Source organism: Saccopteryx bilineata, chromosome 2 (genome assembly GCF_036850765.1).
Source record: "Saccopteryx bilineata isolate mSacBil1 chromosome 2, mSacBil1_pri_phased_curated, whole genome shotgun sequence".
Classification (NCBI taxonomy): Eukaryota; Metazoa; Chordata; class Mammalia; order Chiroptera; family Emballonuridae; genus Saccopteryx; species Saccopteryx bilineata.
In genome coordinates, this window is record NC_089491.1 from 102,353,930 (window position 1) to 102,595,839 (window position 241,910).

Genomic DNA, 241,910 nt, shown 5'->3' on the forward strand with positions numbered 1-241,910 from the left:
CGGCCCCTTGGTGACTCCCCCATCCCCGAGAACCAGGAAACTAGAACCCCCTGCGAGGGGGCCGGGGCCACCGCTGTTTGCTGGAGTCCGGGCGGGCCCTGTGAGGGTGCAGTGGTCACTGGCGAGGCCCCTCCCGCCCTTCCAGGGGTGCTGGGCTGCCCACTCTGGCCAGGCAGCAGGGCGGCTAGCATTTTTTCAGGGATGCACAAGGCTTTGGAATCTGAAGAACAAAGTATGTTCTTTTAAGAAGGAGTGGCTTCTGGTTTCTGAAAATATAATTATCAGTTTGGATTTGCCAATTAGACAATTGCAATATATTTCCCCCCCAAAAAAGAGTGGCATTCAGGGCGGCAGGGCAGCCCGGCACAGTGTCCTTGTTGAAGCCCTTGAGCTGAATTGAAAAGGGCTGTGCCAGGACAGCCTGACCTCCGCCCGGTCACAGCGGAGTCCCAGTGGGCAGACCAGCCAGCCCCTGACTAGAGTCCCGGGGTTGGCAGCACAGGCATGGCACCTCTCCTGGGGCCCAATTCTCACCTGTCCTACTGCAGGCAAAGTACCTGTTCTGCACACCTGCAAAGACGGTCTGCTCCACAGTTGTGTTCTCATCAAGGTCCTGGCATTGCGAGTTCTGGGCACTGGGGCCCCAGGACCAAAGGTTTTAGTCTCTGAGGGACACAGAATGGTGTCACAGGGCAGGAGGACCAGGCCTGTCGTGCAGGGGCTCTGACTGCCTACGGCATGGACAGAGAGGACAGCCCGGTGCTTGGGCAGCTCAGGGAACACCTGCAAGGGGGTGGAGCTGCACTAGACTCGGAAAGAATCATGGGCTTCACTCAGAGGGCCATAGAGTAAGGGGGTTCTGGGCAGAAAAAACATCTCTGCAAAGGAACAAGGTGGCGGTGGCTGCTTTCTGGGGTTTGGGGGGAGCAGTAGAGATAAGCTGGAAGATCACACCCAGCAAGGTCAGGATCAAAGGCACTTGTCATGTGAAGAAGCAGGAGCTCTCCAGGATACAGAAGAGGCAGGTGATGGGGAAGGAAGACCTGTGGACATCTGTGGGGGCAACAGGCAGGAGGAGGCAGGCTGGAGGGGACGCTGGGACTCCAGGGTAAAGGTTGGGGGCCTCAGTGTCCAGTGGCACTGAGAGAGGAGAAAGGGGAGAGTAGGTCAAGCAAACACTTGCGTGAGCCAGGTGAGCCAGGCTTTGCAGGGTGGGCGGAGGAGCCAGGGAAGGACTCTGGGAAGGAACCATCCGGGGAGGAGGGAGGAGCTGGGACATGTGAGGAAGGCGTGGAGGGCGCCAGACACCACGGGGTGGAAGAGCAGGAGACGGGAAACGGTCCTGAGGGGGCCTAGGAAGCCAGGTGCCTTCACTTTCAGCCCGCTGAGCAGAGTGGGAAGAGGGCCCAGTCCCTCGCAACACACACTCACACACACAAGCACCTGCTGGAGTCAATGTATCAATACGCTTTTAAAACTATGAATTTAATAAAATGTGGGAGGCAACAGTTACAAGCTTGGCACAGAGCTGAACTTACTAAGCAAAACCTGAGACCTGGAGGCCCTCAGGGGAGGACAGACCCAGGAGCCCATACACCTGAAGGCATTTGTGGGGTGAATGAGAACTCAAACAGCCAGCAAAAAAAACTGTGAGCTGGTGGGAAACATTTACAGCCTCCGTGACAAAGGAAGGGTTTATGTATATACTGCATCAAAAGCTTTTACAAGGAAAATAAAAATCCCAACCTTGCACAACAAAGACTGCTGGTGGCCAGAGTGTTCCCAGCATTCGCAGCCTCCCTGCAAGGGACAGACCTCCAGTCTGATCAGGGACATCACACGTGCAGGCTGGCTTCCTGGCTGGGTGGCTCAGGCCCAGGTGGCTTCCCAACTGCTGCCGGCTCGCCTCCCCACACCCCGAGAGTTAGTGCCCCCACTCTCACAACCTGGCTTCCGGATGGGTGAGGCTTAGAGTAAGCAGGAAATAAGCTGGGTCCTGTGAGGCCCCTGGACCTTAAAGTCTGTCTATTATGGCAGTTAGTGTTAGTTTGCCTGATTCATAGAGAAAGGAAGTGGCAAGTCCTACGGGAAAAATAATAAAGTGGCCGTAATAACATGAAAAAAAATGTTCACCCCACTAGTGATCATGAGTGTTAAATGTAAAACAACCTTGATCATCTCTTTGGTCCATCTGCAATAGTTTAAAAATATTGTTGATACCCAGCATAGGAGAGGACATGGAAAAATGAGCACTCTGAGACCCCACTGGCGGACATATAAATTAGTACAGTCTTGGCCCTGGCCAATGGCTCAGTGGATAGAGCATTGGCCCCGGCATATGGATGTCCCAGGTTTGATCCCCAGTCAGGGCACACAGGAGAAGCAACCATCTGTTCCTCTTCCTTCTCCTCTCTCTCTCTCTCTTCCCCTCCCATATCCAGTGGCTAGATTGGGTCAAACGTGGCCCCAGGTGCTGGTGATAGCTCCATTAGTTCATGACAGCCTAAGGCTCTAAAAATAGCTTGGTACTCGAGCATCGGCCCCAGATGGGGTTGCTGGGTGGATCCCAGTTAGGACACATGCAGGAGTCTGCCTCATAATCTCTTCTCCTCTCATCTAAAAAAAATAAAAATAAAAATAAATTAGTACAGTCTTGTTGGAGAATAATTTGACAATGATAAAAACTTAAATATGCATGCCTTTGATTTAGCAATTCAACTTCTAAGAGTCAATTTCACAGACATATTCCTAGGAGTAGATGCTAGATAAATAGATAGATAGATAGATGATAGATAGATAGATATTGCTACTGTATAAAATATATACAATCCTCCCATATGTAATTTTTTTATTGCAGCATTGTGTGTATAAACAACAATAACTGAAACAACCTAAATGGTCATCAATAAAGCATTACTTACATTAAAGTATACCCATGCTAAGGAAGATGGTGAAACTGACAAAATCAATGTGGGCCACCTGGGTGACTTAACAACAGGAGATGTTGATGACTTATCACATGAAAAACTAAATTGCAAAAAAAACGTACATTATGATTCAACAATGTGCTTTTACAAAAACCACAGTGTAAACATGTGATTGCTAATGTGTATATAGGTATGCTCTCGTGATCTTACCCACACAAGCACACTCATAATTTTAACAGTATTAGAAATAACTGGAGGAGTCTATGCCAGACTGGAACTACTAATACCTGAGGGGGGAAGTTACCCATGGGAAGCAGGCAAATTAGGACTTTCTCTTTGATGGTATTTTCTGGCATTATGTTTTGCTTATCATAAAAGAATAAGAATAAAAAATATTAAGGTAGGCCCTGGCAGGTTTGCTCAGGGGACAGAGCATTAGCCCAGTATGTGCACATTCTGGGTTCAATTCCCCATCAGGATACACATTAGAAGTGACTATCAGCTTCTCTTCCCCTCCCTCTCCCCCTTCTCTCCCTCTTCCGCTCCTGCAGCCATTGTCTCATTTTGTTCAAGTGTCACCCTGGGCACTGAGGATAGCTCGTTGATCCAAGTGCGTCATCCTCAAGCACTAAAAATAGCTTGGTTGATTCAAGCATTGTCCCCAGACAGGGTTGCCAGGTGAACCCTGGTCAGGGTGCATGTGGGAGTCTGTCTCACTATCTCCTCTCCTTTAACTTAAAAAAAAATATTAAGGTAGTTGAAAAATGGGATACACATGAAGAGTGTTTGGGGGTAAGAAAGAAGAGGCAGAATAAGTATCCTGAGACCCCCATAAGCCTCCAGGGGCTCTCTGAAAAACCATGCATGTGTTCCTGACTGTGCAACTGAAAACTAAAAACTCCAGCCACACTCCAGGTGGTGTTGGTCAGGATTTGGGCAAGGTAGAACAGGGAGGCTGGTTCTGCTACCCAGTGTTGGCATCCCAGCTGGAGTCACCAGGACAACAGGGGGTGTGGGTGGGATGACGCCAAGGCTGGGGGCTGTGGGGGTAGCTCTGAACTTCCTCAGTGTGTCACTGGGTTGGGGAAAGCATCTCGCCAGACAGAGTTTCAAAAGGCCAGACGGTTTCCAGGCCTCGAGGTCAATGACTCCTCTACCCCATCACTCTAGGCTGCTGGGTAGTACAGTAGACACAAACCCAGTGGGATCAGACTCAATCTCACTTGGAGGAGTATCAAAGTATTTGGAGTATCTGACATCACAGCTCATGTGGCTGCCCACCCCAGGGTACCTCAGGCCCTCTGCTCCTGGTCACCGTGGCCTGAGCTGGGAGTTTGGCATGTTTACTCAGTTTAGCTGAAGTTTTATAACTCCCCCTCTTGGGGAGGAGGGAGAGTCGGGGCGCTGCAACCTCCCCACACCATTGCCACAACCTCTGCCTCCGAAAGCTTCAGACAAACAAGCCTGTCCACTAAAAGGAGCAGAGTGATACCCCACAGGCCAGGCAGCTGTGGCTCTGGACAAAATTTGGTTCCCAGGGTCAGGGGAGAAGATGTAGTCATGAATTTGGAATGCACTGTCCCACAACCTGTCAAGGATTCTGAAGAGAACCTTACCTCCTTTGAGCCACTTCAAGTTGAGCCTCCGGAACGCTCAGCCGTGCGATGTCACTTGCTGTGGCTGGGACCCTGCCTGCTGGTTGCAGACTCAAGCATTCACGGCAGAGTCTGTGCCATAAACACTCTGCATCGGACCCTGTGCACTGGGAAGACAGAAAGGGAGGTCGGAATCATTCCTGACGCTCCAAAGGAAGGCACGGGCAGCTTTTGGATTCCATCTGTAGAGGATTTGAGCCCCATTTTTCAAAGCGTCTCTGAGCTCTCAGTGGCATGTCTAGCCACTGATTCCAGCAAAAATCCAAACGAGTATAGACAGGGACAAATAGACTGACCACATACCATGCCCAGCTTGTACTGAAGCAAACTGTCACTGCATGTAGTGTAGCTGTGCCTCTCCATGTCTCCCTTTAAAATTTCCCCTGTGGGCCCTGCCCAGTGGCTTAATGGAGAGAGTGTCAGCCCAGTGTGTGGAAGTCCTGGGTTCAATTCCCAGTCAGGGCACACAGGAGAAGCAACCATCTGCTTCTCCCCCCTCTCTCTCCCGCGTCTTTCCCTCTTTCCCTTTTACAGTCAGTCACTCACTGGTGCAAGCCTGGTCCCAGGCTGAGGATATCTCTGTCAGAGCCCAACAGCCTCAGGGGCTAAAGATAGCTTGGTACTCGAGCATCAGCCCCAGATGGGGTTGCCGGGTAAAGTCGAGGTGCATGTGGGAGTCTGTCTTACTATCTCCTCTCCTCTCACCTAAAAAGAAGAAAAGAAAAAATTTCCCCTGTGACAGGAGAGCCATAATAAAATCTCTCAAGGAAATCTAACTGGTATCCAAATATGCCAGCTTCTACAAGCAGTTTTCAGTCAACGCTTACACGTGATATTCTGCATGTTTCTCTTTCCCTAGTTTCCCCGACTAAAACCTGGTGACTGACGGCTGTCTGTGGGCCATTAATTCTGAAATACTGGGAACTCACAGGCGATCCAATTCTGGCCAGGCTTGTGTGGCTCCCGGTGAAGGTACTTGGAATTACCTTTTTATATGCAGGGAAGAGGGGAAATTTAGAATCTTCATAGGTGAGGCTACAAACACACACACAAAAATATAGCCAATAATGTGTCTGTCTTACATCAGGTTTGCAAGTGCAATGCTAATGAGAGAGGCCACCTTGACCTTGGTCCTTTCCAGGGATGTCCTGAAGTTTGTCTCCAGTTCCTAATAAAGACTTTGTCAAGTAAAGGACTCGCATTATAGATATCGTCCTCACTCACTCATTCTTTTCCTGACAGCCATGGGCACTAATGGAAACAAGTAAGGCTGAATTGTTCAGGTGACGCTGACCAGCCAGGATGCTATGCAAATCAATTCAAAGAAAGGCAACACTCTGACCGTGTGTCCCATTCCACTGCCCACCCGTGCGGAAGGCCGACCCATTCCAACAAGTCTTAGAGAGTTTTTCTCTGTTCGGGCTTTCCTCCTTCCTCTTGTGGAAACAAACACAGAGCTACATGCCCTCCATGAAAGACTCACTCTGTCCCTCCCCGCCAGCCCCCCCCCATGGATATCAAGGACAGCCAGACTCAGCAAAGACAAGGCAAACTCAGAAGTGCACCTGTCCCCCGTGGCCAGCTACAGGGAGTTGTGACTGTGACTTAATGGGATACGAGTGTTTTGTCTCCACTCTGTCTAAGGCAGGTGGGAAGGAGTGTGTCTGCTCCACACAGTCATTCTGAGACCCAGGATTTTCCTTTCCAAAGCACCTGTCACCACAGGACCCCAGAGAGCCCAGGCCCTCTTCGTGTGAGCAGCAGACGTGGGAGAGGAGAACATAAAGAAAGATGCCGAGGAGGAAGGGACCATAGAGCAGAGCAAGGTCCCAAGGCCACTTAACTTTCAGTGGGAGCTGATGCCGAGAAGGGGCAGGAAAGGGGCAGACACTGTCCCTATCGCTAGAGTCTAGCTGGCCCCAGCCGGGAAGCCTTGATCACTGTCCTCTGGAAGTTGCTCTAAGCTTCAAACCTGCTCTCAATGGGTCTGATGAGACATCCGCGTGCAGCTGGATGCTCACGGCCAGAGCTTGTGTGCTTTCTTTATTTTATTTTATTTTATTTATTATTATTATTATTTTTTTTTTTTTTAGTGAGAGCAACAGAGAGTGAGAGTGAGAGACACAGAGATAGACATACAGGCAAGGAGAGAGATGAGAAGCATCAACTCTTAGTTAGTTGTTCATTGATTGCTTTCTCATATGTGCATTGACCAGGGGGGCTCCAGCTGAGCCAGTGACCTTGGACTCAAGCCAGAGACCAAGGGGTCACGTCTATGATCCCACACTCAAGCCGGCAACTCTGCACTCAAACCGGTGAGCCCATGTTTAAGCCAGATAAGCCTGCATTCAAGCCGGAAACCTAGGGGTTCGAATCGGGGTCCTCAGAGCCCCGGGTCAACAGTCTATCCACTGTGCCACCGCCTGGTCAGGCTTGTGTGCTTTCATTAGAAGTCCAAATCCAAGGGCATTTTCCCATGACAGCACCGGAGCCGCTGTCCAATGACTTTCTTCTGTCAGAACAAAGTTTCTTCTGAACACTTTAAGCAGAATGGAGCAGTTACAAACAGGAATACAGGGTGGGCAAAAGTAGGTTTACAGTTGTTGTATGGAAAATAGTACAATACATAATAATACAAGGATAAACTGTATTTCGTGTACTCACAACCGTAAGCCTACATTTGCCCACACCTGTATAAAATATTTCCTCGAGGCCCTAGCCAGTTGGCTCAATGGATAGAGCATCAGCCCAGCGTGCACACATCCCAGGTTTGATTCCTGGTCAGAACACACAGAAGTGACCATCTGCTTCTCTCCCCTTCCCTCTCCCTTTTCCCTCTTCCCCTCTTGCAGTCAGTGGCTCAATCGCTCTGAGTGTTGGCTCTGGGTGCTAAGGATAGCTCGGTACTCAAACATGGGCCCCAGATGGGGTGGACAGGTGAGTCCTGGTTGGGGCACATGCGGGAGTCTGTCTTTATATCTCCCCTTCTCTCATAAAAAAAAAAATGCTTCCTCGACAGAGCCAGTGTTTTCCCTCCTATAAATCACCTAGTAATCGGAGCTCTCCAAAGCAAAGGTGTCATCTCCTGCAAATCGAATGTAAATATTTTAAAGTATTTTCCAGATGTTCAGGCAGACTTGTAGGTCAGCATTCTCTTTCTTCTTATCCCCTGTGCTTTTCGTTAGGAGCCCAGGTGCCTCTGTGTCCTGCACGCAGGTGAGGTGCCACAGGGAGCCCAGAAGGAGGGAGTGCCCAGAGCAGGTGTCTCGGCTTTGCTTTCGGCTTGACCAGAGACAAGATAGCCGCATCCCCCACATCTTAGAAATTCATACCTAAATGGTCAGTGGGTACAACAGATATATTATTCATAAAGGGCAGTACATGACCCACAGTTTTTGGAAGAAATTCCATTGAGCTACAAGGTTCTGTCTGCCTGCGATCCGAGATTCAGTAACAGAGGAATGGTCTCCTGTTATTGCCGTGGGCCTGCACCATGGCTTTAGTGACAAGACACCTCAGCAGGTCGTGGCTGGAAATGGCAGCAATCAGTGTCACCTCGCCCGGTTTCTGTAGGGCAGGGATGCCGGGTGGCTCACCTGGACCCTTCTGGCTCACGGTCCTTCTGTCCCCCAGAGCAAGCACACCCAGAGAGAAGCCAGGGGGCATCTTCACAGAGCCTCACACGCGGTCTGAAAGAAGCAGGTCCAGGGGAGGGAACAAGGGCCCCAGTCTTTCAGGGGAGGAGTGTCAAGGTCTCAAGGTCATATTGTAAGATAAGCTTGGAGGAGGGGAGGGGATGTGTTGATGTAAACTGTTTAGAAAACACAGTATGCCCCCCCCCCCCCAGGGACTAGCATTAGAAGCAATCTGGGCTCCTGAATCTTCCTTACGCCTAAAGTAAGAGAGGTGGTTTGAAACGGTGATGTAACCTGACCAAGTTTACATAAGCTGGGAGGTGGGGGATTCAGACCTGGTCAGATGCAATCTGGATCCAGAACTCCGCTCCCAGCATTCTGCTAGAAGTGCCCGTACTCAGCCGTGTGTGTGTGCGGGAGGGTGGGGGGGTGTATTCTGAGTGTTGCACTCAGTGTGAACCCTAACAAGGGGCAAGGCACCTGGCCTGGCCAACGGGTCACAGGGACAAGAAGTGAGAGAAACTATAGGTCTGTGTTGCTTATAGCAGTGACGAGCCTGCAGCACGGGACCCCTCTCCCTTCCCAGAGCCCATGGCTCACCTTCAGTGCAGCCTGCAGCCAAGGAAAGGTCTGAGGCAAAATGAGGGGTCCCTTTAAAGATAGAAAAGATAAATGCAAAGACTTCTGCAAAGGTCCAGGGCAGGTTGGAGGCAAGTATGAATTTCCATGGGCACTGGGATCCCAGGCCTTTCTGATCTGTGACAGGCACTTGTCTTCGGCCCTCAGGCACCACCAGTACTTACCTCACAGGGGAGACTGCCTGGAAGAGGTGATAGGGAAATTATGCTGGACATGGTGCTGTCCTCAGGCCTACAGGGACTTGTGGGACAATGAGGCTCGGCCTGAGGAATATGGTGGCCAGGAACCCGCCCAGCGCCCCTGGGATGGGGAGCAGCTCCCCTGCAGGCATTCCAGGAGCCTTTCTGCGGGCCTGAATGACAGCAGAGACGCTGTCAACAGGCCTCTCTCCCGCCGTCTCTCTCGCTCTCGCTCGCCCCACTCTAGTGGACTTTGGAAAATATTATGGACTGTCAGGGTAACTGTCATGGAAATCATAAAAGTGGACAGAAGGGTCTGTTCTCAGCTCCCCCAGCAGTGGGACGCGGTCGGGAGGGGGGGTTTATCCGATAAATGGGAGGTGAACTGGAGGACCCTGAGGAAAGCCTAGTTTACCATCTCTTCCACAGGTAATTCCTGGAGGCTCGGGGCCTCTCTGACCAACCACTGATTATTTTTTATTTTATTTCAGGACTCGTTCCAGTTCCTGAGCCTGTGGACCGTCTGGGGAGGCAGGACAGGCAGCAGCCGGACGGGCCCGCTCTTGGCCAGGGGCCATGTGGGCCGCCCCACCCAGAGCAGTGGGCTGCAGGCCTGCTCTGGAAACTGCAGGCTGCAGAGGGTTCTTAGAAAAGAGGTCGGATGCCCAGTGACCAGTCACTCCTTGTCCTCAGTGCCCTGCAGAAACCCACGGCCCTGTTTGAAGTCAGGGCCCACCTGGGGCTGCACACCCCACTCCTCCCAGTGAAGGACAGTGCCACCCAGAACCCCAGTCGCTCCCGTGCCCTGGCATCACTTCCCATGGAGAGCAGCTGTCGAGCAGAAGCAGATGGAGGTCACACGTCCACATTGCACGTTCTTTGCTCTCTAGGAAGGCAGGTGACCCCTGAGGCTTTGTCATTTTCAGGGCTGACTATAGGCCTTTGTCCCCTCTCAAGAACTCGGGGTGGTAACCATCCCCAGAAGTCCCCAGAAAAAAGGCTGCATAAGGCCAAGTCCCCAGCTGGATGGGGCTGTGCACTGAGGGGTGCAGAGGGGCACAGAGAGGGGGGGCTGTCACAGGGGCTGTGGTGAGAGTGCTGGGCCTGGGACGAAGCTCTCCTCCCCCGGGGCAGTTTCCACTGCCCTCCCTGTCCCTCAGCCTGGAGAAGTTCCTTCTGACCCAGACTGCCTCCCCTCCCCCCATAAAAGACAGCCTGTGTGTGGTTGGATGCAAGGACAACAGCCTGGATAACGTCTTGCCCTGGGTCCTGGAGACACAAGCCCCCCCCCAAGAGAGTGTGGGGTCCTGGCATCAACTTGAACAACACGGGGTGCTCTGTTCTCAGGGCTTTGGTCTGAGTCTTCCTGGGGAAGACAGGCAGGCCAGAGCCCCCGCAGCTGAAGCAGTCCCTTCCCCAGAGCTAGAGCTGGGTTCGGGACCAGCAGGAGAGCAGGGCCAGCAGGCAAGAAGGAGGAAAGACAGACTGGGGACCGGAGGCCCAGACAGCAAGCCGCAGCTGCTGTGTGGATGGGGCCCGGAAAGGAAGCCTGTGAGGCTGCTGGCTGGAATGCCCACTGCCCAAGGCTGAGGAGCGGTTTCCTTTCCCATTAGCTGGTTCCCACTGCTGCACCCTGCACGATCCAGGCGACTCAGAACATTCAGTACCAACGCTGGGGCTGCCAGCCGGCTGTCCCTAAAATAAGACTGCAGCTGCTGGCTCCAAGGCCGCTAGGAGAGCAGGCTCCCTGGGGAAGGGCAGGAACCCTGCTCTTGAGAGAACAAACAAAGCCTGTGGAGCAAGACCTTCCTGTGGCTGGAGGAAAACTAGCCGTGAGGTGGGGGGTGGAGGTGATGGTCAGCCAGAGAGCTCCCGGGGGAGCCACAGACGTGCTGGAGGCAGAGGGCCACTGGGAGGTGTTCCAGGCCAGGAGAGCCAGCTGCAGCCCTATCCTCACCCTTTTTTCTGAAATCCTCCTCGCTGCCTGCTCCTAGGGTCAGGGTGTGGTCCTCCTGCCCCAGGAGGACAATGGCAGACCCTGGAGTCGCAATGCAGGGGCTGGTCTGCGAGCAGCTCCCGAGGGCCCAGCGCTGCAGGGGAAGGGATCCTGAGTGGCGGGGAGACTAGGAGCAGCATGGGCACCCAGCCTGGGGGAAATGTCGCTCCCTTGGTGGCTGTGCTGCTGCAGGATGCACCGGAGCGCCTCTGGGCAGACCCGGGCGGGCGCAGAGTCCGTAATGACAGAGAGGGGCTGCAGGTGCTGCAAGAAGAAAACCCAGGTGACAAGAGATACCTCACCACCGTGCACCCTCGGTGCGCTGAGAGGGCGCGAGCCTGTGGATGCTTGCGGACCCCTCGGAGAACAACCTGCCTGTGGACCTCTCCTCTCACGATGTAAGGAGAGATGGCTGCACAGCGAACCCTAGGTGTCTGTCTGCCTGACTGAAGGCATGCCCAGGTAGCTGGCGACACGTGACTTCTGGGTGTGTCTGTGAGGGTGTTGCAGGGAAGATTAGCACTTGATTCGGTGGCTTGAGCAGGAAGACCCACCCTCATCGGTGTGGGAAGGCCTCATCAGGTCCACTGGGGCCCAAATGGAGCGAAAGATAGAGGAAGGGTGAGTTCTCTCTCCTGAGCTGGGACGTCCATCTCCTGCCCTCAGGCATCTGAGTTCCTGATTACCGAGCATTTGGACTTGGACTGAGTGATACCTCTGGCTTTCCTGGGTCTCTGGCTTGCAGACGGCAGGTGATGGCACTTCTCAGCCTCCATGAACATGGGAGCCAACTCCTATAATACATCTCCTATAATACAACTCCTATAATACATCTCCTATAATACAACTCCTATAATACATCTCCTATAATACATCTCCTATAATACAACTCCTATAACACATCTCCACTGGTGTGTAGCTCTCCATCCTGTCGGATCCGTGTCTCTGGGAACCAGGACTAATATCGCTATGTTTGTTTTCAACCTGGTGCCACCTGAAAATGACTGCAGCACTTCTGGCTGGGGATGGAAGGACGAGAGGCAGAGTGGCCTGTCACCACCCCCAGAGTCCCTGTCCTCACAGTCCTCACTGTCGTGGCAGTCAGCATGTACTAAACTCCTCCCGACTCAGGGTCCCACGAATCCCTTCTCTTCCCCAGCACCGAGGGTTAGGAACTGTGAGTGTACCAAGGGGACAGGATGTGTTAGGGGTCTCCCCAGGATGGGTGGACCAGAGGTTGGCAACATGAGATCCTGTAAGACCCACAAATACCCCCTCAGCTCCCCTGAAGCTGCAAGGTCCCGAATGAACTGCCTGGAAGCCCCTCATTTACTAATGGGCACTCAAAGGAGGCGTGCAGCGGGCACACATTGCGTGAACACTTCCAGTGCTGCAGAAGGCTGTCACTCAAGTTGGTGTTCCCTCAGGCTCCCTGTCATTGTCCCCATCGTTGTTTGTCACTCTCGGCGTGCTCTCTGTTGGAACACCCAAGGACCACACTGAGCCCTCCATGCAGAGAGCAGGAGTACAAGTGCAAGCACTCGCTTCCATGACCACCTGAGTTAGGTTCGTCGCTTAACGGGATTTCTTGTTTTTATACCAGTTTTACAGGTGGGCTAATGGACACTAAAGCCAAATTTACACAGCTGACTCCAGCGACTAACACCAGAGAGGAGTGACTCCAAGAGTCGCAATCTCTGCACCATGAGACGCTTGCTGCTCCCTAATGAGGACGTCTTGCCCCTCTTGCTTTCCGGTCCGGAGGGCCATGGGTGTGGAGTGAAGAAGCCATGATTTGTTAGCAGAAAGCCTAGAGTCCCACTGTGGCCCGTCCACCTCCTGCCTGTGCAGTCTTGAGCAGTGGTATCCGTCTGTAACTGAGTGGTCTCCGAGCCTCAGTGCCTCCTGCACAGTGAGTGTGGTGACGTTTAGCTGATTGAGTTCTCATGTGTGGTGCCAATGGCCATGCTGCACTGATTGAAGCTCCCAGCCGGTGTGCTCACCTGTGTTCTGGTGACTCGCTGAGCTCAGGAAGAGAAGCCCGGATGACCATGACACCAGGTGGCCCCATGGCTCACAACACAAAGACACGACACATCCCAGGTGCCTGTTTCCTGGGGCTGCCGTGACAAAGCACCACTGCCCAGTCGCTTCAACAGTAGAAACGTCTCACAGCTCTGGGGTCAGAGGTCAGAGGCCCAGGTGTCGGCTGGGCTCCCTCCCAGACTCTGGGTGCAATGCCTCCTTGCCTCTGTCAACCTTCTGATGCTGCGCTGGTCCCTGCCATTCCTTGGCATGTAGAAGCATCACCCTGTCCTCGCCTCTCCACTCACACAGCTGTCTTTCCTGGGCGTCTTTCTCTTTCCTTTTTATGAAGACTCCAGCCACATTGGACTAGAGCCCTAATCCTTATGACTTTGCTTAACTTGATTGCATTTGCTAAAACCCTATTTCCAGATAAAGTCGCATTCACAGGTCTGGGAGAGCTGAGACATCACCATGTCTTTTTTGTGAGGGAGGGGGGCAGAAGGCATAATTCAACTCATAACAGCAGGAGCACACTGGTTCTGACTGCACATGAGGCTTCCAAAAGCTTCCCGTGGGTGAGGAGTCTGCATCAGCCCCTAAAACAAAGGGTGAGAGGAAAGGAGACCCTCAAAGGGTCTCTCCAGTGGTGGCCATGGGTGCAGCTGCCATTAGATGAAAATATCCATGTGGGCCTCTGGGTAGATTAGCCTGGAGACCCTTAAGCCTTCCTGGGCACCTGCACTCCCAAGTCAGGTGACTGTCAGCGGGCAGAAGAGGCCTGGGTGTTGCTGAGTGTCTGGACAGGAGGTGGGTGCCAGGCTCCAGAAACCTACACTAGGACATTTTCATCACAGGAGTGGGGGCCATGCTCAGGAGTGGATGCGCTGTCCTTGTCCTCAGGACCTTGCTCAGACCAAGCCAAGAGAGTGCTTCTCTTCACATGGGTCCTCCAGCAGCCAACTTGGAGGCTAGCACCAAAGCCCACTGAGCGTGTGCGGGGAAACCAGGAGGGGCAGGTGAGGCAGGGAGGCAGGAAGCCAGTGAGGGCACGGCATGGCATCAGCAAGTCACCCTGAGGGCAGCTGGAGCCCGTTCTGCAGGAGGCCCACAGACACCGCTGGGGGGCCATCTGTGCAAGGGTCAGGAAAAGAGGGTGTTTACCCACCAACACCAAGATCCATTAACTTAAGGTGGCTCTCGGGGTGTGAGTCCCTGCATGGCCAGACACCACGGGGTACTTCCCCAGGAGGGAAGCAGCCATCGAGGATGCAGGTGAAAGCTCAGGTACCACAGCAGAGTGTCTGATCCACATGCACCGCAAAGCAACCTGTGCTTGGCCTTCCACCTGGGATGGGCTTGCAGCGTGCCTTACAGAGCCCCTGTGGAATAGAGGACTCATGTCCCCACTGGTCAGCGGAGAGCCATTGCGGGGGCCACTGCACTGAGGTGAGCTTTGCTGCACCTCCAGGCAGCCAGCTCCCAGTGCCCAGCAGGGTCAGCCAAGGCCTTGGGGGGCTTGCCTTGAGTTCCCAGGCCTCCTTTCCACCAACACTGCTGCCCCCCTACTCTTTCCTACTGGCATTCAGTCCAAGAGCACCCCAGGGACCTCCCATTGGAGCAGCTCTTTGCAGGGTGTGACCTGTGAGTAGTACCTCAGTGTTCTGTCCTCCCCGAGCCAGAGTATTTGTCAAGTATTTGCTCCTCATGATCTGTGATAACAGCTGACTTTGGACCCACCCGCATTCCCCCAGCCCTGCCTGAGACAGGAGTTTACCAAACCTTCTCTCACACATTGCACAGCATCAACATGGACTATGTTCTTTCAACATTTGCCAGTGTTGGGCTTGTCAGCGCCAAACAGCTGTAGCGAAAACGTCACGTTTTCTTATAAAACAGAAAGATTTCCCTTCCTACAAGCTGCTAATAAGTACATGCAGCCGTCACGTTAACCCCGTTAACTCAAGTAAACAGCAGACACATGTGCTCTGAAGTCCCCGCTGAGATGGGCCTTTGAAACTCTGTGTGGTTTCCAAGCTCGGACTCACAAAGACCTTACAAGTAAATGCCAATGCTGCCGGTGATAAACCAGAGCTGACACTCTCAATGATTGAGGAGTCCAGAGTTCGAGACAGGGTGTCCAGTGAGCCCACCCCAGACTCTTTGGTGCCGTTCAGGGCACGGGACTAGGACATGCCGAGAAGACACTCCTGAAGGCCCAGGAAGCCTGCAGGACACTGTTGCGTGGCCTGACAGCCTCTCGGGTACTGGAAGATTCTGGCACATTAACTGTGTTCCGCCCCTCAGGAGGACAGTGACCAGGGGCCAAGCAGGCAGGACAGCAGGACTGACAGCTATGCCTATTGAAGCGGGCAGTGATGGACAGAGTGACAGATAGAATGGCTCCCATTCCCTTATTTCAAACATCTCTGCAGGGTGTTCCCAAACCTTCCCCATGAGTTCCAGGTTTGAAACCCTGCTGGTTTTGTAAAGGAAAGAGAAGGAGCATGCAAGAAGAGGTGTCCAAGCCAGGGAGAGGCCTGCCCCACTCCTGCCCATGCGGTAAGTTTGCAATTCTCTAAGTGACAGGAGGGGAGACAGTAAGACAGATTCCTGCATGCACCCCAACCTGGATCCACCCAGCAACCCCATGTGGGCCGATACTTGAACCAATTCAGCCACTGACTACAGGAGGAGTAGAGAGAGAGAGAAAGAGGAGAGAAGAGGGGTGGAGAGATGCAGATGGTTCCTTCTCATGTGTGCCCTGACTAGGAATCGAACCCGGGACATCCACACGCTGGGCTGACTCTCTACCAGCCAGCCAGGGCCAAAGTTTGCAATTCTAATTTATCTAGTTTCAAGTGAATGTTCCCCAAACTTACAAAGATGTTAAAATTTTCAAATTTTGAGAGTGAAAAGGCAGCTACATGGGACAGTTCACATGGCCCAATGTGCCCTTGGCAAGGACATCAACATTGCCCGCACCTAGCCTGGCATCACCCGGACAGCCGAGCAGAGTCCCCAGCACCCAGAATGAGCAGCTCTGCCTCCCCCAGCCCAGTGTCCGGTGGTGCATTTCCCAGATTCAGGAGGCACACAGGGTGTACCCAAGTCACACAGAGACCTGGGAATGCAGTGGGGGGCACAAGCTCTTGGCCAAGCAGCTCCTTCATACCCTCTGCAGGGGGCCGGATAGTGGGTCCTTGGGTCAGCTTGGGAGAGCAGCAGTTCCTAGTGGACCAGAGTGACCTTGTCTCTGTCACTCATTGGTTGAGACTCCCCTCCACAGGACACACTCAGAGCCACATTTTCAGTAGTTTAAAGTCTGCCATTTTTTTTATATACTTTTTTTTTTTTACAGGGACAGAGAGAGGGACAGACAGACAGGAACGAAGAGAGATGAGAAGCATCAATCATTAGTTCTTCATTGCGACACCTTAGTTGTTCATTGATTGCTTTCTCATATGTGCCTTGACCGCAGGCCTTCAGCAAACCGAGTAACCCCTTGCTCGAGCCAGCGACCTTGGGTCCAAGCTGGTGAGCTTTTTGCTCAAGCCAGATGAGCCCACGCTCAAACCAGCAACCTCGAGGTCTCGAACCTTGGTCCTCTGCATCCCAGTCCAACGCTCTATTCACTGTGCCACCGCCCGGTTAGGTTGGTCTGCCATTTTTTAAGAGATCTTTCCAGCAAGACACCATGCTTATAGTTTGGGACAGTGCTACCCAGCATGTAGCCACTGCTGCCAACTGGGCCCAAGAACCAGCAAGTTAGAGCTTCTTTGAAGGGAGCCACACAGCCTGCTCACCCAACAGACACTCTGTGCATGCAAAAGATAAACCAAACCGTGACACACAGGTACATGCCTCACAACTGCCCTGCATGGTTGGTAGGAAGTGACCAGAAGACCATGCCTTCCTCACCAAAACCACCAGTTGTTCCAGCCACCTCCCAGACTGCCCCGGGTGTTTGGCCTCAGGAGAGCATTTATCCTGAGTCCCCTCTCCACATTAAACTTTACCTGACTGTGGTCCCCTGGCCAGAGAGGCTTTTATCAACACCAAGCAGCCCAGGTCCCAGCAGGTACGGACCCACATCCTACGGTGTAATTCAATCTGGCAGACTCGATACCTGGAAATAGAGAGAGGGTTCCGTCCCACAAGGCCACCGTCCATTTCAGATGCCAAGTCCAAGTGGTCACCAGTAGGCTGTAACCCAGAGGCTCCCGTGACTCCTCCTCAGGGGTGATTAATTCGTTACAGTAGCTTGCAGAGCACAGAAAACCCCTTGCTCAACTAGGTGACTGATTTCTTACATGGGGTATTAAAGGAGGTGAATGGACAGCTAGATGAAGAGGCCTTCAGGGGAAGGGCTTGAATGACAGAGTTCCTGGACTCCTGGAGTGACAGGCACGGGGACCATCCCGGTTCTCTCCAAACCCTGTTTTTTCAGCTTTTTACAGAGGCTTTGTTGCACAGGTACAGTCGATTAAATCATTGGCCATTCATTGCCCATTGATTAAACCTTCCTGGAAATCAGAGGGTGGGAATAAAGTTCCAACACTCTATTCATGGTTGGTTGTACAGGCAACCAGCCCTCACCCCATCCTCGGTATCTGAAAATTGTCTTATTAACATAAACTCAGTCATGGTGGAAGGGGGCTTGTTAAGGATAACAAGCAATCTATTTTACCTTTTTGGCTCTAAAGCGACTTCAAAAACTGAGATATTATCACAAGAGATTCCCCCATTGTTCTTATCATTCAAGAAATTCCAAGGTTTTGGGAGCCCTGAGCCAGGAACCCGGACAACAACCAGACTAGACTATCTGTTTACTATAAATCACGAGGCCCTGGCCAGTTGGCTCAGTGGTAGAGCGTCAGCCTGGCATGCAGGAGTCCCGGGTTCGATTCCTGGCCAGGGCACACAGGAGAAGCACCCATCTGCTTCTCCACCCCTCCCCCTCTCCTTCCTCTCTGTCTCTCTCTTCCCCTCCCACAGCCAAGGCTCCATTGGAGCAAAGTTGGCCCAGGCGCTGAGGATGGCTCCATGGCCTCTGCTTCAGGCACTAGAATGGCTCTGGTTGCAACAGAGCAACGGCCCAGATGGGCAAAGCATCGCCCCCTGATGGGCATGCTGGGTGGATCCCGGTTGGGTGCATGCGGGAGTCTGTCTGACTGCCTCCCCATTTCCAACTTCAGAAAATAAAAATAATAAATAAATAAAATATATATAAATCACGATATTACGATATGTTTGTCAAGGGGAAAGTGAGAATGTTAGCCTCAGGACCCCACCCACAGCCCTAGGAGCTGCCGGGCCGCAGCTGGGCATGTGCGCAGTGACACATCTGTTGTCTGTGCCTAGACTGTCATAGGAGAAATGGGCCGTGTCACCCAAGGAAGAGGACAGCTTCTCCTCTCCCAGAGGGCAGACATGCTTGTCTTCCACATACAAGCTTTGAAAAGTTTCGTTTCTGAAACAAAAAAAAATGGAGGGGGGCGGGGTTCAAAAGATTCTACTGCTTAGTGGGCACGCAGCTCCTTCCGAATGGGCAGTTAGACTTCAAAAGAGGTCTTTCCAGAAGGAAACCTTTTGTATTTCCTAGTTGGTGGGTGGTTTCTCCAGAACTGCATGTAGGGAGGGGACAGGACAGAGTGGGCCACACCCAGAGCAGCACAGAGGAGGTGGCCCCCAGGCCTCATTTTCAAAAGATGAAAAGAATCCACAGTAAGAAAACGGTGAGCTGCCCACAGGGGGCCTGCCCCTCCCCGATTCCAGCAGCAGGTTCTGTTCAGGCGCCCACAGTGGGGCTTTTCCCTCCCCAAGTGAGTCGTCATTACCAGCAATTGAATCCAGATTCCCGAGGAGGCCTCCCCGATTTCTGGCAAATTTCCTGGTTTTCTAGAAGGAAACTGCCTGGAAGGGACAAGCCTGGCTGGGGAGCGCTCTGCAGAGGAGGGAAACCACTGAGACCACGCAGCGGCAGGGTGGGTCAGCCCACGCATTGTCGCCGAGTTGGGCTAGCCCCACGCTGGACTCCTGGGGCCCCCAGGGACAACTTCACTCTCTGAGGCAGTGGTTAGGGGTACATGTGATAATGCAGGGCCCAAAAGGACCTTCATCCTGACGGAGTGCACCTGTGCCAAACCTGTGTGACAGAGGCAGAGACTACGGGCTCACCTATGCAGCTCTGAGGTAACCCAACATGGGTCTCAGGTGTACCAATGGAAAAGCTGGGTTTCTGAGTTCACCCCACAGGTGAACGAGGCCACAGAGAACCCAAGTCTCCCCTGACACCCGAAGTCCTGGCCACCAACCCTACTCTTCCTAGTCCCCACAGACCCCACATCCCAGGCCCTGCAAACCTCCAGACCCACATCCTCAGGATGTCACACCCAAGACCTCACAGACTCAAGCCCTACACCCTCAGGTCCCGCATCCCCAGGCCCCATACCCCCAGGCCCCATACCCTTATCTCCCCAGACCCCCACATTCCATATCCCATTATCCCCAGAACCCATACCTCAGACTCCAATGTCTTATACCCCAACCCACAGACCCTACACCCTCCCACACCAGGCCTCCTATCCCCAGACCCCCAAATACCCCCAACTCATCCCATACTCCCCCCATGTCTTCACACCCTCAGCCAACAGACTCTGGTGGGAGGGCACACACAGGGATCAGAGCCCTGAGGAGGATACTAAGCCACCGCCCACCTCATTTCAGTGTCATTGGCAAAGAATTAAAGGACTTCGGCTCATAGGTTGTTGCAATAGAGCAAGGGGACTGTGCCTGGCACATGCAGTGCTATATATACCATCACCTCCACTCCCATTTCAGCAAAAAAAGGACCACAGAGACCCACCACACTTTCTTCTGATCTTAGCAATAACCCTTTGGAAATGCTGGGAAAAGCAGGCTCCTCCTTTGGGGGGAAAAACCCTGCCCTGTCCCCGCCCCAGCGGCCTGCAACCCTCCTCTAAGGTGTCTGCTGGTGGACAGGCCTCCTGAGGGCACTGCACAAGATCTCAGGGTTTTGCAGCAGGTTGGGCTCCACCCACCTTCATGGCCAAGTCCCTGACATGAGGTCCATGAAAGCAGGCCCCCTTCTTCTGCAGATGCTGCTTGTGGTGCAGCAAGGGCTGCCTGATTCCCTCTTCTCCACAGGTTCTGTTCCCTCCTCCTTAGCTTCGCCACTTACACACACACACACACACACACATGCTGGGAAAGCAAGTTGTTCAAGGGACTCCTTCTTTAAAATAAATTCATCTTGCCTGACCAGGCGGTGGTGCAGTGGATAGAGCGTCGGCCTGCGATGCGGAGGACCCAGGTTCGAGACCTTGAGGTCACTAGCTTGAGCGCGGGTTCATCTGGTTTGAGCAAAAAGCTCACCAGCTTGGACCCAAGGTCGCTAGCTTGAGCAAACAGTTACTCAGTCTGCTGTAGCCCCCCGGTCAAGGCACATATGAGAAAGCAATCAATGAACAACTAAGGTGTCACAACGAAAAACTGATGATTAATGCTTCTCATCTCCCTCCATTCCTGTCTGTCTGTCCCTATCTATCCCTCTCTCTGATGCTCTTTCTCTGTCCTGTAAAAATAAATAAATAAGTAAGTAAGTAAGTAAATAAATAAATAAATAAATTCATCTTGCCAGTACCAGGCTATCTTCACCTCAGATCCAATAGCCTATTATTCCTGGGAAGACTGAAAACCTCCTGCCCCAGGACCTTTCCACATGCTGTTACTTCTGCTATAATAACCCCACACACAAGTCTCCTGGAGCTGTCTCAATTGTCATTCAGCTCTCAGTGCAATGTCCCTTCATAAGAACGTGTGATTTTGCATTACATGGACTTGTCATACATGACATCATCTGTAATTTTTAACATATGTGTGATGCTCCACCTCTAAGTTCATCCCCTTGAGGACCACATGTCTGTGATGCCTAGCACAGTACCTGACATGCAGTAGATGAATAACATAATGCCAGGCATTCTCTGTCTACACCACAGGACAGAGTGCACAGCGTCCTGACCCCTGGGTGGGTCTCCTGTTCACTCCAAGGGATGATTGGAAGAAGGGCAGTTTCCCCGCAGGATCCTGTGGTCTGCATTCAACCTTGCCACAGTTTCCTCTACTTCCCCTGGGAAGTTCTGACATCAGGAAGTCTCCTCAGTCCCCAAGCCAGAGCTGCAATGAAAGGACACTTTTTGCATTTCTCACAGAGGTTTTGTCGGCTCTAAGTCACACCCTGGCACCACGGGCATTTCCACACCTGCCTGAGTGCAGAGTGTTCCTTGATTTTCAGGAAAAATATGACCAAGCTGAGACCTGACTCTGGCAACAGAAGCCCCATTTATGTTCATCCATAAATGAGTCTCTTGGGAATTCAGTGTCACTTTGTCCCCAATGAGCCCCCAGGCCCATCAGATGGGCTGCTGAAATTACCCTGCCACACATCTAAGCAGATGGGCTCTGCAGAACTGTGTAGTGGGGAAGACAAGGTGACTTCAGGTGGGCAAAGACTTTGGGGTCTCCATTTCCTGGTGTCTCGGGTCCCCTTGAACCATAGGATTGACTCTGGACTGTGCCTAGAGCTGCCCAGCACCACGTCCCTCCCTCTGAGACCACCAGCCAGCCACCACGGACAGCAAGGAGTGGAGCTGGTCCTGCCATTGGAGGAGCCACAGAGACACTACAGGAAAAATCACCCTTGGACAGACAGGCACCGGGAGAGTCCAGGCTGCAAGCCACGAGGGCTTGCTCAGCACCAGAGAGACTGGAACAAGGCCAGGAAGACCATCTCAGGAGCAGTGTCCTGCTTCAAAGAAAGAGTCACCTTCTCCAACTGCATGTTCTTGGAGAAGGGCACAGTGCCTGGCATGTCCCCATGTGGTCATCAGCAAACCAGGCATGCTCACTGGGAGACCACAGGCCCCCGAGTGGACTCCTCGCTCACTCTCTCTCAATCAATCACACACGTACACACACACACGTGCACACGCACACACACGTGCGAGCACATGCACACACACACACACACACACACGGGACCCAGTGAAGGATGAGAAGGGGGTCCCTGCTCAGGTAATGATGACCATCAGACCCGTGCACAGTCTGCAGGCCAGGGCTCTGCCCTGGACACATGTCACTCCACAAAGAATCCTGGTCTGGGAGTGCCCAGCTTCCTGTGTGTTGACTGGCCAGTTCGGAGCCTCCCTTGAATCTTGTGTGGATAAGGAAGGGTTGTCAAGAATGTGGAGGAAAGGGACCCACAGGGACCATCCAGCCCCAGTGCTCCCTCTTTAGCCACTCCCAGGACACCTTCCATCTGGGATCTCGGGCTCTCCCTACTCTCCTCACGCCCGGTTCTTCCCATCCAGAGGGTCTACAGAGTTTAGAAAAGAAGGAGAATCCGTCCTCAGAAATTGACCCTTTGTGTTGCTCTGAGATAGACTGTGATGGGCCTAGAGGACGCTGTGTGAGCTCAGAAGGGACAGCGGCGCGGCTGTTTCCTGAGCCTCACGGAGAGCCCACGGCTCAGTGGCACAGGAGAGAGTCTGACAGGGAGCAGCTCCCCCGACGGGGCAGCCTGGAACGTCGTCAGGGAGAGGGTCTGGCACATCGTCAGGGAGGGGGCCTGGCACGTCGGCAGGGAGGGGGCCTGGCACGTCGGCAGGGAGGGGGCCTGGCACGTCGGCAGGGAGGGGGCCTGGCACGTTGTCAGGGAGGGGGCCTGGCACTGACCAAAGCCCAGCTCTGCATCACACTAACAAGGGCTGCCACCAAGCAGGTAAGAGACATGTGCTGGGAAAAGGCTTGAACTGCCCCGTGGTGAATAAAGACCCAGCGAAGAGACAGAAAAGCTAACTAACATCATGCCTTAAGTGAAAACAACACTCGCTGTTGATAACCCTGGAGAAGGTCAGTTTATCATCTCCTTTCTACGTGCCCGGTTTTAACAACTGTAGAAATGTTCTGTAACAGGAGAAAGTGGTATAAACCCCATAGCTCTCAGGGCTCCCCCGCCTGATGGGGCCAGCCTCCTCCTAGGAATCGCTGAGCCTACGCTGGGCACCAAGAGTAAAGGTGCCCATCTCGCTGACTGCCTCGGCCCAGTTTCCACGGCCTGGGCAGCCCCAAGACCACCTCCTGTTCAGGGTGCCTTTACCTGCAGGCCTGTCTGCTGTCATGGCCACTGTTCCTTCTCAGCGACAACGATGGAGGCATTGATTTTGAAGTAGACGTGTCATTGTCCAACTTGAACAAGTGCTTCTCTGCGCCCCTGGATGCCGAGTGGAGACAGCCGTCTGATTGCTCTTCCTGCAGTGTCCATGTCCCGCATCTGTCCCCTGCAGCTTGGACCATAGCTACCGGTAGACAAAACAGACCCTCATCCCCTGAAGGCAGGACCTGGCTGACTGACCTCAGAGCCTCACCTTGTCCAGCCCAGCCCCTCACCTGGAGTGTGAGCTCCTGAAACCTGTGCTGAGAGACTGAACCCACCTCTGTGCGCGTGAGAAGGACCCCGACAGCCTCTGTGTGCGTGAGAAGGACCCCAGGAGCCTCTGTGCATGTGAGAAGGACCCCAGGAGCCTCTGTGCATGTGAGAAGGACCCCAGGAGCCTCTGTGCATGTGAGAAGGACCCCAGGAGCCTCTGTGCATGTGAGAAGGACCCCGGCAGCTTCTGTATGTGTGAGAAGGACCCCAGGAGCCTCTGTGCATGTGAGAAGGACCCCGGCAGCTTCTGTATGTGTGAGAAGGACCCCAGGAGCCTCTGTGCATGTGAGAAGGACCCCAGGAGCCTCTGTACGTGTGAGAAGGACCCCGGCAGCCTCTGTGTGTGTGAGAAGGACCCCAGGAGCCTCTGTGTGTGAGAAGGACCCAGGAGCCTCTGTGCGCGTGAGAAGGACCCCGGCAGCCTCTGTGCGTGTGAGAAGGACCCCAGGAGCCTCTGTGCGCGTGAGAAGGACCCCAGGAGCCTCTGTGCGCGTGAGAAGGACCCCGGGAGCCTCTGTGCGCGTGAGAAGGACCCCAGGAGCCTCTGTGTGTGAGAAGGACCCCAGGAGCCTCTGTGCACATGTGAGAAGGACCCCAGGAGCCTCTGTGCGCGTGAGAAGGACCCCAGGAGCCTCTGTGTGTGAGAAGGACCCCGGGAGCCTCTGTGTGCGTGAGAAGGACCCCAGGAGCCTCTGTGCGCGTGAGAAGGACCCCGGCAGCCTCTGTGCGCGTGAGAAGGACCCCAGGAGCCTCTGTGCGCGTGAGAAGGACCCCAGGAGCCTCTGTGCGCGTGAGAAGGACCCCGGGAGCCTCTGTGCGCGTGAGAAGGACCCCAGGAGCCTCTGTGTGTGAGAAGGACCCCAGGAGCCTCTGTGCACGTGTGAGAAGGACCCCAGGAGCCTCTGTGCGCGTGAGAAGGACCCCAGGAGCCTCTGTGCACGTGAGAAGGACCCCAGGAGCCTCTGTGCGCGTGAGAAGGACCCCAGGAGCCTCTGTGTGTGAGAAGGACCCCAGGAGCCTCTGTGCGTGTGAGAAGGACCCCAGGAGCCTCTGTGCGTGTGAGAAGGATCCCAGGAGCCTCTGTGTGCGTGTGAGAAGGACCCCGGCAGCCTCTGTGCACGTGAGAAGGACCCCGGCAGCCTCTGTGCGTGTGAGAAGGATCCCAGGAGCCTCTGTGTGCGTGTGAGAAGGACCCCGGCAGCCTCTGTGCACGTGAGAAGGACCCCGGCAGCCTCTGTGCGTGTGAGAAGGATCCCAGGAGCCTCTGTGTGCATGTGAGAAGGACCCTGGCAGCCTCTGTGCACGTGAGAAGGACCCCGGCAGCCTCTGTGCGTGTGAGAAGGATCCCAGGAGCCTCTGTGTGCATGTGAGAAGGACCCCGGCAGCCTCTGTGCGTGTGAGAAGGACCCCGGCAGCCTCTGTGCACGTGAGAAGGACCCCGGCAGCCTCTGTGCGCGTGAGAAGGGACCCCGGCAGCCTCTGTGCGCGTGAGAAGGGACCCCGGCAGCCTCTGTGCGCGTGAGAAGGACCCCGGCAGCCTCTGTGCGCGTGAGAAGGGACCCCGGCAGCCTCTGTGCGCGTGAGAAGGACCCCGGCAGCCTCTGTGCGCGTGAGAAGGACCCCGGCAGCCTCTGTGCGTGTGAGAAGGACCCCAGGAGCCTCTGTGCGCGTGAGAAGGACCCCAGGAGCCTCTGTGCGTGTGAGAAGGACCCCAGGAGCCTCTGTGCGTGTGAGAAGGACCCCGGCAGCCTCTGTGCGCGTGAGAAGGACCCCGGCAGCCTCTGTGCGCGTGAGAAGGACCCCGGCAGCCTCTGTGCGCGTGAGAAGGACCCCAGGAGCCTCTGTGCGTGTGAGAAGGACCCCAGGAGCCTCTGTGCGTGTGAGAAGGACCCCGGCAGCCTCTGTGCGTGTGAGAAGGACCCCGGCAGCCTCTGTGCGTGTGAGAAGGACCCCGGCAGCCTCTGTGCATGTGAGAAGGACCCCAGGAGCCTCTGTGCGCGTGAGAAGGACCCCAGGAGCCTCTGTGCGCGTGAGAAGGACCCCAGGAGCCTCTGTGCGCGTGAGAAGGACCCCAGGAGCCTCTGTGCGCGTGAGAAGGACCCCAGGAGCCTCTGTGCGTGTGAGAAGGACCCCAGGAGCCTCTGTGTGCGTGAGAAGGATCCCAGGAGCCTCTGTGCGCGTGAGAGGGACACTGGCAGCCTCTGTGCGTGTGAGAAGGACCCCAGGAGCCTCTGTGCGTGTGAGAAAGATCCCAGGAGCCTCTGTGCGTGTGAGAAAGATCCCAGGAGCCTCTGTGCGTGTGAGAAGGACACCGGCAGCCTCTGTGCATGCAGAAGGACCCCAGGAGCCTCTGTGCGCGTGAGAAGGACCCCAGGAGCCTCTGTGCCCCTGAGAAGGACCCCAGGAGCCTCTGTGTGTGTGAGAAGGACCCCGGCAGCCTCTGTACATGTCAGAAGGACCCCAGGAAAGAAGCCTGGGTCATCCTTGCAAGAAGCCATGCCCCCAAGGAGGGCTGCAGCCAGGCAGCAGGGCCTCTTCTGGTCACTCTGCGGGAGGCTAAGGGTTCAGCAAGCTCAGCCTGCGAACACTGTAGCCAACTGTAAACTCGCACAGCCAGCTGGCCGGTGCCCTTGGGTCCAGCAGAACCAGCAGGGCCCGCCCATGCCACCTCCCTCTTCCACAGCCTTCCTCTGGGCCCCTCCTAACCCCACCCCCCATCCCCGCCAGCTATACAAAGGGTGCTGGAGCTCAGAGCCATCCCTTCTAGCCAGTGAAACACTCCAGAACAGTCCAGGAAACACAAAGATAGAATGAGATTTCTGCACTGTCCCCTTGGGTTTTGTGATTTGTCTCTACAAGTGTTTGGAGCCAGTGCATCTGAGCTGGGCTCTGGACAAGCCCCCACAGAGCATGCCCAGCCAGCCCCTGCCTGCAGTTCTGAAGACCCTGGAGGAAGACATGGTGATGGGGCCACCAGGAGCTGTGCCACAACACACACCTGCTGGGTCACACTCTCCCTAAGTGCCCCTGGGTGGTCATGGAAATCCAGATGGAGACCCTCTGAGCCTCCTGCCTTCAGCTCCTCCTTTCTGCATCTCCCAAACCCGTGAATGCCCTCTGGCAACCTCTATCCCTGCGGGTGCCCAGAAGCAGCCGCGCTGCAGACCGGCGGCCCCCTGCCGGGGGATGCCCTCCCGCCCCGTTGCTGGAAGGTGGCAGGGCACTGGGAGAGAGGTGAGCGGGCAGGCAGGGCTGCCCCGGAGCTGCCGCTGGCTGCCGCAGCACACTCAGTTCAGAACTAACAACAGCAATTACGCGGCATGATTGAGCCACAGAGAGAAGTCGCTGCCGCGGAGAAACAAAGGGCACTCAGTGCAGCCTGGCCGCCGACCAGCTGGCCCGAGGGGTGCCGGGGGCCTCTCACGTGAGCAGCCGCTCCCCTCGCCCACCGGGGCCTTCTGCCCTTTCCCTCCCGGCTGCCTGTGTGAGGAGCGTGTGCATGTGCCCCGTACGGGGCAGACTGGCCAGAGCAGGGTCCGGTCACTGAGGAGGGACAGACTGATGGCGGTAGGAGTCCCCTCGCCTGCTGTTCAGGCGCTTCTTCTGATGGAGAGAGAGAGAGCCCCCTGGCCACCCCCTGCCCTCCTTCTAGAGCCCTGGTTGCACCAGGAAGACTGGAAACGCCGGCAGGTATGTGTCTTAAGTGCCAAGGAGAACGGCCGGCAGGGAAGGCTGCAAGCTGTGTTTGTGGCAAACCAGAACAATAAAGGTAAACTCCACTCAGCACAGAGATAAAAATAAGCCTGGTACAGGGGGTACTGCCAGCAGAAGGCTGTGCCCTCAGAGCCTAATCGCCACTCAGCCCAGGGCCAGGGCCCAGGCGGCGTGAGGACACGGGCAGGTCACCCCGAGTCGCCAAGGGACTTGCCTCCCACTCTGGCTTCAGTTTCTATCGGATCGTTTCTCTCCCTCCTGCCGGACTCCTGGGATCCTGCAGACATCCGAGAAGTCCAGTTGCAATACACAACCCCTGGCAAGTGCAATCCAGGCCTTGTAAACAATTCCCAGAGCAGCGTTAGAAGGCCACCATGCTCCAGGAATCGCCCAGACACCAGGGCTGCCCACCAGCAATACGGCGGAGGCTAGGCACTGCCTAACCAGCACCTCGATGGCCTTGCCACCCCAGACCTCTGGGGTCACAGCCAGGAGCTCTGAGTAGGAGGAAGTGCTCTGCTCACCTAGGAGCATGAGGTGTGAGGCCCTGGGTCACAGCCCATCTGCACTGTCCAGAATGCCCCCCACCCCAGGGACACTACATCCAGGGTTAATGTAATTTCAGAGCCCGGTTGGCTGCCTGGAGGAGGTGCTGAGCCCAGGGAGTTGTGTTGTATTCACAGGATGAGCAGAGGTTCGCTTTGTGTTTCAATAACAAAACGGACAAATGTAAGACTTTGGTTCCATTCTGGCTTATGACACAGTGGCTTTGCAAGCCCCTCTCAATGCAGGGCAACTCATCCTGGTCAGGTTGGCCTTTCAGCCTTTGTCAGAAAGAAGGTGGGAGGCCACCTGACTGCCTGGAAACCCTCTCTCCTTTTGTTTTCCAATAAAAAAAATGCTACTTCTCCATGTACCAAAGAGGTTCAGTTCCTCAGAAGCTGTTTTCTTGTGCTCAGCGGGACTACGGCTGACGGTGGCTGCCCCCTCACCCCCAGAGCACTTGCTGTGTTCCTGCAGACTCAGCAGACCCTCTTCCCACAAAATCGCCCATGGTGGCACGATCCCCTGACAGCCAATGATGAGACCAGACGGTCCTACAGAACAGCCGTCCCCAGAGCTACGCCCCCAAAAAGCAGGCTTCTGGGGTGGTCAGAATGCACGGGCAAAAGTGGATCAGGGTGGGGCTGCCACAGAGGTGTCAGCCTGACAGCCTCACAGACAGGACTCTCACGGGGTGGGAGCACCCTGGGGTGAAGCTGCACGTGCAAGCTCAAGGTGCGGTAGAGTCAGCATCACTCACGTCCCAGGAGGGGGACAGGGAGCCAGTCCTTCATGGGCCTCCACGATGGAGGCTGTGGCGTGTGCCCCTCGTGGCTCTGCTCGGTCTGCCCCTGCAGCAGCCCCACTAGCATCGTCAGCACAGGTTTGATGGAAGGAAGAGGAGACGTGATGAGGCTGGGAACCAGAATCGGTTAGTGGGGTCAGCCTTGGGTCAGGGCAGGGAGTAGGCTCATGTGCCAAAGATCTGCTTCCCAGAAGGTTTGACCTAGAGTGCCAGGTCCCTTCTCCGTGAGGGTCAACACCAGCCAGAGAGACGTCTCCCCCCTGCCCTCCGGCCCCGCGAACTAGGAGAGCCTCCTCTGCTTTGCACAGATGTGGACGATGCTGCCGGCCTTGCAAAGGCCAGTGCTGTTAGCCAGGTGCACGGGCAGCATCAGGTCTGGAATCTGCTCTCTGGGCCGGGTCCCAGCCTGAGGCAAATGAAGCCGGCTCCTCAAGCCTCCTGAGCTCTCAAGTTCTCCTGCACTCATCGCTAACCTGAGCAAGACCGAGCTGAATGAAAGCCACCAACTTGCAGCTCGGAACAGAATGTACTGTGACCTGGATGGCCACCCATCACCTTACCCCAGGAATCCAGAAGGTGCAATGTTCCCATAATGTAATCATTTAGCAGAAACCAAGTGTTCCAGCCATTACTTTTCTTGTGCCAGCCTGTTTATTTGAAGTAATTTGCAGATGTGAAAAAAATATAATAATAATAAGCAAGGGTGAGGACAAAGAATGCTTCTAGGAAGAACGGTTTCTTTAATGGTTTCCCTGTGGAAAAAGAAAGATCTTATGCTTTTACAGCTTTGGAAAAGGATAGTCTCCTTGCATTTTTATAGGAAAGATGTCAGCCTTCCTGGAAAGGAACAGAAGCAGAGATCAAAGGCAGAGAGCACCTGGGACTTCGTTGAGCGTGTGGCTGAATGGTGACAAGGTCAGAGGAAGAAGAGCGTGCAGGAGCACGGTGGTGTCTGAGACCACCAGGCTGTCTCAGAAAGCGCAGCCAGGGAAAGGATGAACAAAATCAGGAAAAGCACTGTCAGTTTCTTTTCTGCTGCTCACTGCTCTAACAACAAATGGGCAGGCATGTTTGGAAGGTTGTGACAAGATAGGGCTGGGGTTCTCACCACTCTCAGGGCACCTGCCCACTCTCTGAAAGGCCGAAGCAAGTCCCTGCTCCTTTCGCTCTTCCTTGGCCATCTGAGGTCAGTGAAGCAAAGCCTGCTGACCTAATTAAAAGCTGAGGGCCCCAGCAAGATGGAGAGATTGCACCTTTCAACAATAGATGACTGTGAAAACGTGTGTGTGCATGCGCCTGTGCACCTGCACCATTTGTAAGCATATGTGTGTGTGTGTGTGTATGTGTGTGCCTGAGAGTGCATGTGTACACACATTGTGTTTGAGTTGAGGAAAGCTATTAACAGAACAGGTTATTAGGGGACCATAGGAAACTGAGATCCAGTAATTGAGTAACTTCAAGAGCCCATTGCTCAACCCGTTATTTACAAGTGAAAGGCCTCTGGCTCTGGTCTGTTCCTAGAGGCGCTGAGTAGCTTAGGCAGGAACTGGCAACACTCAACCCCAAATTCAGGGCCAGCGTCAATAGTCACACTGAACATCTCCCACAGGCATTGTGTGAGGTCTCAGGACAGGTACCAAGAGTCTTGCCGTTATAGCTGGGAAGTAGTCAAGAGTCAGGAATTCAAAATGTGGCCCCCTGGCTTCCCACCCAGAGCTCTCTGGCCCAGCCTGATACCATGCCAGGGTCCAGGACAAGCTCCTGTCTCCTTGTGTGCTGGGACCCTCCCTTTTCTTAATAGCCTCCTCCACAGGGTTCAGTCAGTCCTCAGGGGAGGACAGAACCCTGTCCTGTCAGGGCTCAGGCTGTGGGCCGATGAGCGTTAGACGACAGCAGAAACTCCCAGCCCGGGTAACTTCAGGGTCAGCCCCCGCCCTGTGGGTACAGGAGTCCTGTGCCTCAGGGCTCGAGTACTCCTGAGACAGAAGCAGTAGCCCTGCTGGGGCTTGTGGGAAACAAAACATTCCCAGTGCCCCAGACCTCCGAATCTGCACAGACCTAGATGGGCAGGCACTTAGAGATGATACCAGATGCTCCCCCTCCCAGGGCATGCCAGCCAGAGCCAGCAGGAGCAGGCAAGACTGGCCCTGGAGTCCACCCACCTGATTGCAGGGTGCCCTGCTCTTTCTCCTCGGGGACACGTTCCACCTCTGCCCCCAGGTGCAGCCCGCACAGACCCCAGTCTTCCCACACCCCACCCCGCTCCCTCTGCCTCCCTCCCAAGGTCTGTTCTCAGCTACACTGGGTGGACATCCCGTGCTGCCATGGATGGCCTCTGGAGCCACTCCCTGAAGGTGACCTGAGGCGTGGAGCTGTGTGGCTTTTCAAGCTTATGGTTTAGGGCCCAACTTCCTTCTTGTCAATCAAGTGGAATACATAGGAGCGGCTGCCCAAAGTCTCTAGTCCTGTTCTTCTGCAAAAAGGGAGAAGTCTGCCCTTAAAAAAAAATCAAACAAACCACAGGGACACAGGCCAGCTCTCCCCACAGGCCTCACGGTGTGGGTGTGGTTCTAGGTGCTTTTAACTAATTCATCCTACTGGGTCCTTGTACCAGCTGGTGGGGCAAGTCCTGCCTTCCAGGTGGATTCACTTGACCCAACTTCCAAGGCCAGTGAGCAGTGGGGTTCCTCCCCACACTCAGGGGAAAATTCCTGTCTCGGGTCCAACTCCAGTGTCTGAGGCAGGGCCTTGGTTCAAGTGACTGACAGGGTACTCCCAGGGAGGGCCTGAGGGGGCTGGGAGGTTGGGCACAGTTCTGCCTGACTCTCCAGGAGCACCCAGAGCAGCTGCCTGGAGGCGGTGGGGTGACCTTCGGTGCTCCCTTTGGCTGCAGGGGCTTAGCCTTCTCCAGCTGAAGGCCCCGTGGCTGAGGGCAGTGCCGCAGAGAAGGGTGGCGGATGTACCAGCTGGCAGAGGAGTCCGAGTGGGCACCACAGGGGAGCCTGGCCTCAGCGTGGGCTCCTCCCTGCGGCCATGTGCCAGACTGTGCTGCTCTGTCCTCTGATTTGGACACAGCCACATGCCTTGCTTTGACCACAGGAAAGGGACAGGTCCAGTGCTGGGATTCAAATAATTAACCAACCGGTTATCCGCCTAATGACTGGCTTAAGTATATATTAAAAAATGATATACCGAAAGGTAGTTTATTATTTCATGCATTTAATACTTAAGAACAATTAAAGAAATTCATAAAATTAGATTATGTTATAAGAAAGCGTTTTAAACTATTTATGAAAATATATTAAATAAGATCTGACAAAAAACAATAAAATTGTTATTTAAGATATTTCCAGCCTGACCAGGCAGTGGCGCAGTGGATAGAGCGTCGGACTGGGATGCAGAGGACCCAGGTTCAAGACCCCCGAGGTCGCCAGCTTGAGCGCAGGCTCATCTGGTTTGAGCAAAAAGCCCACCAGCTTGAACCCAAGGTCGCTGGCTCCAGCAAGGGGTTACTCAGTCTGCTGGAGGCCCACAGTAAAGGCACATATGAGAAAGCAATCAATGAACAACTAAGGTGTTGCAATGCGCAATGAAAAACTAATGATTGACGCTTCTCATCTCTTCATTCCTGTCTGTCTGTCCCTATCTATCTATCCCTCTCTCTGACTCACTCTCTGTGTCTCAGTAAAAAAAAAAAAAAAAGAAAGAAAAAGAAATTTCCATATAGCTTCTGGATTGGTGTTCTCACTGCAATTTTTTTCACCTATGGACGGAATGAACAGGACTACGAAAGCTTAGAATACGCTGTTGCGCAGATAAATGCTAAAAAGGAGTAAGGAATGTAAATGTGTGATTTTCACATTGGGCAGCTGCCCAGGTGCCCACCTGAGAGAGAATCCTTATTACAAGTGCCATTTTAACAACAAGTTCGCCAAACTCAACAAAAATTAGATATCGGTTCTGCTGAACTGGTGCAAACCGGCTGAATCCTATCACTGGACAGATCCACTTGAAGCCAGGTGCTCTGCCCATGAAAAAGCCAGCTCCGGGCCTGCCAGGGTGTGGGGAGAAGAAAGTCACCCCAAGCATATGGAAGGGGGAAGGAGGGAGAGGAGAGAAATGACAGCCTCTCTCCCTGACCTTCCCGCTAGCCAACTTCAAGGAGAAGCCCACAGGCGGGAGCCAGCGCAGTGTCCTCCTTGACGAAAGAGCTGGTCCTCGGGGCACAGACGGGCCCACAAGAAGCCAGGGGACTTGAGAGGGGCAGGAGTCACATGCTGGATCATGTCGAGCGCAACTGGACCTTGACTAGGCTCCAGATTTCAATGTTTTAGCTGTATTTTTATTACTCACACCTAATTCATCATATGACTTTATAACATTTTCCTCAGTGGAAAGGGGAGAGCAGGGAGTGAGGGAGGAGCCCGGTCTGCCCCGGCTAGGCCTGCCCCACTGGCTACTGGTCCCAGGGGACTGAGGCTCTCTTGGCAGCGTGGAAGGCCTCCTCTTGGCACAATCTAACCACCTCCCATCAACGAACCCGCTCACCATTTGTTCAACAGATGCTCAGACCACCCAGATGTTTCCAATAGAGGATTTGTCTGCAGAGAATGTAAACCCACACGCTCAGTGAGGAATAGCTGAAGGGAGCCGGGTGCAGGCTGGGGGCCCAGGCAAGTCTCACGGGATGTGCTTCTGAAGAGCAGGGTCTGGCTGGAGAGAGCTGGGCCGGGGAGACACTGAGGCCACAACTGTGAGACAGGTGACTGTGCAGGCCCGGTGACGAGGCCGATGGCCAGTACATTGTGTGTGGACAACAGCACGCCTCGCAGACTACCAGCGGGCTAACCCACGCACGGAGCTGAGCAGTGGACTTGTCTGCTGCGGAATAACCTCGCCGGCCCCTGCGCTGCGGACATCCCCTCAGGGAGCCCTTTCCCAGCAGAGAGCAGCAGCCACAGTTCTCCACCCACCGCAACCTCCCAGACAATCACCTTTTGTACTTTCAGAGTGGACTGTAAGATGTAAATACCCCTCCAAGGGCCTCACCAGCTCAAACCTGATGCAGTAACGTGAGTCCCAGCTACTCTCCAAAGACAGCCCCTCCCACCTGAGTGCAGGCCTGCCCCTCCAGTAACTAACAGAATGCAGGGAGAGAGGCACCCTGCCGTCTGGATGCTGCAGGGAGGCCGCATGAGGAGGGAGAGCCACTCAGACACCGGCATCTGGCACCCTGGCTGAGCCCAGCCTCCTGCCCTGCCCTCCAGGGCACCATCAGAAACCTCGAGATGAGGAGCAGCCTCCAGCAGCACCAGATGGAACAGAAGGACAGCAGAGCATAAACCAGCCGATCAAGAACGAGGGGAACACCCCATGGGCTTGGGACACTTTGTTCTGCAGGGGAACTGAGACAAGTGACAAAGTCCCTCCAGCAGCTGAGGGATCACTGGTCCCACGTCCAATGCTTGCTGCCATGTCTGCTTAGGACCTAGGAGTGCTAAACATGCTGAGACCCTCAGAAGCCAACCTGCCTCTTTGGGGCCACCCCCTTCTAGGTGGACCCTTCTCGCCCATCCTCAGTAACCGGCCACCAACCCCCTCACTGTGAGGCCCCGTCTCACTTCCACGTGGGACACGCTGCCATTTCCTGCTTCTTGCAACAGAGAGTCAAGACCCTCCATGCGCACCCTATATCACAGTGCCACGGTCGACCCCCACCGCTTCCTCCTTCCTTCCTGACGTTCATGCTTCTCACGGTTTGTCTTCCTAGTAATTAAAATAAAAGTGTGTATTGCTTCTTATAAAGTGCACGGTCTTCAGATTGTCCAGCATCTGCATTCTGTTACCAGGTGGGCATTCGGCAAATGTGCTAGATGGTAATGGCGGTGGTGATGGTCGTGATGATGAGGAAGATGAAAATGACGACAGCGACAGAGACAGTCCCACCCCAACTCCTACCACAGGTATCAAACCAACGTTCCTGCTTAAACGGCCCGCTCCTCCTTCTCGCGTGGCACATGGGAAGTGCAGTTTGTATAGATGATACGGCAGGAGGTAAGCAGAATGTGCGTACCTGTGTCAAAGAGCACGGCCTGCTTCCACCCGGTCGGGGAGCGCGGCGAGCTGTCCCAGGCGTCGCGATGGATTTGAAGTGTTTCAAGTGGAAACTCTGTGCCTCTCTAAGAGAAATGCTCAAGCGTGTAAACAGATCTCCGCAGTATGTGAGAAGAGACTGGAGAGGGGAGAGGAGAAGATCTGTGGAGAAGTGGGGGAGACCCATGTGACAACTGGAGCAAGGCAGGGCAGGAGAGCAGCGGGGTCTGTGGGTCCCAGCTGTCCAAAGGGGAAGGGGCAACTGGTGATACTAGTGTGATAGGAAAGCAACTGTCAACCAGAGGTGTGGAAGGTAGGACAGCAATGGTAGGCAGACAGGAAGCCCAAGGAAGAGAAGGGGTTGGAGAGCCTACATCTGAGAAGAGGAAAGCCTGCCCCAAAGGTGTGGAGGAAAGGGACAGGTATGGAGAGACAGGTGCAGAGGAGAGAAACATCTGTCGTAAAAAACGTGGAGAACAGACAGGTGTGGAGAGAGGGGTTTCTGCAGGAGAAACGTGTGACGAGAGACGGTAGGTATAAAAGAGAAACAGGTGTGATGGAGAGAGACAGGTGTGGACAAAAGGGAGGTTTCTGCAGGAGGAAGGGCAGGCCCAACCATAGGGCTACTGGCGGCTGGTGCCAGGAGAGGGGGCACAGGGTCTAGTACAGGCCTCACCCCGGCCCTGGACCATCGAGGGCCGGCTCCTTGTGCTGGAATGAGGGCATTGGGCGAGTGCTTCTCCATCCATATCATCAGGGTCCTGAGCAGGGGCTTCGCATGGATGGATAAGCTCCAGGTTGCCAAAGACCGGTGGAGCGAAGGTGTGAGGCTTCCCCCAGGCCAGCATTTGCCTTCTACTATTTCAGCCCCACCTGTCCTGCCGTGTGTCTCCTCAGGCTCCCCTGTGCCTGTGGAGAGGTTGCAGCCACCCCACTACCCCCCCCCACCCTCAGCTCCAGGCCCCCTGCAGGGAAAGCACTGCTGTCTCAGGCCCTGACTTGCAGGGAGACTGCAGCCTGGGCTCTGAGGTCACCCTCAGATATCCCAGAGCCCCGACCAGCCCAAGCTGAGCGTCCAATGATGAGAGCCAACCCCCTGCACCCCACCCGTGTTCCCTAGGCTTTACCTTGTCACTCTTTGGCCTCCATATAACCAGTGAGTGATTTGCAGAAGCTGAAGGGCAGAACACGAGGGCACGCTGGTCTTCAGCGAGTCTCCCGACAGCTCTGCCTGACCCTCCATCAGCATCCTCCTTCCTGGAATGTGTTAGCGTCCAATTCCTCCCGGGGCAGGGAGTTCCAGGAACCACTCCGCTGCCCTGAATCAGCCCAGGGAACTTTGATGTTGCTGAGAAGGAGGAGGCTTCCTCCAGCCTGTTTCTTGTCTTTCAGTAGTGCTTTTTACTGCTGTAGTGATGCAGGCACTTAGAATCCTTTTTATCGTTTAAAAAAAAAATTACAGTCATCCTCCTGCAATATTCCCACTCAGGGAAAACCAAACCAAGTGAGTGTCACCTGAGCCACCATCACAGAGGCGTGGGTACCTGCGGGGACCATGTCAGAAAGCCAAATCAGTCCAACCCCTCGGCCACAGACCGCCAGGCAGAGCAAACCCCAAGCGCTAGAAGTGTGAGTCATGGACCCCACGTCCCTTTGGGGTGATGCAGTAAGACCACATCAAGCACTTGGTATGAGATAAAGAAACAGGCAGTGGTTGTAGGATCAGAGCCCACTTGGGGGGGGGGGAATAAAAGCCTCTACATCCCTTTAACAACGTTCCCATAACTGGCTTTGCTCTCCCAGACGCAGCTTTCAGACCGCAAGATGAGCGCTTCCCTGCACTCCATTGATCTGCCGTCCTCACGTCTGGAGGTCAGAGAGAGAGAGACATGGGTTTCCTCTGGGTAACAGGAAGCCACAAGCAGCCGTAAGAAAAAGAGCTTGGTTTTGGCTAAAATGCTACACTACCGGACAATATGCCAGGTCCCAAACATCACTGGCAGGTTGACCCCATTCCAATCTGTATTCTAATCAGTCACATTCTCCCCATTGTTTCTTCCCTCTGGAGAGTTCTGTGCCTCTGGCCCACTGTCTGTGGCTGCCCACAGCTGGCCTGGTGGCCGGCACTCTGGAGCAGTCCCAAGGGCCAGTTCTTGGCAGAGAGCTTCCAAAATGCTTGTGAGATCCTGAGTGATAAGGAGGAGAGATCTCCTGTTCTTATAGAAAGCCCCCTCAGACCATTACTGAGTCTATGCTAATAATGAGATCACTCTTGTAGGACCCCTACATAGAGCTTCAGGACTAGGCTGGTCCCCAGAGGGACAACCATGGGATTAGATGGCTGGAATTTTCAGCCCCACCCCCAACCTCCAGGGAAGGGGAAAAGGGCTGGAGATGGAGCTGAGTCACTGGTCACCAGTCACCAATGGCCGATAGCCAATGATCTCATCAGTCATGTCTAAGTCTCGGCACCTCCGGAAAAAAACCCTGGTGGTGTTTGGAGAGCTTCTGGTTGGGGAACACACCAAGGTGCTGGGAAAGTGACACACCCAGACACCGTGGGGAAACCCTTCCTTCCTCACACCTGCCCTTGCACTGCTTCCCTCTGGCTGTTCTTGGGTTGTTTCCTTTGTAATAAAATGATGATCAGCTAAGTAAATGGTTTTCCTGAGTTCTATAAGTTAGTCCAGCTAATTATCAAGCTTGAGAGGGGTTGTGGGAATCACCAAATGTGTAGTTGGCCAGGACAGAACAGTGGGTAGTCTGGGCACTGTGTTTGTGAGGGCAGTCTTGTGGGACTAAGACCTTAACCTGTGGGGTCTGACACTAACTCCAGGTAGTCAGAATGAAACTGAATTTTTGGATACCAGATAAGCACTGGAGATTTGGATAACTGGCGTGGAGAAACACCCAGTTTGGGGGTTGGGGGCACGACTCACTTCCTGTTCCACAATTAGCCAGAGAAAGCTCTGCTTTTCATGGGCTCATGCAATTTGGCTTGGCCCATGTACTGTCTCTCCTTATTTTCAGACCAACTGATTAGTAGCCTTAATTAATTAACGGGATTAAGGATGGAACTCTGCCTTCCACAGTGGAGGCGCATAGCGGGGACAGGGCATGCTGGAGGAGACGTCAGCTCTTTGGAACCCACTATGACGAGCGTGCAGCGTCTCGGCTTCCCGGTGAGCTGCCCAGTGGATCACACAGGGGCGGAGCCAACCAGTGGTTCATCTGCCCTGTTCAGAGGGAGCCGCCTTTCCTGGGCCAGGATGGGGAAGGGGGCTCAGGGTTTTGGTGTCCTCCTGAGACATTTGCAGGATTCCTACCACCATAAAGCTGTTCATATCAGAGAGGATTTTATGAGATCCTCATCCTCCCCAACAGAGAGAGAAGATTCCTGTAATCTTTACAGATTTGCAGCCTGACTTTCAGTTCAGTTGCAAGAGATCATGTCTTCATATCTGCCCAAACACCACTCCTTTTTGTTGAGAAGACAGCTCTGCCCATGTGCCTCCTCTCCCAGAAGGAGAGCCAAGAAATGCTGAGGCCCTGGGTTCCACACCGAGTCATCAACGTGGTCCGCCATCATTCTGGTCAGGCTGCGTTCCCCTTGATGATGCATCTTCTGAGATGTTCTTGTGTACTTTCCTCCATGTGAGAAAGAGCCACAAGGAGACACGGCCCACGCGCTCCCCAGAATCACTGTGCTCCATTGCAAAGCTGAGTGGCCTCACGGGGGAAATCGCCTTACAGACTGTGCCGTGTTGAGCTGTCACCCGCTGGCTTTCCTTTTGCACCTCGTGCCTGATGCCTACCTGAAGGGAGTGGCCAGCAGGCCCCCACCTCCTGCCCTAAGTCAGCCCTGCACCCCTGCGCATTCAGTCCCCTCTTGCCAAGATGACCAGTCTTGCTCAGGGACTCAGGCAAAGGCAGGAAGGAGGAAGAGGAAACCGTTATGTGAGGGATGGGCCTGGTGAGGTCAAGGCCAGAGCTCAGTCATCCTTCCCACTTCTGCAGGGGCTTCTTCAACCAGGGGACATTCCTGCACATGTGGGAGGACCCAAGTCACTCATAGCCCAGGCAGGAGGAGTCAGGTGAGCTGGACTGAAGAAAGGATGAGCCCCAGGAGTCAAGGAGGTTTCATGGGGCCCTGAGAGTGTCATGAAGACAGGGTTCTGTGTCAGGGAGACCTCACTCCTGGAACCCACGTTTGCCCCAGACAGAGACACACCAGCCCCTTTCTGGTCACCAGAGCCCCAACCCTGTGTGATGAGTTCACATCAAAGATTAGAACCTTGACCCATAGAAGGATGCTGTCACTCCTTTACTGGGCTCTGGGCCAGGCCCTAGGGCAGGGGTGGACTTAGGCTTGGTCAGGAGGGTGTGGAGCTTAACTTCCAAGCTGTCAGGGCCTGAGCGGTGGAAGGGGACAGGATGGTAGAGAGGCAGGGTGGGGGTGGGAGGTGGGGTTTACCAGGGAAGAAACAGCGTGAGTGAGAGAACTAGAAAGGGAGAGGGTCCAGACACTGAGACACCAAGCTAGGGAACTGCCACACCACAGGGAGGGGTGGGCATGGATATGTCTCCAGGGCTGAGTCAGGGCAGGAGCTCAATGATTTAGGGGGGAGGAAAGGGAAAAAGAAAGAGGAAAACAGGAGTGAGGGGAGGAGGAGAAAAGGGAGTGTTGGGCAGATAAAATACATTATGCTCACTTTGTTAAAGATGGCGCTGCCCACATGGAAGCCTGTCACCCAGGTGATATTAATGTGTGTTGGGGGTGGGCTGTGAGCAGTCAGGATCCTTGTAGCCTGGGGCTTGGTTTTAGGACTAAGCCTTTCCCACCCTTTTTGATGTGGGGGGGTGAAATCCCATCATACCTCAGAGAAGTGACTTTGTATTAGAGACTTCCCTATTTTGTATATTGGATTAGATGTTGTGAAGCTACAATATAAAATGGGGGCAGAACGAGAGTTTGCTCTCTTGGTTCCTGGGATGATTAGCATGAGATTAGGATGAGAGCAGAGGGAGCAGAGCAGAGAGCAGAAAGAGGCCATGTGGCCAGGAGAAGCAGCCAAGATGGCGGAGTGTTGAGTGAGAAGCCAATTTGTGCAGTTTGACACTGGTGAAGGAAGGAGATGGGGAACAGAGTTGAATAAGTCTGGTGAGCTAGAAACCTTTGATTCTAGGAAACTCGGATAAGTCAGTAGCTTTGTGAGCACTGAATGTGAGTGGGTTTTGGAGCCCAGTGTGTGTTTTTACTTGCCCACCGAGTGCAAGCTAGGATTAAAGAAAATGGCCTATCAGTTTTTGGCTCCGTTGTTTCTTTATCGACTATCCGAATCCAATGCGAACCCGCATAGGCCAGGCGGCTGCTGTGATGGTGGCCCTGGCCGCGGCTACTCGCTTTACATTTGGCGTAGTCTGTGGCAGGATTCGATACAGATCGGCAAGGAGCCTTTGAGTGGTGGAGTAGAGGAATGGCTAGTGTTAGGGTTCCCCATGGCTGTCCTTTTGGGGATCGTAGGCTGGCTGACTTTTACAGCCATAGGTGAGGAAACCGAGAGCTCTGTGGAAGAGGCTGCCCGGGACCTGCCAACCGAGCAGCAGAAGGATCTGGAGCAAATGTGGGAGAAGGAGATGCTGACCCTGGAGCTGAAGGAAGCGCTGGAGGAGGAGGCCGACCAGGTTTGCGAGATTCTCCTGGAAATGGAGCAGCTGCTGGAGGAGGATTCATTCACAGGTTCGTGAGTTGCAGATTGCCCTGGACGTTGTGGAGAGCCAGCAGCGGCGGGAGGCCATGGCTGAGGCTGAGGCTGAGGCCGGGTCCGGAGCTGCAGAGTCTGCGGAGCAGAGGGCCTCAGCGACCCGGGACTCGAGCCCGGCAGTGCGAGCTGGTGTTTTTAGTTCTTCTTTGGAAGATGAGGAGAATCGAGCTGGAGTTGCAATCCGCAGTCTCCATAAGATGGGAGCCCAGCAGGAAGGAGCACCTACTACAGCCCTGGTAGGTCTGCGATTTTGGGGACATAGGATAGATGTTATCATGCTCTCCAGAGCAGAGATGGAAATGCTGACTGCCATTGCCACGTGCTCCTCTTTGGGACAGTGTAAGACCTGCCAGGACGGCAGGGATGAGGGGGGTGGCTGATGACCCATATTTGTGGACTGATTTCCTGGACTACGACCAGAGTGGGCATTGGCTCCTTTGTTGGATGGACTTATGGAATTATGGATTTTGGACAATGTGAAATACCCTGATGGGGGTGGGGGGTGGCTTTGCTGGAAGCACTCCCCTGCCCCGGGAAGCTTTTCCTGTAGGCCGAGGACATTCTGCGCTTTGGGCTAAGTGCTCAGAGACTGGTGAAGTGTACCTTTGTGATTGTTGAAACTGTATGATTTGTGCTGTTGTAATTTGTGTAATGTGCCTAATTTCCTTGCACGGGGATGCTGGTGATGTAAATTGGTGGGTAGTAAAGTGAGCATAGGGGTAGATTGTTGGGCAGATAAAATATATTATGCTCACTTTGTTAAAGATGGTGCTGTCCATGAAGAGGCCATCGCCCAGGTGATATTAATGTGTGTTGAGAATCCTTGTAGCCTGGGGCTTGGTTTTGGGATTAAGCCTTTCCTACCCTTTTTGATGTGGGGTGGCACAATCCAATCATGCCTCAGAGAAGTGACTTTGTATTAGAGACTTCCCTATTTTGGGGGCAGAACAGGAGCTTGCTCTCTTGGTTCCTGAGATTAGCGTTAGAGAGCAGGAAGCAGATAAAGGCCACGTGAAGGAGGCCTGCAGAAGCAGCCAAGATGGCAGAGTGCTGAAGGAAAAGCCAGTTTGTGCAGGGAGAAGGAAGGAAATGGGGAACAGAGGTGAATAAGTCTGGTGAGCTAGAAACCTTTGATTCTAGGAAACTCAGATAAAGTCAGTAGCTTTGTGAGCACTGAATGTGAGTGAGTTTTGGAGCCCAGTGTGTGTTTTTACTTGCCTGCCGGGTGCAAGCTAGAATTAAAGATGATGGCCCATCAGTTTTTGGCTCCGTTGTTTCTTTACCGACTGTCCGAATCCAATGCAAACCTGCATGGGCCAGGCTGCTGTAGTAGTTAGTGACCGTGGATACTGGCTTCACAGGGAGGGAAGAAAAGAAGAGAAGGGCCAAGGGAAGGGAAAGAATGAGACCAAGAGAGATGGATGGGAGGAGGGAAGGAGGGAAGGAGGGAGGGAGGGAGGGAGGGAGGGAGGGAGAAAACATACTTTGTTATGAAGTGGGAAGTCACTGAAAGTTTCTGGGAGGAAAGCAGATGGCCAGAGCCTGAGCAGGGTTGGACTGGAGAGAGCACAGAGGACAGGAAACAAGGGTGAGAGGAACATGGTGGAGGGCAGTTCGAATGCCATAATGCCCTGCAGTGCCAACTGGGGCATATGGGTTAGGTGGCCTGTGAGGCCTTCATAAAATTAACTACAGGGATGGGAAAATGGTGGTGCTGTGTTCCCATCTCTTCGTTTCTTCCTGGTTGAGTTTTCCAGGCTGGAAGACTGAGTGACCTTGAGGACACGAACCCTGAACTCATCCCCGCATTGTCACATGGTTCTGGCTCTCCTTCCCCTTCCGGGGTCCCATGCCACATGATTTAATCAGGAGCTCCTGCCTAGGAAATGCCCCGAATAGTAATGTCCACCAAATGAATGAAAGAATAAATGAGGGGATGGATGGATGGATGGATGGACCAATATCCAGTGTCTCCTCCCCAGCCCAGGGCCAGGGCTGCGCCATCCCCCTGGCACCAGGCAGAGAAGCAGCAGTGCCCCCAGGCCCAGCTCACTCAGGCTCTGAAGAACTTGCTGCCTGCTGGGCTAGAACCGTGCAGCTCTGGAGGTGTTTCCAGTAGCTCCAGCAGCTCCTTACTGCCAGCACCCGGACTGCAGGGAGTAGTCCTCTCCCTTCACTGACGGCAGTGTCCGTAGCTGCATCAATGCTTGCAAGACAGGACCTCAGGCCATCTTTGCATACACACTCTATTTGCCAGAAGAAGTAAATTGTCCAGCCTGGCCAGGCGATGGCACAGTGGATAGATCATCAGACTGGGATGCAGAAGACCCAGGTTTGAGACACTGAGGTCACCAGTGTGAGCGCGGGCTCATCTGGTTTGAGCAAAGCTCACCAGCTTGGACCCAAGATCGCTGGCTCGAGCAAGGGATTACTCGGTCTGCTGAAGGCCCAAGGTCAAGGCACATATGAGAAAGCAATCAATGAACAACTAAGGTGTCACAATGAAAAACTAATGATTGATGCTTCTTATCTCCTCCGTTCCTGTCTATCCCTCTCTTTGACTCTCTCTGTCACTGTAAAAAAAAAAAAAAAAAAAAGTAATGTAAAGCCAGTATCCACAGACAGGGCCACTATCAAAGCAGCCTGGTCCATGCAGGTTCTCATTGGACTCGGACAGTCGGTAAAGAAACAATGGAGCCAAAAACTGATAGGCCATTTTTTTTAATTCTAGCTTGCACCCGGCGGGCAAGTAAAAAATACACACTGGGCTCCAAAACCCACTCACATTCAGTGCTCACAAAGCTACTGACTTACCCGAGTTTCCTAGAATCAAAGGTTTCTAGCTCACCAGCCTTATTCTCCTCAGTTCCCCATCTCCTTCCTTATCCCAGATACAAACTCTGCACAAACTGGCATCTCACTCAGCACTCCGCCATCTTGGCTGCTTCCCCTGGCCACATGGCTTCTTTCTGCTCTCTGCTCTGCTCCCTCTGCTCTCTCATGCTAATAATCATCCCAGGAACCAAGAGAGCAAGCTCCCGTTCTGCCCCTATTTTATAGTGTAGAAATTCAAACTTTTAATCCAATATACAAAATAGGGAAGTCTCTAATACAAAGTCACTTATCTGGGGCATGATGGGATTGTACCACCCCAAATTAAAAAGGGTGGGAAAGGCCTAATCCCAAAACCAAGCCCCAGGCTACAAGGATTCTGCCTGCCCACTGCCCGCCCCCAACACACATTAATATCACCTGGGTGACGGCCTCCATGTGGGCAGCACTATCTTTAACAAAGTGAGCATAATACATTTTATCTGCCCAACAAGTAAATTGTCCAGTAATTTTTTTCTAGGAGTTAAACAAGGAACCTTTGATCTATACTGTACTTAAAAAACAAGGCTGCTTACTAAGATCTAGTATAACTGTGCCCTAGCACAGACATCAAAGGCGTGTCAGAGCTCTAGATATCCTGTGGTCCCCAGTGAGTCCTGATCCACTATTCCCTGCTGTAGGTCAAATAAGTTTGCAAATATGATGGATATGTTTGCTCACTTATAGTTTGCATTGGGTGTGGGAGACAGGCTGTAAGCAGGGAAGGTCCTTATAGCCTAAGGCTTAGTTTTAAGACTAAGCTTTTCCCACCCTTTTAATACTAAGATCTTCTCAACACTAAGCTTTTCCCCACACCCTGGACTGTTGCATGATGTAGGGTGGTGCACTCTCATGAGGAATCTCATTATGCCTCAGATAAGTGGCTTTGTATCAGAGACTTCCTTATTTGTATATTGTCTTAAAGGCTTTAATTTCTTTCTTTTTTTTTTCTGAAGTTGGAAACGGGGTGGCAGTCAGACAGACTCCCGTATGCGCCCGACCAGGATCCACCCGGCATGCCCACCAGGGGGCGATGCTCTGCCCATCTGGGGCGTTGCTCTGTTGCAACCAGAGCCATTCCAGCGCCTGAGGCAGAGGCCATGGAGCCATCCTCAGTGCCCAGGCCAACTTTGCTCCCATGGAGCCTTGGCTGTGGGAGGGGAAGAGAGAGACAGAGAGGAAGGAGAGGGGGAGGGGTGGAGAAGCAGATGGGCGCTTCTCCTGTGTGCCCTGGCCGGGAGTTGAACCTGGGACTCCTGCACGCCAGGCCGACGCTCTACCTCTGAGCCTACCAGCCAGGGCTCTTAAAGGCTTTAATTTCTACACTATAAAATGAAGCAGACAGGGGGCTCTCACTCACTCATATCCTGCCATCAGCATTCCATAGGAGAGGCAGCCAAGATGGTGGAGTGCTGAAGGAGAAGCCAGTTTGTACATTCTGTACAGAGTGAAAGAGATGGGGAACAGAGGTGAATAAGGCTAGTGAGGTAGAAGCCTTTGATTCTAGGAAACTCGGATGAGTCAGTGGCTTTGGGAGCCCTGAATGGAAAGGGAAGTGTTTTCCCACTGTGTGTATTTTCTTGCCCTCCAGGTGCGAGCTAGGATTAAAGGTAATGGCCCACCAGTTCTTGGTTCCATTGTTTCATTACCGTCTGTTCAAATCAAATGAGAACCTGCATGGGCCAGGCGGCTGTGATGGTGGCCGAGGCTACTGGCTTTACACCTGTCCCCCCTCACAGGTCAGGGACACCAAGCCAGACCTGTCTCACTGCTCCCAGTCCTGGCAGCTGAGGATAGACAATTAATTCCCTTTTGCCCTTTTTGGGGGGACACACCCCAGTGAGGAATGCAGGGGCTGATAGCTTGGAACTCCAAGCATAGCTCAGGAACTTGGAAAAAGTGAAATGACTGCTCAATGAGCTGACCCCATGGCCTCACTTTGTTCACCAACATCCTTGCTTTTCTTCTGCAAAACTTTTTCTTCCACCTTTTTAAAAGTGGTTCTCAGTAATAATACCATTCTGTTACTGAGGCTAGTGCTTTCATAAAATGTGTACCGTACAACTGCAGCCTCTGAAAATAAAGCAAGGGTCAGCGGTCATTCGGTCCATTCATTTCAGCGGGGAAAGAATGGAGGCCCTGCTCCTCATCAGGAAGAGGGTCTCCTTGAGATCAAAGATGAGCCTGACCTACTCTACGTTGCTCTGTGGCAGCCACAGGTTTGCTTCAGGCCTGCAAAACAGTGGGGCCTTCACAGGGAGCGGGGAGGAAGTCTACCCACCCAAGTGGCATGCCCTCAGGGTTCAGGGGCTCACTGTGCTGCAGCCACAGGAAGGCCCCGCCTCCAAGGTCACTGAGTGATGCGGTGGGCACACAATAGAATGTTAAGGAAAAGAAGCAGGAGGTGACCAAATGCAGGTGAGATGAGCTGTTTCAGCATTGGGTGTGTGTAGTAAGCACAGTACCTCCAAGGGAAGAGAGAAGGGGAGAGGGACACACAAAAATGTGGCAATGGCCTGTCCAGGCCCCTTCACTTTGTCCTCTCCCTTTTTTTGCGTTTTACGAAACACAACATGAATGACTAAGTACAACTCAATGTCTACAATCAATACAGAACACCTTGATACACTTACAAAGTTATTTCAATGTCAGCAGGCTGGCGCTTGGATAGGTGTGGCAGCAGGTAAAGTGTTGGGCCCTGGAACCAGACAGCCTGGTCCCAAAGCCACCAGTCCACTTCAGGTTCTGTGATCTTGAGTAAATACCTTCATTAACTTTTAGTATTGTTGTCATCAATGTCTCTTCAGCATTTTCTGGATGCAGAGAACTGGGCCAACAGTCTACATGACCACCTATGATAATCATCTGATGTATGCATTACCACTTAGGGTTGTCAGAGTATGAATGCAATAATACACTTATAAGCATTGTGTATTTTAGTGCCTATCCTGAGGTATTTCATTTTAATAGCATTAAAGACCCATTCATCCAAATTAATTAATTAATTAAGCACAACCTTGGGGGGGGGGTGGCTGACACTGTGTCCCCAGCATGCATTTTTATCTGGTGCCCTTGCTGTAAATTCTAATCTTGATAAAGCCAAATTTTGTAAGGGCTGCCAACTGAACTTTCTACAAGGGTCAGGCAGTCAGCAGGAGGGTCTATCCAACTGTTCTGGGCAATGTTCTGCTAAATATACTCACTGATGGGTCCATTTAGAGTCATTAGGCCCCATAGGTATTTACTATAGCATGTGTGGCTATAAAATGCAGACTGGCAGAGAGACACCCCCAGAAAGGCTCTGCCTCAACAAGGAAAACTCAGGTTTTTAAGCAGCAAATATTAATAAAACTTGGGCACAAACACAGTTGAATTATCTCACTGGGTTTCTAATTAAGGAGAGAATGGGTTTCAAGAGCTGATAAATGTGAGACACAATGCTTTCGTTCCAGGAAGAATAATTATAAACCCATACAATCCTGTCATCCCAAGAATGCATCCACGATTTGGAGAAAATTTAAAAAGTGGCATCCACTAAGGCAAAGCGGCCACCTGGAACTGCTAACTAAATCAGGAAATTTTTTTTTAAGAGAAACAGCACACCACCCCTGCCCAGGCCTGTTAACAGACACCAGCCCTGTATTTTCCCTGCTGAGTGGCTAACATCAGTCAGGCAGGGCTGAAATCCACTCATGTCCATCTAACAGAAAGGTTGGTTCACTGGGGACAAAGGTTGGTTCCTAGGTTCTTCTTAAAGTAAGCCGTTGCTGGAAAGATTTTTTCCTTCCCATAGTCTTTAAAAGGGGCTTATTTAAACTGAGCGGCAGCAAGCCCTCCCAGGATGTGGGCAGAGAACACTCAGAATAGTAGACAGCAGATGAGACTTGCTCACACCTGTCTGTGTGGAGCTGCCTTCCCAGTTTCTGGCTCAGATCTTTTTTTCTATCACAACCAGGACAAAATGATGACTCATGCTAAATGCAGCCACCCTGTCCTCTGCGATGTTAATACAGTATCTTGGGTGACAGAGCTGGAAGCACCATTCCTTTAAGAGGAAAAGGTTCCCGAGAGGGAGCAGTCTGCCCTCGGGGACCATAAAGGGCAGCCTCTGCACACGGCAATGCTCATTGTGTAGGAAGGCTGTCTGCCTCCAGCAAGCTGTTCCGATAAGCAGCTGTCGAAGGGAGGAGGGCGGGGACAAGTGGGGGAAAGGGAGGGAGAGCTAAGCTGTCTGCTATCAGGTTAAATCGGCAGCCCTTAGCCGCTGTTACTGATGTCTTATCTCAAGTATGCTCCTGTCTTGGCAAATTTTATAAATCTTTCTAAAAGGAGAAAAACAGGAGCAGGGGTCAAGTCCTGACCGGACTCCCGGGCACCACCCCCTCCCCCACTTGCAGCTCCCGGGGAGCCTGCAATCCAACCCAGACAGGAGGAGGGAACAGGTGATAATCCAGCTCCGTGAGTTCCAGCAATCATCTGCAAGCCTGGTAACCATCTCCCCCTTAGAAAAGACCCCCTACCCTCAATAAAGAGAAAAAGTCTGTTTCAGTAAGTTTATTGTAAAACTCAAAGCTGCAGCAGCATAATCCTTGAGAAATTGAAGCGTTGCCCGGATCCGTTTTGAAACAGTAGTACCGACTGCCAGGTCCATCAGAGCTCCAGTAACTGTGCGAGTCCAGGCCGCCTGGCCTTTCCCCTGCTTCCTGCCCATAGCGCAGGCTGCTGAGTCACGCCTGCGGCCAGTCCGTCCTTCCCAGCTTCCCAGCACCGCGGCCAACGTCCCGCCTCTGGCCTTCCTGGGCGAGCAGCCGGCTCCCCACACTTGTAGAGTCCTCAGCTCAGGGCCAGCCTGCTCTTGCCGCTGCCGGGCCCCGTCCTGGAAAGGAGTCATGCCTCCTCTCAGCTCTCCACACGCCCCCCGTCTGCCAGTCTCCACGCCGAACTCCGGCGCCCTCCGAGGGCGCGTCCATAGAGCCAGCCCCGCGCTAGGCGCCCCGGGGCGTCTCCACATCGATCACACCAAGAACCCCAGCCGGGATGTCACTCGGGGAGGGTGATACTGGGAACCCAGTCATTGACACTGCGGCTCTCTTCGCAGAACAAGCTGAGCTTTTCCAAGGCGGGGTCCTTCCATGCGTCTTCATTGGGGTTCTAGGGGGAGAGCGCAGAGATCAGTGGGGCTGGCCACTGGGCACAGGCCCGGGCGGGGGCGGAGAGCACCAGAGGAGTACACTCACCGAAATGAGGATGCAGTGCAAGTCCCCCGGCGCGCCCGTCTCGTCGCCGGCGCCCACGATGGCTGCTAGCCGCTGCACATCGCCTACACGCACGATGTCGATGTCGTTCTCGCAGCAGAACGCCTGGATCAGCGTGAAGTGTATCTGCAGCGCGATGTCACCTTCATCCTCCTCGTCCGCCGCCAACACGCAGAAAGTTACGTTGTCAGGGTCCCTGTGCGGGCAAGTAGGGAATAGTGAGGCTGAGGCAGCGCGCCCGGGTACCGCCTGCGCCCCACGCGTCTCCCTGCCACGGTTCACGCCCCCAGTTACCCCGCGCGGGCCGTGCTGATACTCACACGTTCAGGACTTTGGCGGACTCGTAAACGCCGGCGGTGAGGCAGCCCTGGCGCTGGGCCGACAGCAGCAGCTCGTGCAGCGCTTTCCCGGCGCCTTGCATCCTGCGAATGAGCCAGCGACGTGAGCGGGGACTGGCCGAACCGCGGCGGGGTTCCCCAACCGCGGGGTGCGCCCTAGCTCAAGGACGCACCTGAGAGTACCCCGCCCGGCTCCCCAACCACCCAACGGGCTCCCGCACGACCACAACAGCGAGGGCAGGTCTAGACTCCCCGCGCTCCAGAACGTTCGACCAACCTGGCCGTGCTTTCAGGAACGGTGTCCTGGCCGCGGATTTCTTCCAGAGTCATGGTGCAGTCGGCGAGCGGCTAGATATCCACAAGACGAGCTGGCGGAGCGGGGATGAGAAGACAGGTAAACCCAGAACAGTTCTTGGAGCGCCCTTCACTAGCGAATGCGCCGCGGTGCCGCCACGCGCACTTATATAGGCCGGGTCCCAGGCGCCGCCAGCTGGCGCAAAGCTGCAAGCCCATTGGCCGGCTCCTGCTTTCTGATGCAAATGAGGCGGCGGCCGGTGGCTCGTGCCAGAAGGCCACGTGGGGAGGGCTGCGGGGGATGACAATGCCTCAAATCTGCCTCTTTTGTTGGGGTGTTACTAGGCAGACCAGACTGGAGCCTGCGAATTTCATCTCGCTTTTTTTTTAAGTCCTTAAAAGGAAAAGTTATATTTGAAAACCCTATTGTGGGTATGTGTGTGTGAATAGGACTGCAATTTTTTGAAATGCACCTTTGGAGAATCTAAAGGACTTATCTTGCATTAATCATGTTGTTACTTTCTATTATCTTTACTTTTAATTTGGAGTTTATGAGACTGTTGCTTTGAAACAGAAACTTAGTAAAATCACGCGGCGCTGGTTTTTAATTTGCAAAGGTCTGGACGCAACCCCCTCCAGCTGACACTTAAGCCCCAGAGCGCGCGGGCAAGATCTCGGTGCATGCTCAAATTCCCGACCCGAGAGCGCAGTAAGGTCCCATCCAAGCTCCCCGCGCCCCGGTGGAGTGCTGCGGGGCGCCTGGCGCTTGAGCAGATTGTGGCCGGCGCACGCGGCTCGTTTGCATTTCTATGGAGAGTGCACAATAGCGGAGGTCTGGCGTGTGTCGGTTTGCGGGAGGGACAATCGAGGCTTTCTCTTCATAGCGACACTGTCCACCTGCCGCCTAGTGGGGTGGGCAGGGCAGCGCCGCCCGTGGGAATCGCCGAGCTGCCCAGAGCGTGGGGGTCTGGGCCTCGTGTAGCTCCCGAGCCCTTGGATGCGCGCCCACTGCATGCGTCACTCGGCACCCGGGCACCCGCGGCTAGTTTGCTTGTAATTCCGCCCCACCGGGTCCTCTCAGGCTGGCGGAACACCAGGTGCGCTCTGCCAGGACCCAGAGGTTCCAGTCTCCAAGAGCTTGGAAAACGAGGCTTGGAATCCCTTTCCCGGGGCGCCATCTACAGGCGGCGCAAAGATCTAACCATCCCCTCCTGACTCCTCATTTACATTGGCCTCTGGGGGCTTGGCCTGGAGCCCTAAGGTCGCAGGGTGGCCTTGACAGGGTCCGCTGAGCCCCGTGCAAGCTACCCATTGATGGAAATCAGAGTAAGGACTGCAGAACCCACTTGGGTAGGAGGTGGGCATGAAACCTGGAGGAAGAGCCATATTTCTCGTGCTATTTTGAAATGTTTTAATTATTTAAATATGCATCTTTATAAAAAGCTTGTTGAAAGAGTTTGAAGCGTTGCTGGGATGTAACGACTTTGGACCCACAGCATTTCAGGATGTCCACTCACTTATTGGGGTCTGCAGCTCTTCACGCTACGTTGTAATGCGCGCTGAGGGTTGCACTTCACTGACCCCTCCTTTTCTAGCCGGCCAAGGCCTTGGAGACTGGGCTAGACAGTGGGCGGATGGGGGCATTCCTGGAAGCCCAGGCAGGCTCTGTTGCAAGACAGAGATAATGGCAAAGAAAAGTAACCGAGTGAGGTGGCGGCGGGCGCCCCCCGGTGGCTTACCGGTAGAGTATAACTGAAAAATCAGGCCACCTCCTTGATTCCAAGAAGCGGGTGCTTGCTGACCTAACTAACGTTCCCGAAACTTGATGTGTCTTACCGTCGTGGAAGCCAGGCGGCACCGTGCTGCGTCTGTCTGCTCTTATTTCCTTTCTTTCTCAGTGGTGTAGGAAATGGTGGTATGCCTAGATTGGATAGAATAAGTTTACTTTTAAGTGATTGAGACTTAAGTATTGTTCTTTTTAAACATATTCGTTCCAGGTTTCCAGGAAGTGTTGCAAATACTTATTTGACATCTTAGCACGCCCCCATCACCATTTATAACACTAGAAATCGGCCTGCACACCAGGCCTCAGCCCCTCCTCCCAGAGTTAAGTCACTGGATGGGCTTGACTGGGGAGGGGGACAGGGGCACTATTTCCAGTTGGCACTGAGCCAGCCCTGAGGAAGAGGGCTGATTGACAAACTCTCCACCCTCCCGGGGCTATTCTTCTTTGCTCACATTTTTAAGGGTATTCTGTTTCAGGAAAACTGCCTCTCTGACATAGGATATGACTTCACATGGTTATTAGGTCAGTCCAAACGGCCCCAAAGCCCTCATCTCAATTAGGGAAGAAACATTTTATCCTGAGGCAAAATTGGGCCTCCACCAGAACCACCCAACCCCCATCCTTCAGTTCAGACAAATGCAGAAGCTGCCAGTCTTCCCTCGGTCTGCAAGGGGGGAGGGTAGGCTGCACCCCTCCGGTTAACTTCAGCCTACCCCAGAAAGAAGGCAACTGTGACGCTCCCACGCTCCCAAGCTGTGCTCAGCCAGTGTCTCAGCTTGCTGCGGGCCGTGTTGTTACCCCAAGCGCCCCGTGATTGCACTCCTAAAATTTCCCTGAACCTTAATGATGCAGGTGATGGTGACTTTATTACAGACACCCTCCAAGGTGGTCTGGTTTTATTTTGTTTTGGTTTTTTGTTTTGTTTTGTTTTGTTTGAGATGCTCTGTTTTTAAAAAGCCTTTCAAAATGTCACAATTTTAACCGTTTGGTTAACATATTCTTGGAAATGCACTTCTTGGTTGCTCTCAGGGCCTGACTGACATGTTGGCACAGAGTCTGTTGATTTTGGTACGGAAAGAAATGGGCTTTAAGTAAGTAGTCAACTTTATGAGACAGTCCCTGTTGCAATTTCCCAAATTATTTGCCTTTAGAGCGTGCACAAGCAGTCTTTAATAGCAGGCCTACTCCCCTCCAATGCCCACAGCTCCCCACCTTGAGGCTGCAGGCACAGCCAGCTGCTCAGAGACCCCCTGCTGTCTGCAGGAGGCATGCCTCTGGACTACAGGGTCTCTTAGGAAAAGTCCAAGTCATTGCCACCTTTCAAAACTGGCAACTTTAGGTAAAACTCTGGATTTCCAGTTTCACTTGGGAAATAAGACTTGGTCACCATGAGCCTACCAGTCACCATGTCCCACACACACCACGGTAGCCATCAGCTGAAAGGGAGGCACAGGGGCCCCAGTGTGGGCAGTGCTCTCCAGTTTACCACCATCATCACTGCAGGCACCCTTGTGACCAGCCACTACCACGTTGCAACGTTGCGACGTTGCGTCGTTCATTTATATGACCTGCTTGTCTCCTGCAGGTCTTTACATTTGCAATCTTTGAAAAGGAACTGGAGTTTGAAAAGCAAAATAAAGGGGCCAGGTGCTTAAGAGATGAGCTCAAATAGGGCAAGCATTATTTGTGTCCCAGATTCTGCAGAACACACGGGTCTCCCACCTCACCAGTCCAGGGTTCTGGGAGCAGTCTGTGTTGGCCCCTTTCTAAACAGTGAGGAGGTTGCTCTCAGTCCCTCACCCCTTCCTTTCATTGGCCCCCTCAGGCAGGACAGGCCTCCTTGGGCTTCAAAGAGTGTTTTATTTTGTTTTGTTTTTTTCCAAAAAATACTCACGGATGGGATTGGGTAACAATGAATCAACAACCATACCACATTAACTCAAAAAGGAAAACAAATGTTTGAGCAAGATACACACTTAATACTGAAAACCAGCAGTCACCTCAGATGTGTCCCAGAATCTACCAGGTACCACCGTACAGTACCCCCCACCACCACCACACACCCACCCTATGAAATGTGAGGTCTGTAGATGGGGATGCTTCAGGTGACAGGAAACAAGAAACTAGAAAGGGACATCCCCACCTCGCAGAAGCCAGATGTCCGTGGTCAGTCCACACTGACAGGGATTTCTGGAAGGAGCAATGGCTTAACATATGAGAGGGTGCTGTCAGCTCAGTGACATTTTTGAAACAGGGTGGGGGACAAATCATTCATGCACTTGGTAGTTTCCTTGTCTCAGGCATCCCCTGAAAAGACACAGATGTGCTGACCTTCACAGCTTGCCCATGTGCCTGGCTTCTGAGCCTCAGTTTCCCCTGTAGGAAATAAAAAGCTGCCCTTTGCCCCTCACAAACCTCACAGGGAGTTTCTAAAGATCATACCTGGTCACCATTTGGCCCACATTCAGGTTTTGTTTGGTGGGCAATGCTCTAAAACAACTTACAAATTCAAGTCTTGTTTGTGTTAGTGGGAATGGGTGACATGCAGGTTCCATGTTACCCTAAGCAAGTCCCAAATGTCACATTAGGCCTGCTGGCACAGTTAGCCCCTGCCTGGCCTGTGCAGGCATTTTACTTTGGGATAAATTTTCTTTTCTAACAGCATACAGTAAGCTGAGATAATGTGGTCACCTTTCAGAAAATATTAACATATAGCATATTGTAAATTAACAGAACTTTCTAACAGAAAACTCCACTTTATGTTCTGAAAGATAATTTAAATCTATAAACACCGAGAAATGGCAGTGTGGCATTGGAGGTTGCAATTAGCAGAACAGGGCTTAAAGCTGAGTTTTGCTGCTTATTTAACTTTAACCTTCAGCAAAAAGTCAGTGCATGATTTAAAACTTAAGGTAAGACAAGGTGAAAGACCTATCTTGGGAATTATAAAATACTGAAGAAAGAAATTGAAGAAGATACAAATAAGTGGAAGCATATACTGTGTTTATGAAAGAAGAATTAACATTGTTAAAATGTCCATATTACCCAAAGTGGTCTATGGGTTTAATGTAATTTCTATAAAAATACCAATGGTGTTTTTCACAGAACTAGAACAAATACTCCAAAAATTTATATGGAACCACAAAAGACCCCCATTTAGCTACAGCAATCTTAAGAAAAAAGAACAAAGTTGGAAGTGTTATACTACCTGATATCAAACTATATCACACGGCTATAGTAATGAAAATAGCATGGTACCAGCCTAAAAAACAAACATAGATTAGTGGAACAGAATAGACAGTTCAGAAATAAACCCTCACATCTATGGTCAGTTAATATGTGACAAAGAAAGCGAGAGCATACATTGGGTTAAAGACCGTCTATTTAATAAATGGTGCTGGGAAAATTAAACAGATACATGCAAAAAAAATGAAATTAAACCACCATATTACACCATATACAAAATAAACTTACTGGATTAAAGACTTAAATGTAAGACCCAAAACCATAAAATTCCTAAAAGAAAACAGAGGCAGTAATTTTCTGATATTCTGATATTTCTCTTAGAAATATTTTATCTGTATCTCTTCTCAGGCAAGGGAAACAAAACATAATAATAATAAACAAATGGGACTACATCACATTAAAAAGATTTTCACAGCAAAGGAAACCATCAACAAAACAAAAATACAACCTACTGAATGGAAGAAGATATTCATCAAAGACACATTCTCCCCCCCCCCCCCCCCCCCGCCCAGGGACAGAGAGAGAGTCAGAGAGAGGGATAGATAGGGACAAACAGGAATGCAGAGAGATGAGAAGCATCAATCATCAGTTTTTCATTGTGACACCTTAGTTGTTCATTGATTATTTCTCATATGTGCCTTGACCGCGGGCCTTCAGCAGACTGAGTAACCCTTGCTCGAGCCAGAGACCTTGGGTCCAAGTTGGTGAGCTTTTTGCTCAAGCCAGACGAGCCCGCGCTCAAGCTGACGACCTCAGGGTCTCTACCTGGTTCCTTCCGCATCCCAGTCCGACGTTCTATCCACTGTGCCACCGCCTGGTCAGGCCAAAGACACATTCTATGAGGGGTTACTATCCAAAATTTATCCAGAAGAACTCAGACAACTCAACAACAACAAAAATCCAATTAAAAAGATTAAAAAGTGGGTGGAAAACCTGAATAGACTTTTCTTAACAAGTACATACAGATGGCCAATAGATATGTGAAAAGCTTAATATCCCTGATCATCAAGAGAAATGCAAATTAAAACCACAATGAGATATCACTTCACACCTGTCAAAATGACTATCACCAGTAAATTAAGAAACAATTATTGGCTGACCAGGTGGTGGCACAGTGGATAGATGCTGAGGACCTAGGTTCAAAACCCCAAGATGGCCAGCCTCAGCACAGTCACATTCGGCTTGAACATGGAATTGCCAGCTTGAGCATGAGATCATAGACACAACCCTATGGTCGCTGGCTTGAAGCCCAAGGTTGCTGTCTTGAGCAAGGGGTCACTGGCTCGGCTGGAGCCCCCAAATCAAGGCACATATGAGAAGCAATCAATGAACAATTAAAGTGACACAACTACAAATTGATGTTTCTCATCTCTCTCCCTTTCTATTTCTCTCGGAAGGAAGGAAGGAAGGAAGGAAGGAAGGAAGGAAGGAAGGAAGGAAGGAAGGAAAGAAAGAAAGAAAGAAAGAAAGAAAGAAAGAAAGAAAGAAAGAAAGAAAGAAAGAAAGAAAGAAAGAAAGAAAGAATAAAGAAACAAGTACAGGTATTGGCAAGTGTAGAGAAAAGGGAACCCTCCTGCACTGTTGGTGGGATTTGAAATTGCTGCAGCCACTGTGAAAAACAGTAGGGAGTATCCTCAAAAAATTTAAAATGAAGCTGCCTTATAACCCAGTGATTCTACTTCTGTGAATATGTCTGCAGAAACCAAAAAAAAATTTCAAAAGAATATATGCATTCCTATGCTCATTACAGCATTATTTACAGTAGCCAAGATCTAGAAGCAGCTCATGTGCCCATCAGTAGATGAGTGGATAAAAAAGCAACAGTACATTTCCACAATAGAATACTACTCAGACATAAAAAAGGATGAAATCTTACCATTGGCAACAACAGGGATAGACCCGGAGGGTATTATGCTGAACAAAATAAATCAGACCGAGAAAGACAAGTACACATGATTTCACTTATATGTGGAATCTGAAGAACAAAATAAACAAAAAAGAAACAGACTCACAGATACAGAGAACAGACTGAGGGTTGCCAGAGAAGGGGGAGGTTGGGAGAGCTGGGTGAAAAATGTGAAGGGATTAAAAAGCACAAATTGTCAGTTACAGAATAGTCACTAGGATGGAAAGTATAGCATAAGGAATATCGTCAATAATATTGTAATAACTATGTCTGGTGCCAGGTGGGTACTTGAAACATTGGGGTATCACTTTGTAAAGTATATGACGGTCTAACCATGTTGTACACCTGAAACTCATACAAAATAATATTGCATGTAAACTATAATTGAAATATAAAATTTTAAAAAGAAAAATAATAAAGTGTAAAGAGTCCATACTTATTGATATATTAAATCTACTTGTATTGTTTTCCTAAAGAAGTACATTCCAAAATACATGTTACAAGAAAATGTTTACTGAAATACTTCTTGTAACAGCGAAAACCAGAAGCCACAATAGAGGACAAGTGTTCAATCAGGTGTAGCCATTAAATAAAGCATGAGCAGTGCTTCATAGCCTGGTGAAGCCTCGGATGTAATGTGGAGGGTGGGGAACTAAATTGTATGATCCTCACTGTGCCTATGATGAGCTCTGTACAACCATCAAGATAGGAATGATTGAGTGACATCAGCACCATGAGGGGTGCTCCCAATTTCTCCCCTTGAAATTTCAACAAATTCAACAACTAAAGACAGATAAAAAAATCTCAGGAGCACCTGAAATATACACACAAAAGTTCCAACAAGATCACAATAAAAATAAGATTAAACTGTGACAACAAAAACAGAAAAGGGAAGAGGACAAAGATTAACAGTAGCAAAGGAGGATGGAGTGCAGAAGTACTCATAAGATAATGTACTACAATGAATATGATATATATCCTTTTTATTACCTAATGGTAACCACCCCTGAAAAAACCACTACAGAAACACATGGCTTAAAAAAAGAAGAAACAGAGGAAAGAAGTATGGAATACAACCAAACAAAAACAAATGACAGAGAAACAAAAGAGAAGAAACAAACAAGATATAGAGCTATCAGAAAGCAATATATTAAATGGCCATAGGAAACCCTCAAATGTCATTAACTACATTAAATGTAAACAGATTGAACTCATCAATAAAAAGACACAGAGTAGCAGAGTGGATCAAAAAAGAAAATCCAACTGTATGCTGCCTTCAAGAAACACATCTAAGCTACAAGGATAAAAACAAATTCAAGCCTGACCAGGCGGTGGCGCAGTGGATAGAGCATTGGACTGGGATGCCAAAGACCCAGGTTCGAGACCCTGAGGTCACCAGCTTGAGCGCAGGCTCATCTGGTTTGAGCAAGAGCCCACGAGCTTGAACCCAAGGTCACTGGCTCCAGCAAGGGGTTACTCAGTCTGCCGGAGGCCACAGTCAAGGCACATATGAGAAAGCAATCAATGAACAACTAAGGTGTTGCAACGTGCAATGAAAGCTAATGATTGATGCTTCTCATCTCTTTCCATTCCTGTCTGTCTGTCCCTGTCTATCCCTCTCTCTGACTCACTCTCTGTCTCTGTAAAAAATAAAAAATAAAAAAATTCAAAGTGAAAGGTTGGAAAATGATTCTCCAAGCAAATAACATCCAAAGAAAAGCAGGTGTAGCAATACTCATATCTAACAATGCTGACTACAAGACAGCAAAGGTAATCGGAAACAAAGATGGTCATTTCATAATAATAAAGAATACATCGAATCAAGAAGACATAATACTTCTTAATATATATGCACCAAACCAAGGAGCACCAAAGTATATAAAACATCTACTGACTGATCTAAAAATAAAAACTGACAAAAATACAATCATACTTGGAGACCTCAATACACCGCTGATAGCTCTAGATTGTTCATCCAAACAGAAAGTCAATAAAGAAATATGAGCCTTGGCCCTGGCCGGTTGGCTCAGCGGTAGAGCGTCAGCCTGGCGTGCGGGGGACCCAGGTTCAATTCCCGGCCAGGGCACATAGGAGAAGTGCCCATTTGCTTCTCCACCCCCCCCCTTCCTCTCTGTCTCTCTCTTCCCCTCCCACAGCCGAGGCTCCATTGGAGCAAAGATGGCCCGGGCACTGGGATGGCTCCTTGGCCTCTGCCCCAGGCACTAGAGTGGCTCTGGTCGCGATGGGCCAGAGGGTCAGAGCATCGCCCCTGGTGGGTGTGCCAGGTGGATCCCGGTCAGGCGCATGCGGGAGTCTGTCTGACTGTCTCTTCCTGTTTCCAGCTTCAGAAAAATACAAAAAAAAAAAAATATATATATATAAGCCTTAAACGAAACACTAGAATAATTGGATATAATAGACATCTACAGAATACTTCATCCCAAAACACCAGGGTATACATTTTTCTTCAGTGTGCATGGAACATTCTCAAGAATTGACCATATGTTGGGCCACAAAACTAACTTCAACAAATTCAGAAGGATTGAAATTATACCAAGCATATTCTCTGAACATAAAACTTTGAAACTAGAATTCAACTGCAAAAAAGAAGTAAACATACCCACAAGAATGTGGAAATTAAACAACATATTTCTAAAAAATGAGTGGTCAAAAAAGAAATAAAAGCAGAAATCAAAAGATACATACAGACAAACAAAAATGACAATATGACATCAGAATCTCTGGGATGCAGCAAAAGCAATAATAAGAGGGAAGTTATATAAACAAACTTATATAAACAAACAAGAAAGAGCCCAAGTAAACAACTTACATCTTAAGGAACTAGAAAAAGAAGAACAAAGGCAACCCAAAACCAGAAGAAGAAAGGAAATAATAAAAATCAGAGCAGAAATAAATGAAATAGAGAACAGAAAAACTATAGAAAAAATCAATAAAACAAGAAGCTGGTTCTTTGAAAAGATCAACAAAATCAACAAACCCTTGGCAAGACTCACTAAGGAAAAAAGAGAAAGGACTCATATAAATAAAATCTAAAATGAAAGAGGAGAAATTACCATAGATATCATAGATACACAAAGAATTATTGTAGAATACTATGAAAAACTATATGCCACCAAATTTAACAATCTAGAAGAAATAGATAAATTCCTAGAACAATACAATCTTCCTAGACTGAGTCATGAAGAAGTACATAGCCTACAGACCCTTAAGCAGGGAGGAAATAGAAACAACTATCAAAAACCTCCCAAAAAATAGAAGTCCAGGGCCAGACAGCTATACTAGTGATTTCTATCAAACATTCAAAAAAGACTTGGTTCCTATTCTACTCAAAGTCTTCCAAAAAATTGAAGAGGAAGCAATACTTCCAAGCACATTTTATGAGGCCAGCATAACCCTCATACCAAAACCTGGCAAGGACAACACAAAAAAGGAAAACTACAGACCAGTATCTCTAATGAATACAGAAGCTAAAATCCTATACAAAATACTAGCAAATCAAATACAACAGCACATTAAAAAAATAATCTTTATTATATGCGGCTTAAGTGTCTGTTTGTCGCCAACAGCTTATTGGTTGCTTGCATAACTGTACTAGCCAATGGGGTGAAGTTGCCATGGCTGAACGCAAATTGAGCGGGTTAGGGGGAAGGTGAACATTTGTTTGCATTGGCAATCATCTGTTTTACATAAAAACTACGTCTTAACATAATTTCTTTTAAGAATGCCTCCTAGAAAATGCAGCACTGAAGAGGAGAGAAAAGAAGCTAAAGCTGCACAAAAACGGCTTTCTCGACAAAAAGAAACCACTGAGCAGAAAAAGACAAGGCTTGCTTCAGTCACAGAGCAAATGCATCTTTCTCGGCAAAATGAGACTGATGAGCATAGAGAAACAAGGCTTGCCTCAGATGCAAGACAAAAAAGCCTGTCTCGACAAAATGAGTCCCTTGAACAAAGGCAGGAGAGAAATGCAAAAAAAACGACAGAGTAATGCTGATCGAAATGCAAAAAGGATTAAAACAATTTCAAACGGAGAAACTTTAATTTTTGAGCATTCCTCTGGTGACATGAATATTAAATGTGAACACTGTCAGTCCTTAAACTTCAAGTTAGAAACTAATCGATTTGACCGTGGCAAGAAAGGATTTTCTCAATGTTGCAAGTATGGAAACATTGTAGTTCCACTAATTAAGAATTATCCACCACTCTTGAATAAATTACTGACTAATCAGCATCCAAATAGCAAACAGCACATGGATAGCATTCAATCCATTAATAGTTCGTTCGCTTTTGTGTCCATGGGAAACAAACCAATTGACTTGCCTGGACCAGGACTTTATTGCTTTCAACTTCATGGTCAAGTTTACCATCAAACTGGAACTTTGCATTCTTCTGACGGGAAAAGAAAGTTTGCTCAATTATATATACTTGATCCCTCAGAAGCTAGTCCAGCATGTTTAGAATGGAATAAAAGAGTTCCTGAGACCTTACTTAATGAAATGGGGGAATTATTTCAAGACATTAACCCATTTGCTACTGCATATAAAATGATGCACGAAGTTGAAAAAAAGTTGGCCTCTAATGCTATAGCAAGCAATGAGCCAGCAATCAGCATTGCCATGGTCATTGTCTGTGATCGTAACTTAGATCAAAGGCAGTATAATGTCCAGCAAGCCAACGAAGTGGCTGTTACCTGAGCCTGCATTTGCACACGGTCAACTTTATGTTGCCTGTTCAAGAGTTCGTGAAAGAACGGATGTAAAATTTAAAATAATTGATGGTCCTCTGCAAGGCAAGCTTAAAAATGATGGAAAGATCTACACAAGAAATGTTGTGTACAAAGAGATCTTTGACATGTGAATTAACATTTTATTATTTAAATCACCTTTATTTATTGAGCTAGTGGTGGCTCTTAAGAAATGTACCGCTTCATCCCATTAACATTAATAAAAATTTATAATAAAAAAAAAAAATGTACCGCCAATGGTTTCCTTCATTGCACTCTACTTTAAGCAATTAAGCAAGTAGAAGGGGGAAACCCCGTGGGGCACTAAGCAAAGGGGCATCCTCACTGCCTGCCCTGGGTAATTCAGTTTGAATTAGCAGACACCTTTGCACAAATCATTTTAATTACAATTTATAATATCTAGAACAGCGGTCATTTCGTATGACTGCCGGGCATTCTAGTTTATCATAATCAAGTGAGATTCATCCCAGAATCACAAGGATGGTTCAACATACATAAAACAGTTAACATAATACACCATATCAGCAAAACAAAGAACAAAAACCATATGATCCTATCAATTAATGCAGAAAAAGCATTCAATAAAATACAACATCATTTTATGTTTAAAACAGTCAACAAAATGGGTACAGAAGGAAAATATCTCAACAAAATAAAGGCCATTTATGAGAAACCATCAGCTCACATCATACTAAATGGCAAAAAAACTGAAGACTTTTCCTTTAAAATCAGGAACAAGATAAGACTGCCCACTCTCTCCACTTTTATTCAACGTAGTGCTGGAAGTTCTAGCCAGAGCAATCAGATAAAAGAAAGAAATAAAAGGCATTCATATTGGGAAAGAAGTAAAGGTTTCACTTTTTGCAGATGATATGATTCTGTACATCGAAAACCTGAAAGACTCCACAAAAAGACTATTAGAAACAATATACCAATATAGTAAGGTCGCAGGATACAAAATTAACATACAGAAGTCGGTGTGTGTGTGTGTGTGTGTGTGTGTGTGTGTGTGTCAGAAAGAGAGAGTCAGAAAGAGGGACAGACAGACAGGATCAGAGAGCAATGAGAAATATTAATTCTTCGTTGCAGTTCCTTAGTTGTCCATTGATTGATTTCTCACATGTGCCTTGATGGGGGGGTGGCTACACCGGACCGAACGACCCCTTGCTTGAGCCAGCAACCTTGGGCTCAAGCTGGTGAGCCTTGCTCAAACCCAATGAACCTGTGCTCAAGCTGGCGATCTCGGGGTCTCAAACCTGGGTCCTCCGCGTCCCAGTCCAATGCTCTATCCACTGTGCCACCGCCTGGTCAGGCTACAGAAGTCTGTTGCTTTCTGATATGCCAACAATGAAACTTCAGAAAATTAACTCAAAAAAATAATCCCTTTCATGGTTGCAACAAAAAAATAAAATACCTAGCAATAAACATAAAGAATGTAAAGGGTCAATATAATGAAAACTACAAAGCTACAAAACTACAAAGGAAACTATTAATTTCCTTTAATATTGTTAAAGGAAATTGAAAAAGATACAATGAAATGGAAAAATATTCCCTGTTCTTGGATAAGAAGAATAAATATAGTTAAAAATGACCATATTACCCAAATCAATATACAAATTTAATGCAAATCCCATCAAAATTCCAATGTCATTTTTTAAAGAAATGGAACAAAAAATCATCAACTTTATGTGGAACTATAAAAATCCCTGAATACCCAAACTAATCCTAAGGAAAAAGAACAAAGCTGGAGGCATTACAATACCTGACTTCAAATTATATTATAGAGCCATGATAATCAAAACAGCATGGTATTGGCAGAAAAATAGACACTCAGACCAATGGAACAGAATAGAAAGCCCAGAAATAAAACCACATATATATGGTCGAATCATCTTTGATAAAGGGGCCAACAACACACAATGGAGAAAAGAAAGCCTCTTCAATAAATGGTGCTGGGAAAACTGGAGAGCCACATGCAAAAGAATGAAACTCGACTACAGTTTGTGTTCTTGTATCAAAATTAATTCAAAATGGATCAAAGACCTAAGTATAAGACCTGAAACAATAAATTATATAGAAGAAAACATAGGTACTAAACTCATGGACCTTGGCCATAAAGAGCATTTTATGAATTTGACTCCAAAGGCAAGGGAAGTGAAGGCAAAGATAAATGAATGGGACTACATCAGACTAAGAAGCTTCTGCACAGCAAGAGAACTGACAACAAAACAAATAGACAGCCAACTAAATGGGAGATGATATTTTCAAACAACAGCTCAGATAAGGGCCTAATATCCAAAATATACAAAGAACTCACAAAACTCTACAACAAACAAGCAAACAATCCAATTAAAAAAATGGGAAGAAGACATGAACAGACACTTCTCCCAGGAAGAAGTACAAATGGCCAACAGATATATAAAAAATGCTCATCTTTATTAGCTATTAGAGAAATGCAAATCAAAACTGCAATGAGATACCACCTCACACCTGTTAGATTAACTATTATCAACAAGACAGGTAATAACAAGTGTTGGAGAGGCTGTGGAGGAAAAGGAACCCTCATCCACTGTTGGTAGGAATGTAAAGTAGTACAACCATTATGGAAGAAAGTATGGCGGTTCCTCAAAAAATTAAACTACCATATGACCCAGCAATCCCTCTACTGGGTATATACCCCCAAAACTCAAAAACATTGGTACGCAAAGACATATGCAGCCTCATGTTCATTGTTCACAGTGGCCAAGACATGGAAACAACCAAAAAGCCCTTCAATAGAAGATTGGATAAAGAAGATGTGGTACATATATACTATGGAATACTACTCAACCATAGAAATTATGACATAGGATCATTTACAACAACATGGATGGATCTTGATAGCATTATACTGAATAAAATAAGTAAATCAGAAAAAATTAAGAACTGTATGATTCCATACATAGGTGGGACACAAAATTGAGACTCATGGACATGGACAAGAGTGCAGTGGTTACCAGGGGGAGGAAAAGGGAGGAGAAGGAGGGGGTGGGGGAGGGGAGGGGCTTAAAGAAAACCAAATAAAAGGTGACAGAGGACAATCTGACTTTGGTTGATGGGTATAAATATAATCAAATGTCAAAATGATCTGGAGATGTTTTCTCTGAGTCTATGTACTCTAGTTGATCAATGTCACCCCATTAAAATTAATTGACTAAGTTTTTTTTTAAATAGCATTTTTTTTTTTTTTTTTACAGAGACAGAGAGTGAGTCAAAGAGAAGGATAGACAGGGACAGACAGACAGGAACGGAGAGAGATGAGAAGCATCAATCATTAGTTTTCCATTGTGCGTTGCAACACCTTAGTTGTTCATTGATTGCCTTCTCATATGTGCCTTGACCGCAGGCCTTCAGCAGACTGAGTAACCCCTTGTTGGACCCAGCGACCTTTGGTTCAAGCTGGTAGGCTTTTGCTCAAACCAGATGAGCCCGCGCTGAAGCTGGCGACCTCGAGGTCTCAAACCTGGGTCCTCTGCATCCTAGTCCAACGCTCTATCCACTGCACCACCGCCTGGTCAGGCAATATTTTTTTTTTTTAAATAGAAACAATGACTTCATCTTGAAGTGGTGAGATGTTAGATGATTTTTTTTTGTTTTCTTCACCACATTTTTCTGCAATTGATTTTATATAGTACAAATTCAAACTTCTCATGGACAACACAACCTTAGTGCCAGACCTCATCAGCCTGACTCCTTCCTCAGACATGATGTGTGAAGCAATTTTTGACCATATGGTCACAGATCAAGAAACCAGATGTCAACAGGGCTGTGCTTCTGGGTGGGGAGGAGAGGCCAGAGCGTGACCTTCGACTCCTGAACTGCTCACCTTGCTGAGACACTGGTCTGTTGTCAGCTGAGTGAGAATGGGTGTGCTGCACTCAGAGGGGAACTCTGGAATGACTGGGATGGAACCTCAGGGGACACACCAGAGGCATGAACGAGGGGCGAGCAGCCAGACACTGGGACATGTCTGCAGAGTGCAGCTCGCCAAGACGCACATTGTAGCAGGTGACGATGGATAAAACTCTGTCACTCCCTTTTTGGTGAACTTGTCTACTTTTCAGAAATGAATTATGGAAATACATTAGGAAAATTGTTTCCATTGTTTACATAATACATCAAGAATTCTAAAAATGTTAAATCTTTAAGTACACTCAATCCAGTTTTTGAGACTTTTGTTAAGTGCAATTCAATTTCCCAGTATTGAATTTCACCCATTTAAAAAGACTGGAGCATTATCCTTTTATTTCCCAGACTTTTGTAAGGATGGGTATGTGGCAGGTACTATTCCAAGCACTTTTAAAACAGCAGCTAATCCTCATAATGACCCTGATAGATAAGGACTCCGGTCACCTCTGCAAGATGAGAAAAGTTGAGCACAGAGTGGTGAAGCAACTTGCCCAAAGACACAGCCAAAAGGTGGAAAAGCTGGAATTTCAACCCAGACCTGCTGGCTCTGGAGCTCCCACTCACTGCCAAGAGATGTGATACAACCTCTCTGTAAACCTTTTCTAGAGCCATTGGGGCAGATGGTTTTGTCCACAATGGGGAAGTAGATCAGTGATTTTCAACCTTTTTTGAGCCATGGCACATTTTTTACATTTACAAAATCCTGGGGCACACCACCTACCAAAATGACACTCTAACACAGTACATATTATACATATAGTTAATAATATAGTTTCTAAATGTATTTATACTCACTTAGTGTGAAACCTGGGCCTGTTTCAATGAACACAAAAGGGATATCCTGGCAGGAATGGTAGAAAGACACACACGAAGCTCTTCCTCAACAGTTCTCAGTCTCTCTCTGTTTTTAGTTTTTATCACAGTCAAGCTTGAGAAGCTCAGCTCACATAGATATGTGGTTGAAAACGGAAGCAATGTCAAAATAGCTTTGTTGACCAGAATGGGGAACTCCTTGGCAACAGATAACCAAAAACTGTCCAAAGGAAGATCAGCAAACTTTAGCTTTAAAGTTAGATGACATTGTGATGCATTATGATGCATTGTATATCACCCTCTGCAGGGGCCTCTTTTAAAAAGAAAAAGGTCAAATATCTATATACACCATCAGGATAGACATAACCAGCTGAGGCTGAGGCTTCATCTAGTGGTGGCAACATTTACCTCCAGTTCTGACCAGGATTAGAAATCGGGACCATGGGGAGGAGTAGCAGCTTCAACTACTCGCCGGGGCCACACAATGACAAGTGCGCAGCAGCCCGAGTGGGGACCTTCCTGGGTGTGGATGAGAGGCGGCCTACTATTGGTTCATCACTAGTGGTCGGGATGAATCCTAGAAGGTGATTGGTCAGTGAGCGTTCCCTGTGCCTCCACTCTTCCTGTTGCTGATAGCTGGAGGGATTGTGAGGGGAATGTTTATGTTCGGATGGAGGCAGCTGGCGGCGGGCTGGATAAATAGCCTACACGGGCCGTAGTTTGGAGACCCATGTTTAATTTCCCCATAGCACACCTGACCATGTCTCATGGCACACTAGTGTGCCGCGGCACACTGGTTGAAAAACACTGAAGTAGATCATTTAAGTGCAAAGATTTCAAAAAAATACTTTGACTCTCCTCGGGAGCCCCGAATAGTGCCTGTCCCGGACATCATGGTTGCAGGGTGCCATCTTGTGGTCAATGAGAATACAGTTTCATGCTCTGAAAAGTAGCTCCGTGTTTCTAGGGAACCCACAGGCTGTGGTCCCATGCTACCCTTAACGCGCAGAAGCAGGGCCCCTGGTAGCAGTGGGCAGCCTCTGAGAATTCAGGCAGTCAGAGTGTGCTCCTGTAGGGTTTGCCACCCACAGGGACACTCACCGTGAGCTGCCAACCACAGGAACATTATGTGCCAGCTGTAACACTTGCCACTTTACAGATGGGAAAACTGGTCACACAGCTGATGACGAAGCTGGGGTCCTGGCCACCCTCTGCCAGACCCCATGCAAACCTCATGTTCTGCCTCCACACCACACTGTGGGCAGGACCCGGGCTCACCTCTACGTAGCTGCCCGAGATGCAATTCCCGAGCCCTCAGCCACACGTGGGGGGACCCTGCTGACTCATACATCTGCTTTTCTTTCAAACTAGGGATGCTCGGAGTCTCCCCAGGTCCTCTGGGGCTCTGACATCATTCATCAGCCACATGGAATGAGACGTTTACAATTACTTCTTCCTACAAACTCATTGGGGCAAACTTAACTCGCAGGTACCCACAAGGCAACATTCTTCAAAGTACTCCCAGTACCCCACAAGACAGGCTTGTGATGTCAAAGGCCCCGGGGGGAGCCACTCGTGAGCAGTAGAAGATGTGGGACATCTGGACTAGATGCCATTTGCCAAATGACCTCTGGACTTGAGAGAGGGCACTGTGGCGGGCTGCTAGCCCGCTCTCCCTACTGCACAGCCTCTGCCGGCAGCACGCTGCCCTCCCGACGCCCCTCGGTCACCAGGCCCAGCTCCAGCTAGTGCAGACTTCCACCTCACTTGCTCATTCAGGAGTGGCCATCTACCAACTTTATTTTGTGCCCCCCTTGTGGCTGTGGTGCTGACCCACACAAGGAAAAGAAGGGCAGCCTTAGAGAGACGGCCCGTGTGCCCACCTGACCGTGGAGCCAGCCACCCTGGTGGCCTGGACACCCAGAATGTCATAATGGGGTGAGACAGCTTCTGGCTTTAGTCACTGTGTTCCAGGGGCCTTTTTATTTTTTTTTTTATTTTTTTTTTTTCATTTTTCTGAAGCTGGAAACAGGGAGAGACAGTCAGACAGACTCCCGCATGCGCCTGACCCGGATCCACCCGGCACGCCCACCAGGGGCGATGCTCTGCCCACCAGGGGGCGATGCTCTGCCCATCCTGGGCGTCGCCATGTTGCGACCAGAGCCACTCTAGCGCCTGAGGCAGAGGCCACAGAGCCATGCCCAGCGCCTGGGCCATCTTCGCTCCAATGGAGCCTTGGCTGCGGGAGGGGAAGAGAGAGACAGAGAGGAAAGCGCGGCGGAGGGGTGGAGAAGCAAATGGGCGCTTCTCCTGTGTGCCCTGGCCGGGAATCGAACCCGGGTCCTCCGCACGCTAGGCCGACGCTCTACCGCTGAGCCAACCAGCCAGGGCTCAGGGGCCTTTTTAAATGTTTAATTTTGATAAAACTTCAGACATAAGAAAGTTGCAAAAACAGCATGTACCCTTCACCCAGATCTCTCATTTCACAATATTTGTTTTATCTTTTTCTTTCTTCCTCATACAGATATATATATCTGTAGATTTTTTTTTTCCTGAACCATTTAACAGTGAGCCTCAGGCGTGCTGGCTCTTATATACTTTAACGTGTATTTCCAAAAAAACAAGTATGTTCTCATAAATCCATAAACCCTCGTAATATAATCAGAACCAGGAAATTGACATGGATAGAGCTGTAGCGACTATCTACGCTACAGACTGTGTCACAATTCTGTTGTTTGTTCCACTGGTGTCGTGATGACACAGGAAGCCCGGGGTGATGGCACACCCACTAGTCACATCTCTTCCCGTCTCCTTTCACCTGAAACCGTTCCTGACTCTCTTTTATCCACACCTTAAGAGTTCAGTCCTCCTTGTATTGCGGACCCTTCTGAGGCTCGAATTTGTATGATGTTCCCTCACGATTCCGTTCAGGGGTGCTGGTGGCTCAGCGGCAATGTTGCACCCTCGCAGGGCAGATGTTGGCACAGCTCTGCTGTAAGGTCAGTCCTTATTTCTGGTCCCATATTCGAAGCCATCAGAGCAAGGTGAAGCCTGCCCAGTTTCTCCAGCACGGAGTTGCTATTGTACTCTCCCCAGTGACAAGCGCTCTGCGGTGAGCTGTTGGGGCACCTCAGCAGATTAGCTCACGTGGCATTGGAGATAATGCTGAGTTTTGACTGGAGAACAGTTGGAGAAAACCCAAGCTCCTGACCTCACCCAGCTGTTGGGGATATTATACTCACATCCCTCCCCTGGGAGTTGCGATAGACAGGAAATGATTACTAGTTCCCTGTGACACCTTAAACTTAAGTTTTGGTTTTTAAAATATACTCCAGAAGTGAGCCTGAAGGGTGTACTTCCATTTCGCCAGAGAAGTCCGCAGCAGGAAGTGCATGGATTCTGGTCATCAGGATGCTTTCAGTTTCTGGGACTGGTGGCCTGCCCAACCCCGCCCTTTGTCCTGGATCCAAGTCGAGGAGACTTCTTTTTCCTCGGGACAATCTATTTAACCAGTACCAGCCTACCACTGCCCTCCCAGAGTCTCAGTCCCCCACAGAAGGACCATGTGTGCTGACCCAGGAGGTAAGGACAAATGAGAGAGCCAGTGATGACCCTGTCCTATCAGTGGTGCCTCTATGGTAGCAGGTGGATAGAGGCCACTTGCGTGCCCTGGGCCGGGGTGCAGCCCACACTGCTCCACCATCCCCTCCCTATGCAGCTCCAGCCACCTCTACTGTCCCCAGGACAGTACTGTCCCCATCTCCCAGCGTGCTCTAGCACCGCCTCTGCTCCTGCTGTCACCCCCCCCCCTTTTCCTCCCTAGGGTGCTCTGCCCCAGGGGGAGAGGGTGTGACGCTTCCATCACCAGAACAAACCTGCTTGACCCTTCGTCCCCCACACAGCCCTGGGTCATGTCCAGTGCTGGGATTCAAATAATTTAACAACCAGTTCTCTGCCCTAATGACCATTTTAAGTATAAAAAAAAAATGATAAACCGAAACATAGTTTATTATTTCATGATTTTAATACTTAAATAAGAACAGTAAAAGAGGTACACAAAACTAGATTATAAGAAAGTTTTAAAATATTAATGAGACTATATTAAATAATACCTGACAAAAAAACAATAAAACTGTTATTTAAGATATTTCCGTATTGCTTCTTGATTGGCATCCTCACTTGCAAGTTTCTTCACTTTTATCTGAGCATCATCAGCTTGTGTGACTTATCCTTAACCATCATTTCACTGTGGGAGCAAGATCCCATTCCTTTAGAGGTAGACTGATTACAATCATAGTCATTGTTTTTGATATATTAGAAAGAGTTAGGTAACTCCTCTTCTCTGAACATATTATGTTCGTCTTTGAAAAACTCTACCTTAGAGACAACCCTGATTACATACAAGTACCATTTTAACAACTGGTTCACAGAACTCAACAAAAATTACGTATCAGTTCTGCCGAACCAGTGGAAACCTGCTAAATCCCACCACTTATCATGTCCCCATGCTGTGTCCCCATGAAAGAGGAACTGGATTGAGGAAGGGACATGTCTGCTTCCCTTCCCTCCAGATGCAAAAGGAAGTCCCTCCACGCACAAAGGCAGGATCCCTGCTCCACTAGCTCAGGGACCACCGTGGTGACACAGAACACCCCAAGAGAGAGGAGGAGGGAATGTTCAAGAAGGAATGAGTGAGATGAGGGACCCGAACGGTGACAGAAAGGTGGGGGCCTAACACTCCCACCTCAAGGCCAGGCTCTCTGCAGATGCAAGGCAGCTAGCTCCCTAGTAAGTGAACTGATGAATGGGATGAATTCTGGGAGGGGAGGAGAGAAATTCATGTCATGTGCAGTGGGATCAGCTCACCCCAGCTTATCTCACAAAAGGTACCCATTCCCCTTCATAAGTAAAATGGGGCGACACTGTGTGACCTTCAACTGAATTAGACGGCTCACCTTAGCACCTAGGACCACAGGGAGGCCAGAGCTTCTAAAATTATGCTCAGAATTATTCAGGGTACATGCTGCTCTTGCAACTTTCCTATTTCTGAAGGTTTGTCAAAATTAAACATGTAAAAAGACCTCCAGGACACAGTGACTGAAGTCAGAAGCTACGTCTCACCCCACAATGACAGTCTGGGTGTACGGGCCACAGCTAGCCTTTCTGATACATGCCTTTTCAAAAGGTACCAATTCCTGACTGATATTTAGACTGTTCCAAATGAAGCCTCTTTTCAAAATTTTACTTATTGTATGTAGGCTGCATTATCCCAAGGCGGGCAGGAGCCGCACAGGCTGTTCTGGGCAGTAGAGTTGTTGGCAGCGTCGGCAGGACCCACTGATGAGCTCCAGGGCCCAGGGCAGAACTATGTCTCCTATCAGACCAGGAAGGCAATGGTCTTCCAAGTGTGCAGAAGCGGGGTCGTTGCTGCCTGCACTGTGTGAGGAGAAAAGACGTCCCCTCTGCCTCCCCAGAGAGGTGGCAGCGCTGAGGTAGAAACAGCCCTGAGCGGACAGCACTGACCCAGAGGCAGATTAAGGTAGGTTGAGGCCCCGGACACAGAAGAGAATATTGGGCCCCTTAAGAAAAGAGAGATAGGGAAAATAAAAATACATGTTAACCATATTTTTTAATAAATAAAAAATATTATGTACTTTTAATGTTAAAATTGCACATATGAAACCAAACTTGGTGTCATTAGAAAAAAGTATAAAGTTGAGGTTTTGTGGAACCCTTCAGAAATCGGGGACCAGGGAGCACGCCTGGTGCGCCCACTGTTAAATCCGCCTCTGCAGTGATCCCACTGCTGGGCACCACCCTTAGAGGTCAGGATCAGCTAGTTTCCTGTGGCTTCAATTACACTGATCATGGGGTCTTCTCTGGCCAGAACTGTCACCTGCCTGTGGTGACAGAGCGGGTGAAGACAGAGCAGGCAGACGCATCAGGAGGGCAGACCCCAGTGGGAGCTCCTGGGGTGACTGCAGTGTTTTATATTACAATCTATTTTGGTCACAGGCCTGTGTGTTAGAATTCTCTGGGTTCTTTGCTTAAAACACTGAATTTTGCCTGACCTGTGGTGGTGCAGTAGGTAGGGTGTTGACCTGGAACACTGAGGTCGCTGGTTCAAAACCCTGGGCTTGCCTGGTCAAGGCACACACGAAAAACCAACAATAAACAACTAAAGTGAAGCAGCTACAAGTTGATGCTTCTTGCTCCCTCCTTCTCTTTCCCTCCCCCTTCTAAAATCAATAAATATTTTTTTTAATTAAAAAATGGTAAATTTTATTGTTATTTTTACCTCCATAAAAATGATGAAATAAAGAGGAGAAAATAAGTACTCTTTAAAGCATATTCTTAACTTAGGGCCATTTTGGAGAAAGTTGAAAATAAGGCAATAGTTTGAAGATCATGTAAAATTTGCAAGGTTGAAACTTGAACAATGCAGCCAAGTTTATGTCTGGACACCAAAAATGGAGGCACAGCACCATCTAGTGGTACAATTTTGCACTTAAACTAGATTGACCTCAGAAATGTTAATGTTATATCTGAACATTAAAAGGTCTGGTAAAAAATGTGTTTTCCTTAATCCACAAAAGTAGACGTTTTACAGTTAATACCTTCTAATAATAAAAGTTGAGAAACCTAAAGAGAAGAGACTAATATTTAATTTAGAGCAATAATTAAAATCATACTTCAGAAATATTCTAATTTTAATGAGAAAAAAACAAACTCATCTATTTTCACTATTATTTACATTTTTTTTGGAAGTCTTGGCTAACACAATGTGTTAAAAAATAAATAGCCTGACCAGACGGTGGCATGGTGAATAAAGCGAGCATTGGACTGGGACGCAGAGGACCCAGCTTCAAAATCCCGAGGTCACCAGCTTGAGCGCAGGCTCATCCAGCTTGAGTGTGGGCTCACCAGCTTGAGTACTGGGTCACTGGCTTGAGCCCAAAGGTCACTGGGTTGAAGCCCAAGGTCGCTGGCTTGAGCAAGGGGTCACTTGCTTTGCCGTAGCGCCCTAGTCAAGGCACATATGAGAAAGCAATCAATGAACAACTAAAGTACCCCAAAAAAGAATTAATGCTTCTCATCTCTCTCCCTTCCTGCCTGTCTGTCCCCATCTATCCCTCTCTCTGACTTTCTGTTTCTGTCCAAAAATAAAGAAATAAAACAAAAACAAGACATTACAATTTAAAAGGAGAAACTGAAATTATTGCAATTGGAAGAAAATGGAGTAATGTACTTTACTTAACAAAACAGGAGAAAATCATCATAAAATCCTTACAATGTATCAAGTGATCAGATATAACATTAAAGTATGAAAAGTTAATAGCTTTTCTATAGCACAACAACTACAAAATATAAGTTATAACGGGGAAGGGTCCCCTTAGAAGCAAAAGTAGCAGCAACAAAAATATGTAACATGCCTATAAGCAGTCTTAGCAGCAATGTCTAGGGCCCAAGGAAAGACACTCAAAATATATTAAGTGAAGTACAAAAAGTTTATATAATGAAACCTATTATGTCTTGATGGAGAAACTTAATAGAATATAACCAGCAGCAGAATTCAAATAATTTAACAACTGGCTGTCTGCCCTAATGACCGTTTTTAGAATAAAAAAATGATATACTGAAAGCTAATTTATTATTTCCTACATTTAATACTTAAATAAGAACAGTAAAAGAGGTACACAAAACTAGAATATGTTATAAGAATTTTAAGCTGTTAATGAAAAAATATTAAATAATACCGGACAAAAAATAATTAAACTGTTATTTAAGATATTTCAATATTGCTTTTTTTTTTTTTTTTTTTTTTACAGAGACAGAGAGAGAGTCAGAGAGAGGGACAGACAGGCAGGAACTAAGAGAGATGAGAAGCATCAATCATCAGGTTTTTGTTGCGACACCTTAGTTGTTCATTGATTGCTTTCTCATATATGCCTTGACCGTGGGCCTTCAGCAGACCAAGTAACCCCTTGCTCAAGCCAGCGACCTTGGGTCCAAGCTGGTGAATTTTGCTCAAACCAGATGAGCCCATGCTCAAGCTGGCAACCTCAGGGTCTCGAACCTGGGTCCTCTGCATCCCAGTTCAACGCTCTATCCTCTGTGCCACTGCCCAGTAAGGTGATATTGCTTCTTGATTGTTGTCCTCACTTGCAATTTTTTTCACCTGTGGACAGAATAAACATTACTACAGGTGCTTAGAATACGCTATTGCACAGATGGACATTAAAAACGAGTAAGGAATGTAAATTTGTTGATGTCCACATTGGGCAGCTGCCAGATGCCCACCTTGAGAAAACCTTGATTAAAAGTGCCACTTTAACAACTGGGTCCCTGAACTCAACAAAAAATTAGGTATTAGGCCTGCCAAACTGGTGCGAACCAGCTGAATCTCACCATAGCTCATTTCCAATAAAACTTTACTTTCTGTGTTTAAAATTGTTTATCAAAATTTGTAATACCTTTTTGCTGTTTGTTCCAATCATTTACTACCAACCCTATCTACAGCAAAAGTTCTAGAAGCCAAAAGTTTGAAACCAAGGTGTCAGCAGGGCTGTGCTCCCTCCAGAGGCTCTGGTAGAACCCTCTGCCTCTTCCAGCAACATGGGGTCCAGGTGTCCCTTGGCTTGTGGCTACATCACTCCCACCTCTGCCTACGTCACCACGGGCGTAGACCCTCTGCATAGATTACCTGTTTCTCATATCTCCCTTCATTTCTCTGCTAAGGATGCCAGTCACTGGGTTTAAGATACCCCCCCCCCCAATTCAGAATAATTCATAACTTAGTCCCACCTGCAAAGACCCTATTTCCAAATAAGATCATACTCACAGGTATGGGAGTTAGGACTTAAACGTGTCTTGGATGAACAATTCACCCACAACAGCTTCCAAACATTAAACAAAATCATTAGGACACAGTTTTTTAAAGAAATCAGAATATAACTATGAAGAAAACATCAATGATGTAAAGTTTTCTGACTATCAAGTTTATGGATTTCTAAGTAGATGAGGTTGAAAATCAAAGTTGTAAGTTGTTAACATTTCCTATACATTGGAAATTACATTCTCTACAACTGTTTAAGTTTCTGATAAAAAAAAACTTTTTGGTTTTTTATTTTATAATATACAAAAGTGTACTTAACTTTTTATTTTTTTAATACTTAAATAAGAACAGTAAGTAATGTTCATTCTGTCCACAGAGAAGGATAGAGAGAGGCAGACAGACAGGAAGAGAGAGAGATGAGAAGTATCAATTCTTTTTTTTTTAAATAGATTTTTATTTTAATGGGGTGACATCAATAAATCAAGGTACATACATTCAAAGAAAACATTTCCAGGTTATCTTGTCATTTAGTTCTGTTGCATACCCATCACCCGAAGAGAGATCGTCCTCTGCCACCCTCCATCCAGTTCTCTCTGTACCCCCTCCCCCTCCCCCTCTCTCTCCTTCCCTCCCCCCACCCCCCATAGCCACCACACTCCTGTTCATGCCTCTTAGTCTCGCTTTTATGTCCCACTAATGTATGGAATCCTGCAGTTCCTGTTTTTTTCTGATTCGCCCATTTCACCCCACACAATGCTACCAAGACTCCACCATTCCACTGCAAGTGATCCGATGTCATCATTTCTCCTAGCTGAATAGTATACCATGGTGTATATGTGCCCCATCTTCTTCATCCAGTCCTCTATTTTTTTTTTACAGTGATTAAAAGCCTTTAAGCAAACTCTTGGCCAATACAGCAAGAATCCCTAAAAGAGTAGTGTCCTTAACATGTTCACCAAGTCCAAGTTGGCCACATCACCATGCCAAATCCCTGAAAAATGCAACCCAACCACAGTTCAGTCTGTTAGGAGCTGTCACAGGGAGCAGGAGTCCAGGAAAGTTCCCCACAGGAAAAGAAGCATCAATTCTTCATTGCAGTACCTTAGTTGTTCATTGATTGCTTTCTCATATGTGGCTTGACTGGGGGGTTCCACCTGAGCCAGTGACTCCTTGCTCAAGCCAGGGACCTTGGGCTCAAGCTAGCAACCATGGGGTCATGTCTATGATCCTACGCTCAAGCTGGTGAGCCTGCACTCAAGCCGATGAGCCCACACTCAATCCAGCAGCCTCGAGGTTTCAAACCTGGGACCTCAGCATCCCAGTTTGATGATCTATCCACTGTGCTACTGCCTGGTCAGGCACTTCTTAAAATTCTTATGGGGGTATTGAAGAAACGTTTAGAGGACCCCTGCCGTAAGACAGTCAGGAGAGCCCCGTGACATCACCTGGGCAGCTCAGGCCGATGGGGGCCTCAACCAACAGAGTCAGCTACTGTCCACCGAGGGCTGGCTGGTGGGCGGCCCCCACACCACAGAGAGCTCCCTCTGGCTGCTGGCACTCACAGGAGGGATGAGAGGTCTCTTTTGTTCAGTGTGAGTGGCTGCCTTGTCAGCTTTTGGCCCAGGGCCAGTTTCCCATCCCTTGGCCTCAGAGACTCACCACTTCCAAAAGGTCACAGTTTCCTGATGTGATCAACCCCCCAGTAGATGCCTGTGGGGCAGAGTCCTGGCACCTGCCAAGGCCAAGGACCTGTGGGGACACCCCAAATGCCGGGTAGGGCTGGGGGCAGACCAGGTTGCTATGCCAGAGGCCTCTCCCCAACTGGCCATCTTCCTGGGGCGTTCTCCTCCGCCCTGCTTGGTCCTTAGCATCAGAAATGGAACACCTTCAAAGTCCCGGCCAGATCGCTTGGTTGGTTGGAGCATCTTCCCGGAGCACAAAGGTTGCCTGTTTGATCTGTGGTCAAGACACATACAGGAGCAGCTCGATGTTCCTGTCTCTCTCTCCTTGCCTCTCTCAAAAACAAAAATAAAAAAAAGTAAAGAAATAAAAACACTGTCAGGCTGGGTTTATGGGACCGAAGGCAAAGCAGCATGCTCATAGTCCAAGTTCACTAATGTTAGGGGAGCCGTAAGAATCACTCTGCAGCCTGACCAAGCAGTGGCACAATGGATAGAGTGTCAGACTGGGATGCAGAGACCCAGGTTCGAGACCCCGAGGTCGCCAGTTTGAGTGCGGGCTCATCTGGTTTGAGCAAAGCTCATCAGCTTGGATCCAAGGTCGCTGGCTCGAGCAAGGGGTCACTCAGTCTGCTGAAGGCCCACGGTCAAGGCACATATGAGAAAGTAATCAATAAACAACTAAGATGTTGCAACAAAAAACTAATGATTAATGCTTCTTCTCATCTCTCCCCATTCTTCTCTGTCTGTCCCTATCTATCCCTCTCTCTGACTCTCTCTCTCTCTCTCTCTGTTAAAAAAAAAAAAAAAAAAAAAAAAAAAAGAATCACTCTGTAGACAAAAGATGTTTTGCAGATATTGGAAAGTTTCTGCCTGATGTTGTTTACTGATCCTCTCCCACATCCTCTGTGAGTTTCAAGGGCTGCACACAGAGTGGCAAGTCATGCCAGCCCTGGTCCCCAACTTGGTCCAGGTCAGTCAGCACGCAGTCACCTGAGTCGAGTCTGATGTTTACGGTGGAAAATCTATTTCCTTTTCCGCTTTCAGGCTTGGGGACACTGCCCTAAGAGCGGCCCACTCGGGGCTCACATGTGTGCATGCATGCGTGTGTATGAGAATAATGGAGCACAGGTGTGTGAAGGGGTGGGGTGTGGGCCTCCATTGGGACCCCTTGTCCCATCACACTGATCGTCACAATCTGTCCTCTTCAACGTACACCTAAGATCACTTTGTGCATCAAGATGTGGCCTGACTGGTAGCCAGTAAGCCAGGACTGAGTGATGGAAGAGGAAAGCCAGCCAGACAGCAAGCGTGTACCCAGCTGATTGTCACTTCATTCATCTTTGTAAAAAGAAGAACCCGGCCCTGGCCAGTGGCTCAGTGGGTAGAGCATTGCCTGGCATGCAGACATCCGAGATTTGATCCCTAGTCAGGGCACACGTGATAAGTGACCATCTGCTTCTCTCCTCCTCCCTCTCCCTTTCTCTCTCTTCCCCTCTCACAGTCAGTGGCTTAATTGGTTTAAGTATCAGCCCCAGATGGGGAGTTGCTGAGTGGATCCCAGTCAGGGTGCATGGGGAAGTCTGTCTCTCTATCTCCCCTCCTCTCACTTAGAAAAAAGACAGGCAGGAAGGAAGGAAGAAGGGAAGGAAGGAAGGGAGGGAGGAAGAGAGGAAGGGAGGGAGGGAGGGAAGAAAGAAAAAGAAAGAAAAAGGAAGGAAGGAAGGAAGGAAGGAAGGAAGGAAGGAAGGAAGGAAGGAAGGAAGGAAGGAAGAAAAAGAAAGAAAGAAAGGAAGAAAGAAAAAAAGAAAGAATTACACACAAGAAAGGCACACAATGCAATATACAAGTGCCATATTATAAAACTGTACACTTGAAATTATATCATTTTATGAACCAATATCACCCCCAATAAATGTAATAGAATTAGAAAAATAAATTTAAGCCCTGGCCAGTTGGCTCAGTGGTAGAGCGTTGGCCCAGCATGTGGAAGTCCCAGGTTCGATTCCCAGCCAAAGCACACAGGAGAAGCACCCATTTGCTTCTCCACCCCTCCCCCTCTCTTTTCTCTCTATCTCTCTCTTCCCCTCCTGCAGCCAAGGCTCCATTGAAGCAAAGTTGGCCCGGGCACTGAGGATGGCTCCATGGCCTCTGCCTCAGGTGCTAGAATGGCTCTGGTTACAATGGAGCAATGCCCCAGATGGGCCGACATTACCCTTTAATGGGCTTGCTGGGTGGATCTCAGTTGGGTGCATGCAGGAGTCTGTCTCTCTGCCTCCTTGCTTCTCACTTCAGAAAAATATAAAAAATACAGAACTTTAAAAAATAATAAATTTAGAAGAAAGGCAAACAGATCATCAATAATGTATTGTAAAACAGGAGCCGATACATGATAGGGTTTGCTTGGAGAGGTGGCAGGTTCTCTGGTTGTTCTGTTTAGATTTATAATTAATATTTTTATTCTTTTGAAACTGTGACGTGGATGTATATTGCCTAAACAAGGGACTTCGGTGGAAGGAAATGGTCCTGGAGGAGACAGTGAAAAAATAAAGAAGTTATTCTGGAATTTAAATATCACAGACCAACCACAATGTGGTTAATCATTAACCCAGCCTCCTTTCAAGGGAAGAAAATAAGATTTAGTGTAGTGGAAAAGACAGTTTACTAAATTAATAATTCTGACCTTAAGGAATTCTGCCACTTCAACATGCATGTCTTGCTCAGCCTGGCACCTGAAGCCCTGTACAAATTGCTCATTAACTCTCCAAACAGTCCTACAATATATACTGGTGTTCCCACTGCAGAACATGCAGTTGGAAGGTACTGTGTGTTAGGGTATGTCAGCATTTGAGACTGAAGAACTCAAGGCCTTGGATGTGGGAGTTCACCAGGAAGTTCATCAGGAAGAAGGAGGCCAGCGAACCGAGGGGAAGGAGCAGTCAGCGAGCCGATCGGGAGGAGTGAATGGGGCAGACTTCCTCACAGCCATGTGTGTGGACAGCGCAGAGCAGGTGGGAAGGCACACGTCTGGATGGGGGTAATCCAGGCCTGAATCCTGTGTCCCTGAATCCAGCCGTGTGCTCCTACTTTGAGCTTCACTCCTGACCAAAGAGGGATGGATCCCTGCATGACGGAGCTTAATGAAAGACTGGGCACTTACAATGGCATGGAATTGGAACATTCCTGAGTAAAGCTTTTGAAACCGTGAGAGTCGCAGGCACAGCACTGATGAAAAAAGTGAGCATTAAAAACATTTCCACAGAAGTCTGATCATGGGGAAGACATCTTGTTGTGATGGCCAATTTTATGTGTCAGCCTGACTGGACTACAGGTGCCCATATACTGAATCACACATGATTCTCAGTGTGACTATGAGCGTGTGTTCGGATGGGATTTACACATGATCCAGTAGCCTGAGTAAGCAGATGTCTTCTCCGGTGGGGTGGGCCTCACCCCATCAGCTGAGGGCCTGAATACACAAACTGCCTGTGCCCAGAAGTCATTCATTCTCTCTGCCCGTCTTCTCTGAGAGGGCACATTGGTCTCCTGCCTTCAAATGTGGACTCAGGGTGGAGCTACATCATCAGTTCTCCTGGGTCTCTTGCCAACAGCAGATCTAAGAACTGCTCAGCCTCTATAATGCATGAGCCAATATCATATAATAAATTAGATACATAGACAAACATACAGATAGATTGTCTAGAAAACCCGGACTAATACACTGGTGTTCGTTATAAAAGACAGGAACCAAAATGACATTCACTGTATGATACCAATTCTGACAATTTTATATACATAGATATGCATTAAACGACTTTGGAAGAAAAATAGCAAAATATCCTGGTGGTTAAACGTAAATGGTGTGACTATAAATTATTTTTGCTTTTTATGCTTTTCTCTCTTTTCCATGTATACTACTACAGGCATAATTTGCTCTTTTTTTTTTTCCCAGAAAATAATGAACATCCCTATGCTTTTTTCTGGGATGTCTGTGTCTGTTTGTTGCTAAATGTTATTTCTCATCTCCCAAAATAATGATGTGTTACATGCATCATTTTGATATATTTGAAACAGTTAAATACTATCACATACATAAAACTCAACAAAAAAAGGTTTCAAACTAGTTTTGTCTTAAAAAACTGCAGTTAATTTGAATGTGTCCAAGTGAAATAACTGTCCCCCCCCAAACTAGATAATTTACAAAATGTTGCTTGCTATCATTTTCCTGAATTCTGCGTATTGTAACAGCCAGCTAAATATCATGAAAATCAAGCTTTTCACTCAAAAAAATTAAACTGCTGAGACATCCTCACCTTGGTACCAGTGGTGTTCTCTTTAGGTTTTTATGTCCATTTATCATGCTCTGATCACAATGTGCTTATCTTTGCATTTGAAATATGAGGGCATTTGGCAGTATGACTGCACGGCCCTCACAATGGCCATCTTCACCCCGAACTCCCATGCACTCGGGCTGTGCCCTGGTGTTGAACTTGCCAGCCATTTGAGCTGGTTTCCCTATCACAGTTTATGGCACAATGAGCGCCTTCCTGCACTTATATTTTTTCCCATTCAGTTGTTTCCTTGGGATAGCTTCCCAGGCACTGCATTATTGGGGCCAACACCACAAGTGGTTTCCATGGCTCTGGGTCACAGGCCTGCAGACTGCCCTGCCAACTGTCCTAGCCAAGCTGGGAATGCGACATTAGATGACAGTCAAATGCCCACAATGGAGAAACAGCCACACAATATCGGGTGAGGCTATGTCCTAACAGTGGGAACTTACAGAAAGAACACTGGTGGGTAAAAATGTGCCTGTTAGCAAGTCAGGGTTCTTAATGTGTTTTCTTGTTAAAGAGTATCAGGTAGGACCCCCACTTGAGCAAGACTACGGGTGACGGTGACAGTGTAAGCACAGTGCCAGCCTTCTGCAAGAATCAGGGAACAAGAAGTTTGAATTTTCCTGGGCACTGCTTTATGTTCACATGACATTGCCACCTTGAGGCATCACACCTGAGCCTCCTCTCAACCTTCTTAGAAATTTTAGCAGCCAGGCCTTTCCTGGGGGCCCCACCGCTGTGTGCCTACAAAGCCTGCCCCTTTTGGGCACCAGGTGCCCACTCAGCAAGGGGCAGATTGCCCCCCAGTCGTCCTTCTTCTGGTCAGAAGCTGGCAGTGAGCCTGGGCAGCCTCTCCTCCAGCACTCAGCCAGCAGGCCTTGTCTACCCTGACCCCTCAAAAATCTTGACTCTGCCCATTTTCCTCCAACTGCACTGCACACCCAAAGTCAGGAAGCCATTCTTTGTCTCCTGGGCAATGGTGGTGATATTTCCACAGGCCCTTACACTGCTCACATTGGAGCCAGTGACAAATAACAAATAACAGATGCACATCAGATTGTGTCAGCTGTCTGCTCTAAATTCCTGATGGTTTGCCATTACTCGAAAGCCATGTTGTCCAATTTGGCGGCCAAAGTCATAGTGCTATTTTTTTTCTTAAGTGAGAAGTGGGTAGGTAGAGAGACAGATACCTGCATGTGCCCCAACCAAGATCCACCTGCAAGCCCACTGTAGGGCGATGCTCTGCCCATCTTGGGCCATGGCTCTATTGCTTGGCAACCAAGCTATTTTAGCACCTAAGGTGAGACCATGGAGGTATACTCAGCACCTGAGGCCAACTTGCTCTAACCAAGCCATGGCTGTGAGAGGGGAAGAGAAGGATAGAGAAAGAGAAGGAAGAGGAGGAGGGGTGAAGAAGCAGATGGTTGTTTCTCCTGTGTGCCCTGACTGGGAATCAAACCTAGGGCATCCACATGCTGGGCCGATGCTCTACCACTGAGCCAACCAGCCAGGGCCATAGGCGCTACTTAAATTTTAGTTAATTAAAATTAAAAACTCAGTTCCTCAGTCACACTGACCACATTTCAAGGACTCGATAGCTACATGTGGCTGACAGCTACCATATTGGACATCATAGATTTAGAACTTTTCTCTTATTACAGGAAGTTCTGTTACACACAGTGGTGCTTCTAAAGATAAAACAACATCTTCAACTGACCCTCAAGACCTACCTGTTTTTCAATCTTACCTGTCTCAGTGTGCCTCTGCACTCATTACCCTTCTATCATTCCAAACTTTAGTGCCCCAGGTCCCTTTACACCTCAGGGCCTTTGAACATGCTCTGCCTCACTTCTATCTAATTCCTCCCCTCCCTTTAGAACTCAGTTTTGGTGTCACTGGCTCAGAGATCCTCCTGTCTTCCCAGATGAAATCAAATCCCTTTTCGGGACAATCATATGACTCCTTGTACCTCTCCCCAAACACTCATCACCATTATAAATTAAATAAAGATTCTATCACCCATTGTCTATTGTCTCTTTCCCCCAGAAAAACAGAAGTTTCTGGATGGCCACAAGACAGGTACTAACCTGCCTTGGATGACACCCAGAATCAGTTCAGTACCTGGCACATAGGAGGAGACAAATATTTGTTGAATAAATAAATGAGCTTAAAGCATGATTCAAACATGGGTAAATATTATAAGAGAATTAACTTCTGAGAAAAGGGGTATTCCTCAGTGATAACTCAGAGTAGCCAAACCTGTGAATTAAATGCTTATACTATCTGGTGCCCACTTCATGGGGCATTTACTCCCAGGACAGGGGAGGGGCCATGTATAAATTGAGACAGGGTAAACTCCTTGTATGAAAACAATAGCCCAACCCTTTTCCAAAGCCTGCATGGTGCGTGGCATTTGACTGTTAGTACTAAAAGTCAGAGCCCAGCCCTGGCCGGTTGGCTCAGTGGTAGAGCGTTGGCCTGGCGTGCCAAAGTCCCGGCCAGGGCACACAGGAGAAGCGCCCATCTGCTTCTCCACCCCTCCCCCTCTCCTTCCTCTCTGTCTCTCTTCCCCTCCCGCAGCGGAGGCTCCATTGGAGCAAAGATGGCCCGGGTGCTGGGAATGGCTCCTTGGCCTCTGCCCCAGGCTCTAGAGTGGCTCTGGTCACAACAGAGCGACGCCCCGAAGGGGCAGAGCATCGCCCCCTGGTGGGCAGAGCGTCGCCCCCTGTTGGGTGTGCCGGGTGGATCCCGGTCGGGCGCATTTGGGAGTCTGTCTGACTGTCTCTCCCCGTTTCCAGCTCCAGAAAAATACAAAAAAAAAAAAAAAAAGTCAGAACCCAGACCACGGTCACAGAAGTCTGTTAATAGGTACTGAATACAATTACGCCCTGTGTCCTTCTGTTTAGAGATACACAGTGAGATGTGACCAGGGAAAATGATAGGATGGCTGGGGTCTGCTTTAATGTGAATGAATATCCATGAGAAACCTGAGCTTCCACTCCTGCTTCACATACACACAATAATACGTGTGGGATGGATTATAGACCCCAAATAAAAACTAAACCTATACGGCTTATAGAAGTGAATATAGAATGTCTTCATGTCTTAGGTGTAGACAGAGGCTTCCCAGACTGAACACACAAAGCAAAACCATAAAAGAAAAAATTGGTCAATGACCCTCCGTCAGAATACAAAACTACCATTCACCAAGAGACATCAGTAAGAAGATGGATAGGCAAGCCATGTACTGGGAGAGGAGAAAATGTCTGCAAAACATGTACAGGTGATCTCATTATTTGTGGTAGTTACATTCATTCCACAATGTCACCTAGACATTGAACTAGGGAACACTGGACCGTCACTCCCAGGGGAAACCCAGGACCAGGTTCCTGAGAGCTTCTGTCACAACATTTTCATCAGTCATTCAATATATAACCTCATTTCATATGTGTTTCTGTTTAAAGATGCCTAATGTGGTTTATACTGTTGATTTATTAGCACTGAACTCACAGCCAACAACGCTATACCTCTTGCCCAAAGGAAGCTCATGTAACACACGTGCTTTCTCCATGAGGAACATCACAGCCTTCTTCGCTTAGGTACACCAGACAGCACCTCAGAGCTATGCTTGGGCCATTATAAAATTTTAAATTACCAAAAAATAAAAGTACTAAAAAGAATGGGTGCTAAATAAACAGAGAAGGGCACTTATTACAGCATATAAGCTAAAACAATTAGGCAGGGCATCACCTTGCTCAGCCTCAGCTGGAGCACAAGGGTGTTGGTGACCCAAGTTTTTCCCCACTCTGCACGTCCATGAGTGACCACGAGACTGCCGTGGCAACTTGGGGGTTACAAATACATTTCAGTGAGTAGGTGAGTTCTCGAATGTAGAATTCACAAAAAACAAAGACAAAGGACTGGAATCAAGAACATGTAAAGAACGTCTACAACTAGATCATAAAAAGACAACCTCCAAAATTTTAATAGCACAAGATTTGAACAGGCTCTTCCGAAGGGAAGGTGCACACGTGCCAGTAAGCACAAGGGAGTGCTCGTCATCATTAGCCTTTGGGAAACGCAAGCTTAAAGCACACTGAGGTATGGCACACACCCACCAGCTACTATATTGGGTAACTAGAACTCTTGGACTCCGTTAATGGGAGTGTGAACTGGCACGTTTCTCTTTGCAACAGTTCTGGAAGTTTCTTATACACTAAACATTACTCTTTCTCTGATGGAGCAATCCCACTCTTAGGTATTTACCCAGGAGAAATGAAAGCATGCATACACACAAGTATACACACACACACAGTTCATAGCAGCCTTATTCTCAGCAGATCACAACTGGAAACAGCCTATGTGTTCATCAATAGGTCAAAAGCTAATTGTGGTGTACACTCAAAATTGAATACCGCTCAGTAATACCAAGAAAACACATCAAATCATGATCATACTTGGTGAAAGAATCTTAGGGGGCTAATCAGGATGATGACTGACTTAGGTCAGTGGTCCCCAACCTTTTTTGGGCCACGGACCGGTTTAATGTCAGAAAATATTTTCACAGACCGGCCTTTAGGGTGGGACAGATAAATGCACAAAATAAAATTATGCGACCGGCATAAAAACTGTGGTATTATTTTTCAGGGATTTGGCATGGTGTTGGGGCCAACTTGGACTTGGTGAACATGTTAAGGACACTACTCTTTTATGGATTCTGGCTGTATTGGCCAAGAGTTTGCTTAAAGGCTTTAATCACTGTAAAAAAAAATAGAAGACTGGATAAAGAAGATGTGGCACATATACATCATAGTATACTATTCAGCCATAAGAAATGATGACATCGGATCACTTACAACAAAATGGTGGGATCTTGATAACATTATACGGAGTGAAATAAGTAAATCAGAAAAAAACAAGAACTGCAGGATTCCATACATTGGTGGGACATAAAAACGAGACTATGGACAAGAGTGTGGTGATTACAGCAGGGGGGGGGGGGGGAGGGAAGGAGGGAGAGGGGGAGCGGTGGGGGGGGGGCACAAAGAAAACTAGATAGAAGGTGATGGAGGACAATCTGACTTTGGGTGATGGGTATGCAACAGAATTGAGTGACAAGATAACCTGAACATGTTTTCTTTGAATTTATGTACCCTGATTTATTGATGTCACCCCATTAAAATTAATAAAAATTTATTTATAAAAACAAAACTGGTATTTTTAAATATAATTGTCAAGCTTACGAGACAAGCATCAAGAGTGAGTCTTAAACGGATGTAACAAAGGGAATCTGGTTATTTTTAAAAAATAAAACATCATTCAGACTTAAATATAAATAAAACAGAAATAATGTAAGTTATTTATTCTTTCTCTGCAGACCAGTACTAAATGGCCCATGGACCAGTACTGGTCTACGGCCCGGGGGTTGGGGACCACTGACTTAGGTGACAGCTATACTCACCTCCTTCCAGGACTAAACTGGAATTATAACTAAATTAAAGATTAATCATCTTGAATAACCAACTGAAGACTAGCTGAAGAGGAGTGTTTTAACCACGGATTCACAGAAGCCACACCAAGACTGGTAAGAAGGGTGGAGATGTGAAATGGGCTGGAACCTCTCCTACAAGCTGCAGAAGGAGGCTCCAGGGGATATTCAGTTCCAGGGTAACCCCTGAGAAGTGTGGAGCCTAAACCCCTGGCTGGGATCCCCAGCCCAAAGCACAAAAACTTAGCAGAGGAACTCACTGACATTCATCTGTGAAAAGCAACAGGATTTCTATCCACCAGAGAGAGCCAGTTAGAGACGCAGGTACCCTCTTAAAGAGGCAACCCACAAAATTTTATGCATGGAAACTCACCTTGAGCTCTGGCAGAACAAGAGCAGAATGGAGTACAGTCACATGAGAAAAGTCTGAGGATTGTGGCTCTAGAGAGAGACATGGGATGACAGTCACCAGGAACCCAAAGCTGATAAGCCTGCAATACCACAGACGCCATCTTTCTTGGGCAGAGTATTCCCCTCCATGTGGCATGAGCTTGGGGGAAAAGACTTGCCCCACCTTCTAGACTCCCTTTCACACCACCTTGCAGAGCTTAGACCCTGCTGAGGAGTCAGCTGCCTTGGCCAGAGTATAGAGATCTGACAGTCTCAGGGCTGTCAGTGACTCAGTTGCTTGGTTTTGAAGCAGGGGCTATTCTTTCCACTTTCCTGTGAATCTGACCAGCACTTCTCCTTCACAGGAAATCTATAGAACCAACCTCCTGGCTTCCCACAGACCCATCTTCCTGGCTCCAGAGGTCCCCACTTCCCAAACTTCTAGTGGCTAGGCTATGCTGAGGTCAGGGAAACATTGAGATCAGGATGAGTTGAATGGCTCTGGGTTGGGGGCCTCACCTATCACCTTGCCTAAGGACTGACGGACAACTGGCAGCTAGAGGCAAATCCAGGGGTTCCGTGGGACTTTGCTGACTTCCCCCTGGACCTAGTGCTAACAAAAGCCAGCCTGGGGTGACAAAAGACAGTTTGGTCTTTATCATGCACCCAAGTACAACAAAGACAGCTAGAAACTGTGGATCCTTTGTAACCCCAAACAGGTTGCCAAGGTCCAGGAACAGAGAGCATCTGGCATTAGCCTGCACCAGAGTTCCTACCAAGAGGACCAGAACCAATACACCCAGTGGCCAGATTCAGACAATATCAGGGCAAGATACAATAAGCTTCACCAGCAGCATATTCAAAGGGAGAGCTTGGCAGGCACCAAACCCAACTGGGGCAAATTCCACTGTTTGTGGTCAATACCTGCATAGCATCTTGCATGCCCTGGTGGGGGTTGAGCTTCACAGTCAGCCAGTTTGAGGGCCAATCCCAAATACAAAAGGACAAATAGCCATCAAGACCTAATTACCACATAACCCACACAAGGGACATTCCTGGAGCACCCAGCTCAGGTGAACAAGGAAACAACACCACTATGTCCTATAGATCAGGACACTTACAACGTAAGGGCACCCTATGAATACTGAGAGTCATAGCAAATATATCTAACACATAGAAACAGACACAAAGAAGCAGCCAAAATGGGGAGACAAAGAAACAGGACCCAAATGACAGAGAAGAGAAATCTTTAGAAAAAGAGCTAAATGAAATGGAATCAAGTGATCTACCAGATATGGAGTTTTAAAAAATGGTTATAAGAATGTTCAGCCTGACCAGGCAGTGGCACAATGGATAGAGTGTTGGACTGGGATGAGGAGGACCTAGGTTCAAGACCTAAGTTAGAGACCCCTGGTTTGAGCAAAGCTCACCAGCTTGGACCCAAGGTCACTGGCTTGAGCAAGGCCCACAGTTAAGGCACATATGAGAAAGCAATCAATGAGCAACTAAGGTGTCGCTACAAAAAACTGATGATTGATGCTTCTCATCTCTCTCCGTTCCTGACTGTCCCTATCTATCCCTCTCTCTGACTCTCTCTGTCTCTGTAAAAAAATATATAAATAAAAATAAAAAAGAATGTTCAAAGAACTTAGAACCTCAACAAAGAGATAGCAAGCATAAAAAAGGGCATAAAAACCATTAAAATACAGAAATGAGGAATGCAATATCTGACATCAAGAATACACTGGAAGGAATAAACAGTAAGTTGGATAAAACAAAGGATTTAATCAGCAATTTGGAAGACAAGGTAGAAAAAAAACATACAATCAGAGCAGCAAAAAGAAAAAGAATTAAAAAGAATGAGGGTAGTTTAAGGGACCTTTGGGACAACATGAAGTGTAACAACATCTATATCACAGGGGTACCAGAAGAAGAAGAAAGAGAGCAAGAGACCCAGAACCTATTTGAAGAAATAATGACTGAAAACTTCCCTAACATGGTGAAGGAAAAAGACAGGCAAGTCCAGGAAGCTCATAAAGTCTCAAACAAGATGGACCCAAACAGACCCACACCAAGACTCATCATAGTTAAAATGGCAAAGGTTAAAGACAAAGAGACAATCTGAAAAGCAGCAAAATAAAAATGAAAATAAATAAATAAAAGCAGTTGGTTACTTACAAGGGAGCTCTCATAAGACTGTCAGCTGGTTTCTCAACAGAAATATTTCAGGCCAGAAGGAATCGGCTCGAAATAGTCAAAATGATAAAGAGCAAAGAACGATAACCAAGATTACTCTACCCAGCAAGGATATTATTTAGAACTGAAGAAGAAATAAAGAGCTTCCTAGACAAGAAAAAGCTAAATAAGTTTGTTAGCATCAAATCAGCATTATAAGAAATGTTAAAGGACCTGCTTTAAGAATAATAAGAATGGGAAGGGGGAAGAGAACTTGAGTAAATGGGGAGGGGTGGGGGAGAAGGGTTTTAAGAGGGACAAATATAAGGTGACGGAAAATGATTTGACTTTGGGTGATGGGTATACAACATAATCAACAGTTCAAATGCTATAGAAATGTTCACCTGAAACCTATCTACTCTTATTGATCAATGTCACCCTGTTAGAGTTAATTTTCTACATAAAATTTAAAAATTAAAAAAAGAATAATAAGAAGGAAACAAAAGGAATATAGTTGAAAGAATAAAATTGCAATAACTATGTATCTAACAATAACCATTTTAATGTAAATGGCTTAAATGCTCCAATCAAAAGATATAGGGTAGCTGAATGGATATGAAAACAAGACCCATATATATGCTGTTTACAAGATACCCGCCTCAGAATGAAAAATATCACAGTCTAAAAGTAAATGAATTTAAAAAGATACTTCATGCAAATGGAAATAAAAGAAAAGCAAGGTCGCAATATTTTTATCTGACAAAATAGACTTTAAAACAAAGGCTACAGTAAGAGACAAAGAAGGACACTACGTAATGATAAAGGGAGCAATCTAACAAGAAGATATAACTCTTCTAAACATGTATGCATCCAATATAGGCACACCTAAATAAAGAGAATCTTGATGAACATAAAGGAGGAGACCGACAGTAATACAGTCCTAGTAGGGGATTTTGACCTCCCATTGACATCAATGGATATATCTTCCAGATAGGAAATCAACAAGGAAATGGCGACCTTAAATGACACAGTAAGTCAGCTGACTTAATTGATATCTTCAGAGTATTGCACCCCAAAACAGCAAAATATGCATTCTTTTCAAGTGCACATGGAACATTTTCTAGGATAGTCCACTGTTGGGGACCGAATAAATAAACAGGGTATTTTTGCAATCTGGACAGAGGTGCTGGGCCCAAACCCCACCTCACCTGCTTAGTTAACAAAGAGCTACATCTGATTTTCATTTGTCTCACCCATGTTCTCCGGAGGAGGCTGGAAGCTAGTTTCTTATTAGCGTAAAGTAGATTTGGATGGTATGGTGGGGGGTCGTCTTTGAGTTGCCTTGGAAACTTAATTGAATTGCTGATGGACCACATTTTTTCTATGAATAAAAGTGGACGTGCTTTGGGGAGCAGGCACGTTACAGCTAAGGAACAGTAGAGACTGTTTGCCGTGGCGTCCTCCTGAACCCATCTGTATATATGTATCTTTAAGTCCCTGTCTATCATTTATTTCAATTCTGTACCTTTTCCCATTCTAAGACCCTGTAATAGACTTGTCGTGGCTGGACCGCCACAGTCCACATCTTAGGACACAAAAGTAGTCTTAATATTTTTAAGAAGATTGAGATTATATCAGGCATCTTCTCTGAACATAATGGTATGAAACTAGAAATCAATCAGAGCGGAAAAAACTAAGAAACACACAAAAACATGGATGTTAAATAACTATTAGTAAACTATGAATGGGTTAACAATGAGATCAAGGAGCAAATTAAAAGATACCTTGAAACAAATAAAAATGAGAACACAACAACCCAAAATATATAGGACAGCCCTAAGAGGAAAATTCATAGTATTACAGGCTTACCTCAAGAAAAAAGAAAAATCTCAGCCCTGGCCAGTTGGCTCAGTGGTAGAGCATCAGCCTGGCATGTGGAAGTCCCAGGTTCAATTCCAGGTCAGGGCACACAGGAGAGGCACCCATCTGCTTCTCCACTCCCCCCCTCTTTCCTCTCTGTCTCTCTCTTCCCCTCCCACAGCCAAGGTTCTATTGGAGCAGGGTTGGCCCAGTCACTGAGGAGCTAGAATGGCTCGGGCTGCAGCTGAGCAACAGCCCAGATGGGCATCACCCCCTGGTGGGCGTGCGGGTGGATCCCGGTCGGGCGCATGTGGGAGTCTGTCTCTCTGCCTTCCTGCTTCTCACTTCAGAAAAATACAAAAAATAATAATTAATAAATAAAAGAAAAAAGAAGCAAAAAAAAAAATCTCAAATGAACAATTTAATTTCACACTTAAAGGAACTTGAAAAAGAACAACAAGCAAAGCCCAAAGTGAGCAGAAGGAAAGATATAATAAAGATTAGAGCAGAAATAAACAAAATAGTCCATATATATACACATATATAATATACGCACACACACACATATATATACATACACACACATATATCTATATCTATCTATCTATATCTATATATCTATATCTATATATATATGTATAGATATAGATATATAATACCAACAAAGGCCCTGGCCGGTTGGCTCAGTGGTAGAGCGTCAGCCTGGCGTACAGAAGTCCCGGGTTCGATTCCTGGCCAGGGCACACAGGAGAAGCGCCCATCTGCTTCTCCACCCCTCCCCCTCTCCTTCCTCTCTGTTTCTCTCTTCCCCTCCCGCAGCCGAGGCTCCACTGGAGCAAAGATGGCCCGGGCGCCGCTGGGTGGGGATGGCTTCTTGGCCTCTGCCCCAGGCGCTAGAGTGGCTCTGGTCGCGACAGAGCGACGCCCCAGAGGGGCAGAGCATCGCCCCCTGGTGGGCGTGCCGGGTGGATCCCGGTCGGGTGCATGCGGGAGTCTGTCTGACTGTCTCTCCCGGTTTCGGGCTTCAGAAAAATACAGAAAATATATATATATATATATATATATATATATATATATATATATATATATATATCAACGAAACCAGGAGCTGGTTCTTTGATATAAACAAGATTGATAAACCTTTAACCAGCCTCATCAAGAAACAAAGAGAGAGGACCTAAATAAATAAAATTAGAAATAAAGGAGGAGAATTAACAACTAACACCAAAGAAATACAAAAGATTGTAAGAAAATATTATTAACAGCTATATTCCAACAAATTGAATAATCTGGATGTAATGGATAAATTCCTAGAAACATATAACCTTCCAAAACTGAATCAGGAAGAATCAGAGAACCTGAACAAACAGATTAAAACTAGTGAAGTTGAAACAGTTATCAAAAAACTCCCAGGAAACAAAAGTGCTGGACTGGATGGCTTCATGGGTAAATTCTACCAAACAGTTAAAGAACTTACACTTATCCTTCTCAAATATTTCCAAAAAAATTCAAGAGGAGGGAAGACTTCCAAGCTCATTTTATAAGTACAGCATTATCTTAATTACAAAGTCACATATAGCCACTGCAAAGAAAGGTATAAGCCAATATAGCCTTGATGAACATTAACATAAAAATCCTCAACAGAATATCAGCAAACCAAATTGTCAATACATTTAAAAAGCTCACACACCACGATCAAGAGGGATTTATTCCCAGGATGCAAGGTTGGTACAATATAAGCAAGTCAATTACTGTGATACACTACATAAACAAAATGATGGATAAAAATCTTATGATCATATCAACAGATACAGAAAAAACTTTTGACCAAATCCACCATTTATGAGAAAAATTCCCCAGCAAAGTGATAATAGACAGGACATACCTCAACATAACAAAGACCATTTACAACAAACTCACAGTTAACATCATACTCAATAGGGAAAAAATAAAAGTCATTATTTGTAGATGAGAATGGTTTGACAGGCACATGGACCCTGCCACACAGAGTTCAGGGCCATGGGTAGGCCCTGCCTGCTCCCCATCCCCACACCCCACCCACAGACACACTCAGCTGGAGGCTGATGCCTCACCTGTGAGAAACAGCCCACATCCAGGTTTTACAAGAAAAAAAAAGACAAAACACTGGTGTCTGTTTCCAAGCGTGCATAAATCCCATACCTTGTCCCTCTGCAGGACATTTAAAGCATCCACTCCCCACGCCTGTACCTCCTCTTTTTGCTGTTTTCCTCCTTGGCCCCTGTCCCCTCTGTCATTGTCTAACGCATGCCTACATGTTGTATATTTGTCCCCACCTGCCTCTGAGACAATGCAGGACTTGCAGGACAGCCATCTGCCTGGCTGGCTCTGGGCTGTGTCCCAACGCTCAGAAGGTTGCCTGGCACAGGAAGTGCCCATGAACTACGTTCATGTCATGTGGAGGACTCTCGAGGCCAGCTATCACACTGGCAGGGTGTTCTCTAAACTAGTTAGTGTTTCTGCGTTGTGCTTCTCGCACTGGGTCAGCTTAGGGTATGCATAAGTATATTAGATGGCCTCCTTCCCCTCTGCCTATTTGGGAAGCCACTGTTCCTGTGACTTGCCTGTGTTCCTTCAGAACAGAAGGTTCTTCACCAACTGTGATGCAAGCTGGCACTCCACCTCAGGTGAGTCACACAGCTCCTGAGTCTGAATTTCTTCATCAGGAGACCGAAGAAGTTATACCAGAGAACCGCTAGGCTGTGTCTACACAGAAACTTTAATTCTGGAGAAAAGATTCCCTGGAACAAGTGCCAGGGAACACTGGGACCCATCGAGCCATGGGAAGTACTAGCATGTTCTGTGCAGGAAGCCACCAGGGAGGGAGCTCTCAGGGTCGGGCACAGGTAGGAGGCCCCCAGGACAGAGACTGCAAAGGACCTGCTCCTCGGAGTGCGGAGTGCAGAGTGCAGAGTGCAAGGTGCGGGATGAGGAGTGCAGGGTGCGGGGTGCAGGGCAGTGAGACTCTGTCCAGGGTGCTGTGGCCACTGGGAGGGCCCGCCTGTCCCTCCCAGGTCTGGTGTGTGGCCTGGGAGGCCAAGGACCCACTGGGTTTGCTCTCAGTCACACTGACAGGGAGCAAGACAAGTAATCTCCCACACCAAGGACATCTCAGTGGACTCCCACGTAATCCTGGCTGTGCTTTTCCTGCTTTGATATGCCCTGCTGTTTCAGCAGCATAATTATGACCATGATTTCAGGGTGTTACCTGTAAAATTCCCTGGTGTGCTGGGGCATGCCGTGAGGCCAGGCCCTCCTGGGTTCTCCCCTGGGGTTTAGCTGCCACCTCGGTCCTGTTAGTCAGTGTCCAGAACAGCCTGTGACTGCAGTCCCTGCAGCCAGTACAACCCTGATTGTGCCCCAACTTGCCTTTGCTGGAGGACAAAGGGCTGGTCAGGAGCTGGACTGGCACACACATGCATGGTCAGGGTCAGAAGGCCCAGCACCAGGCCAACTGCCTCTGCACACAGATTTACTACACCCCCACCAGCCTGCCTCTGCTTGCCTCTACTCACCAGCAGGTGGGCTGGAGACCATCCTCCAACAGGCTTTCTTAGGAGCTGGGGTGCCAGCTGTGAAACCTTGGGCAAGGACTGCTCTCCCCTTGGTCCCATGAGCAAATCTATCTGTGCTTCTAGGACCACCTCCTCCAGGAAGGGACCCCAGGCCACCTCTATGGGGCTTGTCCTCAGGGTAGACTGGTTCCTCTCTCTTTTTTTGGTGAGAGGAGGGGAAATAGTGAGGCAGATTCCCGCATGTGCCCAGACCGAAATCTACCCGGCAACCATCTGAGGCTGATGCTCCAGTACCAAGCTATTTTTAGCACCTGAGGCTCTCATGCTCTGACAGAGCTATCCTCAGCACCCGGGCTGATGTTCAAATTAATTGAGCCCACTGGCTGTGGGAGGGGAGGAGGGAAAGTAGAGGGAGTGGGGGGAGAGAAGCAAATGGTCACTTCTCCTGTGTGCTCTGACTGGGAAATGAACCCAGGAGGTTCATACACCAGACCGATGCTCTATCCACTGAGTCACCGGCCAGGGCCCTGGCTCCTCTTAAACAGCATTCATCCTGCAGGTGGTTTGTTTCCTTGGTTCTGGTTTGTTTTACTTTATCTGACATTAACTGAGGCTCCTTCTGTCCCAGACTCAAACCAAATTCTTCAGGTGTATCTTCTGGTTTAACCTTCCCACACCTGCCACATGAGCATGACGATCCTTATCTTATAGATGTGGAAACTGAGGCCCGGTTAAGAGAGGAATCCTTCCCCCTTCTCCAGCTGTTTAATCAAGGTTCAAACCCAGATCAGGACACAAAGGGAAGAAGGAAGCTGGACAGGGGCCCCTGACAAGAGCGGGGTGTCTAGGCCAGTACTCAGCCCCAGGGAGACAGGGCGGTCCCAGACAGCTCTACAATTCCCTCACCACAAAGCCTGCTCAAAAACGAAGACGTGTAAGGGAGACCTGACTAAGTAGGTGGAGGGGTAGACCTTGTTTATGGATTGAAATGTTCAAGATCATAAAGATGTCAATTCTCTAAAACTGTATCTGTAAATGCAGTGTGATTCCAATCAAATGTCCAGCATTTGCATGTGTGTAGAAGTTGAGAAGCTGATTCTAAAATTCATGGAAAGGGAGAATTCATGACCCTGAGGGTCATGGAAGGACTTATTCTACCAGACACCAAGATTCATGGTATTATACCGTATTTCCCCATGTACAAGACACACCCTTTTACAAAAAATTTGGAGTCTAAAAATTGGATGCGTGCTTGCTTCGGCAGCACATATACTAAAATTGGAACGATACAGAGAAGATTAGCATGGCCCCGGTGCAAGGATGACACGCAAATTCGTGAAGCGTTTCATATTAAAAAAAATAAATAAATAAAAAATAAATAAAAATAAAAATTGGCTGCATCTTATACAGTGGTTGTAGATTTTTTTACTTTCACTTCCCACTTTTTTGCACCTGTGTTTTGCATTCATTGTTGAAGACAGTGATTTGTCATCAGACACAGATGTGGACAAGCTAATGGATGGGAGTCTTGACAGTGATGAGGAGTTGTATAAATTTTATAGTGAATAAAACTTGAGTTCAATAACTTTATATAATACTTTTGTTTTTCAAATTTCAGGCCCCAAAATTAAGGTGCGTCTTATACATAGGGAGATATGGTAAAAGTTGTTATTCAGGAATTAAGCCAGTGTGATACTAGCACAAGGATTAAAAAAAAAAAAAAGCACAGACCAGTGAAACAAACTAGGAGGCTCAGAATGATGTCACACAAACATGACCCTTGATGTCTGAGGCAGGGGGCACTGCAGAGCACGAGGACTTTCCAATGAGTCATACCAAGGCATTAGGACCAACTGGGAGCCTTGGTCTCTGCCTCACGGAGTGAGGGAGGGGCGACCGAACGTCTGTGTGTAGAGGTCAAGCGTAGGAGGTCCTAGAACAAATAGAGGCGACCTTCAAGTCCTCTAATCAGCGGGAACTTCGTAAACTGTACGTAAAAAGCATTAACTGTCAAAGAAAATAACTGAGAAAACACACTGCATTGAAATTTAGGATTTCTGTTCATCAGAAGAGACCATAAAGAAAGCAAAAACAGACGAAACAAAATGATAGATAGCATTTGGAGCAGGTGCTGAGAGAGTACGAGCAGTGAGGCGTAACTATCACGGGCAGCGGAGCCGCTGAGCAGCCGCAGGGGATGAGGAGCCCAAGAGGGCAGAGAGCACAGGAGGGAGGGCCTAGGGCAGGCGTGTGAAGTTTCCTGAGCTGGGTGACGTTATATGGGGTTGGATTTATAATAAGTCATGAAGGCACGGCTCATAAGTTTGCTGAACTTTTCTGAATGTGTACCATGTTTCCTGACAGACGCAAAAACACTCACTCACCTAACACTTCACTATTTTTTACGTTGCACAAGATGAAGTGCTCCATTTTTTTAAATAGATGGTATCATCTGTGAGCTGTGGTTTTAGAAGAAGCAGAGGTTCTTCCAGTCTATAAAATTCTCCCTGACCAGACCGCATCCCCGACGCCCTCGGAGAAGCTCTGTAAAGAGAAGGTGCCGTCCCCCCTTCCCGCACCGTCCGGGAGTGCTCGGGGACGCAGCGCCAGGCCAGCTGAGACTGGGCACCTGCAGTTGCACAGCTCGTGGCCCGTTTACATCCATCCGCCTGCTCTCCACAAGGACTTTGCAGAAATAAAGATCAGGTTATGAAGGTAGTTAGACAAGCCCACCCCTGGCTGCACGCTGCAAGACTCAGTAAGATGCCTCAGTGGACCGCAGATGGCCCTCAGCAAGGAACTGTGACCCAGGAATAGCCGTCCGAGCAGCGGATTCTTGAGGTCCGTGCTCCTCCGGTCAGGTGGCACATGGTCTGTGGAGGAGGAGCAATGTGGAACAGGAAGTTCCATTTCGCACTGGAAAAATCGTGTGTTTTCAGGAATGCTGTAACAGAGTATGAAAAAGGCGTGCTCCTCGGATACACAGGGCAAGGTGGGAGCTGCGAGTGGCCAGGTCAGCAGACAGGCAGGGTGCCCAGATCACTGCGTCAGCCCCAGGAGGCCAGGTCCTGTCTGGAAGAACCCAGATGACCTTGGAGGCAGCCCCAACACCACAGTCACAGAGCAAAATACTCAAAGGGCCCCGGAATGATTAACGAGGAGAAAGGCCTTGCTTGGGCTCTGATGTCAGGGGACTGGGTGGCCTTCATACTAAGGGGTCTCAAGGACTCAAATACTTTCATTGTCTCCAAGGCCCAGAGAAGTAAGCTCAGAGATCAAAGTCAAAGTGTATTTAGCTTTGAATTCAAATGATTATTTTAGAGGTTGGGCAGAGATAAAAAATACTTAATTTTTCCTCGGGGGGAAATAAACTTTCATGGTGTTTACTATGACCTGAAATAAGAATCTGTTAAGCAGGTAATCGGCAGTTAAGTTCCCCTTGCTACGGGAGTAATTAAAAACACAGTTCCTTTTAAAGCGTCACCTGAAAGAGACTAACACCGACATCACTTTAAAGTACCAGCGCACAGTGACAGCCACGGGTGAGGGTGTGGACACCCAGACTCCCTATAACCCCCTGACGGGAATGAAAAACAGCACAGGTGCTTTGGAAAATGGTTTCGCAGTTTCTCCAAAAAGTGAAACGTGAGTTTATCACATAACCCAGCAACCTGGCTCCCAGGCATCTACCCCCGAGGCGCAAAAGCATCCGTGGATGCGAAGATGCGTATGTGACTGTTCACAACTGCCCAAGGGCGGAAGCAACACCAGTGTCCACCAATGCGTGGATGAATAAATAAGAGCTGGAATAGCCAGGCAATGGAATATGATTCCACAATTACAAAGGACATGCGACGGACATGTGCCTCAACACAGACAGACCTTAAAAAGTCACAGCCCGTGGCAGAAGCCAGGGGTAAAAGGCTCCATGTTGTATGACTGCGTTGACAGGGAACGCCAGAACAGACAGACAGCAGACACAGAAGGCACTTCAGCGGTCACCGAAGGGTGCGGGCAATCACGGGGCTTGACCACAAGTGGATATAAGGGACACTTGGGGTGAAAGAAACAACGAAGAAAAACAACGAATAAATAAATGGATTAGTCAACAAATAGTCTGCAAGTCTTGGCTAAATATTCAGGGGAAAGAAACCAACTTAAATTCTGACTATTGCGTGCACCAAAATAAACCTAGTTTTATATTAGCCAAACCAGAAAAACTATTCAACAAAAATAAGCAGTTAATAGGTAACTCATTTCAACGTGGGGAAAGGCTCTCCAAGCACAAAAGCAATGGAAAAAATCCAGGAAGAAGGAGAAATGTTATCTTTGTGGAAAAGTTTGTACTTACTCATGCACACAAATATATCTAATAAAATTAGAGGACAAAGGACAAACCAAAAATATTTTTGCTCTATAAATATGACAGGATTCTTTCCTCTGACATTTAAATATAGGAATCAATAATGACAAGACCAGCCCTGACCGTTCAGAGAGGAAAGTGTCCCAGAGTCATGGGCACACATCCTCAGCCCAGCAGGTGCTGTCTCCATGTGTCATCTTGGGCCTATCACACAGACCTCCTGACCAAACATCTGTTCTGCATCAGCCTCACAAGAACACAGAGCTCTCGGTCACTCAGGCGCTGACCAAGCCGAGTGCTGGGCGTGTCGGGGGGCCCTGACTCGGCTGGTGTGGTGCTCATGTGGTCTCTGGAGCCCCCGCACCCTGGGAGTTGAGGGCTCTCTGTCCCACCAGCAGGCAGGAACCCTTCCATAGAAAGAGTGAGTCTTCAAGCGATTAATTGCCAGTGTTTTCCCGTTAGCTCAAATTCCATGATAGTCCGTCTGAAGACAGGGGACAAAAGGGGAGAGAGAGACACTGTGTGCTGGGTATGCGCCTGGGAAGGTCACCCGGGGAGCCATGCGAGGATGAGAACGCAAGGCTGAGGAGGCGCGACAGGCTTGAGCAGTGGGGCCACCCTGCAGGAAGACTGCAGTCACACGCGCTGACGTGCAGGCAGCACATTCTCTCTGGTTCTCCAGATCCGACTCCTCTGGCTCTGGACGAGCATCCCCTGAGCTGTGACATCAGGTCCTCCCCCCCACCTGATGGATGGTGTGTCTAGGTCTTTGGGGCTCTCAGGCTCAGGCCACGCCCTTTCCCGGCCCCCTCACAGCCCCCTTTCCTGGCCCCCTCCCAGTTCCCGGCTCCCTCAGGCACAGCCAGCATCCTTAGGTGAGGACAGGAGCCGTGTCAGCCTGGGCTACCATGCCACCTCTCAGGGACCTCACCACTGTGCAGGGGGCCAGGACGAGAGGCATGTGTCTGCACAAACTTGTGGTCCCAACCCTCCTGTGCCCTCTCCTCGCCTGGACTCCCTTCTCCCATCAGAACTCCCAGCTCCACACCCTTCACAAAGGCAGGATTTACAACACAGACACACACCTCACACACACACCACACACACCACACATACCTCACACACACACCACACACACCTCACACACACTATACACCACACACACCTCACACAGACCACACATATCACACATATACCACACACATCACATATGACACACTCCACACTCCTGCACAGGCACCACACTGCGCACACACCACACTGCACACACACCCCACAATAAAGCCCTGAGCCAGTAGGGCGAGCCCTCCCCTCTGCGAAGGTCTAAGGGAACGTCAGGACGTGGTGACGGGCACAGAGCAGGGCGAGGGAAATGAACAGAGGACAAGGGAAACTAACCCTGGCGAGCGTGCCAGTCCTGACCCTGCCTGCCCTCAGCACCAAGCCCAGCTCCAGGCTGGAGAGGAAACAGCTGTGGGGTCTGTGACTTCATCCTGCATTTTAAAGCTGAAAGAAAAAGTGACCTTCAGGCTCGTTCTCAGGAAAAATAAAACGGGAGGAAAGGGGTTTGCTGGCTCTCCTTCCAAACCTGTGGCTTTTAAAACTCTGTGCATCTCTCATCTTGGTAAAAATAAACATTAGTTTTTAAAAACACCTCTAAACAAGTCAACTAAAGGAGTCAATACCAAGTGTAGGACGCCCAAACCGGCACATCAAGTGGCCGGTGGGTCCCTAGGGGCCAAGGGAAAAGCAGCAGGGTGGCCGGGCACTGGGAGGACATATCCCCCCGGGTGGAGCTGGCACACCGTGGGTGCTGTTCACCACCCACCATGAGGAGTGCTGCTCACCTGTCCACTCAGCCTCACTACAAACACCGCATGTGTGTGCCTATGGCATACAAAGGGATGTGTCAACAAAGGTGACACCCTGGGGTTTGAGGACACAGGTGGATGTTCACACGAGAGATAAAGGGGCACTGGGCTCTCTTCAACTCATGTGCACACTCTTGCACATGCAAGAGTTCACAGACAGGCACACACATGCACATATGCAACACACGAGCACAGGGCACGCACACAGATAACACATACCTGCACGTATGCACACACGGGCATGCATGTGTGTGCAGAGTACACACACATAGACACATACACACGCACGCACACAAGCTGCACCCATGTGTGCCCCTAACGGGCAGTGTGGTGGTAAGTAGTGACAGTGGAAGGAGAAGGGCATGGCCCACTGGTAGCACCAGATTCCACACTGGTGGGGCAGCCTGACACACTGACCTTCCTTCAAAGACACCATTCATCCTGGTTCACTGATGGGACAACCAAGGCCCCTGGAAATAACCTGCTCAGGTCCAACAGCCCTGAGGGGTGAGAAGCCAGCACAGCCTTTCCCTTCTCCCCACACATGCTATCTACCCGGCCTCGGGCCGCCCCTGCAGCCCACGGTGCAAGGAGAGGCAGCAGGAAGACTTGGGAGTCAGTGAAGTCTCAGGGGGGGGGAGGGGATGAGGCCGTGTGGTCCGACCTCATCCACCAGCCGTCATTCCCCGGGGAGTCCTCTTCCCTCTCGCACCTCAGCTTTCCCGAGAAGGCCAGGGCTGCCAAGGAGAAGAGCTTGTTGCTACCAAGCCCCTCCCTCTGCCTATGACCTGCAGACACAAATGGTCCCCTCACCACCTCCCCAGCTCACTCACAGAAACCTTGCCCCACCCCTTCCACACCCTCAAACCCACCTCCAAATATCCAGGCTGCAGGCTCCAGTTTCCCCACAGGCCCGCCCATGAGCACCTTCAGTTAGTGGAGCCAAGACCATAATCATCTCCTCTCCTGTGGGGTCTCTCAGCCATGCCCAGAGCCCTGGTCTCCACCCAGCCTGGTTGACTCGAGGAGCCCCGCCCCTGCTGGGGCTCAGCGCTGTCCCTGGGGAATACATGCACCACAAGCCCACTGGCCTGCCCTCTTGAGAGGGACTCCCCTGCATCTAGTTGACCCTTTTGCAGCAAATACAGCACCATTGCCATCTACAGATAAAGGAACCAGAAATCAAAAACTCACCAAGAGACCAGCAAGAAGAGGGGTGCTCAGCCCTGACCGCTCAGCCCACCGGTAGCTCTCAGGACAGCAGAAGGGCCCGGCAGGCTGTGACTGTGGGTCTTGACATATTTATTGTGAAGGACATGTTTTTTGCTTCATTTTGCAAGTGAATCTACCCAGCCAACGTCAGTAGAACACAAATACGTGGTGATGACACGCAGCTAGGAGAGGGAGACTGCAGTCAGTGCCCCACTGCGAGCACATCCAGGGGCTCAGGAGCAGTGCAGAGAGGGAGCAGCTGAAATCAGAGGGCTGTCCACAGGGCTAAGACTATTCCTGTGCAGCTTTGACATTCAGGAACGCTTGAGGCACTGTGGGTGAGACAGGAAAACATAAGACTCCTGCTTCCTTGAAGGTTGGAGTCTAGGAAAGCGAAGACAGCATCTTAACTGCAGAAAGACTATGGAAGCCTCGTGACTCACTGCCCAAACAGAGCAGCACAGTTATCTGGTTGCCTTGCCTCCTGGGGGATGGCAACAGCCCAGGGGAGGAGGTCACTCCTGCCGGGGTCCCCGCAACTATTTGCACAAGACTCCACTTGTCCTGATGCTCACTGTTGCTGAATTTACAAGAAGGTCTTAATCTTACGGCAAAGGGCCCTCCCTTTTAATGACCACTCTTCAGAGGGCTCCGAGACATGACGGGTAACTGTGGAATTTACAGTTCAAGGGAAAATAGGTGTCCAAGTACAATGCTTTCGGCACACAGCGCATGAGTCAGTATGTCCCTCAGACACAGCACCCGCTGTTCTAAGCACCAGGTGAAAACGCGTCAGCACCTCCTCTCTTCTCGTGGATTATAAAGGACATGAGGGCATAGAAGCCCACTGTGTGCTTTCCGAAGACCAGAAATTGCATGTTTGCTCCTCAAAATGATGGATGCAATAAAAAAAGGCCCAGGGACTAGCCTCAGAGAGTTTGGTCACCAATCACCCAACACCACGTCTTTCTCATCCTGATCACACATAATGTCTATTTGCAACAGAAGGACCTGGGTTATTTTGCTCCAAGAACAGGACACAAGAAAAACATCTGGATTTTAATTCAATGCCTAGTAGAAGTGTGTCTGCCATCCATAAAGCAGAGTCTCTTCAATGGCTTTTTCTTGGTTTGGGACCTCATCACTAAGAGTCACTGAACACCACCTAAAGAGCACACCAGACCACGGCAGAGAGTGCAGTGGCTGTCCTGGGGCCAAAGCCAAACTCTGTACCCAATCACCTTGGTTTCCTGCATTGCAGCAGGGCTGGTTGTCTCTGCCAAGGTTCCTGAGTTTTCCTGAAGCTGGTTGCGCAGGCACAGCCTGCCGGGCATATGTCCCTGCACCCCTGGGGTCAAGACCCCTGCAGAGCCCACAGGCCAGAGGGAGCTGGCTGTCCTGGAACAGCCGGTGTCTGAACCAGAACCCATCACTGTGAGAAGAGTCACAGATACTCTAGGGCAGGGGTCAGGAACCTTTTTGGCTGAGAAAGCCATGAACACCACATATTTTAAAATGTAATTCCGTGAGAGCCATACAGCGACCCGTGTACGTTACGCATTATCCAATAAAAATTTGGTGCTGTCCCAGAGGACAGCTGTGATTGGCTCCAGCCACCCGCAACCATGAACATGAGTGGTAGGGAATGAATGGATTTTAATACATGAGAATGTTTTATATTTTTAACGTTATTTTGTTTTTATTAAAGATTTGTCTGCAAACCAGATGCAGCCATCAAAAGAGCCACATCTGGCTCCCGAGCCATAGGTTCCCGACTCCTGCTCCAGGGAATTGTTGGACCAGTAAACAAAAGGTCAGAGGCAGCCTAGGACTGCCCCTGGCATTGGGCAGCAGGCAGGAGGTGTCTCCAAACTGCTTTCCTTAAGTCACATTACTCATGTAAAAACTAAACCGAAATAAAGATAAACAAAAATAAAAATGAAAAAAGAGAAAGAGAAAAAGAAAACGAAAGAAGAAACAAAAAGAAAACTGTCTTCTCCCGTCCCGCATCTCACCATGGCTAGCGTGGTCCACTTCCTTGTCATCTTCCTCTACACGGAGACGTCCCTCGGTGTGTGTGTGTGTGTGTGTGTGTGTGTGCGTGTGTGTTACCTTCTCTACTTTCACATACTAGTATTGATATTAAGCTATGGATACCTTTTGACACCAATACACTATATTCTCTGATGTTAGTTTAAATGCCTGTGTAATGCCCCTTAATTTGGATATTTGCACATAACCTAATTTGTTTAGTAAACCCCAATTTTGGAACCTTGACCTCTTCCCCATTTGTTCACACCAAAACAACCCTTTAAACCACCCTCTCACTAATGAAACCAAACTCTGCCCTCCTGCTTTTATCCAGTCATTTGCTTTGTTTTGCTTATTTTTTGTTCATTCTTCTGAAATGATAATATCAAAATTAGATTGGTAACATCACATTAGGTAAGTAAATATCATATCTATGAGTTCCTCCAATACCTAAGCCACATGGCCGCACCCTTCTTACTGCACATTCACCAAGGCCTGCCAGGGCACCTCTCCGGCCCCCGCTGTCCCTCTTGGAACCCTTCCCAGGCTCTCTCTCTTCCTCTCCCCTACCCTCTAGGCCTCCCTGCCCCCTCGGATCTCAGACCTCCTCAGAAGCTTGTATCAGCCTACAGCTCTTTGAAGTAAAAATTTATGACCTCCGCTGAGAGCTGTCAGGACGCCCCTCCTGGTGTTCTGAGAGACAACTGGTGCCTTTTCTGATTGGGCGTCCATTTGGGGCTTCCTGGGCTGTGGGCTTGCGTGATCTCAGGTTTGCGTTCACCTTGTTCTGCTGATGAAGAATGTGGGGTCCCTGGGGGCTCATAGGCACCAGGAGAGCATGTTCTCCCCCCTTGCCTCACGGTGCCAGTGTAGTTCCCCAGGAACAAAACTGCGCCGGTTAGAAACATAAGAACGGTCAGCAGTGTGTCAAAGTTCCACACATGTAGTGAAGCCCTCACGGTTCTATCCATCGGACAAGTGGGAAGATGGCAAATTTTTATCTCAAAAGAACATTAATACATTCCCATCTTGGTTAAGTAATCTGCACTTATTTCTACCCCACCCTATAAAACTCAGGTATATACAGGGTTCTATGCGCACATATGCAGGTGCACACGCACGTACACGCACACTCAGACTCATCGTCCACCACAGCCATGGCCCTCATCCCCAGTCCCACGGGAATGTGCCTCATGTGGTGTGAACAATACTGCGCGGGCACCCCAATCTCGGGCACAACCCTGAGTCTCAGGAAATGACTCTGGGGGGGGCTAAGCACCACTGACACACTCTACAAGATGATGACTCAGAGAGAAGGAGCTAGAGGTTTCCTGGAGGAGGAAATGGGGTTGGCCTTGGGGAGGGGGAGTAGAGGGAGCCACCAGGTGCTGATGGAAAGGATACTGGCCCTGGGAACAGTGTTAGACGCTGGCCTAATAGAGGGGCCGCAGCTGGGGACCCCAGAGCCTAAGCGCCCACTGCAGACGGAGGGCTGGGTGGGACGGAGTCCTGCAGGTGTTTGAGCAGAACAGGCCAAGAAGGCGATGCTTCGGATCTTCAAAGTTGCGTTTGGTGATGTCCACATGAGCTGTCATAAATCACAGTCTGTGGAAGCATGTGAAAAATTATGATGTTAGCATCTGTTAACTTACGTCCTGTGAGAACAGAACCAGACGTATGCACAAGCATGCACACATGCATGTATACACACTAACATGCACACCACATGTGCACCCGTGCACCCAGCGTTACTGTTGACATGAGCAGGGCCTTGCTCTCCCTCCATCTTTGTTAGCACCCTTCACTGACCGAGGAGACTCTGGCCCAAGCAAATACCTTAATAATTCATATTGAGAACTTCCCAAAGGACCTATCAACCTTGGATGGAAACATCCACAGACAGATTGTACTTTAAGACAGAAACTTGTCTCCTTGCTGCACCACAGATCCCTGAATGGTACCTTTCCTAACTGAGACAACCTTAACATGCAAAATAGGTGTTAACTGACTGTTTATGTTATTGGTAAGACTTTCAGTGAGAAGTAGGCTGTCAGCAGCTAAGGTTTGTGGGAATCAGAAGGTATACACAGATTTTCAGTGGTGCAAGGGGTTGGCGCCCTCCACTCCCTGTGTTGTTCAAGGCTTCACTGTATATACATACAGATATATATTTTTTAAAGATTTTGTTTATTTTTCATTTTAGAGAGAAGAGAGCAAGAGAAAGAAGAGGGGGGAGGAGCAAGAAGCATCAACTCCCATATGTGCTTTGACCAGGCAAGCCCAGGCCATTTAAAAACAGCCACCTAAGCATCCCAGGTCAGTGCTTTGTCCATTGCGCCACCACAGGTCAGATATTTTCAGAAATTTCCTGGAAGGCTTTTGGAACAGCAAAATTTCAGGCTTCTCTTCCTGGTTGAACCTTTCTGATGTTACGTGAGCAAAGTCAGCCAGAGGACTTGGAGACACAAGGCAGACAGACTCAGAATTAGTACCACTCCACTACTGTCCTGGGCGGGGGTTGAGTGGCTAGAGGCAGTTTCCGGGCGCTGTGCTGGTGGGATGTCTCTCCATATGCTCCTTCCTCCTGGCTCTAAACTGCTTTCACTGCTCCTTCTCCACTTCTCCCTTCTCCTATCATTTGTGAAATACCAAAAGCTGAGCACAAAGAAGTGGTAAACCTTTTCCTCCATTTACATCTTCAGTCTCAGAAATTACCTCTAATAAATCACCAATGTGAACGAGTTGGTCAAAGGAAACTCCCTACGTGAGACTAGGCAGGCTGTTGGCATGGACTGTTAATAAGAATCACAGTGTCCGGAGTTTCAGGGTCTGGAGCCGGGTCCCCTGAAACAAACCAACAGCTCGTCGGTGTTCACACACGGCTTGGGAGGTACTACCCCCCTGGATGGCTGGTGGCAACGATTCTCCAACCCTAGAGGCTGTCTTCAGAGCCCACAGGGCCCCAAAGAGAACCAGTGGAGGAATGGGAACACCATTTCCAAACCACAGTGACGCACTCGCCGCATGCTTCTGGCAGCGTCTCCTCTCATCACAACGCCGGCCGTTTCAAAGCCTTTCATTTCACAGTGCATCTCACTCCTTCCTCTCTCACTTTCCTTCCCCGTGTCCTTAACTTTCCTTTGCGTATTCCTAGGGCAGTAAAACCCTAGCCAGATGCACGGGTCTGCCACAGAGAGGCACACAGCACCCGCTGAACTTCAGAAAATTCAGGCATCCCCCCACCCCACCCCCAGACAAAATGATTGTCTAGCTCCCTAGAGTCACCCTGACTTCCTGCTGACACTGAGGAGACTGTTTACATCTTCATCATTTTAAAAGGACAAATGCTGGGAACGTGGAGAAATTGGAACCCTGGTGGGAATGAAGGTTGATGCAGACACTGTGAAAAAAAGTGTGGAAGGTCCTCAAAATGTAAAAATAAAGCTGCCGTAGGATCCAGCCACTCCACTTCTGGGCATCTATCCAGAGGAAACAAAAACATTATCTGTGAGAGATATCTGCACCCCCATGTTCATTGCAGCATTGTTTGCAATGTCCAGACACGGAAACAACCGAAGGGGGGCGGGGAGAGGGAGAGAAAGAGTGTGTGTGTGTGTGCATCTATATGTGATATATAGACAGTGAAATATATATATATATTATTCGGCCATAAAAAGAAGTTCTGCCATTTGCAACAACACGGATGGACCTGGAGGACATCACGCTAAGGAAAATGAGCCAGAAGCAGTGAGTAGAGCAGAGCTCCCTCTGGGCTGGGAGGTGGGGGAGGGAGATGCTGGTCGGAGGGGACGTAGCTGCAGTCAGGCAGGGGGGGCAAGCCCACAGACCCAGCCCACGGCATGGTGACCATAGTAAGCAGCACTGTACTGAACGCAGTACGTTGGCTAAGAGAGTTCCAGGTGCTCATGGCACACACGGAAAATGGTAACTATGTGAGGAGATATGCTCGTTAGCTCGATTGTCATAATCATTTCACAGGTATATATGATCATCAAATCATTATGTGGTATACCTGAAATATATACAATTTTTTATTTAAAATTTTTTAAATTTCAAAAGTATTGATAAAATTAAAACAACAGTAGCTTATGTGAAGATTCCAGGGACATGGGTAGAAAGTCCAAATGTAAGATGAGAGTGTCACCTAAGATGTCCCAGAGATTACATCTGCACAGATGAGGCCCTGGCTAGTTAGCTGAGTCAGAGCATCATCCTGAAACGACAAGGTTACGGGTTTGATCCCCCGTCAAGGCACACACAGGAAGCAACCAATGAATGCACAACTGAATGGACAAGGAATGAATGCTTCCCTTCCTGCTCCCCCTTGCTCTCCTTCCTCTCTGTCTCTGGAAATCAATCAATATATAAAAAATCAAGCCCTAGCCAGATAGCTTGGTTGGTTGGAGAATCGTCTGAAGGCACAGAGGTTACTAGTTTGATCCTTAGTCAGGGCACATACAGTAACAGCTTGATGTTCCTGTCTCTCTGTCTCTCTCTCCCTTCCTCTCTCTAATTAATTAATTAATTAATTAAAACTACACAGATGGTGTTATCATCTGCCCTGCAGGGACCCCAGGTCATAGGTAGGTGTAGGTAAACAGGAAAGGTAGGCTCTTTATCTCTTAGAAGTGATGCCACACATCTGGGCCTCTGCCCCCATGGGCAGGGTGGGGGCAGTGGGGAGGAACAAGGCAACTTAATTCATACCATCCAGGAGATACCCCTCCCAGAGGGACCAAAAATGGCCACACACTCTACCGCAGGGCAGGGAAAGGAACGGATAATATCAATGGGCAGGTCTCTGACTCACCAGCCATGGATAGAGGTGGCCCGAGGTGATGGTCTGTGAGGGGCCCACCTGAGACCACCGCTGCCTAGAGAAGCTTGGAGACCCATGGAGCAAAGGCCCCAGGGACTTCCTGACATGGGGTGAGGGTGGGGGCTAGGGGAGCTCTGAGACAGCCACACAGGGCATGTCTGGGCAGTGAAATCAGCAGGATCAGGAGAAATAATAAATGGCTGCTGGTGTCGCCAGGTGCCTAGGCCTGCTTGTCACACAAAGGAAGACTGGACAAAGTGCAGTCCGGGGTTTGAGCTCAGCTGGCCTTTCCAGGTCTCTCAAGCAGACCTGCTTTCTCAGAGCAGCTTCTAGCTGTGGCAGTCAGGCGGGGGGAGGGGGCTGGGGGCCCCAGTGTCCAACGGTCTGTTCTCTCCACTCGGTCAGGTCCAGGGCCTTCTGGGCAGCCTGAGATCTTCTCGGCCACGAAGCAGCCCATTAGCCCCATCACACCCCTGCTTCATCCCACAGCCTTCCATTCCTCTGATGCAACTTCCCAAGGGCTCTGGGCATCCCGAGAACGCTAGCCAGGGATGGCGCTCGCTGAAAACCTCCCAAACAGCTGCCCAGTCAGCGGGTTGGTCTCTGTTCCTCAGCCCGGTCTCCAGCCCAGGGCCTGTTGTTCAGGACAGTCATGACCCAGTCTGGGGCAGCTGCAGCAGGACCTCTTAATGACCTTGCCCTTACGTGTCGGGCCCAGGCTGAGCCAGACAGCTGGACAGCAAGGTGGACAACTGGACAGCAGGGTGGGCATCCTCTGGGCATGCTCTCTGTGTCTCTGTCTTCCCGTCTTTGTCTCTCTCTCTCTTTATTTCTGTCTGTCTCCCTGTCTTTGTCTTTTCTCTCTCTCTCTCTCTCTCTCTCTCTCTCTCTCTCTCTCTCTCTCCTCTTTTTATGGGAAAACAAATGGCTGCTAGGCAACCCAGCCACCATGGAACACAAGGAGGGGGGACCTAGTTAACAGGCCCTGCTTGGAGCCTTCCTCCCTGACCTTAAGTTAGGCGGTGGTAAAAATCCCTAGGTGGCTATGCCAACTCCCTCCCTAGAGCAGGTTTTTCCATAGGCATCTGTAAGGCCAGTAGTCGCGGCCATGCACATGCAGGTTCTCATGAGATTCGGGCAGATAGTAAAGAAACAGTGGAGCCAAAGAATGCTGGGCCATTCCTTTATTAAAGTCTTGCACTGGTTGACAAGCAAACACACAGAGCTCCTGTAGGCCCAGTAGTCACGGCCATCCCAGCCAAGCACGTGCAAGTTCACATTAGATTCGGACAGATGGTAAAGAAACAGCGGAGCCAAAAACTGGTGGGCCATTCCTTTATTCTAACCTCGCAACCTGCCAGAGAGTAAAAACACACAGGGCACCAAAACCCACTCACATGGTCTCTGATTCCACAACCAGGAGAATCTTTTCTGGTTTTTCCTAGACTCAAAGGCCCCCACCAGTCTTATTCACCTCTGGTTCCCCATCTGCACATCTTCTCCCTCCTCATCTCTGCACAAACTCTGCAAAAACCTGGCTTCTTCTTCAGCACCCTGCCATTGTGGCTGCATTCTCTGCAAAAATGGCTTCCTTCCTCCTTCTTCTCCTCCTTTCTCTTAAAACCTTTTGGCGCAAAAACCCCTCCTCCAACACACATTAGCATAACAAAGCCCCTTCCCAAGCAGGAAGGTAATTAGCACTTTCACCTGGCAGTGCCATTCACGTGGGCAGCGGCCAATTTTAACAATAAAAGTGAGCAAACCCGGAAAATACAGATTTTACAAACTCATTTGCCCAAAGGCTCCCAAAGCTCTGATGCATTCTCTGGTTCTACAACCAGGAGAATCTTCTCCGGTTTCTCCTAGAATCAAAGGCCCCACCAGTCTCAGCGGAGCTCGCAAACTTTCTCCTCTCTGCACAAACTGGCTTCTCCCTCAGCACTCCACCATCTTGGCTACTTCTCTCCTCCACGTGGCCTTTCTCTGCTCTCCTTTCTCTGCTCTCTCCTCTAATGCTAATCTCGGGAACCGAGAGAGCAAGCTCCCGGTCCTGCCGCAAAGTGCGGCAACGCCCATGTACAGTACTACTTCCGGTGACGCAGGATGCACGCCCTGGCCTCACGGCTCCGGAAGCGCGTCATATCACTTGTTACGGCTAGCAGTGACAAATATGGAACCGGACATTGACCATCTCATTAGCCAAAATCAGGCCCATAGTTCCCATTGAAATACTGATCAGTTTGTTGATTTAAATTTACTTGTTATTTTAAATATTGTATTTGTTCCCTTTTTGTTTTTTTTTTTACTTTAAAATAAGATATGTGCAGTGTGCATAGGGATTTGTTCATAGTTTTTTTTTATAGTCCGGCCCTCCAATGGTCTGAGGGACAGTGAACTGGCCCCCTGTGTAAAACGTTTGGGGACCCCTGCTTTAACCCAATATACAAACAAGGAAGTCTCTGATACAATGTCACTTATCTGAGGCATAATGGGATTCCTCATGAGAGTGCACCACCCACATCGTGCAATCAGTCAAGGGTGTGGGGAAAAGCTTCGTCTTAAAACTAAGCCTTAGGCTATAATGACCCGGCCTGCTTACAGCCTGTCCCCCACCACACCCAATGCAAACTATAAGCGAGCAAATAGATATATCATATTTAAAAACTTATTTGACCAACACGTCCCCTTCTCCAGGCACCCCTAAAACACCCTTCTCAGACGTGCCATAAACCTGCTGACGAAGAGATAGGTGGTGAGATTCCAGCACAGGCACCCACTGAAAAAAAACCTGAGCCCCCAGGACGTAAGCTCCTTGCAGTGGGGTGGTGGCAGCCCTTCCCAGGTCACCCTATACCCCCTGCTGCTACAAAGCTGGACCCCCTAGTGAGACCCAGGGCTGCTTCCTGGGCAGGCTCTGGCGAGGGTTTCTCAGCCCCCTCAGTGCTGAGTGGAGGAGGACAAAGAGAAACATCCCAGGTGAGGGGATCTCGCCCTGGGAAACCAGGAAGAACAAGTCCCAGAGGCACAGGCAGCAGACCCTCCAGAAGGCAGCCCAGCCTTGGGCTCCTCATGGGCACCCTTCAGACACCTGGTTCCCAAACAGCATGTGCCTTTGGCTATGAGGATGGGGCAGGGCAGGAAGCAGAAGGGACAGAATTCTAACCCGGGCTGACTGCCGTTCCACACAACTAAATGAAAGCCAGAGCTGGTCATTGCACAATGAAAATAAATGTGTAAACATTCAAATGAGTTAGCACCCCTCCCCCCTCTCCAAATGTGCTTTTCACAAACCGCAGATGCATTCATTTTCTGCTCGGAAGCAGAAGCAGTCCATCACGGCACGTGGACATTAGCAAAGGAACAACACTGTGTGGCTGCAGCACAGGGACCTTCTTTGCTGCCAGGACTAGTGGGGGTGGGGGTCAGCAAGGATCCCTCTCCTGTGCAAAATGGGGGTCCCTGGGACAGGTGCACAAGGAAGCCCACCCACTGTCTGTCCTGGGTGTGCATTGAGATCATTGCTCCCCGTCTCTGCCTTGAACTGGATTTGTTCCAGAGCAACCTCAGACACATTCCATGTCTCTGTCGTGAATACAGCTGCTACAGCACCCTCGGGAAAGACCATGGGTGTGTTTGGCCGCTGCCACTTCCTGCTCAGCTTCTCTCCTCTAGGAAGATGGGGCAGCCTCTCCGGCCTAAGGCCATTAGCATATACCCACGGGGTGCTTTGCAAACCACTCAAGGAGAAAGGAAACAGCTTCCTGCCACTCTGGAGCAACTCAACGCTGCCCGTTCTCAGGAAGTGCTTTCTCAAGAGCAGGGTTTTCCTCGGCATTTCAGGTGCACAGGCATCTGTCGCCTTTGAAGCCTTTGGAAGGTCATATTGGTATACTTCAATTTTCTCTCTGAGCTAAGAATATTTGTACCTGAAGAGGAAAGGGCTGCGGACAGGAAGGTTCTTTATGAAATGTTATTCCATTAGAGGGAAAGAATGTTTAAAGGGTGCAGAATTTAATCCTGCTCGTGTCTCACCAGTCGCTTCAGTGTTACTACAGGTATCAGAGAAAACTGATTATCCCAGCTCTCCGCTCTCTGTGAAGAGTCCCCGTACAGAACCAGCCATACCCCGAGCACATTAGGCCTGGCAGAAGTATGCACATTTTCCTTTTTTGGGCTACATGATTTACAGCGAGCTCCCAGAATGTGATGGTTTGAACAGATTGCGACAACAGATGGGGGGGGGGGGCGATCACCATCTGATCTTGACGTGATGTGAGAAATAGACATTGATGAAGAATCATTCCAGAAACCGCATACAGCTGGAGAAGGCCGTGTGAGAACAGGTTCACACAGGCCGGGGAACGCTTCACCACAGAATGAGGGAGACCGTGAATGGGCCCAGGAAAGGAATTCCAAAGTAGAAAAAGGAACTATTTCCGGGCGTGCTGCCTCTCTAGGAAGTTGTGTGCTAATTGCCAGCCTTTCACGTCCTGATATCACCCAAGTTTTCCAGAGAGCCGGAGCTGGGCCTATCAACCACGTCCATAACGTTTAATACCGGTTTAATACCGGCCTGGAGAATGCGTAGAGTGCCTCAGGGCACACACATCTGCCACAACGACATTACAATGGTATCTCAATGCAGGGAACAATTAAACACCAAAATCCATGCTACAGTTACTTCTGAGAAAGGAAGGTGGGCCGAGGCTGGAAAGGGGACTGTTTGGCCAGGGGCTGCAATTGTGGCCATTCACATGCAGGTTTTCATTAAATTCAGGAAGACAGTAAAGAAACGGGGAATTGGAGGATGGTGGGCCATTCTGTTCATTGGTGTCTCACCAAGACAGGCAAGCCACAAGAAAAGCCAAAGGAAAAGCAGAAAACCTGCTTTTTCTGTGGAAGGAAAGGGATCAGGGAGGAGAGAGAAAAGAAATCTCCTGCACCTCTCAGTGGTGGGGGCAGAATCTCTCTTCCAGTAAACATTAGCAAGACAACCGCCCCTTCCAATCAGGAAGGCGACCTGCAACCTCACAGACCACTGTATCTGGCGTTGCCCAGCCCCCAATGCACTATAAGTGAGCAAACATATTTACAGACTTATTTGACCCACAGGGACCACAGAAGGGACTTCACTGTGCTGACAGCCTTCGGTCCTTCGGGTGGGTAACTCGCTATATCCTTTTCCAATACTTTTCGTATGCTTTATATATTTCATGGCAAGATGTATATGTTTCTTTGAATGGATTTTATCCCGGCGTGTGGTCCACCTAAGTGCTCAGTTAAAACAATAGCGTCACACAGAGCACAGATTAATAGTTACCAGAGGGGGTGGGCTTGGGGGCTGAGTGAGAAAGGTGAAGGGATTGAGAAGTATAGATTGGTTGTTACAGAGTAGTCATAGGAACGTAAAATACAGCATAGGGAATATAGTCAATAATGTTGAAATAACCATGTAGGGCGCCATGTGGGTACTGGAAATGCCCAGGGAAACACTTTTTAAAATATAGGATTGTCTAATCACTATGCTGGACACCTGAAACTAATACAAAATAATATTGAATATCAACTGTAATTGAAAAAAAAAAGTGTCATCATGTTAGCATGGGTAGCTAGATATTAATAAAAGGAGGGAGCAAAGGGAATCAGACATTATTACAGCATAATCAACTAGGGAGCATAATCTTGCTTCAATAGGAAGTTACAGCTTCAAACACCCCAGGGTTTCTTAGCATTGCCGGCCAAGAGGATTAACGTCACCCCCCCCCGCTCCCCCCCCCTCCCCTTCCCCGTGAAGGGAGGAAGGGCCAGTTTCCAGCTTTTCAATCTCCCCAGGGTACAACCGGTCCATTGGCCCAGGCTATGGGGAGAGGAACGAACAACAGGATAGAGTTCTCTGCTGGACGCTCACCCAGTAGAAGCCAAGATGGTACTGGGGGAGGTGTTTCCGCTATGAGGCATGGACAGTGCGAGCCAAGCCAGCAGCCACAAGGCCTGTCAGTCTGGCCTGGGAAAAGGGTCTGATTGGATGAGGGACACAGAACCCGGAAGATCTAGAAAATGGATTGGTTAGAGGGAGGACCAGCAGAAGCCCACAAGAGATTGAGAACTTGATTGGTTAGTTTGAAGGATGCCTAGTTCTTCCCAAAGCAATGCGATCACCCTAACAAAGAGTTAGCTCTCTGTCTGTCTCTCTTTCTCTCTGTCTCGTTTGGTAACACACACTCTCCCTATTTCTTCTCCAAGTAGTCATGCAGCTCTAGCAGCCGCTCAGGCCAGCAACCACATGGACTCCCAAGTACAGGCTCTGTGTGGGGGCTGGGGCACAGCAACACAGTGCCGACCAGAGCACAGCCGGGAACACAGATTATGCCAGCCGGACAAGGACAAGAGCTGGACTGAACTGAGCTTTGATAGGAACTGAACCATGGCACAGAAATTTTGGACACTGGTCTTCATATTGGCCTGGTAAGACGAGACTGAACTTCCTCCATGGCAGAACAGACTGAGATGAGATCATAGGAACCTGCTAGCAGCCTTCCGTTTCAACTCCATTAAAACCTGCCCAAGCCACTGTCCCCCACACATGAGCCCCCTGGAATGCTTTTCTCACGACTCTGTGAAAGAGTGCCACTTCTACCAGCAACAACTTGTTGTCATTAGCTGTCTAGGTTTAAGTGATGGTCCCGGTGATGTAAATAAACGAATGGGAGGAGCCTCCTAAAATCTTGCAGAATCTTCGGAAAGCTTGTAGATCCAGAATCCTAATGGAAGGAGCGGAGACAGAGCCCAGAGGAAAAGGAAAGGAGCCCCCTGTGCCAGGGCCACATGTGACTAAGGCCTGGGGAGTAAGATGCTTCTCTGGACTTGTAAGAGCTTGGAGCCCGAGACTCATGTTTTCAAAGTATGATGGAAAGTTGCAACTAAGTCAACAAAGTGCAGTTTCACCTGGCAGGCAAATACTTTGAGTCATTAAGGACTGTTAGTTACATTTAATTTACTTAATTATAAACACAACAGACATGAGACCATCCATATTATGTCTAAAGAAGACATGGAAACCAGGAACATAAATGGAAGTATCTCTGTAAACATGACTTTAACCCTGTTAGGTGATTGAATTGCTCTGGTGTGGGGCCAGTGTTGGGACCAGCGTGGCCCCATTTTGGACATGGAACTATGTGTAGTGAGGTCCATGATCTCCCTCTCACTCATGCAAGCCAGGAGACAAGCCCTGGGAAGTGCAGATGGGTGTGACAGGGCAGGAGTGAAGTGGGAACATGCTGAAACCCAGAGAAGGACTGACCCACATCCTGCCCACTCACCCCTAACCAGCCAGCCTCCACGATGTGGGTCATACCAGAGTGAATTATGCACCTGGCCCAAGGAATGGAGAAGCTGAGAGGGGTTCGTACCAAGGCACTGGTCACTGCCCCTGGGAGGTGAAACCAGCAAGTTCTAGTGAGCTGCCACAGTGTCTAGTGGCCCTGTCCCCACCCCTTCAAGCATGCAACCTCTCTGTGCTTTATTCTGTCTTCAAAATAGCGTGGCCCATGCTAACCTCTCACTACATGGATAAACTTAGCTAAGGGGACTCCATAGTCACCCCCACGTCACCCCATCCCACAGTCTACTGGAGCCCAGCCAAAGAGCCACTCCGCATACTTAACACCACACCTATAGCCCAGACCTATAAGATTCCCCCACATAAATTAGCTCCCGGAGGCTCTCCCCATGGGAAAAACAGACGTTACGCACAAAGGAAAAGAAAAGCCAGGCTGACCACCGAAATCAGTTAGCCCAGGTTTCATTCTTACAAATAAACAACCAAGGCTTTCTGGACACCTGGAAAAAAAACCCCAAAACGGGAAACTTGCCAACCACGGAGAAATCCTGATAACTCGAGAAACAGTAGGGAATGTCATAAATTCTTCCTAGCTTCCCCAGACACTGAAGAAGGTTTTGAAACCACACACACACACACACACACACACAACACACTGATACTGGAAAGACTAATTATGGAGGGGAAGTATAGTGGTGCCTGCAATCAGACATGCCTTTTTAAATGAGGCTGGAGGATGGACACATGATACAGCAAGGGTGGTAATGTGCGAATGGAGCCTGTGACAGTGTTCACGTGTTCCCCGTTCAATTCTTGCAGCTCTTCTGTCTGGAAGTTTTCATGTGAACATGTTGGAGGGAAGGAATGAGAAATCAGGGAAAGGGGAGAAGAGATGACAGTTGCTGATAGATGTCGTCATGACATTTTTTTCAGTTGGTATCACCCATCCATTATGAATTATTGCAATGGTTGCCTACATGGCGTCAAACACTGAGCCTGAGTGTTAACTGTCCCACTCACTGTAGAAGGCTGACTGTGAATGAGACAAGAAACAAACTCCCTCGGACATCCTGCCCCTGGGCTCCCACTGCTCCACCTTCTTTTATTCTCCCAGCTACTTGACCCTGGGTTATTACATTTTTACTTTTCCGTATTATAATTTATCCATCTAAAAAGCAGAACAGCTGGAAAGAGCACGTTCATGATCATAAATCTGCCTTTCCTCACAGAACGAGTGACAGGCGGGAGCCTCCAGGGGAAGGAAATGTCATCCTGGGCCACCTACTGGGGTTGGGAGAACACTCGCTGGAGGCCAGGACATACTCTGTCCTCGCCCTTCATCGATGCCTCACAGTTGCACTGTGGCATTGCTATTTTTCTTTTAATTTCCTGCAATTTCTATCACTTTTTCCTTCTGTGCACATGCCTCCACTGGAGTAAAGATTTTTTCACTGGTTCAGTGCTGCCCCTCCTTCCTCATGACCCCGTTTCTCCCTGCGCCTCCGGGCCGCTGCTTTCCACCCGCTGTCCTCCTGCCAGCCTTGCTCTCCTGGGTTGGGTCCCCTTTACTTAGCCAACTCCATCGTTTTGTTTTGTTTTTTTTTAACAGAGACAGAGAGAGAGTCAGAGAGAGGGACAGATAGGGACAGACAGACAGGAACAGAGAGAGATGAGAAGCATCAATCATTAGTTTTTCATTGCGACACCTTAGTTGTTCATTGATTGCTTTCTCATATGTGCCTTGACTGTGGGGCTACAGCAGACCGAGTAACCCCTTGCTCGAGCCAGCGACCTTGGGTCCAAGCTGGTGAGCTTTATTCAAACCAGATGAGCCCACGCTCAAGCTGGTGACCTTGGGGTCTCGAACCTGGGTCCTCCGCATCCCAGTCCGATGCTCTATCCACTGTGCCACCACCTGGTCAGGCCCAGCTCCCTTGTTTTGATGGAGCACCACCTCCCCGACACACATGCACAATGAGCCCTGATAAAAGACATGTGGTCAGAGCAGAGCATGAGGTTGGATGTCTGAAAGGCCTTGCTTGCTTCCTTCTCTGGTAGCTTCATTGGTGGTTATCTGATTCTCAAAACTTGACCCATTAGCTGTTTTTTCTCTGGAACTGGTTGGGATCTTCTGTCTTCCCTGGTTATGCCTAAGTGTGGTTTTCTTCTTGTTGTTGTTGTTTTACTCTAGGGAAACATCATGGATAATTTCTTTAATAATTTCCTTTCCTCTGATTTTTCTTTTGTAACTCCTGTTATTTCAATGTTGGTCTTCATGAAATGATTCTCTAATTTTCCTATTTTTGAAATATAGCAGGGAACAAGAGAGGTGTTGGGCAGGTGGGTGTTAAGTCATCGCTCATCCCAAGTACCCATTACCTACCATCCAATGCTGACAAACCAGGAAACAGATGTATAGAAGCTTCCATTAGAGCTATGAAGGTAATTAGAATCCTAAAATGGTTTCTCTGGGGCTTGGAATAAGAGGCAGGGTGAGATTTTTTTTTGTTAATGTACTTCTGTGTTGTTGGTTAAATTGTTTCTTACTTTGTGCACATGTTACTTTGTATAGTGGTTTACAATGATTTTTAAAAGAGTGAAGTAGGGCTGTGTGTACACACTGAAGGGAGTCCCTGAATGGGTTACAGAATAAAATTTAATTTCCAGCCCCACCTTAAAAAAATATGGTTTTGGCCTGACCTGTGGTGGCGCAGTGGGATAAAGCGTCGACCTGGAACACTGAGGTCGCCGGTTCGAAACCTTGGGCTTGCCTGGTCAAGGCACATATGGGAGTTGATGCTTCCTGCTCCTCCCCCTTCTCTCTCTCTCTGTCTCTCTCTCTCACTCCTCTCTCTCTAAAAAAAAAAAAAATCAATAAATAAAATATTAAAAAAAATATATGGTTTAAATCTTCTTGAATTTGTTGAGGCTATCCTTGTGGTTCAACATACAGTCTATCATTGAGAATCTTCCATGTGCCCTGGAAAAGAATGCATAATCTGATGTCTGGGATGAAATGTTCTGTAAATGTCAATTATGTCTATTTGGTCTAGTGGGTCATTTAGGCTGATCTCTCTTTATCGACTTTCTATTTGGATGATCTGTCTAAAGCTGTCAATGTTCTGCTGAGATGTCCAACTATGACTGTGTTTTTGTATTTTTCTTGTTTTAGTTCTGTTAGCAGATGTGTTATATATTTTGGTGCTCCCTGATTCAGTGCATACATATTGAGTGTTATGTCTTCTTCATACAGTGTCCCCTTAACCATTATGAAATGTTCATCTTTGTCTCTTGTTACCTTTGTTGTCTTGAAATCAGTGGTGTCAAATGTAAGTATGGCTACACCTGCTTTTTGAATGAAATTAAAGAAGGGGAGTAAAGAAGGACAAATATATAGTGGCAAGAAGTGATTTGACTTTGGGTGATGGGCACACAATACCATCAATAGTTCAAATGCTATAGAGATGTTTACCTGAAATCTATGTATTCTTATAGATTCAATGTCACTGCATTAAATTTAATTTCTAAATAAAAATATTTTAAAAACCAAAATAATGTATATGTGTATGTGTATGTGTATGTGTGTGTGTGTGTGTGTATATATATATATATATATAGAGAGAGAGAGAGAGAGAGAGAGAAATTTATAACAGACCTTTTACAAGAGAACATGCACACTTGCATGTTTGTTTGCAGGAAGCAAAGCCTAGAAGAAAGAACATTAATATTGTCCAGAAAAGTGGGGGAGGAAAGAGGATTGTCATTTCTTGTTTTGTTTACTTTTGTACTTCTGTTTAGTTTGACAATATTTTTATATTTTTAATTCAGAGAGAGGAGGGAAAGCAGACAGATTCCCACATGCACCTTAACAGGGATCCATCCGAAAAGCCCACTAGGGGGTGATGCTCTGCCCATTTGGGGTGTTGCTCTGTTGCTCAGCAACCAAGCTCTTTTCAGTGCCTGAGGCAGAGGCCATGAAACCTTCTTCAGCACCTGGGCCAACTTGCTCCAATTGAGCCCTGGCTGCAGGAGGAGAAAAGAAAGAGAGAGAGAGAGAGAGAGAGAGAGAAGTGAGAGGGAAAGGGATGGAGAAGCAGATAGGTACTTTTCCTGTGTGCCCTGACTGGGAATTGAACCCAGGATAGCCACATGCCAGACCAATGGTCAGAGCTAGTTTGACTACTTTTGATATTCTTTTTTTTTTCATGCCATTAATTTATTTACAAACACATCTAGTATATTGAATTCAACAGTTTAATTCATGTTTCAAAGAGACTGCATTTCTTAAAATGACTCTCTTCTTATCTGTTTCATGAATTAACAAAAACATCCTTACTTTTTAAGCAGTTGGTATCTTACTATGAAGAGAGCTGCAGCAAATCCAGACCCAAAGAACAGTGTCATCATGGCTGGTAACCGCCACTTATTTCCCACTGAAAATGGCAAATTCTTCCCTGGGCCCTCCTCATAGTGGCTCCTACGGACCACAGAGGTTGTGAACCTCTGAATGCCCTGTCTCAACATTGTGCTGTTGGAAGCCTTGCAAAAAAAGGGCGCTATCACACCAACTCCTTTTTGCATGACCTACTTTTGATATTATTGCATAATAATTTTAAAACACCACAGATGTAGCTCTGCATCATCGAGGGCTTTCTGCTGAAACCAAGGTTTCCACCAGTATCTCCTTCTAAATGTTTTACTTACTCTTGTATTTTGCCTCAATGATTAAAAAAAAAATTCACCGTACTTTTCGTTAAAACTCAATCTTTGCAACATACCCCCTCAAAATGATTTAGGCTCTGTGGAATAAAATACCAGTTGTGTGCTTAGCAAGCCGGCACGCACTGCTGGCGTTGGTGGAGGTGGGCGGCAGGGTTGTCCTGCTTCCCGCAGGGATGGAGACAGCCCGTGGGTGAGCCAGGAGGTGGTGGGGCTCGTGGTTTTATTATGCTTAGACAACGGCCTGACTTAAAAAGACTTTTTATTTCTGCTAGCCACTGCAGAACTCGTAGAGAAGAATCTTTCTCCTCTCCAAATTGGACCACAAGAGGTAGGTCACACCATCTGCGGCCATGTGGTGCTCATATTCAAAGCCCCTGTTTCTTCTGTCCTGCCAGGAAACGAACAACACAGTGTACTCAGGGTTCAGCCAGTGCCTCCATCCCATGTGACAAAGGGTCTTCAACGAAGGGAAAGGCAGGTGCAGAGACTCTTGATGATGCTCTAAGAAGGAAGTTGTCTCATCGCTGGTGGGCCTGAGTAACTAAAATCATGGTCAGAGACAGAACCACAGGACAGCAATAAGGGCAATGAGGCCTTCAACTTTTCTCTTAGAAGAATCCAATTCTGGATCACAGAGTTCTCTGTCCCGAGTCCAGCCAGCAGGCAAACTGGCAGCTGAGATGGGCAGGTAGCTGAGGGCTATGGTTGCTGCTACACATGGCTTACCCACACATGGTCTGATCATTGTCCATGTTTGCATAAAACCTTCTGGCATGGCTACTTGTAGAGACCACCACCAGAAGTCCCCACCAGGGTCCAAATCCTGCCTCAGAAAGACACAAGGGTAAAGAGTAAACATGCCCAACCTGACCCTGTTTCCCACCTGGAAAATGAGGCCAGCATGTCCTCCTGTTGGTACTGGGAAGCTCATGTCCTGGCTGTCTGGGATCCAGCTCTGCCTGCTGGCAGCCTCTGCCCCCCAGGAACGCCCCAGTAGGGTAGGGGAGGGATCTCCTAACTCTGGGAAGGGCCTCTAGGGAGTTAGAGCACACCACTGTTTTTCACAACATAATACTTCCTTTCCTTTCTTGCATGTTGGTATTATTTTATTGAACTGTAACTCACAAACACAAAAATACAGACATCCTCAGTGCTAGAGGATTTCTAGATTTCATACTCTATTAATTCTGGCATATGTCTCCCCTTGGCTAACCGCCACACAAGTCAACAGCAAATGTCAACAGCATCCACGGTGCCTTCTCTCATCAGAACGCGCCCAAGAGTCCCTGGCTGGTTGGCTCATGAATACAGTGTCAGCCCAGAGTATGGATGTCCTGGATTCGATTCCTGGTCAGAGCACACATGAGAAGAGACCATCTGCTTCTCTTCTCCTCCCTCTTCCCCTTCCGCAGCCAGCGGCTCCATTGGTCCGAGTGTCAGCCTCAGGCACTGAGGATAGCTCGGTTGACTTGGCCCCAGATGGTGGTTGCTGGGTAGATCTGGGTCAGGGCGCATGTGGGAGTCTGTCTCTTTGTCTCCTGTCTTCTCACTTAAAAGAACGTGCCCAAGAGAGAAGGAATGCTGATTATATTTGCCTGCTGTAGGGATTCCTGTAGACAGAACGTGCAGTGTGGGCTCTTTGTGGCTGACAGATTCCACCGAGATGGATGTCTGAAAGACCCATTCATTCTGTTGCATGGAGTTCTCTTTCTTCATTGATGAGTAGTATTCCACTCAGAATATACCAAGACCCCTTGCTTCTCTGCTATTGATATCTACTTGGATGGCTCCTGATTTTAATTATAGCAATAAAATTTCTATAAGCATTCTTGTACATGTCTTCTGGCAAACAAATGCACTTAATTTTGTCAGATATATTTCAAGAAGAGGCACAGCTAGATTATAGGGCATATGTATTTCAGCTTTCATGGTGCTGTAAATGGTTTTCCAAAGCAGCTGCACCATGTTACGCTCTCGCCAGCACGAATGAAACTCCTAGTTGCTCCACATTCTCACTGACACATGGTCTTTTCAATTTTAGATATTCTAGTGGGTGAGCAGTGTGCCACGTATATTTATTACAGGCAGAGGTGGACTTAACAGCGGGCGCACCAGGCACGCGCTCTGGACCCCGACTTCTGGAGGGCCATGCAAAATCCTAACTTTACACTTTTTTCTAATGACATCAAGTTTGGTTTCATATATGCAATTTTAACATTAATAGCACATAATTTTGTGTGTGTGTGTGTGTGTGTGTGACAGAGACAGAGAGACAGAGAAAGGGACAGACAGAGGCAGTCAGATAAGAAGGGAGAGAGATGAGAAGCATCAATTCTTCGTTGCGGCACCTTAGTTGTTCATTGATTGCTTTCTTATTTGTGCCTTCACTGGGGGGCTACAGCAGACTGAGTAACCCCTTGCTCAAGACAGCATCCTTGGGCTCAAGCTGGTGAGCCTTGCTCAAACCAGATGAGCCTGCGCTCAAGCTGGCGACCTTGGAGTTTCAAACCTGGGTCCTCTTCATCCCAGTCTGATGCTCTATCCACTGTGCCACTGCCTGGTCAGGCTACATAACATTTTTTATTTATTTAAAAATATGGTTAACATGTATTTTTATTTTCCCTATCTCTCTCTTTTTAAGGGGCCTAATATTTTCTTCTGCACCCGGGGCTTCAAACAACCTTAATCCACTTCTGATTATAAGTCTAATTACACTGCCATGTGTACAGCAGTTCCTGAGTGTACACCCAGACGTATTTTCCCCTTCCTTCATGTAGTAGACTTTTAACTGGGCACACAGTCACTTGGCGAGCAACTACATGTCCATGCCTCCTGGAAACTACATGCAGCCCCATGAGTAAGTCCTAGTCACTGGGATGTGACCGGGGTGATGTGTGCCACTTCCTGCTCTTGCCTTTGGACATGTGAATATGTCCTTCCTCCCTCCAGCTGGGTGGGTGGCAACATCCGCTTGGAGGATACACAGCTGTCTCCAGGCCTGGTCTGTCTGTCTGTCTCTGGCAGTGTTATATAAGACATAAGTAAACCTATATCTTGGTTAAACCATTGTCTTTTAGGTTTCTTTATTACAGCAGGAAACTCTGCCCTGCAAAGAATGCATTGTGATTACTCACTCTCTGGCCCTCACACAGCTGAACGGTGCTGCTTTTGTCTGCTCAGCACCTCTACCCACTCGGGAAGGGCTCCTCATTCAGCTCAGGGGTTCTGCGCGGTGATCAGCCACACCCTGCTGTGGGCATGGGCATGTGGCCCAGGTATGATCGGTTGTGGCTCCTCATCCTTGTCCAAGGTTATAAGTTATTGGGATGGCAAAAGGCCCAACCGAACCACCTAGAGTCTTCCCACAGGAACCACACTATGGCAAAAAAGAGCCTTTATCATCAGTTTGGACTGAGGCTGCCAACAGCTTCGTGGTAGGAGACAGTGAAAGCAACAGACAAGCAGAACTAGGGCCAGTCAGAAAGGAAGAAGCCAAGGCATCAGCAAGAGAAAGACGTGACAACAGCAGCCCGCTTTCTGGATCCAGCTGTACCTGCAGCCACTGAACTGGGAGTGAGCCGAGAATCTGAGCTGAGTCCCGCCTCACAATAACCCTGCTCGAGGGTGATTGTACACCAGCATTGTGCTGGGGACTGGCAGTCCAAGTTCCTTCCCTTTAAAATAATAATTATTTAAAAAAAAAATTTCCCCCCATTGATGTGGGGAGAAAGAGAGAGAGATAGAAAGAGAGAAGCACCAACTCGTTGTTTCACTCAGTTGTTCCATTTAGTTGTGCACTCAGCGATTGCTTCTTGTACATGCCCTGACAGGGGGTCGAACCTGTGACCTCTGGTGTTCCACGTCAACGCTTTATCCACTAAGCCACCCAGCCAGAGCCAAATTACTAATTCTTAATCAGCATAGACTTTGGACAGTCCATCCAGGTAGAATGAATTGAGGGGGAAATTACATCCCCCCACCACACACACACACACAAGTAACCTCTGAGATTAATCATTTCCTTTGAGTACTGATGCAGGTGATAGAATGTAGTCGGTCATATTAGCCAAATGTGCCCCCATAGAACACACAGCTGTTTCCACACCACATCTTAAAATACCAGGCAAGCTTATCACAACTTCAAAAATGACTAGTTCTCAGACCCGCTCCAGACCATGTTATTCAATGTATGAGTAAAGCGAATGGATTGCAGCTTTAAATATTCTGATAAGTGAATTTCTGTACAATAGGCTTCCTTTCTAATCCTGTATTTTACATTATGCATTTAAAAGCATTATTTAAATTTTAAGTGAATTATTCTGAAAAGAGGTCAGCAGAAGTCACCAAGCTTTAGAAGGTTGAAATGAAAGCCACGCAAAAAATAAAGATCTGGAGAAACAATGGCAGTGGGCCCTGGTGCAGGCTGTAACCAAGGGACGTGGGAGGTGACATCGCAGTGCACAAATGCTCTGCTGGGCTGGGATGTGTGCCTGGGCTGCAGAAATGTCTTTAGGGGTAAATAGGTCAGTAACACCGGCTTGTGTTTGCAAAGGCAGAGGGCACAGGAAAGTTTGGTGGCCCTGTAGCAGGCGGCATGGATGGTCTTTGGGGGGTTAGGAAGGCATTGCTGGTGCAGATCAAAGAGAACACCAGCTCTGGTTAAGCTAATGGTCAGCCTGGGCAGCACACCAGCAGCTGTTCTGCTATGCTGATTTCCACCTTCTCTGCTCCAGCTGGGGTGGAGTTCAGCCGCTGTTTCCAGCCCCACTCCCTGGAACCTCACTCCTGAGTATGACAAAGGCAGTCTTGGTAAGCTGAGCTGTGTGCTCAGCGACAGGGAAGGGGCTGGGTGAGTGTGCAGGAGAACGGGTTACACCCCTTCGCCGCAGGGAGTAGCACTTAGTGGTGTGGCAGCTAGAATGCTGCGCAGGCACACAGAACAATGACAAAGGCTCAGCCACATCATTTATCTGCCAGAACAAGGCTTTCCAGGAGAGGGCCCTTGTATCCACTGGGGGCCCGGGAGGGTGGTGGCATAGGAGGGCACTGGGGGCAGCCAGACGCTTCTCTCTTTAGCTGAAGAGGCTGCTCTGACCACCAGGTGTGTGGGCGGCTGGGGGTGTGTGTGTGACCCTGAGAACTGCAGGACAGGGGCCTTCTCTGGGGTGGGGGGACAGCGAGGGGTGGGGTGGCAGCCATTCCATCAGTATCCTCAGCAGTACTCACAACAGAGGCCTGGCCCCAAACATCCGAAGAGCACTTTGTGGTCACGCTTGAAAGACATTTCCTCGGATCTGGAGGCTACACATGCTTCCCAGACAGTTGCCTCTGTCCCCAGCGCCCACTCCTCCAGGGGTAGTCACTCCCTGTGCCTGGCAGCCCAAGTGCTAAGCCCTGGTCACTGGCTGGGCCAGGGCTGGGACTACTCTGACAGCTGCAGGTGAAACGCAGCTGGACAGCTATTCTCAAAACCGTTTCCTACCTTGCTCAAGTACCCCACGTGGACGGCCTTGAAACTGCTCCCAGCGCACCACAGACATGCTCCAGTACACATGGAGGAGCAGAGGCCAAGAAATGGTGCCTCTGCCCACATCCACTTGGGCCAAGGCAGAAGCGGTGTGGCCGCCACACGGAGTTTAAATAGCGGCTGTCGCCGTGCTCGTCTGCTCATGGTTGGTGTCCACGAACCAGTGGAAAATGCAGATACCCTAACTGTCCAAACCCTCAGCGTTTCTAGGGAAGCTCAAAGATAAATAGAGTCTCATTGGTCTTTGATATTAACACTGGCAGAATGGGGAGCGAGTGCATACGATTACCACCCCATGCAGGGATGTAGGGGTCACCTGGCTAGTCTTATGTACATGTTTAAAATACCTCATAGTAGAGGCAGTTGAACACACTATACAAGGTAGAGAGGTATTGTGGAATTGGGCACCTGAAACCTCTATAATTTTATTAACCAGTGTCTCCCTGATAAACTCAACTTAAAAAAAAAGTCCCATAGTAGAATGTGGAACAGTTACCACAAGAATGAAAAGACAAACTGGATCCCTCTGTGTGACTGGGCGAGGCCACAGGAAGGGAGGACCCCTCAGGTGCTGAGTGGTGGGAACTGCCATCATCTTATAGAGTTCTTCCTAGTCTCCTTTACACAAATGAGGAAACGGGCCAGGAGAGGTTTGAAACTGAAGGTCCTGAAGCCGGAGCATTGGCCACGGGTCAGGTATGCTGACTACGCCTCTTACTCGCCTGTGTACTTGTTCTGCAGAGGGAGTGGGAAGGTGTACAGGACCTCCCATATGTGTGGTTTTAAGAAAGAATGGCATGGGGCTAATGGCCAGGAGGGGTCCTAGCCTCACTGCCCCAGTCGCAGGGCCTTTCAGCAGGCTCCTGGGCAGCCCCAGAGAGCCTGTCTAGACACTGAGCCTGAAGGACACACTTCTCCAGGGGTACCAGGTCCTCTGGCAGAGGCATATCTGCCAGAAAGCACTCACAGGGGGCAGAAATCTACTTTCTCACCTAATTTCTCTCCATCTGTCCTCCTTCCATCCTTCCTCACCCCACAGGGTCATCCTTCTTCCAGGAGAGTTTTGCAAATATTTGGATTCCACCCTCCTGCGCTCCACACATCCATTTTCCAGAGTGAGGGCTCAGGCAGTCAATGACCCTGCTACAGCCTGCTGGTGGCTGTCCTTACATACTAAGCTAGTGTACCGTGTTCTATCTATGTCCAACTAGTAAAGAATTCAGGAGAGTCCCCATCCCTTCTCTGCAATGCTTGCATTTATCGATCATAAGAGTGGGTCCCTATTGGGGGCATGGAACGCTGTTAAAACAGCGCTGCCCTCATTTCTTCTCATCAAGCATTAATTCAGATGGGAGGGAACGCAGATTCACAGACTCCCCCAGCTGGAAGGGACCTTGGGAAGGACAGCACCCCCACTTCCTGCCCTGAATGCGGAGCACACGGCTCTCAGGTGGTTCTTCCCTGATGTGCAGCTGACCCTGGAGATGGCCACCCTCTCCTTATTTTGGTGAGGTTGGGTCTGGGCTCCCAGCCTCACCTTGGAGGCATCAGAGCCATGACAAACTGTAGTCTATCAGGTTACAGGTCACAAACCCCACCCACAGAGGGAGGGGTGACTCCCACCCAACCCTGTCTGCACCTGGTACACTTGCATCACCAGCTTGCTGGCCATTGTTGACTCACTGGTCTGAGGTTCTGAGCCCTTAGGTCAGGGGTCCCCAAACTACGGCCCCGTGGGCTGCATGCGGCCCCCTGAAGCCATTTATCTGGCCCCCGCCGCACTTCTGGAAGAGGCACTCTTTCATTGGTGGTCAGTGAGAGGAGCATAGTTCCCATTGAAATACTGGTCAGTTTGTTGATTTAAATTTACTTGTTCTTTATTTTAAATATTGTATTTGTTCCTGTTTTGTTTTTTTACTTTAAAATAAAATGTGTGCAGTGTGCATAGGGATTTGTTCATAGTTTTTTTATAGTCCGGCCCTCCAACGGTCTGAGGGACAGTGAACCGGCCCCCTGTGTAAAAAGTTTGGGAACCCCTGCCTTAGGTGGTGGTGGCCCAGCTCAAAAAGGCAGGAGTTCCCTTACAGGAACAGAGGCTCTAGGATGTAAATGATCACTTAGGCACAGAGTTGGACCAGGCCGGGAGGTGTTGGAACCTGTGGATTCAGGAGCTGGGGGCTGGAAAGCGTGGGGTCAGGCCGGCTCCCAGATAGGGCAAGTTGGTCCATTAGCAGGTGGTAAGGAGTGATAGCTGAGCACTTCATCAGAATTCCTGCTGGGCCCAGCAGAGGCCCAGAGCAGAGGAGGGCAGCCTCTGGGGACCTCAGGGAGAATCGGAGAGGGGGAGTGGAGGAAGGTGGAGAAGCGGGAGGGGAGAGGGGATGGGCAAGAGCAGGAGGGGTGAGGAGTGGAGGAAGGTGGAGAAGGGGGAGGAGGAAGGTGAGCCGGCGGGAGGGGTAGAGGGAGGAGAGGCGGGGAAGGGGAGACGAGGAGGCGGGAAGGGGAGGCGGGCAGCGAAGGAGGGGCCTGCACGCCGACCCCGCGCTGCCTCCCGCGCCGCCCCGCGCCGCCCCGCGCTCGCCCTCCGCAGCATCCTTGCGCCGCCTGCACGCCGCCCTCGGCCCCGGGCCTCCGCCTCCTTCTCCAGAGCCGCCGCCGCCATTCTTGCGCCGCGCTGGGCCGGGCACCGCGGGGACGCGCCCGACAGGTAAGGGCGGTGGGCATGGGCAGCGCCGGGCTGGCAGGTGCGCGGGCGGGGGTCCCTCCCCGGCCCCAGGCTCCTCCTCTCCCGGCTCCCCGGGCCCAGCGCGCAGGTGGCTCCGCTGGACGCGGGCGCGGGGCGCGCCGCTGGCCGGGCTGGGCGCGGGGCTGGCGCGCTGGGTCCTGGCCGCCCGCCCTGCCTGTCTGCAGCCAGGGCGGCCCCACTCCGGCCACCGCGACCTGACGGGGCCCCGCCGCTTCTATTTCTGTCCCAGAGGCCGCTGCCTCCTGCGCTGGACCCGGAGCCACGCACTCAGACAGGTGGGGCAGGTCGGCCCTGGTGGCCGGTGGTGCAGGCCTTGTCTCCTTTAGGGTTTTGGCTGCGTGGTTCTGGAACGGCTGAGGGGACTCACCAGCCTCCGCTTGGCTGCACCTGTTGCAGCGCCTGGTGAGCCGCGGGGGTCTGAGCCCGCCGGGCAGTCGCTGGTGCAGACTTGCAAGGGGGAGTTGGTTCGTGGCCATCCCATTCATTTATTTGATTTAGCGTTGGGCGGTGGGGAGCCTGTAGGTGGGTCGTTCACTGAAAACAAGGCCTGTAGTCGAGGGCTGGGCCTACTTTCTGGCGTGTGTGCCCCACAAAGTGGCTCTGCTTTTGTTTTGTAAACCTCCCCTTATACAGAGTACACAGGTCCCAGGCCCTGGTGGCCAGGCCGGACCTGGGGCCCTTGGCCAAGCAGCTGGCCCTCCTACTCCAAGTCTAGTCAAATCCACTAAGTGCCACTGAGTGGAAATTCCCAGGGGGTGAAGTGACACCGCCTGCCTGTCACCTCATATCTGCCCCAGGCCTGGGGCCTGCCTGCTCAGGCTGTCCTGGTGCCGTTATTTGGGAATGATTACTGTGTCCCAGAAATAGGCCAGCTCAGACAGCAGCAGGGCCAGTGTTCTGGAGGAGATAATGCCCCAATTGTCACTGTAACGGTTGTTGTCTGTGCACATCGTCTGCAAGACTGAAGAAGAATAAAGCAGGCCTACTCAGAGGAGTACCCCAGGCGCTGTGTGCTACCAGGAATAGAAACTTCAGGAGTGGGGGACACGCCACCGGGCATTTCTGTGGGCAAGGACTGTCCCCTGAGGGGCCAGAACCCTCAAGCTGGTAACTATCCCATAGTACAATCAGCAGGTAAATCAAATCAAGAAATAAAAACCAATGGCTAGCACTGAGAGGCAGCCTTGCGGGGCCCCTCCCCTTCAGGGTACCTCCCTTGCAGGGAGTTACCCCAGCTGCCATGGGAGGGGGACTGGCTGCCATGATGGGCTTTTCCACTGTCGGGCTGTGCCCCCTGCAATGGTGCCATTGAGTTCCTCTGTCCACCCTCCTGACCAGCACACACATCTTTTGGAAAATGGAGCCTTGCAGAGACCTCTCCTGGTGACTGGAGTGCTCTGGTGGCCTTGCCCGAAGTTCCATGCCTCAGCCTGGTGCAGAGCCGTGCCATACAGTGTGTCTGAGGGGAGAGAGATGACTCTCCACCATGTGGGTAGACTGAAGTCAATTTCCTCTCAAAAGGGCCTTGCCCACACCAGGCAGGGACGGCTGGGCCAGTGCCTGGGAGTGCTCACTAATGGCCGGCTCTGAGTGAAGGGGAGGCCCGTGCACCATTGCCAGCACGCCGCAAAATCAATAATGCATTGCAAGGATCAATGGTTGTCTCTGCTTCTGGAGGGAGTCCACCTCTCCTACAGCTGGCATAGACAGGCTTGGGCCTCCTGATCCTCTCCCTGTGTCCTTTTCTGGAGGAGGGGGGAAACAGCCTCCTCCTGACCCCAGTCTTTTTTTTTTTCTTTTCCATTTTTCTGAAGCTGGAAACAGGGAGAGACAGTCAGACAGACTCCCGCATGCGCCCGACTGGGATCCACCCGGCACGCCCACCAGGGGCGACGCTCTGCTCACCAGGGGGTGATGCTCTGCCCATCCTGGGTGTCGCCATGTTGCGACCAGAGCCACTCTAGCGCCTGGGGCAGAGGCCACAGAGCCATCCCCAGCGCCCGGGCCATCTTTGCTCCAATGGAGCCTTGGCTGCGGGAGGGGAAGAGAGAGACAGAGAGGAAAGCGCGGCGGAGGGGTGGAGAAGCAAATGGGCGCTTCTCCTGTGTGCCCTGGCCGGTAATCGAACCCGGGTCCTTCGCACGCTAGGCCGACGCTCTACCGCTGAGCCAACCGGCCAGGGCTGACCCCAGTCTTGATGTCTTGTGTGGTGAGCCTGCAGCCAGAACTCATGGGGCCTATGTCTCTTGGGCGTCTCCTGTGTCTCTGGAGCAAGTGTATTGGCTTCCTCGTTGTGTCATAATTTGTAGCGACATCCCCTTCGTGCTAAGAAGCTGCTTGGATAGGAGAACTGGGGAGGTAAGGTGGCAGGCAGTGGCCCCTGTGCCCTACCCCAGACTCTTCTTGGAGCAACAGTGGTGACCTGCTCACTGTCCAGGCATGCAGGCTGGTGGTGAGGCAAGGCGGGCTGTGGGAAGAGGTACCAATGAATCTGTCATTGGCTGACTGTTAAGGGTTGTGCCTGAGAGAAAGGCTTTGGTCCTTGAAAGTCTCTGCTGGGGACAGCTGTTTCTCCTTTGATCTTTCGCCATATTCCAGAAGGGAGAGTAGAAGGTAAGAGGGAAAGTGGTCCAAAAAGTGGCAGAGTCATGGTGGGAAGTCCCCTTCCCTCTGTGTCCGTTTGCCCCTCCTGCCTTGAGGTGAGTCTCAGGGCATCTCAGAGAGAGGGCTGGTCAGGCCGGCTCCTCTGCATGGGAGGTGGCACAGCTCACAGCCAAGTTCAGCCTGCCTGCAGTCTGGCCTTGCCTTGAGTTGGGGTGGCGATGTCAGCACGCCAGAGAAGGTCCTCCTGGTACAGTCACTTTCCAGCTTGCCTGACCTCCTGCATGCAGGCCTGGACCGACTCCCTGCGGCTGCCCCTGGGCACTCCACCTGCCTGGGCGCGTGCCCCCACCGACATGCCTGTGTGAGTCTCCATTCAGTGGGACAGGCTCCGTTATTTGGCTGAAAGATCCCCAATGCTGTTCACGAGAGCAGAGGCTGCCCGTCCCCCATAGCTTCTTAGCGGCACCCCAGGACAGCAGGCTTTGAATGAAAGGCAGTCAAACTGGCAATTGATCCAAGAATCACTCCTTTCAAAAATGATGGTATTTATAAGACAATTGGACATTTGTTGAGCGAATGATGATTTTAAGGGATGATCATAGGCCTTAATAACAGTACTGTGGTTATGTTAAAATGACCTTCACCCTTTAGCAGCAAGTCGTGGAGCATTTACAGAGGAAGTGATGCTGAGCTCAGATCTCTCCGTGTGTGGACAGTTGTCGGGTGTGGGTTAGAGTGCCTGAGGGTCGTTATGCTTTTCTGTCCATGTCTGTGTATTCCCCGACTCTCCATAATAAAAAGTTAATAATAATCTAAGAACCGCATTTCCCCCTGCCCGCGCCCTGCAAATGCCATTGGATCCTTCACTTCATGGAAGAGTTCAAAGGTTTACTTTAAAAGAAGTGCCAGTATGTTAAATGAAAATGTCCCTCCTCTGTCCCACATGTATGAAATGATCCTATTTATGTGTGTAGGTGCTCATTATGGAAACCGATCTGGAGGGTCACTCGCTGTTTAGGGAATAGATAATGATGGGGTGCCCACCATCAGCGAGTGGGGCGGGCACTGGTCCAGGCTGTAGGGACATAGCTCTGAGCAGAAGCGTCCACAGTTCGGGGTGGCTGGGAGGCGAAGGTGTGTGCGGGTGTGTGCATGCGTATTAGGGGAAGACATGTGGAGGGGGGCAAGAGGGGGAGCCTGTATTTATTTCCTGTCTATACTTCTGTTCGGTTTGTTTCTTTTACGATGGAATCATTCTTGTAATTTTAAAATTCATTTTTAAGAAGAGGTCTTTGTTAGGTAGTATACTATCCTATTTTAATAGTCTGAACTTCTATGTTTCTACTTAAGTGTATTTTAAATGTCATTTGATTTGTAGAAATTCTTTCTGTACACCTTAATGAGAGACGATGCACCCTAAACAGGGCACTAAATGAGTCGGGAGTCACTGGTCCTCTGAATAATAACCCTGTGAGCCATGAAACACAGACATGGATAGATACCCGGCCATCAGCAGCAGGTGGACAAGACCCCAAACCTGGAAGTTCAACAGCCACATGTCACCCACCCAGCTGTGGGGAGCGAGCAAGAGGCTGTCCTGTGCCCTGTGTTCTGGGTCCCAGGCCCTGGGCTATGGGTGGAGGCCCTTGGCTCAGACCCACCACAGTCCCAGTTCTAGCGGCAAAGCACGTCCCCTCCAGAAGGAAAGGCAGACAGGTCCAGAGCCTCGCGGGCGAGTTCCGCAGCTGCGTGGGAACTGCCGCTGTGGGCTGCGGCACTCATTTCCAGAGGTAGTTTCGTCTGTTTTCCCCTTTGAGTCAGTAGAGGGTGTGTGAAGTAACCTTAATCTACACTGACAGAAAAAGGATAAAAACGGTATCCACAAAGTAAAAAAGTACAAGTTGTCTGAATTCTAGGGTTTCTTTTTTCTTTTTCCCTTTGCCCTGTTGAAGAAATTTGAGTTGCTTTTAACACCAGAATGTCATTTGCTCTGATCCTAGTGTTTGGGCGGTGTTGTTTGGCTCTGCCGGGTGTGTGTTATGATTTTGTTTGAAGGAACACTATTTTTGGCAGTGGGGGGGTGGGGGTGGGGGGAGGCTGCCCAAAACAAGGGCCTGAAGCTGGATCTCTTTGTTCTCACCTTGTGTTTAGGAGTTTTTGTTGTTGTTGTTATTGACTAGTTCTTTCTGTGGCCTAGGGAGGGCACCGCCGGGCTCTGCCCTGAGCCTGGGCTCATGTCTGTGTGGCCCTGAGCCCGGGGTGTGAGCGCCCCCTCTCCCGTTCACCTCGGTACAGTCTGTGCTCCCCTGTTCGTCCATGGGCTTGGAGGACCTGTGGGAGCACAGCTGAGCTGTGCCTCCCAGGCGCTCAGGGAACTGGCGGGACTGTGACCTTCGTCAGAGGTGACCCATCACTCATAGTTGTTGAGGTGGAGAAGCTGGGCCTTATGGCCCTCTCCACTCACAGTCTGCCCACTTCATGGAGTCTCACTGCGTCCTCCACAGAGGTTGACTGAGCACCAATTACTGCAGGAAACCAAGAGACAGAAGGCTGCCTGCTGGGAGCTTATGGTCAGGTTGAGGGAGACGGATGACTGCAGAGAGGAGTGTGTCAGATTGTGTCATCTGCCCTGGAAAAAGAAAGTGTGGGGTCTGTGTACTTGGGGAAGCGAACAGTTGGGGGGTGTGGGATTTAAAATCAGGTGGCCAGTGGGCCTCCCTGAGCCCATGGTACAAAGTGAAGGAGCAGATGTCCAGGCACATGTGAGCAAGGCCAGAGGGCAGAGTGGCCCCTGGGCGGGGCAGGAGCCACACTGTGCAGGCAGCACGTCTGTCCAGATTTTGGGTGTGCCATGAAAATGGAGCTAATAGGATGGTTGGAACAATAGAGGAGCTCAGGTGATCCTGAGATTCTTGGCTTAGCCAGTCAGAGGGTTAGGGTCAGCATCCCCTGAGATGGAGAGTTGGGGAGGATGGCCAGCTCTCCAGACAGAGACTCGTAAGCTCCCTTGCCGTCCAGGCTGAGGTGGTGAGGGGCTCACCCCCATGGAAGAAACTGGGGTGGGGAAAGAGGCCTGGGCTGGGTGAGGCCTGCACAGAAGTGATGTTGTTGAAGCTGTGAGTCAGATGGCAGAGAGGCAGAAGAAAGCCATGGGCGTGTGTGTGTGTGTGGGGGGGGGGGCGTGGGCACAGCAGGAGGAGCATAGTGAGGGAGGACTGCCCGGCCAGGGGTCCAGTGAGGCGAAGACTGAGCATTGACCTTACAATATGGATGTTGCTGATGATCTGAGGAATGGTCTGGGGCAGTGGTGGGCCAAGAGTTTATGAGAGGGACAGAGGTGTTGAGAGACAGCCTTGGGCTTAGGACTCTGTCCTGAATGGAAGGAGGTGAGAGAGAGGGTGGCTCCTGCCAGGGCCCTGATCCTAGAACATGGATTGGGCAGATGGGAGGGGTTTCTGGGTCAGGCCAGCTGCCCCTTGCAAGCTGTGACTGGCCCAGGCCCTGGGGTCTAGAGGCCGGGGAGGGGGCCAGCATGGCAGAGAATGGTTATGGAAGCTCGGGATGGCTGAGCCCCGAGCACAGCCGTAGGTGCCCAGGGGTGGTGGGCTCAGGAGGCCTGGAGAGCTGGTGTGCCAGGCCTCTGGGCAGGGGTGATGCCCTCCCGTAAAGGAGCACAGCTGTGTGGGGCAGGAGAAGGGGACCAGGTTCACTGCGGGGTGGGGTTGGGAAACTGAGGCTAAAAGTGAGGCCTTGACATGGTGCTTGTAGTGTTAGCAGCGGGGCTGCGAGTGTTCCCTCTTGAATTAGTCTGTCATTTCCTATGGTAAAGGCTCCAGCCATGAGCAAGGGCCAGGGGTTTGTATGGACTCAACTCCACGTCCACTGTGCACTAGGAGGACGAGGGTGCCCTCCCCAAGGCCTTGTCCCCATCGCATCCTCATACCTGGTTGGAAGTGTAGGTTCCCAGCTGCACCCCAGCCCTGGAATCAGAAGCTGTTTTCGCAGGCCACCAGGGGACTCAGCCTTACAGTACCTGGGAGTTGGAGAGCTGCTGGGTTAAACGTGGGCTGCCCTGCTGGGTGCACTCCTGGGGTGGTCAGGAAGGCAGGGGCTGGGCATGGCGCCTGCTCTCAGTGCACATTAGACCTGGTGCTTGTCTGTAGATACAGTGTTCCATTAGCTAAATGTATTGAGGTGTGACTTACAGTAAAAGGCACTTGTTTTAAGTGCACTGTTCAGGGGGTTTTGACAAATGTATACCGTTGCGCACCTGCCACGATAATCATGGCAGAGGCCAAGGTTGCGCAACTCCAGCCTGCAGGTCGGCTGTGCCATGCCCACTCACCCGTCAGGTCCGGTCCCGGGACACGTTGGTGCTCTTGCACCAGAGTTGAGCATTGGAGACAGAGGTTGTCCTGTGAACCCTCTCAAATTTTCCTGTTGCCCCTTTGCACTCAACCCTGGCTCCCCCCACGGCCCCTCCCTGCCCAGGTAGTCACTGATCTGTTGAGATTAGATTATTATACAATAGATAAGATCTGTTTCTTCAAGAGTTACACAATGGAAACACGTGCTGTAGACTGTGTTCAGCTTCTTACACTCAGCATGCTATTTCTGCGATTCTTACGTGTTGCTGTGCATATCCTGTCCGTTTATTGCTGCGCCCTGTCTCTTGTGTGGGTGTGCCATGGTGTATTGATTTGTTCACCTGTTGGTGGATGTCTGGATGGCTATTCAGGGTTGTCATGAATATTGGTGCTGTGAACCACAATTCAACACAACAGAACAAACATCCAGTTAAAACAGGAACAGACATACCTCTAAAGAAAACATACAAATGATGAATAAACACGTGAAAAGATGCTTAACATCGTTAGTCACTAGGAATGTGCAACTCAAAACCACAGTGAGAGACCACTTCCACTTACCAGAGTGACTTGTATCAAGAAAATGGAAAATGAGTGTTGGTGAACAGACGACGGGGAAATGGGAACCCTCCCGCATTGCCGGTGTGAACGTTAAAATGGGGCAGCAACTTTGGGAAACAGTTTAGAGATTCCTCAAAGAGTTAAGCACGGAATCACCATGGGCCCCAGCAATTCCACTGATGGGCATATATGCAAAAGAATTGAAAACAGATTTTTCAAACAAACACTGTACACAAGATGATGGAACCAACCCATATGTCCATCGCTAGATGAATGGATAACCATGTGTGGTCCACCCAGACAATGGTATATTACTCGGCTGTAAAGGAATGGAGCACTGACTCATGCTGCAGCATGGATGACCCTTGGCAACATGCTTGGTGAACACAGACATGAAAGGACACATATTTATGATTTGATGTATATAGGAAATGTCCAGAATGGACAAATTCATAGAGACAGAAAGCTGCCAGGGTTTGAAGGAGGGAAGAATGGGGTGACTGCTTCCTATACACAAGGTTTCCTTTTGACATGATGAAGTGTTCTGGAAATAGATGGTGGTGATGGTTGTGGAACATTGCAGATGTACTCAATGTTACTGAGTGTACACTTTTAAATGGTTGACATGGTAAATCTTAACGTGTTATCACAATAAAAAAATGATTTGTACATTCGTGTGCAAACCTTAGTGTGGACATGTGTTTTCTCCTAAGCATCTCCCGATGAGCGGGTTGTGTGGGGAGTGTATATAAAAACCATAGGAAACGTCAGACTGTTGTCCAACATGGGCATGTCATTTCCCACCCCTACTGCTCATGGGCAAGTGCGATTTTTCACGCCTTTACCAACAATTGCCATTGTCTTTAATTTTAGGTGTTTTGGTGGGTGTGTTGTAGTGTGGTATCATTGAGGTTTAGTTGGGCACATCATTCTTGTGTTGGTTTGTTAGCTATTTGTATCTATTCTTCTAAGTATCCGTTATTTGTATCTATTCTTGTAAGTCTCTGTTCAAATTTACGGCTGTCTTTTGAACTGGGCTATCCTCTTATATTTGAGTTGTAAGAGGTTCTCACATGTTCCAGATTTAAATATTTTGTTAGGTATTTTTACGGCAAACCTTTCCTCTTAGTCTCTGGCTTGCCTTTTGCTTTTATTAACGATATTTTTTAAGGGCAGGCAAATTACTTCTAACTAAATCCAGTTTTACCAATTGTTTTTAGTGGTTTGTGGGTTTTTTAAAAATTTTCTTTAAAAGACATTTATAATGAGTTCATTTTGTCAAATCAGTGATTCTACATATAGGTATGTTAAGCTAGACTTTGATTTTTACTAAGTTTCTTTTAATTTTTATTTATTCATTTTAGAGAGAAGAGAGAGTTAGAGTGAGAGAGAGAGAGAGAGAGAGAGAGAGAGAAATGGGGGAGGAACAGGAAGCATCAACTCCCATATGTGCCTTGACCAGGCAAGCCCAGGATTTTGAACCAGTGACTTCAGTGTTCCAGGTCAATGCTTTATCCGCTGTGCTACCACAGGTCAGGCAGTGGTTTGTGGTTTTTGTGTCCCTTTTATGAAATCCTTGCCTAACCCATCGTCCTAAAGATTTTCTCCTATGTTGTCTTCTGAAAATGTGTGAGTTTACCTTTTATGTTTGGGTCTGATGCCTGTGTTGAGTTAATTTTTACATGGAAATTGCTAAGGATTAAGGCTCATGTTTCGCCGGAGGATCTCCATTTGTCCCAGCACCATTTTGTTTTTTTATTATTGTCTTTACTAATCAGAAGTTTTTCAGTTGCAAATAAAAATCCCAGTTCAAAGTGACAAATTTAAAAAAATGTTTCAGCCCTGGCCGGTTGGCTCAGCGGTAGAGCGTCGGCCTGGTGTGCGGGGGACCCAGGTTCGATTCCCGGCCAGAGCACATAGGAGAAGCGCCCATTTGCTTCTCCACCCCCCCCCCTCCTTCCTCTCTGTCTCTCTCTTCCCCTCCCGCAGCCAAGGCTCCATTAGAGCAAAGATGGCCCAGGCGCTGGGGATGGCTCCTTGGCCTCTGCCCCAGGCGCTAGAGTGGCTCTGGTCTCAGCAGAGCGACGTCCCTGGAGGGGCAGAGCATCACCCCCTGGTGGGCAGAGCATCGCCCCTGGTGGGCGTGCCGGGTGGATCCGGGTCAGGCGCATGCGGGAGTCTGTCTGACTGTCTCTCCCCGTTTCCAGCTTCAGAAAAATACAAAAAAAAAAAATGTTTTGGTTCATGTCTAACCAAAAAACTAAGGGTATCGGCCTCAGGCCTGGTTGGGTCTAGGCGGTCGGGCAGCTCACTAGGCATCTCTCTCTCCTCACCATCTCTTAGCTATGGGTTGGCTTCACTCTCAGACACACTTTTTTTTTTTAAGATTATATTTATTGATTTTAGAGAGAGAAATGGAGAGAGGTGGGAATCATCAACATACAGTATCCGGCACCATTTTTTAAAGAAACTATCTTTTTTCCTATTGATTTCTCTTGGCATGTTTGAGAAGTAATTGAGTGTGTCTGTGGGCTTTGTTCCTGGGCTCAGTTCTGGTGCATTATGACTTATTCCCCATCGGCCCCCAAACCGCACTGTCTTCATAACTGCTGGTTCATGATAACACTTGCGGCAAGGTAGTGGGAGCCTTCTGACTCTGCTGTTTTCTATTATTTTGTCTATTCGGGGTCCTTTGCATTCCATACAAATTTAAAACCAGCTTGTCAGATCCCACAATAAAAACGTCTACTTGGGTTTTGACTGGCATTGTGTTAATTCTTTAGATCAATTTGGAGAAAATTGACTTCTACACAGTACTGAGCCAGTGAGCTTGGACTGTCTATGTGTGTCTCTCCTTCATTTCTCTAGTGTTAGTGGTGGGCAGTGTACAGGTCTTAGTCATCTTACCAAATTGTTTAGTACTTCATGTTTGAATGTTTTAAATGGATTTAAAATATTTTAATTTCCAATTTTGTTTAAAAATATAGTTTTTAATATTGCTTATGGGACCTTTCTAGATTCACTTACTTGTTTGAGTAGCTTTTGGTGATCCCTTAAGATTTTACACAGTGGTAATCCTAAAGGTTACAAATGGGGACCATTTTACTTCTTTCTTTCCCATTCTAGTGCTTTTCATTGCTTTTTCTTCTTTCATCCCATTCATTGTCCCAGGACTTCCTATAAACTGTTTAACAGGGATGGTGAAAGTCAACATTCTTACCTGTTCCCTTAGGAAGAAAAAACTTAATGTTTTTATTCCTGTTAGGTGATGATTTTATGTAAAAGCTTTTGATGAGGTTGAGGAAGAAGTTTTCTACTTCGCCAAAAGTTTTTTTTATTATTAATGGAAGTTGAATTTTGTCCTGTTTTTTCTGCATCTATTGAGATGATTATAGGATTTTTCTTTCTTTCTTTTTCCTGTAAATACAGTGAATTACAGTGATTGATTTTTGACTGTTAGACAGCCTTGCATTCCTGGCACCGCCACAGCTGGTCGTGATGGACTGTCCTTTTCGTGCCTTGCTGGAGTCAGTTGAGCACAGTTTGGTGAAGTGTACCTGTAACTGTACTCACAAGGGATACTGTGTTCTCTCCTCCTGCTACTTCTGCTTGCAGTGTCTGGGTAACGTGGGCCCCACACCATGACTTAGGAAGTGTTCCCTCTTCGTTTATTTATTTTAAAAAAGAGTTTGTGCAGGTCCAGTATTGTTTATTCCTTAAATGTTTGATTAGAATTACTAGTGAAGCTCTGTGGGGTTTTCTTTGTGGGGAGGCATTTGCTTAGGAATTCATTTTTTTGATGTAGGGCTCTGAAAATTCTCTATTTCTTGACTCAGTCCTGGTTTGTGTGTTTCAAGGAATTTGTCCCTTTCATATGAGTTGTCAAACTTGTTAGCATAAAGTTGTTTGTAGTATTTCCTTGTGATCCTTTTAATGTCTCTAGAGCAGGGGTCAGGAACCTATGGCTCGCGAGCCAGATGTGGCTCTTTTGATGGCTGCATCTGGCTCGCAGACAAATCTTTAATAAAAATATAATAACGTTAAAAATATAAAACATTCTCATGTATTAAAATCCATTCATTTCCTACCGCTCATGTTTATGGTTGCGGGTGACTGGAGCCAATCACAGCTGTCCTCCAGGACACCACCATATTTTTATTGGATAATGTGTAATGTACACGGGTCGTTGTATGGCTCTCACGGAATTACATTTTAAAATATGTGGCGTTCATGGCTCTCTCAGCCAAAAACGTTCCCGACCCCTGCTCTAGGGTCTGTGTGATGTTTCCTTTTTTATTCTTGATCCTGGGTCCTTTAAAAAACAAAAACAAAACCTTGGTGTCTCCCCATGCTGTCCCAGAAACATCAGAGTCTCCGGGCTGTGCATGGGGCAGGAGTTGACAAATAGCTTGGGGAATTCGAATGTGCAGCCACCTGTTGAGAACCTTGGAGGTGGAGGCAGGAGGGAGAATGCTTAGTCCTTGGTGGTCCCGGTGGACCCCTCCAGAGGGGAGGCAGATGAGAGAGCCAAGGAGGATGTGGAGCCCCAGTGAGCACAGGTTCTGTGTGGAGAGCACCAGCTGGTGTGGCTCTGGCTGGAGTGTTGCACGCACATAGGCTGTGGCTGGGCTTGCGTGTGTGTGGAGGGTGTTGAGTTAGTGCTTGACCCCAGTGTGAACAGGAGACGGAAGGACAGCGGCGGTTTGGGTGACTGGGCCTGGAACTCTACACCACACATCTTCGATAGACTTCCTTCTCTGCAGGGTTATTTGTTTTTAAGTCAGACTTTCCAAGGTATAATCTGTACACTGCAGAATTCATCCTTTTTAATGTCCTGTTCTGTGAATTTTGGTACATAGTTATATAACCACCACCCAACCAAGATATGGGAAATTTGCATACTGCCACAAATTCCCCCGTGCCCCTCCAGAGTGAGACCCTTCCCTTCTCTTCCCCAGCAACCGAGGATCTGATTTCCAACCTTATAGATGTTTCCAGAATGTCACAGAGTAGAATAATACTGTTTGTGGCCTTTGAGTCTGGCTTCTTCCCTCAGCCTCATTGTGCAAGTATGTGAGCAGTAACCAGTGTGATCAGACAGTTTAGGTTCAGGGGTGACTCAGGTGCCTCTGATCGCTGAGCTGGAAGGCAGGGACAGGGACCAGCGGCTGCTGTGGGAAAGAATGGTGTGTTGCTGGGTCATGGTGACCGTGTAGTCAGGGACGTGCCAGGTACCTTCTCTGCCTGTCCTGTGGAATCCTGACCCCAGTCCTCTCAGATTGGGATAGCCCGGTCCTCATCTTTATGGTGAGGAGGTTGAGAACAGAGAGAATAAGACCCTGGTTTGTGGGTCACTGAGCTGGGAAGGGGCAACGCACGCTGCAGGTGTGAGCCCAGACCGTGACTCGAAGCCCGCAGAGTAGCCCACTCTCCAGCACGTGGCATCCAATGGGCACACGGAGGGGTGGCCAGGGCTGGGGCGTTTTAAAGATGCATGTACCAGTTGGTCATTTGGGGTTCAACATCAGAATGTTATCCTAAGGAATCACGGATGTAAAGGAGCATTTATTGGAAAGGATATCTCCTGGAGTTTATAAATAGAAACCTAGATTCAAGCTCAAGGCCCTGACAGACGGCCAGAGAGAGGAGGTGCAGCCAGAGAGCCAGTCTCTAAAAATAATAGTGTGAAATAAGACTAATGCATGGTAATTTATGTAGCACATCAAATGCTAAACCCAGCCCTGAAGCAGGGTGGATGGCAAGGACCTCTAATTTCCAAAAGATTTCTAGGGATGCTTCCAGGGTGCTGGTCACAAGAGTGGTTGATACCATGCTGATGATGTCTCCTCCTGGGGCTTGTCTGCCTGTCTCTGGTGTTCTGCAGGAATACTTGTTATGGGAATCACAAAGGAAAAACCGAGAGAGAAAAATAGAAAACACAGCTCTCAATCACACACACACACACACACACACACACACACACTATGTCCCAAGAGCCTTACACTTCTCTTGTTATACAGGTTGTTCTTGGGTTACAGAGAAGATAGGTTCTGTATGTTGGTTACATTTGTATGTAAGTTGTAACACTTAAATTTACCTATTAAAATGCAACTTACACAGGTTTGTCTTAACATAGTATTCATTTTTACCTTTCTGTGTATATAGATACTTAAACATGTTCAAATACAACCTTGAACGATCTTGGATGATGCAGAAATGATAGACTTATTGGAGAGGATGAGTCTCGTGTTAGAGAGTCAGGGTTTGGTTCTGCTGCTGAATTAGTTTCGTGAAGTAGGCATCAAGGGAGGTTGTACAGAGCTTTTTTTTCTCATCATAAATGGCCCTGTAGCATCTCAGGCCTTCAGTAACTGCACGGTAAACTTTGGTGAACCTCTCTGTATCAGGATCTTGCTCCTCTAACTTTGCCATTCTTGCTTCAATGATATGAAAAACATCAGCTAACTCTTTTGTAGAAAATATTTTCGGTTCTGGAGTTTCTAGGTCCCTGTTTTCTTACCTAAATGCTATCATCTGCTGCCCTAGTTTCATAAGGTCTTCGTGGGTTAGTTCTTTGTCATGGGAGTTGGGTGACTCTATGATGTCATTTTCACTGATGTCCACCTGCAGTTGATTACCAATAGCCTTTATGGTGCTCCATTCATAAGCACGAGTTGTACGTAAGTCAGATGTTTGTAACTTGGGGACGCACTGTTCTTGCCTTGTTTACAAAAGCAGGCAAATGTTTTACTGTTTGTTGTACTTTTTAGTGGAAAAGATACCGTGGGAAGCAGAACAGCTGTGTTGGCCTCTCCCATATGGGGCAAGGTCCAGTTGCTGTGGCAGGGAGTGTGGTTGCTGTGTGGGTGCCCCAGAGGCGCCCGTGGGGCTGGCTGGGGGTACAGACTCTTCTCTCTTGTGCTCGGCTCCGGGGGAGCCTGCTGGGGCCATGTGCACTTAGCCAGGGTTACTACATCCACCCGGTCACCACAGAGGTGCGTCCTGGCAGGGTTTCTCCACGAGATCCAGCGGTCCTGGGTAGGAGAGTGGACCAGACAAAGGGCTTCAGCGGGACCACAGTGTGTGGGTGCTGATGGGAACCATGTGCTGTCAGGGAAGGAACCTCTAAACTCTCTGGTCTTGGGTCCCTGGGATGCTAAGTTGAAGTAAGTTGAAAGTAAGTTGAAAGTTCTTACTTTCTCTGAAGAAACCTGAGCACTTGAGAGGCTAGCCATGTGGGTACCACAGTGGGTGGTCCAGGGCTCCAATCCTAATGTGTGGGGGATGGGCCTTCATATGGTCATCGGTTTCCATAGCCACTGGGTTCTGCAGCTGGGGCTTCAGACTTGACAACAGAAATGAGAGTCCCTGCCGTGGCCTATTGGGACTCCCAGCCCCAGGACCATGGACCTGGTGACGTGTGCAGGCTGCAGGATCTGAGGTACCGTGTGACATGGCAGGAGTGTCTGGGACAAGCCATGCTACCCTGGGGAAAGGGCAGGGCCTTGGAGCAGGTGGGGACAGCCTAGGGCAGTGGTAGTCAACCTGGTCCCTACCGCCCACTAGTGAGAGTTCCAGCTTTCATGGTGGGCGGTAGCGGAGCAACCAAAGTATAAATAAAAAGATAGATTTAACTATAGTAAGTTGTTTTATAAAGATTTATTCTGCCAAACAGCAAAAATCCGACATTAAAGTACTTGGTAAGTAATTATTATTATATGCTTTAACTTGCTGTAACTCTGCTTTATAAATTTTATAAAGTAAAGTTACTTCCCTACTTTATAAATCACCATTATTGTGGAACCGGTGGACGGTTAGAAAATTTTACTACTAACAGGGATACAAAAGTGGGTGGTAGGTATAAAAAGGTTGACTACTCCTGGCCTAGGGCAAGAACACTGAGTCGGAAGGTGGAGGAGGACCCGGATGGTGCGACACGATGATTGAGCATGTTTTTGTGGTCTGGGTAACAGGGAGGCCTTCCTGCCTTCTTGGCAAACTGATCGTGAAGGACACATGCTCCCACCTGGTCGAATTCCAGTGCACTCGTGTGTCCCGGGGCTTCTGTGACAAGATAGCACAAATGGGAGGCTTAGAGCAACGGAAAGTTCTGCTCATCTGAGTTCTGGAGGCCAGAAGTCCAAAATCAGGGTGTGGACAGGGCTGTGCTTTCTCTGAAGGCTTCGGGACACCTGGCTCCTGGTGTCCCTTGGTCTGTGACTGTATCACTCCAGTCTCTGCTCTGTGGTCATATGGCCTTTTTCTTTGAGTCTCTGTGTCTCATAAGACACTTGTCATTGGATTTAGGGCCCACTTGGATGACCCGAGATGATCGATCTCTTCCTGAGTAAACAATCTTAAGTTAATTACACCTGCAAAGGCACCTTTTCCAAATCCCACCATGTCCACGGCCCCGGGCAGACACACTTTGCAACCTGCTGTTTGTTGTACACGAGAGGCAGGGGAGCAGTCCGGGGGAAGTTCAGCGGGCAGGGGCACGCACCTCACCAGGATATAGCCCAGCAAAGCTTTATCTGCAGGAAGGTGGACACGATGGCTGTTTCTGGTGCTCGTGGGAAGTTAAAGAAAGAGCCCAGTGGAAACTTGCTGCTTTGTAAAATTATTTGGTGTTGACTCAGAGGGGAAACAGGAAAGGGCCTTCTATCTTGTTATGTGAGCTGTTATCTCTGTGGGTGGGGCCTTTTCTTTTGGGGGTGTTCCTGCAGAAATGCTGGTTGACTCTCCAGTGTGAAAAGGAAGTCAGATGTGCTTATGAACTTTCCTTTATTTTAATGGAATTTTTATTGTTTAGAAAACGGAGGAAGAGAACCAAGAGGAGCAGCCCCGTGCCCCAGGTGTGTGCCCCGACGGCTGTTTCTCAGGTCCTCCGTGCACTTCGGGTACACACACGTGTGCATGCACGCTCCTGAGAGTGTGCACAGCACAGCTCGACTTCTGCAGTGCCACGGGCTCACATGGATTTGGGTGTTTCTGTCTGCCAGGAGGTTTATAGAACTGTTCTCTTTAAGTCGGAACTGGTTTTTAGCCAAAGGATAACATTCACCCCTGACTTCCTCGCCTCTCGCTTGTCTAAGATAACGGGCGGGTGATATAGTTCTTTCTGCTGCTGTGAGGCTACATGTTTGCCTTGGGGTCAGCTGTGTGTACCAGCCAGACACTGGGCGCTGTGTCCCCAGTCGCTGGCATATGTGGCTTTTCATCAGAACACTCCATGGGGTGCCGTGTGCTCACGGGCGCCTTCTTCCCACAGTAAGCTCTCCTCCGACACCTGGGCTGGGTGGCTTCTTGGAAGCCGTGTCCCTGATTGTTAGGGTTCTACCGGGAAAGAGCAACCATGTGTATGTGCGTGTGTAGAGGGCATTTTATTTTAAGAAATTTGCTCACATGACAGGAAGTCGGCAAGTCCAAAATCTGCAGGGCAGGCTGACCCCTGAAGGGCAGAGGGACCCAGGCCACCTGGAGACTTCCTGTCTGCTGATATACATGTGAATGTCATTCAGAAACACCATCACAGTAGCCTTGAAAGTGATGTTTGACCACATGTCTGGGCACATGGCCTAGCCAAGATGACAGGTAAAGTTCACCAGTGTGCTGATCAGTACGCCAAGTGCCTAGACCCCGCGGGCGCTAGGCTGCAGGGAAGCACGTGAGCTTGCTGGGCTGAGTGGGGATGGGTGTGTCCTGCTCCCAGCTCATCCGAGAGGCCACGGGGCCAGTGTCGGCATGGAGGAAGCCAGAGTTTCTTGCATTCAGAGGGTGCTTGGGAGGTGGCCGCAGCCTTGTGCCAGCTGACCCCACACGCTCTGGCCTGGGCCTCCTCAGGACAGCGGCTTCGTTCCTGTCACCTCTGACCCCACATCTAGGCCTGAGCAACCCCCCAGGTGCCTCTGGGACGATTCCTATTGTCCTACCTTCAGAAAACTCTTCGTTTCCTGACTTGAACATGCTGTATGTAGGTGTTTATGAATGGGAAGCCTACTGCTCTGCCTCCCCATTTTCTTTTTCCTGGAAAAAAATAAAAAAGAAACTTTGTTCAGTTCTGGTCTTGCCATCCTATTTCTGCCTTGGAGCCACCGACATTGGCCTCCTGTCTGCCTGGCCCGTGCTTATCGGGCGTCTTGGCCGTCCTGTTAACAGGGTGATAAATAATCACGGAGAAACAGAAGAAGTGTGCCCCAGTGCCCAGTGGGCTCGCCTCCCGTGTGCGTGGGTTTGGAAGTGAGGTTCTTGGGGTGGGGGTGGGGGGGTAAACGGGCAGAAGCAAGAGGAACACGGAGGTCCCGAAACAGAGAGGAAGATGGTTCTTTTCCATCAGGTGCGTTTGAGGAGAATGAGCATGTGCGTGTATGCATGCAGGAACATGTGCTTAAATGGGTGTGTGGGCTGGTCCCAGAGGCTGGCCAGCAGGGTGCTAGGGGGTGTCGGGGGACACCAGTGCCAGGGCTGCGACCCCGGGTAGACGTAGATTTTCTGGGCCTGGAGCTCAGTATGTCCCGTGCTTCCTGGCTGGCAGTTCTCAGTACTGTTGCTAGGAGCCTGGGAGTGCAGCCTGCCTTGCCGTCCAAATACTGGCACGGTGTGGGGTTCCACCTGCCCCAGGCCTCAGGCTTCCTGTGAGGCCTCAGGCTTCCTGTGAGGCCCTGGGTCTCATTCTTTCTAAGAAAAGCACAGCCTTCGGGACCTGTCTGAGTTTTTAGCTGCCCTGGTGTTCACCACCTGACCATCTGGTCCTGGCTCCTCCTGCAGGTGCTGGCGAGCCTCTGTGGGTACCCTGAGCCTGACTGGCAGAGGGGGTCAGTGGGAATGCCAGAGCGGCTTTGGGTGGTGGTCTAGCCCTGGAGAACGGCCCCTCTGATGAGGAGCACTGAGCTGTGCGGCAGCTCCCGGCCCGCCCCTCTCAGAAGTACCCCTAGAACTTCCTAGGGCAGCCCCGTCGGGCATCCAGGGCCTCCGCAGAGGTCTCCATGGAGACAGGACAAGAATGCTGGCTCAGCATTCATTATGGAGAGGTTTGGCCACGAGGAACTTGTGCAGGAAGTAGCAATTCTTTGACATCCCCTTTTCTTTGAAGAACATGCGTCTCTCAGGAAGAGGCTTGGGAAATGGCGGGTTGATCATTTTCCATGTTTTCGGCCCAGTCTTTGGCCAGGATGTTCTTCGAATCACAAAACTTGAGATAATGAAGCCTACACAGTTTAAGTGGCGCACATGTTCTCAAGCTTGGGTTCTGCCGGGAACTAGAGTGCCTTGTGGCCCGACCACGGGAATAAGGGGAGCTAGTGTTAACCGAGTTTACGGAGACTGCTTCCTTGGTCCTTTCATCTGTGTGTATGGGGGAATGTCATGAGACGCTAAGAACAGGGAGACATACAGGTTGGTTTGTATTTTATTTGTCTAGTACAGTGTTTGGATATTTTTTTTTTTTTTTTTTTTAGAGAGAGAGGGAGACGGGACGAACAGACAGGAAGGGACAGAGATGAGAAACATCAACTCATAGTTGTGGCACCTTGGTTGTTCATTGATTGCTTTCTCATATGTGCCTTGATGGGGGTGGGGTAGCTCCAGCCGAGCCAGTGACCATGAGCTTCAAGCCAGTGACCCTTGGGCCCAAGCCAGCAACCATGGCCTCATGTCTGTGTTCCCACGCTCCAGCCAGCAACCCTGTGCTCAAGCTGGTGAGCCCACGCTCAAGCCAGATGAGCCTGAGCACTCAGGCCAGAGACCTCGGGGTTTCGAACCTGGGTCTTCAGTATCCCAGTCCGACACTTCATCCACTGCAGCACTGCTGGTCAGGTTGTGATGTTCTTATTGGAGTTAGAATGCCAGTGATTTCTCGAGTCCACCAGCAACAGGAAGTTTAAACGAGGTTAACTCCTGCTGAAATGGTTGGGACGCACAGAGCAGGGTGCATGCGTCAGATCGTGTTTACCTGTGGTGTCTGTTGGTGCCAGGTGTCTAGAAGCTGCACTTGGCCTTTGGGCATCATTGGGGTTGGCAGCCAGTGGGGGCAGGTGGGATGAAGCTGATGCCTGTATGTCCACCAAGTGCTGAAATTTCTCTGGGTGAGCACATGGCCAGTGCAGTGCCGGGGATCCACACACTGCTGGGGTGTGACTCCCCTGCTCCGTGTGGCCCTCACGGAGAGGAGGAGGAAGCGTGCCCAAGCTTGTGTCACTGACCTATTGGCCCAGAGTCTCCGTAACCCTCTGTCTACATGGGTGTCTGTTTGAGTTCTGGTTGGCGCAAGTATGGTGAAGAATGCAAGCTGTTGCTTCTGACTGTGGATATCTTTTCCTGACGTGGTGATTGCCTCTTCTGGGAAGCGAAAGCACGCTTGTAGGAAAGCCCAGGAGATTGGACAGATTGGGTCCCACGGGCTCTCTTTTGTTCCTGGCCACAGTGTGAGCAAGCCCTGCCCTCTGTGTGACGATGCCCATGTGCAATGGGTACTCGGGGAGTATCTGGGGTGACTCACGCCCGACTGGATGGCAGTTTAGCTACAGAGTATGATCTCTATGCAGTTCAAGTCTTTAGTTTCTTGCTTTTAGAAGTCCACCTTACTGTTTTATTGTTATGCAAATGCAGTTTTGTAAATCTACTTTTCTGATGAATGAAAGTGTTTATTCTGGTAAAATATATGGAACATAAAATTAACCGTTTTCAGTGTCCTGTTTGGTGGCATCAGCCCCCTCTTGTTGCTCACAGCTGTCCCCAGCCTCCATCTTCAGTTTTCCACCATTCAGACTAGATCTCTGTTCCCATTGAACACAAACCCCCACGCCCTGTCCTAGCACCCACCATGCTGCTTGTGATATCGATGAATCTGACCACTAGGGACTCTATGTAAGTGGAGTCACACAGACTTTGTCCTTTTGTGATTAGCCAAAAGTAAAGACAGGTCTTTTTAAACACTGCAGTCCATGTGGTGTAGTTCTCTTACTCTTTTCTCCTTTATATTTACATTAATAGGCAGAAAGTGATTATTTGGGTGTGCCGTTCTGCGAGTTTTAGTACATGTGTAGGTCTGTGTAGCCACCTCCACAAATCAGGATACAGAACAGTCCCATCGCCCCAAATCTCTGTACTGTCCTGTCTGTTCATACCCTCCCCTCACCCTTCACCACACCCAGGGTGGGGCAAGACAGATTTATAGTCGTTTGCATGGGAAATAACACAGCAATTAATTAATAATAATACAAGAATAACCTCTGTGTTTTGTGTGCTCACAACTGAACCTATTTTGGCCCACCCTGTATCATGACTGGTCACTTTCTGTTCCTGGTATTGACATTTTCAGAAACGTCCCATAAGTGGAGTCAGACAGTGGGTAGTTGTTCGAGGATGACCTCTCAGTCTGCGCACCGCCTTCGAGGCTCAAGCTGTCGGTTCTTGTGGCTGCGTAGTATTTCACTGCATGCTTGAATAGAGCCGCCGTAGACATTCGTTCCAGTGCGGGCTCTTCTGTGAACACATGGTATCGCATCCTCGGGGCAGATACCCAGGAGTGGCGTTGCAGGGCCATGTGGTATGCTGGGTGTGTGCTTAACTTTATAAGAAACTGCCACAGCGCTCCCTGGAACGGCTGTCCCGTCGCGCATGGCCACCATCGATGTGGGAGTTCCGCTGGCTCCACGTTGCCACCTACACTTGATATTAATTAGGGTTTTTTTTTTAAAGCTATTCTCATGTGTGTACAGTGTCTCATTATGGTTTTAATTTGCATTTCCTAGTGGCTAATGATGTTCAATGTCTTCTCACATGCCATCTGTATGTCCACTTTGTTGAAAGACCTGCCCAAGTCTTTTTCTAGTATTTTAATTGGGTGGTGTATTTTTTACTGTTGAATTTTAATAGTTTTTCGTATGTCCTGAATACAAGTTCGTTCTAAGATTTTATTTATTGATTTTACAGAGACAGGAGGAGGAGGTAGAGTAAAAAGTATCAACTCATAGTTGCTTCACTTCAGTTCATTAATTGGTTTCTCATATGTGCCTGGACTGGGGAGGGTCAAGCTGAGCCAGTGACCCCTTGCTCAAGCCATGGACCCTGGACTCAAACCAGTGACCATGGGGTCATATCTATAATTCCACACTCAAGCCAGCAACCCCGGGCTCATGCTGGTGAGCCTGCACACAAGCCAGATGAGCCTGTGCCCAAGCTGGTGACCTTGGAGTTCTGTCCACTGACCACTGCCTGGTCAGGCTCTTTGAAAATTTCTTACAGAGTTTTTACATAAGCAATCATGTTGTCTGTTGAAAAGGCTGTTTCATTTCTTCCTTGCTAATCTATATTCCTTTTACAGCTCTCTCTTTCCTTACTCCTCAGCCAGGCCTCCGGTGCAGAAGCAGTGAGTGGAGACACCTGGCTTGTGCCTGCTTTAAGGGGATACCATTCAGTCCCCACCAATGCGGGTCACAGCAGCTGTGGATGTCCTCACCGACCTCCTTATCAGATGTGGGAGTTCCTTCTGTCCCTGTCTCAGTTTGCTGAGAGTTGTGGGGTTTTTTTTTTATGAGTAAATGCTGAATTTTTCAAATGCCTTTTCTACATAAATTGACACGCTCATGTGTTTTTCTTCTCCAGACTGTTCATGTGGATCACACGTATTGATTTTTTGCAAATTGCACATCTGCCTTGCATTCTGGGATAAACTCCATGTGGTTGTGGGGTACCCTTTGTTATATATCACAGGGTCCAATCTGCTGGTGTTTCACTGAAGGGTCCTTGCATCTGTGTTTAGGAGGCACGTTGGTCTTCGTGCGCTCTCCATCCGGCTTTGCTGTCAGCTGAAGCCGGTCACCTTGACGCCGGGAAACATTTTTTCCTCATCTGTTTTCTGGAGGATGGTGTGTAGAATTCTTACTTCTTAAGTGTTCAGTAGAATTTGCTGGTAAAACCATCCGGGCTTGCAGATACCTATTTCAGGAGGTGTTTAGTGATGAATTCAATTCTTTAACAACTGCAACATTGCTTAGGTTGTCTGTTTCTTCCTTATGAGTTTGGCAGTTGGGGGTTCTGAGAAATTGGATCATCCCCTCGAAGCTGTTGACTGTGCATAGAATTGTTTGCAGCGCTCCCTGACCCATGGGCGTTGTGGGGTCTGCAGTGGTTACAGTTCTCCCTCCGCCTTGGGAGTGGGAGCCGTCGGCACAGCCCAGGGCATCACCCCATCTTTCTAGGCTGGATTCCTGGGTTCACAAAGTGTCCCCAGGGAGTCACAAATGAGATGTGTTGGAGCAGCATTAAGGTTTGTAACCTGCTGGGGCAGCATTGGGTGCCCGAGCGTGAGAAGTTAATACGCGGCATCCCAATGACCTGCACGTCCTCACGGGCTTCCAGAAGTGTCCGGTTGCTGCCAGGAGCGGTTTTGCACGAGAGAATTCTTCCTCGAAGGGGTACAGAGAGTCTACCCCTCACCAGGTGTGTGTGTGGTGCTGAGTTAGTTATGTATCATCTGTTCCCAGTGCAGGTCCCAGGTCGGCTTACCTGGCGAGCCCTGGGTTAAGCAGAGATTGATAGGTGTTTGTGAGAGTAGGCAGTTTGTCCTTCTGTGTGATACATTGTCTTCCTTCACGGTGAACCCTAAAGTAGATGTTTGTAGAATGGCAGAAACTGTGGGTTCTGGTTCCTGTCTTTATCCCTGGTGTGGTAACAAAATAACTATAGGCGGTGTGGCTGTTAGACAATGCATATTTGTTCTCTCAGTCCTGGTGGCTGGGAATCCAGGATCAAGGTACATGACCGTCAGCTGGTGGCCCTATTCCAGGTCCCAGACTTCTCAGTGTGTCCTCATGAGGTGGGAGGGATGGCAGGTTCTCTGGGGGCACTTTTCTAAGGTATTAACCCCATTCCCATGGCCCCAGTCCTGTCCTCATCACCACCCAAAGGCCCCACCTCTAAACCCATCGCATGAGGGTCAGGGTTGCAGCACGTGAATCTGGGAGGGGGGCACAGACATCCAGACCGCAGCAGGTCCTGCTCTGATACTGTGGCATCTTCCCCTGGGAGGGGAAAGGGCACCGTTGCTTAGTAAGTGTTCAACCAAGGTTAATTTGGTTCTCTTTTAGTTAAAATAAAATTCTGTGTCACTCTGGGCTTTGGAATAGGGGAGGGATTTATGAGCAATAGAAGGAGATAGGTTTTTACAGAGGGTTTGCAGGTAGAGTGGGGCACAGTCCTGTGCGGACCTTAGGGCAATGGTGCCGCGTGGTGCTTCCCATGTGATTCTTCCCGCACGATTACAAGTTCTTTGCGTGATCAAGCCTGGTGAGTGCCCAGCCGCTTGGTTTGACTGCTACCTATCTCAAGGTCCCGTGGCAACCCAGCCTGTCCGTGTGCTGCCTGCCTGCGGCAGTCTGTGAGTTATATAACTGGTCAGGACACTTCAGGCCAGGTGTGGCGGCTTCTACACCAGGGGCTGGGACAGCTCAGGTGCCAGAAGGGTTGTTTCTAACCGTGGGGTGGGGAGGGGGTGAGCCCCCTGCAGTCATATCCTTGCAGCAATTGATAAGACTTGTGACCTTTCTGAATGTGATTGCTCCCTATTTTAGAAGTTGCGTGTATTTACTGTTGCAAGTGCAGAAAGGAGGGCAAGTCTAGTCAGCCTCTCCATCAGCGAGTTTGGGGTCACAGGCCGCGTGCCCTTCAGCACTGAATTCTAGCAACCAGATGCTGGTACAGGACCACAGGTCACCTGGATCTGAGCTGTCAGAAGACCAGCAGCCACGCCAGGGCCGGGGGGCAAGAGTACATGGAGTTGCTCACCCAGGAAGGGCTTTCTGTGGCCATGACCTCGTGTGGCCACCCAGAGGGAGGCAGGCGTGGGACATGGGCGGAGCCTGTTGGACGACTGAGATGAATCATTCAGTTTCTTTCTAGGAGATGGTTGATATTTTAGTCTCTGTCCTGGTTGCTTGTCACAGAGTAACAACAGCTTCCAGCCTGCTTTCTAGGGCTCAAGGCTTACACCCTAATGGTTACATAGTAATAAGAGGGCTTCTCTGAGTGGAGAAGTGTCCTTGCAAAAGGTTACAGTCATTAAGTGGATCTCACATTTGTCACTGTCACGAGAACCCAGCGAGGAATCCTTGTGGCTGGGCAGTGATCGTCCTCGGCTTCCCACAGGAACAGAAGTCGGCTGACTGACTGTGCTGGCCGTTGGGACTGCAAGCAGCAGTCCTGTGTGCTGTGGGGGCACTGACCACTCAGGTGTTGATTAGTCAACCCAATCGCAGGGCGAGGGTCCAGTTTGCTGTCTTTGAGGAGTTGTCATGTATGTGACTGGCTCAGGCCTCGAGGGAGGTGTGTCTTGAGCATGGCCTTGCAGGTGGAAGCAGTGCTCCCCACATGGCACTGTGCTCTGGGCAGAGGGGACCTCACGAGTCCCCTGGCGGCCTCTTGGCTGAGCATGGTCCTCGGGACTATATCCCACCTCCCATCTCTGAAGAACAGTCTGCGCGGGGCCAGACTCTGAGCAGATACCCATACCCCAGGAGGGTCTCATGCATGTGGAACCCTCAGGCTTCCTAGGGCAGAGTGAGCTTGGAAGAAGAGAAGGCCCTAGTCCCCCCCACTCCCCCCACATCCACCCAACGTTAGGGCTTCTGAGAAATGTGGGAGGAGCCTGGAAAGACTTCCAGATTGGCCGACAGAGAAGGCATTTCTCAGATCTGCATCGTCTCTGTGATTTTGTTTGAGTGAGGGGCATCCTCTTGTCATCATGTCAGCTAGCATTTTACATGTTGGGTCCCTTGGTGCATGCCTCAGGCAGCTGCAGGGGTTGCTGAGACACCACTGGGCCTCCTGCTGGACGGCGATGTCTGGGGACCTCAGGGCCACATGGCCTTGCTCCCAGAGCCTCAGTTCCCCCACTGTCTCTCTTCCCTTTGAAACACAGGACCCCTCTGGATACCACCTTACTCTCCATCACACTCTGCACTGTCACCTGGTCCCAGCCCCTCTCCTTCCAAATCTCAGAGCTCCCCCACTCCTCTTCCCTCCTGGACTTTGGAGTGAGTGGCCTTTGAATGGACAGTGAGAGTCTTTGGAGTGTGTCTGTCTCCCTAGAGCTCTGCAGGTTGTCATCATTGACAGTTGTGTCTATAGACATGCAAATGAGTTTTGTCCACGGGGGCTGGGGGGGGGTTGGGGGGGCTTGTTAACTGCCTCCCGTGGAAAAAGCCAGTAGTGTCAGTAGTGTGCCCGTGGGAAATTCATTTTAATATCCCTTTAGTCCATATATTTTTTAAATTGAGCTGAAAGTTCACGTAGCAGATTTAACCAGGTTACAGTGACAGTTTAGTAGCACTTACTATACACTCTCGGTATTGTGCAACCACCACCTCTGTCTAGTTCCAAGACATGGTCCTTACCCCAGAAGAAAACCCCTGTGTACTAGGCAAGTCACCCCCATTCTCTCCACCCTCGGATACACTTCTTGTCATTTTTTGGTTCTTTGACTTCTCTTTTGATGAGCTTGTAACCTCTCATTGGTTCCTCACAAATAATGAATTAAATAACAGTTTTAAACACATGGCCATTTTTTCAGTTGACCTTTTTTTTTTTTTTTATAATTTTATTTTTTTAATGGGGTGACATCAATAAATCAGGATACATATATTCAAAGATAACAAGTCCAGGTTATCTTGTCGTTCAATTATGTTACATACCCACCACCCAAAGTCAGATTGTCCTCCGTCACCCTCTATCTTGTTCTCTCTGTGCCCCTCCCCCTCCCCCTTTCCCTCACCCATTCCCCCCTCCCCCCCGTAACCACCACACTCTTATCAATGTCTCTTAGTTTCACTATTATGTCCCACCTACGTATGGAATAATACAGTTCCTGTTTTTTTCTGATTTACTTATTTCGCTTCGTATCATGTTATCAAGATCCCACCATTTTGCTGTAAATGTTCCGATGTCATCATTTCTTATGGCTGAGTAGTATTCCATAGTGTATATGTGCCACATCTTCTTTATCCAGTCATCTATTGATGGGCTTTTTGGTTGTTTCCATGTCCTGGCCATTGTGAACAATGCTGCAATAAACATGAGGCTGCATGTGTCTTTACGTATCAATGTTTCTGAGTTTTGGGGATATATACCCAGTAGAGGAATTGCTGGGTCATAAGGTAGTTCTATTTTCAGTTTTTTGAGGAACCACCATACTTTCTTCCATAATGGTTGTACTACTTTACATTCCCACCAACAGTGGATGAGGGTTCCTTTTTCTCCACAGCCTCTCCAACATTTGCTATTACCTGACTTGCTAATAACAGCTAATCGAACAGGTGTGAGGTGGTATCTCATTGCCGTTTTGATTTGCATTTCTCTAATAGCTAAAGAAGATGAGCATCTTTTCATATATCTGTTGGCCATTTGTATTTCTTCCTGGGAGAAGTGTCTATTCAAATCCTCTTCCCATTTTTTTATTGGATTGTTTGTTTGTTTGTTGTTGAGTTTTATGAGTTCTTTGTATATTTTGGATATTAAGCCCTTATCTGAGCTGTTGTTTGAAAATATCATTTCCCATTTAGTTGGCTTTCTGTTTATTTTGTTATCAGTTTCTCTTGCTGAGCAAAAACTTCTTAGTCTGATGTAGTCCCATTCATTAATTTTTGCCTTCACTTCTCTTGCCATTGGAGTCAAATTCATAAAATGCTCTTTAAAACCCAGGTCCATGAGTTGAGTACCTATGTCTTCTTCTATGTACTTAATTGTTTCAGGTCTTATGTTTAGATCTTTGATCCATTTTGAGTTAATTTTTGTACAGGGGGAGAGACTGTAGTCCAGTTTCATTCTTTTGCATGTGGCTTTCCAGTTTTCCCAGCACCATTTATTGAAGAGGCTTTCTTTTCTCCATTGTGTGTTGTTGGCCCCTTTATCAAAAATTATTTGACTATATATATGTGGTTTTATTTCTGGACTTTCTATTCTGTTCCATTGGTCTGAGTGTCTATTTTTCTGCCAATACCATGCTGTTTTGATTGTCGTGGCCCTATAATAGAGTTTGAAGTCAGGTATTGTTATGCCCCCAGCTTCATTCTTTTTCTTTAGGATTGCTTTGGCTATTCGGGGTTTTTTATAGTTCCATGTAAATCTGATGATTTTTTGCTCTATTTCTTTAAAAAATGTCATTGGAAGTTTGATGGGAATTGCATTAAATTTGTATATTGCTTTGGGTAATATAGCCATCTTGATTATATTTATTCTTCCTAGCCAAGAACAAGGTATATTCTTCCATCTCATTATATCTTTTTCAATTTCCCTTAACAATGGTTTATAGTTTTCATTATATAAGTCCTTTACATTCTTTGTTATGTTTATTCCTAAGTATTTTATTTTTTTTGTTGCAATCGTGAAGGGGATTATTCTTTTGAGTTCCTTCTCAGTTGTTTCATTGTTGGCATATAGAAAGGCTATTGACTTCTGTATGTTAATTTTGTATCCTGCGACCTTACTGTATTGGCTTATTGTTTCTAGTAGTCTTTTTGTGGATTCTTTGGGGTTTTCGATGTATAGGATCATATCATCTGCAAAAAGTGATACCTTTACTTCTTCTTTTCCGATATGGATGCCTTTTATTTCTTTGTCTTGTCTGATTGCTCTGGCTAGAACCTCTAGTACCACATTAAATAAGAGTGGAGAGAGTGGACAACCCTGTCTTGTTCCTGATTTAAGGGGGAAAGCCTTCAGTTTAGTGCCATTTAATATGATGTTAGCTGATGGTTTATCATATATGGCCTTTATCATGTTGAGATATTTTCCTTCTATACCCATTTTGTTGAGAGTCTTAAACATAAAATTGTGTTGTATTTTATCGAAAGCCTTTTCTGCATCTATTGATAAGATCATGTGGTTTTTGTTCTTTGTTTTGTTGATATGGTGTATTACATTAACCGTTTTACGTATGTTGAACCATCCTTGAGATTCTGGGATGAATCCCACTTGATCATGATGTATTATTTTTTTAATATGTTGTTGTATTCGATTTGCTAGTATTTTGTTTAGTATTTGAGCATCTGTATTCATTAGAGATATTGGTCTGTAGTTTTCTTTTTTTGTGCCATCCTTGCCTGATTTTGGTATGAGGGTTATGTTGGCCTCATAAAATGTGTTTGGAAGTATTGCTTCTTCTTCAATTTTTTGGAAGACTTTGAGTAGAATAGGAACCAAGTCTTCTTTGAATGTTTGATAAAATTCGCTGGTATAGCCGTCAGGGCCTGGACTTTTATTTTTGGGGAGGTTTTTAATGGTTTTTTCTATTTCTTCTCTACTGATAGGTCTGTTTAGGCTTTCTGCTTCTTCTTGACTCAGTCTAGGAAGGTTGTATTTTTCTAGGAATTTATCCATTTCTTCTAGGTTGTTGAATTTAGTGGCATAAAGTTTTTCATAGTATTCTACAATAATTCTTTGTATACCTACGGTGTCCGTGGTGATTTCCCCTCTTTCATTTTGGATTTTGTTTATATGAGTTCTTTCTCTTTTTTCCTTGGTAAGTCTTGCCAAGGGTTTGTCAATTTTGTTGATCTTTTCAAAGAACCAGCTCCTTGTTCTATTAATTTTTTCTATAGTTTTTCTGTTCTCTAATTCATTTATTTCTGCTCTGATTTTTATTATCTCCTTTCTTCGGCTGGTTTTGGGTTGTCTTTGTTCTTCTTTTTCTAGTTCCTTAAGGTGGGAAGTTAAGTGGTTCACTTGGGCTCTCTCTTGTTTGTTCATATATGCCTGAAGTGATATGAACTTCCCTCTTATCACTGCTTTTGCTGCATCCCAGACATTCTGATATGTCGTATTGTCATTTTCATTAGTCTGTATATATCTTTTGATCTCTGCACTTATTTCTTCTTTGACCCATTCATTTTTTAAAAGTATGTTGTTTAGTTTCCATATTTTTGTGGGATTTTTTTCCTCTTTTTTGCAGTTGAATTCTAGTTTCAAGGCTTTATGATCAGAAAATATGCTTGGTACAACTTCAATTTTTCTGAATTTGCTGATGTTGTTTTTGTGGCCCAACATATGGTCAATTCTTGAGAATGATCCATGTACACTGGAGAAGAATGTATACTCAGTCACTTTGGGATGAAATGTCCTGTAGATGTCTATCATATCCAGGTGCTCTAGTGTTTTGTTTAAGGCCACTATGTCTTTGTTGATTCTCTGTTTGGATGACCGATCTAGAGCCGTCAGCGGTGTATTGAGGTCTCCAAGTATGATTGTATTTTTGTCAGTTTTTGTTTTAAGATCAATAAGTAGCTGTCTTATATATTTTGGTGCTCCTTGGTTTGGTGCATATATATTAAGAATTGTTATGTCTTCTTGATTCAGTGTCCCCTTAGCCATTATGAAATGGCCATTTTTATCTCTGAGTACTTTTCCTGTCTTGTAGTCAGCATTATCCGATATGAGTATTGCTACACCTGCTTTTTTTTGGATGTTATTTGCTTGGAGTATTGTTTTCCAGCCTTTCACTTTGAATTTGTTTTTATCCTTGTTACTTAGATGAGTTTCCTGTAGGCAGCATACAGTTGGATTTTCTTTTTTAATCCATTCTGCTACTCTGTGCCTTTTTATTGGTGAGTTTAATCTGTTTACATTTAGTGTAATTATTGATACTTGTGAGTTCCCTATTGCCACTTTATATCTTGCTTTCTGTTAGTTTTGTGTCTTGTTTGATCCTTCTCTTTCGTTTTTCTATCTTTTGTTTTTATTTGGTTGTATTCCATACATCTTTCCTCTGTTGCTATCTTTTTTATCTCATGTGCTTCTGTGGTGGTTTTTTCAATGGTGGTTACCTTTGAGTAATGAAAAGGGTCCCTACCCTGTTCATTGTAGCGAACTATTTTGTGAGTACTTTTGCACTCCATCGTCCTTTGCTACTGTTAATCTCCATCTTCTCCCTCTCTTTCTTTTTGTTGTTGTCACAGTTTAAATTTGGTTTTATTGTGTTCTTCTTGGAGCTTTTACTTGTGGCTCTGTTTTTTTTTGTTCTTTGTATCTGATTGGAGAACCCCCTTTAGTAATTCCTGGAGTGGGGGTTTTCTGATGATAAATTCCCTCATCTTTTCTGTATCTGTGAATGTTTTTATTTCTCCTTCGTATTTGAAGGATAGCTTTGATGGGTATAGTATTCGTGGCTGAAAGTTCCTCTCTTTCAGGACTTTAAATATTGGGGTCCACTCTCTTCTAGCTTGTAGAGTTTCTGCTGAGAAATCTGATGATAATCTAATGGGCCTTCCTTTATATGTTGTATTCTTCTTTTCTCTGGCTGCCTTGAGAATTTTTTCTTTGCTGTTTGTTTGTGTCAATTTCATTATGATATGCCTTGGAGTAGGTTTGTTGGGGTTAAGAGAACTCGGAGTTCTGTTTGCTTCTTGAACTTGAGGCTTTAGTTCTTTCCACAGGCTTGGGAAGTTCTCATCTATTATTTGTTTGAGTATGTTCTCCATTCCATTTTCTCTCTCTTCTCCCTCTGATATACCTATTATTCTTATGTTATTCTTTTTGATGGAGTCAGATAATTCTTGTAGGGCTATCTCATTTTTTTTAATTTTTGAGTCTCTTTCTTCTTCTCTCTGTTGTGCCTCAAGTTGCTTGTCTTCTATTTCACTAATCCTCTCTTCTATCTGACCTGTTCTATTAGCTAAGCTTGTTATTTCGTTTTTTTAAGCTCGTGAATTGAGTTTTTCATCTCTGTTTGATTTGTTTTTATAGTTTCAATTTCCTTGGACATATATTCTTTGTGTTCATTGAGTTGTTTTCTGAGCTCCCTAAATTGCCTTTCTGTGTTTTCTTGTATATCTCGGAGGATTTTTAGTATTTCTATCTTGAATTCTCTGTCATTTAGCTCCAAGGTTTCCAATATATTAAATTTTTTCTCCATAGATTTTTCCTCATCTAGCTGTGTTACCTCTCTTTCTTTTGTATCCATGATATTCGATTTTCTCTTCCTTAATGGCATCTGAGGGTGGTTTTGTTGATAGTATTAATGAGATTTAATAAAGAATAAAAAGTTAAAAAAAAATAACAATAAAAAAAATAAAAAATCGAAAAGAGTTTTTTTAAAAAAAAATTAATAATGAAATAAAGAAAAATAAAATAAAAATTAAAAAAAAGGAAATTATTCCCCCCCTCCTTTTTTCCTCTCCTCTCCTCTCCTCTCCCCTCTTTTTTGAGAAAATCTTGTGGTGGACTGTGAATTATAACAAACAATGCCTGTGATGGAGGGCCTGAATTGGGGAAAAGTAATAAAGGGGCAAAAAAAAAGAAAAAAAAAAAGGAAAGAAAAAAGAAAAAAAAAGAGCGTATGGACCCACAAAAAGCAAATAAGGAAAAAATTTGGGTCAAGAATGAAATGATTTGCTTTTAGGTGTTGGTTGTCTAAGAGTTATGATGAGAGGAATAAGAGGAAAACGGAAAAATGGGGGGACAAATTAAAAAATTACTATTGTATTTAGTGGAACAAGAACTAGATAATATGGAGAGCCAGGGATGAGAGCACTGCTAGTGAGTTAAAAAGGTGAAGTAAACCCCCCAAAATGCCACAAACATAGGTTTGAGTCCCAGATAAGATAATTTGTTTGTTATTGAGGTTTGAATGAGAGGAGATGTAAAGGAGAAAAGAAGAAACTAATATAGAGGGAGAAAAGAAAGAGAGAGAAAAAAAGAGGTAACCACTAAAAGAAGAAAAAAGAAAGGAGAGAGAGAGAGAGAGTTAAGGGTTTTGGAGTGCAACCCTCATAGAGAGAAAGGAAGAGAAGAGAAAAGATAATGGGAGATGTAACACTTATGGGTAGTGTAGTTCAAGGAGAGGAGAGAGTAAGACTGGTAGAGAGTTAATCAGCCAAATTGGAGGAGGAAAAAAAAGTATCAAGAATGAAGATAAGAGAAACAAACGAACAAATATAATAAAATGGGATAGGTTATAAAGTCTGCAGATTATTCTTGATTTTGAGAGGTTATCTTCTTGCTTTTTCTTTTCTCTCCCTCTTCCTGGTCGGTGACTCTGTACCCCGGGTTCTGCCCCTTTGGCACGCTCAGGTAGAGGTTTGCAGTTGATAAGTCTCTATGGCAATGTCATGTATTGTGCTTTAGTCTCGTTGGCAGTCAAAGCTCAATAGCATTTATAGGCTCCGACAGTGAGAGAGTCCGTGTTCCTGGAGCCTTTCTCCTAGTCTTTCCTTCCTTAATTAGTAGCCTGATAATCCAGCTATGGGGTTGCTGCTGCCTCTGCCTGGATAGTAAGAGGTTCAAAGAGCTGGCAACTCCCCACTCTATTTCCACTCAGCACAGGGCTCTGGGTAAGGCTCAGTCAGTCAGAGCTGCTAGCATAATCAGGCGGGCTTTCTGCCCACTCAAAGACCTCTGGCTCTGCCACTCTGTCAGGTAACACAAGCGGGCGCCCACTTCCGGGGCGCTTGGAGGAAACTCTCACTCACTGTCTGCGACCAGGATATCCGGCCAGCAGTCTCACGCTCTGAGTGAAACCCCCAACCGCAGGGAAAAGTTGTAGCGTTGGAATTGAGTCTCACTCCGTCCCCGTGCGCGGCTTTTGCAAGGCGCTGGGGCGGCTCGAGATTCCGCTTTGGCCCACACAAAGGCCCCTGACTCAGCCCCTCTGTGCGATAACCCGGGCGCGCACTGCCGAGGCACTCAGAGGAATCGCTCACTCCTTATCTGCGCGCGCAAACCAGGATATGAGGCCGGCCGCGGTTCCCTCTGAGTGAAACACCCTCCAGCACGGAAAATCTCCACTGTTGGAATTGAGTCTCGCTCCGTCCCTGTGCGCGGCTTTTGCAAGGCGCTGGGGCGGCTCGAGATTCCGCTTTGGCCCACACAAAGGCCCCTGACTCTGCCCCTCTGTGCGATAACACGGGCGCGCACTGCCGAGGCACTCGGAGGAATCGCTCACTCCTTATCTGCGTGCGCAAACCAGGATATGAGGCCGGCCGCGGTTCCCTCTGAGTGAAACACCCTCCAGCACGGAAAATCTCCACCGTTGGAATTAGTTCTTGCTCCCTCCCGTGCGTGGCTTTCCCAGGAAGAAATTCTCGCCCACTAACTGCGCACCGACCAGGAGACCGGGTAAAATGGCCGCTCCGCTTGTCTTTCTTTGTTTGGGTTTGGCGCGAGTGTTAGCTTGTATTGCCCGGGTTGCCACAGGATCAGATTTTCCTCGGCTTGGATCTCTGTGCCACAGCCTGGTTCAGCCGTTTGTGCTGCGGCGGCCTGGATCTATTCACCCCCTTTGCCCGCCTCAGTTTCTATATTCACAGTTACCAGAGAAAGCCGCCCTGTTTAGGTTAGTGAGGAAGGAGGAGCATTTCTTACTCCCTATTTCCTTCGGGGTTTGGTTATATATTTAGCCAATTTTTCACTCAATCATACCTTTGGGTGTATTGTGAAACATCTGGAAGCTCCAAGTATAGGTTTTTCTGTTTCTGGTTGAAGATCTTGTTGAGTTTTGGGGGAGATTTATCGGTATCGCTTCCTACCCCGCCATTACTCTGACGTCATCTCCAGTTGACCTGACTGCTGTCTCACTCTTTTCTGGACTCCCAGCCCTCCTGCTGGACAGTGCCGGCTTGTCCTCCGTGGGAGGCAGTGGGCTGACTTTCTTTGTAGAGTGGGAAGCTGGCCCCGGAAGGCGGGGTGAGCCCTTCATACATGGATGCCCTCAGTTGTGTTCATGCCAGAATGGGGGTTACGTTGAAAACAGGTCATCTTCTGGGCTGGCACTCTGGGCTCTGAGTAATGCCCATGTGTGTGCAGCTGTGGAGAGGGCTTAGTGCCAAGGACAGAAATACATTGAATAAAGACAGAAATCCCATTCAATTTGCAGCAAACAGACTTATGTTATAGTGGTCAGCGTCGGGTCAGCAGGGAGCAGGCCCCTCACTCACACGACAAGCTCCGTCCCCATGGTGATAACCTGGACTGAGCCTGCCCTGCCCCAGAGGGTTTAGGACCCCCCACCTGGCACCTGAAGAGGGAGGTGTGATTTTGCTTCAAGCCTCCACTTTGTGAAGATTGACCAGCCTGAGCCCTGGTCAGTCTCCTACTGACTAGCATGGGGCCCGCAGCTATGAACCCTACCCCTCAGTGACCCTGGCTTTTCCCACTCCCATTGCCGTGCAAGGGAGGGTTCCTCCCTGCCCTCCAAGGCCAGCAGCAACAAAGAGGTGGTTGTGACCTTGAGCTGAAAGAGAAAGGTCAAGAGTAGATCACAGAAAGCTCCCAGGAGGCCCTATTGGACAGAGACGAACTGTTGTCTGTGAAGGGGACTGGGAGATTTGCAGAGAGATGGCTGGTGTGAGCTTCTCAGGAAACTCCACTCAGACCAGGCTGGTGGTGCTTCTGCATCTGGCTGTGGACAGCTCCCCTCACTGGCTCGTAGTTTTGAGTGATAGGCATTCGTTGTTTCCTGTAGACGGGTATTTGGGGGGCATTTGTTACTCCTTCAAATTTAATACATTTCATCTTCTTACAAATAAGTCTGTTTTGTAAAAAAACAACAACAGGACTTTTGTATCACATAGGCATCCACAAAGAAAAAGCAACCCTACATCTCATCAGCTGCTTGTTGCTGCTAACAGTGTTGTTATAGGGAAAAGCATGGGGACCCCTCCCCTGAGGGCCCCGCCATCTGCGGAAACCCACTATTTGTGTTTTCCTGTTGTAAATAATATGGGCTAACGAGCCTAATTTCTGTGAGTCATCACTACACCGTATTGATATTTGGAGTGAAGTTAATGAGACGTCCCAACCTCTGTGCCTCTGAGAAGTCAGGTTTCACTGTTTGAAGGTGATGGCTCTGCAGAGGGTGTCTTAGATGGCTTGTCAGAGATGTCAGCTCCTCACTCTGTAGTCTGGGTCTCAGTGAGGCCCATGAGTGGCCCTTTCTAACCCAAACCAAGTTTAGTCAGCTGCTTGAAAAGCACTTTGTTCGAATGCAATTTGTCCTTCTCTTAAATCTAATCCGTTAGTTCATCTGTTACTGCAGTGGTCTGCAAACCGCGGCTCGCGAGCCTCATGCGGCTCTTTGGCCCCTTGAGTGCGGGCGCAAAGGCCAGCTTAGGAGTACCCTAATTAAGTTAATAACAATGTACCTACCTATAGAGTTTAAGTTTAAAAAATTTGGCTCTCAAAAGAAATTTCAGCTGTTGTACTGTTGATATTTGGTTCTGTTGACTAATGAGTTTGCCGACCACTGTTTACTGTATTAGTTGATGCCCGGCTACCTCATACTCCAGGGTCGTGGATGCTCAGGACACCATGATTCCTCTCCATATGCTGCCTTCTGGGGTAGGAGGAAACTTGGACGGATGGATGCAGTTTTCAGAGGTTTACTTTGATGGTGCCTCCTGTGCTGATGTGACCCCTGCAGGGTAGTGGATGTCACCTCTGCCTCTCTGGTTGGCTGATGGGTGACTCAGAACTACAGCGGTCGGCTCACGGCCCTGTATGCAGAGACTCATCCCCACAGTGTGGTCCTTTATGTACCCCTGTTTATTCCGTCCTCTCTCTGGGGGCATTCGTACTATCAAGCGTCTGTAGGGATGAGCACTTCTGTGTGACCGTGGGATTAGCCAACACGTGGAGGGTCAGGCACATAGGAAGGTGCAGGTGAGGACCCTGGTGGGGAGTGGGATAAAAGAGCGGGGAGGAGGGGGTTGTTGATCAGAGGATGTGCCCAAGCCCAGCCTTTCTTTAAGGGCATGGTGGGCTCAGCCTGGCGCTGGGTCCAGGGGTCCTGGGGAAGGAGGGAAGCTGCATCAGAGTTTGAGTAACTAGCGTTCTGTTCTGATGGATCTGTGGGACGTATCGTTCAGCTCATCGCTGAGGAGGCCAGGGAGGATCTCACAGGTGGGTCTGTGTCTGGTCTTACCCTAGGTGAGCAGGGGGCCAGGGTCCTTGGTAGTCGCAGTCACATGCAGCGAGCCTTTCCTGGAACGCAGGAACTGGTACATCCTACTGCTGTGCGCAGGACCAGATGCAGGCAAGGCTGCTCAGCAGATCTGCGGGGAGAGGAGGCACAAGCCCGCAGGTCTGCCCTGGGGGTCGACTTGTCACTGCCCTGGGTGGTCCTCATGCTCAGCCACCTCGGTCCTGAATGAAACCTCAGCTGGACAGCCCTGGCCAGGCCTCGTCCATGGGGCCCTCGCTGCTTAGGGCCCCCCTGCTAGGGCCCCCACTTCTAGGGGAGGTCACATTTGAGCTGGGCTCTGACAGATGGGAAGGACTGACTGCACACAGGAGCCATTCTGGGGGCAGTTGGGGACCCCTGAAAGGTTGTGCAGGAGCTGCTGTTTGGGGTGCTGGGGTGCTGGTTGCCTCCCCACCCAGGTCAGGGGTCTGTGGAAGCAAGGAAGCGGCCCTGGCAAAGGGCTTCCTCAGCTTGAAGTTCCCACTTCTCTGGGGCCCTGAGCCAAGCAGGGTTTAATGGACCCGTCCTGCTCTTAGGTCATTAAAACCCTCACGAATTCCAGTACATTTGTGGTTTCGTTCTGTTCTTTTTTCTCTTTGACCCCGCTCCTCCCCCTCTTCCGCTTCTGATGTTGACTTTTAAGTCCCCATTTGTTTTAAAAGTGAAGTGTTGTTGAAATACTAAGTTCGACCACCAGCATTTTCCTGCTACATGACACTGAATTAGGGACCAATGTGGAAGCTCTGTATGAAAAGTTCGTTCTGTTCTCTGGCCTTGCTGGGGAGGTCTGGTCCCTCCCGACTCACTCCCGCCCCAGGAGCTCATACTTAGCATTCATGCGTCACAGCGACTGGACCTAGGAGGGGGTGCAGATGTAATCAGGGTGCAGACCACGCCCTCTGCTCCCAGTTCATGCAGATGCAGCCCCTGGTCTTAACCTGGCCAGTGAGCTCCACACAATGACTTGGCTTGTTAAGTGGCTGAGCCATTTCGTCTTGGGGCTGCGGAGGGTAGGGAGAGACTGGGTAAGGGCGTCTGGCTCACAGTTTGCCTGGCTGATGATACCCTTTTCCCACTCTGTCTCAGACTCTGCCGTCACCAGATGTACAAAGGGGCCACATTCGTGACACTGGTCGTCAGGTATGGGCTGCGCCTGCCAGTGGCGTGTGGGTCTTGAGAACTGGCTGCTGAGCATGTCTTGTGGGTCGAGCCCTTAGGCTCCATACCCTGCAGCTAACTGCTGTACCCTACAGAGGAGGTCAGACTTAAGCTGGAGCCCCCAGGTGTCCTCTGAAGCCTGGAGGCACGTCTTGAGCTTCCGTGGAGTTCACGTGCTCTGTCTGCGCCAGAAGAGAAGAGGGCTGTGGAGGGAGCAGTCTCTCTGGGTTGGGAGCTGGCAGCCTGAGAATCTGCATCCAGAGAGAGCAAGGGAGTGGGCAGGGCCTCCTGGTGGTGACTGGCAGGGAGGAGGATGGAGGAAGTGTCAGTGAGGGGTTGCCGGTGGGCGTGTGCCTGTGGGTCACGCCCAGAGCTGGGAGGGGCCATGGCGACTCAGACTGCAGCCCCATGCAGCCAGTTTCCGGGGACCTGGATTAAGGCTTGTGCAGACGTGCCTACACTAGAAGGAGTTCCCAGGAGGCACTTTTGTTTTCGGTGTGTAGGATATTTAAGCGACTGCCTCCTCCCCCAGAAAGTCCGTCATGTGGCTGAACTGTTTTGAGGGAGAGGGCATTTACTGTTTGTTTGGTCCAGGATCCCTGGCCCTGGGAGCACCCCCACCTTTCTGTGTTCAGAGTTCCCAATGGTTCTGTCTTTCACGATATATAATGTGCTTACAAAAGGCAATGTAAAATGAAATGCTTGTTAAGAAGATTAAAATATCTTCTAGAACTCTCCCTGAAGGGGAAAACCAATGCACTCACGGAATCACCTTTTTTGCTGCGTGAAGTAGTTCTTCGGGAAGTGTTTGTCGCTGGGTTCTTTGTGGGGATAGAGCAGTTTTGTGTTTCCGTGGCCACTGTGGGCATTTGGGGTCCTGGGGACACTGCCTGAACTAAGGATGGATTCTGTAAGCAGCTGACTGCTTCGGTTGAGTGTCCTCCTGTGAGAGCAGGAGCCCGGTGGTCAGGGAGGCCTGGCCTCGTGCCGTGGTATAGTTGGGATGCTGGGGGTGCACAATATAAGGCCACCGCCTGCCGGGAGCTTTCCTGATGCACAAAACAGGGAGGGGCCGCGAGAGGCTCTGTGGTCTCCTAGGGTAGGGTTCCACGTGGATGTCTGTCTTACCTGTGACTTTTTCTCTCAGACCCAAACTTAAAGCCCGGACACGCTTATGCTGAGAACGAGAGAATGAGCACTCCTGTGAGTGCAGGGTTATGGTGCTGCCTGGTCTTCAACGCCCAAGGCTTCATCTTACCCAGTGTGCCCCTGCATACTGCCTCCATGATGGGGCACACCAGTGTGAAGCAGGAGCCCATCCATGGGTAGCACGCTTTATTTTTAGCAAGTGGCCAGAGGTGGATTTAACGGTGGGTGCACTAGGCGTGGGCCCTGGGCCCTGACTTCTGAAGGACCCCGCAAACCCCCAACTTCACACTTTTTTCTAATGTAAGAGGTCCAACATTTCTTCTGCACCTGGGGCCTCAACCAACCTTAATCTGCTTCTGCAAGTGGCCTTCAGTGGCTTGCAGAGCTGAGACTAGGATGACAAGATCACTGGAAGGGCCCTGGGAAAGGAGTTAATTAATTACTCCTGCTTGTGTCAACAGGCCTGATGCAGCCCTGTAGGTCGTCACCCGGACAGCCCCCAGGACCACCCCCACGCCCCCCCCCGACGGGGCCAGGGTCCTGTGGGCATGGCTCTGACCAGTGGTGTGTGTCCTGAGCTGGTAGTCTGTGGAGACTGGTGAGGGGCACTGAAAGTTCATGATTCACTGATGTGAAAAAATACGCACAGTAATTTTAGTGCCCCGGTCTATGCAAGGTAAGGAGCCAGGCATCCTCTCAAGGTCTTCAGTCCGGATTATGTTACAGGTGCAGCAGGTCCCTGAGGAGGAGGCGGGTTGTCCAAAAGCTTCTGTGGCCAGACAGGGAGGCTGAAGCACCGTCCAGCCACCCAGCAGCTGGCCCCGGTCAGTCCCTCATGACAGATAACTACTCCTGCTGAAGACAGGGCTCCAAGGAGCCAGGACCCAGGCAGGCAGTGGGCTGCCATCCAGGACCTCTGGCCACAGCAGTCGCTCAACTCTGACCTTGCTGGGTTCATTTATAGTGATTGGAAGCCACACCTGGACCTGCACTGGCCTCACGTGGCGATGCCACACACGGTAGCAGTGGGTACATACTTTACACGCATCCTGTCCAGTGCCGTGGCTGCCACCACCCATGGATGGGCTGGTCAGAGCCTGGAGGCTCGTCCAGTGTGAACGCAGAGGAGGCAGGACGCCAAGGCCAGACTCGGGACTGTGGAGCAGCCATTTATGACTCTGTTACTTAGCGTCAGAGCGACCGAGCTTTGGATTTGTATTGGGTTAAATAAAATGTGATATCAGGACTTCTCCTTTGTTTCTACTCTGAGCATGACATCCAGGAACACAGGTGCGGCCCGCCTGCTGTGTCTGTTGGAAGCGCCGGGCTGGGTGGTTCGGTGGCTCCCGCTGCATTAGAGCTCCCCTTCCCTGCGGGCCCTGCCCTGGGTGGAAGCCACTGATTATTAACAGGCACGCCGAGTTTGAGAGCACCTTCAACCCGTGGCGAGGGCTCTTGCTTTTGCATTCCGCAGATGGTCACTAGACTACTGGGCCTCACAGAGACATGGGTGCCCTGTTTAGATGGGTTTCTCCTGCGTGCGCAGGGAACCCCACTTTCTGTGAATGGCTCTGCATTCTCCAGGTGTCTGTCTCCCCGTTTTCTGTGCACGAGACATGTGTGCATGCTTAGCTTGACCTTCCCCTTCAGCCGTGTCCTGCTGTGGTGGTGGACAGAGCGTGTCCCTGGGGGAGGAGGCCCCACCCATTATCCCTCTGCTGGCCAGTGACGACGTGCAGTGCCTTCCTCTGGGTCCTGCTGTTGGTGCAGCTGTGGGGCCCACACGGAGTCCTGGGAAGAGACCCACAGGCGCTCCCACATCTGGCTGGGCTATTTATAGCTCACAAAGGCCCATTTTTCTATGAGAAGAGTGGGCCTGTGGCAGTGCTGTCATGCCCACAGAAACGAACATTTTACTAAACAACTCTCTGGTACGTCGGCTCGTGCTTGTGCCAGTGCCCAGCCTCGAGCCTCAGACCCGCCCCACGGCTGTCCCACAGCACTTGTGGAGCTGGGTGGGGCCGTCCCCAGTGTGGCCAGCTCTCCCAGCACTGGGGAGGGACAGGTTTCTTCAGGCCCATCTCTTCAGCGTACTGAACTCGCCCCTCACCTGGCATTCTCTGGGCACTGGAGCCTCTGCATGGAAGAAGCACTGTAGTGGCTGGGAAGACAGACAGCCTACAGGATCAGTAAGTCACATGTGAGGAGTGAGGTGTGACAGGTGCAAAGGAGAGAACTCAGGTGCGGAAAGGGCAGCAGGAGGCTCTCTGAGAAGGGGCAGGTGACTGAGGAAAGAGGAGCTGAGCCTGGTTTGGAGAGGAGCATTCCAGGTAGAGGGAACCGCAGGTACCAAGACCAGGAGGCAGGAGCAGGCCTTCGGTGTTGGGGACCCTGTTGGGGGGTGCATATGAGCTTGTTGACACTCGGGAACATAAATCCCGGGAGTCCAGGGTTTGGACAGAACTGCAGGCTTCTGGGGAGAATGGAACATGGAGGGGGGCAGGGAGCCCCCTTAGACTGTGAGGCGGTCCTGGAGGGGGGCTGGTGCGGGCCAGGGTGCAGCAGCAGGGCTGGGGGAGCCTCAGTTGTATGTGTATTGGGCGTTGGGTCCCAGGGGACTTGCTGCCATGTAGGATCTGAGTTGGAGTGGGGATCAGGGATGCCCCTAGGTTTTGGCTGAGCACCTGGAAGGATGGAGGGTCTGTGTACAGACCAGTTCCCCCCCTCCCTCTGCCCAGACTGTCTTGGTAATGTTGACCCTTGGGAAGTGGGCAGCGTGGCCTGGGGACATGTGGCAGGGAGGAGACCCTGGCATTAGGGAGGCATCCAAGGACCAGCCCAGGGTGGGTCCCTGCTGGAGCACTGCGTGCCCCAGAGGGCAGGGGATGGGCCACCTCGCCTAGGAACAGGCCTCCCTGAGGTATCCATTAGGTGAGTGAGGCTGGCCATGTGGACACAGAGTGGGCCCGGCCCTTGGGGAGCCTCCATTGAGACTAGGGGGCAAGGACGAAGGCATACAAGGGTGGGGAGGGGTGAGGTTCCCAGCGGCTGCCAGGCTGTTCAGGAATTCCGATGGCCTTTGACAGGTGGGAGACACGGACAGGTGGCTATATGGGAAAGAGAGAACATCGCGGCCTTCAGGGGCACGAGACTTAGGGTGCACCCCAGCCAAGGCCTGCGGGGTGCTCTGAGTTGAGTGTCTGGACACTGAGGCAGCAGGAGGTGGGCGTTTTGAGTGTGGGCGAGGCGAAACCCACCCATACCAGGACACAGCTGGGCTTTAGGACTCAGCACAGCAGGGTGTGGGAAGCAGGAAGTGGGTTTCAGAAGGCGGGGCCTCCCTCCTCCCATTCAAACCTCATAAAGACAGTCTTCACGCCTCTCTTACTTCCTTTTGCTGCTTCATTGGAAGTGCACGGTGACCCTAGTCGAGGATTGCCCACTGTTCTCGTTCTAACCCGAGAGGCCCGGCTGTGTTCATTACAGAGACGAGACGAGGCCTCCTGTCTCCTTGTCCATCACGGGGACAGGAGCTGAACACCAGCCAGGCCGTGCTTCATTATGAACTTGGACCTGCTTCCTCTTTGGAGCCACTCACTCGGGCTGCAGGACTGGATGTTTGGTCTCTGGTGGGAGGCTGAAGAGTAGCCCCAAAGAAGGTGGGTTCTACTCCCTGGCGCTTCTCAGTGTCACCTTCTCTAGAAGTAGGGTCTCCGCAGAAGTGATTCTTGAGACGGGCGGTGATGCTGGGTTACGGGCCGGACCTTTTCTGAAGCCCACCGCAAGTGCTCTCAGAAGTAGGGCAGGAGGAGACGGGAAAGTCGGGGAAGCTGGTCTGAGGACATGCGCAGAGATCAGCGTGATGCGGGCTGGTGGCTGGTTTTATGCGTCAGCTTGCCTGGGCACAGGGGTGCCCACGTACCCTTTCAGATATGGCTCTGGGTGTGTCTGGGAGGGAGTTTCTGATGTGGTTAGCGTTGGAGTCTGTATGTGGAGAAAAGCAGACGCCCTCTCACTGTGGTGGGCCTCCTCCACGCAGGGGAGGGCAGAGGTGGGAGTGTCCCTGTGTCCTGCTGCCTCTGAGCTGGTCTGTCCTCTCCTGCCTTCTGTTCTGGACTCGGACTGGCATCTTCACCATCTGCTCCCCTGGGTCTCCAGCTTGCTGACTGCAGAACTCAGGGCCAGTCAGCCTCCGAGACCATGTGACCTGATGCATTACAATAAATCTTCCTTTGTGCATCCACCTCCTATTGATTCTGTTTCACGGGGGATCCTCCCTAACACAACTGCCAAAACCCGAAGAGAGCCAGCAGCCACCAGAAGCCAGGAGAGGCAGGTAGGGCCCTCCCTCGGAACCTCTGGAGGGAACGGCCCTGCCGACAGCTTGGTTTCAGCCCAGTCACACTGATTGCAGACTTCCTACCTGCAGAGCTGTGAGAGGAGGGGTTCCTGTTGTCCTGAGCTGCCCGGTGTGTGGTCAGTTGTTAGAGCAGGAGGAGGACACAGCTGGGATGCACAGTGCTACTGTAATACCCCAGCCACACACGAGGCTGTAACTTAGTGCGTGTCACCGCTGGGCCAGGCCATGAAACTCTGTTTTGTAGATCTTGCCAGATCAGCTTTGGAAAAGAACAAACTGCTCATCCTTTTGTCTGCGGGCCCTGATCCCAGCGTGCTCCCTCAGCAGCGGGAGAGAGGGATCTCTCCACTTTGTCCTGCTGGGGGGTGGGGCACCTTTGTTGCCAGACATATGTCTCTTGAGTCAGGGAGCTTAGGGCCTTTGCCCCTGTATGTGCACCCCGGGCCCCGTGTGCGTGTTTACCTGGGTCTCATGGCTCCGGGGCAGGGGGAGATTTGGACAGACCCACCATGGCTGTGCTGCCTTTGGCGTGGGGCAGGAAGGCAGGATAGCAGTGCAGGGACGGCCAGATGGAACAGGGCGCAGAGTAAAATTAGCCCTCTGCACACAGACTTTTGAAAGATTATTTTGTTTAATTTTTTTTTTATTTTTTAAATTAAAAATTTCAATTTATTATGTTAACATGGATTCACATGTTCCACTCAATGTAACACCCTTACCCCCCAACAATGTGCTGCCCATTAACCGCCTTTGCCCCCCTCCCCCTACCTCCTTCCCCTTTCCTTCTGGGCTTACTGTCCTGTTATCTGTATCTCTGTGTTATGTATATATAATTTCACTAATCCTTCTCTGCTCTCATCCCCTCATCCCCCTTCCCGCTCACAGCTGTCCCTTTGCTCCCTGTGACCCCACCTCTGCCTCTGTTCCGTTCCTCAGTTCACCTTGTTCATTAGATTCCACATATAAGTGAGGTCATATGGTATTTTTCTTTCTCTGCCTGGCTTATTTCACTTAGTATAATGATCTCCAGGTCCATTCATACTGTTTTCTTCTTTTTTGAAAGAGCCTTAAACAAGTGAAATAATCATGTCTAAGGACTAACGCACCAAAGAGAGAGCAAGCTCAACATGGGAGAGAGAAGTCACACATTGCTCAGCCCACTGCTGTGTGAGGGTCGTGCCACGGTCTGAGTCTCTTCTGGGCACGGTGCTTTTACCCTGTGCACAGTGGGGCACGCATGGATGAGCAGGGTGCGTGTACCCTTGGCATGTGCAAGCGCGGCTGTCCCAGGTACCCTGGGCTGCCCTCGGGAGCTCACGCCTGGCACTGACTCAGGCTGTCTGGGTGGCAGCCCCTATGTGAGCAGATGCCCACCCCTGAATGCCTCCTGTGTCCCCCAGATGCCCTTTATGCCTGAGTTCCCACTGTGCTGCCCGAGCATGATTGGCCCCACCCACACGGGAGCCTGGTGAGGTCAGGGCTTACCCTGCTGTGGCCCCGGCCCTACCTGTCCTGCAGGTAGAGGTCTACCTTGAGGTTCACGCCCTCAGCCCCACCCAGGACTGACAGCTGACAGCCTCACACACGGAAGCCGGAAGCCGGGCTCAGCGGGGTGGGCATGGGGCTGGGTGGGTAGGTGTCGGCCCTGCAGGCCCAGGGCTGCCCAGTCAGTCTGCGTCCCGAGCAGGTCCTCGTCTGGCAGCTGCTGGTGGCCCAGCCTGCTCCACAGGTGGCGGCCGTGGACTGGCGGGTCTGGGATGCACCCTGCAGAGTTGGCTCATTTGCCTCACAGACACCTGTGTGACCGGAGGCTCTGCAGGAACAACCAGACGTGGCACATCTGCTCCGAAGTCAGGGCAAGGTAAACCGAGAGGGAGCCTCCCTGTGAGAGGGGCACGGGGAGCTGACCCCCTGGGGAGGAGGCAGGAGGACGGGGAGCAGCCGTGCCGGTGCCAGACTGGTGTCCGACTGCTCTTACGTGTGTTTTCGTGGATGTCTCGGTCCGTCTAGACGTGGGGAGTGGCCGTGTGTCAAGGCTGCCCTCGAGGATGTGAGGTCGCTGGCACAGTGGGTGACCTTTGCTGGTGCATGTGAACCAGCTCCCATCACTGACCATGTGCCTGGTGGTCTGGTCTTTATCTTCCTGGGAGAGGGGTGTGGGGGTTGGCAGGGTCTAGCTCTGGTCCCTCCCAGGGCTGCAGGGACCATAACCTCGCACATGGATTGACAGGAGAGCTCAGCAGAAGGGTGTGGGCTGTCCTGATTTGCTGTGGTGCCTGCTGAAAGGAAACTCATTTCTTTCCAAATTTTACCTCGGGCTGTATACTTGCAGCCAGCAGAGGCGGTGGCTACCCAGGTGGGTTCCTGACCTCCCCCTTCTTGCTGAGAGCCCCTGACTGCTCCAAGACCCTGCAGGTGCCTGTCTCCCGTAACCCCCTGTGCTATGCCCCCAGCACGGAGCTCACGCGCCTTGCAGAGGGGTGTCCGCACAGGACACACTGAAATTGAAGCCCCTCCTTTCACGTAAGTGGGGCTGTGGGTGGGCACCAGTAACCCGGGGCTCTCTCCCACTCACTGTGATCCAGGCCATGTGAGGGATGTGGACCAAGTTGAGAGCCAAAGCCTGTAGCCAGCAGGAGAGGGAAGGACAGGTGGTCACTCTGGTGCCCTGGCCAGAAGCAGGTCGACACTAACACAGCAGCCTACCAGCCTTGCCTGCGATGGTCTGCGTGCCCACAGCCCTCATGATTTGGATACGTGTGCATGGAGCTGTGTGTCCACTGGATGAGAGGCATTTAAACACAGCTGTGGGACTGGAGGAGACTCTTCTGGTTTCACTGAGAGTGTCCCCCATATCCGGCACCTCCCCAGCCTCCCCGGCGATGGTCTCCTGCACAAGATGGTCACAGCTGCTCCACTGGCCAGCCCCCAGCACGTAGTCCTTGCGGGGAAGCCTGAGGTCATGTTGCTGATGGAGGCCACAGTCTAGTGGGGTTTTAGTGTGGGCTCAGTGGGAGAGCTGGAAGCAGAGAGTGTTGGACTGCTGTGGGGCTGAAATGCGAGAGGACTGCGGGGAGCCTGTGGGCAGGAAGCAGCCACGGCCACAGGGCAGAGAGGAGGGGTTGACGTTTAGAATCCTACAGCCCTGAGGAGGAGCCCCAGAGCTGGGCTTGGTGCCTCTTCCGGCTCCCTAGCCCCCTTCATGGCCACGGTGTCCTGACACAGCAGGGCCACCCCTCTGATGTCAGTGCTCTTTTAGCTGGGCCCTAGCACCTAGCCCTCTCCCCTAGGGCCTCTGGTTCCCTGACTGGAAAATCGTGTTTCCCCCAACAGGACAATGGCCTGCATACCACACAGGCCCCTAGAGAACCCCCTACAATGGCCCATACACTGCACAGGCCCCAGAGACCCTTCTACAATGGCCCATACACTGCACAGGCCCCAGAGACCCTTCTACAATGGCCCATACACCACACAGGTCCCCAGAGACCCCCCCTACAATGGCCCATACACCACACAGGTCCCCAGAGACCCCCCCCCACAATGGCCTATACACCACACAGGCCCAGAGGACCCCCTACAATGGCCTATACACTGCACAGGCCCCAGAGACCCTCCTACAATGGTCTATATACCACACAGGTCCCAGAGACCCCCCCACAATGGCCCATACACTGCATAGGCCCCAGAGACCCTTCTACAATGGCCCATACACCACACAGGTCCCCAGAGACCCCCCACAATGGCCCATACACCACACAGGCCCAGAGACCCCCCTACAATGGCCCATACACTGCACAGGCCCCAGAGACCCTTCTACAATGGCCCATACACCACACAGGTCCCCAGAGACCCCCCCCACAATGGCCTATACACCACACAGGCCCAGAGACCCCCCTACAATGGCCTATACACTGCACAGGCCTCAGAGACCCTCCTACAATGGTCTACATACCACACAGGTCCCAGAGACCCCCCCACAATGGCCCATACACCACACAGGCCCCAGAGACCCCCCCACAATGGCCCTTACACCACACAGACTGCAGAGACACCCCCCCACAATGGCCCTTACACCACACAGACTGCAGAGACACCCCCCCCACAATGGTCTTTACACCACACAAACCCCCAGAGACCCCCTCACAATGGCCCGTTCATCAAGCAGGCCCCCTTGAGAGCCTCCTTTCTTCTGGGAGGTCAGAGGCACTTGCCCCGAGGGGCCTGGGCTGCACTTGAAGGGTGGGGAGGATGGCACGGGGTGGGAGGCTGATGTATAGAAGGTGCCCGGGCAGAGGGCAGTGCCAAGAGGGTCTGGGGCCCGGGATGGTGGTGCCTAAGGTGTGTGCAGGTGAGGGATCAGAGGCAGAGAGCCGCAGAGAAGCCTCGAGTCCTGGTTCAGGCGGCGGGTGGTGAACCACTGGACTATTCTTGGTGGAACTGAAGGCGGGCAGTCTGAGTCCCCAGCACGTCTCCTCACCCCAGCTCTGTGTGCTCTTGACCAGGACTGTGCTCCAGCCATGGGATTGTTGTCCAGTGCACTCTTGGACGAGAAGGGGCTGAAATGATACTAAGATGTGGTGAACTTGAACATGGGTGGGTTGGCCATTTGACCACCATTTGTACAGTTGATTGTTTGCTAACTTTTTTTTAAAAGGGAAAGTACAGCACCTTCAAATACGTTTTTAAAAATAGAGATTTCTCTCACCTTTTCCCATAACCCGGGTCGACCCGTGGTGGTGCTCCGGCCCTGGGGTCTGATGGGCTGCCTGGGGTCTTGAGCTCTCTGCCCACTGAGCTTGCGCATGAGGAGCGCCTTCGAAGGGACAGGGGATCAAGTTTTGCATCAGGTGAATACCGCTGTGTGACACCCTTAGCCTCTCTCAGGCACTTTATTTTGTGAAATCTTTAGTCACAGCGGAAGTGTGCTTCCCTGAGTACAGGTGCCCCCTTCGTCCTGGCAGCACCGTAGGGAACAGCCTGCCGAGCGGGGGGCTCCATAGCAGGCTTCAGACCACGGGGGTTTCGGCAGACAGGTCTGAAAAGTAGAGAGGGTTCAGAACGCCCTGTTCTTTAACATAGATAGTTCTCAGGTTACAAGTCTATGGAAATATTTGTCAAGTATGTTGCAGCCTTCAGAGAAGTTTTTACAGTTGAGCAAGGTGGGGGTTAGGGGCGCTGACCACCCACCCACGCAGTTGAAAACTCACATGTAGCTAATGTCCGTCCTCCAATTCCCAGCCCCGGATCAAAAATACATGCATATCATTCTAGTCAAAGACTGTAAGGAGCACTTGAGTTCGTTCCCTCAAAATGTCTCTGAAGTCAGGCACAGTCTTTGTCTCCTGTGGACGAGAGAACGAGCGTTTTCATGAGGCCGGTGTGACTGGGCAGCTTTCCTCTCGCTCAAGGTGGGATGGGCTAGCGTTTTCTCCAAGTTTCTTGACCTGTTAGTAGTAGGAGTCACAGTCACCTAGCTCCCTGGTCAGATGTCCAGTACACCTCTTTGGATTTGTGCTGGTGCAAATCCCCAGGGCCCTGGGAAGCCTGGGAAGATGTCCCCAAGCCAGACTGGGTGTGGCATTCCACTGAGCCACACTGACACCGGCCTCTCCCGCGTCTTGTCTCAGGGCCTGACGCTCTGGGCGTTGTCGCCAGGGGCTGTAAGGGAGCCTGGTGCTAGAGGTCACTCGGTTCTAGCGGGCTCGTCCTTACGGCATCTGCATCCATTGCTCCTCTTGTCACATCGACTGTGTCCCTCAGAATGGCCTGCTCCCATGGTCTCAGGATCACAAGACAGCGTCCTGTGAGAAGGGCGGGCGGGGGGGGGGGGGGTCTGCCGTGTGTGCAGCCACCAGGCACCGCTGGTTCCAATGGGCAGGTGCACTGGGACTTGGAGTCTGGGACCGGGCACCTCTAGGGCTGCACCCTCTGTCACACAGGTGTGGCCTGTCTGTCTTGCTGAGGAGGGAGGCTCACACACTCAGTGTGTTGTGACAGTTACCTGTGTGCACCCAGGTCACAGTCCTGCGTCCTGTGGCACTGGACACACATCAGTAGACCTCCATTCCGGTGACCCTGGTGACCTGAGGTGGGCAGCAGGAGCCCATCATGGACGGCACACGTGGGCGGGTGCCTGTTGTTGCTGAGCACTGTGGTGGTCCAGGCCGGGCCCTCCCCTGACGCAGCAGCGGCGAGATGTGTAGCCAGCGCTGTGCTCTGTGTGGAAGGGGTGTGTGCAGTTCACAGGCTGGTTCTGGGGGCTGAGCCTGTCGTCTGGAGGCCCGGACAAGCCTCCCTGCCTACTACCCACTGCCTCATGTGTGCTCAGCACCCAGTGTGGGCACCCATCCCCATGCTGTGCCTCCTCCCAGGCCTCGCGGGGTGACGGGGACACCAGTGCACCCCACCTACCCCTCACCGACACCGTGACGTGGGCCCTGGGTTCGGCCCTTCTCCTCACAGAGCTCTAAGATGCCTTTCTCCCGGGACTGGAGCGCCTTCCCCCTGCCCCAGCCTGGCTGGGCCTTGCCCTGCTCCCTGAATGAGCCCACACAGGAGGACAATCAGGCCCACATCTTGCACAGCCGTCCATTCAAAGGGGCGAGAATGGGGCCAGCCCGTCCTGCGGCCCGAGGGGAGGCTCACTGCGGGGCCTTGTCCCCCTGCTGAAGGGAGCCTTGTCATGGCAGAGCGGGCCCAGCTGCCCACCGCCCGTCTCCAAGGCCCCACCCGGGCTGCCCAAAGGGTCAGAACAAACACGTGAGGCAGCAGAGGTCCCTGTGGGGATGGGACAGCCAGGCCAGACTGGTCTGTCCTGAGCACCATTGTTCCTGTGGCCAGTGTGGGCGTTGGAAGGTGAGGCCGCTGGGCCGGGTGTTTCTTGTTTTCTGTTTGTTCTTTACAGATGATATGAGGTGCTATTTTTGTTTTTTTACTAGATAAGCCCCAGAGGGTCTGCCGACTGGTGAGCACAGGACATATGAAAGTCCAGGTGTGATTTCTGTTCTGAGTGCTCGATGTGTGCGATCTCATTTGATCCCCAAGTGACTGGGGTCACGTGCGGTCAGTGCATTTCCTGATGAGGACTTTGAGCGCCCAGCGTGTTACTGAGAAGGAGGAAGACTTTCCTTATTACTCCCATGGATGGGCTTCCATTTCCCCAATTCTCAGGGCTCAGTGGAGTAGGATTGCGTGAGTAAACAAGCAGGCATCCTTCCATCCCTGCTCTGAGTGACCAGGCCCAAAGGACCGGCCACCCTTCTCGAGAGCCAGAGGTATGTCCCTGAGAATCTTGTCTGTTCATGCAGCTGGTCAGCGAGCATCCAGGGCTGAGGCTGTGACTCTGGGCAGGTGTCCTGCTGGCCTGGGCTGGTCCTGGTACTTCCCTGGACAGCTGGTACAGGTCCCTGCGGACATATCACGGTGACGGGGAAGGGGTTCTGAGTGTTGGCTGTCTTCTTCTCTCGCTAGGGTTCTTCCACCTCTTGGTTTCTCCATGTCACTCGCGTCTGCTCTGGAAGGAAGCAATGGAGGCGATGGGCACCGACCCACCTGCCACCGGGGTGGTGGCCATGGGGCGACATTCAGGCCAGGCCTTCCAGGGGCTGATGGCCAGCAGGGTGGCTGTGAGTGGGACCTGTGGGACTGGTTGAGGACCCTCCCTGCTCCACATAAAGAAGCAGGTGTGGCTGCCACAGCATGGGCTGCCATCTCCTTTGCAACGGAGCTCTGGTGGCGAGGGGCGCGCTGGGGACCGTGTCCCTTGTCGCCCCCTGTGTGTCGATGTCGGAGAACTGGGGTGAGCACCGTCCCCAGAGAACAGCCAGGAGGAAGGACACGCGGGGCAAAAACTACCCCAGAAACTCCACCACGCCTGCTTGACGGGGCTGCAACCAGTGTCTCGAGGCCTCATGAAAAGAAAGGGTGGCCGGGAAGCGCTGCGCTGCGGACCGGGCTCTGAATGGGGGTGCTTGTGGCCCTCCCAGAACTGGGGTAAAATTTGCATCTGAATGGCTAATCTAGCCGAGATTGCCATGGAATGTTTTGGTTTTCTTGTTGTCTTCCAGTTTCTGTTAACAGTCATTTGCATTTTTATTCAGCTAGCGTTCTTAAAAATAATACTGCCGTATGATTGCCTGTATCCCTTACTCTCCCTAGCCGTGGATGTCGGCGTTGGCAGCGCCTGCACTGTCTCCTGGGGGTTTTGCAGCACTGGCCCTCTGCCCATCCCTCCCCCCACCACCCCCACAGTAGCCGACGGGTTTTGTTTGGACTTCCCAGGGTTAAAAATGATCTATTAATTGCTTCTCAGTGTCGAGGAGTTGGGAGGCCACCTGAGTCGTGCCCGCACTGAATCCCATCACTGAAGGCAAGAGGCCGAATGACCCCTACAGATGCCCAGGTCTGAGTCTCGTGAACCTTTGAATGTTAGTGTCCATAGTAAAGGGACTTGGCAGGTGTGATCAGGGACCTTGAGGTGAGGGGGCGTCTGGATTACTGGGTGGGCCGGAAGGGAAGCACAGGACTACGGTGAGAGTGTGTGTGTGGGGGGGGCAGTCCTGGGAGAAGGTGCCCTCGGCTGGCGTGGGGATGGAGACAGTCCCTCTGCTCCCTTAGGGTCTGCAGGGGGGCCTGGGAATGAAACGGACAAGGGACAGGGTAGCAGGAGAAAAGGCAGAGAGATTTTAACATCATTAGGGGCACAGGGGCTGTGCAGAAAAGAAGTAAAAATCTAATATCTTGAGGGGTTTATATATTATTTTAAGAAAGAGTGAGAAATCATGAAGTGACCAGACAAAGGAAAGATGGTCAGGCCTCAGAGGCAGTAAATTGTGGGACGGTGACAGGAGACCTGGCAGAGGAGGGACTTGGACTAGGCTTGTCATACAGACTCCCTGCTGTGTCTCGGGCACACCTTTACAAGAGAAACGGCAGGCCTGCTCTTCCTCAGATTGGGCGGGGGGACTGGGGCGGCAGGGGTCTCTTTCTGTACCTCAGCTGCCTTCAGATCACAGCAACCCTTGTGCCCAGTGGCCTGTTAGGAGTGGCTGTCCTGGTCCTCTCCACTGGCTCTGAAGGTAGAGGGAGGGGCCATGAGCCAAGGAATGCCAGCGGCCTCCGGACGATGGGGACAGCGAGGAAACAGACCCTCCCCGGAGCCTCTTGAAGGAGCTGGGCCAGCTCTGGGATGTTAGCCCAGTGAGTCCTAGGCTGGACTTCCGGCCCCCAGAACTGTTCAGATGATGAGCGTGTTTGTAGCTGAGGAGACCAGTCCAGGCACTTCACGCCGTGGTCGTGCATAGAGGAGTGTCTCAACCTCTCAGAGAGACGGGACAAGTGAGGCCAGAGGGCAGCAGCAGGAGGGTAAGGTGTCATGTGACCCTGTGTCCTGTAGGCCATTCATGCGTGAGCTGTGTGGGCACCCCCCAGCGGTGTGCGCAGACGCCGAGGGGCTGTGGGCCGAGAAGGGGTTCACAGGCACGGGCACTGCCGCCAGTCTGGGACGGGGCTTGGCATCACACCCTCTGTTCGGCAGGCCTGGAGGTCGCCGGCTCACCGAGGGCAAGTGGGATTCAATGATGGAAAGAGGAGGGTGAGGCATCCTCAGTCACTTGGGGTGGAAGCAGGAAGTGTGTCTGGCCAGGCCCTGGCCTCAGCATTGCTGGGAGGGAGCAGGCAGCCTGGCGAGGCCTGCCCTTCCTGCCCTGCGCCCTGTGTGCTGGAGGAGGGCCCGTCTGTGCTTTCGGGGCCAGGGAGTGACGGCAGGCCCCAGTGCACAAGGAGAGGCCGATGTGAGCTGGGCCTGAGAGCCCACCTGCCCAGGTGCCCAGGTGCCCAGCAGGAGGCGTGAGGGGCCCGCGACTGGTCCTGCTCAGAGGCACGCAGCCTCCCCAGCCCTGGCCACCACTCTGGCCCACCTCTTGTGCTGGTCTCGCCTCTCGTGCACCCTTTCAAAGGCTTGCCATCTGTCCTTTCCTGTGACACAGTTTATCTTGTGCGTCGCGACCGACCCTTTAACTTGGCAAACCGCCCAGCGGGGCCTGAGACATGAGCTCCTTCCTCCGGTCTTGAGCACGTCTGTTCTGGCACACGTCTCCACAGGTCTGTGGCCTCGGCCGCGAGTGGTGTGTGGGTCTCACGGCACCTCGATGTGGCTGCAGGGCAGCTTCGTGTCCGCACGGTCAGCGGGTTTATTTCTAGGTCTTGGCTTGTTCTGTAACATTTCCTGAAGGTTCGGAGGTCTGAGTGTGACGCCCACACTCCCTCTCCCCACCCGTTCTGCGGCTCCCTGAGCTCTGAGCTTGGTGTCGGTGGCAGGGCGTCTCTGTGGGAGTTTGACCTTGTGCTCTCAGCTGCGTGTGGGGGAGGGGACTGTAACAGAGGAACGGTTGCACTTGCCACCAGAGGTGCTGCTGAGGACGTCCCGAGATGCACTTTGCCCCGTCAAGGCCGTATCAGACACTTTTCCGGATCCTGAGCTGAGGGAAGACCTCTTTCCAGCAAGCCACGGAAATCGCTGTCCGGTCAGTGTCGGCTCCTACCCTGGTCTCTCCAGAGTTCTCTGCTCGCACTTCACTGCAGACACATGCACACACACACACACACACACACACACGTCCTCACCGACCTTGGGTTTCTTTTGCATGTCAGCCTGGGGTCCAGCCCGTGTGGCCGGGGGATCTGGGTGGGAAGAGTGAGCCTTGGCCCAGCTGCATCCTGTGTCCTCCTGCTGACATCCTCGCTTGAAGTTTCCCAGAGTCTGGCTCACACCGGGACCTTGACCCCTGACCCTGCCTCCACTCGGCTTCCTGATGTATGGTGGGGGTGGGACAGCCATGGAGCAGGAGCCAGATGGACGTAGGACAGGCCTAGCTGGCCATGCAGGCAACCAGAGTCCTCTTTTCGGACATAATCGCCTCCCCTGGCCAAGGTCTGTCTCATCCTGTAGCTCAGATACCCGGAGACAGATGTCGCCTGTGCTTCTGCGGGGCAGTGCTGTGTGGGTTCTTGCCCCCACTTGCAGAGGTCCACTTGGTGGGGCTGACCCTGGCAGAAGGCCCAAGTCAGCGGGGGCAGGTGGAGGTAGTAGAGTTGGCTGGGCCCCCTGGGAGGGGTGGCAGTCGGGGCATCTGAGACGTGGTGACCGAGTGCCCCCTTTCCTGTCAGGAGTGGAATAACATCACATTGTGTGTCTCCACTCCGTTTTATTTATCCATACATCATCTGTGGACATGGGCTGCTTCCCGCTTTGGCTGTGTGGACGGAGCTGCTGGGAACACGGTGTCTGCATCCCGCCCCCTGGCGCCCCATTCTCTCGGGGAGATGCCTGAAGTGGAGCTGGTGGATCACGTGCCAGTCCTACGCTGAACTTTCTGAGGAGCCGCTAGACGGCTAGACTGCGTTCTATAGTGGTGGCGCCCCTGTGCACTCCCACCAGCGGTGCTCCTGGCCTCACTTTCTCCACGTCCTCGTCCTCATCTTTGTCCTTGACCTTGTCATCATCCTCACCAGTGCTGGAACTCTGTGTTTCCATACTGGCCATCTTAAGAGTGCAAGGAAGCTGTTTCCGTGTGTAAAGCCTGTTTGGGATCTCACCTAAGGTCCACATGGTTACTAAGCATCTTTCTGCAACACGGCACGTCTGTGTTTTCTGATCTGTGTGTCCTAGGAGAGCATCTTATGCTGTGTCAGTGACCAGTAGCTTGCGGGCGGTGCATAAAAGACATAGAGCCAGGTGCCTAGCCCATGGCCATGGGTGTATAGCTGGTGTGGCCTTGGCCCGTGACCTCTCACGCTGCTCTAGGTCAGTCCCAGCCGCCACCTTTCTGTGTGTACTACCTGAGGACTTGGTTGAAGGGAGGGTCATGGCACTGACCCTCTGGGACCATTCAGGCTGAGGAGTCGGGGCCCCATGTGTGGCTTCCCTCTTGGTTTCCACTCAGAACCTCAGTCCGCATTGCCCATGTATTGCCTTCAGCAGGCCCCACGTGAGGCAGGTGTGTGGCCCAAAGGTGCCTGGCCTGCCTCTGCCTCCACTCCTACCCAGTTTCTGGGCCTCTGCGTGTGCATGTGTGCTTTATGTATGTGTGGGTGTGAAAGCACTGTATGTGTTCATGTGCATATGTGTGGTGTATTTGTGTATGCATGTATTTATGTGCATGCATGTGCGGTGTGTGCATTGTGATATATGTGCATATGTGAGGTGTGTTTGTACATGTCTGATGTATATATACATGTGTGTGATATGCCTTTGTGTATGTGTGTGTTGTTTGTGTGCATACCTGTGGTGTGTATGATGTATTTATACAATGCACATGTGGGATGTTCATGCGCATGTGATGTACATGAGTGTGCATGTTTTACGTGGTGCATATGTGCACTGTGTTCATGTGCATGTGTGTGGTGCATGTGTGGTGTGTGCATGCATGTGTGGTGTGTTCATGTGTGCACATGTGTAAAGTCTTCTGTATTTGCATCTGTGGGTCTGGCCACGACCTTCCCCAGTATGTGTCAGCAGTGGGTTGTTTTGAGCTCTGTGGAGGGTGTTTTCCAGCCCCTGGCTAGGAGGCAGCTTGGGGCCCCCTGGGAAGGGATACGGGCCCTGAAAACTGTAAGAGGATCTGGGAGAGATGGACCGGCTCCACCATTTCCTGGGGTCCTTCACTCACCATCTTAGCCCAGCACCAGACCTCCCACTGGGAAGGGACTGTGTCTGGGAGATGAAAAGACTGTAGAGGGGAGATCTGAGCTGTGAGCCGTGGGGACTGGGGCCCTGGGGAGCTTGCAGGCAGGGAACAGGAGGGAGCAGGAGGGCGGCCTCGCTGTGCTCAGGGGTGGGTGCCAGGCACAGTACACGGAGACCAGCCCGGCCCTCACTGTGCCTTGTCCCGGAGGGATGTGTGCTGCTGAACCCGGTTGGGGCAGGACCCATGCCCAGGATGCCCCAGGGGCCATGGTCTTAGGGGTGCAGCTGGTGTGGCTTGGGGTGTGCGATTCATGGGCTATATGCACTTGCAGGTTTGCCTGTTGTGGGATGCCCTGCTCAATGGTACCTGCCTTTCTCTTTATCTGTTACTCTTACTTTTGTCATTAGGAAAGAGCGCTGGAGGGGCGTCCACCTCCGTGTCTCAGTGTGCTCGTGCCCTCACTCAGGCGGTCTGATTTCCTCCCTGTTAGCAGCCTCTCCCATCAGACCTTGGCTCTGCAGTGCCCCTGGGGAGGAGGGGGTGTTGTCCCAGCTTCTCCAGACACAGGAAGCGCCTGCCCAGAGCAGCATGAGCGACTGTGCTCTGCTGGGACCACCCTGGTGCTGTGTCTGCACAGAGCCCGAGGGCCCTGTGTGACTGTCCCGTAGGGCTTCCTTCCCCCTCAACAGCAAGTGTCCCAGGAGTGGGGACTGTGGGGTCAGCTCTGCCTCGTACGGGACACAGTGTGGGCCTCCAGTGTCAGGTGGAGGGTTGGGGAAAGCGAGACGCAGCAGAAGTGCCTGTGGCAGGCTGTGTGGTCGGCTTGGCAGTGTCCCTCCTGCTTTGTGGACCGTGATGACTTTACCCCTTCAGAGCTCGTCCCCAGGCACGCAGACTCTGGGTAACCCCGTGGCATCCGAGATGGTGGGAGGGGGCTGTGAGCTTTATTCTCCAAGGGACAGAATCTCATGGCCTACATGGTTCAGCGTTAAATCAATAAAGTGAGTCCTGATTGAATGCTGGTCAGGGGTGGCTGGCCACTTTGGATGCTGCTTGTGCTCACAGGGAGCTGTGGGCTCACTCCCCAGGCATTAGGGGTGATAAGGGGGCTTGGGATGCAGAATGTCTGTCGGGGGCCGTGGGTGAGCCCTGGGGAGGGCAGCGCAGTTCCCCAAGTGTACCTGGGGCTGGCGCAGGGCCCAGGGAACGCCTCTCCTGACCTTGGCTTTCATAGGCTGTCTTTGTACCATCGACAACGCTCCTGACCTCCAGCCCTCCATGGTCTCCTTGGTCCTTCTGCTTCAAATAAGGGTGTTAGGTTGCTGCATGAGTCAGTGTTCATTCACATCAGCAGCACCTGTCCTCAGGCTGCCGAGGGTTAGCAGGTGCCATCCCGCAGGGTGATGATGTTTAGGACAGGAAGTAAGAGTCGGAGAGCGAGGCCAGAGATGCAGAAACCAGCTGGAGTTCACCAGGTGCCCAGGACAAGCTTGTGCCCTCTCTGATCGGTTTCTTTGGGGAAATTCAGTATATAAAAGGCAAAATGTGAAACTTGTCGTGGCTGCAGCTCTTAGCAGGGTTGGGTGGTTACCGGGGGACGTAGTTAAAGGCTCTTTGCCATTCGGGCCATTCTGCGGTAGATATGAGCTATGTGGCTAACCTTGGCAGTGGCAGGTGCTGTTAGAAACCAGGCGCACACTCTGAGGTCGGCTCTGTTGTATAGCTCAGAGGCCGTGGGCGGCGGAGTTGTGAAGCCGGCCCCGGTCACACCGCTGGTAGCACCCAGAGCTTGAGGCCAGCTGTCTGGGCCTGGTATCTGGTCTGATTTGTCTCTCTCGGGGCTAAATGACAGGTCAGACCTGGACACACAGGGCAGCACAGGTGTGGGGTGGATGAGATGGACCCCACAGATGCGAAGACATAAGACTGGACCATGCTGAGGACCTGAAGGTGCGGGGCCTGGTCTCGCTGAGGGACAGGGGGACTGGAATGTGTCTTCAGGGCCTCAGGCCACCTTCCCCTTCTTTGGGAGGGGTGGTCTGGGCGTGGGGTGGTCCAAAAAGACTGCAAAAGAGAATCTGGAGAAACTGCGGATATTTGGGAACAACACGATTGTTTTGTAAGAAAAATACCGAAAAGTGAATTTTCTGATGTAAAGAAATTAGAAGATGGAGGAAAGTCCAGAGGAGATATTTAAACATGCCCCTGAAGTCCCCGCCCAGCACAGAGGGCTGCACACCCCCGGTGTCCCCGTTTTGCCTCTGACAGGTGGTTGGTTACACCTCTGAGGTCAGGTGCCCCAACGAGCTCACCTGTCAAAGCAGGTAGAACCGTCCGGCCAGCATCCGGGAGTCGAGGGCGTGTGCCAGGTGCTCGGGGCGTGTGCCATCCTCAGCCCTTCTGAGTGAGCTCACGTTTAAGTGCTGCCTTATCGTCTCCCTGCATGTAGTGATGTGTTGTATTCACCTGTACCTGTCAGTAAGCGTGGACTTGGTGGCCTGTGCTACCTGAGCAATGTCTTGACTGTTAAGTGACATGGAGGTAAGCATTCCTGGGGGACTTGGCTTCCTTTTGAGCCTGTGAGGTGCTGAGGCCGAAGAGACCGTGTGGCAGAGCTCGGCAGGCCCCTCTGGAAGGCCTGTCTGTCTCCACCCTCACCTGGGACCAGAAACTTTTGTGAGTCCTTGTCTTGGTATGGGAAGATGTGTGTAGAAGCCTTGCCACTGGGCAGCTGTGGGCTGTGGCCCTGGGCGGGGCTTGCAGTCGTGTGGCTCTCATCCCCCAGGGGACAGCTCATTGTTTCCCACTGAAGAGAAGATTGAGGACCTGCTCCCCCCCCTGGTGGCGTTCACACTGGGGTGTGTGGTACAAGAGCGATGTCCCCAGGGGTCTCAGAGCAGGGTGGGCTGGTCGGGGCAAGCCGGACGGGGCCTGTGCTTCCAGTTCTGGTTTGCAAGTAGAGAGATGATTGCAAAACAGTGCCGGTTCTGGGATTTTGTCATGTATGTCCTTGCCTCTGAGTAGTGCCCCCTCCCTGTGGCTTCAGTGTTTCTGGAACCCTCTGTCACCTGTGGAGTCTGTCCTGGGCAACCAGGTGTGCACCCCGTCTCCTGCAGAGCCGCTGTGTGGCCCCTGTGCTGATCACAGGTCAGGGTGAAGCAGCAACCTGGGAAATGTCCAGACAGGTTTCTCAGTTAAGAGTTTTTTTAATGAGGTTTCATTGTCGTTTATGTTTTCAAAACGTCCTGTCTATGACAGCTTGGCCGTGAGTAGGAACCTGGAAGGCTCGTGATTCTGACCATGAAACTAGTCACTTTTCATTCACTGTGCGGACTTCGTTTCATGCCAGTTATTTCATTTGAATGCTTTTGTTTTGTTTTGTTTTAAGCTGGCAAGATAAAACGATTAATGTGTGTTCTCGTCTGGCCTGATTGGCAATGATCTGTTAATTTGGCAGGTGATCCTCCCAGACTTCCTGGGGAGGCACATTCATCCTCTGGGAAGTGCCCGCTGGACTGCTCACTTGGAGCAAGTCGGAGATTTGGATTTAATAAGAAACTGGATGCCAGAAGCCCGTTGAGGCCCAATCGTGTTTACTGACTTGGCAGTCCCCTAGGTCAGGGTCTCCCACATGGGAGGGCACACAGCCTTCTGGCCCCAAGGAGCCGTGAGGTGTTGCTGGGTCAGACATCGGTTCTGGACACTGGCCCTCTGCTGGTGTGGCTCCAGAAGTTGCCAGGCCTTGGTGTTTTTATCTGGGAAATGGGGATGATGATGTCATGGTTCCTGGTTCACCTGGTTGCTGCAAGAGTCTCTGTGAGGAGGCAGCTGGTCCCCGGTGCCCTCTGGTGACCTGACTCACTCGTCTTCCTGCCGCAGAAGGTGCTTGCTGCAGTGACGGGAAGTTTGTGCTCCCTATGTGTGTCCCCTGGCTCGCCTGGGGCAGGCAGGGCTGAAACACCACAAACCAGAGGGGACCGGGTGGCCCAGGACCGGGTCGACAGGGGTGTGGTCCCCAGTGGGCGGAGGGACGGCCTCCAGGCCCTGAGTGGTGATCTGTCTCTGCAGCAGCTGGGGCTGCCCTGGCTGCAGTGCTTCCTGAGCCTAGGACAGGGACACCTGTGCCCAGGATTCCTTGCATGTCCCCTCCCCAACCTCCATGGGCTGCACATCAGCTTCTGGACCCAGAGCTTCTGCTGACCAGGTGAGGGTGTGGATGGGTGGGTGGAGTTGGCAGGGAGGACCCATCCAGCCCCGAAGGGATGGCCCAGGCCACGGACAAGGTCACATACGAAGAGGAGCATCCTGCTTTTCCTGGTCACCTGCTGCGGGCTGGGTCCGAGCTCGTCGTCTGCTCTTCCGGAAGGCACTTCCTGTCTGGGGGCACCCACCGTCCCACACCTGGAGGTGGGCCTGGTGTGAGCGTTGTCACTGGGTCCCAGCGCTGGGGAGAGCGGGTCCTGGCGGAGCGGAGGGCCGATAGGGCGAGGGCTCTCTGCCTCGCTTCTTCCTGACTGAAATGAGGGGCAGGGCTGCCGGGGTTTCAGGACGTATGAGTCCTGTGCCTGGTCAGGGCTGCCGTGCCCACACCAGGCCCTCTGTGGGCACTTGTAGACCTGGTCCATGTCCCTCGCCGTTTCTGGCACGCAGAGGCTCAAGTATCCTCAGCAGGGATGTGACTGGGCGGCGTTGGTGGGCACTGAGTGTGGGGCCCAGAGGGAAGCCGTGGCGGGGGGGTGGCCCCGTCCTGAACCCATGACCGCCGAGAGCATGAGGACATGCCCTTGCAGGAAGTGGCACCTGCACTGGCCCCATTCGGTCTGGACCGCATCCTGTCGTGCAGTCATAGGGAAAGCAGAAGTGCCTGGGGCGGCCTGGCTAGTGCTAGTGGCAGGCTAGCAGGCAGAGGGGCCTGTCCCCAGGACCAGAGACCCAGGACTGGGTCCGGGCCGACTCTGTCTGAGGTCAGCCCACAGGACACCCCGTGTCCACTCAGGGCAGTGACCACCCAAGGGAGCTAACTGCCGTGCTTACCAGATTACACACAGGTGACCATTTGCCCCGAGGAGTCCCCGCCTCCGGTTCCTCAGTGCAGGGAAGGCAGGAGCTCCCCCGGGAGTGGGGGCATCAGGAGCCCGCTAGACACAGAGGCCCGCACTTGGACTTCTCAGGCACCTGTGCCCACAGGAAGGCCCAGGCACCTGGCTGGCGCATGGGTGGGTAATGAAGGGAGTGGTTTATTTATGCTTCTGTGACGCCCCCACTGGCACTCAGCAAAGATAGGGTGCCAGGAACCGAAGGAGTGAGTTGCGCAGTGGGGTGGCCTCGGGCCCCACCTGGCTGGGTAGCAGAGATAGCGGGCGACGTCCCAGGTTCAGTCCTGGGGGAAATGAGGCTTCCAAGCTGTGTCACCTCCCGTAGCATGATGCGGTTCCATAGGAGTCCACACACGCCTGCTTTCTGTCAGCCCCATAACGCCAGAGGCCAGGGAATGGTCCTGTGAAGGGTAATGATCCACACTTCCTTAAAAAAGCACGTGTCCCACCAAGAAGGGTCCTAAAGTCTGGGAACACGAAGCCCTTTTCTCTGGCTGGCCCTGTGCTGGGCCCCACATGTAGGGTCCCCTGTGTTCTGTCCCTGAATCCTCTCCTCACGTCCCTGGTCCCTGGATGAAAGTGCTCAGCAGGCACAGTGGCGAATATGTCCCTGAGGTCTGTCTCTGGCTGAGCACCTGGTGTAACCACGTCCCATGTAGAGTACGACTTCTTGCCTCTGCCCTGTCCCAGGTGTGAGCTAAGTTGTTCTGGGCCAAGATGTACCCTCTGCAGGGACAGGTGACAGGGCCCTAGTGGAGGTGGAAGGGCGGCCTTGCTTATCATGGTGCAAGAATGTTCTAGAACCTTTTAGGTTTTCCAGTCCGTTTTGGTTCCTGGGAGTAGTGAGGGTCGACGCTCCTGGTGGGAACTGGGGTGACCACTCTGCCTCCGTTCCTAGCCGACTGCCCAGCTGTGGTCCCCAGAGCAGGGCGCCTCCTGGGGGTGACAGGAGACAGAAGTTGTGAGCCCCCCAGAGGGACTTCTCCCACCTAGAGGGTGACCTGGTGGAGCGCAGCTGCTGCTGTTCCATCTCTCACTGCTTTGGAATCCTCTGGAAGATGGCCCGGGGCTCCAAAAGGGCACACGTCCCACCCTGTGTTGGAAAGACAGGCCTCCAGGGACCCGGGGAGCACTGGCTCGGCTCAGGGAGCAGGTTGAAGGTTAATAGATCGGGGTCCATCTCGCAAGGCGTGTGAGATATGGAGAGACCTCCCTGGGTCGAGACGGGCTTCAGAGCCACACCCTGGAGCCTGGGTGCTTGGTGGCGTCTGTGGCGAAGGCCTGGCTTCCTGCACGAGGGACTGCAGCGAGGCTGCTCCCGCACCTTCCTGCCCTGTGAGGGTGCGAGTGTTTGGTTTTCCGGTACGGCCGTCTGGCCCCAGAGTACACGCTCTCCTGATGCTGACCTTTTGAGAGGTGTCTGCACCACCTTGGGCTCAGACCGAGGCCCCTCGAAATCGGAATGACATCATCTTAGGTCGTCCCCTCTCTTGTCACTCACAAACTGCAGGGAGGAGCCTCAAGGGCAGGGTAACTGTCAGGGTGACTCGGGTGGTGTCCTCTCTAGGTTCCTCGGAGGTGCTGCTTGCATGGGTTGCGCCTCTGCTGGTTACGTGGAAATGACTGAAATTCTGACTGTGATGTGCAGGTAGATGGTCGGACAGGAAGTGTCTTAGCAGCAGAGGCTGGTGTTTCCCAGGTCGGAAGAGTGGGGGCCTCTCCAGGCAGAGGTGGGGCCCCAGGGGCTTGCTCCCTTCCCCTCTCAGCTTGGTGTGGGGTGGGCGGGCTCTGGCCCGTGAGTGCTCTGGGAGGCCGATCCGCCTCTCCCAGTGGCTGCTCGGCCCTCTGTTGACCGGTATGGGCTGCCGTGGTTTGGCCGTGGCTCAGAGACAGCAGGGTCTCGGCTTCAAGGTGCTCACCAACAACGGGGGCAGAGCTGGCATCCCTGGAAGTCCCTTTGGAGGGTATGAACACTGTTGAGTCAGAACAGAGGGTCTGTGTGGACAGTATGTACACAGAATAGTGGACAGTCAGAAGTCCAGCATCGTACTGAGTGGAAGTTGGCAGCCCGAGGTGATGGACTGGTGAACATTTTTTTTTGTCTTGGCAGGAGGAAGGTGACCTGGGGTGTCTGTGGAACTTTTGACAGAGAGTGTGGGTTCTTCAACAGCCACGTCCCCGGGGGAGGCCAGACTCAAAGGATAGGCTTTGTGTTGGCTTGGGCTATGCTGACCGGAGCTTGGTATCAGCCGGCGGTCGAGCTGGCCTGCTCTGTAGCTCTGCTGTGTAGTTTTAAGGAATTACTAAAGATGAAGGCACAGAGAATGGTGTTTTGTGGTTTTGAGACTTTAAAAAACCCTATCTCAGGCCTGGACTTGTCAGGGCTCTGAGGCTCATCCCTCTCACTGTGACAGAGCTGGTTTCCTCCTCCATCTGCAGCTGGGCTGGTCTGCGGGCCGTGCAGGGGGCAGCAGGGTCTCGTCCCCTGGGGAAACCACACACACTCTCCCCCAGCCCCCAGCCGTGGACATCCAGAGAGTCAGCGAGCAGCCGAGGGTGCAGGACGCTGCCACAGGCGGCCCAGAGTGCAGTCCAGAGCCAGCCCGGCTCCCAGATGATTCCAGGCAGATTCTTTGACGCCCTCACCACCTTAAATAGCAAAGAGAACAGGAGCCGCCGTTTCTGAAGTGCCTGGTGTGGGGCCGGGATACCCGTTTCTTCCTCGAGCTCCTGGGGCCCCAGCTGTGAGAGCTGTGCAGAGTGACCCTGGCCCTGCTCCCTGTGACGCGCCCATCCCCGGAGTCACAGACTGCCCTGGAGCCGGGTGGCCGGCGGGTGATTGCCGTACCCTGGAGGGGAATCGCCGCTGTGACTGTGGCTCTGGGCTGCTTCCTGTATTCTGTGAGTCTTTTTCTACTTGACTGCAGTTCCTGAAACCTGTCTCACCAGGGCTCCGAGGGACCAGGGCACCTGAGGAATTCCTCTTCTCCCCTTCTCCACCTGTTTCTGTTAGGATGTGGCCATGTGGCCAGGAGATTCTGGTCAGACCTTTTTCTGTGCTACGGAGTCTCCCATCTGTATTGTGAGGGCACCGTGCCATTTTGTGGGGCTGTGTTACTGTTTTATTCAAGTCTACTCCTGTAGCTTGTGTGTGTGCTTCATAAGTCCTTGTTCACACAGTTTTATGGGGGTGGGGGTGGTGGCTACATTATATCCTCCCCTGTGAGAAAGCTGGGAGAGGTGGGGGCAGTGTTAAGGGAGCAGCTGGGGAGGTAGAATACCTGGTGAGATGGTGGGGCTGAGGGAATAGCTGGGGAGGTGGCATAGCTGGTAGATGAGGGAGTGGTACCTGGGGGAGGTGGAGTAGCTGAGAGAGTAGAGGGGCTGAGGGAGTAGCTGGGGGAGGTGGCGTAGTTGGGGGAGGTGGAGAAGCTGAGGAGGGAGGTAGGGGGCTGAGAGAGTAGCTGGGGGAGATGGTGTAGTTTGGGGGGGAAGGACTGAGGGAGTAGTACCTGGGGGAGGTGGAGTAGCTGAGGGAGTTGGTGGGGCTGGGGGACAGAGGCAGATTTAATGGTGGGTGCACTGGGTACACTCTCTGGGCCCCAACTTCTGAAGGGCCCCGCAAAACCGCAACCTTACGCTTTTTCTAATGACACCAAGTTTGGTTTCGTATGTGCAATTTTAACATTAATAGTACATAATATTTTTAATTTATTTAAAATTATGGTTAACATGTATTTTTATTTTCCCTATCTCTCTCTCTTTTTTTTTAGGGGCCCAATATTTTCTTCTGTGCCCGGGGCCTCAACCGCCCTTAATCTGCCTCTGCTGAAAGAGTAGTACCTGGGGGAGGTGGAGGGCTGAGGGAGTACCTGGGGGAGGTGGAGGGCTGAGGGAGTGCCTGGGGGAGGTGGAGGGCTGAGGGAGTGCCTGGGGGAGGTGGAGGGCTGAGGGAGTACCTGGGGGAGGTGGAGGGCTGAGGGAGTGCCTGGGGGAGGTGGAGGGCTGAGGGAGTGCCTGGGGGAGGTGGAGGGCTGAGGGAGTGCCTGGGGGAGGTGGAGGGCTGAGGGAGTGCCTGGGGGAGGTGGAGGGCTGAGGGAGTACCTGGGGGAGGTAGAGGGCTGAGGGAGTACCTGGGGGAGGTGGAGGGCTGAGGGAGTACCTGGGGGAGGTGGAGGGCTGAGGGAGTGCCTGGGGGAGGTGGAAGGACAGTGACCTATTCTAGGTCCCACAGCTGAGAACAGGCCACACCTGATCCAAACCCGGGAAGGCTGGCCTCAGAGCCCACGTCTGGCCAGGGGACTTTGCTGCCTCCCGTTGGAGGAGAATAAATATAGACTGAAAGCATCGAATTGACTTGGAAGAAGTGTAGAAAGTGTATGTGCCACACGACCTGATTGTTTTTTATAGCAGACAGTGGGTGCGTATGCCTTTTCAAAATAGCCCAGCTCCCTGGAAAAACTTAGAAGGTTGAATGAACGTAAGTCATGGAAATTGTGTGGGGTGAAGCCCAGGAGAGGGAAGCAAACCTGTCAGTGTGGTGAGTCAGAGTCTTGAGCCTGTTCCCTGCTCCCCACCGACTTCGCCTCGTGACCCTCTCATGGTGTCCTCTGTGTGACACCCAGACCTCTGAACGTAGGCTTTGCATTCTAGATAGAAGAGCTTCTCAGTCAGGTTCTGCTGGTGGTTAACATCTGTCGTAAAAAATAAATTTTAAGTTAGAAATTGGCAATAATCTGAATTCCGACATGATCAGATTTAATTGGAACATCGCACAGCCATGAAATCACACTTGGGAGCATTGGACCCACCCGGGATGAGGCCACCTGTGACTGCAGGGAGCTCTGCGCATTCACACCGGGTCCCGCCCATCCTGCTGTGAGCCGCAGGCTCCCGGTGCTGCTGCGTTTGTGGATGTCCAAGTCTGTCTCTGCTGCGTTGTGGCTGCAGACCTGCTCCCCCCCCCCACTGGGGCTGTGGCGTCATTGCAGCCCCCCCCAGGCCTTGTGCACCGTACATGTCAGCCACACCTCCCGAAGTCATGTGTGGACACCCTCTTCTGTGGCAGTTCCTTACAAGGCATTCCAACAAAAGGATAGAAGGACCAGAAATGATAACTGAGCCTGTTTGCTGTTCTTAAAAATGTCCATTTTGATGAAATCCACGTAGTAAACTTCAAAATAAGAATTATATGTATAGCCTGACTAGGTGGTGGCACAGTGGATAGAGTGTCGACCTCAGATGCTGAGGACCCAGGTTCAAAACCCCAACCAAGGTCATGAGCTTGAGTGCAGGCTCATCTAGCTTGAGCATAGGATCATAGACATGATACCGTGGTCACTGGCTTGAACCTAAAAGTCACTGGCTTGAAGTACAAGGTCACTGGCTTAAGCAAGGGGTCACTGGCTCAGCTGGCGCCCCCCAGTCAAGGCATGTATGAGAAAACAATCAGTAAACTAAGGTGCCACAACTATGAGTTGATGCTTCTCATCCCTCTCCCTTCCTGTCTGTCTGTCTCTCTCTTGCTTAGATAAAAAGTTATGTTTATAATTATTAACATTATTATAAAGCCCTTCTCTTTTTGAAATTGTCAGAAATGTGTTCTGGGTGTTTTCCAAATTTTTTATATTTAACATCTTACCTTAGTACCACTTAAAAAAATATCTTAATTATGAAACCACACACTTAAGGTAAGAATTCAGGTAGTACTAAAAATACAAATCATAAAAAAATGAAACACACGCTCACCCCAGACCAGTGGCACTCTTGCCACTTACTGCCAGCAGGTCCTGGATTAAGTTCCGACCTAACGAGAGTCCTTTTTGATGAAACTGTACACTCGAGCAGGCGGCCCCTGCCACGGTCCGCACAGCAGGAACACGCAGGAGCAGTGCGAGAACCTTCGTTTTTACTGAACTGAGTACCCTGGACATCCTGCCCCCTCAGTGGCTGCTTTCTTCTTTTTAGTCGCCACATAGTTTTCCAACCCAGGGATGGGCCACGATTTATAGACAAATAAATGTGCCTGTGTGTAATATACATGTGTGTGTGCACATATACACACCGATGGACTTCTAGGGGTTTCCAGTTTTCCTTGGAATAGCCTTGCACATGGGCATCTTACGCACGTGGGGGTGTCCTTCTCCCTCGCTGCATCGGACGCCCCGGCCACTCTGTCGCCCTGGCCACTCTGTCGCCAGCTGTCTTGCGGCTGCCCTTCCCAGAGGTGGGAGGGGGCATCTGGCTGTAATATACAAACCCACCTCACACAGGACCAGTGGAGGCAGTGTCAGTTGCTGTTGACCGTGTCCATTTCACTGGCCTGGGAGCCTCCTGGGACGTTTTGGGCTGGGTGAGGAGGTTGAACAGCAGGGGGGTGAGGCCTCTTCCCAGTCCATGACTGTGGAGTGTGGCCCTGGGCTCAGGGACACCCGAGCACTGAGCCTGAGGCCCTGTGGACAACAGGAGGCCGGGGAAGCCCCGAGACATTTTGCAGGAGGGGGTTAGATGTGCTGGCAGCCAAATCCTGCTTTCCTGTCCTACGGAGGCGTCTTAGCAAGGGGTCCCGGCCAGAAGGTCCCAGCGGGCACCGACGCAGTGCTTTCCAGGGGCATCAGGCTCTGCGTGAAGCTTTCCACAGGGTCATGCATGGGTCCTCAGAACAGCGAGTGCTGTGGGCACTGTTGTTATGCCCACTTTCTAGATAAGGAAACAGGCACTGAGGCCCAAGGACACACAGCTGGTAAGTGGAGAAGCCAGGCCCGCGATCTGAGTCATTCTCACCGCAGAGCCCCATGCTCTGGCCCCATCCCACCTGTGTCTTCGCCACCTGCTCATGAGAAGACCTGGCACCTGCTGGGGTGGGGGACCTTCAGAAGGGAGGCCACAGCTGTAGAGCTCTTGAGGGATGGGATGCACCTGAGGCGAAGGCCCGCTCCTCCCTGGCCCTGTGCTGTTTGGGAGCGGCCATCTGGGTGGGCGTGGCACTGAGGCGCCCACACTCCCTGGCACTGCTGAGGGCCTGGGATTCAGCCCTCGTTTCTCAGGAGAGGGAAACATTTCTTTTCTGATTTAATTTCATTCTTTTATTTTGCAAATGGACCCTTGCTGTCTTTTTAGGTGCTGTTATAATGAGTTAGTGAAAACTATCCGGTTAGTAATTACATGAGGGATATGTATGTATCTTACGCTCTTTAGTGTGGTGATAACTAATTTTGGCTTGTGGGGTTTTGCCTTAAGAAAGAGAAAAATGCCGTGATGAAGGGTGCAGACAGCTGGGGGCCGAGGCCTCTGTGGTTGAGGCAGGAAGTGTTATTTTTACCCAGAAACTGTGGGGGCCAGAAGCCGTGTGGCGGCGGTGCACTATGGAGACTTGGCCTGAAGGGAACATGGGACTGGCAGGGCCCAGAGACTCTGTGAGGTCAGGGCACAGACACACAGACCCGAACCTGCCGGCAGAGTTCATTACCCCAAGGCGAGGGTGAGGGCGGCACCTGCTGCTTGTCCAACCACGGAACCAGCAGCTCTGAACTTTCCTTTATTGAAACAGCAAAGGCTTATTGAGTTTCCAGAAAAGAGGTGTTCTTCTGTTTTTGGTTCTTAGTGTGCAGGTCGTTTACCCGCACTCCCTACTAGAGCGTGAATCACCCTCTTTCCCGGAAGTGTTTTCGGCCGTCTCCGGGCAGCTGCTGCCCCTCGCCTGCCTGTGTGATGGAAAACCCCATAGTTTGTCAGGTTCGCCCATCGCTGTCCGTCAGCTAGGCCAGTGCCTCCCCCGGCATTTGCATAGAAGACATCGAGTCTGTGTGCTGAGTGGACACGTCCCTGCTTGCTCAGAGCTGAAGTTTTTTCGCTGACTGGTGGCCGTCAGAGGCAGCCACTGCTGCAGGAAAGACCCAAACTTGGGTGGGGGTTTTTTTGTTTGTTTATTTGTTTTTAAGATTTTATTTACTGATTTTAGAAAGAAGAGAAGGGAGGGAGGAGGAGTGGGAAGCATCAACTCATAGTAGTTGCTTCTCCTATGTGCCTCGTTCTGTAAGCTCAGAGTTTTGAACCTGCGACCTCAGCATTCCAAGTTGACGCTTTACCCACTGCGCCAACACAGGTCAGGCCCAAACTCAGGTTTTGGAAGCCTTGCCGAAGTGGCTCCTTTTGAATCCTAACCATTTTCAGCTGTCATTTTGGGGTCTTATTTGTTAACTTGAGGCGTTGGCTCAGGATGCTTAAGACGTGTTGGGCCCTGAGAGGCCCTGAGTAACCCTGGAAATCGTGTGCCATCGGTGGAGGTGGCAGGGTGGGGTGCACACTGGTCTCTGTGCTATGAGTGTGCATGGTCCTAGTCCTCGGGGGTTGTGAGGGGGCACCCGTGTTCTGGGGAGCCCCTCCCACTTCTCAGCTGTCTTCAGAGAAATGGCAAGAATCATATAGGCTCTTAAAGCAAAAGAAAGTAACGTTCCAACTACAGAAAGTACTGAAGTTTGATTCTGAGGTTTAAAAACTACATTGGATCATTTGCAGCCCTGGAGGGGTCAGCATCCGTTTAACCGTGGTTTCGCCGTCTGAGTCTCTGTCACCTGGTGGGTGATTTCACAGCACTCAGTTCCCTGTATTGAGGACTCTACCTTACCTGGTGAAGGGGTCACAGACACACCACAGAAACTTGCTACACCAAAGTAGAAATTCTTCCGTGTGGCTTTGAAACAGTGGGAATCTTACAGTTCTTGAAATAATTTTCTGGTCAGTATTTCATCTGTATCTGCTTTCTCCTTTGTTGCCTTGCGCCTTTGGGTTTCAAGGAAAATGACTCCTACTAGATATGTGTGAGGTTCACAGTTCAGTGTGCTACTTTTTTGATCAGTGACTGTGGGTCATGTCTGAACGGCTTAGGTTGCTGGGCAGTGACGACTGTCAGTGGTGGGGGACCAGCTCCTGTGCCTAGGTGGCCAGCCAGGTTGCATGCCCTTTGTTTCTGGGTGAGCAATTGCACACTCAGTGCTGTTTGCACACATGCACAAAGGCCATGCTGGTTCTGGGTCTGAAAGCCAGCTGCCAGAGGGTCAGAGATTAAAAATAAAATAAAATAAATTACAGGTTTCTCGTTAGTGCCGTTCCAGAATTGATAACTTGAGGTTACTGGATGGACAATTTAGGTGTTTAAATGTTCTTGCTTCCCTTTGTTTCCAGAGCATAGATTTCTGGAGATAGCTGGGAAGCTTCCAGAGGCACAAGATACAGGTAACATCGCTGTTTTCCTCGGTCTGTCTCCCAGTTTATCAAAGTTGACATCTTGGTGGAAGCCTCGGTGAGAGTCAGCAGAAAGTTGGTTGTTGGAACCTCCTGGCTGTGGGGCGGGGGAAGGTCTGGACGTGGCCACCAGCCCTTGGGTTGGCATGAGCTGGAGCCCAGGGGGCAGTGGGTGCTGGGCTCCCGGACCTGGGGCATCGCCTGTTTTTCCTTCCTCTCTCATCGCCGTTCCCGCCTGTGCTGCTACCCCTGCTCTGCATGCTGGCAGCCCCGGGCCCAAGCCCTGAAATGCTCCATCTTCCCTGGGAGGATAGGGAGGTTGCCTTTGAGGTCCAACGTAAAAAGATGGCTCTCAGTGTCGTGAGGCCCTGGATTCGGGTTGCTTTGTGATTAGCTTTGATTTTAGTCAGTTAATACACGGTCGACCATCTGGTTCCAGTGTTAGAGGAAGGAGAAATGCCAGTTTAATTTGTAAAAACAGAAGGCAAGCCCCCATCACCCGTCACCCTCTCTCTGTGACTCGCCCGCTGTGAATGGGCAGCCTCCATGGTCGTCCCTCCGCTGTGTCGGCCCTCCGCCGTGTCGGCCCTCCGTCGTGTCGGCCCTCCGCCGTGTCAGCCCTCCGCCGTGGCAGCCCTCCGCTGTGGCAGTGCCGGGCGTCTCTGCTCGTGTGTGTACTTGTGCCAGTGAGGTGGGCAGCAGTCACGGTGCCCCTTTACTTTGGGGACATTTTGGTGCTGCCTCTCTGTTGGCGGGTCACAGACACACACGTTTCCTTAGGGGCCTGGTCTGCTGGCCAGGCTCCAGGACTCTTCACTGGTATGTTGCTACATTAACTAGGAATTCCAAGCCCTGGCATTTCTGTCCCAAGGGCTTTTCCTCATTTTCCTCCCAGATCCTGTGTACTTGGGTTTTTGCTTGCTGCGAGCATCAGTATACAGGGCCAGGCATGGTCCTTGTGGCCCTGGGTGTCCACCCTGCCCGTGCCCTTCCCAGCACATGACTGTCGTCACTGCTGGTTGGCTGGGGGTTGATTGGTTGGTGTGTGTGTGTACCTCTCCCTGTCTCCCCCTGTCCCGGTCCAGCTCCCATCAGCCTGCATGACACACACCTGCCGGTTCAGGGCGAGGGAACAAGGCTGAAGCGTGTCAGGTGTCCTGCCTGGCTTGTTTGCCCCTGCAGAGTGGCTGGAGGGGAAGTGGGTGTCCCAGGGCTCTGCTGAGTGTGTCCAGCCCACATTCAGGGCTGAGCACACCCCCTGGAGCTGGAGTGCTGCCCCAGGGATGTGTTTGCAGTTCTGGGGAAACCGCAGTTGCAATAATCAGCTCTTTGTGTGGACGCAGAGAGCTTTGTGTGGATTTCAGAGAGCTCCTGAAATCTATCCTGAGGCCTAGGGGACAAGGCTGTTTTTATCACGGTGACATCAGCACCAGAGCCAGGGGTGGGGGAGGGGACGGGATGGGGGAAGGAGACATGAGGTGGAGCCAAGGCACAAGTTCGGACAGGGAACCAGCGGTGGGGGAGGGGACCAGGTTTGGGGGAGGAAAGGCCAATAGTAGAGGTGGGGGGGTGGCATCGGGGACAGTCCGAGGGTGACAGTGGTAGGACGTAGTCTTAGGTAGCTGTGTCGCCTGGGAGGGGAAGGTGTGGGCAGGTACGTTCCCCACGGTCCTGGCCACATGGCCTGGAGGGAGGAAGGCTTCAGCCATCCTGTGTTTGTATAAACCCTGTAGACAAGCCAGCTGAGGCTGCCCAGCAGTCACCCACCGCTGTCACCTAGGGTCCCCTTTCCCAGGTTCCCTGGGGATGCTGGTGAGAGCACCTTTGTCACTTGCTAGTATCCTGCTGCTGACAGGATCACTGACTCTTTCCTGTGGTAGCGAGCAGTGTCACCTCTGTGACCCACCCCTCCTCCCAGGAAGGGAAGTGCAGGTGTGAGGTGGGTGCGACAGACCCCAGACCACCTGAGGTCCTCAGTCCCTGCTCACGGGACCCCAGCTGGCATTCACCGTGCACACCTGTGAGTGCGGCACCAGATCAGAATTTCTGTGCTCACCAGAACAGAGTGCGTGCACACCACACACATGCACAGGCACACATGTGCATGCAAGCAGAGACGCTCACATATGCACATGTCACACCTATACAGATGCTCACACAAATGCATACGTACACACTCAGGGTCACAATGAACACAGGTGCCCACATGTGTATGTACATATACATGTGTGTACACAGTTTTGTGAATGAGCCCTTACCCTTGCTGCTTGCTGTGGGCTGGGTGCACCTGTTTTCTCTGCCACAGCCCCCTGGCAGGTTCAAGATCGTTCTGGGAGAAAGCTGCCATGTGACTGGCCCTGAGTGATGAGCTCGGAGCCCCTTGTGGGCTCTGTTCTCCTGGTGTGTAAGGTGGAATCGGGTACTCCTTATGAACTGGCACAGTTACGTGTGGGTAAAGGGACTGACGTATGACTGTGTCTTCCCAAAGGGCCCCATCTCAAAGTGGATGACAGCACTGCACACGGGAAGCTGAAATGCTACTCCTGCCATACAGCTCCCAGCAAGATACGCCCGCTCTCAGAAGTGCCCGCAAAGCCAGCAGCATGGGCACTTTGTCCCATTGTCCCATTTGCACATTCAGGCCATGACTCCTAACACAACGTCCCCTGTCCCTCAGTGGCCGCGGGGCCAGTACTGTCTGAGCAGAGCACAGTGACAGCGTGTCGTGTAGTGGGGCTGAGCATTACTGCTGGAACTACACAAAACTGCGCACACGTGGAAAAGAAAAGGCAGCCAGCCCTTCCAGAGCCATAAAGTGACTGAGCAGCTCCCCGCCCTCTTGCTGGGTGGGGTGTCTGTGTGGAGAGGACCTTCCCTGCCTCCAGCTATTCATGTGGGTTTTTAAAAAGACATTTGGGAATGAGAGGCAGGATCCGATTGAGGCCACTGGGAATCCGGCGTAGGCTGATGAGATCAGTATGGCTCAGGGCTGGATGAAAACCGTGCATGCTGGGCAGCTGTGTGCTTCCCATAAAGCTTGCTTTGCCCCCCGAGAGCGATGGCCACCCAACCCCGGGTGGCAGTGTTGGGGTTGGTCCAGGCTAAAGGCAACTAAGGAAAAAGTTCTCCCCCCCCCCCCCCCCCCCGAACCAGTTTGAGCAGCCTGCACAGCAGGAGGAGACCCGTGCCTCCACCCAGCGCTTTGGCGACCTTGTTGGAGCGGCTCCTCCTGCGTGGTCGGGAGTGCCCTCACGAGCTCCGTTCCAAACGCCTGTTCCTTCTGGGCATTTTGTGTGTGCGGCTTTCTGCCTATGGGGCCTCATGGTAGGTCTCTGCAGCCCTGGCCTGGGTCTTCTAGCTGGGATGGTTGTGTCCCTTGATTCTGCCCTGCCCCAGGAGGGACCCCTTCACTGAGGCACTTGCACTGAGACACGAGGCGCCTTCAGGTCCCTAGTGTGCTGTAAGGGGGTGAAGCAGGGGGATTGGGGTGGGGCGACCTACAGGGAGGGTCTTTGTGGAAAGGAGCCGGCCCAGGAGCTCCTGGGACAAGAACTTTCTGGAAGAACAAGCAGCCTGTGCAGAGGCCGGGTGGAAGGGTGGACAGCACGGGAGACCAGGTCCCTGTGCTGGCTGATCTCTGAGTGTGTTTTACACTGCCTCCTGTGCTGCTGCTCATTGCACTCTTGCTGCCTGGGGTGAGTCATCTGATTTCCACATGAGTGTGCGATCCAGCTGTGGCTATGTGGACGCAGTTGCTCTTCTGTCCCTGGGGAGGCTGCCCGCTTGGGCCTCTGCCCCATCAGCACCCACTGAGCTACTGTCTCCAGCTGCAAGAAACCTGAGCATGGGTTTCTTTTAAAAATTTAATTATTTTTATCAGAGCAATTACCGCACATGATATTAAAGTGAAGTACTTCTTAACACAGCTTATGAGGAAAAGTAGCATCCTCTGGTTTTGTCCCTGAGACAGTGAGCTGCAACTGTTACAGCCGTTTGGGGTATTTTCCTTCAAACTGCTTATACCAATATTTCCTGATTTTTCTCTTTTGGATAATATACAATATGTCCGTAAAGTCATGGTGCACTTTTGACTGGTCACAGGAAAGCAACAAAAGACGACAGAAATGTGAAATCTGCACCAAATAAAAGGAAAACTCTCCCAATTTCATACCTATTCAGTGCAGTTCGATGCGGGCTCATGCACAGATTTTTTAGGGCTCCTTAGGTAGCTATCCCGTATAGCCTCTACAGACTCGTCACTGACTGATGGTCTACCAGAAGGGGTTTCTCCACCAAAATGCCGGTTTCCTTCAACTGCTTATCCCACTGAGTAATGTTATTCCTATGTGGTGGCGCTTCGTTATAAACGCACCGATTTTCACGTTGCACTTTGGTCACGGATTCGAATTTAGCGAGCCACAGAACACACTGAACTTCCTCTGTACCGTCCGCATCTCAACTGACATGGCCATGTGCTGCTCCACTGTATACACGGTGTTACGTCATCATCTGCGCATGCGCACATGCTGCCACATCATCCTACAGAAACTGGGAGGGTTTTCCTTTTATTTGGTGCAGAATTCACATTTCTATCGTCTTTTGTTGCTTTCCTGTGACCGGTCAAAAGTGCACCATGACTTTACGGACACACTGCATTGCCACGGAAGACGAGGATTGGTCCCTTCCTGAGTCCTCACCCTCACCGTGGCATTGCTGCTCTTATGGGAGCCGTATCACTACCAGTCCTAGCTGTGCTGTGTCAGTGCACGCTGATTACGCTTCCTTCCATGTTGCACATCTTGCTTTCCCTGGGGTTAGCAACAGCTTTATTTCGAGTGTGTGCACTTTGTTTTCTCTCTGTGTAATCTGTCACTAACTTATCTTCAGACTCTGCCAGATCCATAGCGCCCATGTTCCAACACACAGGCCCGTGGAAGCTCTGGGGGGTCTGTCCTGCACCCTCTGTCCGGGCCTCTATCTTCCTTCCCTTTTCCCCATCCTCCTTGTCGTACACCCAGTTACCTGGTTCTTCTTCTTTCTCGGAAAGATCTGGGACATAGCTCTTTTGTCTTGCTGGAGTGTTTCCTGAGGTAGCTTTCTAAGAAAGACTGTGAGGGAGGTAAGAGTTTGAGAACTTTCATGTTTGGTACATGTTTCTGTGCTACTACCGGTATGATTGACCATCGGTCTCAATGTAGAATTTTAGGTGAGAAAGCACCATCCTTCGGGATGTTAAGGGCATTTTGCTGCCTCCTAGCTGTCAGCATGGCTCTGGAGAGGTAACCGTGGGGGACCTGTTGGCTCTGGAAGCTCCCAGGAGCTCCCTTTGTCTCCTGGGTTCTCACATCTCATTATGACGTACCTGGTGTGGAGGTCCTTTTTCATCCAGCGTGCTGCTTGGCGCTCTTGTGTCCTTGTGTTCTGGATGTTTTCATGTCACTTATTATATGTAAATAAGCTGTATATGTTTCTGTTATTTTTCTGGTAGTTCCTCCTCCTTTTTCAGTCCCGGAACACCGTCAGCAAGGCGCGGGTCCCCGCCCGCTCTCTTACCTTTCCTCTTCCTGCTGTCATTTCTGTGACTTTGTTCCGCTTCTAGGAAACCTCTGCAGTTTACTCTCCAATCCCTCAACAGAGCGTTTTCTCTCTTTAGGTGCCGTGTTGATTTCTAAGCTCGCTTATGTTTGTGGGTGTTCCTCTGTGACTTCTCCCCACAGGCTCTGACTTCGGCTCCATTTGGTCCACAAGTTCAGGTCTTCTCAACTGTGGCAAACACAGCTGTGGTCAGAAAGTAAATTATGTAAAGTTCGTGAACTGCTAACAGTAAAGGTGATAGTAAATGTACGCTACTTCCTGTGTGTCGCACTATTACCTGTGCTCTCGAGGGTCCACCTGTCGTAATCATGCAGTGGAAGTACTGCGCACTGAGCCACTGCAGTGCCTCTCGTCCCATCTCTTTCTTCGGGGACATCACGCTGGGAGCTGCAAAGCAGCATTTACACACCAGGAATGGGCATACACTGTAAGCAAGATACCCCCCGCCCCTCAGAGAACTGGTTGTTAAGGTTTGCCAGCAAAGAACTAGTTATACTCATGTTTACTTTCTAGTTTCCAAGATTTGTTAATATCCTAGTGGGCCATCATCCTGTCCCCGTTCTCACCCTTATGGTTTAGGTCCATGTAGAGTGTTGCTTTATTGGGTTTGAGGAGAAACTTGAGATAAGTCTCTGTGCTGGGGGCGCCAGGTTCTGCAGAGGGATGGTCCCATCTCCCGTGTCGAGTTACTAGCCTGGATGCAGCGCATTTCACAGGATGTCCCAGGGGCGTGACTTCCGTCAGGGACCTAAGTAGGAGTTTGTTCTTGTCGTGGAGCCCTTGCAAACCACTTTCCTCCAGCCGAGACAGCTCTGCATTGATGTTTGAGGGGAAATGAAATATCCTGGTGGGCCGCACACCTGTACCCCATAGCCACAGGGGTGCTGGGCAGTGGGCACAGGTAAGGCACAGGGCCTCACACATGCTCAGGAAGGAACCCTCCGAGCTGGTGTGTTTTTGTTTTCAAATAAACTTTATATTTAAGAGTTTCAAATTCAAGAGAAACTGAACAAAAAGTACCTGGAGGTCCTTGTCGGGCCGCTCAGTGGATAGAGCATTGTCCCCACACTCTGAAGTCACAGGTTTAATCCCTGGTCAGGGCACCTGCAAGAAGCAGTCAATGAGTACACAGCTAAGTGGAACAACTAAGTCAAACAATGAGTTGATGCTTCTCTTTCTCTCTCTCTTTCTCTCAAATGAATGGGAAGAAATGTTTGTAATTATTTTTAATAAAGTACATCCAGTTCCATGTGCCGCCCCCCGCCCCCCACAGGCACTGGCTGCCCTGAATCAACCCCATCCAGAGTGGTGCAGTCCGCTGAGCTGCATGCACCTGGTCGTGCCTCAGCCCTCTGACCCTGATTGGGAGCCGTCTTAGAAACCCTACCTGTGGGAGCTCAGAGCGGAGCCCCTGCAGCTTGCTGATAAATCACACAGAAAATAAAGTCTCCTCAGGTACACTGATAAGACTGTGCCGTGGACTTTACCCAGGTGATCTCTGGAATGGGCACATTTGGGGATGTTCAGAGGGAGCACAGCCTGGTGGACAGGCTGAACGCTGCAGTCCCGGGACAGCCAGAACGGGGGGGGGGGGGGGGTGCGGGAGCACGAGACAGGAGAAGGGTGGGTGGACGGTGGACCCAGGTCGTCCACGTGGCATTAATCCCCATGAGAATCATTCCTCGTGTGGAAACGATCTACTCTTGTTTACGTTAAAAACGTCATTCTGACTGCTGCTGCACTTTGGTAGATGTATCACCACAGGGAGGCTGTTTTATCTGTTTTGGAATTGTATGTGACTGCTCATTACAAATGCCTGGAAAACAGTGTAATTTAAAGGGATTAATTGGCAACTCTGGGGAAAGCAGAAGGAAGCAGTGGTCAAATCTCCAGGGCGCTGGGAAGGTCCCTGGTTTTGTGGGATTTCCACTTGGTCCTTAAAATGAGACCCTTGTCTTCATGTTAACAAGATGGCAGCCGTCAAATGTCAGTTCTGGGCAAGAAAAGGAGGGAAGGCTAAAAGCAAAAACGCAGACACCTGCTGAGTCAGCCTCCTTTAAAGAGCTTTTCTGGGGTTCCTACCGAATGACTTTTTTTTTTCTTTTTGTATTTTTCTGAAGTTGGAAATAGGGAGGCAGTCAGACAGACTCCCGCATGCGCCCAACCGGGATCCACCTGGCATGCCCACCAGGGAGCGATGCTCTGCCCATCTGGGGAGTCGCTCCATTGCAACTAGAGCCATTCTGGTGCCTGAGGCAGAGGCCACAGAGCCATCCTCAGTGCCCGAGCCAACTTTGCTCCAATGGGGACCTGGCTGTGGGGAGGGGAAGAGAGAGACAGAGAGGAAGGAGAGGGGGAGGGGTGGAGAAGCAGATGGGCACCTCTCCTGTGTGCCCTGGCCGGGAATCGAACCTGGGACTCCTGCACGCCAGGCCGATGCTCTACCACTGAGCCAACCGGCCAGGGCCCCGAATGACTTCTGTTCGTGGTGTTTTGGCCAGAAGTGCACCAGGGAAAGTGGGAGGTGTAGCCCACTGGCCACACTGCCTTCCCAGGTAAAAGCAAGATTCTGTTCATGACAATGAAGGGATGTGGATTCTGGGACTGGGATCTCTGCCATAGACAGCAAAAACAGAAGCAGGGAGAAGAGGTAGGAGGCTGTGCAGAGGTCAGGACGGGAGGTGAGCATTGCCTAGATAGGAGTAGCAGTGTTGGAAACGGACCTAGAATGATCTGTGTGGGTGTCCAACGTTGCCTAAGCATTAGGCATCATCTGCACAGACAACTATTGGCTGAGACTTCAAGGTCCTGTGCCTGTGTGGGGTTTCTGTAGAGTGTTTAGCCAACGCTGGACACTCTGGGATTGCTTAACGAGTGGGTCACGTTGGTAGCACTGCACAGTATGAGAGACCTCACCCAGCCTGGGCTTCAGGTCCCTTTGGAAGGCAGGAGAGCAGGGTCTTCATCTACAGCCAGGGCCCAAGGGCAGCACATCTCTCCCAGATGGTGAGCACGTCTCAGGGTCCTCCGCAGGGAGGGAGCACGCATGGCCACGCGGGGAGGCAGCCTCTCGTCACCCCTGTGCGACTGGAGTTGCACTGGGAGTTCGTGTTGCGCCCTTGCTGCAGGGTGTCTGTGCCAGCGTCCCTCTGGGTCCCCAGAGCGGGGCTTGGCGAGCAGAGCGGCGCTCGTTTCTGTAAATAGCTGTGTTGGCTCGCAGCCCAGCGTGGTTACCATGGTGGACCCGAGGGGTGGGGATGACACTGCAGGACTTAGGAAGCGGTGTGTTTCCGGCCCTGTGTGGGAAAGGGTGCCGCCTCCGCCCAGCGTGCGCCCATCCCCGGAGAGGATGAGGAACTGGGTGCTCCCTGACTTCACGGGCATCATTGGGCAGGACGGGAAACAGACGCCTGGTGGCCGGGGCCTGGTGAGGCGGGCCTCCAGACCCGAAAGAGAAAGTGCAGAGGGGATGCCGGGTGAGGAAGGCAGGAGCACGTGAGGCCCAGTGGTGCCCGGTGTCTCCGCTTGAGCAAGAGCCTGTGGCGAAAGTCCCCAGAGTTCTCCCTCTGTGAAGTGGAGCTGGATGGTGCTTGTGCCTCATGCACACATGTAAAAGTAAAGAAAATAAAAATGAGGAAGACCCCATTAAGGGCCAGCGTGCTGCCTGCTTGGCTTTGGGGGGCAGACAAGGATGCTAAGGGTAGGAAAGGAGCTGCAAGAGGTCACTTCTGGTGGGATGAGGAGAGGGCACTGGAGGGCTTCCTGAAGGCAGTGATGTGACTAAATGAGCAAGAAGCCGGAACTTCCAAAACCCTCTTGGGAGGACTGGTTTGGCCTGACGATTAGGGGAGTGGGGTTGTGGACAGGTAGCCGGACTAGTGTTGGTATATGGCAGGTTGTGGGGGGGGGGGGGGCTTTGGGGGGTGGCAGTGAGGAAGCTGGCCGCCACTGGGTGCTGCTGAGACATGGTGAAGTCAGGAGTCTAGTGGTGGTGATAGGGTGAGGGACAGTTCCGAAGAGGAGCCTGGGGAGCCCGCCCGACTGATAGACCTGGAGGTGGGTTGGCTGCGGTGCTGGTGGGAGGAGGAAAAGGAGGTGGTGCTGGCCGACTCCCGGGGCCTCCAGGGAAGGGGTCGGCCATCTTGAAGAAGAGGAAACTCGGTGAGGCACTTGAGCACCAGTGGACTCCAAGGAGCCTCTGTGGGGACAGTGTGTCTGCAAAGTGTGGGGTGGGTTCCCCAGTGCCGGGCAAGGGCCCTGCCTCTGCTCAGCCGCTGTGTCTGCTTGAGCTGCTTTCTGAGGGTCAGGAGAGACTCACTGGGGTCCTGGTGGGGCCCTGGAGTTGGGCAAACCCTGCATGGATTGTCTAGTTTCCTGCTCAGGAGCCTCTGTCCTGCACTCTCTGCAGGGCAGGTGGGGTGCGGGTGCGAAGGCCTGTGGACTCCAGCCCCGTTTCTCTCTTTCGCACAGGCCCGTGCTTTCCCTGGGGGACAAGTCTGAGCCCACGGCCACTGTTCCCATGGCGTAGACTTCCCGGGGAGGCTGGAGGAAGGGGGCCATTGTGGGTGGTGGCCCTGTCACCTACAGGGGGTCAGCCCTCTGCACGCTCACACGTGTGCATGTGTACGCACACTCACGCAGAGTGGCTTCTGCTGCCCTCTGGCCTTTCGCTCTGGCCATCTTTCTCGGGGAGCAGTGCAGGGTTTGGGATGCCAGAGTCTCCGAGGGAAACCCGAGCTCCGCTCTGTGCCTTCCTATCGCGTGGCCACCTGGACATGAGCGGCCACCAGGAGGACACGGGGCAGCCAGGCGGGTGTTTGTGCCCGGTCTGGTCCCCTGTCTGTCCTGCATACCCGGTGGCCTTGGTGGGAAGCACTGACCCTTGCAGCTCTGGTCTGCGCCTCAGAGCTGCCTGTGTCCCGCCCCTGCGTCTCAGCAGACAGAGTCTTGGGGGGGGGCAGAGGCTGCGGGGGGAGCAGAGGGGGAGGATGTTGAGCAAACAGAGGGCAGGGCTGTTACCACACGTCCTGACTGGTAACCCCTTCCTTTCCTCTCTCTTCCAGAATTTCTCAGAACATCAGAAAGAAACGCGCTGTTGAGGAATAGAACTGAGAGCCCTGTGGCATTGACAGTGGCGGAAGCCAGCTGAGCCCACGCAGTGAGCTGGGAAATGCAGGCTCTTGGGGCTCCCGGTGCCCATCAGCTCCAGGCAGTGTGGTGGGTCGCAGCCCCGGAGCTCTGAACTTACTCCACCTGGACTCTCACCGTGGCCTCCCCTGCTCATAGGAAGCCCCTGCTGATGAGGATGTGCGCCCGTGCTGGAGGGCTGCTCAGTGCCCTCACCGTGGTGTTCGGGGCAGCGGTGGCATTTGCACCCATGCCAAGGATCACCTGGGAGCACAGAGGTGAGGGCAGAGTGTGCCTGGTGTGGAGGGCATTTGCTCGTCATGCTGAGGTGCCCATGTGCTGCTGGCCGTGGGCTCTGTGCTCAGCACTTGCGTGGGCTGGTGCGGGCTGCACCATATAGCTGGAGATGCTTCGGTAACAGGAATGAACACTCGCAGGGCTTGGTTAGGGTCCGCTGGTCTGGTTTCTAAATCAGGGTCTGCTGCAAGGAAGCCCAGCTCCCTGCCTCATGATGTTGGTGCCCACTGCCCGGGCATCAACCACACACAGTGTCCTGTTCTAAGGACGATGATGGGCAGCTGAGCTGTGGCCGCTCCTTCCCCTTTGCTGTTTATTAGTTTCTTTCGTATTTATTGCCTCTCTCGAGAGCTGTGTCCCGGGACTGGGAACCCAGCCTTCAGTGGCCGTGAGCAAAGTAAGCGTGCAGGGCTGGGCCACGGCGCAGAGCTCTGGGCAGGGGGCGTGCTAGGAGAGCCCTCACCCCTGTGCCTCGGTCTCCAGCGCCGGGACTTAGAAGAGCTGGAGGCATCAACTCCTAACCCCTGAGTGGAACCAGAGCTTGGCTGTAAACCGAGAGCCAAGTTCAAAACACTCATGTGGATGCTGGGAGGGTTAAGAAAGAGGAAACAGCTCCTTAGGAAACAGTGCTGATACATTTATTTGACCCCTAAGAGCTGACCATTATAGTCCTCTGTCCCTAAAGAGCTGTTGATCAATCAACTAACTACCTAGTGAGGAAAAACACTCCTTTTTCTGTTTTCTAAGTTTGTGTTGGTTATCCCTGAAAAATGCTTGGGATTAGGAATATAGTCATTGAAATCGATTTTATGAAAGATAAATCTTTCTTTTTTCTTCCTGAAGAAGAAAATCCTAAATAGTTCAATTCTTTATAGACTAACCTATGGATGGCTCAACACGCGTAGACAGGAGTTTGGTGGGAGATGCAGGGAGTTGCCACGGTCAGCAGCTTGAAGTGGCTGGCTGGCAATCCCCGGGAGTCACAAGGTCACATGGCCAGGGGTCATGCTGACGGGAGGCCACATGGAGTGCAGAGTAGGAATTCTGGGATAAAGAGAGCAGAAAAGGACATCAGACCACAGCACTGATCAAGCACAGTGGCTCTGGACCTCGCATGCACTTGGTGGCTCCCTCGGTGGGTCTGTTCCACTCAGACATGTCTGAGCTCTGGCCCCGGTGGGGGGATGGCCACTGTGGCCTCGGACCTGTTCCACGACCCTAGCAGCATGGCGTGCCCTGACAGCAGAGCAGTCATTCGGGCGTGTCCAGTCTCAGAAACGCCCAATGCCCGCCCGTCTCTCCCCAGAGGTACACCTGGTGCAGTTCCACCAGCCGGACATCTTCAACTACTCAGCCTTGCTGCTCAGTGAGGACAATGACACCCTGTACGTGGGCGCCCGGGAAGCTGTGTTTGCTGTGAACGCGCTTGACATCTCCCAGAAGCAGCATGAGGTATGGCTGGCCTCCCTCGCCTCCCCACAGTGCTCTTCTCAAATCGGCCTCCTGGGCTCCTCCCTGGGCGCCAGGCCTTTTATGGCCATGTGCACCCTGTGGCAGGCCTCATCCATATCCTGTGTCTGAGCAGCAGCCCCCTCTTCCCAGTGGGCTAGGAGTCCTGTCATCCATTCCTTCCTGCTCTGTCCACACGACCCCACCCAGGTGTCCCCTCACAGCCCCACCCAGGACCACCCTCTTTCCAGCTAGGATTTTTGATGTTACTGTTATGGACAATCTCAAGGGTACACAGGATTAGAGAGGGTGACATGATGGACCCTCTGCCCGTCACAGCTCCTGCGGGCAGGGACGGGCCCTCATCTCCCTCCCACACCCCTACCTTCTGCTCCCTCCATGTGGCTTTGAAGCCGAACCCCAACACATGATCCTCGGCTTCTAAGGGCTTCCCTGGGCATCTTCTAAAGGAAGTGACTTCTTTTTCTCAAAATCACTCAAATACCAGGATCACATCCAAAAGATTAACGTCATCAAATTATCAGTGTTCAGATGTCACAGACTCTCGTAAGTGGCGTTGGACTGTGCAGTTTGAGTCTTGGTGGCGATCAGGCCAGCCACGTAGCTGGCACTCTGTCCTCGAGTCGCCATTCTTAGGAGCTGCCGGGTCCCCTTGCTGGGAGAGCCACACTGCGGTCCAGTTGGCCCCCGCCTCGTTGTCCCGGCTCCTGGTGTCCTCCGCCCCTGAGGCCGGTGTTCCTCTCCTGGCCCCTGACTATGGTGGTCTGGAGCCATGTGTAACATGGGCGATTGTGAAACAGGACTTGCCAGATTTTTCCTTCTCCATTTGTACGCTGGAAACCACCTTTAAAGGGGAAGTGCTTGTCAGCAGTTAGTCATGTCTTTCCAAATGGAGGCGGTGAGGTTCTTTTGATTGTTTAGTGTTTTTAGTATGTCCACAGGTTGTGGATTTAAACATGTCTGGAGCCCCAGGACCCATTTGCATTCAGGCTCTCACCTGATGCCCAGAGCGCCCCTCCCTGAGCCGGGGCACCGTCTCCCTGAGCCGGGGCATCGTCTCCCTGAGCCGGGGCACCATCTCCCTGAGCCGGGGCATCATCTCCCTGGCTTCTGAGCCCTCGGGGATCAGCGTAGTTTTCCGTCTCTGACATGGAGATGGTTGCGGCTCATCGGTCTGTTTCCTGCCACAGGTGTTTTATGTTCTGTTTTGCTTTGTCCTCATCTCCAGAGCGAGCATGGTACCAACTTCTGTTTGGCACACACGTGAGCTCTGGTCATGACCCTTTGAAAAGGAGGTGCACGTGTGACCTTGTGGAACTCGGGCAGAGCTGGGCATCACTTTTGTTGATGACATCATGGCAGCCCCTCGGAGTGAGGGGGAGGCTCGGGGCCTCCTTAGCGTGAAAGAAAAGAAAAATGGAAAGCCGTGGCCAGGCTTTGGTGAAAACCCCGTGAATGTGATCAGGGGCCTGTCCGGTCACGGCTCCGTCTTTGTGCATTGCGTGTAGATGCTGAGGAAACCATCTGCCTTTTAATTTCTGAAGGGGCTTCCTGTTTGAACGGGGACTTGATTCTGTGTCGTGTGTCCTGATGGGGACTTCCGTGTCTCTGGAAACACGATGTCCTATTGCTGCACCTGCTGTCTGGACCTGGACTGGAAGCCAGGTCCGTGTGGAGGGCACACCGGTGAGGACTCATGTCCCCACCACTGAGAGGCTCATGCATGTCCTGACCTCTGGGGCTGGACAGCGGCTTTGACTCTCTGGGTGGAAAATGGATATAGTTGGCTTTAGTCATGGAATAGTACGTGAGCCGATGGGACAGCTCAGGAAAGTCAGGGGCATGGGAGCCCTTGCCCTTGGGCATGTGGCCTGTTGTTTTCCATCCTCGAGGGCGAAGGTTGTACTGGCCTGATGGCCCTGCTTGCCTTTTTCCACCTGGTGAGAGAGGCGAGAGCACAGGTCTCGGCGGAAGGCGCTCAACCGGGCAGTGTTTGCTGAGCCCCCTCGACGGCCACTGTCACTTAAGCCTGCAGACCCACAGCCCTGCCTGTCTGCTGACGGTGGGAATCCAGGTCAGGGCTTCCGCACTATGCTCTGCAGTCGCTTGTGAGTGGATGGAAAACCCCACTTCAGTGTTTGAAAGTACCTCCAGTTTGGTTTTTTGATAAATGCAGCCCTCCCCACTTGCAGTAGTTCAGGTGCTGCTGCTGTTTGCAGTGGCTCCCAGGGGTGGGGGAGGGCCCTTTGGGCCCTGCTCTGACTTGGAGACGAGGGTCTTGGTCTGAGACTTGCCCGGCCTCAGTGTCTCCCCTCAGCCTGGCTTTGCAGCCCCAGGTTCACGGTCTGGGAGGACACCTGCTCGCAGCGCATGCTGCGCTCTGTAAACTGTGTTCTCCTACTGGCGCCTCCGTCCAGACGGGGACTGTGTGGTGAAATGGACTTCCTTTCCTCACAGGCATATTGGAAGGTCTCAGAAGATAAAAAAGCAAGATGCGCGGAAAAGGGGAAATCAAAACAGGTAGGTTGTTTCTTTTGCAGACTGCAACGCGACCCCCAGGGAGATACCCAGGCGCTTTCATAAACCCTCTGACACCACTGCTTGAGAACGCATCTCGGACGTTCTGTTCAGGTCGCTCACAGCTCCCCTGCCCTCTGTTCCTGGATGGTGGGATTGAGTCTCTCAGAGTAGGAACCCAACGTGGTCGGCATTGGAGAAATGCTCTGCAAAATGTTAACTGAACTTACCCGATGACTTAAAACTCTTGACTGTGGAGAATGGTTTCTGGTGCCTGCTGGCTCATGGAGTGAGGTGCAGGGTTCACACCTCAGTGTGGTGGCTACGCAGGGCGCACCTGGCTGTCAGTGTCAGCGTGGGAGCCATGTGCAGAGGTAGGCTGCGTGTCAGTCACCCGCTGGAACGCTGGGTCACCCCCTCACCCACTGCACAGTCCTGGGGTCTCAGAGCCCCCACCCTCCTTGGTAGTTTTGGTCAAGACAGTTAAGTTACAGTAAATCTCAGCAGTTGTTGGCTATTTTCAAAACAATTAAAGCTTTAAAGAAAAGGAAACAAATTATTTGCTAAACTTTTTAAGCAAAATGTTAAACACTTTCACTAAAGCCACTAAATCCAAAGTAACTTTAGGAAATGCTGGAAATTGCAGGCATCTCGGAGTAATAACAGATGTCATGGGGAGTTGTCTTCAAGCTAAATTAGACCAGAGCTCTGCCTGGCCCAACTTGAAGCTGTGTAGTGGATAGGGGTTCTGTCCAGCTCCTGCTGGGGAGCACTAATTACTTTCCACCAGATTGAAAACAATCATAGTAAAAGAAGAAAAAAAACAAAAATCGTTCCCTGAATGGTGATAATTTCAGACAATAGCACATGTAATCAAAGTCCATTTCAGCCTAAAATAGCGAGTGGGTCTTTAAGTGGCATCTGGGTTTCCTGAGGGCCTTTCTGATGTAGAGCCAGCTCGGAACCCCCGTTAGGGCGGGCCAGGCACAGCAGGTCCTGAGTCCTGCTCGCGGGGTGCCATGCAGGGGGGCAAGGAGGACGGGGTCCCCAGGAGAGGAGGGCTGAGGGAGCCCCGCCCCTCCACAGGCCTGGCAACAATGCGTGGCTTGTGCGTCCCACGTTTTTCCTGCGGTGGGCGGGCAGGACTTGAGGTCAGCCTCATGGCTGTTAGGGCCAGCGCATCTCTCCGGGGTATAAATTAGTGACTGCAGTGGAACCCATTTGGCACCTGACCACCAGCCTGTGGACACTGAGGAGACCAGAGCGCTCGGTCCAGCTGCCGATCAAGGCCTGCCCAGGGGCAGGCAGGGCAGGGCTGGGCGATGACCTCACGGCCCGCGGTGAGAGGGCCCAGTCAGGGCAGTCACAGCTGCTCAACGGGGAGCCGATGTCTGTAGGTGCTTTGCTGGCTCCGAGCTGTGAGGCGAGCGGCGTGGCCAGGGTGGCTGTGGACAGCGTCCAGCGGGAGCTGGGAGTGGCTGACGTGGGTTGCTCTTCCTTGCAGACCGAATGCCTCAACTACATCCGAGTGCTCCAGCCGCTGAGTAACGCCACCTTGTACGTGTGCGGGACCAATGCTTTCCAGCCAGCCTGCGACCACCTGGTAAGGCCGTGGCCCCTCTGTGGTCGGTGCTAGAGTAGAGTGGGGTCTCACACCTCAGAGGGTCTCCGCTCTGCACTACAGAGGCTGTTCTAATGTCCGGCCATGAGAGGAGGGGAGCTCCGGCCCTGGAAGGCCACGGCCCACACTCTGCCCTTTCAGGGCCTTGTCCCGTCTGTAAACCATCACGACTGAAGGCAGGGCACGGGCGGGACTCAGGGAGCATGCCCCTGGCGTGGAGCTGGCCATGCGCCGTTGACCAGAAGAAGCACCGATGTGCTGTGTGTGATCCACATTGTGCCTCCTTCTCGTTGTCACATTGTATGTTTTGTGAGGGGACCTGGCTGTGACTCAGGCCGGGCGGGTGGGAAGGACCCTGGAGCCACAGCATGGCCATCTCCATCTCACAGATGAGTCAACTGAGGCGCACGATCTTGTCTAGCTCTGGAGGGGTTCAGAGCCAGGCGACCGGGGCGCGGGACCTGGGCCGCCCGCCGGCACACACACGCTCTTCCCTCGGTGCCCCCTGAACAGCGGGTCTAAAGTTAATAAGACAACAAAGACGCGTTATTGATGACACTTCCTTTTCATTCAATCATAGAACCTAACGTCCTTCCAGTTTCTGGGGAGAAACGAAGATGGCAAAGGGCGATGTCCCTTCGACCCGGCACAAAGCTACACGTCTGTCATGGTCGGTGAGTGGCGCTCTGGGGTTCTGTCCCTGGCAGGGCTGTGCTGCTGTGGGCAGCTCATGCAGAGGACGCTCGGTGCCTCCCCCTCTGCGTAGTCCCCCCTGCTGCCCTCCCTCAGTCACCATCCTCACATGGGTACCTGTGCCTCGCCTTAGACCCTCTGGCCCGGGCTTTTGAATTTATTTTTCAGAAGGACAGTCAGCCCCACTGCGGTCCACAGGTTGGACGTGTGGGGAGAGATGATTTATATGCATCATGAGTGGAGATCACCTTGGGTTGCTTGGTCATGTGGGTCGAGTCCACACTCCCATCTGAGGGCAAGTTCGTGGCGAGCCAGGGGTGGTCTTGCTCACTGAGGCGAGCAGGCCCAGAGCCGTGCACCCACCTCCGTGTGTTACTTTTCTGAGGCGGGAATTACTTGCCCCCTCAGTTACTGTCCCTGACACTCATACAACAGTCTAACAGGGAACATGAGATCATTCATGTCAGAGAAACGAAACAGAAATATGTCCCAGTAGCAGGTGGTGGCCCCTCTGTGTCCCGAGCGGCTTCATGTTGAGTGTAAAGGGAAGGGAGGTGTTGCGCGTCTGTCCCCAGCGTGGAGCTGACCCCCTTCTCCTCCCTCCTCCCGGGCCCTGAAGACGGAGAACTTTATTCTGGGACGTCCTATAACTTCCTGGGAAGCGAGCCCATCATCTCCCGAAACTCCTCCCACAGTCCTCTGAGAACTGAGTACGCGATTCCGTGGCTCAACGGTAAGAAGCAGGTGGTGTCACCGAGGCTGCGTCTCTCCTCGGGCAGACTCACCAGGAGAGCCCCAGGGTGCTGTGTTTCTAGAACCTTCTGCTGGCTCGACCTCACGCAGGCACCCAGGAGCGGGCCGGACGCTTCTCGGGCAGCTCGGGGCTGACTGCCGGCTTCCTGGAGCTCCCTCGTCCCCTTCCACAGCGAGGTTGCCGTTGAAAGCCTGTCACCTCTCCTGGGAAACGGGTCTGGGAGGCTCTGAGAGAGCGAGGACCTGACGGTCAGTGGGAGCTCAGGCCGATCAGGCCGGTGGATGATGTCACCTCGTTACCACATGTCCACATGTGGTGCACATGGCTGGAGGCCAGTCACATGAGGCTTCTCTCAGGGGCACCAGCCAGCAGGGCCTGGGGCTTTGAAGCCTCCTGGACTCTTAGGGTCAGCTGGTCTGTGGGGCAGCGGGTTCCTCCTCTGTGCGCAGTGGCTGGGCGGCTGGCGCTGGTGGTCAGGAGTGTGTTTGAGGCACATGGTTTTGAACCAGCAAGTGCACATCTACTGGCAGGTCTCTGGGGACTGGGGCTCGGGCTCTCCTGGATGCCCAGACGGGCAGCCCTGCCTCGAGTTCTTGGGGAAGATCAGAAGGGTGTGATTCAGAACTACATCCAGGGCACCTCTTCAGGCTGAGGAGGGCAAGATGGGCACCATTGTCACTCCTGGATGCTGGCGTCTGTTTGGGGGCTGGCACGCGCTCCCTTCCCTGTCTGCAGGGCCCCTTGGCACGTGCCAGGGGGCGCCCGAGCCCCTCGGCGTGTTCAGGGTCATGCCTGGGTTGCTCCCTGTGTGTGGGTGTGGGGCGCCCCGGCTTCTCACTATCTATGGGGATAACCCGGGTCTCCTCCCTGCAGAGCCCAACTTCGTCTATGCTGATGTGATTCGAGGGAAGCCAGAGGGCAGCGAGGGCGAGGACGACAGGGTCTACTTCTTCTTCACGGAGGTGTCTGTGGAGTACGAGTTTGTCTTGAAGCTGACGATTCCCCGCGTCGCGAGGGTGTGCAAGGTGAGGTCGTTTCCCCGTTTCTGTTGGGTTCCACCTGTGGGAACAGCACATCTGAGGACTAGCCGCCTTGCCCAGGCCCCACTCCTCCCGGGAAGGTCGATTTACCGACCTTGTGGCTGCCCAGCGCACAGAGACCATCGTGGACGGTGCTCCCTCCCCTCCTCAGGCATCAGGAAGGAGCTTGGCAACCCTGAGTGAGAGGTAGCGGGCTGCCTGTCCTCAGAGGGTCTGCTTTTTTGTTTGTTTGTTTGTTCAGTGTTTATTTCATAATCAAAATTTAACTCTGCAGTCAGACTTGAAAGAGGTCAGGAAAGTGTGGGACCCCAAGAACTGCAGCGAGAGCACAGAAGTTATAGAACATTCGGAGCAGAAGGGTGAAGGGGTCTCCCCTGAGCTGCTGAAGGAATGGGCTGGTGGTTAAGATAAAACACAGGTGAGATTTATCAGAGCTGGCCACCCTCCGGATAGTGGGGTTCTTCTTGCTGGTCGCTTGCCGTTCCTGGGCCCTAAGTGTTCCGTGGCTGCCACAGTATCCATGCTGTCTATTACCTGGCTGCAGACGTGTGCTTGCTGTTCAACTACTCGGTCTTGGCAGTGCGAATGACAAACTGGGAGACGTTTGTGTTGGGTCCGGAGTTTGCCACGGACAAGATACCAGGACTCATATGCTTCCGGATGGAATTCTCATCATCAAATTTCTCCCCATGAACGGGCTTGCCGCCTGTGCCGTTAGGCGTGTGAAGTCACCACCCTGGCATATCGATCCCGAAAGAGAATTCTGAGAAACCAGGAACTGCATAACCAAGTCCTTTCTCCCCAATGCCCAGAGCACGAAGTCAGTCGTCTGCTGTCTTAGGAAAAACAGCTTGAAGGAGACGTAGCCCAAGGGCTCTGCATTGTTGGCGATGTCCCTTTGGGGTTCCCTGTGGCTGGGTGTGGGCAGCTCTAGGGCGGGGGTCTCTGCAGCCAGGGGGTCTGCTTTTGATGCAGCTTCCTGAGACCTCGCTTGGGTTACAGAAAGTTACTCTTCATTTACCATATTAACCAAATTCTGTTGGGATTGGGATTTTGCCATTCCGCTCTAAAGACAGGGAGGTATCCATTTTCATTGTGTCCTAAACAGGTGAGGATGCTGCAGCCTCCATCCTTCTGCACCCGTATTTCTGAGCTGCTGTGTTTCTCTTCAGACCAGTCACGACAGCTGTGGCTTACGATTGTCACTAACAAGTGTTTCCGGAGAACCTGGCTGGTCCAGAGCACTTCAGCAGAAAACGGGGGGGGGGGGGGGGGGGGGGGGGGGGGGGGAGTAAAGATCTGCCTGACCAGGCGGTGGCACAGTGAATAGAACGTCAACTTGGGACACTCAGGGCCCAAGTTTGAAGCCCTGAAGTCGCTGGCTTGAGCATGGGGTCACTTGCTCTGCTGGAGCCCCCCAGTCAGGGCACATATGAGAAGCAGTCAGTGAACAACTAAGGTCCTGCAACTACAAGTTGATGCCTCTCCTCTCTCTCCCTTCCTGTCTGTTCTCCCATGAAGGACATCTTTTGGGGAAGACCGGAGCTACAAACATTAGCCTGAAACAATCTGGGGAGCCAGTGCAGCCACCAGCTGCTGGCCCCATGGGTCACTCACAGACGGGTCATGAGCTTGGGAGTGCACAGGCCCAAGGGCCAGAACCATGCGAGTGCAGGGACGACCCCACGAGTCTGAATGTGGGCAGATTTGAGAAGTCCCTCTGGCTGCCATGGATGCTGTTGCTTTGGTTTTGTGTTTCTCGGCCGTCCAGGCCGCATGGAGGGGGCGTGGGAGTCATGCAGCTGTGTGTGGCCGCTGTCTTTTCCAGCTATGGCTTCGCCCACGCACGGGGAGGCTGCCCTCGTCCTAGCACCCCCTCTTTGCATTCCAGGGGGACCAGGGTGGCCTGAGGACCCTACAGAAGAAGTGGACCTCCTTCCTGAAGGCCAGGCTGATCTGCGCCAAGCCAGACAGCAACCTCGTCTTCAACGTGCTGCGGGCCGTCTTCGTCCTCAGGGCCCCGGGCCTGAAGGAGCCCGTGTTCTACGGGGTCTTCGCCCCGCAGCTGTGAGTGCCAGGCAGGGCAGGCGGGGTTCCCCCACGTTCCTGCCCTCCAGGCAGTCACGCGGCCCCTCCCTCCCCAGGAACAACGTGGGGCTGTCGGCCGTGTGCGCCTACAACCTGTCCACAGTCGAGGCGGTCTTCTCCCGAGGGAAGTACATGCAGAGCGCCACCGTGGAGCAGTCGCACACCAAGTGGGTGCGCTACAACGGGGCCGTGCCCACGCCCAGGCCCGGGGCGGTGAGTGCGAAGGGCCTGGGCTGCCGGAAGTTCCGCCACGCAGCACCTGTTGCACCGCGCCCGGGTTTACGTGTCTTGGCAGGGAGCGGGTATTCCCCCCCAGCCCCACAGGCACTCCACCCTTCCCTGTGTCCCTCTCGGCGGGTTGTGTCACCGCTCTTGCCGCGTACCGCCCCAACAGGAGCCTCTCTGTGACATGGGCAGTCTGCGGAATTAACCTTGCCTAATGTTCATCTGTTTCATTTTCTGTTTCTTGTGGAGAAACGCGATTTCCTGGCAGAGAAATGAACTAGGGCTCCCCATTTGTTAAGAGTCACACTTTGTCTCTTCAAAGTAGTGAATTTTATGAGAAACCAGTTTCTTGGTCAGTTTGGCCGTGTCCATTCTGGGACTGCTGTGTCAGGCTGTGTGCATGGCCAGGAGTGGGGCTGTGACCTGGGGGAATGCCCAGTGCCTGGCTCACCTCTGGGACCATCTCCTCCCCTACACCAGTTATTTCTTCTGTGCACGTTACTAAGTAAAACACATTCACATGGTGCAGAAGTTTTAGGTTGTGCATGTCAAGGACTGGGATAGAAAAAAGAATACTTCATGCTCTTGGCCTTTTTTGCTAGTTAGCATTGGACCATCTTTCAGCGATTTCTTTTCTTTACCAGTCTTCTCTTCTTATGGAAGAGCTAGACGATAATAAGTATTTATTTTTGTTTCAAAAGCTTGATACTTTTTTCCTTCATAAATAGGTAAAAGTTGCCTCACTGACTATATATCGTGAAACATAATTACATCTTATGGATACAGTTGCATTTCTTCCTACATGTTTTGTAACTGTCTTCAGATTCCTGCAGCCATCTTGCTTTTACCCCCTTTTCAAGAGATGCACGGTGGAGCCCCTAGACCAGGGGTCCCCAACTACGGCCCGTGGGCCACATGTGGCCCCCTGAGGCCATTTATCCGGCCCCTGCCGCACTTCCCGAAGGGGCACCTGTTTCATTGGTGGTCAGTGAGAGGAGCATAGTTCCCATTGAAATACTGGTCAGTTTGTTGATTGAAATTTACTTGTTATTTATTTTAAATATTGTATTTGTTTTGTTTTTGTTTTTTGTTTTTTTACTTTAAAATAAGATATGTGCAGTGTGCATAGGGATTTGTTCATAGTTTTTTTTTATAGTCCGGCCCTCCAATGGTCTGAGGGACAGTGAACTGGCCCCCTGTGTAAAAAGTTTGGGGACCCCTGCCCTAGACTTCCATCTCCCGGGAGCACCGGCTCGGAGCAGAGCAGTGCGGGGCTGCTACGTGTGCGCTTGGTGTTGATGGTGTGCTCCCTGCAGTGCATCAACCGCGAGGCTCGGGCGGCCAACTTCTCCAGCTCGCTCAGCCTGCCGGACAAGACGCTGCAGTTTGTGAAGGACCACCCTCTGATGGACGACTCCGTGGCCCCGATGGACAACAGGCCCCGGCTGATCAAACGCGGTGTGAACTACACACAGATCGTGGTGGACAGGACCCAGGCGCTGGACGGGACCATCTACGACGTCATGTTTATCAGCACAGGTGGGTCCCGGGCCTTGGTCACAGCCTTGGTAAACCCAGCATCTCTCCCAGGTGCCCTGAGCAGTTTGTATTTCTGAGAAGTCTTGCCACCTGGATGTCTTCCAGTCGCTTCTTCTGATCGCTGTGACCATCAGACCCCCTGGGGCGCTGGGTAGACATGCAGGTCCTGGCCCAGTTCTGGAAATTCAGGTCTGGTAGGTCTGGGTCATACCAGAGAGTCAGGGGGAGCTTGCAGACAGCACCTCCCTCTTGCCTATTCTGACCCGCGGTGGGAGGTGGGAGGCGCCACTTCCGGGAAGCCTGTGGATTAGGAAACAAGTATTTCTGGAATGGGCGTCAGTTACCGGGCACAGCAGCAGCTGGCGGCTGCCAAGGTCACCCCGAGTGCTCTCCAGCCGTGCCTCTGAGCAACGGGAAGGGTCCTGCCCTCGCCTGCCGGGGCCCGCCTTGCTGGATGGCACCCCCGGGGGCTGGTGGAAACCAAACCCATTTTTGGTTTATCTGGTGGCACAGTGTTGGCTGCACTGATAAGGGTGTTGGCATCAACAATGAAACATTATTTTTTGTAAAACACAGGGAATAACACTAGTGCCACTTGAGTTTCCATTGTTCATTTTGCCATGGTTTTTTCTTTCCTGTTTCTAATGCAAAAGTGCCGTCTGTCTCTGAGTCCCTTGCGGAGGGAAGGAGTGCAGAGGAGGAAGGTGCCTGTGGACAGCTCTGCGCTGTCCTCTCCGGGGTGGGTCACGCACCTGTGCTTGTCCTTGCAGACCAGGGTGCCCTGCACAAAGCCATCAGCCTTGAGAACGACGTCCACATCATCGAGGAGACGCAGCTCTTCCAGGACTCGGAACCAGTTCAGACCCTGCTGCTGTCCTCCAAAAAGGTAAAGGGGCCGTGCGACTGGGCGGGGGTGGCCGCTTTGTGGCCTCGAGTCTCAGGGACCACTGGGCTGGGGGCTGGAAAGGCCTCTTTGACCATCTAGCCCAGAGGAGCCCATCTTTGGGCTCCTTCAGAAAGACCTTTGCTCCAAGGGGTTTGGGATGGAGGGAGGGCAGTCTGGAGAGATGTAACTTTCTCCTGAAGGTTGGCAGAACCTCACTGAGGTGTTAGGGCCCACGCGTTGAAGGAGGGAGTGCATGCTGGCCTGCGGTGAACACGCTTCCCGTGCCCTGAATTTGGTGAGGGCGAGACCCCGTCAGGGATCCGCTGTCGATGCCTGAGGCTCACTCATCAACATGGAAGCCTTACTCTGGGTTGCCCTCGCTCCCCTCAGATGAGATGTTACCTCCTGCATCAGGGTGGGCAGATCTTTTCTGTTACGGACAGGGTCCTGAGGCTCTGAGGGCTTCACAGTCTCCCTGGTCCTGGCCTTGTGACAAGAGTGTCTGCAAGCGGGTGGGCCCGTCTGTACTCCTGCAAGTCCTTAGGGAACCTGAGCTCACAGCTCACGACATGTTCATGTCATGTCACAACTATTCCTTTGATTTTTCTTCAACTAATTAAAAATGCAGAACCAATTATGAGCAGTTGGGCTGTATAGAAACGGCGGAGGGCTGGGTTTGCCCCTCAGGCCCGAGGCTGCCTCCCCGCGTCCGTCCACAGTGGCCCGGGAGTGTGTGCCCATTGTAGAGCTCTGTAGAGCAAAGTGTAGCCTGGGCACCAGATTGCCTGCTTCAAAACCTGTCCCCCTGGTGCCTGAATGTGTAAGTCTGGGCAGGTCAGTCCTTCCTCAGTTTCCTGGTCTGTACAGTGGGGACAGCAGACCATATATAAGAGAGGCCTAGCCTCGCCCCACCCTGTGACGAGGGCCAGGGACGTCATTTCCTATGGGCATCCCCATGCTGTGCCCCTGGGCTGATGGGCTCCGGGGCTGTGGCAGTGCCAGATTCACACTGGAAACAGGAGGTGGGCCCTGTGTCCTGGTCTCCTTGGCTTCAGGCCCACCCATCATCTGGCCTCTCCCACCTGTAGCCGGATTGAGAGCCTCTTCATAGTCCTCTTCTGCTCTGTTGCTGAGTGTTTGGGTTTGACTGTCTGCACTCGCAGGGGGTCCTTCTGCTCCAGGTTTGGGTGGAGCCTCCCAGACCCTCAGCACTCCTTCCCTACCTGGTTGCTGGTGGGAGTCTCCTCTTGGCTGTGGGCCCAGGCCCAGTCCAGCCCACTCCTCCCTCGGCTGCAAACACTGAGCCACCTGGCATTGTTAGGAGACCTTCCAGCAGCCACCATGTTGCACAGGTGGAGAGCCATGATCCTGGAGACCTCCAAGTCTGTGCATCCGCCTCAGAACGAACATGGGGCCCAGTGCAGGCATGTGGTGAGCACGCAGCTCTGCTGTGCTCCACGTCACTGGGGCCCAGGCTAGCCCTGCCGTCACGAACCCCAGGCTCCTGGGGCACTGGTGCTGAGCCAGGAGTTGGGAAAGGGGGGCAGGGTCAATGTTGGTTTTCATAGGTCAGTCTGTGTTCAGGATTTGGTCACATGGCCATTCCCAGAGTTGAGGCTGGCCATGCAGGAAGCCTGGCGTCCTGGGCAAGTGGTCTGCCTGTCTCCGCCAGAGCCCCTTGCCCTAGGGCACGGCTCTGTTGCCTAGGACAGGTGGGAGTGCACCTGCACGCCGTGGCCTCCCTTGCCTTCTTGGGCTCTGCTTCTGAGCACTGCAGTTGAGTTCCCGTCTGTGTGTTCCTCCCTCCAACATGCAGACAGGTGACAAACAGGTGCCGTGTCACTTCTCTCTCTGGCGAACTTCATTTGTGCCTCTGCGCTGTGGGCCATGCTGGGCTCAAACACAGGACACCGCGCTCTGTGCTCTAGTGCCCCTTCTCGTGGGCTCTGAGGTTGTGCCCTGCAGTCCCTGGCCTGTATTGCGGCCAGGTGTGTCTGGCTGCACTCTGCTGGTGGCTGGGATGGTGGCGGGTGCCTGGACATGTGCATGGAGGCCCAGCCAAGGCCCCGCGCACTCTGAGTGCAGATTTTTCTCGAAAGCTGTGCACTGCTCTGCGTGCTATACTGTGGTGCTGCACTAAGATTCGTCTGGGATACTACCCCTCCTCTCTCCAGGTCTGAGCAAGGGGGTCTCCTCCTCCAGAGAGCACTTCTCCCCTGGGCTGGAGAAGATGCCCTCGGCACCTGTCCTGTCGCCAGCTGCCCTGGGCTCACCCATTCTCATCTGCTTAAACCCACAGGGCAGAAGGTTCATCTATGCCGGTTCCAATTCAGGTGTGGTCCAGGCCCCTGTGGCCTTCTGTGGGAAGCACGGCACCTGCAAGGACTGCGTGCTGGCCCGGGACCCCTACTGCGCCTGGAGCCCGGCCGCGGCGGCCTGCGTGGCCCTGCACCAGCTCGACGGCCCCGGCAGGTAGCCAGCGGGGGGACGTGCCGCCCGGGGGCCCCGCCTGCCCCACACAGGAGGCACGTGCGTACTCTGTGCCGCTTGCTTTGCAGGGCTCTGGTCCAGGACATGAGCGGGGATGCATCTGCCTGCCCGGGTAAGTTGCTTGTTCTCGCCACACTCCCTTCAGGAACGGCCAGTCTCATAGCCGTGCCATGAGGGCTTTGGTGCTGTGGCGCGATGGCATCTGGCATGGTTTTCCTCTCTGTCCTCAGCACCAAGGTCAGCTATTGGCAGACCTAGCGGTTTTCCCCTGAGCCTTTTATTGCAGAAAAGGATGTTTGAAGCCACACAGAATGCGTTTACTGAAAACACTTCTCCGTCCCAAATCGTAATGTCCACTCTTAAGATGCGTCTCTCTTCTTCTTGTATCTTGGGCTTCTTAAACAAAAGCTGCTCCTTTGTGAATGGGAAGGAGGACTAGTACCTCCCCTTGGGGGACCCCTTGCCTACAGAGGGGTCAGCCGGGTCCCAGCTACAGGCAGTGCCCCAGGGCTCTTGCCCTTGAGTTTCTGCTGCAACAGCTGTCGTCAGTTAAAACAGATTTAAGAGGAGGGCTCCACCAGGCTGACGCGGGCAGCTGCCACCAGCACAACCATGTCACATTTGACTCAGAGTGCAGCCGTCGACAACACACAGCTGGCCCGTGCTCAGCCTCCTGGCCTGACATGTTTTTTCCCAGGAAACCGGGATGTAAAATGGGTGTTCTACTGCTCGGAGGTGCCTCCGATCGATGTCTTTGTCCCTGTGGGCTGCCATCCAGGGCCCATCTTTGCTTTTTGGTCACATGTGTCTTGGTCTCCTTAGTTGTCCTGGAAGGTTTCGTGTTGTTCCTGTGGGTGAAACTCTCTGTGTCCCCTTGTTCGTGTTGCCCTACTGTTAAAAAGACATTAGGTCGCGAGCAAGGTTGTTGACGCTGTGCACATTTATTTTGATGTTCCAGATAAAATTAAGGAAAGTTACCAGCAGCGTTTTCTCAAGCATGGTGACACAGCAGAGCTCAAATGCGCCCAAAAGTCCAACCTGGCGCGGGTGGTGTGGAAGTTCCAGAATGGCGTGCTGAAGGCCGAGAGCCCGAAGTACAGCCTGGTGGGCAGGAAGAACCTGCTCATCTTCAACCTCTCCGAAGGAGACAGCGGGGTGTACCTGTGCCTGTCGGAGGAGAGAGTCAGGAACAAGACGGTCTCGCAGGTGGTGGCCAAGCACGTGCTAGAGGTCCGCATGGCCCCACGGACTCCGGCAGCCCACTCCTCGCCGGCCACCCAGACAGAAGGTGGTAGGATCACCCCCAGAGTGTCAGTAGGACCCATCCAAGGCTCCTCCCCTCAGACCCCGCCTGTGCGGATGACCACACCTCCCAGCCTGGCGCCCACCAGCACATCCTGCGAACCAAAGATCGTCATCAACACAGTCCCCCAGGTCCAGTCGGAGAAGACAGTGTATCTCAAATCCAGCGACAACCGCCTCCTCATGTCCCTCTTCCTCTTCTTCTTTGTCCTCTGCCTCTGCCTCTTTTCCTACAACTGTTACAAGGGCTACCTGCCCGGGCAGTGCCTCAAATTCCGTTCTGCCATGCTGCTGAGCAAGAAGCAGCCCACCTCGGACTTCGACTGCGAGCAGAGTGTGAAGGAGACGCTGGTGGAGCAGGGCAGCTTCTCCCAGCAGAACGGGGGGCAGCCCAGGCCAGCCCCGGACACCGGCTACGAGACCGAGCAGGACACCACGGCCAGCCGGGGGCCCACCGACAGGGAGGACTCGCAGAGGATCGATGACCTCCCAGTCAGGGACAAGCCGTTCGACGTCAAGTGCGAGCTGAAGTTTGCTGACTCGGATGCAGACGGAGACTGAGGCGTTGCCCAAGGAGAGGTCTTCGTATTCCCCCGTGCCGTAACCTTGTCCCCGTGCCGTGTAGGTAGCCCGTCCTCCGCGAACCTCAGTCTTGTGTCTTTTCTCTTTGGGTCGGACTTGTGACTTGATTTCTCTTTGTCCTTTCGGAAGACGGCGAGCACCGCGCCTGAGCCATGGAGCGGCGGGAGTCCCACCTGCAGGGGCGGGTAGATGGCTGGGCCACCGCGGGCCTGCGAGAGCCATGCCTCGAGCGACACCTCCTCACAATGCAGCCACTGAAAGATGATTTAATTCCAGATTGGAAGTGACTTTTTAGTTTATCAGATTGGTAACTTATTGCCTGTGGCCCAGACTGGCACGGAGCTTTTCTTCCATGTGATTATTATTATTTTTATTTTTTAGGATTTTGCTTTAATTGCATTGAAGTGTTAGGTGTTTATTTTTTTAAATTACTAAAGCAGACGTTTTAATATTTAGAAGATGTATGTCTTCTAGGTTTTGTTGTACGTTAGGATAAGATACGGCTTATGTTGCTTATGATTCTCAGGGATGAACTTACTTTCGCTAAACATGTTCTTTCTGCTTCTAGAAATGCAGACAAAGCCGTTTCTTGAGCACATGTTTATCTTTTCTTTCTTTCTTTCTTTCTTTCTTTCTTTCTTTCTTTCTTTCTTTCTCTTTTTTCCAATTTTTTTTCTTGAGGGAAGCATCATTTTCATGGTGGTTTTTTTATTTGTTTTTTCTCGCTTTTAACTCTTGAAGAAGAGAAGGCGTGGAGGACTGGCCCCCGACCACCAGCTGGGCAGGGTGTTGAGTGAGGGACTGTGGCCTTTCTGGGATGAGCCAGGCTGTCCCAAAGCTGAGGGGACCAGCGTCCCACAATCCATGGCCCACGGCTGCTGGTCGCCACCTCCTGCCCAGACAGACTGGTCATCTGAACATCTCCTTTTTCCTTTTTTTTGCTTCCATGTCTCACCTCTTACCCACCCAGACTTTCCACTTGGTTGACCTGAGCCGTCTGCCGCTGGAAGGGAGCTGGGCAGCAGGACGGGGCGGGCCCGGGACCATGGCTGCCCACAGACAGCGGCACGGCAGACCCGCGGGGCCCAGCCCTGTCTGGGTGTGCTGGCCGGCGTGGTCGAACGTGACCGACCCCGCACTCACTGCCCACTGCCCTGTGCCCACAAGAGGAGACGTATTCTTTGTGGAGCGCCGTGAACTCTTGATCTTTGTATGCCTGTGTGGACAGCTCGTCTTCCAGCATGATAGGGTTCGACTGTTTTAGTGTAAACATTTGTGTTTTATAAGATTTACTTTGTTTTTATTTTTCTACTTTGAATTGTATACATTTGGAAAGTAATCAAATAAACGAGAGGCTTATATCCTTGATGTGGGCAGTGATTTGCTGAGGCAGGGGCCCTCCTCCCTCCCAGAAGGTGTGGTGGGCGGGCGGGTCTTCTGTCCCCTCTATACACGGGCTGGGCCGGGCCAGACTGGGCCCGGGTAGTGCCGAGTCCCTTTCTTTTCCTAAGCTTGTCTGCCTTCTCTGCGTGTGGTCTGTTCCTGACTTCTGCCTCAGTGCCCTCTCTCTTTTCTGTCCTCTGTCTCACAGCCTCATCTCCTATGCCCTCCCCCTCTCCGGGGTCCTCCTCCCTGTCCTGTCGGGGCCCCGACTCATCTTCCTCTCCCCGAAGCCCCTGGCCGGCCGTGGGCTCCAGGCCTGACAGCCGCCCGTGGGTCACCCTGCTGCCGCCCCTCCTCAGCGACCAAGCCCAGCACGTGCATGCCCTGGGGACCTTCCACCTCTTCTGCCAGGCCACAGGTGAGCGGGGCACCTGTCCAGGTGGGAGGTGGGGGGTGGGGGCCTCCTTCACCAGCACTGCCTTCCTGGCTGCGTCTCTCAGGGATGTCCATGGAGCCTAATAGCCAGTGGCTGTCTCTCTGGACGGCTAAGACTAGCCAGCTTCTCTGCAGAGGCTGCACACTAGTTGTTTCAGGCTTTGCAGGCCTCAGTCTTGGCCCCGCCACTCAGCTTGGCCCCTGTGGCCGGAAAGCTGTTCCTGAGTGGGTGTGGCTGTGTGTCAGTCAAACCACCGGCCAGGGAGGGGCCCACGTGGCTCAAAGCCAAGGCTTGCCAATCTCTGGTCTATAGCAGCGATTTTCAACCTTTTCCATCTCATGGCACATATAAACCAAAATTCAGCATACCAAAATATATATTTTTTGCAGATCTGACAAAAAAAAGTATAATTTTGATTCATTTACTCCAGATGGCTCTTGCTGAGTTAGCTGTTGTCCTTTTTTTTAATTTGATGACCTAGGGAAAAGGGCAGTGCCCCTGAGTAAATAGATGTTATAGGGTTTAAACATTCTTGAGACACCCCGGTTGAACATCGGGGGTCTGTAGGGTTACTTATATGTCGGAAAACAATTTGGGTTTGAGGTATTTCGATATTTCAGAAATTAACATTAGAGCCTCCAGAATAGGGATTGTTTAAATGACTTGCTTGGGGATGTTTAAATGCAGAAAAGACTAGGTGGCCCCAGACCTGGGTGATGTCCATCTGATAGTGTCAGTGGGGGGACGTAAGGCAGACCCACCTTTGGAGACGCCGTGGGTGGGCATCTAAGTAGCCCTAGAGAGAAAACGAGACATTACAGGCTGGGGGCTGCTTCCTCTGCTCCAAGAGGAAGAAGGAAATTAATGGGGGGGGGCATGTTTTGTTTAGTTTGAGATTTTAAACTAGGAGAAGCTCAGAATTTCAGGCTGCTGCCTGTCTCCCTGTCGGGTCAACTCCCGAGCTTTTGACCGTCCTGCGTCTGCTATGAAACACCCATATGGCCACTGTGACTCTGCGCGGCCACAGGCAGTGGGGGTGGTAGAGCGGACTTCAGGCCAGGTCCACACGGCCTGCCTGGCCTCTGTCCCGCTCTGGGCCAGACCTCTGTGGCTGCTGCGTGCGGGTGCCACACCAGGGCTTCCCTTGGGGCAGCACTGAGACCTGCTGCAGCCCCTGGGCCCAACCTGTGCAGGCCAATGGCACCCTCCTTTTCGGTGGGAAGGAGGGTGCTGGGTTCCCACAACCCAGAAGGCAGGCCGTGCGGTCGGGAGTCCCGCGCTTTTACGTGTGCACTCCCGACGGTGAGTTACCTGTCCACCAGGTGTGCATGCCCATGTGCCCGTGCCCACGGCCTCTGCGATGGGGAGAGGGTGGAGACGGGGCTATGGCAGGACCAGAGCAGAAGCTGCTCCGGGTGTTTCAGACATAGGGAGTTCGTGCAGGGGCTTTCGTTACAAAGATTACGGGAAGGCAAAGGGCCAGGGGGAGGCCAGGGTCCTCTAGACAAAGTGAATGCGCTGCAGGTGGCCTCCAGCGGCCGGCCGGCGGGCAGGAGGCGTGAGGGGTCACTCAGCAGCCATGCCTTCACTGTGCCCACTGCCTCAGAGGGGCTGCAAGAAGCCCCTCCCACCTCCTGCCAGGGCCCCCATGGTGGGACCAGAGGGAAGCTGGTGGCCATGCAGGCAGCAGGAAAGGTGGACAGGGCAGTGAGCAGCCGGGAGGGCGGCTGCCTCTGCTCCGCTAACCGGGGACGGCAGGAGGAGCAGTGTGTGTCCTGGTGGTCAGGACAGGTGAACCAGGGAGGCTGAGGCCCAGCCCCCCGCCCCGCTCATAGCTGCACTGTTTCTCTCCGGTTGTTTGCACCTGCGACCTGTCTGTGTCCCACCAAGGCCCCCACCTGAGGCAGTGGGGGATCTGGGACGGACTGTTCCGTCCAAGGGGGCGGGTGCTGTTTAGGTCCTGTTTGTGGTCAAGACCTTTCCCAGGGACCTAAGGCTCTGTGTTTGCCCAGAACAGACTCAGGGCTGCAGACTGAATGCCTCAGACACACACCCTGCCTACGTGCCACACACACTGCACACGCACACCCCACAAACCACACAAATACATTCCACATGTACACGCCACACACACTGCAGACTACAAACACAGCCCACATGCACATGTCATGAACACCACACACAGCGCACATACTGCACACACACCCACATGTGGGATCCGGGAGCCTCCCAGAAGGGGTGTGGTGCTCTGTGACTCCCTTAAGAGCAGACCCTGATGGGCAGCATGTGAGTGAGAAGTGAAGGCACCAGACAGGGCTGGGGGAGGGGCAGGCCACACCCCAGATCACCCCATGGTCCTTGTGTGGCCTCTGGTGGCTCCCACCCCACCCCTCGAAAGGCTGCCTTTCCTCTCTGCCCTGTCGGCAGGCCAAAGCTGGCTGATGGCCCTCGGGGACCCCACTCCTCAAATGAGTGGTTTCCCGTCCCCAGGAGACCTGTTGCAGGTCTCTGTCGCCTTCTCCCGTGATCCTAGCCCACGAGTCAGCACTGGTTCACTGCACGTGGTGGTCATGTGGATGGGTGTCACCTGGCAGTGTCTCCAGCCACCCGATTCCTGAGTCGTGGAGGGTGGTGGATTGGAGGCCACGTTTCTTCAAGCCATGGTCTGTATGGTGTTGGTTGCACCTGTGCAGCTGAGAGCCCCCTTTCCAGGTCACTCCCTGTGATGTCACCACAGTGCTGAGTTTATGAAACCGTGGCACAGGTTCAGGCCCTGGCCCAGCTAAGGCCAAGTTGGCTTCTTAGAGGGTGGCCTGGCTTCGCAGCCCTTGACTGGAGGTTCCTTGGCTGAGCATCTCCCTCTGTCTCCGACCACCTCAGTGTGGTGTGCTTGTGCACGCCTGTGTGCGTGTGCTCTGTTGGTCCACAGCAGCTTGAGCGTTGTGCTGTGGCCGTACCGCCACGTGCAGGTCTGAGGCCGTGTGGCAAGGAGAATCCTGGGTTCTGGAGAGGGGGCCCAGGCTGCCGACCGCCTTCCGTCTGGCAGGGATGTCCGTGTGCTGTAGAGTTGGGAATGCTGACAAGGGAAGAGAGGGGGCCCTGAGCTGGAGAGATAAGTAGGAAGCATGCAGGCGTGTTCCACTCTTCTGAAATGACGCATCATGTTCCTTGTGGCAAAATTAGGATCATACGGATAAGCAGTGAGGTCACCCCACTGCCCGCACACAAGCCCACGTAGCTTTGTTTTGACACATAAATGTGGACACATAGGTGATAGCACTTGGCAGCGATGAGTCTGTAGCCGTGCATCTGCAAATCACACACATGCGATATGCAGGTATCTACACACACACAGAGAGCTATATAATTTTTTAACAAAAGTAGTCTTTCTCTACCCTGTGGGTCCTACCTGCATCCCTGATGTGACTGTCTTTCTAGGTCATAGCTCGACCTGTGTCATTTTTAAAGCTAAGAATGGACCTCCTATACGTTAGGTCAGTGGTCCCCAACCTTTTTTGGGTCACGGACTGGTTTAATGTCAGAAAATATTTTCATGGACTGACCTTTAAGGTGGGGACGGATAAATGTATCATGTGACCAAGACAAGCGTCAAGAGTGAGCCTTAGACGGATGTAACAGAGGGAATCTGGTCATTTTTAAAAAAACAAAACATCGTTCAGACTTAAATATAAATAAAATGGAAATAATGTAAGTTATTTATTCTTTCTTTGCGGACCGGTACCAAATGGCCCACGGACTGGCACCGGTCCACAGCCCGGGGGTTGGGGACCATTGCTTTTGGTGACGTTAGGATATTCAGGTTTGAATGGCCTTGTCTGTGTTAACTATGATGTTAGCCAACAAAGCCCTTTAGCCATGGGTCAGAGGGGCAGCAGAAGGAGGCCTGGGTCTCAGGAGGGTCCTGGTGCCCAAGCTCCTGCAGAGATGGCTGGTGTGAGTGTGCGTTGGGGCTCCTGAAGGGCCAAGGCTGAGCTGTGAGAGTAGTTGACTCACAAGTTGGGCATCTGCCGGAAAGGGCCTCCCCTCCACACTGGGGCAAGGTGACCCATCCTCTTGCTAGGGTCTCAGTGCTCAGCACGTGTGATGACATGGTTTTCTCGGGGGCTGCGTCTCTTCTCTGTTGTGTGACCATTGTTATGTCTTCACAACAGATGGGTGCTGCCCGTGGTTTCTGGGAGTTTCCACAGGAGTGTCATCCATAGAAGGGACTCCCCTGCCAGGAAGCTAGAGGACAGTGTAGGTACCTCCACGCCCCTCCCCCACAGCATTGTCTGTAAACTGCTTTTTGCCAGATTCAGTTCCAGCGGTTAGGACCTGGATACATGAGGGTTTACTCTTCAGCTGATCACTGGCAGCTCTGTGACAGACTTGAGACACTCTGAGAAGGAAAGCCGGTGAAATAGGGGAGGTGAAGACCCAGGGGAGCCCCTTTCCCTTCCCAGCAGGGTCTGCCTGACTTCTGTGCCATGCGGACTCCAGGGCCTGCAGGGGAACCCGTGGTCCTGGGGGTTCAGTGAGGACATCCTTGGTGCATGCAGCCTCTGGGGGGCTCTGAGAACGGCCCCCAGGGCTGCACTCAGGCTCCTAGAATGGGAGGTGGGCTAGCTCACTGGCAGTGGGCCCTGGGGTAGAGCACATGCCCGAGGCACCCGGAGGAAGTGCGCCTGTGTGGAGCTGCGCAGATGGCGGCGGGGGGGGGGGGGGTATCTGGTGGGGTGGATCTCATCACAACCCCCCCCCCATTCGGGGCTCTCAGAACCCCCACCTCCAGGATGGCCGGCCTCCCTCCTTGAGGAGAGGCCCTTGTCCCAGAACTTCTGGTTTGGGGGGAAGCAGAACCAGCTGGCCCCAGGGGCTCCACAGACAGGGACACTGAGGTGGGTGCTGGACCAGAGACTCCCACCGGCCCCGCGCACTGCCACAGAAGCTGTGGGGGACAGCCTGCATGCTGCATTTCTGAGGAGCAGCGCCTGTGGGGTAGATGGGTCAGGGCTGCCTGGGTCCCCACCGAGGCCCAGGGGGTGACCCTGCTGACCGGTTTTAACCTTCACTTTCCCTCTCTCTCTTTAATTTCCTCTGCATTCAGAATGAGTTGGATAGTTTATTTTTTTAAAGAACAAATGGAACGTAAGTACTTTTAACATTTTTAATGGTTTACTACAGTTAAATGCGCATTTAAAGAGAATTTAATGATGCTTAGGAATGTCCTCATGATGGGGTGCACGTGGTGTGTTTCACACCTTTCCTGCCCCAGGAGCTGTGGTTCTGAGTGAACTTTGCTCCTGAAAGGTTCCAGCCCGTGTGGTTGGAGTGACACATCGGTCCTCAGCTCAGGCCACCCAGATTCCTCATCCTAGCATTGGTCATGAGAACCTTCCAGAAGCTGCTGTGACCCATCTCGGAGGCTCTGGGCCAATGCCTATCATCAGCGGGCAGTGCTAGGGCGTGAGGCAGGGGGCAGGGGCTCTTCAGAACTGACTCCAGTGTCTGCGCATTCTGATTGCGATGCCTCACGGGAATCAGTTTTTAAACCGAGAATGCACGGAGCTGCCCAGCAGCCTAAAGAGCGCTGTGCAGGGCGTGGGCTGGTGCAGTGCACCGTGCGGTCGGGGCGCGTCTGCCGGGGAGGCCGCTGGCACGCCTCTCTGTGAACCAGCCCACGTTCACAGGACGTGAGTGTGCACTCAGATTGTGTGCCTACCGTGTGTATACAGAGAGAGGAATCTGCGGCCGGTGCACAAAACTACAGAAAGTTGGAGTGACGGTGTAGAAAAATGGCAGCCCTGCACAGAAAACAAGTGAACCGATGTGGAGGGCTTGTCCCCGGCCGGACAGCAGGGCTGCTGTGCTGACACTTCTGAACAACTTTCAGAGTTTCCCTCGGAGTCTACAACACATTGCTTTTTCTTCAAGATGGCATTTTAATGATTACAGTGAATTTGGAATCTCTGGGAAAGTATAAAGAGCACAATTTTAAATGACCTAGAATGAAACCATCCAGAGGCAACCAGCACGCAGTGTGGCCGTGTTTAGGCCATTTCTCTGTGCGTGTCTGTGAGAGTATCCACACACGTGCACACACAGAGAGACATGTCTGTGTGCATGTGTGTATACATGTGTGTAGACACGTGCACTATTTCAGTGAATATGTTAGTTTTTCTTTCTGTGTTGCTAAATCTTAAATGTGATTCCTCATGAACAACAACAAGGAAGCTGTCGTGTTTTTGTGGGACGCACACACACGGCATCTGTGCTTCCCTGTGGGGTCCAACTGTCGTCTCAGGATTCATTCTCAGGACAGTCTGGTTCAAGGTCGGCCCTTCCCTGGTGGCTCGCTGATGACAGGACTGCTTGGTGAGGAGGTGCCATGCAGGGACCTGGTCATGCTGGGAGCCCATCAAGAAGGATCCTAGTTCCACTCCAGGTCTCTCCTGTTTTTAAAATACTCGGCAGGTGCCAGATCTCTCCACCCGCCGCCTCACCCTCCCAGGACAGTGTGCAGAGCCTGTCCCTGTATCTGGCCGTGAAGGCTCCGCACACAGCCATGGCCATGGCCACATGCCTGTGGCAGTTTGTGCTGGTTTGCTGAGCCCTCGATCTAGGGTTGCTTTCCTGCTCTGTGGTGGCCAACCATAGGTGGGCAGGCAAAGTCCTCTCTTCTGTGGCTGCCCATTCTCCACCATGGTTTATGTCATCCTTCCCAGGTGGGTGGGCCTCTGGGAAGAATCGGGTCTTGGGTGGTGTGATGATGGGATGGGGCGGCTCTCGGCCAGTTCGTCCCCATAACCCGCAGTAGGTGTTCACACGGACCGCCGGGCGTGCCAGGGAGCAGGTGCCTGGGCAAGGAGGCTGGAGGGTGTCCCCTAGTTTGTGCTTTTGGTTTTGGGGTGCCTGCCTGGCCTAGGTGGAAGTGAAGGGTGCTCTCCTCAGGCCCCCCTGAAGTGAGGGGAGTGGCGGGGACAGGGGCCCGCAGACAATCTAGCCTCCATCAAACTTCCATTAGCTGTCGCTGGACTGGGCTTCCGGGACAGACCAGCTTCTGTGTCCATCTGTGCCTGGCCAGTCTCTGCTGCTGCCCTGACCCAGCTGGTCTGCACAGGCCCCGGGGTGGGGGGAGCCTTTCTTCAGCAGGCCTACACAGAGGCCAGCTCTATGCAGACCATGGTGGAGTAATTTTACTTCAGTGGGGATGGCAGGTGGGCCTGTCATGGCACAGCCGGGCACCCAGGCTGGATCCTGAACTCCGAACCCCACGGGCTCACCAGCCACTCTTCCTGGGTGGGGAGTCGCCTGGAAACTGCTCCCAGCACTGAGGACAGAGCCCAGACCTGGCTGTGGGTGCTCCATGCTCTGCTCTCCATGACCCACCTTCCCCCTTGGCGCTGGGTGGGAAACCGAACCCTGGACTCAGGTGGCAGGATGCCTGGTGCCTGTGCTGTGCCCCTGGCCCAGGTCTGGCCTGGCAAAGACCTGGGGCCAGGGGCCAGGGCTGGTGGAAAGGTGCTGAGGTCCATTCTCCACCCTCCTCCAGGTGCTGTTTCTATAGGATGGACTCCCAGCCCTTCTCAGTGCCCTGGTCCTGTCCCCTGACCCACCCAGGAGCCCTTAGGGGCAGTCACACCAACTCACTTGTCAAGGCCTAGCCAGGCCTGGTCCAGGGCAGTAGCTCCAGCCATTCGTTGCCTTGGGAACACTGGTAGTGGCCCTGAGAAGGCAGAGCTTTTGCTGAAGGTGGTGGCACCAGGGCTGGGGGACTGGGAAGGGGACTAATGTTCCCTGGCCCATGACCACCTGTGTGGGCCAGACACCTGCCCTCATGGCTCCCCCACCAGGTGCTCCCTTGGTGCACAGCCTGGCGAAAAAGGAGAAGGGGCTTGGCCCTCAGCACGTGTTCTGGGGGACACAGCCTTGCACATGCATGTTGACAAAGGCACCCGGGGGAAGCTGAGGAGCAGAGCCCTGCTTCTTCCCCGGTCGCTAGGGGCCATAGTGAGCACAGCCCTGGGCTGCGTGCTGTCCTGGGCAGTTCCTGTGGGGCCCGCAGGGTCCTGGGACGCAGGGTGGAGCTGACCTGTGTGTCCCCAGGTCCTGCGGACATTCACGTTGTCTGGGAGAAGAACAGGCAGGAGCTGGAGACGTGTGTCCCCGTGCAGAGACTCACGCTCCCTGGCGGCAGAGCCCATGTGCTGAGCTGGCTGCAGGATGCAGCTCGCGAGACCACCGAGTACCGCTGCTCTGTCCTGTCCTCGGCTGGGAGCCAGACCTCCCAAGTGCGGGTCACCGTGATGAAGCCGGGTAAGTGGTGCCCTCGCCACCCCTGCGGCAGCTCTGTGACCGGGGCCATGGTTTTTCCCTGTTCACTTTGTGTCCCCAGCCGCAGGCTCCTGTGGTGGCATTTCAACCTGGCTCCCACTAAGAACGATGAAAGTTCCTTTTCTCTGTCTGCTCCCCAGTGCCCGGTTCCCGTCCTCCCGGGGTGCATGTGGCATTGTTGGGGGGGCCGGGCCCCGCGGTTGGACATGATGGCCCTTCCTGTACTTCTGTTCCCGTGTGGCCACGACTGTGCAGAGCCCCATCTGCTCGGTCTGAGTTGTGGATGCCACACCAGACTCGGTGGTTGTCTGGAGCCCCTGGTCCACACAGACGGGCAGGTGTCCTGTTTCCCCCAAACCTCAGTGCCAGGTGCCCAGCACTGCCCTGGGCTAATGCCTGGAAGCCGCGGGCTCTGTTTCTCTGACTGTGGATGGTGTGTCCTGTGTCCCGGGGCACTTCTGTTTTCCTGTGAAGTGTGTCCTCCAGCGGGAGTCCAGGAAGCTGGTGTCAGAGCCTGTGTCTTTTTTCTGTCCTCACACTTCAGATGAGAGTCTGGCTGGGTCGGGGATTCTGGCTGGAAGTCTTTCCCTTAGTGTCTGGAGACTCACTCCCATACCCTCGGGCTCCCCGGACCCCGCCTGTGACCTCACATGATCAGTGTCTTCTTGAGCACTGGCCAAGGTCCTGTTGTCATGGGGGGGGTGTAGCTTACCTGTGGACGTCCCTGCCCTTTAATCCTGGGAGGTTTCCTTGAATATGTGCTTAGTGTTCTCCACCTCAGTTTCTGCTCTTTCTGAAAATTTCCCACAATGCTGGCCACCTGGGCTGGCCTCCGACAGCGCAGCGTGCCTTCATCATCTGTCTCTGTCCCCTCTGCTTCCCTCAACTTCTGGTAGCTTTCTCTGCTTTGTTGTGCCCTGTCACCGAGTCTTCCTCTCACCGTCATGTTCTCCCTGCTGAGCCATGTCTGTCCTTTTCCCGGTAAACTCTTGTTCAGGGATACAGGCTCTGTCCTTACTCCCTCAGGGTCTGGGTCCACTCGGGCTGTTTCCCTCTTCCTCCAAGGGGCCCTTCCTTCTTGTGTTGTCTGTCTTCTCAGGAGTCTCCTGGCTCTTGATGTTCTGTTTATATTTAAGAGAGGGGCACAAAAACCTCTCCTTTTGAGGCCTTTCTGCCCAAGGCGTGGTCTCCACACCGGCATGTTAGCGTGCCTGGGAGCGTGCTGGGGAGCTTGTTAGAAACGCAGAGTGCCAGGCCCAGCCGCAGAGGTCCTGGGCAGGGGCACCTTGTGTTAAGCACTTCTCCTGGAGATCCCTGGGTGCACCCGTGTCCAGGACGCTGATCCGACCTCTCCCCTTTATGAGTGCTGAAGCCTGGGGTGTCCAACCACAGCCCACACTGTGGCAACAAGCCTGCAGGATTGCAGCCGGGAGTCAGTGGGGCCTGAGGTTGGGCCCAGAAACACCAGCGAGCTGGCCCTGGGCAGACTTCCCGAGACCCCATCCTGGGCTGTCTGGAACAGACCACCTCTCCTGGAGCACGGGAGCGACTTCTCTGCAGTGGGGAGGGGCCCTGGGGGACATGCTTCTCTTCTGAACAGCTTTTGAAGCAAGCCACTTGTCAGCGCCCCGTTGCAGGGCCAGTGCGCCTCGGGAACAGCGCCTGCAGAGCTGGTAGCAGGGGGGTGGGGGCACCATGAGCTGTAGGAGCCCCACAGACAGGAAGGCAAGGCCATCGAGGGTCAGCCCCTGGCCCAGGGCCACTTGGCTTTGGGCTTGGCTCAGCCCAGCACAGGCCCCAGCAGTGCGGCCTCAGTGGGCTGGGCCCCCCAGATGTCCTAGAGACTTGCCAAGCTGAGACCGGGCCCCACTTCTGTCTTGCAGAGGTGACCCATCGGGAGAAGTGGACCAGAGAGCTCGCCGCCTGGAGGACCGTGGTCGGGGAACATAGCCGCGCGATGCAGAGCTGGAGGGAGGCATGGGTGCGTGGCCGGGCGGCGCATCTGTAGGGGTGTCCCCTCTGTTGGGGGTGTTCGGGGTTCATTCTGCCAGTGGGGGTGGGTCTCACAGGAGACTGAGGTCAGGGAGGACAGGGGGATGTGGGTACAAAGGTCAGAGCCAGCTGCTCTGGGTAGCTGTGTCGCCATGGCCATCCCCACCTCCTGGCAGAGCAGGAAGCCCAGATGGGTGGTACATGGGTGCAGGTAAGAGCAGGTGCTTGTGGCCTCAGCACATGACTGTCTGTGGGGAGTGCCCCGTGGTGGCGGGCACGTGGGCAAGCAGTGTGCCCCGCCTGCTCTCCCATAGGCCTGCGTGCCCACGGGCCCCAGTGAGACAGAGGGGCCGGGCCCTGGCTCACTACCTCCAGGCCAGACCTGCTCGATCCCCGGGAGGACTAGTCACTGTGACAGGTGACAGCTGAGGTCTGACAGTGTCCCGGGGCTGATGGGCTGTCCCAGGTCCCTCTTTGCTGCCAGGAGGCTGCTTGTGATTCATCCTTCATGACTAGCCTCCCTGCAGGGTCCCCTCTGAGACCCCAGGGCTAGCACATGGGCAGCAGACCTGAGGCCATTGACCACATCTATCTGTCTGTCCATCTGAGATTGCATGCTGGGAAAGGGACAGAGAGGAGGCGAGGTCGACTGTTCTTCCAGGAACTCAAAGACACTGTTCTTTCAGGAAAGCTGTAACAAGGACACCCTGTAGCCGCCGGGGAGTGCTGCCCAAAGATGTCTGCCGTGCCCCAGAGAGGCCCCCTGGCAGTGAGCTGTCACCCTGCCCGCCCAGAGCAGCCTCCGCCAAGGGCCCTGACTGGAGCTGTGTGACAGCAGCCAGAACTTTTTTTTTTAATCAGGGCCTGTGTGTGACGGAGGGTCTATTTGGCAGAAGCGGGGAACCAAGACAGTTAACGGGCTGCAGCCGGCAACTGGCGGAGACAGCGGAGTGCGGCCCCCTTTCCCAGAAGCACTGTGGTCCTACACAGATCCCTCAGGCCTGCAGGACTTGAGAACTGTTAGGTCTCACAAGTGGGCCGGCCCAGCACAGCTGATGCCCTGGGCACGGCCTCCAACAGGCTCTGGGCTCTACGGCTGCCCCTCACCCCCCTGCACACTCACCGCTCCACCCCCAGGTGCAGCACTGAGGAGGGGGCGAGGGTCCAGCAGAAACAGTGCCTTGAGCTTGGGCTATGCTGAGGCCCACAGGGGCTGAACCTGAGGTTTGTCTTTGTTTATCTCAGAGCATCAGACTCCTCACAAAGCTCCGCGTGTCCCTGCTCCACTCACCGTGTGGGGAGGCTGAGCTGTCTGGGAGCCCCTGGGGCCATGTGGCTCTGCACGAGTGGAGACTGATGAGAGCCCGGTCACACCTCCTGCTGAGGAATCTGACCTCATCTCCAGGGTCTCCCACTCCCCACGTGTATGACAGTGAGGCCCAGCCACCGCTGCTCACTCAGCCCGTGACTGTGCCCGTGGAGTGACAGTTCTTCATGGCATGCCAGCCTATTACAAAACCAGAACCTCTGTTAAAAATAAAGCTGAACTCCTCTTCAGACCCTAGTGAGTGGAAGCTGCATCGGGCCCCTGCCCACATCCAGATCGGCCCTGAGGCTGAGGTTTCCAGCAGCCTTTCTCAGACAGCTGCACGTGCTTCCCGCCAGCCACTTCCAGGGTCCACTGCAAACAAGACTCCCTGGGGGCGGCTCACCTTGGGATCACAGCTGCCCGAGTGCCCCTTTGCTCCCTCCACCCTCCCGCCTGGGCGCTGGCCCTTCCTTCCAGCAGACGCCACCGGCTCATAGGCCGTCCACCCCGTGACGCAGGTTTCTGTAGGACAGCCAGTGGCTGTCCGGTGGTCTTTGCGTGGGGAGTGGCTGCAGCCATGACGGACGCCAAGTGAGCTGCTCTGGGGCTAGGCCTGTGCTTGGTGCTGTGTCCAGTATCTCTGAAACTCTCCCGCAAGTCTTGGCATAGCTCATGCTCAACAAGACAATAACCCTTCCTTCCAATCACCATACGGGGGTGGGAGTGCTCCGCGGGGGAATGTGGTTGAGGGTGAGTGTGGATTCTTAGCACTGTTCAGAAAACAAAGGTGCAGTCCCACATGTGCTCAGTGGGGTCTGTGCTTGGGAGGGCCCGGGGCCACCCACTTCCCCTAGCAGCATGGGCCAGCGTGGGTCACGGCACTGCCGTTCGCACAGGGGTGGCCCTGCCAGGAAAATGGCCTGTGGGCCAGGGCAGGGGTCCTGGCTGACAAACGCAGGGGATGCAGTGGGGGTGCCCAGACTCTGCTCCAGCCATCCACTTAGATTTGTTGAACAAACACCACAGCCAGAGACCCAGAGGGCTCCTGCAGGGGACCTTGTCACCAGCAGAGATGTTATTAATGATTTTCTTAAAGATCATTTTGTCTTAATATTTCTAATTTTTCAATGACAGTTATTATATTAATGACAGTATATTAATTTCAGGTGTACAACAGTGATCAGACATTTAGGTAACTTATTAAGTGATCGCCCCAATGAGGCTAATAGCCACCTGGCACCATATGTAGTTAATATTATTGACTGTATCCCCCACGCTGCACTGTATGTCGATGTGACTCTTTATAACTGGCAATTTGTGCTTCTTAACCCCCTTCCCCTTTGCTGCCCATCCCCCAACCCATCTGGCAACCATCAG

General features: G+C 51.3%; 2 protein-coding genes, 1 non-coding gene and 1 pseudogene across 11 annotated transcripts; 2 read left to right on the top strand and 2 right to left on the bottom strand.

Annotated features, from left to right (window-relative positions):
* Window positions 1–47,896: 47,896 nt before the first annotated feature.
* GADD45G (growth arrest and DNA damage inducible gamma) lies at window positions 47,897–49,388 on the bottom strand. Its single transcript, XM_066254764.1, has 4 exons — window positions 49,228–49,388; window positions 48,933–49,034; window positions 48,595–48,808; window positions 47,897–48,508 (listed from the first exon to the last, which is right to left on the bottom strand). The coding sequence occupies exons 1-4, from the start codon at window positions 49,278–49,280 to the stop codon at window positions 48,398–48,400; spliced, it is 480 nt and encodes a 159-aa protein (XP_066110861.1). The 5' UTR covers window positions 49,281–49,388; the 3' UTR covers window positions 47,897–48,397.
* A 45,887-nt stretch (window positions 49,389–95,275) lies between these two features.
* LOC136327899 (U6 spliceosomal RNA) lies at window positions 95,276–95,382 on the top strand. Its single transcript, XR_010729957.1, has one exon. It is a non-coding gene; the product is annotated as a U6 spliceosomal RNA (small nuclear RNA).
* Window positions 95,383–120,018: 24,636 nt separating this feature from the next.
* LOC136322903 (cytochrome c oxidase subunit 7C, mitochondrial pseudogene) lies at window positions 120,019–120,210 on the bottom strand (annotated as a pseudogene).
* An 8,193-nt stretch (window positions 120,211–128,403) lies between these two features.
* On the top strand, window positions 128,404–240,781 carry SEMA4D (semaphorin 4D). 9 transcript variants are annotated; one of them, XM_066257530.1, is made up of 18 exons: window positions 128,404–128,642; window positions 209,512–209,853; window positions 211,179–211,324; window positions 213,800–213,862; window positions 215,364–215,462; window positions 216,061–216,154; window positions 216,793–216,906; window positions 217,801–217,952; window positions 219,859–220,034; window positions 220,112–220,268; window positions 221,597–221,819; window positions 222,590–222,705; window positions 225,005–225,177; window positions 225,264–225,307; window positions 228,671–228,880; window positions 237,005–237,214; window positions 239,116–239,213; window positions 239,911–240,781. In XM_066257530.1, exons 2-18 carry the CDS (start codon window positions 209,748–209,750, stop codon window positions 239,935–239,937), a joined length of 2,208 nt encoding a protein of 735 aa, XP_066113627.1. In that variant the 5' UTR covers window positions 128,404–128,642; window positions 209,512–209,747; the 3' UTR covers window positions 239,938–240,781. The 9 variants fall into 9 exon arrangements, 8 of the variants coding, with proteins under 8 accessions (XP_066113627.1, XP_066113628.1, XP_066113621.1 ...); XM_066257531.1 differs by having other exon boundaries at window positions 239,916–240,781; XR_010729109.1 differs by lacking the exons at window positions 228,671–228,880; window positions 237,005–237,214; window positions 239,116–239,213; window positions 239,911–240,781 and adding exons at window positions 226,154–227,118; window positions 227,209–228,440.
* The last annotated feature ends 1,129 nt before the right edge of the window (window positions 240,782–241,910 follow it).

Excerpts from the sequence above, each read along its gene's own strand:
- GADD45G (XM_066254764.1), bottom strand. The coding sequence starts at position 49,280 with ATGACTCTGGAAGAAATCCGCGGCCAGGACACCGTTCCTGAAAGCACG. Across the intron at positions 48,809-48,932 it reads TCCGCCAAAGTCCTGAACGT|GGACCCTGACAACGTAACTT; the intron begins GTGAGTATCAGC and ends TTGCCCGCACAG. Across the intron at positions 48,509-48,594 it reads TGCACTGCATCCTCATTTCG|AACCCCAATGAAGACGCATG; the intron begins GTGAGTGTACTC and ends CTCTCCCCCTAG.
- SEMA4D (XM_066257524.1), top strand. The coding sequence starts at position 209,748 with ATGAGGATGTGCGCCCGTGCTGGAGGGCTGCTCAGTGCCCTCACCGTG. Across the intron at positions 211,325-213,799 it reads TCTCCCAGAAGCAGCATGAG|GCATATTGGAAGGTCTCAGA; the intron begins GTATGGCTGGCC and ends CTTTCCTCACAG. Across the intron at positions 220,269-221,596 it reads CCACGCCCAGGCCCGGGGCG|TGCATCAACCGCGAGGCTCG; the intron begins GTGAGTGCGAAG and ends TGCTCCCTGCAG.